General features: G+C 43.9%; 36 protein-coding genes, 5 non-coding genes and 1 pseudogene across 87 annotated transcripts; 27 read left to right on the top strand and 15 right to left on the bottom strand.

Moving 5' to 3' along the window:
- Positions 1 to 7,723: 7,723 nt before the first annotated feature.
- On the top strand, positions 7,724 to 13,161 carry LOC108026518 (endoplasmic reticulum metallopeptidase 1). Of its 2 annotated transcripts, none has more exons than XM_044092215.2 (11): positions 7,724 to 7,995; positions 9,966 to 10,624; positions 10,684 to 11,044; positions 11,106 to 11,489; positions 11,550 to 11,730; positions 11,793 to 12,121; positions 12,184 to 12,283; positions 12,339 to 12,441; positions 12,504 to 12,696; positions 12,754 to 12,846; positions 12,906 to 13,161. In XM_044092215.2, exons 1-11 carry the CDS (start codon positions 7,963 to 7,965, stop codon positions 13,071 to 13,073), a joined length of 2,604 nt encoding a protein of 867 aa, XP_043948150.1. In that variant the 5' UTR covers positions 7,724 to 7,962; the 3' UTR covers positions 13,074 to 13,161. The 2 variants fall into 2 exon arrangements, with proteins under 2 accessions (XP_043948150.1, XP_043948149.1); XM_044092214.2 differs by lacking the exon at positions 7,724 to 7,995 and adding an exon at positions 8,955 to 9,111.
- A 1,792-nt stretch (positions 13,162 to 14,953) lies between these two features.
- Positions 14,954 to 18,612, top strand: LOC108026519 (endoplasmic reticulum metallopeptidase 1). Its single transcript, XM_044092311.2, has 11 exons — positions 14,954 to 15,064; positions 15,497 to 16,155; positions 16,217 to 16,577; positions 16,639 to 17,022; positions 17,083 to 17,263; positions 17,326 to 17,654; positions 17,715 to 17,814; positions 17,892 to 17,985; positions 18,042 to 18,225; positions 18,283 to 18,372; positions 18,430 to 18,612. Exons 1-11 carry the CDS (start codon positions 14,969 to 14,971, stop codon positions 18,595 to 18,597), a joined length of 2,646 nt encoding a protein of 881 aa, XP_043948246.1. The 5' UTR covers positions 14,954 to 14,968; the 3' UTR covers positions 18,598 to 18,612.
- Positions 18,613 to 19,777: 1,165 nt separating this feature from the next.
- Positions 19,778 to 23,778, top strand: LOC108026824 (endoplasmic reticulum metallopeptidase 1). Its single transcript, XM_017097991.2, has 7 exons — positions 19,778 to 19,830; positions 20,666 to 21,351; positions 21,544 to 22,475; positions 22,537 to 22,721; positions 22,780 to 22,923; positions 22,986 to 23,188; positions 23,248 to 23,778. The coding sequence occupies exons 2-7, from the start codon at positions 20,666 to 20,668 to the stop codon at positions 23,696 to 23,698; spliced, it is 2,601 nt and encodes an 866-aa protein (XP_016953480.1). The 5' UTR covers positions 19,778 to 19,830; the 3' UTR covers positions 23,699 to 23,778.
- Positions 20,362 to 101,161, top strand: LOC108026730 (calpain-A). Its single transcript, XM_017097842.3, has 16 exons — positions 20,362 to 20,371; positions 95,859 to 95,876; positions 96,745 to 96,929; positions 97,324 to 97,500; positions 97,558 to 97,634; positions 97,689 to 97,813; positions 97,877 to 97,997; positions 98,052 to 98,292; positions 98,351 to 98,581; positions 98,641 to 99,033; positions 99,093 to 99,211; positions 99,930 to 99,972; positions 100,027 to 100,168; positions 100,221 to 100,448; positions 100,509 to 100,838; positions 100,896 to 101,161. The coding sequence occupies exons 3-16, from the start codon at positions 96,756 to 96,758 to the stop codon at positions 100,979 to 100,981; spliced, it is 2,487 nt and encodes an 828-aa protein (XP_016953331.1). The 5' UTR covers positions 20,362 to 20,371; positions 95,859 to 95,876; positions 96,745 to 96,755; the 3' UTR covers positions 100,982 to 101,161.
- LOC108026825 (endoplasmic reticulum metallopeptidase 1) lies at positions 23,731 to 30,097 on the bottom strand. Of its 3 annotated transcripts, none has more exons than XM_017097995.3 (11): positions 30,004 to 30,097; positions 26,436 to 27,112; positions 26,279 to 26,363; positions 26,093 to 26,213; positions 25,884 to 26,038; positions 25,438 to 25,821; positions 25,195 to 25,375; positions 24,809 to 25,134; positions 24,540 to 24,751; positions 24,197 to 24,479; positions 23,731 to 24,130 (listed from the first exon to the last, which is right to left on the bottom strand). In XM_017097995.3, exons 2-11 carry the CDS (start codon positions 27,104 to 27,106, stop codon positions 23,963 to 23,965), a joined length of 2,586 nt encoding a protein of 861 aa, XP_016953484.1. In that variant the 5' UTR covers positions 27,107 to 27,112; positions 30,004 to 30,097; the 3' UTR covers positions 23,731 to 23,962. The 3 variants fall into 3 exon arrangements, with proteins under 3 accessions (XP_016953484.1, XP_016953483.1, XP_016953482.1); XM_017097994.3 differs by lacking the exon at positions 30,004 to 30,097 and adding an exon at positions 29,368 to 29,697; XM_017097993.3 differs by lacking the exon at positions 30,004 to 30,097 and adding an exon at positions 29,467 to 29,697.
- LOC108026906 (endoplasmic reticulum metallopeptidase 1) lies at positions 31,814 to 38,066 on the top strand. Its single transcript, XM_017098115.3, has 9 exons — positions 31,814 to 32,459; positions 33,902 to 34,569; positions 35,494 to 35,851; positions 35,905 to 36,469; positions 36,524 to 36,708; positions 36,951 to 37,094; positions 37,159 to 37,258; positions 37,322 to 37,716; positions 37,783 to 38,066. The coding sequence occupies exons 1-9, from the start codon at positions 32,454 to 32,456 to the stop codon at positions 37,948 to 37,950; spliced, it is 2,589 nt and encodes an 862-aa protein (XP_016953604.1). The 5' UTR covers positions 31,814 to 32,453; the 3' UTR covers positions 37,951 to 38,066.
- On the top strand, positions 38,469 to 43,235 carry LOC108026941 (endoplasmic reticulum metallopeptidase 1). Of its 2 annotated transcripts, none has more exons than XM_017098154.3 (10): positions 38,469 to 38,518; positions 40,130 to 40,824; positions 40,883 to 40,967; positions 41,028 to 41,148; positions 41,208 to 41,362; positions 41,415 to 41,798; positions 41,855 to 42,150; positions 42,211 to 42,280; positions 42,337 to 42,969; positions 43,028 to 43,235. In XM_017098154.3, the coding sequence occupies exons 1-10, from the start codon at positions 38,474 to 38,476 to the stop codon at positions 43,187 to 43,189; spliced, it is 2,646 nt and encodes an 881-aa protein (XP_016953643.2). In that variant the 5' UTR covers positions 38,469 to 38,473; the 3' UTR covers positions 43,190 to 43,235. The 2 variants fall into 2 exon arrangements, with proteins under 2 accessions (XP_016953643.2, XP_016953644.1); XM_017098155.3 differs by lacking the exon at positions 38,469 to 38,518 and adding an exon at positions 40,013 to 40,069.
- LOC108026520 (endoplasmic reticulum metallopeptidase 1-like) lies at positions 44,759 to 46,864 on the top strand (annotated as a pseudogene).
- On the top strand, positions 47,378 to 50,921 carry LOC108026886 (endoplasmic reticulum metallopeptidase 1-like). Its single transcript, XM_017098088.3, is given in 11 exon segments — positions 47,378 to 47,616; positions 47,683 to 48,377; positions 48,439 to 48,523; positions 48,590 to 48,710; positions 48,768 to 48,922; positions 48,990 to 49,373; positions 49,435 to 49,730; positions 49,791 to 49,860; positions 49,919 to 50,065; positions 50,126 to 50,617; positions 50,681 to 50,921. Coding segments are annotated over 11 exon segments (2,628 nt in total). The 5' UTR covers positions 47,378 to 47,595; the 3' UTR covers positions 50,843 to 50,921.
- Positions 51,679 to 56,695, top strand: LOC108026521 (endoplasmic reticulum metallopeptidase 1-like). The gene is made up of 14 exons (XM_017097467.2): positions 51,679 to 51,699; positions 51,758 to 52,449; positions 52,516 to 52,600; positions 52,657 to 52,777; positions 52,841 to 52,995; positions 53,049 to 53,426; positions 53,487 to 53,782; positions 53,839 to 53,908; positions 53,972 to 54,118; positions 54,199 to 54,687; positions 54,748 to 54,864; positions 55,555 to 55,762; positions 55,854 to 56,090; positions 56,598 to 56,695. Exons 1-14 carry the CDS (start codon positions 51,679 to 51,681, stop codon positions 56,693 to 56,695), a joined length of 3,114 nt encoding a protein of 1,037 aa, XP_016952956.2.
- On the top strand, positions 57,374 to 59,252 carry LOC108026804 (cytochrome b5 reductase 4). Its single transcript, XM_017097969.3, has 2 exons — positions 57,374 to 58,753; positions 58,813 to 59,252. Exons 1-2 carry the CDS (start codon positions 57,429 to 57,431, stop codon positions 59,108 to 59,110), a joined length of 1,623 nt encoding a protein of 540 aa, XP_016953458.1. The 5' UTR covers positions 57,374 to 57,428; the 3' UTR covers positions 59,111 to 59,252.
- On the bottom strand, positions 59,174 to 63,497 carry LOC108026803 (succinate dehydrogenase [ubiquinone] flavoprotein subunit, mitochondrial). 5 transcript variants are annotated; one of them, XM_017097965.3, is made up of 5 exons: positions 63,360 to 63,497; positions 63,148 to 63,237; positions 60,116 to 61,713; positions 59,905 to 60,055; positions 59,174 to 59,844 (listed from the first exon to the last, which is right to left on the bottom strand). In XM_017097965.3, exons 2-5 carry the CDS (start codon positions 63,202 to 63,204, stop codon positions 59,665 to 59,667), a joined length of 1,986 nt encoding a protein of 661 aa, XP_016953454.1. In that variant the 5' UTR covers positions 63,205 to 63,237; positions 63,360 to 63,497; the 3' UTR covers positions 59,174 to 59,664. The 5 variants fall into 5 exon arrangements, with proteins under 5 accessions (XP_016953454.1, XP_016953457.1, XP_016953456.1 ...); XM_017097968.3 differs by having other exon boundaries at positions 63,148 to 63,234; positions 63,360 to 63,439; XM_017097967.3 differs by having other exon boundaries at positions 63,316 to 63,381.
- Positions 63,661 to 64,230, bottom strand: LOC108026575 (protein CTLA-2-beta). The gene is made up of 2 exons (XM_017097527.3): positions 64,069 to 64,230; positions 63,661 to 64,012 (listed from the first exon to the last, which is right to left on the bottom strand). Exons 1-2 carry the CDS (start codon positions 64,105 to 64,107, stop codon positions 63,815 to 63,817), a joined length of 237 nt encoding a protein of 78 aa, XP_016953016.1. The 5' UTR covers positions 64,108 to 64,230; the 3' UTR covers positions 63,661 to 63,814.
- LOC108026648 (protein hu-li tai shao) lies at positions 65,292 to 94,505 on the bottom strand. Of its 9 annotated transcripts, none has more exons than XM_050887731.1 (14): positions 93,601 to 93,696; positions 93,175 to 93,363; positions 87,899 to 87,947; positions 78,845 to 78,971; positions 78,279 to 78,762; positions 77,502 to 78,213; positions 77,315 to 77,438; positions 76,153 to 76,263; positions 75,794 to 76,088; positions 75,656 to 75,730; positions 75,524 to 75,595; positions 73,703 to 73,771; positions 66,481 to 66,548; positions 65,292 to 66,298 (listed from the first exon to the last, which is right to left on the bottom strand). In XM_050887731.1, the coding sequence occupies exons 4-14, from the start codon at positions 78,938 to 78,940 to the stop codon at positions 66,191 to 66,193; spliced, it is 2,214 nt and encodes a 737-aa protein (XP_050743688.1). In that variant the 5' UTR covers positions 78,941 to 78,971; positions 87,899 to 87,947; positions 93,175 to 93,363; positions 93,601 to 93,696; the 3' UTR covers positions 65,292 to 66,190. The 9 variants fall into 9 exon arrangements, 8 of the variants coding, with proteins under 8 accessions (XP_050743688.1, XP_050743687.1, XP_050743690.1 ...); XM_050887730.1 differs by having other exon boundaries at positions 65,292 to 66,305; positions 66,482 to 66,548; XM_050887733.1 differs by lacking the exon at positions 73,703 to 73,771.
- Trnas-cga (transfer RNA serine (anticodon CGA)) lies at positions 82,261 to 82,342 on the top strand. The gene has a single exon. It is a non-coding gene; the product is annotated as a tRNA-Ser (tRNA).
- On the top strand, positions 82,690 to 82,762 carry Trnav-aac (transfer RNA valine (anticodon AAC)). The gene has a single exon. It is a non-coding gene; the product is annotated as a tRNA-Val (tRNA).
- Positions 83,556 to 83,628, top strand: Trnav-aac (transfer RNA valine (anticodon AAC)). The gene has a single exon. It is a non-coding gene; the product is annotated as a tRNA-Val (tRNA).
- Positions 84,007 to 84,079, top strand: Trnav-aac (transfer RNA valine (anticodon AAC)). The gene has a single exon. It is a non-coding gene; the product is annotated as a tRNA-Val (tRNA).
- Positions 101,162 to 101,555: 394 nt separating the features above from the next.
- Positions 101,556 to 108,182, bottom strand: LOC108026732 (focal adhesion kinase 1). 3 transcript variants are annotated; one of them, XM_044091675.2, is made up of 18 exons: positions 108,139 to 108,182; positions 107,490 to 107,585; positions 106,998 to 107,425; positions 106,520 to 106,794; positions 106,351 to 106,460; positions 106,056 to 106,291; positions 105,493 to 105,988; positions 105,304 to 105,436; positions 105,104 to 105,236; positions 104,983 to 105,046; positions 104,830 to 104,910; positions 104,573 to 104,777; positions 104,379 to 104,518; positions 103,278 to 104,320; positions 102,994 to 103,083; positions 102,484 to 102,938; positions 102,316 to 102,426; positions 101,556 to 102,251 (listed from the first exon to the last, which is right to left on the bottom strand). In XM_044091675.2, the coding sequence occupies exons 2-18, from the start codon at positions 107,536 to 107,538 to the stop codon at positions 101,795 to 101,797; spliced, it is 4,506 nt and encodes a 1,501-aa protein (XP_043947610.1). In that variant the 5' UTR covers positions 107,539 to 107,585; positions 108,139 to 108,182; the 3' UTR covers positions 101,556 to 101,794. The 3 variants fall into 3 exon arrangements, with proteins under 3 accessions (XP_043947610.1, XP_043947611.1, XP_016953334.1); XM_044091676.2 differs by lacking the exon at positions 108,139 to 108,182 and adding an exon at positions 108,058 to 108,113; XM_017097845.3 differs by lacking the exon at positions 108,139 to 108,182 and having other exon boundaries at positions 104,181 to 104,320; positions 107,490 to 107,914.
- A 214-nt stretch (positions 108,183 to 108,396) lies between these two features.
- On the top strand, positions 108,397 to 112,830 carry LOC108026854 (transcription elongation factor SPT5). Its single transcript, XM_017098033.3, has 12 exons — positions 108,397 to 108,500; positions 108,881 to 109,268; positions 109,334 to 109,458; positions 109,518 to 109,655; positions 109,713 to 110,163; positions 110,225 to 110,295; positions 110,350 to 110,516; positions 110,578 to 110,750; positions 110,806 to 111,059; positions 111,120 to 111,315; positions 111,373 to 112,096; positions 112,155 to 112,830. Exons 2-12 carry the CDS (start codon positions 108,897 to 108,899, stop codon positions 112,721 to 112,723), a joined length of 3,240 nt encoding a protein of 1,079 aa, XP_016953522.1. The 5' UTR covers positions 108,397 to 108,500; positions 108,881 to 108,896; the 3' UTR covers positions 112,724 to 112,830.
- Positions 112,831 to 113,574: 744 nt separating this feature from the next.
- LOC108026532 (probable cytochrome P450 12c1, mitochondrial) lies at positions 113,575 to 115,851 on the top strand. Its single transcript, XM_017097480.3, has 2 exons — positions 113,575 to 114,025; positions 114,277 to 115,851. Exons 1-2 carry the CDS (start codon positions 113,601 to 113,603, stop codon positions 115,430 to 115,432), a joined length of 1,581 nt encoding a protein of 526 aa, XP_016952969.1. The 5' UTR covers positions 113,575 to 113,600; the 3' UTR covers positions 115,433 to 115,851.
- A 961-nt stretch (positions 115,852 to 116,812) lies between these two features.
- LOC108026922 (uncharacterized) lies at positions 116,813 to 118,604 on the top strand. The gene is made up of 3 exons (XM_017098133.3): positions 116,813 to 116,968; positions 117,110 to 117,217; positions 117,277 to 118,604. Exons 1-3 carry the CDS (start codon positions 116,902 to 116,904, stop codon positions 117,612 to 117,614), a joined length of 513 nt encoding a protein of 170 aa, XP_016953622.1. The 5' UTR covers positions 116,813 to 116,901; the 3' UTR covers positions 117,615 to 118,604.
- On the bottom strand, positions 117,686 to 120,060 carry LOC108026921 (solute carrier family 2, facilitated glucose transporter member 1). Its single transcript, XM_017098132.3, has 6 exons — positions 119,920 to 120,060; positions 119,753 to 119,863; positions 118,937 to 119,695; positions 118,662 to 118,874; positions 118,502 to 118,604; positions 117,686 to 118,435 (listed from the first exon to the last, which is right to left on the bottom strand). The coding sequence occupies exons 1-6, from the start codon at positions 120,004 to 120,006 to the stop codon at positions 118,155 to 118,157; spliced, it is 1,554 nt and encodes a 517-aa protein (XP_016953621.1). The 5' UTR covers positions 120,007 to 120,060; the 3' UTR covers positions 117,686 to 118,154.
- Positions 120,061 to 126,574: 6,514 nt separating this feature from the next.
- On the top strand, positions 126,575 to 127,686 carry LOC108026869 (60S ribosomal protein L11). The gene is made up of 4 exons (XM_017098054.3): positions 126,575 to 126,624; positions 126,778 to 126,900; positions 126,965 to 127,262; positions 127,479 to 127,686. The coding sequence occupies exons 1-4, from the start codon at positions 126,619 to 126,621 to the stop codon at positions 127,604 to 127,606; spliced, it is 555 nt and encodes a 184-aa protein (XP_016953543.1). The 5' UTR covers positions 126,575 to 126,618; the 3' UTR covers positions 127,607 to 127,686.
- A 154-nt stretch (positions 127,687 to 127,840) lies between these two features.
- On the top strand, positions 127,841 to 129,365 carry LOC108026868 (ADP-ribosylation factor-like protein 6). The gene is made up of 4 exons (XM_017098053.3): positions 127,841 to 128,718; positions 128,774 to 128,905; positions 128,957 to 129,085; positions 129,142 to 129,365. Exons 1-4 carry the CDS (start codon positions 128,541 to 128,543, stop codon positions 129,306 to 129,308), a joined length of 606 nt encoding a protein of 201 aa, XP_016953542.1. The 5' UTR covers positions 127,841 to 128,540; the 3' UTR covers positions 129,309 to 129,365.
- Positions 129,366 to 129,383: 18 nt separating this feature from the next.
- On the bottom strand, positions 129,384 to 130,991 carry LOC108026870 (elongin-C). Its single transcript, XM_017098057.3, has 3 exons — positions 130,870 to 130,991; positions 130,584 to 130,795; positions 129,384 to 129,669 (listed from the first exon to the last, which is right to left on the bottom strand). The coding sequence occupies exons 2-3, from the start codon at positions 130,793 to 130,795 to the stop codon at positions 129,528 to 129,530; spliced, it is 354 nt and encodes a 117-aa protein (XP_016953546.1). The 5' UTR covers positions 130,870 to 130,991; the 3' UTR covers positions 129,384 to 129,527.
- An 834-nt stretch (positions 130,992 to 131,825) lies between these two features.
- Positions 131,826 to 135,976, bottom strand: LOC108026696 (tubulin beta-1 chain). The gene is made up of 2 exons (XM_017097784.3): positions 135,805 to 135,976; positions 131,826 to 133,254 (listed from the first exon to the last, which is right to left on the bottom strand). Exons 1-2 carry the CDS (start codon positions 135,859 to 135,861, stop codon positions 131,968 to 131,970), a joined length of 1,344 nt encoding a protein of 447 aa, XP_016953273.1. The 5' UTR covers positions 135,862 to 135,976; the 3' UTR covers positions 131,826 to 131,967.
- A 602-nt stretch (positions 135,977 to 136,578) lies between these two features.
- Positions 136,579 to 139,749, top strand: LOC108026695 (uncharacterized). Its single transcript, XM_017097783.3, has 4 exons — positions 136,579 to 136,863; positions 136,920 to 137,288; positions 137,652 to 138,306; positions 138,367 to 139,749. The coding sequence occupies exons 1-4, from the start codon at positions 136,763 to 136,765 to the stop codon at positions 139,279 to 139,281; spliced, it is 2,040 nt and encodes a 679-aa protein (XP_016953272.1). The 5' UTR covers positions 136,579 to 136,762; the 3' UTR covers positions 139,282 to 139,749.
- A 1,226-nt stretch (positions 139,750 to 140,975) lies between these two features.
- On the top strand, positions 140,976 to 173,665 carry LOC108026619 (MAP/microtubule affinity-regulating kinase 3). Of its 27 annotated transcripts, none has more exons than XM_017097608.3 (17): positions 140,983 to 141,047; positions 156,277 to 157,828; positions 158,149 to 158,364; positions 158,424 to 158,644; positions 158,741 to 159,022; positions 159,083 to 159,276; positions 160,367 to 160,479; positions 160,549 to 160,732; positions 161,318 to 161,432; positions 161,491 to 161,618; positions 161,685 to 161,847; positions 162,361 to 162,474; positions 165,412 to 165,500; positions 166,670 to 166,793; positions 170,858 to 171,007; positions 171,073 to 171,191; positions 171,257 to 173,665. In XM_017097608.3, exons 2-17 carry the CDS (start codon positions 156,461 to 156,463, stop codon positions 171,313 to 171,315), a joined length of 3,639 nt encoding a protein of 1,212 aa, XP_016953097.1. In that variant the 5' UTR covers positions 140,983 to 141,047; positions 156,277 to 156,460; the 3' UTR covers positions 171,316 to 173,665. The 27 variants fall into 27 exon arrangements, 26 of the variants coding, with proteins under 26 accessions (XP_016953117.3, XP_016953120.3, XP_016953118.3 ...); XM_017097625.3 differs by lacking the exons at positions 140,983 to 141,047; positions 156,277 to 157,828 and adding exons at positions 148,415 to 148,567; positions 150,398 to 151,662; XM_050887898.1 differs by lacking the exons at positions 140,983 to 141,047; positions 156,277 to 157,828 and adding exons at positions 148,416 to 148,567; positions 150,383 to 151,662.
- LOC108026622 (meiotic recombination protein W68) lies at positions 143,080 to 144,644 on the top strand. The gene is made up of 2 exons (XM_017097634.3): positions 143,080 to 143,633; positions 143,696 to 144,644. Exons 1-2 carry the CDS (start codon positions 143,267 to 143,269, stop codon positions 144,322 to 144,324), a joined length of 996 nt encoding a protein of 331 aa, XP_016953123.1. The 5' UTR covers positions 143,080 to 143,266; the 3' UTR covers positions 144,325 to 144,644.
- On the bottom strand, positions 173,463 to 174,842 carry LOC108026623 (tubulin-folding cofactor B). Its single transcript, XM_017097635.3, has 4 exons — positions 174,610 to 174,842; positions 174,181 to 174,552; positions 174,001 to 174,122; positions 173,463 to 173,896 (listed from the first exon to the last, which is right to left on the bottom strand). The coding sequence occupies exons 1-4, from the start codon at positions 174,730 to 174,732 to the stop codon at positions 173,779 to 173,781; spliced, it is 735 nt and encodes a 244-aa protein (XP_016953124.1). The 5' UTR covers positions 174,733 to 174,842; the 3' UTR covers positions 173,463 to 173,778.
- Positions 174,843 to 176,075: 1,233 nt separating this feature from the next.
- On the bottom strand, positions 176,076 to 181,025 carry LOC108026966 (WD repeat-containing protein 19). 2 transcript variants are annotated; one of them, XM_017098181.3, is made up of 9 exons: positions 180,736 to 181,025; positions 179,958 to 180,683; positions 179,271 to 179,886; positions 178,626 to 179,202; positions 178,288 to 178,570; positions 178,053 to 178,233; positions 176,914 to 177,997; positions 176,488 to 176,857; positions 176,076 to 176,431 (listed from the first exon to the last, which is right to left on the bottom strand). In XM_017098181.3, exons 1-9 carry the CDS (start codon positions 180,936 to 180,938, stop codon positions 176,326 to 176,328), a joined length of 4,146 nt encoding a protein of 1,381 aa, XP_016953670.1. In that variant the 5' UTR covers positions 180,939 to 181,025; the 3' UTR covers positions 176,076 to 176,325. The 2 variants fall into 2 exon arrangements, with proteins under 2 accessions (XP_016953670.1, XP_016953671.1); XM_017098182.3 differs by having other exon boundaries at positions 179,271 to 179,883; positions 180,736 to 181,020.
- A 244-nt stretch (positions 181,026 to 181,269) lies between these two features.
- Positions 181,270 to 183,299, top strand: LOC108026792 (rab proteins geranylgeranyltransferase component A). The gene is made up of 3 exons (XM_017097953.2): positions 181,270 to 181,433; positions 181,501 to 182,586; positions 182,645 to 183,299. Exons 1-3 carry the CDS (start codon positions 181,385 to 181,387, stop codon positions 183,043 to 183,045), a joined length of 1,536 nt encoding a protein of 511 aa, XP_016953442.1. The 5' UTR covers positions 181,270 to 181,384; the 3' UTR covers positions 183,046 to 183,299.
- A 173-nt stretch (positions 183,300 to 183,472) lies between these two features.
- On the bottom strand, positions 183,473 to 186,059 carry LOC108026791 (serine/threonine-protein kinase hippo). The gene is made up of 2 exons (XM_017097952.3): positions 184,642 to 186,059; positions 183,473 to 184,583 (listed from the first exon to the last, which is right to left on the bottom strand). The coding sequence occupies exons 1-2, from the start codon at positions 185,900 to 185,902 to the stop codon at positions 183,871 to 183,873; spliced, it is 1,974 nt and encodes a 657-aa protein (XP_016953441.1). The 5' UTR covers positions 185,903 to 186,059; the 3' UTR covers positions 183,473 to 183,870.
- A 1,319-nt stretch (positions 186,060 to 187,378) lies between these two features.
- LOC108026948 (parkin coregulated gene protein homolog) lies at positions 187,379 to 190,339 on the top strand. Of its 2 annotated transcripts, none has more exons than XM_044092041.2 (5): positions 187,379 to 187,772; positions 187,842 to 188,020; positions 189,602 to 189,773; positions 189,871 to 190,020; positions 190,084 to 190,339. In XM_044092041.2, exons 1-5 carry the CDS (start codon positions 187,478 to 187,480, stop codon positions 190,242 to 190,244), a joined length of 957 nt encoding a protein of 318 aa, XP_043947976.1. In that variant the 5' UTR covers positions 187,379 to 187,477; the 3' UTR covers positions 190,245 to 190,339. The 2 variants fall into 2 exon arrangements, with proteins under 2 accessions (XP_043947976.1, XP_016953650.1); XM_017098161.3 differs by having other exon boundaries at positions 187,384 to 187,760.
- Positions 190,336 to 191,341, bottom strand: LOC108026949 (uncharacterized). The gene is made up of 3 exons (XM_017098162.3): positions 190,974 to 191,341; positions 190,764 to 190,907; positions 190,336 to 190,699 (listed from the first exon to the last, which is right to left on the bottom strand). Exons 1-3 carry the CDS (start codon positions 191,092 to 191,094, stop codon positions 190,584 to 190,586), a joined length of 381 nt encoding a protein of 126 aa, XP_016953651.1. The 5' UTR covers positions 191,095 to 191,341; the 3' UTR covers positions 190,336 to 190,583.
- A 1,807-nt stretch (positions 191,342 to 193,148) lies between these two features.
- Positions 193,149 to 194,402, top strand: LOC108026958 (thioredoxin-related transmembrane protein 2 homolog). The gene has a single exon (XM_017098173.3). It carries the CDS (start codon positions 193,290 to 193,292, stop codon positions 194,103 to 194,105), a length of 816 nt encoding a protein of 271 aa, XP_016953662.1. The 5' UTR covers positions 193,149 to 193,289; the 3' UTR covers positions 194,106 to 194,402.
- A 2,530-nt stretch (positions 194,403 to 196,932) lies between these two features.
- On the bottom strand, positions 196,933 to 197,004 carry Trnah-gug (transfer RNA histidin (anticodon GUG)). Its single transcript has one exon. It is a non-coding gene; the product is annotated as a tRNA-His (tRNA).
- Positions 197,005 to 198,633: 1,629 nt separating this feature from the next.
- On the top strand, positions 198,634 to 199,944 carry LOC108026603 (uncharacterized). The gene is given in 2 exon segments (XM_050887473.1): positions 198,634 to 199,341; positions 199,344 to 199,944. Coding segments are annotated over 2 exon segments (1,188 nt in total). The 5' UTR covers positions 198,634 to 198,639; the 3' UTR covers positions 199,830 to 199,944.
- Positions 199,945 to 200,500: 556 nt separating this feature from the next.
- LOC108026522 (uncharacterized) lies at positions 200,501 to 202,231 on the top strand. Its single transcript, XM_017097468.1, has one exon. The coding sequence runs from the start codon at positions 200,501 to 200,503 to the stop codon at positions 202,229 to 202,231; it is 1,731 nt and encodes a 576-aa protein (XP_016952957.1).
- Positions 202,232 to 203,533: 1,302 nt separating this feature from the next.
- Positions 203,534 to 205,410, bottom strand: LOC108026909 (UDP-glycosyltransferase UGT5). Its single transcript, XM_017098118.3, has 2 exons — positions 205,142 to 205,410; positions 203,534 to 204,965 (listed from the first exon to the last, which is right to left on the bottom strand). The coding sequence occupies exons 1-2, from the start codon at positions 205,386 to 205,388 to the stop codon at positions 203,659 to 203,661; spliced, it is 1,554 nt and encodes a 517-aa protein (XP_016953607.1). The 5' UTR covers positions 205,389 to 205,410; the 3' UTR covers positions 203,534 to 203,658.
- A 1,039-nt stretch (positions 205,411 to 206,449) lies between these two features.
- Positions 206,450 to 208,438, bottom strand: LOC108026523 (uncharacterized). Its single transcript, XM_017097469.3, has one exon. The coding sequence runs from the start codon at positions 208,381 to 208,383 to the stop codon at positions 206,470 to 206,472; it is 1,914 nt and encodes a 637-aa protein (XP_016952958.1). The 5' UTR covers positions 208,384 to 208,438; the 3' UTR covers positions 206,450 to 206,469.
- Between the last annotated feature and the right edge of the window lie 12,652 nt (positions 208,439 to 221,090).

Genomic DNA, 221,090 nt, shown 5'->3' with positions numbered 1-221,090 from the left:
TTTTTAGGAGCCATGTTTTGCCTTTTGAAGGACCCTCTAATTTGCACTGCCGAGGAGTCTTGCCTCCGGTTACTGTTCCAGGAGGTAACAAAAGCCCGCCGAGGCTTGTTGATGACGATGCGCCGGCGGTGGGAAAAGTGAAACATAATTTCCGACACACAATTAAAAGCCAGGTCCTCTGGGTCCCCGACCGTATTTCATATTCCGCCCACAGGCAGCGCCGCTTGAGTTTTGGCCCTGTTGCTGGCGTTGCCATTTTTGTTATGCATACGAGAAGCAAGAACCGAGACCCAAGGCTGCGAGGCTGAGGGTGGGCATGTGTCACCAAGAAAGTGAAAAACAGCTTTGGCGGGTCAACAGCAAGAGTTGAGGAGCAGCCAAAGCGAAGTTTGAATGCCCTTGGATTAGCCAGCCCCAGAAACCATACGACACGAGAGATTTTTGGCTTAAATTCAGGAGCTCTGTGGCGGTTGCATTGAATTCGGCAAGCAATAAACCCACTTAGAATTTCAGTTTTCTTTGCATTTTTCAAACTGCACCTCAGCATTTATGGCAAATGTGTTTCTGGGTTCACAACTCACTAACCCATGTGGTTTTCATACAATCGGGGGATTTCAGTTGGGAAACGAAGGCCCTGAATGGTAAATGAATTTCCTCTCGCTCGGGCACATATGAATATTGTCGATAGCCAAAAATACTTTCTCAGAAATTGGGAAATCTAATCAGCCAGTTTTAAATCAATGTGAAGAGTACTCAGTAGTTTAATCTTAGTTCTCAAAGCTATGAACAGAAATATATTCGATTTTAAAGATTTTATTTTCTTTGGGAGTGGAAAACAACAAGAGACTGGCATTTAAGAGACCAAATTAAACCCCAAAAGGCTGCTGCGTTAGTCATTCGAAACAAATGTAAATTTACCGAAATAATAAATGAAAATTGCGCACCGGGGGATTTGCGGTTCCTCCGAAGACATCAGTGAAGCCTTTAAGCCGTGCGCTTACTCCTGAGTCCTTGAACTACAATTTTGCCCCGCCACGCCCCTTGTCAGCCCCCTTTGTAAACAGGTGTATGGGTATGCAAATGTCCAAAGTCATTAAAATGTTGCTCCTGATAATAATGATTTATGGCGAGTGCGAAAGGAGAAGCATCAGCCGAGCAATGCCAATGACAGACTCGAGATTCAGGGCCCGAGCCTCGAGTCTCCAGGATGTGCAAGGAAATTCGGTGGAAGCCAAACGAGTGTTTTGGTCAACAAGAGGCCAATAAACACGGCCATAAAGCCCCCGCTATTCCGTTTGCCGGGGAAGGGGGTCCGGGCAACGAACACGGGAAACCATTGTAAACGAAATCATTTTCTGGGCTTTTTCTGTTTAAAAAAGACCCAACTTTTCTGCACTCTCATCGCTTTTGATTGTACGGGAATGTTGGGGAGTGTGTGCCGTGGGCTCGCCTCGAAAGCAATTTAGTCGCCAGTGGAGGCAGCAATTATTTTCTCATATTACGTATACGCAACGCGTGCCCAATGCGCTGTTAGCAGATTTATTCTTCCATTATAAGGCGAACAATTTTCCATTACGCTGCTGACTTTTCGTATTAAAAGTCGACGGACAAGGCGCAGAAGCCAAAGCTGACACAAATTGTTCCCCGCAGTATTTACATAATTTTTATCAAAAGCCGAGGAGAAAGATGTGGCATGAATTGACAACTGAATTCTCATTAAACGTCGAGGCAAATTAACTGTGCACCCGCTGCGGGCGATTGGACTCCCAAATGGTCAGCGCATAAATCTCCTGAAGGAGTGGGTTTATATAAATACAGAACAAATTTGCATTCTTATTGAGTCCCAGATTGTGGGGGGTGTCCAAGAGCTTTGGGAGTGCCACCTGCCACCCAGTGAAGTCATGCGTGTGTAAATACCCTCGTAATTGATTTCCTACGCTCATCACTCATACGCACTGTGGCCGCTGGCGACGCAGGCGGGTAAATCACCATAACAATAATTGTAATCATCACCAGCATAACAGTAATAATACTTCACAGATTTTTACCGCTCACCAGAATTGATTATTTCCTTTTGAATTTGATTGATGTGTGCCTCGTGCGCCGATGAAAATTATGCCAGTGGTGATACAACTAATTTACCATGCAGAGAAGTATATAACATCATAAATCTCATCCCAGGTGCTTGTGCAGGAAATAAATTAAAGAGCTCAGTGAAGAATAAAAGGATGCACACAGGAAAAAGGGATTAATCACAAATGCAACGTTTTGAAGCCAGTCAACTGCTCTAGTAAAATTCCACGAGCTGGTAAATCCTTAAATATTTGTTGTTACCATTTTCTGTAAATCCTAAAGGGCAGAGCTTATAATTTTTATAGGGGGTTTAAATGATTTTAGCGAATTTACCCAGAAATAGTGGGTGTGCTGCGGCTTTTTATCTAGTTTGAAATGCAGCTTTCATGTGGCTTGTGGGATCCGTAGTAGCTACTTAATTAACTAGATGTAGGCCAACTTTCGGCTGGCCTGATGGCGAAGTAACTTTATTTGCTCGACAAGAGGGTCGCCAGGCTCAAGGGATAACGACCAGGACACCGTTGACAAGTGTACACCCACCCCCAGCTCCGCCGACAAGTCAAAGTCCCACTCATTCAACATCAAAAACATTCGGGAAGGCGTGCCTTTGTTTGTGCGATTTCCAGTCGAATGATTAGGCCAACATATCAGCAGCAGATACAGCCAGCTCATCGCCAATGCCCACACACTCAAAGAGACAATCGATACGGGAATAAAAGTCGAACGGAATACGATTTCCCCTTCGAGGCTCTTCATTAAAGCGGCTCAATGCCTGCGAATAAGTTCTGGGGTGAATCGATCTGGAACCTTCTCATAAACTGCCACATTACTTCGTTTATCTGCGGAAAACAATATTCACGGGCTAAGCCGGAAAAGTAAACTGACCCGTTTGAATGAAGCTGTCCATCAGAGTGGTCGCCAAACATCATTACCCGCGCAATGAGTCTTCACATTCGCAGACCGAACTCAACCTTTTCGGCAGGCTCTCCACTCAATCTCCAAAAGGTAACCTGGGCAACAGATTCGATTATTCGGTGCACGGGAGTAGTGCTCGACCTCAACAATCCATCCAAACGGTGTCTCTTTGTGGACGCTTTCAGTGCCACTTAATGAGAATCCCCTTCATGGCCTGGCCGCTGCCACACTCAAGGGATACAAGGTAACGAGAAACAATGCTGAAGCTCAGGTCCAGATGAAAGATGCCGATTTAAACTGTTCTATAACAACATTTGTTGGTATTTATGAGACATTCTTAAGAACTCATTGCAATAAGGGGTAACTTTTCTTAAAAATGCTTTGCTATTCCATGGTCTTATTTTGTAAACTATTTACGTAAATGTTTCCAGAGCTGCATTTTTAAAATATAAGCTGTTTAACTGTCCATAAATGTGAAAGCAATAGGTTTAAAATCCTCGAAGGTGTCTAAAAGTATGCAGTGAATAAGTGATAATTTTACAGAATGAATTCATGGTTCATCTGAACACAAATTGCTTAAAATTCATTTAGGTGCTTAAAAGTGTGCCATGGAAAAATGGTAATTTAACAGAATGTAGCCGTTGTTCTAATTATTGTTGCATATGACCCCTATGTAAATGATTTCAAGAAGATAGTTTTGTTGTACCACCGATTTTTGCAAATGCAAGGGGAGATCCGTTTACTGCCATCCCAAGGAAACCCAATTGCTTTTGGAAGGGTCTCCTCCGTTGCACTGCGCTTTCGCTGGCCAAGTACAAAAGTCATTGGCCGGGTCGAAAGCTGCACTGCAACAGGAGCAGCATGAATAAGGCAATGTCTGCTGTGTCATCTGACGAGGATGGGGTGGCATCTTCCCCCGATTCGGAGCCATTTCCATTTGGCAGTGCCGCCGGCATTGTGCTCGTGCAGAGAACCACTTTCGACATTGAGTTATAAGTATTTGTGCTGGGTCGTTGGTGTAATCAAGCATGAAATAGTCCACGCCCTGTGGGATATATCTGCGGGGAAGTATGATTAGGTTATTGACTCGCCAAGTTGAAATATTTGCAAGGGCACTGCTCTGAAAAGCACTTAAGTTGGGGACTTAAAACCTGTCAGCAGGAGGAAAGGAAGCAGTCGTAAGCTTTCATCCAGGGATTACGCGGCATCTACGTAATTATATCAACGTAATTAATTAAACACTTGAAAGGTGCTGGCAAAATAAATACGGACGAATATCGAGCCTGCATTTACACCACCCCCAGCTGAAGTGCAGTGAAATCAGCTGAAAAGAATTGTTTTAGAAGAGGAAAAGTTGGCTTGGAACATGGCGCCTTCACTTTAAAGTGCGATTTATCTCCTCAGTTTGCAATCAGCAGTACTCCGCCTTAATTAGCGTTATTCAAACTGGATCCTGTATTTGCAGAAGAGGGGAGACCAGGTAAAATTGCAAATCCAAAACATCTGGCAACCAATTAGCCTAATCCAGTTAGCTTCTGGGCCAGAAATTTTGAAGCAATTACCGTGACAAGTGAACTGAAGCTACACACATGCCTATCCAGTCACAAGAACAACGTCCCTGGCTCGGCAACGAAAACAACAAGAAAAACTGATTGATGGCTGTCACCTGGCAGGGGAGGCGGAAAAGGGGGAGGCCCACACCGGGTCTGCGGTGCCTGCTCATAAATCACAAACGAATCAGCGAATGCTTCAAATGACTTCATTAAAAAGCGTAACACACGCGTCCTGGGAAATGGGGAAAGTAGGGCGATAGGGAACGTGCACGCAGAAAATGTTCTACGCACAGAAAAGTGTATGGGTTAAGTGTACTAATGCTAATCGTTACGAACTAAAAATAGGGGTTAACAACTATTTAACATTGTAATATTTATTTTATGTTTAGTTTGTATAGGAAGAGTAGAGTAAGTTGTGAGTATCGTTGTTATGAGAGTAATTCTTTCAGCTCATTTAACCATAATATATTTGTGCAATATCGAAACAAAACTAAAAAAAGTATTCAAATTTCAGTAAACATACTTAGTTTATATGGGTAATACCAAAAAGGGCTTATCTTTGAGCGAATGGTACACAAATTTCATATTTGGTACTGCAGGAAGAGCTTCCTTCACAATAGAGTACGATAATAATGAAATGGCGGAAGCGAATTAAGTAGAATAAAAGTGATATGTTTTTTCTGTGTAAGGATAGAAGCACCGTCAGCAGGCTCAGTCAAGTGTGTATGGGGATAAGGAGGGGGCAAAACGAGCTGAGTAAGGGCAAAATAAACCCACTCCATTATCCATTATCTACAGCTACGCAGCGGGCTCATCCCCTGGGCCTCCGCTTCGATTCGCTATTAGCAAGGTCTCGAGTTCTATGAAATCCGCTCCTTTGTCTCCCAAAAACGCCAGCAGATGGGAGACAGCAGAGACTTTCCCAAGACCTCACAGCCCCGAATCTATTCAAATTTCAGCTAAGCAGATCCTAATTGAAGCCAAAATGTTTGAGTAGTGTCCGAGCAATCGATGGAGGAGCAGGTGGGTGTCAGGGGGTAGAGGTTACGTTGAAACCCAAGGCAATCGCAACTGAAAACTCTAAGGTCGACAGGAATCCGGCAATTGTTAAAATACTTTTCCCTTTTCGCTTTGTTTTAAAAACCCTCCTTGAGCCAACTACTTAGAACTTTAACTGGAAAAGTTTCTGGTTTTTCCCAGTTTCTGTTTTGTTTTTCCTTCCTTGTTTTCCTTATTGTGCCCCCGTGTTCCACTTCCTTGCGTGGCTTTCTCTCGCCACATCCCGCCACTGATTTGCCGCTATTGTGTCATTGTCCAAAATTTTATTATGACCCACAAAAGTAAACGGAAAGCAGTAGGAAAAACTTGGCCAGTGGTGGGCGGACACTGTGGCACAAAGGAAATTTTGCGCAGCGGTCGGGAGTTTTAACGGCAGGCTAATGATAATCGGCCTGGTCAACGACCTGTAATCCCGCAAATTAGGGCTGCTTCTGTTCTAATGGCCCAATCCGATTTTAAGCATGGGTGGGGGCTCAATAAACGAAACTATCATGTGGAGCCAATTTAAAAGTTCCAAACTGACAGTTCGGTTTCGGTAAAGTTGGGCTTCCCAAACTTTTAATTGATTTGCCATAAATACGGCCAGCCGGGGCAGTTTTAGACAAAACATGGGAGCAGTAGCGCCCACCCCCGGTGAGTTTGCCCCACTTTATAGACATTTCAGAGCGTTTCCCTCAAATCGCACTGATTTGCATGCCGCGTTTCCTAATCCAATGCTTCTCTAGACAAGAGCCAAGCTGGGTATTTGAATACAAACGACACGCCTCCATTAGGTATGCAAACACTTCACGTGTTTTGGCCCCTTCCTGGCCTGGCCAACAGTGCCGCGGCTGTTACTCACAAATTCCGTATGTTCTGCAGCTGGCTCCGGCTCCGGTGTTTGGATACGACTTGCGATTTGCATGCGCTGGGGGTTTTATTAAAAATTATATAATTTTATTTTTAGCTAGGCGAACGGAAGCGGCCGAGAGACAGACGCACACACTCGCGCACACATAGACACGCGGCCCCTTTCTTCTTACTCCGAGCACATTTCGGTAGCGTTGGGGATCCTTTGAGTCCTACTTTCTTTTGCACTTTCTCCTGGGCAGCGAGCACGACCAAAAGCTTCGAGCGTTGAAACGCGACTGAGACTTGGCTGGCAGGAAACGCGGCTCCGCGGCGGAGAAAGTGGCCAAAGAGCGAGAGGAGAGAGACGACCCAAAATGAACGCGCAAAAAAGAGAGGCGCTGGGTGGGTGGTGGTGGGTGGGTGCCCCGAAGCACGAGGACGCGCGAATTTGTGTCGAAAAGGCGGGCGGAAGAAGCAGCAGCTGACACATATTTCGCTTTGTTTTGGTTGTGGCCCCAACCGGCAACGGCTCTCCCGCGCCTGCGCACGGCCCTAACCTCTCTCTCCCACACCCAGTTGGACTCAAACTAGGCGTAAATAGGGCCAGAACTCGTGGCCTAAACTCGTGGCTGGTCACTGTTTTCGTGGCTCTGGTTGTGGACCCGCCGTCTCTCTCTCGACTCTCCCTCGCTCACTCGCAGGCGTTCATTCTATCGATTATCCTTTGGCCCCACGTTCCGGTGAACGCTTTGTTTACGAATTTCAGTGCCACAAGGCATCAGTGGAGAAGTGAGTGCGTGTTGGTGAGTGAATGAATCCACGAGAGTAAACAGCTCTCTCTCACTCACTCCCAAGCTACACCCACCGTGGCCTTCTCCCTCTTCCATTTAAGTTGAATGACACTGCGCCTACGAACTCTCCGCCCCCGCCCCTCTCCCACGACGCCACCTTCCACGACCCACTATTGCATTTCTCTGTGTCCCCCAATTCCAAACGGGGTGCTTCATCTGTGTGTTTGTGAGCTACACGTCATCGTTTTGTAATGCACATGCAGGGCAGAAAGAGACAGCTGGAGAGCCCCGCTGGGCTCATAACTGTAAATGAGCAAAATTAACGGCTCTAGTATGCCCCGCTCCTTTGAACCGCTGTCCGACCACTTTGCTGGCCAGTGTAACGTAATTTTCCCGTTGCCGCCCGAAAGTATGCAATTACGGCAGAGATAACCCCGTTCCCGTGCGATAGTCGATCGGAACGATTGTCATTTCAATCGACCGCCGCTCACCAAATTCTATTGTTTGCACGCACTCACACATTTGCCTAAGTAAACATGGGCCGGCGAAAAGTGTAAATAAGGCAGCTAGCAATTGTCAACAAAGCGGTGACCATTCTAAATAATTCATTCGGTGCCGCAACGCTTTGTTCAGCGGGCGAGCGGTATTAAAGCGCGGCTTGGCGGACGTCGCTTCCACACTCAGCGGCTGGAATTCCCCCGGTAACAACAACACAGCGGAAAGAAGAGGAGCGCCTCGGAATGAGCAGCGAAGCGGAGGAGAAAAGAGCCAAGGTACGGATGCGGATTGCAGTGCGAAAATAGGGGGAAGCTCCTCTCGGATGCAAAGTGCACCTTGAGAAATAGGGTGTATCAGTATCAGTATTTTACGATTGTTTTTTAAGGGTGTACGTCTTTCTCGCCAAAATTGGCTCTTTGAGTATATGACCATAGTTCCATAAACACCGGACTCTAAAGGTCAATCTACTTATACAGACAACATTAGGTAAAAATAGATGTACGTTGTATAAATTGGATATTAGGTAATCATCTTGGATGATTGCTCTTGTGGAACAAATTAATTTTATTGTTCAAATTGATTACTTGGAGAAATGGCAGCCCCTACTTTGAGTCTTCATAGCTTAAACATTTTTCTGAATCAGAGGTATTTATTTGATAGTGGGAGATTTAATATGAAGATATAGATAGATAGATAGATAGATAGATAGACGAAAAATGTCTTGGCTTGATATTTGGCTGAGATCACCACATTTTAAAGACATGCCAATATATTGTTTAACAAGCATACTTTAAACGCTTGCGAGACATTGCTGACTTGGTTTTAATTAAAAAGGGTTCTACAGAAACTTTTGTAACCTGAACACATTTTTCCAGCTTCGTTAGGCGTTCCTTATTGAAAGCGCAGATAAAAGAAAAAGTGTTTGCTTTTATAATTCTGGAGCTCTAATTAATTGACATATCGAGTTGATATACTAATCAAGTTCAGAATTATGCTGGGTCCAAGCGGAAGTTATGCAGGCACCCCTCGCAGCTCACTGTTAATGAAACCTTCGTCCCCCTGGGTTCCCCTCCTGACCCTGTAGTTATAGTATTATACCAAAAGATAAGATACGTTATAGCGTAGGTGAGAGACTGGAAAAAACGTAGCCTCTCCGTAGAGAGGGAAGGCGAGACCGGCCGAATTTGAGGAGGTACTTTAGGATAACCAGTGCAATGGGGCGTTCAGTTGAGCGTTAGACGCCGTCGGGATCGGTTCTTCGGTAGATCTTGACCAAAACCGGGAGAATGAGCGGCAGCGAGAAGAGTGTGCGGCGACGCGTAATAACGCCGACCAGCGATCCTCCGAATACGGATCCATTGCTCCGACCTCGTGGCTCGCAACAGTATGAGGTAAGCACCCACTTCGGGTCCTTGATTAGATTGCTCTTCATTTGGGTGGGGCACGGGCTAATCTCCGGCGATCGAAGCAGCCGCAACATGAGCACTACCCATGGCTAAGTTCCGAAGGTATCGATTTTGGCGGCGTGAGTACAATACTTATCTGGGAAGCACTCGTTAATTAACGAACAGTGGATACTCTGAGATAGCAACGGCCATTCTGCCCTAGTTGCACCCCCGTTTATCTATCCGTGTGGGCTTAGTTTAGTGGAGCAGCCCCAACACAAGGAGCCCTACTATCCAAGTATAACCAATTCGATTTTCGGTGGCAACAGGTTCTGCGCCTTTGCCGACTGCCGGGTTGACCAGCGATAAGATAACTGTGATGGATTAAATCTAACATTCGACTTGATAGCTATAGTCGATTCCAATTTCGAAACTGACTCACTCATAGTTCCAGACGTTAATGTATCTAGTTATGGGTGCTGTCCATTTTATGTGAATGAAGTCGTTTCCGAAAGAGCCTATCACTTAGTCGTTAACGAATAAATGCAAAATTTCTATAGTACTAAGTTTGCGGAATTCCGAAAACACGATGAGTATAAAAAAACCACCAGTACTGAGAAGCATCGAGGCTGATTAGAAAGTTAGAGGTAAAGGAATTCGGAAATATTTGTAATATTTCTATTGTTTATGTCTTCCAGTTTCAAGTAATTAATTTGTCAAATTTACCTTGACACCTTTAAATTATGTTCCTTAAATCATGCCCATATATCATATCATGATGATATATAACCGGATATATATTTAAATTCATTCTGTAAAGGTATGTGTAATTAATTTATCTTTGAACCATCTTTTTTCAGGCCCAACCCAATGGCTGCGAACGAGCCTTTGTCCAGGGAAACAAGATCAAGTGGTTCTGGGCTCCAGCCTTCTTTGGATTCTGGCTGCTGCTCTACGTGGCCATCTCTATCCCCGCCTGCCACCGCCTGCCCCGCCCACTTACCATTCAGGATGAGGCCAAGTACCCTGACCAGTTCATCGCCGAGCGGGCGGAGAACAATCTCCGCGAGCTGGTGAGTCTGGGACCCCGAGTGGTGGGCAGCAGGCAGAACGAGATGGCTGCTCTGAAGATGCTGTCCCAAAAGATGCAGAAAATTCGCTCAGGCTCTGCCAACGATATCGAAGTGGATGTCCAGGTGGCCTCCGGGAGCTATGTGCATTGGTCGATGGTCAACATGTACCAAAGCATTCAGAACATTGTGGTTAAGATTAGTCCCAAGGGATCCAACAGCACCACATACCTTCTGGTAAACAGTCACTACGACTCGGTCCCGGCAGGACCAGGTGCTGGTGATGATGGTTCCATGGTGGCCACCATGATGGAGGTATTGCGAGTGCTGGCCAAGTCCGACAAGCCCCTGAAAAACCCTGTGGTATTCCTCTTCAACGGAGCCGAAGAAAATCCTCTGCAAGCTTCGCATGCTTTCATCACCCAGCACAAGTGGGCCAGGTTCTGCAAGTAGGTTATTGGAATCTTATTTGGCAAATTGGAATTATTCTATGTACTCTCATATAAAGAGCTCTTATCAACCTGGATTCCTGTGGAAACGGCGGTCGGGAGATCCTTTTCCAGTCGGGTCCCAATCATCCCTGGCTGATGAAGAACTACAGACGCGCCATCAAGCATCCGTATGCTTCTACCATGGGGGAGGAGCTGTTCCAGCACAACTTCATTCCCTCCGACACTGATTTCCGCATCTTCCGTGACCACGGATCCGTTCCCGGTTTGGATATGGCCTACACCTACAACGGATTTGTATACCATACACGGCACGACAAGGCAGAGATCTTTCCAAGGGGCAGTCTCCAGCACACTGGAGACAATCTGCTGGCCTTGGTCCGACAGATTGCCAACAGTCCGGAGATTGAGGACTCCTCGGTAAGGTTGCTAAAAAGCTTTACCAGGAATATATAACCCAATATTCTTATTATTATCTTAGAAATATGCCGAGGGACACACAATCTATTTTGATGTTATGGGCTGGTTCCTCGTTTTCTACACCGAAACCGAAGGCGTCATCTTGAACGTTATTGTGGCGTTGGCAGCCATCGGCATTTGTGGCTTCGCCTTTAAGCTGATGTCGGTTGGCTCGGGCATAAAGCTGGAGAAGATCCTCAAGCGGGTCTTGCACACCCTCCTGGTTCAGATCCTATCTGTTGTCGTGGGGGCAGTCCTGCCAATTCTTCTGGGTCTCTTCATGGACGCGGTGCATTTGCCGCTCTCGTGGTTCACGAACTCCTGGCTCATCTTGGGCCTGTACTTCACCACCTTCTTCTTTGGTTTGGCAATAGTGCCAGCTTTGTACTTCCACTGGACCAAGCATGTATGTATTTCAGTTCAGTTCAGTTTGTTAAGGGCTGTACTTAATCCCGGTTCTTCGCAGGATAAACTACCCATTGGACAGCGGATTCAGCTGTTGCTGCACTGCCACTGTGTGCTTCTGGCGGTCCTTACTCTGGTGTTTACCATCTGTGGAATTCGCTCTGTTTTTGTTCTGATGCTCAGCTGCTTGTTCTATACGATGGGTCTAATCATCAACATTGCCACAAAACTGCACAGCAAGGGTATGTTGTATTCGACTTTCCTAGGAAACATGATTTGTAACTAGCCTCTTAATTTCCAAAAGATGTGGCCTGGGTCATCCCGCACATTGTGTGCACTGTTCCGCCGTTCGTGTTCTTCGCATATTTCTCGCACGGATTCTTCACCACCTTTATTCCCATGTTCGGTCGATTTGGTGAGAACCTTAACCCGGATCTGGCGGTGGCCGTTTTCAGCGTTGCTGTTGGCTTCCTGTGCTGCGGCTTTATTATCCCGGTTCTGCAGCTCTTTAACAAGTCAAAGACTATTATTTGTGGCCTGATGGGCATCACTTTGCTGTGCTTCATTATTTCAATGACTCCAGTGGGATTCCCCTATCGTCCGGAAACCAACGTGCAGCGATTCGCAGTGCTGGTAAGGCTTCACACAGCTTCTTTTATGAGGAGTTCTTGTAAGAGGGTATTTTCCTTTATTAGCACACCAAACGTACCTTCCACGACGCCGAAAACCGTGTGCGCCGTCAGGAATCGGGTTACTTTATTATGCCTCAGGACAGACGCACCTACACAGTCAAAAGTAAGTTTCCTGAACTGTAATTTTCAGGATTATTAATGAATTTGCGGTCTTTCAGATGCGGTTATCAACATGACTCTTGCCCAACGGATCGGTTCCGATTGCGAGAAGGAAATAAATTGTGGACTACCCCTGTACAATCAGCGTTGGCACAAGACGAGGTATATACCTATACAAAATCTAAATCCTTTCCTGTTAAACATAAAAATTTCAACTCTTACAGAAAGAACAGCTTGTGGATACCCGCATCTGAGCCAGTCCTTGGAGAAGACCTGCCAACTGTGATTGTTCTATCCAAAAAGCAGCTGTCATCTACCAAAATTCGTTATGAAATGCAGCTAAGTGGACCCAATCACATGGCGCTTTTTATTCAGCCCTTGAATGGAGCAAAGGTGGCGGACTGGACCTTCCATAAAGTAAATAACTTTTTTATTTTCATAGAGACTTCAATGTTAATATTTGATTACCTACAGGCTCCTTTACGTCTCAACTTTGAGCCGCCATACTTCATCTACTTCTCCTGGGGCGTCAATGGAGATCCCCTTAAATTCTGGCTAGAGCTGGATGTAAGTTGTATCTAATTCCCAAAAATAATCGACTTAAAATCGTGTTATATCTCTACCAGAAACCCAGTGGAAATTGGAATTCAAGCACTCTTGAGCTGGGTCTCGGAGGCCATTGGACCCATCACAAGGACTTAATAACGCCGGACTTCAAAAAGTTCCTCGACAGTTTCCCCAATTACGTGGACGCCACCCCCTGGCCAGCTTCGTTTGAAAGTCGCATCTATTAGAGGGACTATCCAAACAAAACGATTTTTTGTACCTAAGTAAAATAAACGCTAACATTTTTAGAAATGTCGTGCGAACTTTGAAATATGATTGATTGGCTTCACCTATACCCATTTCCCCTTATTGGGCTATAAATTTATCAACAGCTCTTCACAAATAATCCCCAAGGTGTGTCGGTCAATATCAAAGTGCTTTGTGTTGGAATGTAAAATACAGAATTTTATTTAAAACGAGAAAGGAAGATAACTTCGGCATGCCGAAGTTTGTATACCCTTGCAGTTATAAGAAATAATCAACTTTAGTACTTTTTTTTTCATATTTTCCCCACTAATTTCCCGATTGTTCCTATGACAGCTATTTGATATAGTCGTCCGATTTTGATAAAATTTAATTCGAAATTCAGAACTAATTAAAAAATGTTATTTCTAAGCTTAGAAGGTTATATGTTAAAAAACACCGAAGATATAATTTTTTTTAAATTTTTTCCCCGATAGTTCCTATGACAGCTATAAGATATAGTTGTCCGATCCGGCTGGAATACTATCCGACTTATATACTACCTGCAAAAGAAAAAAGACTTTTGAAAAAGTTTCAGCCCGATAGCTTCAAAACTGAGAGACTAGTTTGCGTAGAAACGGACAGACAGACGGACATGGCTAGATCGACTCGTCTAGTGACGCTGATCTTTACTTTACTTTATGGGATCGGAAACGTTTCCTTCACTGCGTTGCAAACTTCTGACTGAAATTATTATATCCTCTGCAAGGGTATAAATATAGACATTTTTTACAAAAAAACAATTCCTATTCACTGCTAGTTTATGACTTTGTATGGATAAACAAACTTGCGCTGCGTGCCAAGCTCCTCTAGCTCTTATAATTTCCGAGATCTCAGCGGTTTACGGATGGACAGACGGACATGGCTAGATCGCCTCGCTAGTGATCCTGATTAAGAATATACATATATACCCTATGCCGTCGGAAAGGCTTCCTGTAACCTGTAACATTCTTTGCGACGAATCTGTATACCCTTTTACTCTACGAGTAACGGGTATAATGAGGACGCTAGGTTTCTAGTGTTATGGTCGTTTGGGGCGTAAGAGTGTGACTGACACACTGTTGAAAGAAACTTGCACAGCGCAAGACGCTTAAGAATCTACATGTTAAGTACCAACTTTTTACCTTTATGAGTTTTAGTTTGTAACAATTTGAAAGATTCCAAGACCCTAAAGTAGTTCAACGCTCAGGAAATGTTCTGAACTGCTAAATGTGGCAATTATTGTTCTTAAAGACCTTAAAAACGTGACTTTTTACAACAATGTGTTGTATGTCAAAGGTTGAGGAATCTCAAAGGATACACATTTTTAGAGGCAACCCGAAATCGTAAAAGCTGTTTTTGAGAAATAAAAAAAAAGTTCAATCGTTCAGAATTTTCAGAACCCTAATATAACGATTTGGGATAAACTTACTACCAAAATCAAATTTTCATTTTGACAAGTAACCTGAAATTTTGCTTGTGAATTACTTTTGAACGGATCATCCGATTTTAAAAAATGAGAGATCAACAACTAGGTTAATACACCTAGGTAATACACCGGGTATTTATCCCCACAGGCGTTTGGTGTAGCCATCGAAATTGTTCTTTAATAAGCTTTAAATAACTTAAGAATCGAAACAATTTTTATGATAATGGTGTTATATTTACTTGCAGTTCTGTGCGTTTTAGCGCCGGCGAGAGAATAAAAAGAGTGTAACCTCTCTATAGAGAGGGAATACGAGACCAGTACAAAGTGTTATGCTCTACAATGCAGTGGGACATTTAGTTGAGCGTAAGATGCCGTCGGGATCGGTTCTTTAAGAGATCTTGACAGAAAAACCAGGGAAGAAAATCGGGATAAATGATTGGAAGCGAGAAGGGTGTGAGGCGACGCGTTTTAACGCCGCCCAGAGATCCTCTGAATACGGATGCACTGCCAAAATTGCACCAGCATGGGGTAAGCCCTTACTTTAGTCGATTCAGATTTCAAAAGTGACTCATTTTCAGTGCCAAGCTAAATGTATGGGTCAAATCCATTTTATGTGAAGGAATCGTACAGAAAGTTGCCTATCATTTAGCTTTTTTGCTCAGTTTGCGGAATTCCGAAGGCACGATGAGTATTACAAAACAACCAATAGGAGTTGAAGAACTCAATTTTCGTATAAGTACGACAAGCTCTGACGTCAACAATAGATTAGAAAACAATGACTTTTAGAGTTACCCCTTATTTTGTAGTTATTTATATTTATCGAGTATACAAAGTTTTTAATGAATGTTTATATGAATAGTACGGCCCTTATGTTTTTGTTATTTAGTCAGGGCTTTAACAATTATCCCAAAGTTTTCCATAAATTTGTTAATTTTCTAATCGGTACCATCTATATTTTAGGACCATCCCAATGGTTGTGAGCGCACCTTTGTCCAGGGGAGCAAGATCAAGTCGTTGTGGGCTCCAGCCTTCCTTGGATTCTGGCTGCTGCTCTACGTGGCCATCTCTATCCCCGCCTGCCACCGCCTGCCCCGCCCACTTACCATTCAGGATGAGGCCAAGTACCCTGACCAGTTCATCGCCGAGCGGGCGGACAACAATCTCCGCGAGCTGGTGAGTCTGGGACCCCGAGTGGTGGGCAGTAGGCAGAACGAGATGGCTGCTCTGAAGATGCTGTCCCAAAAGATGCAGAAAATTCGCTCAGCCTCTGCCAACGATATCGAAGTGGATGTCCAGGTGGCCTCCGGGAGCTATGTGCATTGGTCGATGGTCAACATGTACCAAAGCATTCAGAACATTGTGGTTAAGATTAGTCCCAAGGGGTCCAACAGCACCACATACCTTCTGGTAAACAGTCACTACGACTCGGTCCCGGCAGGACCAGGTGCTGGTGATGATGGTTCCATGGTGGCCACCATGATGGAGGTATTGCGAGTGCTGGCAAAGTCCGACAAGCCCCTGAAAAACCCTGTGGCATTCCTCTTCAACGGAGCCGAGGAAGATGGCCTGCTTGGCTCTCATGCATTTATCACACAACACAAATGGGCAAAATACTGCAAGTAGGAGGATCTTTAAGGAGGATCCTTAAATTCATAATATAATTTTTGTCATTCTTCAAAGAGCTTTTATAAATCTGGATTCCTGTGGAAGCGGCGGTCGGGAGATCCTCTTCCAGTCGGGTCCCAATCATCCCTGGCTGATGAAGAACTACAGACGCGCCATCAAGCATCCGTATGCTTCTACCATGGGGGAGGAGCTGTTCCAGCACAACTTCATTCCCTCCGACACTGATTTCCGCATCTTCCGTGACCACGGATCCGTTCCCGGTTTGGATATGGCCTACACCTACAACGGATTTGTATACCATACACGGCACGACAAGGCAGAGATCTTTCCAAGGGGCAGTCTCCAGCACACTGGAGACAATCTGCTGGCCTTGGTCCGACAGATTGCCAACAGTCCGGAGATTGAGGACTCCTCGGTAAGGTTGCTAAAAAGCTTTACCAGGAATATATAACCCAATATTCTTATTATTATCTTAGAAATATGCCGAGGGACACACAATCTATTTTGATGTTATGGGCTGGTTCCTCGTTTTCTACACCGAAACCGAAGGCGTCATCTTGAACGTTATTGTGGCGTTGGCAGCCATCGGCATTTGTGGCTTCGCCTTTAAGCTGATGTCGGTTGGCTCGGGCATAAAGCTGGAGAAGATCCTCAAGCGGGTCTTGCACACCCTCCTGGTTCAGATCCTATCTGTTGTCGTGGGGGCAGTCCTGCCAATTCTTCTGGGTCTCTTCATGGACGCGGTGCATTTGCCGCTCTCGTGGTTCACGAACTCCTGGCTCATCTTGGGCCTGTACTTCACCACCTTCTTCTTTGGTTTGGCAATAGTGCCAGCTTTGTACTTCCACTGGACCAAGCATGTATGTATTTCAGTTCAGTTCAGTTTGTTAAGGGCTGTACTTAATCCCGGTTCTTCGCAGGATAAACTACCCATTGGACAGCGGATTCAGCTGTTGCTGCACTGCCACTGTGTGCTTCTGGCGGTCCTTACTCTGGTGTTTACCATCTGTGGAATTCGCTCTGTTTTTGTTCTGATGCTCAGCTGCTTGTTCTATACGATGGGTCTAATCATCAACATTGCCACAAAACTGCACAGCAAGGGTATGTTGTATTCGACTTTCCTAGGAAACATGATTTGTAACTAGCCTCTTAATTTCCAAAAGATGTGGCCTGGGTCATCCCGCACATTGTGTGCACTGTTCCGCCGTTCGTGTTCTTCGCATATTTCTCGCACGGATTCTTCACCACCTTTATTCCCATGTTCGGTCGATTTGGTGAGAACCTTAACCCGGATCTGGCGGTGGCTGTTTTCAGCGTTGCTGTTGGCTTCCTGTGCTGCGGCTTTATTATCCCGGTTCTGCAGCTCTTTAACAAGTCAAAGACTATTATTTGTGGCCTGATGGGCATCACTTTGCTGTGCTTCATTATTTCAATGACTCCAGTGGGATTCCCCTATCGTCCAGAAACCAACGTGCAGCGATTCGCAGTGCTGGTAAGGATTACAGCAGTTCTTTAAAAATCAGTATGGGTAAATCGGTGACTTTTTCTAAAGCACACCAAACGTACCTTCCATGACGCCGAAAACCGTGTGCGCCGTCAGGAATCTGTTTACCTTATTATGCCTCAGGATAGACGCGTCTACACAGTTGAAGGTAAGTTGTACCCTAACTCAGGTGAAAAGAGATTGGTGCATGGTGTTCGGAAATTATGCAAATTATGGATTTTACAGATGGGGTCATTAATATGACGACCGCCCAACTGGTCGGTGCTGATTGCAAACAGGAAATCAATTGCGGATTGCCCCTGCGTTGGCACAAAACAAGGTCAGAATCTACAACAGTAGTGAGCTCATACATTTAGACACTTACAAAAAGTACAGCTTGTGGATACCCGCTCCTGAACCAGTCCTTGGCAAAGATTTTCCCACTGTTACAGTACTATCCATGAAGCTGATGTCTTCCACCAAAATTCGTTATGAGATGCAGCTAAGTGGACCCAGTCACATGACGCTATTCATTCAGCCCTTGAACGGTGCAAAGCTGAAGGACTGGACCTTCCCTAAAGTAAATATCTAACTCATTTTTACGTAAACTCCAATGTTAATATATTAGTCATTACAGGCTCCTTTACGTTCCAACCCTAGGCCACCCTACCTCATTAACTTGTCCTGGGGCATCAAAGATTCCCTCGAATTCTGGCTAGAGCTGGAGGTAAGTTATGGCTTATTCCCATAAAGAATCGACTTAACGATGTTATATCTGCACCAGAAACCCAGTGAAAATTGGAATTCATCCACTGTTGAGCTGGGTCTCGGAGGCCATTGGACCCATCACAAGGACTTAATAACGCCGGACTTCAAAAAGTTCCTCGACAGTTTCCCCAGTTACGTGGATGCCACACCCTGCCCAGCTTCGTTTGAGACTCGCATATACTAGAGACTAGGACGATTACACATTAAGAACATACAACTGACACGAACATTTTCCAATCATTATCAATACAATTCCGAAAAATATTTAGCAAATTTCCATGACTTTTGATTGTTAAGGTGTAGTATCGTACAGCTTACATGTCGAATGTACTTATACATTGTATTGAAATGTAAAATATAGCAATTGACAATGCCAATCCTTGCACTAAAAAGAGTGTTCGTTCTTTCGGTGTCCGTAAACAAGATTACCCAAATTCGTTTTAACTGGAATTTTACGACTAAGTCGCTTTATAATCTTGTGTAGATTTTTAATTTATAGCACAGAGTTTAAACGGCTTGCGCCTACTGAAAAAATGTGGCGAAAACAACCGAAGTCCCCAGAGAGAAATTTAACAGTGTTCATTCACCAAAAGTGTGATGCAGACTGATTCGACGGTAGATTGTTAGATTAGGTTTTAATAATTAAATATGAGCGAATGCTTATCGGAGTGAATAGTCAACAAGTCGATGAAAATCTCTGAAGTGGATTCAAATTTAATAAACGTGGGAGCCAAGTTGCTTGGTTGTACACGGCTTCCGGTTGAGGCATATTGATAAATAGTATAAAATCTGGTTAAATTTTCAGTTTCACATAGCTTGGTTATCTCACCCAAAAATCTAATACACAGCGCGAATAAAAGCTGCTACAAAACATTGTGGGGTTTCGGGGTTTATCTGCACTCTTTTTAATTAGTGAATTTTAGATCAATACGCTTATTTTATAAATGTACACCCAATCTAGCCTTACGAATAAAAGAGTCAAAAGCCCTTATCTGACTTACACGTTTTGGATTTATGCGGACCGATAAGGTGGTAAAATTTCCCAAATTACCGCGATAAAGTTACCTTAATTATACCTTATTTAGATATTTTAGATTTTGGACCCCACCGAAAGATCTCCGCCGAACGTGCGACCTAATCGCGCTTGAAATTGCCCTATAAAAGGTTATAAAGAGAAACAGCTTCTGGTATCGCCTATCGCAGGATGTAATCATTTTATGCACCAGAATCGACGATTATAATCATAATATTTAATTTTTATCGCTGACATGGGGCGATAAGCGATCCACGGTGCCGAACTTGGCCCTACTTAATTCTTGGGAACCGGCTCGGAGCGTCTTAGTTGCCCAACGGCTGGGCTCTGGTGCGGTTGTATTTCTTCGTCTTTGATTCGGCCCGAGTCGCGTGCGATCTGAAGGTTAGTGCCGTACCATAATTCACCGGGTTCTGATTAGGATCTCAGAGTGTCCTCAGAGTGGCAGTGCCGCGATTGTTGTCCGTTCGCTTAAAATATAAGGCTGGCTGTCGGAAAAGTGAAGGCACGTCTGGCGATAAGCTCGCGTCTCGTTGGAGGAATTCAAATCAGGGGATCGTGCAAAGTGATATAACAAAAATACCCCTGTTTTCTTCGCTTTCTTCGAGTATCCATAGGCGATAAGGAACTTTATATCGGCCGTAAAACCAAGCTTTGTTATCGAATGCTGTTTTTAGACCAAGTCCTCGTTACCTTTGAAATTGTTAAGGCCATAAAGCTAAGTGCTTCTCCTTAGGGTGCTAATTGCTTTATCGCCTTTTTACTCTCTCCAACGAAGCTTCTTATCTTTATTTTATAAACTAAACTTCGGATCTCAGGTTTTTTATATAAATATATATAAATAAAATCGCAATTCCAATTTTGGTTTTACAATCAAGAAATGTGAAAATAAACCGTTAAAGAATTGTCATGCATCTTCCGATCTAAATTACGTGTATTACTTATATTCGCTCGAAAAACTACTTATCCAAAAACAGTTTCATTATATAAAAGACATTTATATAAAATTCCTGATCCTAGATTGCAAGTGTAAGTGGGTGTAATTCTGAATATCGTAAAACGTACGTATTCTTAAAAGAAGCCTAAAAGCATGCCACGTTTTTTCTCTGATGGTTATTGAAAAGCGCAAATTTGTGAAATTGCTTAAAAGAGTTTCATTCAGATACATGGACTTTCATAATACTTGACATCCTATAGCCAACCAAACCTTTTTTCGCAGATGTCCTTCTCAATCCTCGACATCACAGCCGAAAAGGATGGCGGCAAGTCCAGGGACAAAAAGTGGCCTTGGTTTGGAGCTCCCATTTACGCGGCTGCCGCCTTCGCTCTGTTCTACGCCGCTGTGCTGCCCAGTTTCCACAGCTATCCAACGATGCTGTACCAGAGCGAGGAGGCACTGCATCCGGACGAGTTCATCGGCGAGCGGGCGATGCGGCAGTTGGCCGAGTACTCGGCCATCGGCAACAAAATGAGCGGCTCCATCAACAACGAGGTTCACACGGTCAATTTCCTGCTGCGGGAGATCCAGAAGATCAAGGACGAGGCCCGCACAGATCTCTACGACATCGAGGTGGACACGCAGTACTCTTCTGGCGGCTTCCATCTGTGGGGCATGACCATTTCCTACACCAATCTCTCGAATGTGGTGGTCAAGATATCGCAGAAGAGTTCGAGCAACGAGAACTATTTGCTGGTGAACTCCCACTACGATTCGGAGGTCCAAACCCCAGCCGCTGGAGATGATGGCGTCATGGTGGTGGTTATGCTGGAAACCCTGCGCGTTATCTCGCTCTCCGAGAAACCTCTCATACACCCAGTAGTCTTCCTCTTCAACGGAGCCGAGGAGGCCTGCATGCTCGGCTCACATGGATTCATTACTCAGCACAAGTGGTCCAAGAACTGCAAGTAAGTGAAATATAAATAGTCAGGAGTTCAAACAAACAATGAGGGAAATCACATCTTACCAGAAATCTATTTATATATTAAATTTATTTTTATTCATATTAGTTTATGTTGGGGCACCATTGAAAATATTTTAAAGTGAAATTAACTCCAATTATTTATATTTCTCACCCATCTTCTCTTTGTGCAACCCAGAGCTTTGGTAAACCTGGACTCCACTGGCGCCGGAGGACGTGAGGTGCTCTTCCAGACGGGCCCGAACCACCCATGGCTGGCCAAATACTATCAGGCCAGTGTGCCCCACCCATACGCCCAGACCCTGGCCGAGGAGCTGTTCCAGCACAACTTCATTCCCTCTGACACCGACTTTCGCATTTTCCGTGACTACGGAGGAGTTCCCGGTCTGGACATGGCCAGTGTGATGAACGGATATGTCTACCACACCGAGTTCGACAACTTCCGAAACGTGGAACGCGGCACATACCAGTCGACCGGTGAGAACGTGCTGCCCCTGATCTGGGCTCTGGCCAATGCCCCCGAGTTGGACGACACCGCCGCCCATGAGAAGGGGCACACTGTGTACTACGACTTCTTGGGCTGGTTCATGATGACCTACACTGAAACCACGAGCATGGCCATTAACATCGTGGTCTCTGTGGCCGCCTTTGTTTGCATTGGCACCTCGGTGTACATCATGACATTGGACAATGGTGCAGATGCCCCAAAGGCGGTGTTTATGCGATTCGGCATCATCTTCCTCGTCCAAGCGGGAACGCTGTTCGTCGCCTGCGGTTTGACCCTGCTCGTGGCAGTGTTTATGCAGGGCGTGGGACTAGCCGAGTCCTGGTACTATGGCAAGTGGATGGCCTTCGGCCTGTACTTCTGCACCTTGTTCTTCGTCTTTGGCATGCTGCCTGCACTTTACATCGGCTTAACGAAGAGGAAAACCAACATGAAACTGGATCAGACCATCGCCTGCTTCATGCACGCCCAGTGCATCCTGCTGGCCCTGCTCTGCATCATCATGACCGGCATGGGTATACGCTCCAGCTACTTCCCCATGGTCGGCGTGTTCTTCTACGCCATTTCCGTCCTGCTGCAAATCGTCCTTAAGCTGACGCTAAAGAGTAGGTTTTTATATGAACTTTACTGGGCTTTTGGATCTCCAAAGACTTATCTTTACCGCAGAGAGCTACTTTGTTACGGTTCACCTCTTGTGCCAGGTCTTACCCTTCTTCTTCTACACCTACATCTGCTATACCACGCTCCTGACCTTTATTCCCATGGAGGGTCGCGATGGGCCCGAGAGCAGTCCCGATATAATGGTATCTGTGTTCATCATTGCAACCGCCATAAACTACGCCGGTTTTGTCGTAAGTTTACCCAAGAAACCCTTAGTGCATAGGTTAATCTGAGGATTTCCCCTTCTAGATTCCCATCATGCACAAGTTCCGCAAGCCCAAGACTATATTCTCTTCGTTTGGAGTGATGACAATCATATTCATCATCTTGGCTTGTACATCCGCCGGTTTTCCATTTGTGAAGGAAGTGGCTCCTCAGCGCTATTACGTGCTGGTAGGTCTACTGTTTGCAAATTTATTTGGATAGATTATACTTAAATTAATTTCCTTCTTTAGCACACTCAGCGAACCTTCCACAACTTGGATGGTAGCAACAAACAGGACTCTGGCTACTATATTCAGCCCGTGGATACGCGTCGCCATGAGCTCGATGACACCACCTTCCAGAACGCGGAACCAGATAGTTGGACAGCTGCCTCCTGTACAGCCGAGCCCTTCTGCGGTCTTCCTCTGTACAGTGGTCGCTGGATAGATTGGAAGTGAGTTGGGGATATTAAACCAAACTAACTAAGTAGTTAACCTTAATTTCTCATCACAGGGAATCCGCTCGTTGGATCTACAGCACACCGCCAGTTATCCCACTGAGCATAAATCTTACCCAGCTGTCAAAGCAGTCTCTGGGCAGCAACAAGGTGCGCTATGAGTACAATCTGAGGGCCAGTGATCGCGTCATGATGTACATAGATCCGCTCGAAAACGTCAAGGTCACCGACTGGTCCTTTGACCACACTCCGCTGGAGGAGAACCACATACCTCCCTATCTGATCTATGCCATATACTCCCAAACCGAGGACCCGCTCAACTTTTGGGTGGAACTCGAGCACGAGGAGAGCAACACGGAGGGACCCTACATGAAGCTGGTGGTTTCCGAGCACTTCCAATACCACCCGGAGCACTACACCGAGGACTACAAGCAGTTCCTCGCCACTTTCCCCGACTGGACCTACACCACCGACTGGTTCTCGGCCCTCGAGAGCTGGATCGTTTAGGCGGCGATGAGAATATAGACTCCAAGGTTGGCTTATCTTAATAAATAATTTATAGTATATTTTAATAAAATTACAAAGTAGTAACTACAGTGTGCTAATGGTAAATACAAGATAGGGTGTGCCACGGGCATCGACACTTTGTTCGTTGGATTGGGGTTACTGGTACACACAATAACTAATGAAGTAATACCAAGTTAAAAGTAGCTGAGGTGTCATGGCAAAATGGGGTTGAGTTGAGTTCGTAAAGGAACCTTGGGCCTATGCTTAGAGCTGCCAACTGTTGTAGGAGCCAAGCCAGGAGCTGACGTGCGCCCAAGGCGGAAACGTGGCCAGGAAGTCCCTGAAGTCTTGCGTTATGTACATGTCGTCGTGTATTCGGTGGCCCATTAGGGCTATCTTAAAAGTGCCCCCTGACCAGTTCGGATCATCGTGCTGTAAAAGAGTTAACATAACTCAACAATGACTTTGCTATTGTGTCATATCTCAATGAAGTTCTACCTCGAATTCCAGTGAAAACTGCAGCGGTTTGGGGTCCAATGCGTACGACCAGTACACATAGTAGGGAGGCGTTACATTTTTATCTATCGGCTCTCTGACGAACGACCAGTCCACTAGTTTGCTACCGTTTAGCGGTTGTATGAATATGCTTGTGTGACTTGGTCCAGAGATCTCAAGCTCGAACTTAATATTGGTTGCCGAACCACTAGTCTTATCCAAAATGGTCAGAGTGGGAATATATTCCTTATTGGGCTCGGGTCCAGGTACGAAGTAGCTGTTGTCACTGTCGAAAAATAAATCGTAAGTAATGGAAAGTTGATTGAAGAGCATAGGCCCCACTCACACTGCATTCAGCCAGCGAGAGCTGTAAATGGGAAAGCCGCACATAAGCTCCGAGTCACAGTCCACACGTTCCGCCTTCGTGAAGTTGGTGTTTCCAAAGAGGATATCATCCACGGTGTGGGGACGTCGGTCGACCGGAAGGACAAAGTATCCCGAGTCCGTGTGGTTCACCGAACTTGCAGCATCGGCGTTGTGGAAGGTCCGAGCTGTGTGCTGTAAGGAAAAATATTAATAAAGTTACGGGATTAAACCCTAAAACAAGGGACATACCACAGCGAAGAATCTTTGGGCGGCCGTCTTCTCGGCGTAGGGAAAGCCAATGGGTGTTGCGGCAAATATGATAAATAGTATCGTGCAGATGCCAAAAATGGAGATAATTGTCTTGGACTTGCGGAACAGACAGAACAAGGGCACCAGGAAGGGCGCAAATAGCAGGACCATCAGCGCCGTAAAGAAGCCCATCAGAATCTCCGGGTTGGTATTACATTCGCGTCCCTGCATGGGCACAAACACCACATAGAAGGCGTAGCAGCAGTACGTGTAGAACATGAAGGGCAGCACCTGGCAAATGCAGTGCGGTATGAGCCACAGGAAATCTAAAACACAATGAAAGTGCTAAAGTAGGGTAAAGAAGTATACCTTGTGGTTAAACTCACTTGTTTTATGGGCCTTGGTGACCAAGTTGATCAGCACGGAGAGAGTGTAGAAGCCAATGCACAGCATGATGATAAAGGCCGATCGAATACTGTAGCTCACCATTATGGCGGTGACAACGGTCAAGATCAGACAGTGCGAATGCATCAAGAGCTGGATGCCATAGCCCAAAGGCAAACCGTGCTGTAAGGAAAGTAATACTGAGTTTAAATAACAATTAAATAGGAATCATTATCCAAACAAACCTCCTTGGTGCGACTGAAGTAGATAGCCGGCACTATGCCCATGCCGAATATCATGGGGCAGAAGTACAGACCAAAGAGCATCCAGTTCTGCGAGAACCAGGACATGGGCAGATTCACTGCGTCCAAGAACAGGGCTATGGACATGACCAGGCCAATGCCCAGGGCAACGCCCGCCACCTGGAGAGAGGCCAGAATGCCGAACTTGGCCCAGATGCGTCGCCGGAACATGCCCGTACTACTGGACATGACCCAGATATAGCCCACGATGGTGATGCACACCAGCACACACACGGATATGTTGATGATGACACCAGTGCCCTCCGGGTAATAGACGAAGAACCAGCCCATCATGTCGAAGAATATCATATGGCCCTCGGCGTATTTCTATGGGGAGAGCAGGGCTCTTTAAAATGACCACATCTCCGAAAGTCTTTCCAATAACCTACCGATGGGTTCTCCAGCTCCTCAGCATTCGCCAGAGCCTTGACCAGAGCCAAAATATTTTCGCCAGTCAGTTGGTAAGTGCGTCGTGGGATGATATTGAACCGATCATATTTGGTATGGTACACATAGCCATTCAAAGTCTGCGCCATATCGAGCCCTGGCAGAACAGAAGCATTAGAGATTAGGCTTTTCGTACTTCACTTTATATTACCGGGTATATGGCCATAGTCGCGGAACACGCGATAATCGGTCTCCGAGGGAACGAAGCCGTTCTGGAACAATTCCTCCCCGATAGTGGAGGCAAATGGATGAACTATGTTCTTGCCGTAGTACTGAAAAGACATAAAGCGGATGAATAACGATCAACAAGGAGTAAACAAAGTAATGCGAGGTCTACCTTCATCAGCCAAGGATTATCGGGCCCGGATTGGAACAGGATTTCGCGTCCTCCGCTGCCAGCCGAGTCCAAGTTAATGACCGCTCTGGAAAATGGAAAGGTTTTAGTTTTGGTTTGTCACTTCTGGTCAAAGGAGCAGGGGAAACTCTCCACTCACTTCACGTTTTGGGCCCAAGGATGTTGGGTGATGAAGGCGTGGCTGCCCTGCAGGGGGTTCTCCTCGGCTCCGTTGAAGAGGAACACCACCGAGTAGGTAAGCGGCGTCTCGTACTGTGTGATCACCCGCAGCACTTCCAGCATGATGACACACATCATGCCGGCATCCCCGGCTCCCGAGCTGCCCGGCACGGAATCGAAGTGGCTGTTGATCAGAAGAGCAGCCTCGCTGGTGGCGTTCTTGGGCGATAGCTTGACCACCACATTCTGGATGCTCTGATAGACATTGACCATGGACCAGAGCAGGTAGTTTCCGGAGGCTACCTGGACGTCCCTCTCGATATCGTAGAGGTCCAGTTTCGCCCCGTCGATGATGTCGTTAATCTCGCTGAGCAGAAACTGCACGGCCACCTGTTCGTTGGCCGCACTGCCCACGACCTTGGGTCCGATCTTCGAGAGCCTCAAGAGGGTGTTCTCCGCCCGCTCCCCGATGAACTGGCCCGGCTGCTGGCGCTCGTCCTCGATGGTTTTCAGTGGCGGCATGCGGTGGAAACTGGGTATCACCACCAGGTAGAAAAGCAGGAACCAGCAGGACACAAAGAGGGGGGCCCAGTACCAGCCGATCTTGCTGCGGTTGTAGATGATCTTCATGTTCTCGTACTTTGATTTCATTGTGGCCTGGAAGGGATTACAAATGCTCTTTATTGGTCATGAAGCATGGGGGTATCAGCGCAAGTGTCAGTGTCATCGCACTACTAATTAAGTTCAATTGTCGAATTCCAAGGGTGACGCATTCCACTGATAAAGCTCTGTCGATATGTTTAAGTATAAATCGCGTCATCGCGGCTAATCGGTCCGCTTTCTCTGCCGATTTCGAAGGGGCAAGTTAATGCGGCCACTTGAGCGACGAGCATCGATTAAATAATTACTGGTGGTGATAACAGAGTGCGACCAACTTTGGGCTGTCACCGCAAACGCATTCCTCCCACTCCAGGCTTCATTGAAATCAATCAGGAAATATGTTGATAACTATGAGCACGAACCTCCAAACATGAATGGAGTTCTGCCCTGGCAAGTTGTCCTCACTATCGCCCCAAGCAGTGCTTATTCAAAGCATCTGCCAGAGATAATACTTATCGGGTCTAAGAAGTGTCAAGAGGGCAGGAAATGAATAGGCTACTAAAATCTGAAGTACCCACAATTTTGAAAAATACAAAAACACCAAGATGTGTTGCCATACGATTAGCTAGGAAAACATCTTCACTTTTTAGTCGAGCATTTTTTAGGGCCTCATACCATACACACTAAATTGCAGACCGGAAAGCATCTGCTGACCATTCGGCACAAAAACCGAAATGAAAAGTAAAAAGAAAATAAAATAATGCAGCTCTAAAAAATAAACAATGAGCCCCCATGTTCAAATTCGACATTTGGGGATCTAGCAAATTGAGCAAATATAACATCGGCATTCGGAGCAAATCAGCATTGAACGAGACACATTTTGTAATTTTCTGAGCGGTATTTCATTCTTATTTATAGCCAACTGGGCTATAATACATATATTATCGTTTAATGTTCACACATGTGATGCGGCTGAGTTTTGTGTGTGGGAAATATTTAATAACAAGTCTGTTTGTTTGCTTCTACCGCAGAAGAATACAATGCTGCTTTGTAGGATGAATCAAAAATGGTCTTTCCCCTATTTTCGGTTTTTATAAAGTCTTTCACATAGAATTTGATTTGTCCTTTTAAAAATATTGAGCACTTTCTTTATTTCGCTATGACTCAGATAATCTTGTTTAAAGAGTGATCTCAATATTAAGTAGCCCGTTAAACTGTTCAAACATTGCGTTTTTCGAGATGAATGGCCACTAAAATAAAAACTGACGGCAAGTGTGTCCTAAAAACGAATAGGAGCAGTGGGTGGGGTGGGCTGAAAAGCACTGGCTGCCGAGGCAATTAAGCGAAATGTTTTTATTCTCTGTTTTCCGCGACCGAATGCAAATACCATTTGGATTACAGTGCGACATCGACCCATTTTCCACTGACTTCTAGGTGACCCGCGCCGGCGGCAAGAGGCGGAGCGTGAAGGCAACTTCTCGGCGATTAAAAGTGAAGCGGGTAGAAGCAGATGGGATGTGCAAAAGTAAGCTCCCCAGGCGTTCCTTACTCCCCTGCCCCGCTTATCGATCGAACTAATCACTTTCCACAAAAACAAACAAACTGACGGAACGCCCTGTGCGGGAACCACGCCTACTTGATATCGAAAAAGAAAATATGGGGGAAATGAAAGAAGAAACTATTTAAAGTCAGTTTGAATGCGGGGAACTGGAGGAGTGGGAAAACCAAAACAAATCTCGTGCTTGCAGAGGCGTCGGCAATCAACTGTGACGACAATGGGAAGGAAAGCCGGCAAAAGCGACCAACAAATAAGAAGAAAGCCGCGGACTGTTAGATACCTTGGAATCAAAGAGATTGACGAGACCAACGGGGGAGAATCTTTACATAACCGTAGTTCCATCAACATTTAAATGGATTTTTAGCCTAGTGAAATGATGCAATCTTCATTATCTCAGTTTTTAATTAGTCCTTTTTAGGAAGCTTCAATTTGAACTATCTCCATCGCGATATAATGACAGTAAAGATATTTATTTTTCTTTTAAACATTGTGTTTTCTAAGGTCTGAACCACTCGTTCTTCCCGTCCTATATACTCCTCCTCAACCTCCCATCCATAGGTATAGGAACACCATCAGCTCGCGACAAGAACCGCATTTGTTTGGACCAAACCCAGGCGGACGCACTGGAAACAAGAAGTTGGGACAAAACAATCACCAGCACTGAAGCAGATACAGATACAAATGCAGATGCAGACGGCATTCAAACATAAACACACATAAAACGCGACACGCTGCAAGGGCTTGAGTCAATAACCTGCTGAAGAAAGGAAGTTGCGGCTGCACTTGCGGTTGTTTGTTGAAAGAAAGGCCCAGAAGAAGGCGCGAGAGAGAAGCCTGGCAACTGCTTCGTTACCTTCGGCCTGCAGGGGAGTTTTCCGTCCGCGGGAAGACGATCACTTGCACCGCGAACCGCCGGCACAATTAGTTGGCACTCGCGGGATTATTAGCACATATGACCGAAAATAAACTGACACCAGTGGTGGGCGAGGCGGCGCGAGTCCAAGTGGAAAGGCGGTCGCTTGGCTGCGGAGGATCAGCTGATTGGAGGCGGGCAGAAGAACTGTCCCCTTCGACGGTCGGCGGTCGTCTGCGGCTGCGGCTGCTGCGCTGCGCCGCTCGCTTGGCGACAGAGCTCTCTGGCCTCTCTTTCTCCGGCAGGAGATTGGGGTCACCACGCGGCAGAGAGAGCGCAGGCTGCGCCACTCTGCACTCTCCCCTCGACTGTCCCCCGTCCTCCTCGCTCGCCGTCGAACCCTCTCCCACTCACGTGTGTGGGCCCGAAGACAGGTCGAACAATCCCAATCTCCGCTAAAGAAACCGAAATCTCCCGTTATCCGTGGTCTCTTTCTCGAGCAGAAGATCAGGGTCACCAAGCGTCAGGCGAACTCACTCTCCGATTCTCCTTGGTAAGTGAAATGCAAATCCTCGGTGACGAAAGCGAAATCTCCTGGTACCCGTACTGCCGTAATGTAACCGCTTGCCGGACGGAGGCCAACTAAAACGCCGGACACTGCCACTGGCAGCTTTATACGATTCGCATTTATTTGCGGATTTCAGTGCTCACGGCTCGAGAGCCGGGGGCTTATCACAAGTATCGAGTTATCAGTGGCGGACACCTAAACACGTAATTTGACAGGTACAACTGCCCACTTGGGGGCAGGGCAGGGCGTGGCGGAGGACCATCGCCTGATGCCTCCGTGCTGGCATCGCGATTACATCCGTAATTGCCGGTAATCGAGATTAAGTGCAGGCGATTAGTGGGTATTACTAGCAGTTCGCCGAGATTGAATGGATTTCTTTGAACTCAATTTGAGTTGCGAAAAGTGACAGTGCTTGACAGATAAGGATTTGCCAGACTAACGACACTTGAGACGAATTCCCCCTTAGTCGACACAAAATTGGCAGCGTTGGTTTCCAAATTTGTTTATACTTACCCCGTGGATAGCACTCGCAGCTATGTAATCTAAGCAATTGGGAATTACACAAAAACAACAATGACGAATACGAAGAACTGGGAATTCGGATGACAAAATAATCTATAGTTCAGAACTCTTACTTAGGTTTTCAATACTTCCAGTTTGAAGGGCATTGGGCCTTGTTTTCTTAAAAACAATAACAAGCAAACTAAACTGTATTGCAATGTGCTCTATTAAAACAGTTACAGATGTATCTAAAAGATAAGTTCTGCCTATCCTTAAGAAGTAATGAGAACTTAGTTTTAAATCCATAAGGGTAAAAATATTAATGTTGGTATTTGTACTAATATTTATTTGTAAGAAACTCAAAACGTTCTTGTTCGTTTACATTTTTTATGGACACGATTTGTCGTATCGTAATCCGATCAAGTATGAATTACACCATCAAAGTAATAAAGGTTTTCTGTGTGATAAGGGGCATGACAACCACTGGAATTTGTCAGCTTTTTTGAACAATTTTTATGTCTGTTTCACTAGATTGGGTACTGACAAGTTAACAATTGCCCCATCATAAAAACTAGTAAACAATTATGATTAAGGTAATATGTGTGTTTTTTTTCTTGTTCACTTTTCTTAAATCTATACTGAAGGTTGTTTTGGGGAAACATATTTAGAAAGACTGATACTTTCACCCAACATACATGTGCTACCCATTATCAAAAACACTTAAAAAACCTTTTCAAAAAGCTAGCGAATCTTTGGTTAATTACAAGTTTCAAATAGTTGTTGAAGTGAAATTACAAAGTTTCTCCGAGGAATTTGTAGGCGTTCGGATACATCTGAAATTGCCAGATAGGTAGCCCTATGCTTCGTTCAGTCGAGCGGGAAAACGGTTGACATAATTTGATAGCCGCCCGCCAGTTTCCCAGCTATCGAATCTGCTCGGGCGGAACAACCTACAACGACAATTCAATAGACAGGTGAATCTGAAATACATGCAAAAGCAATTCAAATACGTAAACAATCTGTTAATCAAGCGAAATCAGCGGAACCCAAGCCCCCAGGAGGACCTGTGACGGCGAGACAGAGGGCAGGGCAGACAAAGGTGGAATGACACATAAACGAAAATGGAATGAAATCAGCGACAATCGTACAACTGCCGGGCCGAAATTAATTAGTAAACTCTGTAAAAAGGCGAAGCAAGTGGGGCTGAAACTCGGATTGGCATGGGGTCTCTGGGTAGCTGGGTGTACCCAGACTCTGGAGGCTAATGCCAGTCAGTCGGAGGTAACGCTAGCGAAGAGAAACATCTCGGGATTTTGGGATGCAGTTCGATACGATAACATTCCACTGGTCAAAACTTTATGGACATATCTAAAGCGACGACAGCCGAATATATGGTTCCAAGCTTCCAATTCGATAGTGCCGCCGAACCGTGTATCTTAAGAATTGCAAGCCATAACGAGGAAATTGTTCCTGTACACTTTACGATACAACTGGGCATTCTCTACGCCATAAAGATAAAACTCGGTTGGCAATTGCTAGTGCCCCCAGCGCATCGAGCGTGGAAACAAGAAATCTAATAAAATCCCCACCCATTTAAGCCGAAACTGTTATACTAGTGCTTGTTTATCGGGCAGCAGCTCTGATATCAGAGAGTCGCCGATACTGCCGATAATTTCCCCTCGTTGGCGAATTCCTCAGACCTTCAATGCCGCTGGGCTTCATATATCTTTAGGGGACCGCGGTGACTGGTGCCTCAATTGGAACTCGAAGGTTGAGGTCCCCGGTTGCGGGTCTATTTTAAGGATTCGAAACGCGGAGCGGTACGGCAGTGTTCTGAGAAGTCCTTAAAGTTGTTGGTCCTTCAAAGGATATATCAATAATAACCGGATACCAGTGCAAAACAGAAACACAATACATTATGACTGTACGTATACTAAGGGTCCTACGTGGTAAAAGAAAGAATAATGCTTACAAATTTTAAAAACTCAAAGTTGTGAAAACAGTGATCAAGAAATCGATACAAAGAAAATTATATCTCTTATTCTATGAATTGCGCACCCTTTATTAATATATTTCTTCTGTTGATAAAAAAAAATTATCAATAATAAGTGCAATCATATCGAAATATTTTCAGAATGTCTAGAAATGACATCTTAGATGTCAGGACACGAGTTGAATTCCTGGCCAATATACAATGTGTGGTCATGAAGAGTCAGCAAAAATTACATAGTTAAAAATAAGAAGTCATAATGATAAGAAAAACGATTAAAAGTTACACACTTCAAAGATGCCGCAATACATTTTAACAAAAATTGCGAATTTCTTAGCATGTCCGAGCGATAAACGGTGCTGTTTCTCGTTATTAAGGCGTTATCGGTTTATGACAGCAACTTCAGAGGCTTTATAGTCCTCGACAATCTCCCGCTGACCACACGCCCGTGAATCATGAAGTGAACACGCGACGAAAGCACGATTTCAATGTCGAGCATTGTTTACTCAGAAAATCAAGGAAAATAAGGAACTCCTATCGATTAAGACGGATTGCCAAGCAGTAAAAGTTTATGTTCCAGCTGATATCCTCAGGAATTCTCCCCGATGTCGGCAGCTAAAAGTGGCAGTAACGACACTTAACTCAGTTTGCAAAGACGTTTACGGATTGTTTCAGATCCGAAGTTTATTCCGCGGACGCGTTTGATAAAAGCTATTAGCCGGAAATTTTTGGGTTCGCTTAGACATGCAGCTGCCAGACCAAGATTAGATATTCTTTGCCCATGGAAATTTTAAAAATTGATGACAGGACCGAAATAAAGCGTTTAAAACGCGTGGACGACAAAAGGAGAATTTACAAAAGGCTAAGGCTTATACGGGTTTAATTTTTGTTTTAAAACTGTTCATTTGGTAGTTTTTCTGTGTTAGACGGATATCTATGGTCGACAGATATTTTAAACAGTGAGAATTCTTGTAAAATATTTTAAAAGAAATATTATTATTTTTAAAGACCTGCTTACATCACCATATCCTTCTGATTAGAGATGAACAGGCCTAATTCAAAGCTTACTTAGTAATGCTAATTTAAATATACATTTTTGAATCTTGGACTGAATATATCTTTTGTGATGTGTTATATATTCTTCTTAAATATATTACAAAGACCACGCGCATGAAGTACAAAATGTTTACATATAAGCTTTTTAGCCGTCTGTTAATGACATATGGGTACTTCAAACAAATTTAAGTGAACTTTGTACTAAAACCCTTCTAAGCAATAAAATAGTTTAGCTCAGACTAATATCTATAGAATTTTTTCCAATCTAGACTCACCATCTAAAATAAAAAGAACTCAAAATCTTATTTCACTTTAAACAGTTCAACTCTAAGTATCACATCGATGTGGACTTCGAGGTGCCCAAGAAGCTGCAATGGTACTACGCTCCCGCCTTCTTCGGCTTCTGGCTGGTGCTCTACCTCTCCCTGGTCAACACCCAGATGAACCACATGCCCCAGCCACTGACGCGCAGCGATGAGGCCAGTCACCCGCACTCCTTCATTGCCCAGCGGGCCGAGGACACCCTGATCGAGTTGACCCGCATCGGACCGCGGGTTGTGGGCAGCATGGCCAACGAGGAGACCGCCGTGGAGTTCCTGCGCGCCGAGGTGGCCAAGGTTGAGGCCGAGATGAGCGATAGCCTCGAGATCGAGGTGGATGTGCAGCAGGCCAGTGGGGCATATATGCACTGGGAGATGGTCAACATGTACCAGGGCATCCAGAACGTGGTGGTGAAGCTGTCGGAGAGGAACTCCACCAACGAGAACTACCTGCTGATCAACAGCCATTACGATTCGGTGCCCGGCAGTCCAGGAGCCGGCGACGATGGTTCCATGGTCGTGACCATGCTGGAGGTGATGCGGGTGATAGCCAAGTCTGGCGACCCACTGGCCCATCCCATCGTCTTCCTGTTCAACGGAGCCGAGGAGAATCCCCTGCAGGCGTCGCACGCCTTCATCACTCAACATAAGTGGGCAAAGAACTGCAAGTGAGTGTGATCGTTACTTCCTACGATTTTTAAATTTCCTAAATTTAGTAAGCTAGAGTCGGGAATTATTAACAATAACTTATGTAAAGGCGACAGATCCTATTGGATTTCCCACATATTTTCTTCCCAATTTCTCACCAAAGTTTCATAGCTGCTCTTAATAGATAATAAAAGTACTGTAGTAAAATTCTTTTTAAACAAGAAAGGAAGTTAACTTCGGCAAGCCGAAGTTTGTTTACCTTTGCAGTTATAAGAAATAATTAACTTTAGTAACACCATGCTACATTTTTAGGGATTGCTGCCGACTACAATGAAATAAAAAAAAATGATTTCATTCTTTTTTAAGACCATTTTTTTGACATCTGTATGTTAGAGACATTAAAAATAAAATTTTTTCAAAATTTTCGACTAATTTTCCGATTGTTCCTAAGACAGCTATATGATATAGTCGTGCGATTTTGATCAAATTTAATTCGAAATTCAAAACCAATCAAAAAATGTTATTTCCAAGCATAGGAGGTTATATGTTAAAAAACACCGAATATATATCTTTTTTTAAAATTTTTTTCCCGATAGTTCCTATGAGAGCTATAAGATATAGTTGTCCGATCCGGCTGGTTCCGACTTTTATACTACCTGCAATAGAAAAAAGACTTTTGGGAAAGTTTCAGCCCGATAGCTTTAAAACTGAGAGACTAATTTGCGTAGAAACGAACAGACAGACAGACTGACGGCCAGACGGACAGTCGGCCAGACGGACATGGCTAAATCGTCTAGTGACGCTGATCAAGAATATATACTTTATGGGGTCGGAAACGTCTCCTCCACTGCGTTGCAAACTTCTGACTGAAATCATTATACCCTCTGCAAGGGTATAATAAATATGTCATATAAGTCTACTATAACTGCATGACAACTCCACAGAGCTCTCATCAACTTGGATTCGGCTGGCAGTGGTGGCCGCGAGATCCTGTTCCAGTCCGGACCCAATCATCCGTGGCTGATGAACTACTACCGGAGTGTGCCGCACCCCTTTGCAAATACACTGGCCGAGGAGCTTTTCCAGGCCGGAGCTATTCCCTCAGACACCGATTTTCGCATCTTCCGTGATTTTGGAGGAGTTCCCGGTCTGGATATGGCCTATATCTTCAATGGCTACGTTTATCACACCAAGTACGACAGGATCAACGCATTTCCCCGGGCCTCTTTCCAGCACACTGGGGACAATGTTTTATCACTGGCACGATCCTTGGCCAATGCTCCGGAGTTGGATGACACAGCCGTAGGTTTGGGAGAATTAAGTTGTGGTGCAATCTTACTAATCCTTAATTTCAGGCCCATTCCGAGGGTCACAACATCTTCTACGACTTTCTTGGCTGGTTCATGATCTTCTACACGGAAACGACGAGCATCATTGTAAACGTGTTGATCACACTGCTCGCTCTTCTGGGAGTCGGTATATCCCTGTACTTCATGTCTGTGCGCTCGGGATGCAGTTGGAAGGGTGTCCTCCTCCGCTTTTCCGTCACCATTGGCATGCAGTTTGTCTCCCTATTTTTGGCCGTTGGTCTGGCACTTCTTGTGGCCGTTTTTATGGATGGTGTGAATCGTTCGATGTCGTGGTTCACCTCTCCTTGGACCATCTTTGGCCTATATCTGGCACCCATTATCTTCGGGCTGAGCATCCTGCCCGCTTTGTATCTGGAGAAAACGAAGAGGGACCCCTTGGGCCTGGGATTCCGCATCCAGTTGTTCATGCACTCGCACTGTGTTTGCCTGATTGTGATAATGCTCACCCTGACCGGTTTGAGCATACGATCGGCCTATCTGATAATGCTATGTGTGCTGTTCGACATCTTTGCGCTGATTGTGAACCTGGTGACAAAGTGGCACCGAAAGGGTAATTATATTACTTTTTACGACTCTGAGTACTTATTTAACTTTTCGCCTACAGCCTACTTGTTTGCCATCGCTGTCACCGTATGCCAGATACTTCCCTTCGTCTTCTTCACATATCTGTGCACCGTGGCTCTGGTGACCCTAATGCCGATGCAGGGGCGATCCGGGTCCTCATCGAATCCGGATATGGTTATAGCAGCTCTGGTCTGGCTATTTTCCCTCATGTTTGCCGGCTTTATTGTAAGTTAAGCTCGCAGGGGTCCCACAAAAGTAATTGGGGAACCTAAAAAATTCAAAAAGTTTAATTGTTGGCGTCTAAAAGTATATAGTGAGCTATGAACTTTAATGGCTTTATTCAGAAGAGCGTCTAATCTTTTTTCACTGCATACTTTTAGACACTCTACATTTGGTTATACCTTTTTCAAAATATTCATACGCCACAAATAATATGTGTTAAATATTTTGTTATTGCTTTTGGCCAGGCTCCACTTATCATGTTCTTCCGCAAGACGAGGACGATAGTCATGTGCTTCCTGGGAATTACCCTTCTGTTCATTGTTATTTCCGTCACAAGTGCCGCTTTTCCATACAAGGAAAAGACTTCGCCACAGCGCTACTCTTTGATTGTAAGAACAACTTTTTGTGGACTTTGATTATATTGTTTTCATTCATAAAATAAATCCATTGTAGCATGCCCACCGTCGCCTCCATAACGCCGATGGAAGTACTCGTATCGATGAGTCTGGCTTGTATATTTATCCACAGGACCGTCGATTGGATATTGCTCGAGGTAAGCAAGAAATTGCGGTTTACATTTAGATATTATGCCTAATAATTTTAACTGAATACGTAGATGAAATCGATGCCATTGGAGAAGTACAGAAAGTGAGCGACTTTTGCGATGAGGAAATGTTTTGTGGCATGCCGCTTTATAACCACCGATGGAACAAAGCCCGAGAGTATAGTCTCTGGATCGAAACGTCGGAATCGCCCGAGATACCTACCGAATATCCCATGTTGGTGCTACAAGACAGCACCGAACTGGAGAGTCCCACGCAGAGGAGGTTCAACTTCACCGTGGCAGGACCTTCCCACATGGGAATATTCATCAATGTGAAAAACGAGGCAAAGATACTGAACTGGTCCTTCAATGACACGCTCATACGAGAACAGGCAGAACCACCGTACATGGTGTACTTCTCCTACGGACTGGACGACAGTCCTCTAGAGTTCACCATCGATGTTGAGGTAAGCAAATACGTACTAAAGACCTGTAATTGTATGGTTAGTAGCATATCAATTTATTACTTGTAGAAGACGACCTCAACGTTTGACACGTCCACCCTTGAGATTGGCATCGGGGGTCACTGGGTGACTCAGGATATCACTGCTATCGAAAAGCTCAGCAGTTACATTAGTCGATTTCCGTCCTACGCCTACATTCAGGGCTGGGTTGGCACCTACGAGACCTGGTACTTCTAAGGCCGAGCCGCAAATGATATAGCTTCTGCTGTTCTAATTGTAGTGTTTAAGCGTTAACAATTAACTGTATAGAATCTGATACAAAATTACACATTACATTACTTTATTAAACTACATTACGAATGCTATAATTACGATCAAAAACCTTGGTTTTCTCTTCAATCAAGCTTTCCTCCAAACAAATATAAGAGCCAAAACATTCAATTTCTGTACTATACGTTTGCTTTGTAAACAAACATTGAAATATGCTAGCAAACAGGTGCGTAGGGCAATCATTTCCCTATTCAAGCAAATTCCTCGGGGACTATACATTAAGTGGATTGGATCCGGGCACGAAAAGCTAACTTGTAAACATTCTAAGACTAGACACCCGCTATAAGAGAACTCTAAAACGTATACATAACCGAGAGTGTTTGGTAAGGAACGTGAGCGTGAGAACCGAATTTGCATTGTAAAAATTCTGGCCAAGATGATGCGCCTAAGGCAAATAGCCTCTCAGATGAACTGTGTATCTTCGGAAAAGATGTGGCAAGTCTTACGTTCGCGCTTCGATTCCTGCCACAACAAGGTGATTATAGTGTTTTTTAGATAACTTTAAAGTCGGTTTGATTAATTAAGATATTTTACTAAAATATGTAATATGTATCCCAGAACTCCGGGAAACTTTTATCAATCTCTTCCTCCGCTGAAAATAATTTATTATAATTAGAATGAAATTCGCGCTTAGATACAGTCGTGTGCCTCCGTTGCCAAACAACAGTTATTGGGTTGTGGTGGGTCTAGTTATCAAGGCGCATGAAGTCCATAATCGTTTGCAATATAGATAAATTTGAACATATATTTAGTGCTTTTGCACGTTTGTCTTAAGGTTGTTACCAATTGTTGAAGTGTCATTTTAAGGACTTTGTACTGTCATAATTAACTTACAAGTTTAAGAGCACTTGGAAATCATAAGCTATCTGCTCATGCAATAAATGAATGGACTCTTTTTAAGTCTATAATTTTCTTAAATTAATTAATTTATTCCTTAATTTTCACTTTCCTCAAAAGGTCAACTTAGGTCAATGTTTCCACTGAATCACCAACTAATATACTGTATATCCAATATATAAAACTGTGGACGGCAGTCCACGTAGTGATGAAGCGCACCAGGAGGGAGTGCGAAGGCGACTACTATATAAGCACGAAGAAATTAAAATTTTGAACATTTTATCTGTTGGGGCCGGCACAGCTTTAATTGTACGATTTTAATAAAGCTTGCCGAACGTAAAAAAATAAGAAAATTTTATACATTTTCGACACAAAAGTGGATATCAGAACTTTTGTTTGCTGTAGGTCCATTCACCCTCTATATTTTTACCTCGTTAAGTGGTGCTTTTAACTGATACTGTAATATTTTTGGGATCAAGTTGCAACCTGTAGACGTGGTCAAGTCAATTATACCCCTCAAAGTGATACAATAGACTTCAGACTTTAATTATTCTACTTTTTCGCCTATAATAATAAGTGCAACCCTGACCGGCCGACAGCAATTGAATAAGTAAATTAGACTTTACTAAGCAATTAAGATAAGTGAACTTATAGCTGATAGATATTAGATGTGGGCGTAAAATCATAAAATGTGGTAATATTTGAGGAACGGTAAATTCGACTATTTAAACACCTTCATTGTTATCTTAAACAAATTAACACATAAATCTATACCTAATTATCGAGAGTGGTTTTAAGCTTTTCTCGGATAAAAAATTGATTTCGTATTCGACCAATTATATTTTATTTTGCTCCGAAAATTAAACATATAAAGTGAATGTGTTTAAATTGCTAAGAGTGTCTAAATATTACACTTTATTTTTTCTTTGTCGTTCATTACTTTCTGCCCTCGCTTGAAGAAATCTTTATCGACTTCAACGCTTATAATAAATCATAATTTGCTTAAACATCTACACTGCTGATATGTATAATAAATTCATTATAACTTTATGGCTTTTAACTGGTATCTTTGGATTTTTGGGGTATAAAAGAACTTGACTCTTGTTTGAGGAAATCAGTCTGATTTTTGGGAGAGCAGTGCGCAGAGCTGCTTAGAAAGATCGACAAAATGGGAGACAAAGACAAACTGGTAATCTAGGAACATTAGGACATGTTCCACTTCTTTCTGAAAAATATTTTCCACTCTCAGATTTCAGATGAGCCCATCGAAGGCAACGGCGGATCAGCATCCTCAAAAAATGTCAGAAGGCAGGAACTGAACTTCAGAGGACCCTGGTACCTAGCCAGCGGCTTTCTTCTGTTCTGGGCACTTTTGTTCTTTGCGGTTGTGATACCACTCTTTTACCACCTTCCCAAGGGCTTGACCTTAGAGGACGCGTCCAAAGGAGTCTTCATTGCCGAGCGTGCCCAAAACCACCTTTACGAATTTGACGAAATCGGAACCAAAGTCGTTGGTAGTGAAGGCAATGAAATCAAAACGGTTGATTACTTGATGAGCTTAGTGATTGAGATACAAGAGAGCTGTCTGGACGAGTACTTCGACGTGGAGGTCGACCTTCAGGAGGTCTCTGGGTCCTATATTCATTGGACCATGATCAATCAGTATCAGGGAGTGCAGAATATAGTCATAAAGCTGAGTCCCAAGAACTCCACGAGTGAAGCGTACCTCCTGGTCAACAGTCACTTTGATTCCAAGCCAACGAGTCGATCTGCCGGCGATGCTGGTCAAATGATAGTCTCTATTCTGGAAGTCTTCCGAGTTATGTGCACCACCGAGCAAACGATCCAGCATACCATAATCTTTTTGCTGAACGGAGCCGAAGAAAATCCCTTGCAGGCTTCGCATGGTTTCATCACCCAACACAAGTGGGCAAAGAACTGCAAGTAAGTAGAGACCCCCTTCCTAGAAATGCCTTGATCAACCGAATTATTTCATTTTCAGAGCTGTAGTCAATTTGGACTCTGCTGGCGGTGGCGGTTCCGATATTGTATTTCAAACTGGACCCAACAGCCCCTGGCTCGTAGAAGTACGTCTCACTCATAACTTACTTATTTTTCAGTTTCCAAACTTATCAAACTTTTTTCAGCACTATAAAAAAAGTGCTATTCATCCATTAGCTACCACCATGGCTGAGGAAATCTTCCAAACAGGTATCCTGCCGTCGGACACAGATTTCGGCATCTTTGTTAAGTATGGAAATCTTATCGGTAGGTGTAAAAATCGTGGCTGTATATAAGCATTTATTAAGTTACCAATAATCCATTAGGCCTGGATATTGCACAGTTCATCAACGGATTCACCTATCATACAAAATACGATCGATTCGCTAATATTCCCAGGGGTTCGATTCAGAGCACGGGAGAAAATTTGCTTAGTCTGGTGCGATCCCTATCTAATGCCACTGAGCTTGACAACACAGCGGTAAGAAACATAGTTCTCGAAAAGTCGTCGTATAAACACTAATATTTCTTAGGCTTACGCCACTGGACATGTCATATTCTTCGATTTCCTGGGACTGTACTTCATCAGCTATACGGAGAGCAGTGGCGTTATTCTAAATTATTCTGTGTCCGGAATAGCACTGATCCTGATATTCGTATCTATTTGGCGCACCGCAAGCATTTCTTGCATATCGCCTGGATACGTTCTTAGCTGGTTCATCCTCATCCTTGTACTCGAGATCATCGCGTTTGTGCTGGGCTTCGGTCTCCCGCTAGCAGTAGCCTATGTCTTTGACAAGTATGGACTCTCCCTCACCTACTTCAGCACTCCGGCCTTGTTAATCGGTCTGTACATTTGCCCCAGTCTGCTGGGGTTGAGCTTTCCCTCTTACATCTACCTTAAGTTGCAACGAAGCGTGAGTAGCAGAATTTAAAAATTCCACGAATAGGTAACAAATTCGTATCCCTATAGGCTAAGGTGGCACTTGCTCAGCAACTGCAGTTGGTCCTTCATGGCCACGCTGTAATACTGGCCCTTCTGGGTATTGGGTTGACTGTTTATGGTCTGCGAAGCACCTACGTGGTCACCTGGACTCTTATCTTCTACGAAACTCCTTTGGCCATTAATCTGCTGACCACCCTGCACGACCGTGGCTTTTCCTGGACTGGCGTGCTCAAGACTTTCCAAATCATTCCTTTCCTTTACAACAGCTATCTGATTTACACCTTCTTGGTGACCCTGATTCCCATGATGGGCCGTTTCGGCAGGTGAGATCGGAAAGTTTTGTTGCTTTACCAGGGATTACTTAACCATTAATACTTTTGTAGGGGCACCAATCCGGACTTGATTATCTCAGCCTTAAACGCTTTAGGAACCATTTTAGCCTTGGGTTTCCTGGTAAGTAGAAGGTTACCTCTAAACGATTTCCATATCTAAGACTCGTCTCTTTCTAGATTCCCCTAATTAACATGTTCCGACGACCCAGTCTGATCTTGTTTAGCCTTTTGGCCATAAGTGCTGTGACCATTTACACGGCTACGTCCACCCAAATTGGTTTTCCCTATCGACCAAGGACCAACGTTCAGCGACTACCTTACCTGCAAGTGCGGCGAACCTTCTACGAGTACGATGGCACTGTTGTCAAGGATGAGTCCGGCTATCTGTTCAACTTCCAGGATCGCCGGGGACCGGCTCCCTTGGAGAACTCGAAGGTAAATCTGACCGGCTTGGTTAGCATCGCGGCGGACTGTGACAAGGTCATGATGTGCGGCTATCCTCTTTACGACCACCGGTGGGTGAAGAATCGTGAGCAGATCATGTGGCTGCCACGGGAGGCAGAAATCGTTCCCCCATTTGTACCGGTTCTTGAGCTTGTGGCTAAGACGGACCTGGGAAACAATACAATGCGCTACGAATTCAACACAACTACTACGGATCACACCAGCGTTTTTATCCAGCCAGAGGAGGATGTGACCATAGTGAACTGGTCCCTACTCTTGGCTTACATTGGGCAGCAGACGACCTATCACCTTTACTACTCCAGTGGCAAGAACATTCTACCATTGACTTTCTATATTGATTTTTGGGTAAGTACCGGGTTAATTCACAGCGTATATGTACACAAAATTATTAACTTTTTTTCAGAAACTCGATGGAGATTTCAATGTACCCGTAACCCAGTTGGGAGTAGGTGCCCACTCCATTGGAAATGAAGGCGATGCGATCAGTCAAGAGTTTGCCAGTCAGCTTCCAACTTTTGCTGCACTAGTGGAATGGCCAGCCTCATATCAGCGGTTCATTTTCTAAGTTTTCATTGCTAATAAACATGTTAAAAAAGTTAATAAACTTTAAACAACGAGTTATATAATTTATTATTGGTGTTTGGAAAAAAAAACATTGACTAACAAACGCTCAAGAAATAACAGAATATTTTGTTGTTTAACCATACCAAAGAATTCAACGTATACATTTTTCTTTTAAATTACGAAAATAAATGTCAAATCAATTGAAGGAAAGCGGAAAAGTGAATTGTCAGTTAGGTTTAAATTAATTCAAAGTTTGGTACACTGGGCACCCGGTTGGCGCGCAGTGCTGTTAGGCGCGATAAGTTTGTTATCGATATACACTTAACAGTAATTTTTGTTTTGGACAGTTAATTTTAGTTAACGGAATGAACATTCAAATTAAGCTCATAATCATCTTAAGTAAATACAAATAAAACAAACTATATCAATATTAAAATATAAGGAAATCATTTAAAACAAAAGCCAGAAAGCTATAAAAATAAAAATGTGGGTAGTATATAGAAAGTTTATATATATAAAAAAAAAATGTTTTTCATTTGTTAAATGTGGGTAAATAAAAAATATATTTTACCATTAACACGAATCAAAAAATAGCCGAGATGGCAGCACCGATTTTGCATATTTGCATGCCAATCGATCAGAGATACAGGGAGAGCCACATGTGATCGTAAACCGCATAAATTCCGATGCATAAACAAAAACATCGAGTAATGTTCGTTAACAATACAAAATGTTTGTAAATATGTACACATTCGACAAAATAAAATATGAAAAGTAGCTGCTCAGTGCGAGATACAAACAAAAGTGATACAATATCACTCTTAACTGTTGACTGTTATATAAGCACAAACTCTCAACACCGAAAACAACGTCAAAAAAGGGGGTTTCCACAAAAGAATCTGCTGACTAGTTAATGACTGTACGAACGAGTAAGAGTCAGCACGCCAGGCAATAGAACAAGAAGACATAAATTTGTCAATATGGATTTCCTATCAGAGGTAGGTGTTATATATTTTACATTTCTAAGCTGGGTCTAAAACTAAAAAGCTTCTCCACCCAATCGAGGAAAAGTTTATTGTTTGATAACAGCATTAATGAAATTATGGTTATTATCTCATAAATCAGTTGCTTGAAAGTGAGGGTAGTTTTTGCACTTCAAAAGGTCAATTTAAAAAATGCATGTGTACATTTATCGGACAGCTTGAAGTGGGGAGATTACTTAAATGGTTTCTAGATAATGGAACCAGAACGGTTTGCACTTTTACACATCTCTTTAAGACCCTATAAAATCAAAACGCTTTAAGTATCTTAATATTTCTTGATATCCATACATAAACTAGCCATCACAATAACGGCCATCATATCTAGATATGAAATCAATTATGTGTGAGGTTTGAAGTTTATAAAAGCAGTTACCATTGGGAACTGATCACCAGTCGCATTTTAGAAGGAGATTCGTGCTAGTGATATCGAAGATCTACTAAAACTCTTTTAAAAGTTTAGCGCAACTGTTTTTCAAAATATTTTAATTTCAGGCGTTCAAGACATCCGGCAAAAAGCTGAGTAAACGATTGCGGAACCCCAGAGGGGCCTGTTTTTTTTGGCCAGTGGGTTTTTCCTGTTTCGGCTGCTTCTTTTTCTGTCAGTCGTAGTTCCATCGCGTTCCGGGTCCCAAAACCATTGAGGATGCCTCCAGGGGCGTTTTTATTGCCCAACGGGCCATGGATAACCTATATAATCTAGTCAAAATCGGACCCAAAGTAGTTGGCAGCGAAAATAACGAAGTTAAAACTGTCCAGTTCCTAATGAATGAACTGGCTTTGATCGAGCAGAAGGTCTTGGACGACTTGTTCGACATGGAAGTTGATCTTCAGGAGGTATCGGGATCGTACATTCACTGGACAATGGTGAACAAGTATCAGGGAGTGCAAAACATAGTTGTGAAGGTAAGTCCGAAGAACTGCACCTCCTGGTCAACAGTCACTTCGATTCCAAGCCAACAAGTCCTTCCGCCGGCGGCGCAGGTCAAATGGTGGCCATAATCTTGGAGGTGCTGCGAGTGATGTCCTACACCAGGAAAACGTGGAAACCTCATAGGTAGGCTTGAGTGAAAACTAAACATTTTTCCCTATAACGTTCTTTCTTAGGTTTGGACTTGGCTCAGAACATCAACGGCTATACCTACCACACCAAGTACGATACCTTTGACATTATCCCACCTGATTCTGTTCAGAGCATGGGTGAAAACGTTCTCAGTTTGGTGCGCGCCCTATCCAATGCCACGGAGCTACGAAACACCGCGGTATGTCCCCTTATCTTGGTCCTAACATGACTTATAACAATTCTACTCCCTTTATAGGACTACGAACAGGGACCATCGGTGTTTTTTGACGTCTTGGGACTGTTTTTCATAAACTACACTAACAAGACTGACATTATTCTAAACCTATCTGTGGCTATAGCGGCCGTACTGCTTATCTACTTATCCCTGGGTCGCATGGCAAACCAATCGGACGTGTCTACCAATTATTTTATGATGTTCTGGTTCGTTCTGATTTTAATCGTACAAATCCTGGCCGTTGCCCTGGGCTTAGGTCTGCCCATAGGGATTGCAAAATATTTCGATAGTAGGGGCTTGAGTCTTACTTACTTTAGCGCAAAGGAGTTGATGTTCGGATTGTATGTATGCCCATGTCTTTTCGGCTTGATTTTGCCGCCCTTCATTTTTCTGGGCGTTCCACGACACGTAAGTAAAGTACACTCATTAGTTTTCCAGAGACTTGTAGGTGAATATGTCCGTTCAGAGCAAAACTTATTTTCGCCAACGACTACACATGATTCTTCATGCTCACGCCCTTATACAGGCGGTTCCGGTAATCTGAACCTGGCTATCAATCTGGTTATGCTTCTGCACGACCAAGGAATTTCCTGGACAGGAGCAGTGGTTATCCTACAAATTTTTGGCTTTCTGTACAACAGCTTTCTGCTGTATACCCTAGTGCAGACGATGATTGCTACGATGGGGCGCCTTGGCAAGTGGGTTTCAACTAAAGATTTCCCAGTTTTTATACTTACTTTCCGGTTCAGTGTGCGGTTCAAGCTCACGATTAATACGACCGATCACACCAGTCTGTTTTTCCAACCATACGAGGACGTGAACATTACCAACTGGTCCTTCCCAATCAAGTACATTGGACAGCAAATTACCTGTTTATGTTTACTTCTCATACGGCAACAACAGATCGCCATTATCCTTTTTCACCGAACTCTCGGTTTTCCATTCTTGTAAATAACTTTCCCGCAATAATTATAATGATTTTCCCCTATAGAAATCTAATGGGGACTTTAAAGTGCCTCTTTTCCAGTTGGATGTGTGCGCCCACTTTATTGGCGACCAGGGTGATCAGCTGAGCCAGAAATTTGCCAAGTCTTTTCCCGACTACGCCGTGCAAGTAGAATGGTTTGATCTTGATTATACAGAAGTCCCCTAGCCTGTAAATGACCACCAAAACATATGTTAAAAAATAAAGTTACATTAGGGATGTCAAAAAAAGAAAATAAGAGTTAGAAAAAGTAAATTTATACCTAAAGAAAAGATACATTTAATAAAAACCACAAGTAAAGGATTTAGATATTTGTTGGATATGAATAAAATGGTAATTTTCAATTAAACAGATATGGTATCATCGACGATTATTAATTTCATTATCAAGCGCGTGTGCCGAGTTAAACAAGCCACTTTATGAACCAATAAATTATGTCGCGAAGATTGAATTTACCTACAATAAAGCACTTCGATGCCTTGGGTATAAGTAAGAAATAATTGTTTTCCCATGGCGCCCGTGTACTTGGTAACAACTTCAGTTTGGTCCCCAAATCATTTCTTATCTTCAAGAAAGAAAAAATCGAAATGGCTTGGGCTATCAGATTTCAGCTATCGGCTATATTCTCAAGCTTTACGGTTATAACCCACCATAAAATGCGTTGCCCTTTTAAGAGCAGTTCAAGCAATTACGAATATAGGTTAACAAAACCCACCAACTAAAATAATTAGTATTATTGAGGAGACAAAGAATAGCATATTTCTTTATGGGTTTATACAAATGCCTTACCTATTTTACATTGAAACTTATCCATTCATAACATAGTACGAACGATGCGATATTTCGAAAGCAAATCTAAACAGACCTTCAACGTGCTGGTTCTTTTGGAGCGACCCTCGCTGCTTTAAGTTGTTGAGTAGTATTTGAATAGGGCATATAAAAAAGGTTCATACTACAAACAATTAAAGATACGACTGATAAAATTGGTGACTACTTCTGGTATATAAAAGCTCTGAATAAGCGGGACAAGTCTGTCTAGTTTTGACTCCCATTTCGCAAGTGGGGCATAGACGGCAGTACAACGATGGGCGACAAGGACAAACTCGTAAGAACTGTCGTTAAAAGTACATGAGTAAATAAACTAAATATGTTCCTTGGTTCCGTTCTTCAGATTTTGGACGAACCCGTCGAGGACGGAATCAAATCGTTCTCCAGAAAGCATGGTAAAAACGCAAAAGAACCTCTTCAACTTCCCTGGTACTTTGCCGGCGGCATTGTCCTGTTCTGGGGACTGCTTTTCGTTGCGGTTGTGAAGCCCCTCTTCTACCGTCTGCCCGAACCTCTCACAGTAGAGGATGTCTCAAAAGGTGTCTTCATAGCCGAGCGTGCCCAGGCCAATCTCTATGATTTCGAAGCCATTGGCACCAAGGTGGTCGGCAGCGATGGAAACGAGCATAAGACTGTGCAGTTCCTGCTTAAAGAACTGAATCTGATCAAGGCGAACATTCAGGAGGACCTCTTCGACATGGAAATCGACTTGCAGCATGCCTACGGTGCGTATGTAAAGTGGAATCTGGTCAACATGTATCAGGGCATCCAGAACGTCGTGGTTAAGCTCACTCCCAAGGGCACCACCAGCGAAAACTACATCCTGGTCAACAGCCACTTTGACTCCCAGCCCACCAGTCCTTCAACCGGCGATGATGGGCACATGGTGGTCTCCATCCTAGAGGTGTTGCGAGTGATCTCGTCATCCAGGCAATCGTTCGAGCACCCCATTGTCTTCCTGATCAACGGGTCCGAGGAGAATTCGCTGCAGGCATCCCACGGATTCATTGCCTACCACAAGTGGGCAAAAAACTGCAAGTAGGTTCAAGAAGCTCGCGTAACCAAGGTCCACAAGGCTTATGACAGCTGTATCTTTCAGGGCTGTTATCAACCTGGATGCAGCTGGAAGTGGAGGCCGCGAACTCATGTTCCAGTCGGGTCCAAGCAACCCATGGCTGGTCAATGTAAGAATATTTGTATTTCCTTTAGGAAGTGTTTATAATCTTATTTTTCGACACCACATCACCCAGGTATACAAGCAGAGCGCCAAGCATTATTTTTCCACCACCATGGCTGAGGAAATCTTTCAAACTGGACTTGTGCCATCCTACACAGACTTTGATATTTTCGTTGAATACGGAAACCTTGTTGGTGAGCTAAGCTAACAATTGATTGTTTTTTATCAAATATGATCGTTTTCACTGGCAGGACTGGATATTGGGCAGTGCATCAATGGATTCGTGTACCACACTAAGTACGATCGCATTGATGTGATCCCCAGGGCGGCTCTTCAGAACACAGGAGACAATCTTCTCGGATTGGTTCGCACCCTTTCTAATGCCACTGAGTTGCTTTATCCCAGCGTAGGTTATTCTGTACTAGTGGTGCCGCTCTTTTAAGTGACTTTGAAAATCCTCTTGTCCTTATCAGGCCAACCCAAGTGGAAACACCATCTTCTTTGATGTCCTGGGGCTGTATTTTATTAGCTACTCGGCCGACACAGGTGTGAAGCTTAACTACGCCGTGGCTGCAGCCGCCATTATCCTGGTCTATGTATCCTTGCTGCGCATGGCGGATACGTCGAGTGTCAGCTCCGAACAGGTCCTGAGCTCCTTCGTCTTGGTTCTAGTCGTCCAGGTGATAGCCTTTGTTCTGGGTCTGGCCCTTCCTCTTTTGGTGGCCTATGGCCTAGACAAATACGGATACTCCCTCAGCTATTTCGCCACTCCATCGCTTTTGGTCGGCCTATACGTGTGCCCTAGTCTCCTGGGACTGGCACTGCCCAGTTTCATCTATCTGAAGCTGAAGAATTATGTGAGTTGATGGGATATACCAAGTCGTACCCCATAAAGCTAACCCGTTCACACCTGAACAGGAGAAGATTGCATTCGCCCAACAAGTTCAACTGGCACTTCATGGTCACGCTGCCGTCCTTTCGGTTCTCTGCATTGGCATCAATTACTATGGTCTGCGGACCACCTACGTTCTAACATAGACTCTCGTTTTCTACGTCCTGCCCTTGGCCTTCAATCTCCTTACCACCATGCACGACCGCGGGTTTGCCTGGACGGGCATCTTGAAGATGGTCCAGATGGCTCCGTTCCTGTATAACAGCTACCTCTTCTATACCTTCGTTGTGATACTCACGCCAATGATGGGTCGCTTTGGACTGTAAGTAGTCTAACTTGAATCTTAATCTGTGAATTTTGATGCAAATTCTTCAATTTTAAGGGGTACCAATCCAGACTTGATCATTGGAGCTTTGACTGCCCTGGGAACCATACTATCCATGGGTTTCCTGGTAAGCCATCATTGAACCGACTTTTTACCCAAGCTAAAATATTGCTCTTAACCCCCAGATTTTACTGATTAACATGTCCCGCCGATCAGGACTCGTTCTTCTCACCCTGTTTTCCGTGGCCGCAGCCGCTGTCACCATCGCCAGTTCCTCTGATATCGGATTCCCGTACCGCGCCAAGACCAACGTACAGCGAGTTCCCTACTTGGTGGGTTTAAAATCTAGTGACTAAAACCAAGTGTACCACTAATATCCTGATAATTTGCAGCAAGTGCGCCGTGTGTTCTACGAGTACGATGGAACCGTCAGCAAGGATGAGTCCGGATATCTGTTCAGTTTCCAGGATCGTCGCGGAGTTACCCCGTTGCAGGACTCCGATGTGGATCTCACCGGCCTGGTCAACATGACATCCGACTGCGCCAAGTACATGATGTGCGGAATGCCCCTATACGATCATCGGTGGGTGGAGGCCATGGACGATACCATGTGGCTTCCGCGAAAGAATCCGATTTGGACGCCAGCTGAGCCGATCCTGGAGCTGCGTAACAAGACCCTGCTGGCCGATGGCAAGACAATTCGGTTCCAGTTCAATCTGAACTGTACGGATCACACCAGCATTTTCATTCATCCCAACGAGGATGTAACCGTCAGCAGCTGGTCGTTCCTCGAGGAATACCTAGCCACCAACTCACCACCTTATCACATCTACTATTCCTTCGGAATCGACGATACACCACTCGATTTCTCCATCGATCTTACGGTATGCAATGCCTACATTAAAGTTCAAGTCTTTATATATCTTTATATCCCTTTGTTTCCTTAGAAATCCGACGCCGACTTCAACGTCCCTCTCTTCGAACTGGGAGTTTCAGCACACTACATGCACGTTGATGGCGACGCGGAAGCGGTCCAGTTCTCCAAAACTTTCCCAGATTATGCCGTTACCATTCAATGGCCAGCTATCTATAAGAAATACCAATTCTAAATTAATATTTAGTTATCCAATAAGTTTAATTGATAAACATAATTTTTAGCATTTTTTAAATATTTTGTTCTATTAGCAAAAGCAGACTAAAGGAATAAATAGAAACAAAATGAAACCAAACTTTATTTTGCGTTGGGAGGTCCTTACACGATAAGGAAATGCGATCCCTTATGCTCATTGAAAGGCACCTTCGTGCCTCATAAACGAGTTCGAGTGGCCCTTGGATTAAAACTGTATGTGTTCAAGTAGTTAGCAGTATCATTGGTTCCAATCATGATGTTGCGGTGGGTCTGAAACCATAAAGATCCGCTATCAACAAAAAAGGCGTGCGAAAATGCTTGAGACACAACGATTAGGTACTCGTTGGATTACTCTTCGATTCAAAAGAGGGGTGCTATATTAGTTTTGTTTCCTTTTTTTTCAATTAAATAAAACGAGACTATAATTACGAGTATAATTGGTATATGGTTATGGATTTGGGCTTAGATCGGAATAATGGCATACTGTACATATACTAAATGTTTTATAATCATTAAGATGGTCGATCAACGTTAATGAATATTTATATGTTGTACTAAAATGGTAAAATGTTTTTTTTGTACTGCAAAATATTTCGCTTTTCGTTATTTTATTTAATCCATCCCCGCTTTTATTACGTTTAATAGGTAATAATCCATAATCTTGCTCTTAATCTTAAACGAAACGTCTACGATAACTGAAATGCTAATTACTGTTAAAGGTTATTCCCACCGTTTTTGAATATAAGGGACTCCACTTTCCAATCAGTCTCATTCTGTTGAATACATCGCTCAGAACAGCAGCCAAAGACCGGCGGAATGGGCGACAAGGATCTTCTTGTAAGAAATGATTGTAACAATTAAAGAGTGATTGGTAAACTATTTAACCCCTTTCCAGTTGTCGGAATCAGTTGATTCAATTGAATCGGCCAAAGCAAACAAGAACGTGGGACGTAGGAGTCAGATCCCCAAGATTCCATGGTATATGGCTGGTGGGTTCGTCCTTTTCTGGGCCTCACTCTTCCTGTCCGTCGTAGTGCCGCTCTTCTACCGCCTTCCTGAGGTCAATACCCTCGAGGATGTGGGCAAGGGAGTCTTCATCGCCGACCGTGCCCAGGCAAATCTCTACGACTTTGCAAAGATCGGCACCAAGTTGGTCGGAAGCGATGGAAACGAGAACAAAACCGTCCAGTTTATTCTTAGGGAACTGGCCCTAATTAAGGCAAATGTTCTAGAAGACTATTTCGAAATGGAGATCGACCACCAACTTGCTTATGGTTCGTATGTGAGGGGTGGAGCGCAATACCAATACCAAGCTGTGCAAAACATAGTGGTTAAAATAACGCCCAAGGGCAGTACGAGCCAAAACTACCTGCTGGTGAACTCCCACTTTGACTCAAAGCCAACGAGTCCATCTGTCGGCGATGCGGGTCACATGATTGTGACCATGATGGAGGTGATCAGGATTATCACAACCTCGACGGAAAAGCTAAGCCACCCAATTATCTTTCTCTTCAACGGTTCCGAGGAGAACTCCCTGCAGGCATCTGACGGCTTCCTCAGTTCACACAAATGGGCACCGTACTGCAAGTAAGTCAAATATATCTTTGTCTGGTATATTTCACGAAGCTTGTCCTTTAATTTGTGCTTTTAAAGGGTCGTAATTAATTTGGATGCAGCTGGCAGTGGGTGTAAGGAGCTGTTATTCCAGACAGGACCAAACAACACATGGCTTGTCAAGGTATAGTCAAGGTATAGTCTTTTTAAATTAAAATCAAAATCAATCAATGTTTGCAGTACTACAAAGAGAACGCGAAACATCCATTTGCTACCACCATGGCTGAGGAAATATTCCAGACTGGTATTGTGCCCTCGGATACTGACTTTGATATATTCACCGAGTATGGTGACCTCGTTGGTAAGGAACTACACATAAAAATATTCAATCGACGTAACAAGATGAACCTATTTTACTTCGCAGGTTACGATATTGGTCTGGTTTGCAACGGTTTCGTCTATCACACAAAGTACGACCAATACGACATTATACCACGGGCTTCTATTCAAAACACTGGAGACAACCTCTTCGCCCTGGTTAAAGCTCTTGCCAATGCCCCGGAACTGGCTGACACCACTGTAATTTACAGACCAAATACTCCCAAATACCTTCTAATGTTTTTCCGCTTTAGGAGACCGGAAAGGCCGTGTTCTTCGATGTCCTAGGATTGTTCTTCGTTAGCTACTCGGCGGAGAGTGGAAAAACCCTCAACTATGCCGTGGCTGCTGCCGCCATTATCCTGGTTTACGTATCCCTTTTGCGCATAGCAGAGGTCTCCAATGTGACCTCCGCACAGGTCCAGAGTTGGTTCGTCCTCATCCTTGTCCTCCAAGTGATAGCCTTTGTGCTGGGACTAGCTCTTCCCATAGCGGTGGCGTATATGTTTGACAAGTACGGACTCTCGCTCACCTACTTCAGCACTCCGGCTCTTTCTCTGGGCTTGTATGTTTGCCCAAGTCTCGTGGGACTGGCTCTTCCCAGCTTCATTTACCTCAAGCTACAGAAGAATGTGAGCTTAAGATATTGAAACAACTAGTTAACCTGTGCAGTAACGAACCTTTATCCACAGGAAAAACTTAGCTACGCCCACCAACTGCAAATGGCTCTCCATGGACATGCTATTGTTCTTTCGATCCTTGGGATTGCCATCAACTATTACGGCCTGCGTAGTACCTACATCGTCACGTGGACTCTGGTCTTCTATGTCGTCCCCCTAGCTCTCAATTTGGTGACCACTCTCCAGGACCGCGGATACTCATGGACTGCGATCGTAAAACTGATCCAGGTTGCCCCCTTCCTTTACAATAGCTATCTGTTCTACACATTCATCGTAATTCTCACTCCCATGATGGGTCGTTTCGGACAGTAAATATGGCTGGGTTATTATGAGGATATGGTTTTCAAATTCGTTGTCATTTCAGGACCACTAATCCTGACTTGATCATTTCTGCCTTGGCCGCCTTGGGAACTATACTTTCAATGGGATTCTTGGTATGTTGGTTTACTGCTTATTATTGCAGATTTTTGTTTACTTTCTTACCTCTGAACCATTAGATTTTGCTTATAAATATCTCACGGCGATCGGGACTCATTCTGGTGGCTTTATTGGCCGTAAATGCGGCCACTATTTACATTGCCAGCTCCACGGAAATTGGTTTCCCATATCGTCCGAAGACTAATGTCGAACGGGTGTATTACTTGGTAAGTGAATTAAGAACATTGGAATCCTAAAATATAAGTTTTGCTCAAAACATTTTAACAACTTCCTCTTTCCCATGCAGCATGTGCGCCGGACATTTTACGAATACGATGGAACCATTAGCAAGGACGAGTCCGGATATCTGTTCAACTTCCAGGATCGTCGAGGTAGTGCTCCCCTGCTGGAAGCCAAAGTGGATCTGACTGGCATGGTGAGCATGGCATCCGACTGCGCCAAGTACATGATGTGCGGAGTGCCCTATCCCGATTCTCGCTATGTAAAGAGTCGTCTCAACGGAACTTGGTTGCCACGAGAAATACCCATAGAACCGGCGACCGAGGAACCATTGGTGCTCCTGAACAAAACTATTTTGGATGATGGCAAGACCGTTCGGTTCGTATTCGAGATACGGTTCACAGACCATTCGACGCTGTACATCCAGCCCTATGTGGATGCGACCATCACCAAGTGGTCTCTACTGGAAAGCTACTTGTCCAGTACACCTCCCTACTACATGTTCTTCACTTACGGCGTGGATGGTTCCCCTCTCATCGTAACCATTGAGATCCAGGTAGGACGTCGAAGCCCCTTGCTTCCTGAAATGAATACTTAATGGAATTCGCTTTTATAGAAATCCAACGGAGACTTCAACGTACCAGTCTGTGAAGTCGGAGTTGGCAGGCAGTTTATGCATACTTCTGGCGACCTTACTGCTCAGGAATTCGCCAAGACATTCCCCGACTCCGCGGTCCTGATTGAATGGCCAGCGGACTACCATCGATACATATTTTAGTTGATTAAGAGGTACGACTTTGAATTTCGTAAATAATAAATAATACAAAATTTCCAAGGAGCTATTTCTTGAATTTTATCAGTTTCAACGGGTACAAGTATTACTATTATATAGCAACAAGGTCTGAAACCATAAAAATTACTTATCAGAAGTGAAATCAAATAGCTGTATCAGTGGAAATTTAATTTAATAAGTCACTTGACTTTTGATTTTGAAGATTAATTGTTAAGCTACGTTAGTATAATCTTATTTCAATTAAATCAATAACACTATTAACTGCAATCTCTGCACGACTACCTCCACTTTTATTGCTTTAAAATGGTTATAAATAACCATAAACGGCCAATACGATAAGCAAACGTTTAGTTGATTTGCAGAAGGTTGTTATTATTATGATCCGTCGAAATTTTGGGTATAAAGGCCCAAGTAAGAGACTTAATTTCAGTCTACTTTTGGCGGAGGAATAGTCACAAAGCAAGAAAATGTTAGACAAGGACTTTCTTGTACGCATATTTTGGCAGTTCTTGACCTTTTAATAAATGTTCTTTGATTTACTTAAGTTAAATGACGAGAGACAGCCACATTAAAGAGCACTCTCGGAAAAAATATCAAAATCCCTAAAAGTTCTTTGTAGTTTACCGGTAGATCATTGTTGTTATACGATTTCCTTTTCCTCGGCGTCGCCCTCCTCGTGCCAATACCTTGGAAGATGTATCCAAGGGAGTTTTCATCGCCGAACGTGCCCAGTCCAATTTGTACGACTGCGATAAAATCGGCACAAAGCTCGTCGACAGCTATGCGAATGAGAACAACACCGTTCAGATTCTGCTGAGCGAGCTGGCACTGGGCAAACGTTCTGAGAAACTTTTTCGACATAGAGATTGACCGACAAATAGGTTCCGTTTCGTATGTCAAGGCTGTTGCGCTCTTCTAATATCAGGCAGTACAGAATATAGTGATCAAAGGTACGACCAAGAACAGCACAAGCGAGGATTACCTCCTGGTCAATACCCACCTTTATTCCAAGCCCGCGACTCCGTCTGCCGGTGATGCGGCTCACATGGTGGTCTCCGCCCTGAAGGTACTGCGAGTGTTAACCACCACCAGGGAAAAGTTTCAGCAGTTTCTTCTCAATGGAGCCAAGGAGAATTCTTCTTTTAATCTTCTGCTCTCTAACTTTGGTAGCCCCATTTCAGATTTTGCTTGTTAATAAGTCCCATCGATCCGGCTTTATTATTGTGTTCCTAATAGCCATGAGCGCAGCTACTATTTACATAGCCAGCTCAACTCAAATTGGTTTTCCTCATCGTCCTAAGACGAATGTCCAAAATCAACTTTTTGGACAAATAGCTTTAACTACGACTTCTATTAAATCGGCTTTTCTATTTCTTGCACGTGCGGCGAATTTTACGAATTCAGTGGAACGGTCAGTAAGGATGAGTCGGGGTACCTGTTTAATTTTCATGATCGGCGTGGTACTGCTCTCCTGGTGGAAGCCAGTGTAAATTTGACCGGCATGGTGGGCATGGAACGAGATTGTGCTAAGTACATGCTGTGCGGAATGGCAATCCCCGACCGCCGTTACATGAATAGTCGCCTAAACGGAATGAGGTTGCCTTGGAATACGCACGTGGAGACGGTTCCCCTGGACTGCCCCTGGAGCTCCTAAACAGAACAGTGATACATAGATGATGACAATATCCTGCTGATCGAGCTCAAGATCTTTTACACGGATCACTCCAGCTTGTTTATTCAGCCGGAAGAGGACGTAACCATCACCAAGTAGTCGTGAGAGGAAATCTACTTAGCCACCAGCCCACCTTATTATGTCTACTTCAGCTCCGGTGTGGATAGACTCACCTGTAATCCTAACTCTTGAACTTGAAGTACGCATTTGGTTTATTTTAATATCCTCATCACTGCTTAAAATAGTTATATTATTTTCCAAAAAACCGGTAGCGACTTCAATGAGTGCGTAGTCCAAGTAGGAGTCGCCAGGCAATTTATGAATTCGACAGGCGATTCAGTTGCCCAGGATTCCCCGACTTTGCGGTGCTGACTGAGTGGCCAGCTGATTACCACCGCTATAAGTTATAACTCACGTTTTTTAATCGATTTAACAATTAAATTTTAAATACAACAGAACTAAATACAAAGATAAATTAGTATCATTAAACAGATTGTTTCGAGAGTATCCTGTACGAAATAAAAAGTTAAATTCTTCCCCACGCCAGTTTTTTCGCTGCCTTCTCTTTATTGATTTATATTTCTAAAATTTACGAACTTTAACAATAAAATTGTAATATTAATTTACTGTAGCCATCCTCCCGTTGTATTAAGTTTGATTAGGTAAAAACCCTAAATACTCATGCATTAAATTTAAATCAACCGCCAAAATGCTGAAAACTAGTTCGTTTGGGCGAACTCACTGGTTCCTTAAACCATTTGCTTAAACAGCTGTTCGGTGTAACTATTGATAGCTTGTTGACTCCCGTGGTTAACGCTTCTTAGGACTGACAATGTCCGATCCGTCCCTCAAACCCCCCGCCAGCAAAGAACCGATGAAGCCACCGCAAGTGGTGGCCCTCGCTGGACCCGGCGGTGGCCTCCAGTTGCCGGTAACCGCGCCTCAGAAGCTGAACCCCAGCTCCAATGGACCCTCATCATCCTCCGCTTCTGGCTCGGCCACCGGTAATCCTCGCAACAAGTGCGCCCTGAAGCCGGGGTACTCTCTGATGAGCTGGATACGGCTGTGCAATTCTGGAGCGGATTTATCGGGAACCGGAGGACGTGTGGTGCCCGTCTCCCGGCTGGAATTGGCACGGCACAACAAGGTCGACGACGCCTGGATGGCGATTCGAGGTCGTGTGTTCAATGTTACCCGCTACATGGACTTCCATCCCGGCGGAGTGGACGAGCTCATGCGAGGAGTTGGTCGCGATGCAACCAAACTTTTCGACGAGGTACACGCCTGGGTGAACTATCCGCAGTTGCTGGGGAAATGCTATGTGGGACCGCTGAAGGATACGGATACAAAACCCCCGAAAGATAGCCCCACTATTACCAGTGCGCTTTTGAAGCCTCCAGAGATTGTGCCCCGTTTTGATTGGATCCAGCAGAGGGGCGAACTTACCCTAATTTTCTACACCCGCAGCTTGGCCAATCCGGGATTGCTAGTCCGACGAAAAGATTCCTTGCAGCTGACAGTGCGGGTCTTAGTCCAGCACAATTGGCACACCTTTGACTTTCAGCTAAGCAACACTGTGGTGTGGCCTCCAAAGGCAGCGAAGATCGGTCCAGAGACGGGAAAGATTGAGTTGGTCTTGGTCAAGGAGGAGGCGGAACCTTGGCCAACGTATGGCACACATGTAGCCAGCAAACTGGAGTCCACCAGCACACAAGAAGAAAGCTACGAGTATGAAGTAACAGAAAGCAAGGATTTCAATCACGATTCCTTTGACTTCATCTTGCAAAGCGTGCAGCGGGAGGTAATTATGCTTCTGCCAGTGGGTTATCATTTGGATATAGAAGCGACCCTGGAAGGTGGACCAGTACAGCGAAGCTACACACCTGTGGATCCGTCCTACCTACATTTAGATGAGAAATCCTCTTCTAGTTTAGGGTGTTTAAGTTTTCTGATCAAAAAATATCCCAATGGTCCCGTCTCCAGACACCTGCATCAACTCCAAGCAGGATCCCGCGTCCAATTGACCACGCCGCGTGGAACCTTCCAGCTCTCTGAAATCACAGCGCACAGAAACATTCTACTGCTGGCAGCAGGAAGCGGGTTAACGCCCATTTTAACTCTAATTCAACCAGTCCTGAAGAGGAACACAAATCGAATGTAAGTTAATAATGGAGCTCTGAAGCCGGACACTATTTACATACTCCTTAAATTCACAGTGAGAGCCTGCAGCTGATGTACTTCAACAAAACCCAAGAGGACATCTGGTTAAAAGAAAAACTGGAGGAAATACACTCCCGGGACGAGAGATTCAGCTGCACAAACTACCTTTCCCAATGCGAAAATAGTCCTCAAAGGATATCCCTGGAGCTTCTGACCCCAATGTTCCAGAAAAAGCAACCTGGACGATGTACTTATGTGGCCATATGTGGACCCAGTGGTTTCAATACCGCTGCCATAGATATTTTGAAGCAACTTGATGTTGAGCCTAACCAAATGCATGTGTTCCGCGGCTAAATGAAAAAGTTATTTCATTGCGCACTTAATCTTCATCACTTTTATTTACTGTATAGCAAACGGTTTCGACTTTTGTTGTTTTTTATTGTTCTTACATGTTTTCGTTTTAATAATTTAATAAGTTTAACAAATACTAGAAAATTGTAGTTGGATTTGTTTTTTCATTTGCTTGTGAACAGGCTGCATCGTCAAAATCGCCTCAAACTTACTCGTTGCCTACTCGTACACACTATTCGCTTATGAAGAATTGTAAATAACCGACAACCAAAAAGTAACCAAATGGAGGGCAGCGTACAAAGATAAATAGAAACAGAAAAGTTTGATATATAAAGAATATATAGGATGTACAGAAAAGCTGGTTTTACATTTCATCGCAAAACGCCAGGAACCGCTGCCCAGTTCCTAGTTACCAGATGGTAGCACTTTGCAGCACATTGGCGACTTGACAAATTGTTTTACTGGCGCCCCACAAAGACGTTTAAGTAGACATCCGTAAATGTGATTGTGTGATGGTATGGTGTGTATGCGGGTGTCCTGCAACTCCAAATCTAGACTTAATAGGAGCGGATTGCTGGCGGCACAGTGGAGACCTCGTTGTCCAGCGTGGAATCGATCACGTTTCTGTAGTCCAGCGTTATGTCTCCGTTGTCATTGCACACCCACGAGAGCGTGTGCTTGCGCCAGTGCTGATCCATGGGCTTCTTCTGCTGACCCTCAATGGGCTTGCTGAAATCCTGCAAGAAATAACTACCATTAGCACACAGTTTGGAAGATTGATTGTATCGGAAACTTACATATTCATCCTCGCGAACCTTAAAGTCCTCGCGGGCATGGGCACCGCGCGATTCCTTGCGCGCCTCAGCACTCACAATGGTCATCTGGGCATTGGCCAGCAAGTTCTGCAGCTCCAGCGTCTCCACCAGATCGGAGTTCCAGATAAGGGACCTTTAGAAGGAAGGAAATGTTAGGTAGAACTAAAAAAACTATATTATATTTATAGCACACCTATCGACAACCTTGACGTCCTTGAATTGCTTGTAGATCTCCTTCATCTTGTTCACGCCATCCTGAAGGATAGGTCCATCGCGGAACACAGCAGCATGGTGCTGCATGGTCCTCTGCATCTTCAGGCGCAGATCGGCGGTGGTGATCGAGCCGTTGGCGTGGCGCAACTTATCCAGATTAGCGACCGAAGCCTCGCCAGCGTTTTCCTTGAGGGTGGGAGCTGGGGCACCGGGCTTGTTGAACTCGGCGATGGTCTTCGCGCAGGCACGTCCAAAGACAACCAGATCCAGCAAGGAGTTGGCACCCAGACGGTTGGCACCGTGCACCGAGCTGGAAGCAGCCTCACCGGCGGCATAGAGTCCGGGCACAACCACGTCCTTGCCGTCCTTGTCGATGGTGATCACCTGGCCGCGATAGTTGGTGGGCACACCGCCCATGTTGTAGTGCACCGTGGGCAGCACGGGGATGGGCTCGCGGGTCACATCAACGCCGGCGAAGATCATGGCGGTCTCGGAGATACCGGGCAAGCGCTCAGCCAGCTGCTTGGGCGGCAGATGGTGCAGCTGCAGGTACACGTGATCCTTGTCGGGTCCGGCGCCACGGCCCTCCATGATCTCAATGGTCATTGACCGCGAGACGACGTCACGGGAGGCCAAATCCTTGGCCACCGGGGCATAACGCTCCATGAATCGCTCGCCATTGCCGTTGATCAGGTATCCACCCTCTCCGCGGCAGCCCTCTGTGATGAGGCATCCTGCGCCGTAGATTCCAGTTGGGTGAAACTGCACGAATTCCAGATCCTGGGAGGGCAGACCCTGGCGGGCAACCATGGCGGTACCGTCACCGGTGCACGTGTGCGCCGAGGTGCAGGAGAAGAAGGCGCGTCCGTAGCCGCCGGTGGCGATGACCGTGTTCTTGGCGCGGAAGCGGTGCAGCGTGCCATCCTCCAGGTTGAGGGCCAGCACGCCGCGGCACTCGCCCTCCTCGAAGATCAGATCCAGGGCGAAGTATTCCACGAAGTAGTTGCAGTCGTAGCTCAGGGATTGGCCGTAAAGTGTGTGCAGCAGCGAGTGACCAGTACGATCCGCCACAGCGCAGCAGCGATGAGCTTGTCCACCCTTGCCGAACTTCAGACTCTGTCCACCGAAGGCGCGCTGGTAGATCTTTCCGTCCTGGGTACGCGAGAACGGCATGCCGTAGTTCTCCAGCTCAATCACCGCCTTGGGCGCCTCGCGAGTCATGTAGTGGATGGCATCCTGGTCGCCCAGCCAATCGGAGCCTTTGACCGTGTCGTACATGTGCCACTTCCAGTCGTCCTCCTCCATGTTGCCGAGTGCCGCATTGATTCCGCCCTGGGCGGCGATCGTGTGTGAGCGGGTGGGGAACAACTTGGTGATCACCGCCGTGCGGAATCCCTCGGCCACCAGGCCGAAAGCCGCCCGCAAGCCGGCTCCTCCTGCTCCCACAACGATCGCATCGTAGGCGTGGTCCACCACCGGGTACTGCTTCGAAATCTTGTCCGGGTTTGCCGCCGAGGCCTGCTGGCGGCCGTGTGTGATGTGATAGCTGCGCTGCACTCCGATCGCGGTGGCACGTTGCTGCAGAGGATAAATAGGGATTAATCAGGGATCAGGGATATAGTTCATAACTTGTATTAAAGGGTAATTTAAAAATTATTATATAATTTAATAATTAATAAGAATGGCGGTCTTAATGACTTGTTCTTTAATATATCTTCCTGGAATGGAATGGAACATCGGTTATAAAGATACATATATATAGCTGCGCTGTAGGGTCATAAGGCAACATTTAATGACCCTTCGGTGCAGTTTGGCAGAAAAAAGAATTTACTGGCTTTGAAGCCCGGCTTGTCTATAAAGTCGTCAATCCATTGTTTGCGTTAGTCATTCAACCATAATTCACAATCGTTTGTGAAAAATTACGTAAACTTGAAAGATTACTGCTTTGCTGGTCTTTCCTCAACAGCATTAGGGAATTGCATTTGCATGAAACCATTATCAAAATATAAGTAAGTTGCATTATACATAGGTTTGTACGGATTTAATAGCATATCAGGCATAAGGTAAGTTCTAAAGGGGTCTTTTATAAAATAAAATAGACCGGTTTCATGACTACCCATAATAATTATGTATCCGCAATGGCTAAGGATTGTTATCTTATCAAGAGATTCCAAAAAGTAAAGGCTGGAAAGTGCAGAAAAAGTCTTGCAACGGACACTTCGACAATTAGTTCTAGCAAAATGAAAACAAGATTAACAGACTAAGATAGAGGGAGTCCCATAGCTCCTCTAGGGAGATGATCTGGTGCCGTAGCATTGGGGAGATAATAGTGGCAGAAAGAGAGACTTGCAGTGATAACTGCTTATGTAAGAGACAAATCAAGCAATTGTACTGCCCTTTTTCGCGGGGTGTATAATCTGCGGAGGGGGTCGGAGGGTGATCAGCTCAATTGTATAATCAGCTGTTAGATTCGTTGGCTGGCGACGTGCCTCCCTATCGCTCTGCCTCTCTTTATTGTCTAACTATATCATCCGCTCTTCTACGCCAATTCCCCGATTGAGCGGCACTTACAAAGCTTTTCGAGGCGTGTCGTGGATCCAAAACTAAATTTTTTCGAGTGCCTCCGTTGCACGCATATCGAAATGCACGATACCAGAGTTCGCATGCGAAGTGCTACAGGGGGCGGGGCGGCAGCAGACATAACCTCGCTGGTGCACACCTTACTTTTCGGTTTAAAGCCACGAAAACTGCCAAGCGCAATTAGTGGGATTAGTATCCGCCATATGGCCTGCGGTGCAGACCTGCAGAAGGGCCAGTGCTAGCACCTGGCCCACGAAAATTCACGAAATTACATAACACAACTACGGCGCGGCGCATTTTTGGCCAATTTCTCGGACCTTTTCTGTCACATCACGAGCCGTTGGGTTCTCTGCGGACCCGGTTGTATAACCACTGTTGCAGGGCATAACCCAGGAGGGGCCACCCACTTTTTCGACCCGGGGACGTACGTACCATGGATGCGACTGCATTTTTGGCCAAAATCAATGGCACACGCATGATTCCGGACATGGTTGGCTGGGCTGCGGGGTTCTGCTACTGCTGCTGCAAGAGATGGACCGGAGACTGGGTTACGCGCTTGTAAGAAAAGGTGTTCGGTGTTCTTAGAAAACAAATAACTACGTGTATTGATGTGTCTATGTGATCGAAAGGAAAAGTTTACAAACTTTCAAATGTTGTGTGTGAACTGCCGCTCGTCGGCACTGCCGTTCAGTTCACTGGGTCGCTCCAGGTCAAAAGAACCGGAACCAGATCACCCGCGTGCAAATGCAAAGTACGATAGATTCCAGGGTGCATTGACATGTCTTTATATGTGCCTACATATTTTTGGAACGGAATCCTACCACCCCAGTTATACGTACGTATTTGCATATTTAAATACGAAATAAACACCGGTTCATCGAACCACATATAATGAACTGTTTTTCCCCTGAAAAAAGGGACCAGAGCGCAAAAATACCAAAATCATTGAAATGTACAAAACAGCTGATTTATTGTTTATTTTGGGGGTTGGTGAACGAAAAACATTAAAAATACAAATGCGCATTCCTCGAAACACAGAGAGATTACTGTCGTTAAAAAATCACTGTTTTAAAATGAGCCATGGCTGAGATTCTGGTATTCAATTTGGCGGCTTTTTGCCACAGCGCTGGGCGAATTCTTCGGGGGTGAGGTCGGCCAAGTGGTTGATACCCATTTTCCAAGTCACCTCGCCCTTCTCGAATTTCCGATTGTGTTCATCAATCCGGGCCTTGGACTTTGCGTACAGCTCTCGACGCATCTGGTCCTCCTCAGCCTCGTAGCTCTTGTCGAATTTGGACTGAGGATTATACTTTAGGGATATGGCGCCGTAGGCACAGACACAGGGTTCCTCACCTTGTACTCCACCCACTCTTCATCCGTGACCAAAGACATCTTGACACTTGTGTTTTTTGTGGCAGACTAAATTTCGTTTCAATTTCGAGGTTTTATCACAGTTTCCGTGAGTCACAACATATAAACACAACAAAGAACCGATAATACAGCTGATCAGAGTTGCCACATCGCCGAAAAGCAGACGTAGATGACAGTAAGACTTCGCTTTAATGAAAATTATTCCACAAATAAACATTAGTTTTTTTTTTTGCATTTTCTCTTCGCTCCACTTTTTAGAAAGGGATGCAGATTTGTCGTTAATTTTTAACGATTTAATTAAAACATTTCAAACACAAAATTTGACTTCAAAATTTTTGATACACGAATATTATATATTTGGATATATTTGTTTAGGAAAAAAGAAAACCTTTCGATTTCAACTGAATTACCCTTCATTTGATATTAAAAAAACCCAATTAAAATAAGTATTTTTTGAAATGCTTTTGAATTTTGTACAATTTTTAAGTTTTATTTATTATGTGTTTGTTCCTTCGTGTGTGTCGTGTTATTTGTTTTTATATAATACGATTTTAAATATATATATTTGTATGCATTTCTTACACTAAACGATCTTTAAGAAAAAATTTTCCGGAATTTCGTTCGATTTCTTCAAAAGTTTTTTTATTTGCACAGAGTGAGAATGTTGACAAATTTCTAAGGTTAATCTAGGGACAAAATCATACAGACTTTTTTGCTTGATACCGCAAAAAAGTTGATAGAAATAAGCTTCTGTCGTTGCGCAAATAATCAGTTTAATTATACTTTATATAATTATCGTCAGTATTTATTTTGCTGTTTTTGTCTAAGGCTCAGCAATGCATGTGTTATGTTGTATATAGAGTGTTTTTGTGTGTGAATGGGTGGGCTTTGATGGGAAAAGCAGAAACATTCGATTTATCTGGCTTTAATCGGGGTTTACATTTTAATGCAGTTATTTTGAAATTTAAATGCGATTAAGTTGTGCCTTAAGGTTTTACATGCTATGGCAGTCGTATTTAGTTAGTTGCAGTGCTCATTATCGGTATTTTCGAATATAATTGGGAGAGTGATTTCAAATCAAACACATCTACTTACAAAAGAAATGCTGAAACTTGAATCTTGTAGGTATTTTACGGGAAATCCCTTTCTTCTGTGATTGTGTTTCTGCTTTCCTCAGAGAAATCGCATGATTTAATGCGGGTGTGTTTTTGGATTTTGGTTTCTTCATAATTTATTGGTTTTTATAAATATATATATGTATATGTATGTATAAACAGTTTTACGTACATAAAAATATATAATTATTTATATAAAAAACTAATACAATTGCTGCATGTATACAATTTATTCATTCGTTTGAGTGCAAAGTGTGGCTGCCCGGAATTTAAAACAAAACAAGAGAACACAAAACATAAAAAGCGATCTGACAAATCACACACTCATGCTAAGAATATCAAATTGTGGTTGTTGATATTGATTTTATTGCATTTATAAAAAATATTGCATTTAAGTATTATGAGTACATACGCATGTACCACGCTTGTATGTATCTAAAGACAAAAACTGTCTTTGTTTTAAACAAATCTTTGCTTATTCTAGAGCTGCCTGGGAATTTCGACCCCTATCTTCTGTTCATTTGTTTCACTATGTAATGTGTTTACGTAGTTTTGTTTAAAAGCTAATACATCTAGAAGATTTGTATGCAAGTTACTTGTATAGAACAAAGTGGCGTGTCGGATATTGCGTGTGAATCTGCGAATCTCCATTTCGTTATCATACAAATTGTGTGGATTGCGTTGCTGGTTTGGGTGCCATGGACATCGTATAAATTAAAAGTTACAATTATATTATATAATAGATATAAGCTGTGAATGCGAAGTGGGGGAGGGGCTGCCTTTGGGGTGTCCTCTTAGTTGCATCTGTATCGATTTTAGCTGCTCATTTGTTGCTTATTAGGCCTCTCTCTCTTGTATAATGCTTCTTTTGCTGATCTGGCTACAGTTTCCTTTTTTCGTGGTTTCATTGTCGTTAGTTTACTCGGTTCCCACGGATGGTGGGAGGGTGTCAAGATTGCTACTCCTACTGATCCCGCTCGCTCCTGAGCTTAGGCCTCGGCCTTCTTCTTCTCCTTCTTCTTTTTCAAAAACGACGGTGTGCGCAGGCCCTTCTTCTTCTTCTTGTCTTTCTTAGGTGACCCGTCCGTGGAGACGTCCTGGAACCGTAATAGAAAATTGCAGTGAGAATATCGGTTGGGCTTCGGTTAGTAATTCAAATGAGGTTAGCTAATGCATGATGCAGTGAAGCTGGTTGCAAACGATGGACCGTTTGCAGTCAGCCTACAACTTGTGGGTATGATAAGTGGTCGCTGATCCTGGATCTAATCAGACTAGTTACCTCTTTACTGCTCTGGGAGAAGGTGCTCAGGTGTGCCTCCGAATGATCGCCGTTTTGTACGTTTTCACCTGTTGTAAAGGGGCGAAAAGACTAGTTAATACGGAATACAGCAGCGAATATGGATTGGGTTTCCTACAAATGTACAAATGTAACTCAGTGGACGCACACATAATACCAAATATTAATTTTGCAGGAACTTTCACCTTTTGGACACGCACTAAACAGAGTCTAACTAAAACATCAATTGTATTAAATGTCTTTTTGGTTGAGGGTGTATTAGTACATAGATGGAGTTCGGGGTTGGGAAATCAAACACAAGGACATGCAGCAGTTTGGGCAATCAATATTAGTAAGCAAGCAGACATGCACTAATCGCAAACATAAATAAAAAATGAAGTATGTTACCTGGACATTGATTAAACTTATCTTAATTTATGAACAACGGGCATGAGCTCTTAACTTAAAGCTTCGAGTTTTATAATGAAAACGAGGTTTATTATATTTAAATTATAAAAATATAAAACAAAAATTAAGATTCGACAAAATTAAACTTAACAATTTCACAGAAGATTAATTGTACAATGGTTGGTTTAGATTCAGTTTTTAAACAGTTCGATTTGCTTTTCCATAGTGTCTTCGTACTTTCTAAACATTTTGAACAGGTAAAAATGCAAAAGTTACTTTTAGATTCACAAATTTCCTTACTAAACTAATTTAAGTGTGTTATACAATCTGTTTACTGTTGCCGGGTTCATAAACATTTAAACAAAAGTGAAGATGTACATTATTTCTCCAAGTAAATATACATCTAAGAGGTGGCCAATCCCTCGGCCAACTGCGAGATGCGAGCTCGGCACTCGTGAATGATGGCCCTGTTGTGCAACATGTGCGCTGCCACCACGCTGTTCAGCAAACGCTCCAGTTCTTTCTCCAGACTGCTGAGTAAGTCATTTAACGGTTCACCCTCCGCTGGCAATTGTGGCGAGGCTTGATCCTGCTTGGTCGACATATCCGCCATTCCAACGGCGACATAGCTATATGTGTGGCAGAGCTCCGGCGCCGAGTTGCTGCGCTGCACCAAGGACGATGAAGAAGGCGGTGGCGGCGGAGGCATTCTTGTGGCAGAGGGCGTAGCCAGAGGAGCCCTTCGTGTCGTCTGCTGCTGGAGTAACTCTGCTTGACGGTGCTTATAGGCAAGGTGCTGCGATATGTAATGAATCTCTTCGTCGATCACCCTCTCCAACTTTGAACGGAACTCCTGCTCGTGCGTCTGGACCGTTTCGACGCACTCGGCATTGCGCAGCGACACATTAATCAGGATCTCGATGGTAGCTGGCGATTGTGTAGGCGAGCTGCTCAGAGTCAGCTTGACGTGTTTGCCCTGGGAGTAGGCCTCGGCCTCCTGAGTGGACGAATCATTGCTGGTGGTGGCCAGTCGTGGACGACGGCCGGGCGCCGAATCGCCCAGGCCACTGTCTTCCGTGCAACGGAAACCTTCCTCCTGCTCGGCTTCGGGTCGCTCCCGATCAGTCTGCCCTCTGTGATTGGCATCCGTATCCTCCGGGAAAGCATGATTGTTGGGTAAGAAGGTGTAGCTGCGGTACAGAGCGCTGTCCTGCTCCCGCCTGCGTGGCGTACAGATGGCTAGGCCGCTCATCAAGGAGTCCAGCTCATCTAGACTGTCATCCAAGCCGCTGCTGGTTGTGCCGCTGTAGACCCTCTGCTTCCGCTTTGGAGGCGAAACCTCCAGCTGAATGTGCTTCTCAGAGACAAATGATTGGGATTGAAGTTGGGTGGGCTGTGTGGCTGTCACCACATTTAAGAGCTTGCGGTTATCCAGGCTCAAGGTCGTCAGGTCAATGAAGGACACCACCTTCTCGCGCTGCTCGGCCACTGTCTGCCAAATGGATCGGTGTTCCGGATGCAGCAGAATGGTTGGCGACGTAATCAGTGGACAATTGAAGCCAAAGTGGGAAATGGTGCGATAGGGATGGGTTGATGAAAGACCCGAACAGGACTGATTCCTCTCGTCCGGCAATGAAACTGTTCCCCTGGGTGTTCGAATGGGGGTGCTACTGACAATGCCCGTATCATTGCCTTTAAATACGGCAACACTCTCGTTATGTTGCATACTCGTATTGCCATCGTGGACTGGCGGATAGTTGTGTTTGCTGACTGCTCCGACCTTGTGTATGACATAAACCTTCTGCTCCACTGGACCCATTTTCATGCAGGCGTACATGTATTGGCTGGGCGAATACAGAAACGCATACTTTTGGGCCAAGTGTAATAGAAGTGCTAGAAACAAAAGTGCGGGGGTTGTGCGTAGTAAAACAAAAATGTTTAGCATGATTTTCAGACCTAACGAATCCAAGAACGCTCGCAACCGACGGGATGTACACACTTGACAGAGCACAACTAACACAAAAGAGGAGGAGATATGCTAACAATTATAACACTGGGAGGGGATCTTTACTGCTTACACTTAATCTTAAATGTTTAAATTGCTTACATTATAGAGACTACAAAACTTTTAGTTTCCTTTTATAAACAAATCAGTGTATATCTTAACAAATTCTTAATTATAATAGTGTTTACACAAGATTCAAATTATGTTTTCCTTTAAAACCACTTTTCCTTAACCGATAAAAATTAGTAATTAATTACAAACTACTTTTTAGTATATAAAATACTGTTATTATGTAAAAGATTACATATCCAATATTTTATTTTCCTTCAACCATATCACGTTATAAAACATAAACAGATAAATGATTAATAATAATGCTACTGAAAAAAGAAAATCACAAATCAAAGTTCATGACAAGCAGTCTTAAAATTAAAGGCAACGGTTTCAAATCTTCTGTTGCTCAGTATTACTAGATTTCTGGTTTGACTTCCTCTGGAACATGGGCCTCGCCATCTTGCTCTACCAACCCAAAGCTATCCTCAAACATTCCCCCAAAATCAATAACTTCCTCTGAATCTTCTTGCTTTATCGGCACCACCTCCTGCACACACAACTCCAGACCATGCACACTGCAAACTGTGTCCAGGGTGACCTCCTCAACCGCATCCTCATCCTTAGGTTTGCGTTTTTCTTCCAAACTCATATTCTTATCATTCGCCTTCACCACAATTTTCAGTTGCTTATCGCCTTCATCACTGTCAGCTATATCGTTTTCGTTTTCTATTATAAATATTTTGTTTTCTGCAAAAAGAAAATTTTCGGGTGTGCTGCTGCCTGGATTTTTCTGCATATTTTCCGGAAGGTATTCTCCTTCATCGATAAGGTCACTTCCATCATTACTTTTAGGAGTTTGATGGGCTTCAGAACCACCTGTTAGTCGGGCCGATTTCATCGAAGCTTCATCTTCGTCGTGCTGACTTGAGATTTCTGACGAGGGTGCAGACAACTTTTTATTTATCTCCAATCTTGTGGAATCTAAAGATTCCGAATCGGTTGTATCCTGGGTGTTGCCATTTGTTGCATCCATTTCGACTTTCCGTAACGACGAGCCTCTTTTATAATCGTTCGTTTTCTTTGGAATATCTAAAGCCGTACCGGATGAACTATCATAAGTAGATATTTTGGAGCTCTCTAGCAAGAAAGGCCTTTCAGAATAGTCCAGAATGTAGTTGGGTTTAAATTGCATATCCTGTGAAGATTCACCTTCCTCTTCCGTTTTGTCGTTTGCGCTGTAATACATGGAGCTGTTAGTTACATTCGCTTTATTTTGCGCTATCGGGGACTCCTCCTGACCCTCGTCATTATCCACCAGCAGATCCTCCTGACTTCCGTCCATCTGAAAAGTGCTGGTGGAAATATTATCCGAATTTCCATGCTCTTCGTCGGCCACAAAGAATGTGCTGCTGGAAAGAGTTCGATGCAGGGATAAATTAGACGTACTAATGTCGGGATTCTCGCCTCGATTGTGTCCAAGACGAGGGCGCCGCAGAGGTGGTAAGATGACAAGCGGCTTGCGACGTTTGGCAAACGGCGAGGAGAGGCTACCTCGCACGGTGTACAAAGTCCGAGCAGGACTGGTCGTATTGTCCCGCTTCTGAACTGATGCTCCCCGTGGAGGTGTTGGCAAGGAAACCCATAGACGAGCTCCACTATCCCGCTGGCCACACTGAAAGGCACACACAGAGGATGGACTCGATATGGGTCTGGGGGTGGTGACTTTGTTGCTTCTATGCTTCTTCACCGAACCGGCGGCACTTCGCGGTCTGCTGGCATTGCGAATGTTCTCCTGAATAAAGTTGCGCTTTCTGCGCGGACTGCTCTTGCACACAAATGTTGTGGAAGAGATAATTCGTTCCAGACGCGTCTCCTCGTCAGTCATGTTCTGTTCCTCCTGCTCGCTCATCTCTCGGTTCTCCTCCTCCCTTTGCTGATTCTCCGACCAGGATCGCGACATACGAGGTGTTGGTCGGGTGACAAGGTGAGTATGCGCCATCGAGCTGCTCGGAGCACTTATATTATGAGCAGACAGGGAAGTGCCACTTGGAGTCAAAGTAGTATTAACAGGTGGTGCAACTTTCGACAACGGTGTGGTTGGATTAGGATAAACATGCGTGAATGTGCGAAAGATCTCCTCGCTGACCAGGTCCCGCAGCTTCTTGGGTGTCATCTTGTTGCGAATACTGTGGTCAATCTTTCCGAATATGGGCTCACTTTCGTCAAGTCTCTCATCCTCGATGCGCTGGAGGATCTCGCGCTCTAACGGAGTAAAAAACGGATTGTCCATCTCCAAGGAAAGGACTTCCGTAGATTGGAGCACAGCCTCCACCTGAAGGTCATTTTCGTCTACGTCTTTCTCGTCGTCACGATCATTTTCTTTATCTGTGGGCCTCTCTGGCTCCGTAAGAATGGGAGTCACTGGCTTTTCGTCGTCACGCTTCTCCTCCTGTTCCAAATTGTTGGGTGCCCCACTAACATCTTCGCTGCAATTACTGTTATAGGAGTTGGTTGGCAAGGCGGAATCTGGTTCCTGTATGGACACAGTGTCATCTTCGGGTATATTCTCCAAACTAATCGAACGAAACAGAGGACTACTATTGGCAGATTCCTCTTCAACTGCGGAACTACTAGGTAAAACGACCGAAGTGTCGGGTTCCACTGCCTGTAGCTTCTTGGTGGTGGCTACTAGCTTTTCTAGGTTTTCGCCGGCTAGCGTAAGACTTTCCTCGAAGTTTTGCAGTATTTTTGGAAATTCATCGCTCGGCTCTGTCAGAGCCTCATCTTGGGTATGCTCATTATCAACCTCTCCTTGAGACTCGTTTTGTTCCATATGCTGATCCTGGCCTAACCAGCCATCTTCATCGAGGGGCCCTTGCTCCTGCTGGATCTGCTCCCTGGCTTCAAAGTATTCGACATGATCTTGCCATAGCTCCTGGAACTCAGACTTTCGACGCTGGCGCTCTTCACGGGACATTAACTGGCGATCGACATGATCAGATGTGTGTTCGCCACTCGGATTCTTCGTTATCTCCAAGGTGATCCGATGCTCGGTCAGTGGCTGTTGGGCAAACTCATTGGCATTACTCGATATCAACTTGCCCTGCGGTTCCAACCAGCGACCAAAGCTCCACACTTCGGTGATGTCGCCGTGTTCCGCATGGTAAATCCTTTGAGGAGCTGCACTTGTGGCACTCGCTCGAGCACTTGATGTTGCCTGGTCCACAACCAATCCGATGAGGCTAATATCGCTATTGACAGCACCCGGAGAATAGTTAACATTGGCCGATTCTTCCGAGAAGTTGAACCTTTCGATCTGACTGAGGAAATTTATGGTGGAAGAGGAGGCGGAACAGGCTTGCGTCTGTGTCTGTGCATTCCGTTGGCTCCTCGGATGTTCGGGCAGCGTCGCCACTCCCCCAAAATTGTCGTAAAATTCAGGAAGAGTTTTTAGTGGTCGGGCCTGAATGGGAGTGCTTACGGCACTCGTTAGCTCCTCGGCACAACTACTGGCAGCTGTGGCGCCTCCGATCTTCTGCAGCTCGGGCTTGAGGCGCAGAAGCTTGTCGAAGCACACCTGGCACAACTGCTCGTAGCGTGGTGTGGCGAAGATCTCCTCGTAGCTGATGCCTCGCTGCATGGGTCGGTATCCCATGACCTGTTGCTCACGCTCCCTGGGCACATGCTTGTGCTCGGTGCGTGGTTGCTGGCGTGGTGAGTTAAATCCAAAATGGGAACCAGTGCGGTACGGCATGGGATATATCACATTCGCCGGCTGCAATGCTCGGCGTGAGGTGGTGGACGAACCCGTGGCGCTAGTTATAGTGCATGTACTGGAGGTGGTGGCATTCGAGTGCCCAGCTCCACAACGATAAGAACTGGCCAGATAGCCCAGTTGCTCAGAGTGGAGAGCCCGAAGCAGAGCGGAGCACACCTGCGGTTGGACACACTGGCCCAAAGAGGCTGCCGTAGCGTAGACATACGAATATAGCTGCTCCGATGGGGGAACAGGATCATCGCACTTGGAAGGAAACAGGTCGCGTCGGCATTTGCTGTTAGCGGACAAGTTCCTGTCCCGCCCCTGATGCTGGTTCTCCTTGTCCTCCACTTCATCTATCTGAGAATCGTGATTGTTATTATTTCCTAGTCAACGCGAAGATATCGAGGTGAAGAAGATATAAGGTGAAAATGTCTGTTAGTATGTGTCACAATCTATAAGAAGTCCGGAGCCAGCATCTTGGGCAGTGCGGCACTCGAAATATATACATACATATGGACAATACGTACTGGATTACGTATCCATTGATCTGAAATGTAATATATCCTAGCATTCCAATATATATTGAAATGGATAATACTTTTTTAAATCTATTCTGTAAGGGAGAACGCCTTTAACTTCCAGTTGAAGTAATTTTTAAGTCTAGTTTTGCTGTAAAGTAAATATTAGCCAAATCTAACGATGTTAATGGATTTAATTGGCGGTTCGTAATAATGATTACCAGTAAGTGACTATTGTTTAGTTTGAGTGCAACAGAATTTGCCGTGGGCTTGTGGATTATATAGGGGTTATACATAAGTTTACACCATTAAAAACGATCAGCCAAGGGCCAGTGGATTATATGGGGAATTATATCATATATATGCACCGAATAACGAGTATACTATCAGCGGTTATATACAGTGGGCGTTTAGCCTGAGTACATTGAAGGGTGTATTTAAGATCTAAGGGGTGTCTTTCGATCGGGTCTTGTTCGTTACCTCGGCCAGTTGGCGGCTTGCGATTTGTGGCTGTGTGAGAGCGTTCGCCGTTTATAAAACTAAGAGTGGCTAAAATAGTATTGAGAAATGAAATTATAAAATCATATTCAGCGACAGATGTCAGCAAGTAAAACGCTAAACAAACAGACGTATTAGGTGACTTAAACTAGGAATACGTAGTGTGGCGAGTGTTACAGTTTAGTATCGATTAAGCATGCGTAGAAGGAATAGAAAGGGATTAGTCTTTGGCTAACGTAGCTGGCTAGGCAACTAAAGAAGCAATCAACAGAAAACAGCTGCAGTTTAAATTAAAAACGGAAAATGCAGTTAACACGAAGTAGTCCCAACGAAAATGAACAGCAAGTTGCAGTTTAAGTTCTTGGCTAACAGCGAATATGTGATTCAGCTAAGAGCATTCGGCAAAAGTTAACATGGCATGTTTGATGGGGTTTAGTGTGCACGTGGTTTATGTTATGTTTATGTTATGCTGAACATTTTTTCTATAAACTAGTTTCTTGATTTTTCGTTGTTTTGAAGTATTTTTTACTACACACTAAACCTTTGGGGCTGCACTCACCTCCAACTCAAAAGGGTTTGTTTTTTAAACTGCTTTTTAGTTATTTATTGATTTTTTTGTTATAGAGCGCAGCAGCCGCAGAAGTAGTAGTAGAAAAGGTAGTATGTAGTAGTAGTGGTAGTAGTAGAATTTTGTGTTCTGTTGAGAGCTTCGGTTGCTTCTTGATGTTGGTTGCTGGTCTTTTTTTTTTATTATACATTTTTTGTTTATTTTATTGTTAGCCTACACACACTTTACTTTAAGTCAATGCTAACTAATTTAATTTGGAATTTTTGCTCTTTAAGCTGCCAATTTATTTGGTTTTGGGCTTTCTTCCTATGTGGAACAATAGAAAGGTAAAATTTTGATTTACAATTGGCCAAATTCAGAAAATGAAGCAATAATTTTGTAAAACCAAGGAATAACTACAACTGCAGCTTTTCTACAATAATAAACGTTTTTGTTATATCAGTTGTGGTTGTTGTGCTGTCGTATTGTTGCTTGTTGAAATTAAAAATCATTTTATGCACGCCGTACAACAGTTGGTTCCTTGTAAGTATTGGATAAGGGTGAATTGTATTGCACAAAAGTCATAAACTAATGAAAATCCAAATAAAACTGTGGTGTCGTCGTAAAAGGGGAATGTTTAACAAAGGGAAGTTAAATGTTTTAAATTGAATGGTTGATCTCCACAATTTTGACTAGTTTTTACAAAAAAGAGGTCGTGACAGTGTCAATTGCTACAAGTAGTTTTTTGTTTACTAATAAATTGTTTAAAAAGTGTTGGTATCCATAAAATGTGTGTAGTTTTCGACGTACGTGTTTTTGGAAAATTTAGTATGCAAAAGTACAGCAAATAAAATAAACGAAAAGAAGGGAAATGGCATAAAAGAATGTTATTAAATGTTAGGAGTCCAATCAAATAAGTTTACCAAATAATCATCTAAATATGAAGGAATTCAACTAAAAATAAAGCTACTTAAAATACGTAATAAATATAGCAAATATTAAAGAAATAACACTAAATAATCAACAAAAACTAAGTAAAAACTAAAATAAAATGCATCAATAGGGATAACAATGAGGGATAACAGAATAACTTGACAAAAACAGAAAAAAAACTTTATAATTGTGGGCACTTGATGGCTGGGAAACGAAACAACGCTTGGACATGTGTACTTGAAATGCTTTAGATTGTGCTTGATTAAATTTAAATTGTAGAATAACAAAAACGTAGAGTAATTGCAGTACACAAATAAACTTACCATCGCTCAAAACGACTTCCGCCTGCCTTGGCACCGGCGCCTGTTGTGTCTGGATCTCAATGACCTGGTGCTCTGTAATAAGAATTACATATTAGTTGTCGGTAATAGAATAGTTTGAAATACTGAACATACCGGTCTCTGGTTCACTTTGAGGGTATTTCTTTGTCTGCAGGACTGCTTCTGATTCAGAGAAGTCTGTGTCGGTATCTTTGAAGAAGAAATGAATATATAAAATAATGGCAATCCAAATGTCATAAGCTGCCAACTTACATTCGCCATGCACCGATTTCTTTTTGCGCTCCACGGTGCGCTTGTATTCATTGAGTTCATCGTCCGTGACATTGTCGAATGGGTTTTTGGCATATGGAGCCTTGTAAACCGTGGCATTGTGTTGGAATCCACGCTGGATGATTCCCTTGGAAGCGGCACCCATCATGACGACATGGTCGCCGGCCTGCGAGACCGTTGCATCCTTGAGTCGGCTGGCCTCGTCCCATGTTACGCCCTCCAGAATATGCGACTGAGGTCCCGCGGAAATCTTATCGGCCCGGCGGTTGTCCTTAATCTGTTTTGATAAGCTCTCAGATTACGAAGAGATCTATTAAGGATTAAGCGTATCAAATACTAACTAGTTGCTGGACTCGCTTGAACTCTCTTGTATTTGTTCCCGCTGGCACAAACTGCAGTGGATCTTCTATCCTCACTGGCGTTGAGTGGGTGGGTGAACCCTCAGCCACCCACTATTTTTTTTTTTAACCGTAAATAAAGTTTTGTGTGGAGTTTGGATGGGGCAATGCAAATAGAAAAGAAAGAGAAAGAAATTTGTGTTTAAAATAGGTTGAATACTCAAGATTCTTATTAAAATGGGAAGATCTTAAACATTATAATTCCCATTCTAGACGATGTCCGTGATTTTGCTTAACATTTGGTCATTTTACTTGGTTACATATACTCCAATCTTAAAAATATTGTTAGTTTAAAGCATTCCATTTCAAGCTGTTTCTTCTATTTAATAATTTTCTCACATCAATAAGTGTGTCATAGTATTTGTTAATACTCTAAGATAGTTTATATATATTTTGTATTTGCAATGATTAAACAAACATAAGTCAACTGAAAAAACAAGCATAAATGATTTTGTGCCTTTAAAACAATGAAAACAATTACAGAAAGAATAAAAGAAAAATGCCATTAAACATGCAAAGAAAAATTTGATGAATGAAAAATAATACGGTTAAATATGAAATCAATGATATAGAGTGAAATATAAAAAGATGTTTTAACTGTTACTTAGTGATTAGTATTTATAGCAAATTTCTTTCTCTTTCTTTGCATTGTTTTAGTGTTTTCAACATGTTTTTGAGGCAGCAAAATCCTTAAAGGAGGCACAAAATCATCTATTCAAATTTTTTCGTTTATTTCATTTATTTGATTAATGCACAATACACAGTATTTGTTTGCTTGCTGGCAAAGCATGTAAAATAATTTTGGTTTAGCACGTGTTCAAATTCTATTTCCAAAGTATATAAATATATTGTAGATTTTGTATATAGATTACTTAGTTTTCTTAAACTCTAAGAAATTTTATGCGTGAATATAGTTGCAGCATATTTGCAGAATTGGAACTAAAACTGAGTGCTAACGAAATGGAAATCATATATGGAGTAGCAAGTGGAATGTCTGGAAAGAGTTGAGGGATGCGCTATCCAACAATTTCAACTATTTCCCCTCAATCTCCTTAAGGCTGGTGGTTTTGGTTTGCTTCATATCTTCAAAAGTAATGATTTCTACCTTTGTAATCTTCTTGGGGTCCGGAGTGCCGGTCTCCAAAACCTCGACCTTCTGGTAAACGTTGGGCGAGTTCAGCCACCGGCTGCGGTCGCCTCCCTTGCGCAGGTCTCCCTTCTTCCAGATCCTAGTTCGGAATAAATTATATTAGCAAAAGACTTAAAAAGGCAATAATAAGTATCTATCCTACCCCTGACGGAAGAGCTCCTCCTCCTCGAGAAGATAGCCAAGAGATGACACAGCTGGTGGTAATTCCACATCGTTCTTGGGCTTGGGAGGATCCGATTTGATCAGCGGATGTCGGTAGATGTAGCCAGTGCGATAGCCGGCATTATCTAACATACGCATCAAGGCCTCAAATTCGGCACCGCCAACACGCCACTTGGGCGGACTGCCCACCTTGGGCACGGCAGCTTCAGCTTCCTTCTCAGCAGCGCCAGCACCATCTTCGCCAGACGCGACGGCGGCAAACTTCTTCTCCAGATCCTCGGGTGGCCGGCGCGACTGCTCGTAGATGGCCTTGCGCGACTCCTCCGGAATCAGCACCAAGTTATCCAAACCAACAGGCAACAGCTTGAGTTGGGTCTCGCACGCCTGCACAATGTGGCAGGCTGCAAAGAAGGCTTCCTCGATCGTTTCGCCGCAGCACAAAGCACCGTGGTTGGCCAGCAGAATCACCTTGGAGTTGGGACCAAGGCTTCGCACCAAACGATTGCGCTCCTCTTCGTCGAACAAGCCGGTGTACGCGTGAGTGGTGATCTCGCCCAGCACACAGGCATCCTTGGTAAGCGGCAGCAGACCGGTTTTCAGCGAGGAAATGGCCACAACCGGACTGCAGCCGATGTAGATGGCGCATCGAATGTCTGGACGGGCAGCGTGTACCACAGAGTGGAGGATAAAGTCTGTAGAAAATTTAAAAAATTGTATTAACTTAACTTTTAACAACAAAATCGTTCATTTTACTTACGGCTCTTGTTGCCCCCAAAGTTGGTGGTGCCCTGCTCCACAATTTGGCCCTGCATGTCCACCTTGTTCAGCGCCGAGGCAGTGATCTCGTGGTAGAGCAGGCCGTAAGGATTAACCAGGAAGTACTCCTGGTCGACCTTTAGTCGGGCGGTGATCTGTGCCCCCAGACCCTGGGTCCAGCCGTACAGATCGAGCAGACGGAATGTGGCGGCCAGCTTGCACCGGAGTATCTTTTCGCCCTTGGCGTATCCCATGGACTCGACGCCGCGTATGTCATTGATGGGCACCATGCAGTTGCTGCTCTTAAAGACGCTGCCCACCCGCGACACCGGTACGCCCACAATGTCCGACAGCTGCTGCAGAATCCCACTGGCGCCAGCTCCTCCATCTCGGGCCGAATCGACGATACGCTCCAGCTCCTCGCGGAACAACTTCGAACCCATGATGGCCTCGACCCGCTTGCGACGTTCCATTTCGCGCATATCCTGGAGATGGGGAGGGTAAGGAAGAAAAAAAAAAGCGAGTGAGGGGTGGTTGTTCAATTAAGGCTTCAATGGATGCACTTACCTGTTCAATATCCGCGGGACGTGCTTTGCTGCTGTCATCATCTTCGCCGGCAGTGGGATCTATGCCATTCTGTGGCGGTTGCTCAACTTCAGTCATGATTTATTTCCTTTGTATTTTAGTTAAAATGCTGCAAATCAAAGAAAGGGAAGTTTTTCTTTATTTCTGCGAAGTACTTCTTCAACTTAACGCTCAGCTGGAAAATTTTCGACTGACCTTAAAAAGTGCAGGCCACTAGCACCAAAAAGGGGGTGGCAGACAAGAGAGGAAGAGAGTGAAAAGAGAGTGTAGCGCAACCACCCGAGTTCGAGACTCTCAGAGAGTGGAAAACTGAGGGATTTCCATGTGAGTGTCAAAAACGGTTTTTGGGGGAAAGCCGAGAAAGTGGAGGGGTGACAGAATAGACGGCCGCATATTTCCACTTTAGTTAATGTCTAATTTTGGCCAAAATAAATTCTCAGTTTTAGGGGGAAAACCCTGGGGAAAATGCATGTGTACATCCGTATTTTTCCCCATACCCACGTGCTGAAGCGACAGCATAAACGGAATCGGTGAAAACTATTTTAAGATCCATTTGGCTGTTTGGGAAACAAAAAATTGATGCCTCGAAAATCAAAACGAATAGAAGGAACTCGCTATGGCTACATCGATCCCAGAATGAGAGCGCAAGAAACCAAAATAAATAAACAAAAAATTTAGCCTGCTCTTTAATTCTTTAGGCGTGGTGCGTCAAATACCACGAAAATTAACCTTCAAGTTCTCGTAAACAATCAGCATGCGAATAAACAGCAAAGAAATTGTCATCAACGATTCGCAGGGCTGAGAAACAACAAATCGAAAAACAATTTCTTGGCTCAGCCAAAATTGCAACCCAAAACAGCTAAAAACGAACCGACTTTTGCTCGATTCCTACATGACACACTTGGAGCAACCGTAAACCATAATTAATGTGCATTACGCTGACCTGATTTCTTCCTACTACACCCACCAGCATTTCTTTAGTTCTTCCGCCAATTAAAAGCACAAATTTTCACAAAGTGTGCCAATTTAGAGAGGAAATTGCAATAAGCCAAGGAAGTTCACAGAGAGAATAAGATTGTTATCTTCTTTATAAATTGTAATAAAATGTTTTAACATTAATAATAAAGATTAAATTATAACAAATTAAGAAAGCCTTTTACTCTATGTAAGGTATAACCCCATTCGCGAGCGGTGCCTTTTGTAGTCGGCTTATGAGCTCAGGGAAAAACAAGATTACAAAAAGAGGCAGGCACAAGGTGGTTGAATTGTAAAAGTGCATTGCCACAGGCTATATCTACTTCTGCTTTTGCCATTTGCTAATTATGACGTATTGGCAACGCGTGCCGCATATTTTAGTTCGATCTTAACAACAATATCGTGATGCGGAGGTAATTGAACTTTGCTGCCAACGGCTACTCATCGCAGCGTGCGTGGGCGGTAGAAGTTTTCAGTTTTGGTTGAAATAAAACAGAATAATGCTGAATAAATGCTTTTCAAGTGACTCCAACAACAAAATGCAGACGAGCTAGGGAGTTGTGTGTGCGTGGGCGTTGAATAAACTTAACGAGCCAAAGAGTTTTCCTGCGTGGGCTGGTTCTGACTCCTCAAAATCGAGTTGGAAGTTGCGTTGGTGGCAAAAGGTTGATTGAAGTCAAGAAAAAGAAGATTTCTCACGCATTACAACCATACAAAATATCTTTATGCAGTTGAATATATTTTAAACGAAACGTAATGTATATGTACGTATGTTTAATACAAGTATACAACTTTTATTCCACCTGCTTTGTAACCAAATGTTTCAAAAGAATGCTGAAAATAGCCAAACTAAACTCGCACTGCCAACCAAATTTAGTCAAAAGTGTCAATAGACTAAAGCCAATTTTAAGTTCCATTTAAAAGCCTGCATAACACTTGGTTTATTGAACCTTGGCAATGCTAAACAATACCTCCATATCACTCTCTCTTGGATTTTCTCTGTGACCTTTTTGTACGGAAGACAATAATTAAATTTAGGAGCAGCCACCGCCACAGCGACGCCACCGCCGCGTCACCGCCGCGTTAGCGTCAGACAATTGTTGTTGACATTATGCAATTACATCACACTTGTTTGGCGCGGGACACACCCATGTCTTTCAATGGGTAAAATGTGCCGGCTCCAAAACCGGCAAACTGAGAATTTATGCCAGCATGTTATCTTTTTTATAGAATGTTGAAAATGTTATGAAGGTAAGGCCGATAAGAGAGACCTCACTGCAAGGGTACCCCAGCCTAAAAGCTTAGTAATGGCTAAACAAATTCTATATTTGAAATACCAAGCATTTTATGTTTAACAGCCAGAGATTCCTAACCACTATTTATTAAACAACTCTGATCTACACAGGAAATTCTTATAAAACTAAAACTCACTTAAAAAATATAACATCATATTAAACTAGCAAAATAAGTTAAATATTTTTTCATTACTTCCATTTTTACATTTTAACCAAAATATGAATTTCGTATTCCAATTAGTCAGCTCAAGCCAATTGACCCAGAGAACCAAACACCCTCTATATGGTTTTCACACATATGCTGCTGGCGTTAATTAAATTTCCCAAGTATTCAATTATCGCGCAACGGAAGAGATCTTACGTAATCTTCCACTCCATCGAGCACAGCCCAGACAGCTGTCCCATCGCCTCGAGTGCGAGATGTAAGAGAGGCGGGCAATAAGGACGCTCGCAAATGATTTCATTCAGTTTTAATAATGCAACAAGTCACTCACGCAGTCAGTGGGGTACATGATAACGATGAGATCAATGATCATGATGAATTTTTAAAGCCACAAAAAAAGAAATCCATCAATCCCGTATGGCGGCGACAACAATAAAAGTGAGAATAGTTACAAAAACGAGTGCAATAAACCAGCGACAAGTGTAAATAATGATTATTTGTACTTCCCGATGCAACTGAAAAATGGAATTCTGTGCATTCATTCATTCGAAAAAAATTGGTTCAGAGCTTGCTCGAGTTCTAAACCACTGGAGATTTCGCTATCCCTATTTCACATAAAAATGAAAAGGAAATAACTTATATTGATAAGCGCACAAAAGTTTAGGTAAGATTCCTTACTAAGGTGTTAAATAATTTTAAAAGAATATGAATCTCCTAATGGAATACTAGTGTTGTATAAAATTGACGTTGTGGATCACTGGGACGACGCGCACACCGTGAAAATATATACTTCTTAATCTGCGAAACGTGGTCAATGGGAACTGGCAATGTTTGCAAGTCCCGCAGTAGAACGTTTCGCACCGGACCATCCCCAGATTTCCCAGCCAACGCACCCAGAATGAGTAAGAGCAGCGCCGTTCCGAGCCAAGCCGGTATATTTCACTTTGGACGCGTTCGCCCCACAAGCAGTCGTGGCCGAGTGGTTAAGGCGTCTGACTCGAAATCAGATTCCCTCTGGGAGCGTAGGTTCGAATCCTACCGGCTGCGATACGAAAGTTTCTTTTCTTTTTTGACCCTTTTTGGAAAACATGCATTTGCTCTCGAATCTTTTAAACAATTTATAGTTTGAAATTTAAGAGGACAAGTTGTAAAACTATGGAACAATAAAAATTCATCCGTTCGAATTCGTTCCGCGAATTTTATTTAAAAACAAATCAGTAGTTAAATAAATATCTTTTAAAATGTATGTTTACACAAAACAAAATATTAATGATCCTAACCGTCATTTCTTGTGTATTCTAGGCCTTTGCCTTTTCAATGTTAGCTCGCTACTTTTCCTCCCCTGCGTTAGTCTAACCCTAACTGTTAGGTTTTTGGCTGCCAGGGATTCAGCTGTTTCCGTGGTGTAGCGGTTATCACATCTGCCTAACACGCAGAAGGCCCCCGGTTCGATCCCGGGCGGAAACAGGTTGTACTCTTTTTTACCTACAGAAACTTAACCATGAATACTTAATTGCTGAAGAAACCGCAAAAAAAAGGCTTTTCTAAAACACATTAAACAAAACAAAAAAAAAAAAAAACACTATAAAGAGCTACGAATCTCTCTTTCTAACCAAACAAACACATATTACAAATCGAACAACACACATTTAAACAATATATACAATATCCCGTCAAACCTTTACAAAAAAAAAAAATGTACGCCTTCGGTTGGGTCACACCAACTTGACCCACAGCCCCCTATTTATCCAACCTCCCTCCCCCTATGAAACAACGATACCATAAAACCCTGATAAATCCTAATAAATTGCTTTAATATAAAAAAATTATAACATTCCTTAACTCTAGTAATATAATTAAAGATAAACCTTTCGATAATTCGATGAAAATAAATTAATAATATAAATTACTATCTACTTTTTTAGCTTTAGGTTTAAGTACGCTTGTAAATTTTCATAAATTCGTAGCCGAACATTTTATAGTAATATTAATAATAGTAAAAGGAAAACAACATTAAATTTTTTGCATCCTATGAATCCTATCATACATAAGGCCTGAGCTAAATAAGCTTTTCTTTTGAATGAAATAATTGCATACATTTGCGCAGTTGGACAAGAATATTAAATCATTTGATAGAAAACATATTCACATGTGGTCTTTATAACCTTTGGAAAAATTAGAATGTATTATTTTAATTTTCCTCCCATATTTGTTTGTTCAAACCTAAACTGTTCGGTGTTTGGCTGCCGGGGCTTCAGCTGTTTCCGTGGTGTAGCGGTTATCACATCTGCCTAACACGCAGAAGGCCCCCGGTTCGATCCCGGGCGGAAACATGTGCTACTTTTTTTATTTTCTCACTTTTCACTAGTATTTTTACAGACCGACAACTTTAAGTGAATGATAGCAACTAATTCATTTTATATGCGCAATTGCATTTTCCTTATGCTCACATTACTCTACCTTCATAGAAATGAATTTGAGTTAAGATAGCTCAACCCTCACTACATCTAAATGCACAAATGAAAAGCCAAAAAGATCGATTCATGATACTTTAGGCTATCAAAACTCAAAACTGCATCATCTAACGCAGCGAACGATAGCAAAACCAGTGTCAAACAGCTTGTTTCATTTAGTTCCCATCCGTTCCGCATTGTACGGATACTGCCGAGCTGGAAAGTAGTAGTAGGCATTTGGCTTGAACGAATTCAACTGTTTCCGTGGTGTAGCGGTTATCACATCTGCCTAACACGCAGAAGGCCCCCGGTTCGATCCCGGGCGGAAACATGTTGGCCTTTTTTTTTTTCTTACCGAGAAAATTGTTCTTTTTTTTCTTACTCGCTTCTCCACTTCTAACTGAAATTATAACCGCTTTAAGGTAAATAGGCAAAGAGACGGCCTGTCTAGCGAGCGAAAGTACCGAAATGTCTTAAGCTCATCTCTGTTTCAGACATCGCCCCGTCCATGTGTGGAATATCTTAACAAGGTGGTAGCAGTTCTAGCCGTGGGTATTTTGTGGATGCCCGTCTGCTGCTAAGCGCTCTTCATCTTCCCTTGCTAATTTTGTTTGTTTTGCTAACAAGCTGCCAGTTTGTCTGGCTCGTACCCGTTCGTTCTTCTTTCTTCCCTCTTCCCTCTTCTCACTTTAATTTATTTCATTTTACTTCACTCTCTGGGTCCAGAGACCCACTACTATCCGCTACCGAAAGTCGCGTGTGAGTCGCGTGGCTTGAATTACAAAATCCGCACATAAATCTCGTCAAAGTTGGCGCCAACGCCCATTGTGTATGAGGCAAAAGACTTGAGAAAAGTGCATAACTACAACAATTGCTGCTTCTGGTGGAAGGAAAACAAAAGTTAAGTGACAACAACAAGTGGTCAAGTTGAACGAAAGGAAAATGATTTATTTGCTTTGCATTCGGCTTTCTGCCTTTTGTCCGTCTTTTCTGCCCTTGATATAAGCCAAAGCCTTTTTGAAGAGTCCAACAAAATGTATTTCTTTTGCTCTTTGGGTGTCTTTGACTCACTTGGCCAAAGGCCAGAAGAAAGAGGTTGCCCAAGATTTGTATTTTTGATTCACATAAATTTAGTTTGTAAAATTGCCAAATAAACTTGAAATCTGCACAGTTGTTGGGGTTGGGTGACGTCCACGGTTGAAATAATTAATAAATGCAGCTTAGTGAATGGTGAAACATGAATGAGAGAGCTCATGAATAAAATTAAATACATTAAACTTCTATGATTGACTACATTTGGGGTGTATTTATTTTTTATTTATCTTCTTATGTGTATCCTAAAATATATGTTTACTGGAAGGGAACCAAAGGATTTTTTCCTGTTAAAGGGCGCTACAATAAAAAAAAATTGGGAGGGTTGGGTCATTCAACATCGAGAACCGAAACAATTAAAATTTGTTGTGGTCCATAATATGGAATCCTAGCATCAAAAGCATCAATTCTAGTATCTAAACGTTTGGTAATCTTTCTTTGCTAACCTTAAGTTTGCTTTCATGGTATAATACTGGTAAGGTTTCTTGTTATGACTTTGTAACTATGACTTTGTTTACACAAGTCAAGTTCTGAACTGGAAGCTTAAGTAATCTTGTTTGTGGAGTATGACATCATCCAGGACAATGTCGCACCCAAAACCTTCCTTCCCTCCCTCACCCCACCCCACCACACCCGGCAACTCAAATAAAACTTCATCCCTCGGAATATGACGTCACTTCCTGTCATTAACTCAAAACGACACTCAAACATAAACAGCAAAGGCACAAGCACCACCACCCCAAACCACCCAGCCGAAGGACATTTTTACGAGTCGCGTGGAAACATTTCCCGGCCGGCGAACTGGATTGGTGGCGCCACCATTCTGGTATTCAGTCATTTGGTGGCGCCGCCGACTATCAAAATTGCATGGCAACACGACGGTAATGAAAATGCCGGCCACAAAAAGGAAAACGGCCCAAAAAAGAAATATCAACATTGTAAGCACAATAAGGGGAGACCAATAAAAACTTGGGCGTGTCGCAGGACAGGGACAGGTATTTCCATAAGGAATCGCGCCTCATTTCACTTGTCCTGGGGAATGGATTGAGGTGGATGGTTGGTGGTTGAACCCTGGTGACCCCCAGCACGCGACCGGCACCGTGTGGCGGTGAAAATATCAGAGCCTGCTGCGTGTTTATGGTTAGTTTGAGTTTCCCGGATAATCGATGGAAAGCCCAACAACACACACGCACACACATGTTCTTAGCGACAGTAACTTAATCTTGATACGAACACTTATTTGCAGCGTTTAATGGACTTTTAATTGCACTACCGGTACAGTCTGCATCCGGTTTTTGCTAACAATAATTATTGAAGGGTTGAAGACCGTCGACAGGGCAGCAATCAGTATAGTAAGGTTCTTAGGAGGCCCTGAACCCTTTGCTCATGTCACAAAATTTATAACTGTACGTAAATAAGAGTACGTTTTTAATTTACTATACCAATCATATACAAATTAGTTTATATAAAAGTATCTATTTCGGTATGGTTTGATTTACCACCATAACCTAATTTTTTTATGGGATTCCCATTTTAAGTTTTTGGCGCTAGAGCTCATTAAAATCAAGCGCACCGTATTTATACCCGCTACTCGTAGAGTAAAATGGTATACTAGATTCGTCGAAAAGTATGTGACAGGCAGAAGGAAGCGTTTCCGACCCTATAAAATATATATATTCTTGATCAGGATCACTAACCGATTCGATCTAGCTATGTACGTCTGTCCGTCCGTCTGTATGAACGCCCAGATCTCTTGACACGCCCACTCTAACGCCCACAAACGGTTAAAACGCCTAAATCTGTCTGCCACCCACATAACATATACTGAAATAGCGGGTAGGTGGCGCTTTACATATCGCTTTGCTGCTTATATATCTCCATTTTGCTGCCTTAAGCTGAGTAACGGGTACCTGATAGTCGAGGCACTAGTGTTCTTCCTTGTTTACAATACCTTTCATTCGTTTTTTGCTTATTGGCTTTGCCGAAAGCAGTAAGCGAACCTATTAGGAAACTTTTTACCCAATGAAAACCGACGCTGGGATCCCGGTCTGGTTCAATGACCTATTTATTAAAGTGCTAGATGAACGCAAAACAATCCAATCTTCTCTGCTGTCTCTCCGTTTATTGCTCCCTTTATTTGCTGAAAGCCAGTGTACCATGCCCAAAGGGTAAATCAAAATTTATATATATGTACTGTATACATTTCACATAGATATGGAGATATACCATTACGCATATACACAAATGGTCGTAAATGAAACAGATATAAAAAGCGCCAAGCAGACTCAACGCTTAAGTGGCTTTTAATTCAATTTCAAGCGAAGCAGAAAGAGAGCATAAAGAACGTATGATGTACGAAAAAGTCCAGTAAAACAAAGGTCATTCTTAATTGAATTAGAGGTGAAGTTATGCGTGGCATGTTAAGATATCCCAGAGATACGAGAGAGAAACATCAATTTGCATTTCAATTACATGACACCTACATTTGTATATCAGCGGAAAAACCAGAGATAACTTTCTCGTTCAGCTTATCGCACAAGGTACAAGAGACTCGCCCCATGACATCATCCTTAGTTGTTGATTATAAAATTATGAATACTCCGCATAGATTGCGGGATACGAGAGGCAAATGACAGAAATCTCCGCTTGAGTTGCGTAAATACAAATCATTTATTTCCCTTTGACGGTCACGGCCTCGATTAGTTCTCAATTAGTTTGGCAAACAATACAAAAAAAACTAACTAAAAGAAAAACCCGGAATATAATTATATATCGCTCAAGTATTTAGATGGCGTAAGCAAAAAGTTCAAAGTTGAGAGAGGTGTGGTTTCCTCTTCTCTCCACAACTTTTTTCAAACCTCTTCTCGGTAAACAAGAGTCAATAAACGCAAAAGAGAGACCCAATCACAATCATTGCGAAAACCCAGAGCAAACATACCGGCAGATATCATAAAAAATAAGTCAAGACAGGGGAGTCGAGTTTGTTTGCTGTTTTGTCATTGCTGGCTTGCTTTGCACTTGACTTATGGGCGTATATACGGTTAGATCCGAAACTCACCTTAAAATTGAATTTGTTGCGTGGTTATAATACTTTTGTATTGATGTGCCTGCAAAGAAATATTAAGAACATTTGGGAATTAGTAAACTAACTAAAGCAAATCACATTATTATAATGAAAACCATTTTACTAGGGTAAGCACTGAGAAAATATTTTTTAAGCTGACTAAAAAAAATGAAATAATCTTAAAAAATAATACCACTGCAATTTTGAATTCTAGTTTTAAATCGGTCTATTCAAGGTTTCTGTACCAACTAAGTTTTTCAAATTTCCAAATAATACCAATATAAAATTGCGTACAACATAACTTTTATTTAACTAATTTTTTACTTTTAATCTAGAAAAGTTAATGGTTTTTCTTTGACCGAGTCAATATTTTAGCAAGTTTCAGGGAGAGAATTTTCCCTTTTCTCGGTAAACAGATGCTCTCGTCTTCCAACGCAAACAGAGATATTTTATTGAGATAGATGCTGTGCCTGCCGCTCTGCGGTCAGCGCCTCAGTTCGATGATGTCATGGGAATATTTTTAGTTTGCGCACGTTAAAATATTTTCGTACTACTCGTTATTTTATATGCGCTTTGCCCAGACACACACACAACACTCTGTAAGTAAATACCACGATGCGAGACTCTCCCAGCAAACAAAATAAAATAATTGAACTATTGAGGGGAAGGCAGCAAGCCAACTGGAATTCTTCGGCAGCGGAAAATCACTTCATGGAAAGCCCAATCAATTTGCATACGAATTACCACCCCACAAGCTGAATAGCATGTAGTTTGGCCAAATACAAGTTTAATTTAATTAAACCTTTCTCCGATGCGCTCAGGTGATCATTTTGCACATTTCACTTGCCACGCACAATTGCTGTCTGAAATTGGCCAATAAATGCGATCTAAATGTTTCTGCGTGAAAGCCCAGACACGAAGCATTGCCAATGCAGTTGAGCTGCTTCTGGTGTTGATTTACAAACTCGGAGGATAAAAACGATTATGTAAGCCGCCTCTTTCGTGTGCTACACAATCGCTTTTTCAACCTCCCCCTTTTTCGTAATATCTTCTTTTTTGCATTATGAATTCATTTATGCAGCAACACGTTTGCGCTTATTGTTGCTCCAGCTCTATTGTTATACGACGATGATTGTGATGATGGTCTTTTTATAGAGCTTTATTGTTGCCCTCGTGTTTGGGCAATGATTCAATGCAGAAGTTGTTTGAAAGCCAGACTTTTTATTGACACTTGTGCCCGGTAAAGTGGGTTAGCGAGTCATTTAGAAGAGGAAAAAGCGCCAGACATAGAATATCCAACCAAAAGTCGGCGGAAGAGCAATTGCAGTGCCATTTATGGTATTATGGTCGGCCACTTGTCACGTTTGTAAGCCACAAAACCAAATTACATTTAATTCCACAGTATTTACATTAATTACAACAAATTGAGGCAATTTAAGATACGAGAAAAAAGAATACAACAAGAACGGGTTCCCATTTCCCACGCCCTCACAACGGGAGAGAACGAAATTAGCCTAAATTCCAATTTAAATTTAGTTCATTCGGATCAGACCGCCATAATAACAGGCTTTCAATCACTTTCGACCAACAGGGGGAACATTCGTTTGAACACATACTTATACACGAGGAAAGAGAGGAGAGTTGGAAGAAACCCAGCGAGAAGATACAATTCAATTGAAGTTCAAGCGCAGCTGAAGAAATGCCAGCAAGAAATGTTAAAGAAGGCCAGAAATGCAGACACACAGCTCCACCATCATCCTCAACGCCGCTGTCTTCCCATCTTTATAGACATTGTCTACATTTCTCTCTGCTCCGCTCCCCAACATTTTCGATATAATTATCCACATTGTTTTGTTTTCCTTCTGCGGGTACCGAGCTTTTAGAGCTGAAATAACAACAGAAGGCTGTGACAAACACAGAGACTGCACTTCAAAATAATACTCTAATAATACTGTTTTTTTATAATCGATCAGTTTACAATACCTCTCATTATTAGCTCTTTTCGATCACTATTTTTAAAAAAGTTTTGAGTTAAATAAAAAGAAAATTAACTCTACAAATCATATTTTAAGAGGATACAAATTATATTTTAATCCATGCTGTTTATTATTGTATGCCGGCGACCTTCATACAAATTATTATATTTAGAACCTTATAGATGTACAAAAAACATGTTTTTAAATATTTGTTTTCTGTAGCTATAAAAAAGAAATCCTATATTTATCTTTTAAAGAAGGAAAGCCTAAGAAACAATTATTATATTTAAACCCCCATAGATGTAAGCAAACACTAAGTTTCTAAATATTTTATTTTAGTAAAAAGAAACCACTTAAACATTAATTTCTGAAGGGTTCCAAAAAGAGCATCCCTATGAGGGTGTGAAAGCTTCGGTATGACTGCATACCTCTCTTCTTCTTCTATTTTCCCCCAAGATTTATGTTGTGCTGCGGCAGTTTGTTGTCGGCTGTTGCGGCTGTGCTGCTTCTGCAACTGTACATTTGTTATTGGCTGTCCCTGCACCCGTCTCTTTCTGCCTCTTCAGCTGGGTTCCAGTGCCTGGTTTATTGTTGTTCTTGCTGTTTTATTGATGAGCTGCAGTTGTTTAGCCAGCAGCAACATCTCTCTTCTTTAATCTCGCTTATGTGTCTCTGTTTTGAAGCTTGGCACGTACGCCTCTTTTATTTATTTCTCTCTCTTTTGCCGTCCCACTCTGTTGCATCTTCACGTCAATTTGCTTTGGGGCAGACACCGAGTACACCTTTTTTTCTGTGTTTGGTTTTCGGGGAGCCATAAATTTGAAGCCTTCGCTCTTGGACAAATTTGTTTTCGTCTTGGCCAGAGTTGCCAGACTCGGCGGAAAAGAAGGGGACACATCCAGCTCCATTAATCAAAATTATGCAGCTTAATCCCAACCATTTTCCAATCAATTAATCACCGGTGACGTGACGTCGGTGGGAATTTCGATAAGCACACGCTTGAGCAAACAATGTCCAGGGCCCAATCAAAAGTCATTAGGAGTTTTTGGGCCATTGAAATGCATTTGCATTGACGGACACGCCTCAGTAAAGGAGAAAGTTGGCATTTCGTCAGCTTGAAGTGCATTTCTTATCTTTTTGTTTTTGTTATTCTTTCGGGCGCTCACAATTTCCAGTTTCCGTCTCATTTCCATACAAACATTTTTTGTTGCTTGGTTTCCCCCAACAATTGTTTACGGTTTTAACTATGCACTTCCTCCCGTCAGAATGAGGCACACACAAAAAAAAAAGAACAGCTCTAAATGAAATCCGAACTGATAGAACATTTTATTAACATTTTGTACGTGCGCAACAAGTTAGTTTTAAGGTTTTTTTTTTAATTCGACTGATACTGTGGGTTTTCTTGATGTGTATATCCGCTGCTCGTTTGTAATTCATGGCGGAAGCAACTGTTTTTGTCCTGGTTTTTCTTGGTGTTTTTTCACTAACACGTAGTTCGGCCTTAAATCCCAATGGTATCAGCAATGTCTGATACCTTATATTTTCAACCATTTTCAGGAAGTTCTCGCAATGCAACTTGCGGTGTCTGAAAAATAAAAGGCCAGCCCCAATTGAAACCCTCGACCAACGAGTCATTCTAATTTGCGAATTGAAAACGGACAACAGCGCAAGAGGAACAAATGAAAACACGGGCACGAGTGGAAGTGATAAGGGGTGATAAAGGGGGAGGCAGCATAAGCAATGAATTATAAAGCCCCTGTCCAAGTGTGTGTGAATGAGTAAATTCGAATTAGCAACAAAAGCCAGCAAACAAAAAGAGCACATTTTCATTTTTTCTTCTTTTTTTGTGTGCAAAATGACGTCACGTAGCGCACAATAGGTAGCTCAAGTAGTGGAATGCTAGATTTCGATTTCGTACTACAGGAAATAATACAAACTGTAGAAATATAATTTATAATTTAGTTGGCAGTGCAATTACACTGCGGCAAAAAAACGTCAGAGCCAAGAATTTTGTATATTTTTGTAATGTACAGGTAGGTGTGTGTGCACTTGTATCGGAACAGCAATCTAACAAGAAAACGTAACAAGAGCGAAGGTTCCGATAAGATTGCCACAGAGCACAAATACATCCAACTTCTATGACTTCGCACCTCTAAAAATACTGTCGTCTTCAGTGCGTAACACGAGTTAGAAGTAGAGATAAAGAACTTAAGGTTCCCCTGGGATAGTACTCCAAATAAAAGTATTTTCAGATAGATATAATGTTTACAATTGCAAGATAAAATATTATACAAATAATTGCAAATTGACAAAAAAAGGTTTTTTTTTAATAAATAATCCTTTTTTTAAAACTTATTTTCTTTACATTTAATTTGTATGCAAATTACAGTATGATTAGTACGGCAAATCGAACCAACCAGCAAGAACTCACTTGGGCAACTATAAAGTCTCCTAGGCAGGCTTCGGGTTGCACCGACAAATGGCATAAACAAGTTTTCAATATTTACAAATCTGTTTATCACTTGTTGCTGCTTTTCGCTATTTACTTCGCTGAAAGACGAGAGACCAAGGAGGAAAAGTGGGTCACGAAACTTGCCAACAGATGCGCGCCAGCAGGCGATTTATTAGCGACAAGCCCAGCCAGCCAGCCAAGTGCATTAGACACACTCCCGAGATTTGCAAGTGGCAGCAAATGGCGAGGAAAAGATTTGATCAGATCTGCGGCGAAAATCGAAAAGCCAAATGACGTGCAACTGTATTTTATTTTTTATAATCTGACAAGCGCATAGAAAGTCGGAGGGAGAAAGAAGCATGAATCATAAGGAAAGGAAAAGCACACGCACACACAAGCTCACCCACCCAAAAACGAGAGAGAGAGAAGAAAAGTGGCTAGAACATTAAGTTCAAACAGGGGCGGAGTGGGGGGCCTAAATGGTCTTTGTGACCCCAAAATTAAAGCAAATAGGTAAATAAAATAAAAAATATAAAGGCATTTTCATAGTACAAGTTCCCTTCTCTTCACTTAAAAAATTGGACCCCCAAAAATGTACTTTGGATCCGCCACTGTGCCCAAAGCATAACAACAAAATAGACACACTCACACACACCGTGTTGCGTATGCTTGACCAAACCCAAAAAACAAAAACAACACTTATTAGAGAAGCACAAAAGATGGCGTCACCGGGCGAATTGCGGCTCATCGCTATAACGGTTAAAACTAATGCAGGGCACGCGGAGATATTTAAAGCTTGGCGGGGTTATTATACCTAATCCGTGGAACACGGAAAAACTTACCGGTATTTTTTGTAAAATCGTCGATCCTCCAGTGGCCACAAACACAGGCACAGGTCACAAATACGACTCACGGTAAGTTAGAGGAGGAACGCACGCGTTTTTATATGTACTCTCGCTCTCGCACCTAGGTTTTCGTTTTTCGGCTGCTATATCGTACAAACACACATACGCCACAGAGGGAGAGAGAGACTATCGGCAAAAGGGGATGGAGAGGGGAAGAGAATTTAATAGATTTAACTTTAAATGCCTTGAACAAAATTTGTTTAAAATAAATTATTTTTCGCTTTCGGGGCTTCTTGCACTACACCAAGTAACTGTTAATATTTTTCAAAGATGGCCGCTACTAACGGCACTTTGCACTGTTGATTCTTTCAAGAACTGCACCGCGCACTGCTGCAAATAAGTATTTTTTTATGTATTGCCTACGAGAATTTAATCCAAAATCGTACGGACACGTCCGACGAACAGCGCACGTTGACAAATGGACGAGGAATGAAGCCCAAAAGAGAACGGCACATAGCGGAAAAAAATTTTATGAGAGGCAGAGAGAGAGAGAGACAGGGAAAGAGAATAGAGCTGGAAGGCGGCGGGCAACTAGAGATGTTAAAAAACATTGAAACACGGCTTACTCTTGGACGAGCTGGCTTCTGAAACGGGGTTAACTAAATTTGGTAAACAACCGAAACGATTTAGGTTTAAAAATCGCTGACATTGCGCAAATATATTTAAAATACGAAAAGAGAGCGAGGGAGAACTTCATCCTGCAACGCCCAAATATGCGCGCTAGTGTGTGTGCGCGAGAGAGACAGAGAGAGTGTGTGTGTGGGGAGGAACAAATATTTGGAGCAAAGAGTGGGGAGAAAAAAGCGGCCCAAGTCCTTTCCGGCACCTTGACCACAAAAAACGACTATTTCGGCGCTCTCGCCGCACTTTTAGGTATTCTTCGCACAAAAACTATGTCAATTAAGCCGCACACGTCGATTATGTCATATTATTTATACAAATACACGTTCACACACAAGCGCCGCGCCATATACACACATACAAGTCTGTGTGTGTATCAGCGGCGTCCTCCCATCACCGGCAATGCCGTGAAAAAATCGATGGACACTCTGCGGCTTCGTTTTTGGGAATATTTTCTCATTTCCTTCATCATAAACTATCACTAATTTGAGTCACCCACTAATTGGTTAATGAATTTGACGAAAACCACTGCTTACAATTTGTAAATGCTGAATTTCACGAAATCTCGCCCGCGTGATGTGTTTCGTTTTCGATATTTTCTTCGATATTCGCTTCGAGTGTGACCGTGGCGCAAAGTGTAAAAAAACACCTACGCATCGATATTGTGGTCATTTCTTCGATGTTTAAGGTAATATCGATAGAATTTTTCAATCGATCGGAGGCAGCATTTGCTAACTTCAATGGGTGTCCTCGCTAGGTGTCGCGAAAACCGAGCTTACTTCAGAGGGAGAAAGCAAGAGGCCGTTGTTGTGTCGACGTCGCTGGCGGTTGCGTGATGATTTTGTGTCAGTGCTGAATTGTGGAACTGCCTTGCTTAAGCATTAATAAGGAACATAGAGGACAGAATAGGTGGAATAGATCTCAGTTCCAGTTCAGTGAAAAAGTATCCCAAACTACAATTACTCTGTCTTTCAGATCGTTTCGTGCCTGATGTGTTGGGGCTTCCTAATTACCAAGAGCAGCGTATTTTCTACCCAATACTGTTCCCGAATACTGCTATTCCTCCGCAACAAATCACATTCTACATTTTTCGAAGATCAACCTATTCCTCAATCAATGCCTGTTTAGTTATCCTTATCAAAATAAAAAATATTACAAAAATAAAGACAAATATCTTAAAAAAAGGTGGATCCTCGTGGGCACGAACTCACACCTTCCCGTCCGATGTGCAAGTGCATCGCAGGAGCAAACTAGAAACATCTAATCTAATCTATTTAAATAAAAACTTAAAAAAAACTTGTAAACTATCTAGGACTCCATAAATCTAAAAATAAAGTAATTACAAACAAAAACCTACCTCGTACCGTAATTGTTATATTCGATTTCATTTCGACTTATTTATTGCTTTCTTCTTGAAATTTACTAATTATCATTTGCCTATTCCATTCTATTTATTTTCGGCCCAAAACTGATGCCCCGACTTCTTTGAGCATTCACGCGGTATCGGAGCGAGACGCGCCGCGTCAGTGTGCGGGCTTTCATATAATTACATGCAAACTTCTCTACGCGCTAAAAACAGCGAGGAGCCGCGCCGCACCGCAACGCACCGCCCAGTGTGCGCAGACCTTTATAGAGGTGTGAGCGCACTAACAACAGTTTAGGGAATACCCTGACTATTTTTGGTTAGTGTGCAGCAACAGATATCGAATACTCCCTCCTAGTGATGATAACATTAGCAGAAACTCGAACCACGAATAATAACATTCTGCCAGTATTGTAATACTATTAGTCTGCATATTATTATTTTTTTTTATAATGGCATATTTTTAATTAGAAGTGGTTCACAAAGGTGTTAACATTTGATAAAAAAAAAAGGAAAAATACAAAATAACATAAAGCAGAAATTTTGGATTTTTCGATAAATAAGAAGTACGATTTCCGATAGTCAGTACCGGCAGTCAGGTGTTTAGATACAGATATAAATATTTGTAGTGAGTAAATATCTCTTAGGCTGGAAGGTACGCGGATACGTTGCTGCATTGTTGTGTTGTGATTTTGGGGAGTGAAAGTGCGTGATTCGACTCGGAAGTCGTTCTCTCGGGCAATCAAGGTCCCTTGGAAGTTGGGGAATATATATTTTGGTGGCTATTTTAAATGGCTATTGCTGTTGACGAATCTTCCTTGCCACTTTGCTGGTCACGGGAATGAGCCAGGCCTAAAGAATGCATTAATTACCAAACCTGTTTGGCTTTCGCAGTAGCCTTACCAATGCCCGCAAACACAATAACAGATCCCCAGCTAGCATATTCTGCCCCAATTAAAGGCCAATTTACGATTGCGCCAGAGATATACCCTATACACATGGTACATCTAGCAGTCCCTGGCTCAATGTCGATATCTCCGCTTTCTATGGATAAGTAATGGGCCCAGTCTCCCGAATGGCGCACACCCTTTGAGTCACTAGAGAATCTCATGCTTCCGAATGATGTCACACAACACAGAATATGTATATAGCTACATATACCGCGTTGTATATGTGGAAACGTTTGAATTATATTTGGGTGCGAACCGAGAATTTCTTGTCTCCGAAGTATAATTTTTGTTTGATTAAACCCAAAGCTCGTTGCGTGAATTAAAGTAATTACATTTAAGTCGGGACCGCCTCACGTTGGGAATATTAACGCTTCTGTAATACTCGTTAAACCATATTTATGTCCCTGGGTGTGCTTTTAATTCCAGCGCGAGGCAAATAAGTAAATATGGGCGCTACAAATATGGACTTTGCTAGCTAGATATGAGATATTTGGACACCAAATATATATGAATGGGTTTTTAATCTTCGGCGGCACCTTGCTTTCTCTTTGATAAATAAACCAATAATTTCAGATATCTGAACGATGGATGACTTGAGGGGATTCTTGAGGCAAGCGGGACAGGAGTTCCTCAATGCCGCCGGAGACGCGGCGATGGGAGCGGCCAAGGAGGTGGTTGGGTCGGTGATCAACGAGATCTTTATCAAGAAGGAGGCCGACACCAAGAGGGTTTTGCCCAGCATCAAGAACATGAGAGTTGTAAGTTGACCCACGAGGCTACTATCAGCTATTTACAGGTCTATACTATACGAACAAATCAACCCATTGAAATCCATATGCATGTTAACAACTACATTCCACCCAATCATTAGCAACCATTGCAATCTCAAAGTAGTAGTACGTTGTACTACGGGAACGTAAGTACCTAATCCAGTCATCTAAATGGCATTGACATGATTCCCCGAAGGGGAATGCGCTGCCAAAGTGTCGTACTGTGTTGTCCTCGTGTTGTTTTTCTTTCGCATGTAAAGTGTACAGAGCATCCTCCTCGTTTCCGAAACTCCATTTCACAAATACACTCTGTACATACAGAATACTCTTTTGTAAATGCATGCAGTGCTTGGCTCATATCATTAACGTATAGTACTTTTAGCTGGGAGAGAAGAGCTCGAACCTGGGACCGTACTCGGAGGTGCAGGACTATGAGACCATATTGAACAGTTGCCTGGCCAGCGGATCCCTCTTCGAGGACCCCCTGTTTCCGGCTTCGAACGAGTCCCTTCAGTTTTCTCGACGCCCAGACCGTCACATCGAATGGCTGAGACCCCATGTGAGTTTTGTATAAGGTATACATTTCTGATGATTTATAATGGCCCTTGTTTCAAAGGAAATTGCCGAGAATCCCCAGTTTTTTGTGGAGGGCTACTCGCGTTTCGACGTCCAGCAAGGAGAACTTGGTGATTGGTAAGAAAACCTCATACTTAAAAGTATAAAACGACTCAAAAACAATCCTTTTAGCTGGCTTTTGGCTGCGACTGCAAATTTGACCCAGGAGTCCAATCTTTTCTTCCGCGTGATACCAGCGGAACAGAGTTTCGAGGAGAATTACGCTGGCATCTTTCATTTCCGCTTCTGGCAGTACGGTAATTCAACTTAAAACTCCCTTTACGCATTTGCCAGTTAAACCTTTCCTTAAATTTAAAAAGGTAAATGGGTGGATGTGATTATTGATGACCGTTTGCCCACCTATAATGGAGAGCTTATGTACATGCACTCCACGGAGAAGAATGAGTTCTGGAGCGCACTGCTGGAGAAGGCCTATGCCAAGTAGGATCATAGCATCTCCTATTTACTAGCCTGCTAATATTGTATATTTCCCAGACTTCACGGATCCTACGAGGCCCTTAAGGGAGGCAGCACTTGTGAAGCCATGGAGGACTTTACGGGTGGCGTTAGTGAGTGGTACGACCTTAAAGAGGCGCCCGGCAACCTCTTCACTATTCTGCAAAAGGCGGCCGAACGCAATTCCATGATGGGTTGCTCCATTGAGCCTGACCCCAACGTCACAGAGGCGGAAACACCCCAGGGCCTGATTCGAGGTCACGCTTACTCTATTACCAAGGTTCGTACTGATACTATTCACGATGCGAACCATTTAATAAGCAGAGTGGTCCCTACAGGTCTGCCTTATTGACATCGTAACGCCAAACCGCCAGGGAAAGATCCCCATGATCAGAATGCGCAATCCCTGGGGCAATGAAGCCGAGTGGAATGGACCCTGGAGCGATAGCTCCCCGGAGTGGCGGTACATACCCGAGGAACAGAAGGCGGAGATAGGACTCACGTTCGACAGGGATGGAGAGTTCTGGATGTCCTTCCAGGATTTCCTCAACCACTTTGATCGCGTAGAGGTAGGAAGTTGGAAATTACTTTTACAAGAAGCGTGATCCTAAGAGCAATGATCTTTCAGATTTGCAACTTGTCCCCGGACTCGCTGACCGAGGACCAACAGCAGAGTGGCAAGCGAAAGTGGGAGATGTCCATGTATGAGGGAGAATGGACACCCGGTGTTACAGCCGGTGGCTGCCGCAACTTCCTGGACACCTTCTGGCACAACCCCCAGTACATTATCTCGCTGGTGGATCCCGACGAGGAGGACGAAGAGGGGCAGTGCACAGTCATTGTGGCCCTGATGCAGAAGAATCGCAGATCCAAGCGTAACATGGGAATGGAGTGCCTGACCATTGGTTTCGCCATCTACAGCCTGAATGACCGCGAACTTGAAAACAGGCCCCAGGGCCTGAACTTCTTCAGGTACAAGTCATCTGTGGGCAGATCGCCTCACTTCATCAACACCCGCGAAGTATGTATTGGGATGTCCCTAAAATGGATTTCAATCTCCTAATATTTGGATTTCCTCAGGTATGCGCTCGCTTCAAGTTGCCCCCTGGCCACTACCTGATTGTGCCTTCAACTTTCGACCCGAACGAGGAGGGAGAGTTCATCATTCGAGTCTTCTCAGAAACCCAAAATAACATGGAGTGCGTACATGTAGAAAATGATAATGAGTTTGTATACTAGAAATAATGCGGGGTTTCAATATCTTAAAGCTTCTAAAGTGCAATATGTGGTATGTGACTACAGCATCTCTATATTTTTAGTGCTAGTAAATGTTAACTAGATTTGTTTCCTTGTCTCTTACCCTTCACACATTCCCGACAGTTGAATTACAGATATGCATGAAGGTTTTTATTTTTATTCTACTCTTTCGGAAATATAGTTGAGATTAACGCGTTCAGTATTCTTGAAACTCTCGAAATACTTATCCTAGGTATAGTTTAACAATCTCTGTCTGTCTGATTAGTTACTAATAGCTCAACTTGCAATGGAAAGTATTAAAACTATTTTGTCTGCTCAGTATGAAAGGATTTTACCTTTATTTTGTTTAACCTCAGCGGGCGGTTAAAACTCGATAGGATCTTTAAAACGGGTAATTTTACCAATTTATTTTTAACCCTTGCTTAAATTGTACTGTTGTCATGTAACAATATACTTATTAAAGTAAAAATAAAGGAAACTCCCACAACAACGTATTATACTATTTCAAAATGAACCCACAAAGTCTGCTTTGAATACTCATTAGGCCATTTCAAATCCCTAAGCTTGATCATAGTTTTGTACAAAGACATTTGTATTCTGTAACCTGTTTAATTTTCATTCATTTCAATATCAATCATTTGGCTTTTCACTCCCAATTAGAGAGAATGATGATCATGTGGGTTATGGCAACAAGGGCGATACGGTAAGTAATTCATCTTGCAAGGGATCGCTTAACTAGGAACTTCGCTCTTTAAAGATAACTCCCGGGTTCCCAACACCCAAGCCACTGGATCCTCAGAAGGAGAGCTTGCGGCGCTTGTTTGACAGCATTGCCGGCAAGGACATGGAGGTTGATTGGATGGAGTTGAAACGCATTTTGGATCATTCGATGAGAGACGGTAGTTGAACTTAAGACCTGTAGATGCTCATTTTCAAGAACTTATTTTTTAGATTTACCCAAGCCTGTTGTCTTCAACCGCTTCTCCAATAACATGGCCTTTGAGACCCAGGCGGCAGGTCCAGGTGATGATGGAGCCGGCGCCTGCGGGCTTTTGTCCCTGATTTGCGGACCGTTTTTGAAGGGAACGCCTTTTGAGGAGCAGTTGGGAATGAGTGATCAGTCGAATAAGAGGCTAATAGGGGATGATCCCTCCAACGGTGGTCCAGTAACAGCAAATGGTGAGATACAAAACAGAACGAAACTATAGAAAAACATTAAATGGCAAAATATCTCTTTAGCAATTGTGGACGAGACCCACGGCTTTTCCAAGGATGTCTGCCGCTCCATGGTTGCCATGTTGGATGCCGATAAGTCCGGCAAGTTGGGATTCGAAGAGTTCGAAACCCTGCTCTCGGAAATCGCCAAGTGGAAGGCTATCTTCAAGGTTTACGATGTTGAAAACACCGGCAGAGTGTCTGGTTTCCAGCTCCGGGAGGCTCTTAACTCAGCAGGCTACCATCTTAACAATCGTGTTCTCAATGCTTTGGGCCATCGATACGGCTCGCGAGATGGCAAGATAGCCTTTGATGACTTCATCATGTGCGCAGTTAAAATCAAGACATATATTGGTAATTAAAATTCAATTTCAAATGTGATTTAAATTTTAATTATAATCGTTTCTGCAGACATATTCAAGGAGCGGGACACCGAGAAGAACGAAACCGCCACTTTCACATTGGAGGAATGGATCGAGCGAACAATATATTCTTAAAAATGATTTTATTTTAAGTTAGCAAATGTCCTCAAACAAATATTTACTTGAAATCTCCCAATGGTAATCTCCAATATTTTTCTCTATATAAAGTACAAACAAACTATACTCCCGAATAGTTTTCACCCAGTTATATGATCGTGTTTTGTAATTGTGTGTCGATAAATGCTGTTAACCGAATTCATTGACTTGTTATTTATTTAATTAGGAAACAAAAAAGTTTATAGCATTTGCATTTAAAATATAACTTGAGCGAATGTTAACTTATTAAAGAATTCCACATCCGATATTTGGCTGGGACTCTTCACTTAAGAATTGAAAACTAGTTTGGGATAAGTGGGTTTAACCAATAACAAGCATGAAAAGACGACTTTTGTTTAGTAATTCGTTTTATTTTTGTGATTGAACCTTGCACCAAAATAATTTGCTTTGAGTAAAGCCTATTATGGTAAACTATAAATCACAATATATATGTCTTAAAACACACCCAAAATTATTATGAAATTAATTTGTAGCTGTATTAGATGGGATATATTATCTATAAATATTATTACTAGCCATCTTCTTTCCAAAACGTGTCTTTGTTTCTTAAATTATTTGACTAAATGACGATGTGAGAATGCGGCCGGCCGAGTTGGAGTCTCGTCAAACTTTAGTGAGTAAGTATGTTCAAAGCTATGTATATTCCCTACGTAGATAATCGAGTTCTCCGCTGAATAGTTCGGTCGATATACATATTTTGATATTATATATATTTAAGTATGTACAGTAGTTAGTCATAAAGTTAATATCTATGCATCTTCGCTTTCTGAATTACGCGTGACCGTGCAGAGCGGACGTATTACAGTACATGTGTTCACCCGGGCTGCCCAGGGCCTCCTCAACAATTCGCAGAGGTTCGTTCGTAGACCTGGAGGTGTCCAAGCCAATGCTCATCCCTCTCTGCAGGCTGCCTCCACCGCCTATCTCCATGCTCGGGGTTGGATTCTGCAATTGCAACTGCGAGCTAAAGTTATGATGCAAATCATTGTCGTATATCCCTGTGCTTTGAAGCAGGTCTCCAGAAGTACTCGTCTTAATATAGCCACCCAGGTCATTAATGGGCTCTGCGACAATGAGGCCCGATGTGGACTCAATGCTTGAGGAACAGCTGGGTTCTTTTGCGGCTGGTGGCGGGAATAGGTGGTGATAGCGTTGCCGAATGGAGTCCACGACATCAAACAGGTTTTTGGCGTCCATCGCCAGTACATGGGCAGCCGACAGCATACTCCTTTGATCCGAATCAGAATTAGTTCTCTGGAGTATTGGTTTTGCTAACAGTTATTAGCACTTACCTGCGATATTCGCAGTCCAGAGTTGTGTCGCTATACTGCTGGGCCAATCGCATGGCTGATACCAGTTCATGCATGTCTTTGGAAAGTACTTGATGTGCCATTTGAACTTCCCTAAAATGTAGATAGCTAAATCAATAAATCCTTCTTCTTAAAAGCGAGCACACTTACTTAAGGGCCTGTGCTGGGAAAAGCACGGATATTTTGTCAACCGACGTGAGCAGGTTTCTTAACTTGACGCCCACGTTCTTAACCAGTTCCAAATAGCCTTCGGTATTCGCTTTCTCCACACCTTGTGACAGCACCATTATTGATTTGACCACCAGTGTGGTGGCGCAATATACTTCATCATCCGCACGATTTATAGGTCGACTTGTGACTGCACTGCCAAAGTTTCTGGTATTTGGAGCCACCTGCTCCTCGCCAGATGTCAGCCCAGACAAGTGATCCGCGGATGAGTGGTTTGATTTCTGCGAAACGAGATTTGCGTTCGGTGTCATGGGTCGGGAGCTGGAGTTCGAGCAGTCTGGCAAACTAGAAGGACCGCCTGACATGAAGTCAAGCCTAAACATTTGTGCCTGGTGATCATTAAGCGATCCTTGAGGTATGGAGCAGGATCTTTGCCGCTGAAAAATAGTTGGTTAAAAATTTTCTTTTTGCTTTCAATTTAATGTTACCAACCAGCAATTCTTCTTGAATCAGCCATTCGCTATCGCTGTTGCTATCCTTTTGCTGTTGTCGTAGTTTTTCTCCCAGAACATTGTGCATGCCCTGAAAATTAATAAACTATTAGTTTCACTTCAGAAAAAACTGAATTTAGTTAAACTAAAACCTTAACAAATCAAAAGCTTACTTCAACAGTCTATTAACTAATCAAAAAATCCAAAACAGGGGAAATAAACGAGGGAAAATAAAAATGAAACGCAAACGCTTGGCTGCCAACGTGTCCAAGATTAGGGCCAAACCTGATTTCCCATAGCTTCGGCTTGCAAGGTGGCCATGCAAGCAGCTCCTTCGGAAACGTGAGTTCCGACTGCCATACTCTGTGGCCCCGAAACCATCCACTTTCGCTCTAATTCCCGCTGGTTTCTAGAGCTTTCGTCAAAGTTTTGTGGAGAAATAACTCCACAGGAATCAACTGGTATATTTGGCTGTGCTTGCATGCCCATGCAATTTGTGGATTGTGGTTTGCCAATTTCCACTGGGCCCATATTAAGCATGGGACTAAATTTCGGCTGCTGCTTGGCGGACACACAAGTCTTGAGTCCGGCACCTCCGAAATCGTAGATTTCCTCGGGTAGAGCTTCGCATTCAATGGAGGTTTTCATCTGCTGGCGATAGGCATGGAAGTAAGTGTTTCGCTCCATGCTCCTCGAACGCTCCGCCGTGTTGGTGCAGTGTGGCGGCTTTGTGTTGTAGAAAACCAGATTTTGAGCTGACATCAGTGATTGGTGGCGTTCCAAGCTGCCACCCTTTGAGTGCATGGTCTTTGCCGGTGCTGGTTGGTGTCTCTCCAGGCTGCCATACAGACTATAGCCGGCAACCTTCGACACAATCGGGTTAGAAATGTTTTCGCCCTGCATGTGATCCTCCGTTTGGGGTGGACATACAACGAAGCTACTCTTTGACGGCAAGCTACCAGTAAACATTCCTGCGTGGTGGGGATTTTGGGACTCTAGGGGTGTAGCTAAAGCGGTTAAGGGGTTAGCCATTTGACCGGCTCTATTGTTAGCGGAAACATGTGATTTTAGCCTATCAGAATCTGCGATCGGGTCAAGTTTTAACAAATCTGCTGCCGGTAGCTTAGTAGTCTTAAGTGAAACGTCCGATTTGCTGTCATCTAATCCTACAGCTAAAGTGTTAAATACCGAAGCTGGTGTGGTGTACGCAGCTGGATTGATGCCTCGTTTTTGGTTCTCCATCATCAACTTGGCCAGCACCGCGGGATTTTGTGCAATGATATAAGTCTGAGGTAGCGCCGTTGTTTCAGGCACTAAGCCAGTTAGGTCTAAAAGAAATCACAGCATTAGGGATTTTGAAAAAGGGAGCTAAGTGCCATTTCGTACCAGGATCGTGCATCGTCCTTGAAGGTTTCGATGGCGGAATGTCAATGTCGTCGCTGCCCACCCATGACATGGATGCCACTTTTCGTTGCTCCCGCTTTAGGGTCTCCGATGAATTTATGCTGTCTTCAATAAGAATTTCACTGTGAAGTATACAATATTAATTTGGCATTCATTGGTGCTAGGTGTTTACTTACTGCAGCGTTTCCTTGATCCGCTTGAAGTTGGGTCTTTTAAGTGGTTCATAGGCCCAGCACTGAGACATTAGAGAATAAAGTCTGGGCGGGCAATTGGGAGGTAACGGCAGGCGCTCCCCGTTTTCCAGCTTTAGGATTACATCGCTGTTCTTTACGCCTTGGAACGGCTTTACGCCAAGCATAAGTATTTCCCAAATACAGACACCTTATAAAGTATATGATTAGCACAGAAATGGAAAATTATGTCATTTATTTACCAAACATCCACACATCACTGGCTGTGGTAAATCTTCGGAAGTTGATAGACTCGGGCGACATCCATTTAATGGGGAGGGCAACTAAATCAATCAATTCAATTGATATCAATTTTTTCTATAAGACCAAGAAAGTAAATATAAAGTATATCTTACCTGTGGGGGTTGAGTGATAATAGGATTGATCGGAAACCCAGCGGGATAGACCAAAATCAGCCAGCTGCAAATTAAGAGACAACTTAACACATCATTAACATAAAAAAATGTAAAAAGTTACCTTAACACATGTTGGGGAGCTGACGAGTACGTTACGTGCAGCTATATCTCGGTGTACAAACTTTTTTGATTCCAAATAACTTAGAGCAGTCGATAACTGGTAGCAATACTTCAGTAGGGTACCATGGCTCAACCTTAAGAGAAAGACGAAGATAAATTAAAGTAATAAAAACCCAAGAACCAATTTTGCTTCAGTATCACCTGTCGCTGTTTGTCTTTAAATAGGCCCTCAGTTCACCAAGTTTAGCCAATTCCATTACTATCCAAATGGGCATTACGCTGCAAATGCCAATCAAGCGAATAATGTGGGGATGATCGAACTTCTGCATTATATCTGAAAACACCAATAGATTGTAAGAAATGAATAAAAACAACAAATTTAGGACTTACAAGCTTCGGCAAGAAAGTTTTCGGTTTTTTCAGGATCGTCATTTGCTTTACATGTCTTTATCGCCACTTGAATGACATCTGGTCTTGCATCAGCGTTTCTTTGGTCACTATTGCTATCTTTGCCATTTCCCATGGCGTTCTTTCCCTTGGTCAGTTTCGGGAGAGTATATGTGCCCACATAAACATCCCCAAACTGACCGACACCAATCTTAGCACTCGGGGTAATATGGGCTCTGTCCAGCTCATAATTCCGAACGGTTGGCGTAGAGTAATCGCCTTCGCCCTCCAACAAACCAATCTCCGCGTAGTCATCTGTCAGCATCGGCTTTCCCTGGCTCGAAGTCGATTTATTGGACCCTAGCGTGGCATCATTGGGCAATGCTTTAGCGCTGTCATCGCTCAATGCTGCCGTCTCTCGCTGCCAAATCGTGAACTCTAGGTCTTTGGATAACAGCCTGCAGTAACCGTCAATGAGGTCGGCAATGCTCTCAGCAGTCTAAAAGTATACAAGAATAAATAGCATTACAAAAACTAATTGAGGCAATCCGCAGTGGCAAACTCACATTAATACCATTGCATGTAATAACCAAATCTTCCACGTTATTGGACGCTGATATTTTTATCTGCGTCTTAATCTTCTGGCAATTGCAGTTAAAGTTTTGTAGCTCCGATTCTGTGGTACTTTCGCTAGACTTGGACAGCTTTTCCTTTGGCAAAGTGCAGGTTTTAATTGAAACGACATCTTTAAACTGAGCTACGTTCGTCAAGCTGGCTTGAGGGTGAGTCTGGTAGGAGATTCCTGGAAAAGATAATTCTTACAGGGTAAAATAATATTTTGCATACCACTCAAATAATTACCAATGTGGGGCCCGACGTGTAGTATTCCAGAAATGTTCCATGCCGAGCTCAAGGTTACCGCGAACTGCTCAAAGTTTGTTAAATAAATATTTTTCAAAAGATCGAAGAACCTGTAACAAGAAACGCGACATTAGCTGCACACCTGACTTCAGGCTTTAAAAGTGCTTACCGCGTCAAATACTCAATGTCGTTGTAATTGTACACCTTTTTGTAACCGACTTGGATCAATTTCTTAAGATTCTTTGGCTTTGATGTGACTATCACAGATTGGGGAAGAAAACTTTTAAATCCAATTTCCTTTTCGATGAAGTCAATGTGCTGCTTCTTGTCCGGGGCCTTCACGGTTATGTTCTTGAAATAGTGTCGAATGCCCAGACAGCACAGCTGCACCGCCACTTCAGTGTCGATGGATGTGACATTGGCTTGGATAAAGTCTTCCTTCACCTGGAAATGGTAAGAAACGAGTAACAGCATTTAATCAAGACCATTTTAGCGCAGTACCCACAGTAGAAACCAGTAGAAAGCAGTTACATATAACCATACTTTTAAAGAATAAAAAAAGGTGGTATAAGTGGTGAGATCTCCAATATGAGACTTGCTGCGTTTCGATCGCACGGAAGTCATACCCATAAACTTAAGCAATTTACCTGATTAAAGTAGTAGAAGCATGTGGCCCTGTCTTCGTCGAAGAGCTCCTGAATAGTGTTCGGCACGTAGCGCACCCTGAGCTCCACTCGCCACACTCTGTTGTCGGTGATCCTGCGGCCCTGCTCCAGTAGACCCTCGTTCAACTCGGCCTGGTTGTTGGGGCAGTCGACGTTCGAGCAGCCTGGCGTCAAGATGTGCGTGAGGACCTTCTGCATCGAGGTGCTCCTGGCCAGCCAGATCACCTCCTTGGTGATCATGTTCAGCATGCGGCAGGCATATCGCTGGATGCTCGGCGTCCGTCCATCCGTGCCCAGATCTTCGACAGTTCGCCGGATCACATGGAAAACGGTCTCCTTGACGTTGAACCGAACAGCCTTGAAGCTCTTGTTCGGCATATGCACGTGGATGAGGTACTCCTCGGGGAATACTAAGGATAGAAGTGTCATTTCATCAGTTACACGAAACAATCGGAGGGGACACTGGAAACTCACACTCATTTTTAGTGGGCGGCGGTTGACTGCTGGCTCCCGCGGTGTTCATGGTCCACAGTTACCGCACAGTGGGCGATTCCGGATAAACGCTTCAACCTGAGACACCAGAAACATATGTTACGGATATCGATTGCATGACACAATAGCTAGCTAGCTGGCCGGCCCACCAAGTCCTTCCGGCCAATCTTCACAGGTGGAAGAGCGAAGAGACTTTCCCACCACCCTCTTGTTTTTTCTGTACGAATTTCGGTGCTGCGGAACCACACCTTACTGCCCTGAGCAGCACACACTCTCGCTCCCACTCTCTTCGGACGCCAAAGTTACGGGCCGTCGATCGGCGAGCCACATATATGACCGAATTCTTTAATCTGGTCGGGAAAGCGAGATATTCGTTATTGCCAAACTCTCGGTTTATGGAAATACGGTATGTGGTAGCACGCACACACATGCACCCCCCATATATGCATCTGTTTATACATACAGTCTGCGCCAGATGTGAGGGGTTGGTGGGTTACTAAATGAATAACTGGCAAAACCCTGCGATGCGTGCACTTCAGCCTCGCATTGCCGATTCAAGCTGGGGATTTGCGGTTGCCCACTGGGCTTAATCAGCCAGAAATGGTTATTTTTAAAAATATGATTTGATTACTTATTTCTCCGTGGTAGCCAGTGTGACCGAATCCTCGAGCTGATAATATCCGAGCCTGGGTTGTTCCCAATTTAGGGAAACCACTGCATCTGGCCACATCAGCTGCCTAAGATTTAGAAGGTTTGCACAATTTGTTAAATAATATATGTATGGGCCTCCTTAATTTATTGCTAAAATAATATATTTAGAAATATCTTCACTTTGGGGGCTTTGAAAACCGTTGGTGCCCGGGAACCAGTTCCCCATTCTATCGAAAACCTATCGATAACCTCATTGTTACAGGTCTACCACCACTGGCGTGGTAAAGTAGAATTTTCCTTCCAATTTTCCTGAAAAATATATAATTAAACGAAAAGAAGACGGTACGTATTCATTTTGTTACACCCTCGTAGCCAGAATTCAATGACAACGCCCCAACTCCAGTTCTAAATAGAGAGCTGAGCTTTGTAAACAACTTGGTACTGCTTGGTTGCATTCGCACACGTTTACAGATTTCGTAGTTTGAGATATAGAAGGTGCTTGGAGCATCCGCTCATATTGCAAAATCAATATACTTACACTACTTATAAAAAAGAAGTGTTTGCAACTCAACAAAGTTCTTATGTTCACATTACAAAGCAGCATGTGTGATGCTAGCACTGGAAGCTACACAGTACACTGGTCCCATATGTGTGCAATCGCCTTCCTCCAAAGCAGTCTTGTCTTGGTGTTTTCATAGCCCATTCTATTCTTACTTTTGCAGATCTACTTAGACCAAAATGTCGGACTCGGAAGTCAGTAATATGTCGGACAGCGGCTCCGAAGATGGATCTATTTCCAACAAGTCGCAGCGCAGCGCCAGATCCAAGTCGAGGTCGCGATCCAGGTCCGGTTCGAGGGGATCTCGTTCCGTTTCCAGGTCCAGATCTCGCTCCCAGTCGGGACATTCGAGATCCGGCTCTGAGTCTCCACAAAGACGGGATAATCGCGCCAAGAGCGATGAGTCCGGCGAGGAGGAGGAGGAGCCTCCAGGCGAGGATATTGATTCCGAGGAGTACGACGAGGAGGAGAACGACGATCACCCAAGGAAGAAGAAGAAGAAGGAGCGCTTCGGTGGCTTCATCATTGACGAAGCCGAAGTAGACGATGAGGTAGGCCTTCGTAAAGCTAATAATTCATTTCCTTGCTTTTAAACCTATAATCTCTTCAATTAAAGGTCGATGAAGATGACGAGTGGGAGGAGGGTGCCAATGAGATTGGCATTGTCGGCAACGAGATTGATGAGCTGGGACCCACGGCCAGGGACATCGAAATTCGACGACGAGGCACAAACCTCTGGGAGTAAGCGAATGGAAATATCAAATATCAGCTCCAAGTCTTACCTATTTATTTTAATTTAGCACCCAAAAGGAGGACGAGATCGAAGAGTACCTCCGAAAAAAATACGCTGACGAGTCCATAGCAAAGCGTCACTTTGGAGATGGTGGTGAAGAGATGTCAGACGAGATTACCCAGCAAACCTTGTTGCCAGGCATTAAGTGAGTTTTTCTCTAACTCTATTCTACGAGCAACCATTTAATATCACGTATTCGCAGGGATCCCAATCTGTGGATGGTGAAATGTCGCATAGGAGAGGAGAAGGCCACCGCTCTTCTCTTGATGAGAAAGTTCTTAACCTACCTAAACACAGATGATCCTCTGCAAATCAAATCGATTATTGCACCAGAGGGCGTCAAGGGATACATTTATCTGGAAGCCTACAAGCAGACCCATGTCAAAACCTGTATTGACAACGTGGGTAATCTTCGGATGGGCAAATGGAAGCAAGAAATGGTGCCCATCAAGGAGATGACGGATGTGCTGAAGGTGGTCAAGGAACAGGTTGGCCTTAAGGTCAAGCAATGGGTTCGCCTTAAGCGCGGTCTCTACAAGGATGACATTGCTCAGGTGGACTATGTCGATTTAGCTCAGAACCAAGTGCATCTGAAGTTGCTTCCACGTATAGACTATACACGGATGCGTGGAGCTTTAAGGACTACAGCAACGGTAAGCCGAAACGCTATTATTAAAATAGAATAATAAAAGTTAAATGTTTAAAATCTTCTAGGAGAGTGACGATAGCAAGCGCAAGAAGAAACGTCGCCCGGCAGCTAAACCCTTCGATCCTGAGGCAGTGAGGTACACATATTTCACACATTACATTTGAAACACCAGTTAACCGAGTTTCTTTAGGGCAATTGGAGGCGAAGTCCACTCGGATGGTGACTTTCTACTGTTCGAGGGAAACCGGTACTCGCGAAAGGGATTCCTGTATAAGAACTTTACGATGTCGGCCATTCTTTCAGACGGAGTTAAGCCCACGCTTGCCGAGCTAGAACGCTTTGAAGAATCTCCCGAGGGTGAGTTAAGGGCGGTATTTCCTCTCTGCAACAGTATTAACTTGTGTATTTCCATAATTAGAGGTCAACTTGGAAATTATGGGCACCGTCAAGGACGATCCCACCTCGGCTCACTCATTCTCAATGGGCGACAATGTTGAGGTGTGCGTGGGAGATTTGGAGAACTTACAAGCCAAGATTGTAGCTATCGACGGCACTATGATTACTGTCATGCCCAAACATCAAGATCTTAAGGTATGTTTTGCTAAATACGAAACCGAGCAAGGAAACTAATAAATAATTTTTGCAGGATCCATTGATTTTCAAAGCCAGTGAGTTGCGCAAGTACTTCAAGACAGGAGATCATGCCAGGGTGTTGGCCGGTCGCTATGAAGGCGAAACTGGTCTCATCATTCGCGTAGAGCCTTCCAGAGTAGTGCTCGTCTCTGATCTGACCAATCACGAGTTGGAGGTGCTGCCAAGGGACTTGCAACTGTGCTCAGATGTGGCCACAGGTGTCGACTGTCTCGGACAGTTCCAATGGGGAGATTTGGTGCAACTCGAGTAAGTTCATTCATTTGCTTTCGTGAGAATAATACCTTAATTGGATTGGTACATTTACAGTTCCCAGAATGTTGGAGTCATCGTACGACTGGAGCGGGAAAACTTCCATGTTTTGGGCATGAATGGCAAATGTATCGAGTGCAAGCCAACCGCTTTGCATAAGCGTAGGGAGAACCGCAATACGGTGGCCCTGGATGCGGATCAGAATCAGATTCGCCGACGTGATATTGTGAAGGTGATGGAAGGACCCCATGCTGTAAGTTTTTCGAATATCCACCGATTTGTGGCATTTCTTTAACTGACTCCTTTTCAGGGACGTTCCGGCGAGATAAAGCACTTGTACCGCAGTCTGGCCTTTCTCCATTGCCGCATGTACACCGAGAACGGTGGAATATTTGTGTGCAAGACACGTCACTTGCAGTTGGCTGGAGGCAGCAAGACCAACGTTAATAATGCTGGCACACTGGGTGGCTTGGGATTTATGTCGCCGCGCATTCAGTCGCCCATGCATCCATCCGGTGGTCGTGGAGCTCGAGGTGGAGCGCGTGGTGGACGAGGCGGCTTCCGAGTGACCCGTGACCGTGAAATTTTGGGGAAAACCATCAAAATTAGTGGCGGACCTTACAAGGGAGCAGTGGGTATTGTCAAGGACGCAACTGAGAGCACGGCTCGCGTGGAGTTGCATACCTCGTGTCAGACTATTTCGGTGGACCGAAATCATATTGCCATTGTGGGAGTTACCGGAAAGGAGGGCAGTGTTTCCACATACGGACGCACTCCAGCTCGTACTCCCGGTTACGGAGCGCAGACGCCGAGCTATACCGCTGCCGGATCGAAAACGCCGCTGGTGGGAAGCCAAACGCCCAACTGGGATACGGACACTCGTACTCCTTATGGCACAATGACACCATCGCACGATGGCAGCATGACGCCTCGACATGGAGCTTGGGATCCCACAGCGAACACAACACCGGCGAGGAACAACGATTTCGATTATTCCCTTGAGGAACCCAGTCCAAGCCCTGGTTACAATCCAAGTAAATACCTTTCTTTTACCTTATTTTGTACATCCTTTAATCTGTTTCCATCTTCTAGGTACTCCTGGCTACCAGATGACTTCCCAGTTTGCCCCTCAAACGCCTGGCACTCTGTACGGATCGGACAGGAGCTACAGCCCCTTCAATCCGAGTCCCAGCCCTGCTCCGTCGCCCTATCCCGTTGGCTACATGAACACCCCTTCCCCATCGACCTATTCGCCGAATACTCCGGGTGGCATACCACAGTCACCGTATAATCCCCAGACACCTGGAGCAAGTTTGGACTCATCGATGGGCGACTGGTGTACTACGGACATTGAGGTTCGGATTCATACACACGAAGACACCGATCTCGTGGGGCAAACGGGCATCATTCGCACCGTTTCCAACGGTGTGTGCTCTGTATTCTTGCGACAAGAGGACCGCAGTGTGTCCATCGTCAGCGAGCACTTGGCACCAGTGCCACCCAACAGTGGTGATGAATTCAAGGTCATCTACGGCGAGGAGCGCGAGTCCGTGGGCGTAGTGCTGTCCAAGCAAGAGGGAGACGTGCTCGTCTGCAAAATAAATGACGAGGTTAAGATGATACCCGTAAACCACCTCTGCAAGATGAAGTCCATTGACTAAGCTCCGAAAGAACTTGCAGGTACCCACTTCAAAATTGAGAAATGCTTCAATGAAATTTACATTATTACTAAAATTAAAAATTTCAAATAAAATATTATGGACGTATATTCAGGGTTTGGTATCTTTAAAATTGGCATATCTATAGAATTTTCAGAATATAAAGTAGTTTCGATTAAGTTAGGCTCTGATATCGACTTCCGTTGCTGTGTTTTTTCGATTGTTAAATAAAACTTACTAGTAATACCCGACGTGGTATTTAAAAAATAAAATACCCATGTTACTTTTTATATAATGACACCCATAATGACTGCAAATAAGATAGGTTTTGAAAGATGTTTTAAAAAAAGCAGCTTCGCAAATCATTCTGGTTTTTCTGAACGGAAAACAAAATGCGTATATAAGATGGTCCAGCTGATCCCGTGAACTTGACGCTGCCGATCGCTGCTATACCACAGAAATCGCGCAGCGCTGAAAAGGCAGCGTTTCTAAGTGGATGCAACCTCAAATTATATGGGTACTTTACGACTTTTTAAGATTTCAATCCCAATCCCACAAGTTATAGTTTTAAGATTACAAACTTCTACGGAAAGACAAAAATACATGAGTACACTCTTTGGGAGGAGAATGACTTCCTGTTACATACTTTCCAACGAATTTGGTATACCCTTTCAGTACACGAGTAGCGGGTATAAAAATTGTTTATAAGCAAAAAGCCGCCAGGCACGGTCTCAAGAACAAAGCTTTCCAGAAAGCACACAGATAACGCCATTCGGCTCTCATTTGTTGCCAAACCTTGTGTAATTACTCAAAAGCTATCTGACCAAGTTTCACTGATCTTTGCTTACCTAAGGAATCATTATACTGAGCGATCTTGGCGATGTTGCGTCTCACAGCTAAGCAGGCCATGAGAGCCAGCTCCCAGCTGGCAGCCACCAGAAACCCGGAGTCATCCTCGTACGTGCAGCAGATCGAGGCGGAATGGGAAACCGCAAAGCCCTTCAGGGAAATTCCGGGACCGACACGGTGGCAATTATTTCGCGGCTTCCAGAAGGGCGGGCAGTACCATCAACTGGAACTGAATGAAGTGATGCGCCTGCATAAGCAACAGTTTGGGGACATATGCTTGATTCCGGGACTTTTTGGTATGCCGTCTACCGTGGTGTTGTTCAATGCGGAAAACTTCGAGAGGGTTTATCGCACCGAAGGTCAGTGGCCCATCAGGTGCGGCTCCGAACCCGTCCTCCATTATCGTGATAACAGAAAGGATGAGTTCTTCAAGGACTGCGTCGGATTATTCAGCAAGTGAGTACAAAAATATGAGGTTAACCCACTCCGAAATCGTTTATATCAGACTTACTTACATAAAAAGTCCACTTTGCGAAATAAAATCGGCAAGTGCGGCACGAAGGCCACCTTATCTCTTAAAGCACTTCAAATTTTGTGTATTGTAAACATTGTTTTTCAGTAAAGTTACTAACAAATTAATTATTGAAATTAAATAAATATTAAAGCCTTTAAAATAATGTTAAAAATATTTTTTTTTCATATTTTAGTGGTGCCGATTGGGGAAAACAGAGAAGCGCAGTCAATCCCGTTCTCATGCAGCATCGCAACGTGGCTGTCTACCTGAAACCGATGCAGCGGGTCAACCGTCAGTTTGTCGATCACATCCGGAAAATTCGCAATCCGGAAAGCAAGGAAATGCCCGGCGACTTTTTGAACAGCGTGAAACAGCTGACCTTCGAATCGGTGGCGACGGTGGCCCTTAACAAGGAATTGGGACTCCTCCGCGGAACCAATCAGCCTCCCGAGGCAGGGAAACTGTTCAAGAATATAGAAATCCTTATGGATTCGTTCTTTGTGCTGGGCATGAGACCCTCGGTTTACAAGTATATTTCCACGCCCACTTATAAGAAGTTCAGTCAGGCCATGGATGAACTATTCGACACCTGTTCGATGTACGTGAATGAAGCCATAGAAAGGATTGAGAAGGAAGCGGACCGAGACAACTCTAAGGATTATAAAAGTGTTTTGGAACAGTTGTTGCAAGTCGATAAGAAATTCGCCACTGTTATGGCCATGGACTTGCTGATAGGAGGAGTGGATACAACCAGTACGGCCGTAGTCGGACTATTGCTAAACCTGGCCAAGGATCCGGAGAAGCAGCAGAAGCTCAGGGAGGAGGTCTTAAGCAAATTACCTTCCCCGGATAGAGATTTCACTTTGGAGGACATGAAATCTCTCCCTTACCTAAGGGCGTTCATCAAGGAATCGATGCGTGTGTACCCAGTCACCTTCGCCAATGCCCGATCTGCTGGAGCAGATGTAGTACTTAATGGTTACCGAATCCCAAAGGGAACACATCTAATGATGACCAACAGCTTGCTACTGGACGATGAGCGCATATATCCCCGGGCCAAACAATTTATTCCGGAACGCTGGTTACGCCGGAATGACGTGGAACAGGGCAGTTCGGGTGTCCTGATGCACAAGAACACTAGTTCCTTCATATACATACCCTTTGGTTTTGGACCCCGCTTGTGTGTGGGCAAGAGGATCGTGGATCTCGAACTCGAACTAACGTTGTCCAACTTGGTGCGAAATTTCCGGATAGAATTTAAGCAGCCCAACGAAAACCCGTTTAGATGCACATTTAACTTTGTGCCTAATATTCCCCTTAACTTTAAGTTCACTGACTTAAAATATTAACATTTATAGATATGACACCTTTGGTTATTTCTTTAAAAGTTCTCAACATAAAGCATATGAAACAGTTTTGCCGAATTTAAATGTTGGACGAAGCCTAATTCTTTAAAGTTATAAAAATTTACAGAATCGCAATTTACTATCTCATGATTCATATACTTGGTCCCAAGGTGCCAAGCACACTCCAAATAAGAACTTCCATGTTTTATTTTTCCATGCAAGTCTGTCATTGCTATCAGCTTTATCTGAAATATATTCGTATTTCTTTTGTCTTACTATAAACAATTTGTGATTTTAACTTTAAATTTAAGTATTTAAATAAAAGATGTATTGATTGTTATTAAAAATTTAGTTTAAGAAAAAAAAAAATTCTCAAATGAAAATAACAAGCTCTCCGAGCGCCTGAACTCAGGACATTCAAATGATTGTTCAAAATCTGCTTATTTCTGTTTTTTTACTTTATAAAAAAGGGACAAACCCATCACCTCTTCGGCGCATTTTTAGAACTAAATGAGCTTAAGCACTTTTTATCAGCAAACACGGCGCCCTCTCAGCACTATTTTATTATAGCGGCTCTGCTGGCGTCGCAGTAGACTGCGTGATGATTTTGTGCTAGTGATTGTGGAACTACAGCTGGGTTACAGAGTTGTTCACAAAGAATACGTATTTTTGGTGGCTGTGCAGTAGACTCCTTCATGAATACGTTCATAATGCCTTTTGAGTCAGTCACTATAAACACTTTCTGTACAGCTATGTGCCTATTTTGTACTGTGGTTTTATCTTTTTTTGAGAATTATATTACCCCTTTATTTGACTATATGTAGCTTTTTTGGCGTAAGATTTCAAACAAGTGAGAACGACTATCAGATATCTGTTACTCAACTAGAGGCAGTGCAAGGGAGATGCAGATATGCATACAGAAAATAGGATGATTGCGAGATTGCCCATTTGCTATGCGATTTGAACAATTTTTGGCATGAAGCTAAGTATTGACAATCAGAACAAAGCCGCCTTTACACTTTTAGAAAGTATTGTGCGCTAGTCAGGGCCTTTGGGGGGTTAGAGTGGGTGTGGCTCTCTACCTATTCTTTTCAACGAACCTAGGTACAACCTTTTATTTAAAGAGTAACTCGTAGCTAGAAATGTACAATTTTCTTCACTTCCGGATCTGATCAAAACTAGTTTTTGTATATTCGGGTTATCAGCAAAATTTACGTTTTTTATTGATACGAATCGGCGTGGTTTGCTGGTCAGAGCGAAACACCTGTTTTCTTTTTTAACACCTGCGTAGCGGCTCCGTATCAATGGTCTGATAAACTGCTCTTTTGAATCGGTGGTCATCGCTCGGACACCGGCTATATAAGGTCCTCGGTTCCTCATCGATTTCATTCACAGTTATCATCCGGTGGCGCTTATACACATTAGCACATTTTCTATTCAACCGATCGATCAAAGAAGCTGCTCCGAAAAAAATGATGAAGATCGTTATAACTTTAGCTTTAGTTCTAGCCACAGTCAATTGTACCAAAGTTCAACAGTGTAAGTAGCTTAATTTTCTCTTATTCGGTCTCTTGGATACCTTAATGTTTGAACTTGGTCTTTCGAATAAAGTGTTTTTACACGACAGAAAGATACTGAATTTGTGCTAAGAATCTATTGTTATTTGTGATTTTCTATCAGGCAAAGGCCTGCCGGTTCCACTGGATGTGAGGATTAAGGATTGCGATGAACCGCCTTGTGTTGTGTATAGAGGGTCCATTGCTGTGATGGAGGTGCACTTTCTGGGCAGTAAGTTGAGCAGTCTGTCTCCATTTATGTCTACGCATACTTACCTCGATCCCCCACAGATAATAATAATATCAACAGCATCACGGCCACGACGACGGCTAAAGTGCTGGGCATGAATCAGCCGTATGATCTGCCCGACGAGGTTTCAGATGTGTGTCGCAACCTTATGTACGGCGCCATCTGTCCCATCGATAAGGATGAGGATGTCACCTACCAGTTCAACTTCTACGTGGAGACTTGGTTCCCGGAAATCACAGCGGATGTCACTGTCAAACTTAACGATGCCCAGAACGAACCGATCACTTGCTTTGTCGTGAGCTGCAAGATCCGGAAGGGAGCAACTGCATCGCAACGGGACGAGTACCTATTGGACTGGACGAACCCTGGGGCCATTTAATCCGGCGATGTACGCCACTCCACCGATGTGGTCCGACTGATTGTTCCCACTTATCAATAAACTCAAAACGATTACAAAGATAACCGACTTTATTTACATTGACGACGTCACGGATGCCACTTCTAGGCGCCCTACAAACATTAGTTTTGGATTTTTCCCTCTGACGCCTGCGTAATATAAGAGTCAGAGGAGCTATCTCTTGATAAGGTCACATATGAAAAGTCCAGACAGCTTACTAACTTACTCAAAGCCGTCAATAAAATCGACTGACTTGGAATAGACAACTCAGTAACTAATATCTTTCTTTGTTATAATAATATGAATACATATATAAGTACTCATGTGCATAGGTATTTGGTATTCTTAGATGATTGAATTTGGAATTGACAAGTTTTAATGACAGAACAAATATCTTATTATGACTATTTGTTTTAAAATCCAAAACTGTTGACCCTCGTGCTTCAAGGAAGCCCTAGGCCTTTTGACCAATATAAACAGTTTTATTAAACGGCCATGGCCTTGGTGGATAGTACTTTTGCTCTATAGTTGGCTCACCGCCTGATGGGAGAGGAAAACTTTTGAGTTAAAGCCTGAGGCGACAAGTGGCGCCACTTCGGAGGGCTCGCGTCCACGGGTCTCCGGCAAGTAGCGCTTCGTAAGGCCGAAGAGCAGCAAGCAGGTTACTGAGAATGGCAGGAAGACCAAGGCTCCGAAGGCGTTCTGCAACGTGGGAAAGGCCATGCCAATGATAAAGTTGCAGATCCAGTACACTACGCTGCCCAGCGACATGGCAGCTGGGCGGGGGGCAAGTTCGAACAGTTCTGACGAGGGTCAAAAAACAAACGACGTCGGTTAGCGATCGATTTCAAGAAAGTGAGGCAACGCACCTGCTCCGATAAAGAAGGGCATGGGGCCCAGTCCGAACTGAAAGAAGAATATGTACAGGAAAATGCAGCCAATGCAGCCCATGGCAAACCAGCTGAAGCTCTCCTGAAAGATTGAGGAACACTGTAAAACTCTGTCCTGAAGAATAGTATTATTACTTACAATAAAGTAGAGCATCATGGCGAACAAGAATAGAAAGACTGTGCAGAAAAATGTGGAGAAAAGCATCAGGGGTCGTCGGTTCACCCGTTCCAGCAGAATGGGGCCCAGCATGGAGGTGGCCAAATTGAGGGAGCCTGCCCCCAGGTTGGCCCACTGCGACGCCTGGATGGACAGACCCGCCTTGCGGAAGATCGAGACGGAGTAGTAGAAGATCTGCAGAGACAAGCGGGATCAAGCGGCGGTAGGCTATGAACTGTGGCACTCTCAATACGTACTGCATTGATGCCCGACAACTGTTGGCCACCAAGGAAGGCGCAGACGATGATCAGTGGCAGACGGTACTGAGGATCGCGCAGCACTTGCACCAGTCCAAGGGCTTCGACCTTTGAGGCGGCCTCCAGCTCCATTTCGTCGATCTCCGCCTGCAGGGCGGCACTATCAGCTGGGTAGCCCCTCAGCTGCTGCAGCTGGCGACGTGCCTCATCCTTGCGCCCCCCGACGACGTACATCCACTTGGGGCTCTCGGGATACCACCTGAAGGGGGCGTAGCACGCCGCCACGAGAACGCCGTAAAAGGACAGGCCTATGTGCCAGTTGTCGGGACCTCCAAACACGGAGCGCAGGCTGCAGACCTGGGACACCACTACACCCAGGGTCAAGCCCATGGGGCAGAGGGGTGACAGGGTACTGCGCTGGGACAGAGACGAAATCTCGCTGTGCCACATGGGCATGAAGGCAGTTATGAGACCGCCGGCCAGTCCAGCCAGCAGCCGTCCCAGCAGCAGAAGCTCCACGGAGTTCAGGGGTCGAGACGCGTAGAAGAATACGGCTGCCGTGGCCAGGAGAATTCCACAGATGTTGAAGCAACCGCGTCGACCGAACCTGTTGGCCATAGTGGCGCCCACCACCGATCCGATGGCGCCTCCCACGAGGAATATCGACACAAGGGCTGACCACAGGAGCTCTAGCCCCGAATCGCCCAAACTGAGATTGTATCGGGCAATCAGCGTCTCATTGCACCAGGAGCGCATAATCTGGGGGAATCAGATGGGATTCTAGAGATCCGCCAGTGCGGAGTCGAAGATATTCACCTCAGCGGGGCTGTTCATGACACCCGTGCAGTATCCCACTGGAACCGCCGCTCCCAGCGATGATCCGACAGCCGCCCACTTGAGGGACCAGGTCCACTGGGGCACCTCACTCTGGAAACGGTCACTGATGGGACTTTTCCCAGGATGTTAGATATCCTTAGCCTTACCTGCTTCGTGTTGCGTGCCATTAGTGGTGCCTCCGAGAAATTCAATGACCGTTCCTGAAGCAAATCCGCGGCTTTTGGATTCTCCATCGCTCGTCTCGTGGGTAAAACGTTCTTATGGGGCTGCTTTTGTGGCTGGAGTGGTGCTTACACAGTAGGTTATTGCAGACTGTATATCATTCACATCAACGACAGAACTTTTTCCACTGAGATTAAGGAACGCGTTTATCAAACGCAGAGTAGCAGATACCACAGTCAACCTCCCAGATCTTTAGAGGTGCTGCGCGGGCCTTATCTTAATCTTGAGTCGTTAAGGCAGGCATCCACTGTCGATTTAAAGAGCTCATTCGAAAGGAAACCATTTTGAAATGTATGTCAAAAAGGGCGAAATAAACTAGAGGCGTTGGAAGCGAATTCTCTCTGTGTACCACAGAAGCCGTAATACATCTGTTTACTTTTCATTTCCGCAAGCTAGATAAGTTGAAGACGCGCTACACGTGCAATACACGCAGCTCAGATAGCCGTGACTGTGACTATGAAGACTGGCAAGGTCGCCGCAGCTTCGCCTGTCCAGATCAAGATTGAAATTTTCGAATAGAAAATTGGCCTTATCTGCGATTCTTAAACTTAACCTGAGTCATTCCACATTACATTCTTCCAAGAACCTCTTCGATTACCCCTCAAATTCCCCCTAAAAATCAGACAAATTTTAACTAATCCTTTTTTGAAAAAAATCATAAAAAGAATTGAACAAGTTTCTGCTGCGGTAAAACCAAAATTGGTCATTACTTATATGTAAATTGCTCAGGTGAAAAAATCAGGCAGGTGAAAAAAAAAATAATACAATATTTGGAAAGCTTCATTCAAAGCATTTTAAGCCTAGTTTATCGAATGCATGGGACATGGCGTTGTTCTTCATTCTCGATTCTTTCTGTTTCGGTTTCTTTTTCAGGTTCTCGTTCTGTCGTTCTGCGCAGTTCTTCTAGAATTGGCTCTTTTCTCTTGTTTCGCCTTTCTATCTGTTCTTTTCTCTTCAATAGTTTTCTTTGCTGATCTTCTTTCGGTAGAATTCTTCATCTTTTTCCCCAATTCTTCGCTCTTCTGCTTCTTCTTCCCCTTGCTTTTGAAATATGTCAGCGATCCCCCTGAGCTTATAGTACGTGGGGTGGGGCCACTTGCCTTCAGATCCTCTCGGAAGATTAAAACTAAGAAGTTGTACCAGACGGCAATATTAAACCATTCGAACTGTATATAGAGCCACAAGTATAGGCCAACTGGAAAGTGTTTTGATGAGTGGTACAGAACTGGAGGAACACTTGTGGGTCGCAGGGTTCACCCACTGCGTAGTTAATGGCTGGTCCCTCGCAGGATAGGTTCTTGGCGATTAATGTTTGATCTGCAGCCGAATGGTTCGTTATTATAAATTCTTCTATATTATAATTCATTATAAATTATTCTCCAATATAGATATAGGCCCATGGCGACTATAAACAATACGGCGACAATTAAGAGCACAGGGGTACAGATGGAAACTGAGGAAGTGCCGAGTCACAACACCGAACGACACCTACCAAAGTATGCATGGGAGACATGACATGCGCATGAGAACGATATAGATCCCCGATACTAACAGGACATCTACGCAAACGAGCAGTACGATAGGAATGGAGTGTTTAAGATCCCGGAAAACAAGAAATCGAAATCGATCAAACCCTTGGTCCGGAAAGTCTGCCTCATTGGGAGACACTTCGTCTTGGAGTTCTCCGGAGTTCTTGAAGCCTCTTTACTTGTAGTGGACACGTGCCTTGCCAATTCCTCTGCATAGTTTTCTTGAGGTCGGATCGAAGAGTAGTGGCGTTTTTGGGCAGCAATTAAACTTCCGTGCCTTTCAACTTTTCCAACAGAGTTTGGTTACTACATTAACTCTCCAAAAAACGGACAAAGCATCGATTTAAAAATTAATCGCTTTTGCCGTATGCTTTCTCTATGTCCGATTTCTTTAGAATTTGCGCCTCCTCCGTAGTGTAGATAAGCCGACTGTGCAGATCCTCGAAGCTTAGTTTGTCCTTCAATTTGCCCCAGTCGAACGCCTTGTTGGGGCAGCACATCAAACACACCTGTTGAAATAGTGCGATTAATATTATAATAATAACTTTTGTAGGTTTTGTCCTTTCAATACAACATAAAAGGAAGCTGGCTGTGGCAAGTCGACGTTGAAATTAAAGAAACCGAGCACACACTGCTATGACAATTATGAGATATAGTCGTCTAATAATGAAAGAATTTAATTTGAAATTCCAAAATAGTAGAAATAAAGTGAACCAGAGTAGGAGAGGACATTGCTATCCGATCAGGCTACATCCGACCTTATACTGCCTACAATAGACATAAGTCTTTTGGTAACGTTTCAATTCAATAGCTATAAAACGGAAAGACGGACATGGAAGATAGTCTGCTGAGGCCGATCTTGAATTTGCGCTTACATATGTATGTACTTCATAGGGTCGGTAGCGACTCCTTTAGCGCGTAGTAAAAATCTAAGTGAAATCTTAATCTACCAAAAAACTAAATTTAAACAAGGGAGAACGCTATAGTCAAGTGCCCCGATTATGAGATATCCGTAAGGGGGGAAAAGGAAATGGAGATACATAAGCAGCAATGCCATATTGTAAAGCGCCACCTACCGGCTATTTCGGCATAAGTTAAGTGGCCGGCAGACAGATTGTGCTTAAACCGTTTTTGGGCCTTAGAGTGCGCGTGGCAAAATTTAGGACAATCGATAGCTATGGATGATACAAATACATTTCAGTTAAAATTTTTTCTTTAACTTAAAAACTGTGACGCATAGTTTTCGAGATCTCAGCGTTCATACGACAGACGGACAATAATGGAAACTAAGACGTGTAATGAGCAATCAGGGGAACATATTGTGTTAAGAAAAGACCGTGACTTTTTATCCCGTCTTCGTATTCTTTAATACATAGTTTCAAGCAGAGAAATCAGATTTCCAAGAAATTTAATATTTCATTCAAACATTTGCTTTATAGTTCTTATTATTATTATATTTTTACTGAATTAAACTTGTAAAATCAGTACGAATTCTGATATGCTGTACTCTCTTTCGATAATAAATGGTTAAGAAGCATAAAACAACCTGAAATTCGTATTTTTTAGTTCAACAATGCTGATAAAAGGGTTTGCCAAAACAATTAAATGACAATGAGAAGAATCGACTGATTTAGGAATAATTTTAGAGTATAAAGGCTTGATTTATTTGTATTTATACCCTATACTTGTACAGTAAAAGGGTTACTAGTTTCGTCGGAAAGTATGTACAAGCAGAAGGAAGCGTTTTCGACCCCATAAAGTTCATGTATTCTTGATCAGGATCACTAGCCAATTCCGTCCGTATTGAAGCTGAGATCTCGGAAACTATATGAGATAGACTATTCAGCCTTGGCATGCAGATTCCTGGGCTTTCTGCGCAGTGCGTTTTAGCGGGGTACAAAAAAATGTTAACTAAAATGTAATTTTTCCAATACCTACAGATTGACCTAAAAAATGTGCCTCGCCCTCTCTAACGCCCATAAGCCGATCAAGACTGTGGAGGCCAAATTTTCATGATAGAAAAATAGTTTTTCCTAAATGTTTTCGACTCTTTAATACCTATCGATTGAATTAAAAAGATTTTGGCCACGCCCACATTAAAAACGCTTATGTCTGTTTGTCATAATATATACATATGCTGAAATAGTGGGTAGATGGCGCTTTACAATATAGTTTTGTTGCTTATATATCTCCATTTCTCTTTTGTTTTTTTGTTTAAGCTGAGTAACAGGTATCTGATAGTCGGTTTGTTTTTACTAAGGTCGAGCAAAGCTTCAAAATAGTTAAAGAACGATAACAAATGTATGCTTTGGCTTGAGATTTCCGAGAAACTAAACATTTTATGAAATTGAGCGCACTATACTTTTAAGATAAAGTAGAACGAACGGGAGTAATGTAATTTTCTTTAAGAAAATGTTTTTTAAATGGCCAAAGATTAGAAAATGAATATTAAAAAATATATATCAAGATTTAAAGAGATACATTTTTATTACATTTTACCCGGTAAACACGTGCACATTAATTTATCTTATAACTAATATATTTCTTTACCCATGGGTAAACCTGCACACACACACCTGCAGGTTTCATCCTCTTTTGCGACGATTTATTTAACATATTGTAATAATTTTAATTTAAACGGTGCACTGCAGTACTACACTTTTGTCACAAGACGCGAGTTTTATGACTTCCTCGAGCATTAGGATCGCCAGGCTGCCGAAGCTTCAGTCTTTTTCTGGTAGTTAGATTAGCCAAGGATGCTGTTAGTTGGTTGGTGAGGGCTAGTAGACGGCGGTCGCGCCGTTTCTGTGACATAAATATATTTTTTACAAGTAGTAAAAATAGCAAAATGTTCATGTTATCGAATTAAAAACAGATTCAATTGTTATGTTACATAACGGAAATGAATACCTAACAGGACAAGTTAAAATAACAGCTGTTAAACTCGGGAGTTGCAAGTCAATTTTTCTGTGATAACTTAAATTAATATCTCTTGAAGAACAAGACGTGAATCCATCATAATTGAAACGGATTTTCATTCTGCCGGTGTGTACTATGTATTTTAACTAATGTATTCCTTATTTTCTCTGTATTTTTCAAACAATTTATAAAATTAGGTATTTGTCAAACTTTTTAAAAGGATAAAGTTTTCAAAAAATTTTCAAATTTGTTGCTAGAGCCTTATATTATATTGTAGAGTGATTTATTCCCAATTTAAGTAATCCAGACTCAATCTGCGGCTTTGTCTTATTTATAAAATTTAAGTCAACATTTTTTTAGCGTTTGGTAACACGCTCACTTTTCCAAATTTATTCTTCCAAAAACAAATTATAAAAATTGTTAATTTACAAAAAAAAAAAAAAACGGGTGAAAGTCCCCATAGTGCTTTGCCTCGGCCAGAATGCATATTGATCTACTCACAGTAGGGATGCGTAGCTGGAACCTCGCCTCTTACTTACCACGACGCACTTTTTGGACTATCATGACATTTAAGTTTGCAGCGGTTCCGCTGTAAAGCAACATCATGTTGCTGAGGCTGAGTCAAGGTCTTTTAAGCATCCAATTTAGCCTCCAAAATTAACACATCTACCATAAAATCTAACTAAAAAATATCATTTCAGGCGAAGATTTTGTGCAGTTGGTAGAAGAATTTTTATCTTAAACAGCGATCCATCGTGAAATACTTCTTTGACATCAAAGAAGACTGCTGAACTGTTTTTATTTTAAATGCTCCAAATATGTGCTGGGTCTCGTTTTGGGATAAAGTGACTTCTAAAGCCACACTGGTGGTCTGGAATGACATCCTGTACACTTCTTACTGCCATCATTCTACTAAGAAAAATGCTTTCAAACAATTATGAGAAGTTGGGTTTTCCGGTTTACCCGGCTTGGGTATCAGTGGTGGGTAGGGCAGGCCGAAGTTTGTAAGCCCTTGCATTCATATCATATAATCAATGTTAGTAACATCTGTACACCGGTTCTGTGTTATTCGTGTCCACGTACCACCGCATCCAAAAAATAATATAGTCGTCAGATTTTTGTAAAGAATTAAATTCCTATTTCTGAAAAGATAAAATATTTATATCCCAGAGTAAAAGAAAATACGATCGAAATCATAATTCAAATATTTGTTTCATTACTTCTCTGACCATTTCTTTGACAGCTATATGTTAAAGTTGACCGATTTTTATAAAAATCGATTTCGGAATTCTTAAAAAGACGAAAATGATTTTTCCATTAGTATAAGATATGCGGAAGCTATAATTCGCTTCAAATTATTTTTCCACCAATTTCCGATCGTTTCAATGGCAGTTATATAATTATTAAAAAACACCATATATCATATCATTTTTTCCGATTATTCCTAGCTAACAGCTATAAGATATAGTTCTCCGATCCGGCTGATTCCGACATATAAATATACTACTTGTAAAAGAAAGAATCTTGGGAAAGTTTAGCTTTAAAACTGAGAGACTAGTTTGCGTAGGAACAGTAGGACAGACGGACCGGGCTAGATCGACATGATGCTGATCAAGAATATATATACTTTTTGGGTTCGGAAACGTCTTTTATGACTAATAACTTTAAATAATATCTGTTCTATGTATTACCGATTCTGTTTTACGAGTCCTAGCAGCTTCTTCAGAGATTTTAATCAAAACTAATTAGATGCTATGCTCTTAAGCAAAGAAAATATCTTAAAGATAATCTTAAAGCATCTATGTAAACAGGGATGTCGGCGACTTTAAACCTATGTTTTTGTATCTGTGTATCGAGCATTGGAATGCAACTATTAGGCTTTAAACAATGAACGGATACCCCAACTATTTAAGGTTTTCCGTGTTTACAGTAGTGATGGAACATGGTGCGCACAACAGCACGATGGCTCGATAACAGCACGACAACAGCACGTGTCGGGCGTTTTTCAGGCCCTTCTTTGCGCCTGGCCGCGGCCACACTAACCTTTCCTTCTTTTCTTACAAGTTTCCGGTGAGTGCTCCGCGTTTTTTTGGTGATATTTTAATTTAACAACTTTTAAACCGTTTTCTAGTAGCGAGGAATTCCTGTGAGCAGCTTTCTTCCCTACATACCATAATGGCGGTAGGTTGACGAACGAATTGCGGCCGCATCGACATATTTTCGACCGTATTTTTGGGACGCAAAAGTGCGACGTGCGACGATGTGATGCCCTGAAGTTTGCGGTGTGTTAACAGTGGAACCCAAAAAGTGACGAATGCTCCTTGATTTTTTCAGGCTGTTACGAAGAAGATTAAGCGCGATCCCGCGAAGAACCCGATGCGGGACCTGCACATCCGCAAGCTCTGCCTGAACATCTGCGTGGGCGAGTCTGGTGACAGGCTGACCCGTGCCGCCAAGGTGAGATATAGTGGCCTTGACCATGATGACGGCTAACTGGAACACTTTGCATCCTCACAACCAGGTGCTGGAGCAGCTGACTGGCCAGCAGCCAGTGTTCTCCAAGGCGCGCTACACCGTGCGTTCGTTCGGTATCCGTCGTAACGAGAAGATCGCTGTCCACTGCACGGTGCGCGGCGCCAAGGCCGAGGAAATCCTGGAGCGTGGCCTGAAGGTGCGCGAGTACGAGCTGCGTCGCGAGAACTTCTCCTCCACCGGCAACTTCGGCTTCGGCATCCAGGAACACATCGATCTGGGCATCAAGTACGATCCCTCCATCGGTATCTACGGTCTGGACTTCTACGTCGTCCTGGGCCGCCCTGGTAAGCATGCTCCGCCACCCCGCCCCAATCGTGCACTTAATTAGGTATCTCTGCCAATCGAGGCTCTGATGCTCAGTGAATGTGCGCATAGCAAAGAAGATGTGCTTAGTTGGACCTGCTACGCACCATGCAAGTCCACACGGTACAATTTCTACAGTTCCTTACCGGAGCTCCCCTTGGCACACTACTCATTCTCGCGCTTCTCTGGCATTTCAGGCTACAACGTGAACCACAGGAAGCGCAAGTCCGGCACTGTGGGCTTCCAGCACCGCCTCACCAAGGAGGATGCCATGAAGTGGTTCCAGCAGAAGTACGATGGTATCATCTTGAACACCAAGAAGTAGAGGAGCTCTACCCGTAACCATGTTTTTTAAGAAGAATTCTAAAATAAACCTTGGCTTGTGTCAACACGTAAAACTCGTAATACCGCTCAACATTATTTATCGCATAAAGTTACAACTGGCTGGAGTGATACACCTGATTAAACTATCATAAGTACGTGAAACGCATCTGCAAGATTGATTTAGGGGTTTTCCGTTTATTCGCTTATTCGGATTGCAGTCGTTGAGTTCCCCTTTTAGCCACTGTAAATTTGCAATTAAGGAGGTATTTATAAAGCTACAAGTATCCGCAATGATCCCCTTACAAAAATGCCAATTAAAGTAAAAGTCTGATAAATTAAAAATAATTAATTTCTGCACCAGAAACTGGTTTTTGATAATTTTTGAATATTAGCATAATCCTCGGTTATGCCATAACCCAAAGTTAAGAACATTTTTAAATATGTTGTCTTAAAAAAATAACGATTCGGTTTTGTGATCTTTGCTGTTAAATCCTAGGAAATACAAATTCGAAAATAAAGTGGCAACTGCATCCTGCGGTCAATGCGAAGCCCTTACATTTTTTAATCGACTGGATAATTAGAACGTTTAGAACTAATTTTGATTAAATCATAGGCTAAAAGCTTTAGTTATATTTTTTAATTTAAATTGAGTACTTCTAGACCGAGCAAGATAAAATTCTACGAAACGAAGAACAGAAAATGATAAATCTTCAACATTATTAAGGCAAAATTCAATGTCACGCCGCAGGTGAACTTGAAAATTCGCGTGGGCGAGCGAATCGGAAGCGGCAGGCAAAGTTGAAGGTGGCCAAAAGTTTCAATAAATCGATGGCAGCGTTAAACGTTGCCATGGCAACTAAAAGTCCTTTGCAGGGCCAAACATGTCAGAAATATCGCCGTAAACAAAATAAAGCTGATGCCATTTGAGTAGTAAAATGGGAATGTTGCACAATTTGGCCGACTTCATAAAGATTAAGAAGGACAAAATGACGATTCTGGTGCTGGGACTGAACAACAGCGGAAAGTCCTCGATAATCAATCACTTCAAAAAATCCAGCGAACAGACTTCCATCGTGGTGCCCACAGTTGGCTTTATGGTGGAGCAGTTCTACAGTAAGTGGTGGTGGAATATGCGAAGCACCCATGTACATGTATCCCCTCGAAGCAGGCATGTCTGGTGTTTCCATAAAGGCGATTGACATGTCCGGAGCCACTCGATACAGGAACCTCTGGGAGCACCAGTTTAAGAACTGTCATGGAATAATATACGTCATCGATTCCAGCGATCGCATGAGATTCGGTATACGAAACGGAAACCAACAACTCCCATGGCTAATATTGTCCATTTCAGTGGTGGTCAAGGATGAGCTGGACCTTGTGCTTCAGCATCCCGACTTGAGCAACCGTATTGTGCCAATTCTGTTCTACGGAAATAAGATGGACATGGAGGACTCCCTGTCCAGTGTTAAAATTGCAGCAGGTACACAAGGTCTTAACTTCAGAGTGCATTGTTTTTACAAATAAGTGCCTTTTCAGCACTCAGGTTGGAAAACATCAAGGAGAAGCCCTGGCACATTTGCTCCAGCAGTGCCGTTTCCGGCGAAGGGCTTGGCGAGGGTGTCCAGTGGCTCATCCAGCAAATGCGATTCGCCATGTTAAACAACAAAAACGCCGCCAAAGCCAGGTCCAAGCACTCCAAGTAGTTTTAGGTATCGCCCACTTTTCTTGATGTTCAATAAAAGGCAATGTTTTTTGAAAAAGAGTATACAAATCCGATCTTTTAGGAAATCAACAGAAATTTATTTTTCGCAGGGACAATCTTCTCGTTCATTACAAATCAACATGGGCAAATTAGGCTTTACGCGTTTTAGCCTTCCTCCGTTTACTTGTAAATAATGTAAATTCAAATTAAACAATATAATTTAGCAGTCTAGGAAATTAGCCGCCATCAAAAGTTCTAAGGCGATCTCGGGAGCGATCGGGAATTCGGGTATTTCGGTAGAACTGTTGGTGTAACGCACTTTATAGGTGAAGTACATGCAGACCTTTTGTAGGACGTGGGATCTGAAAAGAAAGGAACACTCAATTAGTTGAAAATTCCACATCAATCGAGCGTAAGTCAGGGAGTGTAGGTGTAATAGCTTTTAAATGTGTATTAGTGACAGGTTCAGTAACTGATTTATCTGCATTTTCTCTTGACTTCAATCTTCAAGTTAATAGATCGGAAATGACTGTTTAGTTTTCACTTTGTAAAAACATAAAGCATAAAATATCTATCTAATAATAACAAACTTGAAACAGAAAACGCTCAAGATTTCAGAAATTCCTTTTTTTTACATTTTAGATTATAAAATGTCTAACTAGAATTGAATTGGCTAGTGGAAAACAATTTAAAACAATATTTCAAAGAAGAGCTATTCAATAAGTTTTAGTTAGATGTAATCAAACAACCAAAAGTAACTTCTTCGACCTGTTTGTGCGTAACTGATTTCAGATGAAATAGTTCATACTTGCTGCTAGTCTCTTGACCGTAGTTATAATCAATATTTAAAGCTGTGTTTTGCCTAATGTAAATGCAGTTTTCGATAAGTAGGTCTTTTATTTGGGCTTAGCCATAACCCACACAAATCAGTTAACCAATTTCGATTTGGAAACTGGGGCCTGGTCGTGTGCTACTGATTGTGATGAAATTGCTACCGCGCTGTGCTAATCTCTTGACCTGGGCTGTGCCCAAGATTACGTTAGTACTCGGGAGATGTGAATCGCACTGAACTAACTGTAATCCGTGCGCTTAGGTTGGGTGTGCACGGCGCCACACACGTACGTACGTGAGTACATAAGGGGGATGCATGCGCGTATGTATGTACGCCTGTAGCCGTGCAAATTGTCGCCGGTCAATAGGTCACAGCGGCGATGACTTGGCGCTCCCGGGTGCGAGTCGCAGCCGGCAGAGGCGGCGGACCGGAGTCCCTACTTACGGAATCTCCCGGAAATGCACCTCGTTAGCCTCGTTCTCGGCGAACTGTCCGGGGCCGGACAACATGGCCCGGATTGTGCCGGAGGTGAGAGCGTGCTCGCGCTTTACGACGAATTCGTGGCCGTCCGAGGAAATCAGCTTCACGTACATTGCGTCCGGACCCTCGCATCCGCCGTAGATCTTGTCGCCGCGCTGCTCGTCCATTGCTATCATCTTGGGGCGGCAAGTGGGTGGGGGAGTTCGGTTAGATCTCGAAAAACGCTCTATTATTTATATTTTATTCTTACTTGTCAAATATCAGTCAGTGACACTCACACACGGCCACACGAGTCACACACACACGCAATCAATACACACTTTGCACACTGTTTTTCGTAGCCCTGGCCACCCACTGTTGCAAGCCGATAAGTTATCGATTTCAAATATTTAATAAATATTTTATTTTTTAATGCAATTAAGTTTCACAGCGATTGATATGGAATTAAGCCAGCAGGGTGTCTTATTAAAATAAATTATACCCATTTAGTTAGTTAGGAGCCTAAGGAAATTACTAATTTGTGTTTTAATATTCTGAGCTCTATTTACATATTTAAAACAAATCTATTGATTTATCAACATGTCTACTCAGTTTCATAATACAGAAACTCTACACGAACTGCCTAATGACTTAATTTGACCAGCTAATTAATTTATTGTCAAAAAAGTGAATTAAGGTTATGAATTTATGACTCACTATGACACATCATGAAGTTTTCTATAAAAACAACAGACTTGTACAACACCTACATAAAATAATGAGTGGGAAACCACAGTCCACGATACAGAAATTATATTAGTTACTTGTATTGCCTACAAGGCCAGCGAGACCAGAGGCCACAACAATATCATTGTACATTACGTAGGCCCACTTCCTACGTTGAATTGATCATATCATGTCCTCTTCAAGGGCAAATCGCACTATTTGAGCGAATGTTGAGGTAGGCACGGAAAAATCTGCCAATAAATAAAAAATCTAAAAATAAGCCAATGTTGTGAATGAAATTATCAATCACAAAACATACCCACACAGCAGGTTGAAAGTCGTTCTTTTCAGCTGTCCACACAAAAAACCATAAATCACAAAACTAACCAAATAATCTCTTCATTCCATTCGAAAAGTCAAACTAATTATGTGCCTGAACAAATCCAAAACTAACATACGATTTCTTTTCTTCCCTAATAACCCATTAAAAAGCATTAACGATTAGACTTGTGAACAAAATGGGATCCGACTTTATTGATTACGTTGTTAGGAGAACAAATCTATTACAAACGAATTAATTTGTTCTCGTTTCATTTTTTTCGCAAAACATTGATCGAGAATTCGATTGGCTTTCGATTCGAATTTAGTTCTCGTCGACCTCAGCCTCCTGCTCCTCCTCGAACTCGGCGTCCTCGTCGGCGGTGGCCTCCTGGTACTGCTGGTACTCGGACACCAGATCGTTCATGTTGCTCTCGGCCTCGGTGAACTCCATCTCGTCCATGCCCTCGCCGGTGTACCAATGCAAGAAAGCCTTGCGCCTGAACATAGCGGTGAACTGCTCGGAGATGCGCTTGAACAGCTCCTGGATGGCGGTGGAGTTGCCGATGAAGGTGGCGGACATCTTGAGGCCACGGGGCGGGATGTCGCACACGGCGGTCTTCACGTTGTTGGGGATCCATTCGACGAAGTACGAGCTGTTCTTGTTCTGGATGTTCAGCATCTGCTCGTCGACCTCCTTCATGGACATGCGTCCACGGAAGATGGCGGCGACGGTAAGGTAGCGTCCATGGCGAGGGTCGCAGGCGGCCATCATGTTCTTGGCATCGAACATCTGCTGGGTCAGCTCGGGCACGGTGAGGGCGCGGTACTGCTGGGAGCCTCGGGAGGTCAGGGGAGCGAAGCCGGGCATGAAGAAGTGGAGACGGGGGAAGGGCACCATGTTAACGGCCAGCTTGCGGAGATCAGCGTTCAGTTGGCCGGGGAAACGCAGGCAGGTGGTCACGCCGGACATGGTCAGGGAGACAAGATGGTTCAGGTCACCGTATGTGGGTGTCGTCAGCTTGAGGGTACGGAAGCAGATGTCGTAGAGAGCCTCGTTGTCGATGCAGTAGGTCTCGTCCGTGTTCTCCACCAGCTGGTGCACCGACAGCGTAGCGTTGTAGGGCTCCACAACGGTGTCCGACACCTTGGGCGACGGCACCACCGAGTATGTGTTCATGATCCTGTCGGGATACTCCTCGCGGATCTTGGAAATCAGCAGGGTTCCCATACCGGAGCCAGTGCCGCCGCCAAGGGAGTGTGTGAGTTGGAAGCCTTGCAGGCAGTCGCAGGATTCGGCCTCCTTGCGGACCACGTCGAGCACTGAGTCCACCAGCTCAGCGCCCTCTGTGTAGTGACCCTTGGCCCAGTTGTTGCCGGCTCCCGACTGGCCGAACACAAAGTTGTCGGGCCTGAAGATCTGGCCGAAGGGTCCCGACCGCACGGAGTCCATGGTGCCGGGCTCCAGATCGACGAGGACGGCGCGGGGCACGTACTTGCCACCGGAGGCCTCGTTGTAGTACACATTGATGCGCTCCAGCTGCAGGTCGCTGTCACCGTGGTAGGCGCCGGTGGCATCGATGCCGTGCTCATCGGAGATGATCTCCCAGAACTGCAAGTAGAAAGGTGAAATTGGGAATGGGGATTAGAGACTGGGTTTGCCGAAGTTGTAGGAAAATTCTTGTGTAAGTGAGTCAGCAGAAAAATCGATCCACAGGGGTGGTTTCTTCCTAGCTCTATCTTAAGAAACGATGAGTCACCGGAAAATCAATAGTCGTAAAATTTCTCTAAGCCCAGTTATTTACAAGGAAAGTCTATGGAAAGAAACCTTTCTTTAGGATTAAGAGAAAAAATATTTGAGGATGTTAAGGGAAAAGAACGAGCAGTTTTAGTGTTTTCCTATGGGATTTTCGCAAATCTTTGCTACCCAAAGAATCAAATTAAAATTAAATTGTAAAAGCAGTTTGCTTAACATTCCCTTTTCTTGTTTGGTGAAAGTTGCAGCTTGTAGTAATTTCTAAGTATACAAAGAGGGGAAAGTTCTGGAAAAACTAAAAGAAGATTGCTTTATAATTATAGCTTCGCCCTAAACAAGACACCTACTCGAACCCAGAGTTTGCAGGGTAGTTGGAAAAGTCTATATATAACTCTTTATTGATTGGAATGAATGGGCACAGGCCTCAATTGAGTACATACATATGTCTGGGCTCGGCTATATGCTCAGCACCTATATGTGCGCCATCATAAACTCTGTGTATGGGCCGAGCTCCGATTAACATAACTTATTCGCTGCCATTTTTGGTGCGCTTCCACCACCACCAACGATAACGTCATCTGGCGTGGGTTTTCGTTTCGGATCTCGAGGCGCAGCTGTCACTGGGTTCCGCCGACCGATCTCTCTTGAATCTTCGGGCGTGGGCTGAGCCGAGCTGAGCTGAGGTGTATGACTACTATCCGCCCGTCTGTCGGTGTGTCTGCTGTCTGCCCCCACGCAATGCCGGCGACCCCAGAGCCGGGCTCCGGCTACACCACCCCAAAGCCCCCGCTTCCGATGGCTTACATCACCGGTGTTCGGGTCTCGACCCACTCTCTGCCAGGAGGAGGGGAGCCGGAGGTGGAGGCACTGCTTGGAGAGAGGCGTTGGCGTGGCCGCCGCCTGAGAGGTTAAAACTGCAGCTCAGAGCTCTAACTACCGACCATCTGGCGCATAAATCGTCTGTTTTCAGGGCATTACGTCACCTCGAGAGCTAAAAAAGTTTCTGCGGTTGTCGTTGTTTACGTCGCGTAAACAAATAAAAACAATTTAGTGAACCAAGTCTGTCATTGGTCCGCGGTACCTTTGGGGTACATGGGGTACGGAGGAAGTGCGTGCTCGACACTCGTTAAGGCGAAACGGCACCGGATTACCATTCCTACAGAAATGCCCCTTTTAAGCCGGCTGGCAGAAAGAGCCGAACTTGGGCACAACAATTGTTATGTTGCAGCTGCTCGGGTTTGAGGCGTTGCCGAGGGTTGTTTTGCGGCCCGTTCGCAGGATGTGGCTCGGCTATTGATTTTTCGGGCAAGGACTGGAAGATTCGTCATCGCCCTCTCCTCCTCCCCTCGCTGTCCCGTTGCCCACACGCATGTGCAGCACCGCCCATCTCCTCGCGAATCCGCGCGTGTGTGGGGGTGCGAGAGAACATGGGATAGAGACAAACAGATGGCGAATTCCTCTGTATAAGGTCATCCCAACTGCAGATTCCGGGTCCTAAAATAAAGTTGCACTTCTGGCCCCGAAGAGGGCCGAATTTCGCCCGTACTTGGTAAGCATGAGCAGAAAATAGAAAATGTTTTCATTCCAGATAAGATAGCCGGGGTCGCGAGACCCGAGGAGTTGCGGAGAGTGTGGAGTGCAGGGAATCGATAGAACGGCTATGCAGCCTACATGCAGACCTATATGTACCGCCTGTGTGTCGGACCAACTCTTATACACTGCGAACCGGTCACCGCGACCGGTTCGGCCATTTTAGGTTAAAATGACGTCATGTTTTCTCCGTAGAAGACGCATAGCGGCAAAAACCGGCCGACGCTCACACACACAGCGCGGAGCGGCTCGTGAGAATGCATGAATGTGAGCGTGCAGAAGACCTTTCGTGTTTGGACGAAAGAAAAGTACCCTTCACCATCTGGGCAGTGAAGTGGCTTTCACAAGCGGTGGAAAACCGTGGAAGGCTTTCGCCCAGGGGAAAATGACTCATGCATGCAACACGCACACACGGCCACAGCGGCGGAGTACGAGACTGCAGACACACCCAACTATAATTGGCCATATGCGCGAGTCAATGGCCCTAAATCGCCGTTTTTGCCACAGTTCTGGGCGTGACGGGCTTTCGTTCTAAATTTTAGACCCCAAACGCCCGAGGGAAACCGCAAATGGCAGCATCTTTTCGAAATCGGACGGATGTACATTATGTACAAACACAGATGCCGGGACCCGACACACACACACTGCCGCACATACACTCTGGGCATACATGGGTGCAGCTGTGTGCGTGTGAAAATGCCGGCCTCAATACAGATTTTTGCCACATGGACAGCGAAGTCGTGCAAAAATGACGCCATTTTAGCAACTGTACTCCCGAACGGAAAATGTGCATAGAAAATCGATGGGAAAACTCACCTTGGCGCCGATTTGGTTGCCGCACTGACCAGCTTGGATGTGAACGATTTCCCTCATTTTGTATTTGTTTTAGGTTTTTGAACTTTTAACTTAAAATTATCTTTCGCTTATAGCAGTCGAACACAACACAAACTGTCCGCTTCACACACTTGGAAAAATTAGTGCGGCTGCTGTGGAGAGCGCGGGCTTATATAGCGGAAGAGCGCGCTAGAGGTGGGAGGACGGCAGTGTGACCGAGCGCGGGCCGAACGGTCACGCTGAAAAGTCAGGGCGGTGCCTCGGCTGCCCGGAGGGTGTCCCCGCTAGGCATAAGGGTGCCTCCGCTGGCTGGCTCTGTTAAGGCTTAACAGAGGGTTGATGCCACTGAAAACGCCCACCGGACACCTTAGGAAATGGTAAAAAAAAAGGAATATTGGGAAAATACTTTTTAATCTTTGTATATATTTTTTTATCTTTTCTTTGAAAAATATGAGACAAGTCTCACTTACTTCCCTTGTCATTATGGTATAAAAAATAATTACAGTTATAAAATGTTGTTCTGTGAAAATGATATATAGTTTTTAATACATTTAGGATACATTCCTTGCAGATATTTAATGACTTAAAAAAATGAGAGGAGGTACTTTTATATGGACGTTTTATATGTCTATTATTAACAGATAAACGTTTAATTAAATATATATTTGCAACATATATGTAAGCAGAACCACCCTAAGTTTTCCGCACAGTTCGCTCACGGAAAAAGGTGAGGATGACGCCCATCTTGAAAGACTATCGCGTACCGCGGCCATCCCTAGGTCTGCGATACTATTTGTGGTTATTTTATGCGCGCGCTAATGCATGCCGGCGTTGGGCCAAAAAGTTTGAAGGTTGCCAGCAAGGGAACCACTCAACCAGCGGCAAGGGAACCACTCCGACTTCGTAGATAAGCGCTCCAAAGGCCAAGAAAGAAGCGAACATGATAAGCCTAATAGTGCCACTGGCAGCGACGGCCATACCCATTTGCGCCATTCTCTTTGTGACCGGCACGTTTCTGTTCAAGGGATTCCTCAGTATTCGGTGAGTGGAATAGCCCCATCCGGCAAACGCATATAACCAGCCCTGACCGTCTGCAGTTCCCGCTACGACGCCCGCGTGAATTGCTGGTTCTGCAATGGCAACGCCCGGGTGCCCTACGCGGATCGCAACAGTTGGACCTGCCCGAAGTGCGAGCAGTACAATGGGTTCACCAAGGACGGGGACTACAACCGGGACATGACCTCGCAGCGGGACTGCAGCGTCGGCTCCCAGAAGAACAGCTCCCACGGCAGCTCGAGCATCTGCGCGAACTCCTATTACCAGGAGCTCCTGGCTTCGAATCCTCCAGAGCCGAAGAATGGCCTGTGCGACCAGTGCAATGAGGCCCAGCGCCTGAAGGTCGAGAAGCTGTCGCAGTTCGAGCCCAAGAACGAGTCGCGGTTCGACCAGGAACTTAAGGTTTACCGGTGAGGAAAGAAAAGTATCCCTAAAATAGACTTGATACATAGTATAGTATGGTAAAAATAGTATGGTGCGTTCTTATATCATTCATTGTGCCCTATGACGGCTGAAGACTTGTTTGTCGTCGAATTCTGATAAGCTGCCATACACTTCATTATGTCTGAAGCAAAATGAGGAAACTATGTTTAGAAGCCCGGATTGTACATATTAAAACAGGTTTTTCAGGTTACTTTCAAGCAATTTTAATATAATTAAAGTTTCACTATCCCTAAAATCAAAGATAACACAATTTATGTATATTATAGTTTACGTATACCACTAATAAGCAACTGACATTCTCAAAGTAATGGTTCCGTATTTTCCCCTAGAGATCAATTGGAGAAGCAGTTCCGCCTGTGCAGCAGCTGCGAACGGCACGTGAACAAAGTCCTGCACGAGAAGAAGAAAATGGTGTTGAGCTCCAAGTTCCTGAACTACATCATCAAGGGGGCATCGCTACTAAAGCAGCCGCACTTCAATCGCTTGGCCAGTGCCCAAAAGCAGTACAAGCTGCAGCGATACCGCGCTCTAATGACCATCCTGACCGTGGTCAACATTCTTTGCCTGCTCTGCCGCCTGCCGCATGCCACAGCCGATCAGTTTACGACATTTCTCGGAAAATTCGTTGGATTAGCCCTGTTCTATGCCTACTCCCATGTGCTGGCCTTAATTCGCGTACTGACCTCCAGCGCGGGCATATTCCTGGAACAGCAAGAAACAACAGCTAAACTATTGCTGTACTGTCGTACTTTTGGCAAACTACTGCTGTATTCCGTGGGCTTAAGCCATCAGCAAGTGCAGCAGGCCACCTTTGCGTCCTGCTTTATTGGGGTCTACCCATATGCCATGTTGGTCCTGAGTTTCCTGCACAAGATCAACGACGGGCTGAAGTTTACGCGATTTACCATTGCTCTACTGCTGTGGAGTGCGTATGCCACAGGAACCGAACTGCTGGCTCCTCATATAGATGGAATCTCTTTTATAGTATGTACATACACATACTTTATTTTTATAACTGATTGTAACAATTTGCAACTTTTTCAGCTACTGGGCAGTGTTTTCACCCTGGTTTTGTTGATCACCAACCAATCCAATCTGCTCAGTCAGACGAGTCAGGACGAGTCCGCCTGCGAGAGTTTCCATCGCCTCTGTGCGGACGAATGTGACGAGGAAACGCTGAGCATGCTTAGCCAGCAGTTAAGCGGGTGCAGCAATACCAGCAATGGGAATCTTTCCCTTCCCTCCGCCTCCGTTTGCCACTCTCCCGCTCCCACAATCTCGCAGCGAACAATTCAGCCGCCCGCTTCTCTGTTGTCTCTGGATTCGTTGCACCTGTCGAAGCAGCGGATGGAACAGCAGGCCTGGGCCTCGAACTATGGAGGAGCGTCCACAGTGGTTTCCCCGCAGGCCCAACATCCGATGATGTTCCAACAGAAACCGATGAGGCCAATGGAGTCGCAATGGTATCGTCCTGGATACGGTAACATGGCCCAAAGCCAGGTTTTTAACAGATCCTCGCACAATCTGTTGATGCCATCGCGATTACCTGCCTTGAGCAGGAATGTTGGCGGCGCTGATGTAGGCGCCTGGGTGGCGGCCAATCAAAGTATGAACCAGGATCTTAGCACTGCCAGTCTTATGAGACATTACGAGGACAAACAGCAGCAACTCTCGCGCACTTCGTCCCAATCTTCCGGATTCGAGTCGCAGCACCGGCCAGAAACGCAATGGGGAACAGCTCCTCCGACCATAAGGGATTACGGCTGGTCCGATAACCGGGGAAGTCAACGTAACCTGGCTGCTTTCCCGCCCCTAGCATCGCCCACGCCCACATTGGCGCCCAGTGAATTTCAGTGCGCGAGAACTACAGTGCCGCAGCAACAACCGACCATTCAGCCTGGTGATTTACTTAGAAAATGGATCGAGGCTAGTTCCAAAGCCACACAGCCAATCCACTGAAATGTGATAAAAATACATAAATGTCTAGGAAATCAGAGGCGAATTACAAGATCTACTGAGATCACAAAGACCATAGTGATTCTTAAGATAGCGAAACAAATCACAGCCAGCTAGGAAATATTACAAATTTGACTTAACTTAATTATCCTCTAACTTATTGCTTTTGACTATCAGTTTTTAAGTTTTCTATTTTACCAGGAGTTCATCCTTTCTTTACATGCTAATTATACAAATCAGTTTCGTGGTACCAACCTAGGGACCCCTGATAAAAGGTGGAAAAAGGGGGCTAGAACTACAGTAAAAACTTTAGTTATGTATTTAATTGAGAATTATCTTAAACAGTCTGTTTTTATCGTTAACTGAACTCAGCAGGAGATTCTCCTAAAACTTTGTGACTAACATAATTTAGGTAAATTGTTTATATAGAAATGGATATTTTTTGAAATAAAAGTGGAACAAAACATTAAAGCCTATATATTATTTTATATAGTTGATAACATAAACTACTCAAGAGGACAACACTGCCTATATATACCCTTGCAGAGGGTATAACGATTTCCGTCCCCATAAAGTGCATATTCTTGATCAGCATCACTAGAGGAGTCGATCTAGCCATGTACGCAAACTAGTATCTCAGTTTTAAAGCTAAAAAAAGGTATATCTTTGGTGGTTTTTAATAAATAACCACCTACGCTTGGAAATAATATTTTTTAATTAGTTCTGAATTTCGAATTAAATTTTATCAAAATCGGACTACTAGAAATGATCGAAAATTTGGTGGGAAAATAATATGAAACAATTTATGGCGTGGGTGTTTTTTGACATATTATCTTATAATATTGGGATCGTAACTTTTTATATTCTTAAGAATTTTGAAATGAAATTAATAAAAATCTGCGACTCTAACATACAGCTGTCAAGGAAACGGTTAGAGAAATAATAGAAAAATTTTATTTTTTTAATATCCTTAAAAATGTAACATGGTGTTACTAACGTAACATTTCCTGTAACTGCAAGCGTATAAATTTGTTTAAAATTTGAATTGGTTTTAAACTAAGCACCATTTTCTGCAAACGAGAGACAGAATATATTTATAACTTTGTATTTTCCAATCATAAAAAAATTGAGAATAAGAATGAGCTCGGATTTTTTTTTTTGGCTTGAATGTTTTAAAAAATCTAAATATCCGTACTTTGAGGAAAAAAGAAATCAGAATTATTAATTTTAAGTGAGTTTTATTTATAGAACCTATATTAATTACTGTCCCTGGTTCTAAATAGACATTCCAGTATTTCTTTTTGTGATATTTTTGTTTTGACTGTTGTCCTATTTTATTCCTTTGTTTTCCATTTTAACCTAAAGGTTAAATTATTATTTTCAAACGAGTTATAATTTTCTTTGCGTCGAAACAATGTTGCCAGATTGTTGGTGCGGCATTTTTATTATGCTATTCATGCCCAGTGGCTTTGCAATTCATTAAAGTAACATCTTATAAAATATATTTATGAAAAGATCGTAAAAGAATATTTCAGATCACATTAAATTTTACCCCTTTACCCACTGAAAAAAGTTTCCAATTGAGTGTAGTTGATAAGCGGTAGTTTTGGTATTTTCCCTCCACGTACTTGTATATTTAGTACCTTTTGACTCCCGCCGGCTGGCAACACTGCACAATATGGCTGCCGTACCGTAATGTGAATTTTTTTGGGAGACCGAGACGTACATACTTTTGTTGCTGCCAAAGTGGATGTGGACGGAGGAAAATAGTAACATTTAACTGCGTTGCGTGAGCGGGACGATCGTCGTGTCCCAGTTGCGGCCACCGCCAGCGGCTCAGTCGGCTGATAACAATTAGAATCGCCGTATCAATATCAAGTTACCCATAACCCATCGCGGATACACATTAGTTGGCGAAGGGCAGAGCAGCGCAGAGCTATAGCGAATATTTCCATTTGTTGCCAACAAGACTGACGTTGTTGTTATTGTGGTTTTTCAGTGAGGGGGAAGGCGAGAGAGGGGGTGACCAATTGCGTTCGTAATCTTGGTGAAAAATCGGTGACCGTACTTTTTCGTCGGAAAAAGCATCGCGATAAGAAATATAAGAAAGAAAAGAAAAATCTGATTGAAAACCAAAGAGCTGCTGTGTGCGAGCGAGCGAGTGAGAGCGAGTGAGAAAGCTATGTATTGCATTTGCATTTCGTTGTGTGTGTCGTCGTTTTCGTCGTCGTTCGGTAAAAGTCGGTAAAAAGCAAAGCCTTTCCAACTAAACCACTTTCGGGAAATCGGCATCTCGGCACCTCGGCAGCGGCATCGGACAAGGAACTGGAACTGGAAACTGGGAAGAGTCGGGAAATTAAATAATAATATGCGTTACATCGATGGCAACAGCAGTGACCAGCAGCAGCTAGCGATTGCTCTCTGAACGAGAGCGAACAGCTTTTCGGCCACAGCTTTTCCTCACACGCCTCTTCGGGCCGATCGGAAATTGTGTTTGATTGGATTGGATTGGGTTGGTAAGTACAAGAAGTGGCAGCACCATAACCAGCAAATCAATACTTTGAGGGGCTGCCATTCTGTTTCGTTCGTTCCGTTCGTTAGTTTTCCTAGCCCATTCGCTGGCGCTCTCTCCTCCTGCCTCTGTCTCTCCGGCTCTCTCCCGAGAGAGCGCCGCCCCGCGCCTGCCGCCCGCCCCCACACACCAGATAAACGGTGTGTGTGCGTGCTTTGTAACAACGAGTACACTTTTCTGCACATACGAAAAAAACAGAAAAAAAGAAAGACCGAATAAAGAAATTCACATAAAATTATGGCACTCTCCGTCTTCCTCGCGCTCTCTTTTTTGTTATAACACCAGTGTGTGCGTTTTAGTTTTTAAAAAACAGTTGTTTTCACCGCAAGGGAATTTTCTTTTGGTACGCTTTATGGTGTATTTTTAGCCAGCAAGCTCCTTTCGGAAATTATTTATAACCCCCCTCGAAACGTTTCCACGCAACGATTTACGCGATAAACTTTTACAAAAGTAGCCATGCTAAGTGCGAGCCCACTGGTTCCGTCTGTAAGTCCACGAATTGCTTACGTATTTATGAAATATTGCTGTGCGTATGTCGGTGGGCGTGTGTTCGGCCCACAGTTCCATCCATTTTCCTGGGGCTTCCGCTTGCGACAAAGGAATACAAAACGAAGCAGGGGGCGTGGCACTCTCTGCAACTTATCTAGAGCAGTGCAGGGTTTTCACTCCAGAGGTCCTTTGGATCGTGAAAAACCCCGAACTCATTGGAATTGCCATTAGTGTTTAGGTAATTTATTTCACTCAGGCCTGAAAGTTTGTAGTGCCAAAAGATGTTGGAAACTAGGGTACATGAAGTTAGGAAAACACAAGTGCGCTTTATCCATAAGATGGCAAAGCTTTATTGCCCTTATTAACATAAAACTTGTTAAGATTCCGCCATTAGCATTTACATCATAAATTGGCATTGCCAATTAACTTCGTTTACAGTGGCAATATGTAAAAAACAAATTATAACATTAAGTATCATTAGAAACTGCGAAATTAAGAAACTGATAACAATTATTTTAACAATTGATCAATATAGTGCGCATTTAATAACCCCCTGTAAAAATAATTTACTTTAATTTCCTATCTTAATTATTTTTACTGTGAGGCACTCAAACAAAAGCATTTGATCAAACCAAAAAACCATTTGATCAAACCAACTTGAACTAAAATTTAAAATTATTAATACAAAATTAAAATAATCTGACATCTTAAAAATTCCTAATTATTTACTTTTAAGTTTAGAGTATTAGTCTAAACTTAAAAAACTTTTGAAATAAAAATTGTATAATCATTATTCTAACAACTTCCTAACCATTGTACTTAATTCATTTAGCTTTCATTTTTAGTTTTTTAGACTGTAACGAACCCAAGAAGCACTTTAGGTTAACCATAACAATAAGTACCTAATATAAGTAATTGGCTTGAACCATGGGTGGATTGGTGGAGAATCTTGAAAGGATTACCCTCGAGCTTGTGGCGAGCTTGGTCCACGGCAATGCCACCTTGATGGTACCAAGAAACTCATCCTCGAACAGGATCACGGAGCATCGACGAGTCAGCTACAATAACCAAAGAAGCCGTCATAGTTTCTGCCTGCTGACCTACATGCTTTCCCGGGTTCACCGCTTGCAAGTGCGCGGCGGAAGCTTCACTGTGCGTGGACTTTACTACAGCGATCCGCAGCTGATCCGCTCGCAGTCCAGGATTGCCGAGGCCAGGCTGGATGTCTGTCGTATGCTGAACACATCCCCCTTGTCATTGGGAGTACTGGCCGCCTCGAAGGGCCTCATGGCAGGTGAGTCCGCCTGGAATCCCTGACCAAAGGCTGCCTCCTGATTCACTGATAAACTCTTGCAGGCGATATACGGCTGCTGATGACCAACGGTGATATTCTGGACAGCAGCTCATATGGTGGCGCCTTGACGTTGCCCACGGATCCCGAGAAGATAGAACGTATCGAAACGGAGGCGGATTTCGTGCTGATCGTTGAAAAGGAGTCGGTGTTCGAGGGTCTTTTGTCCAAAAATGTATTTTGCACGATGGGACAGCGCTTTATCCTGATAACCGGCAAAGGGTACCCGGATTGCTGCACCAGGAGGATTGTCCATCGACTCCGCGAGGAGAACCAACTGGCGGCCTACATTCTCGTGGACGCCGATCCCTTTGGCATCGAGATAATGCTCGTCTATCGCCACGGCTCGCAGGCGATGAGTTTTTCCAGCCAAGGACTTACCACACCTTCGCTGCGTTGGATTGGACTACACCCCTCGGAGATTCCCGCCCTCGGCACTGGTGCGGTTGCCCTGGTTGCCGGCGACAACAAGAAAATCAATGACCTCCTCGCCCGCAGCGACTTGGAGCCGGGAGTGCGACAGGAACTGCGCATGCTGCAGGACGTTCAGCTAAAGGCCGAAATCGAGAGTGTCATCGACTTCCTGACCGACGACTATATACCGAACAAAATCAATCGGAATTTGTTTTTGTAGAGGTCGCTGGTAAACCCCATGGACCTAGCGATAAATGAATACGTTCGCTGTTAAGTTTAAATTATACTATGCGTATAGTACTATGATAAGACTTTAGAATATGTTAATGTACGGAAGAGTAAATGACTTAGTCCCTCTAATCGGTTTTCCAATATTTGAGTTGATAAAAATATACCACTGCTTACGCAAAGCAACTAAATAATTCATCGAGGCTAATTCAACCTTCCATTGTTGATGTGCAGACAATGTTGTTATGTAGTCCACATTATTCGTAATTAATGCGATAAAAATGTTATTATTGAAAAAATGTATTAAAATAAGTGAGATAACCTTACGTGTACATTACATATTTTTTAAGTGCCAAAGCCACAATATTTGTCCAATTAATATTTTTTAATCTTTGTGTGTTGAACTGATTAAGTAATTTCCAAATCACTGTCATTTAAAAAAATGAAAAATCTGGATAATTCGCGGATAATAGCAGTTTTTACACTGGAACGTCTGAGTAATCAGCGTCTAGTGGTTCGTTTTGAGTGGACAACTTGATTTTGTGCATAGCTCTGAGCAGACAAAGCTAGAAGAATCGAGCAGACAAAGGAGATTATTTATTGTGCTTTTAAAAGTATTATGGCTCGAGGTCGGTAATCGGAGTGGGCAATTGACTGCGTTTTTGATAATGCCAAGGGAATGACCAGCCATTTAATGAGTGCGAAAGATGCAAGAGGCCCGCTTTGTTCACCTCCTTACTAATGACACTTATATTTTTATTGCAGATGTGACCGAGCACCCCGCATGATAGAAACCCACTGGGCATTTGACTAATTTTAAGCACCGAAACCCGAAAGACTCGCCGGATAATACTCGAATCTCACGTGCAGAATCTCTTAGAACCCCATTGGACTGTTTAAAATATGTCGACAGCAATGCGAACCACACTGCAGTCAGTTCCTGAAGCCCTGCCAGCGGAGAGCGTGTCCAATGGCACCGCATCCAATGTTGCAGCGCCGGCGGCGCCAGTGTCGAGCGCCACAAGTGCGGCGCCTCCACTGGCCGCCGTCTCTAGCACAACCGCCACCTACGCCACCAACTCGATCAGCACATCCTCGCATTCGGTCAAGGATCAGCAGCAGCAGCAGCAGCAGCAGCAGCATGATTCGGCCAATGCCAACATTGTGTCACTGCCACCAACGACAACGCCAGTCGCCAACACCACAATGATGCCCATTGTAACGTCCTCGAACTCGGCCACCAGCAATAGCACCACGGCCACGCCCACGCCCACCTCAGGGGCGGCAGCGACAGGTGGAGTGGGAGCAGGCTCAGTGACCCCGGCCCCCGTGTCAGCGTCATCGGCCAACACCAATCACTCGCACCAGCACAGCCACCAGCACCACCATCATGTGGCCAACAACATGGCCACCGACGGTGGTGCCCGCTTGTCCAGCAACAATTCGGCGGCGGTGGCGGGCTCCGCGATCAACCACCACCATCACCACGCCCCCGGCAGCGGTGTTGCGCCCACCGTCAACAAGAACGTGCTCAGCACCCACTCGGCTCATCCCTCCGCGATCAAGCAACGAACCTCGTCCGCCAAGGTGAGTCCTTTCCTGGGTTTCTTAAGTCTCTGTACCTGTAGTCACCCGTCCCAACGCCCCCGAGTCCGTCTCTTTTTTGGGGAGCCTCTGTCATCAGTCATGTTCGGTTGTCATCTCCTAATTGCTCTTACCATGCGTTCTGTTCTCTTGGATCGGGTCATTACTTTCTGTATTGTCCACTGATATGGTTTCAAAGGGGGAACCCTGTGAAAGGTGAACACAAAGTACCAGAGAGCTTTTTAATTTTCAAGCCACTCCTAGCTTACCATGGATGTGATATATATTTGATAATGAAATTAATGGTAAATTAAAAAAATTAAAAACAATTTTTTTTATACAATTTAATATTTATCAATATAATTCAGTTTTACGGGGGTATCACAGCAATCTCTTCCAACCAAAATTTGCCCTGAAAAGCAAATCTTGGTGTCACAAAAACTAGTTTAAAAGTAAATAGACGATTTAGGATTTTAAAAATGATTCTAAATACAAACTAAACTTACTACAAAACTCTATTGATGGCTTTCCAAACCAACCGTCCCCCAATACTCGTCTGTTTCTGTGTGCCCAATGATAACGTTTGAAGACTAAAGTTTATTACACATACGCCGTGTTGTCTTTAAAGTTTTTTTTTACCTCATAATGATTTCAAGCTAAATATTTAATTCTAAAATATAAAGCAGGGCTCCTCCCCTTGTGTCCCATGTGCTGTATCAAAGATGTTTAAGTGTATTGTAAGGTGGGGGAGAACTATCACATTAGCTCTAATGTGTTTACATTTTTTTCGTCCAATTGATAAGGTGATAATATTATAATATTATATTATTAATAACACTTATTGTGTCTCCTAAAAATTATCGAAGAATTGTTTCCACAAATATCTCAACGTCATTGTAAACTCAGTTTCTATGAATGTTCCATCGCTTTTGTAATGTTTAAGCCTTTATTACACAACGCTTGGTCAGTAGACATTTAAAATAGGAAATAGGTCGGTAATTCTTACCTGCTGCCTCGTTTACTGTTTGACCCAAAACTGTGGGTAGTGTAACACCGATTTACGATATCTTCCCGTATGCTAATGGAAAGCAAAAAGGCTTGTCTACTTGCTAATTGGTAGCAACAACAGCTCGAATTATCTACAAATTTAGTGGACTTTGCTACATTCGAAAGACGCGGAGGCTGAGTCAACAGAGCTGAGTACGTCCATTCAGAAGTGCAATTATAGTATTTTAAACCATTCTCGATAATCACATCACGTCAGTCGCGCTCTCTCCCTCCAGTTCTCAGCCTTTGTTTGTTGTCTAAGCCAAATCCGTGGGATCCGCAGTTCTCTGCGCACAATCATGCAACTGTTTTGGTTTGAAATATTCTCTGTCAGTTTGTGTGCTTCCACCCGACGTACACTTGAATAGTTGGCGTGGTGTAGGTAAATGAGTTTAACTAGTTGTCTTCGTGGACGTTAGGTGTGGAATCGTGAGCGACTAACTTATGGAGATCTTAACTTTGAGTATTTTCGTTGGCCTAGGGACTATTTCGTAAGGGGGGAATTCCTTGACAGTTATTTGGAGATCTGTAAGTGCTTGTGTCTCAGTTTTAAATGGGTTTCAAAAAGTGTTCCTTATTATTGTAATACTGAATAGTTTTTCTTAAAGCGGAGTCGTGAGTGACTATCCAGTAAAGGTCTCAATTATACCTATTTCGTGTTGTCAGAGGAAATTCTTTGAAATTGCTTAAAGATTTATAAGTGTTAGTGTTCTGCAGAGGTACTAACCTGTCTTATTTCTGTAAAGAGCAGTACCATTATGGTATTTGCCTAAGGGGTTCTTCCTACTTTATGATATCTTAAACTATCTTCGAAGACAAATACCAGATGACCGCTTTTTGTATTTCCTTGAAGACCTATTTTAAAGAGCAGCTTTCTAAATATTTTAGGTTCTTGAGATGTGTTGTTATTTTTTGAGAAAGTCTTCAAAGCTCTCTCTCTTTTTGGATTATCCATTGGGGGTATTTCGAGTTATGCTGAGTCTGAGTTTCGTGGTATTGTTTTGTGGGCCTCAAGCTCGGCTCGCAGACAGGTTCCCAGCTATCGGAGATCCCTTTGCCAAAGCTCTTCCGAGTTCTCTCCGCCGCTCTGTGGAGTTTCTCAATGTTTGGCGAGAAACTCGTGTTGCTTCCACCAGTTCCAGTTTCGAGCCAGTGAGCTTGTGAGTTGGCTCGGCTGGCTATGAATCACCTGCAGCTACCTGCGAGTGCATGCGATATTTATAGGGTGTGTCGTCGCGTCTTGGAGTGGCTCACTAGCACTACAGCAACTACAGCAACAATAGCAACAAGCACAACAACCACAGCGACCTTCCCAGACGCAGAACTTTGGCGAAAATGCCAAGCTCGCTCGCCAGAGACCACCACAGCCACATCCACAGCCAGAATTACATTCCACAGCCACAATGGCAGCCAGCATACGGCGGTGGTCGAAAGCTTGTTTTAGTATTAAGTTCCACTTCACTCGTGTGGTCACCGTCGTCGCGCTGTTTTCTGTTGTCATTATCCGTCGCTCTCCGCCGATATCATCGCGCCATAGTGGCCCCGCTGCACAGCTATATAGCTATAGAGCCGTATCGTTATCGCCCGCGATGAGTTGACTCCGGGTATTGTTTTTGTATCTTTCAATTTTTAATTCGCCTTCGCCATTGTGACCAGTTATTATCGCACAAGCACAGGGCGTTACGTCAAAACAATGCAAAAGCGAAAATCGCGAAGAGATTGCGAAAAATAAGAGCGCTAGAGCGCAGTTTATAGTTGTAATCCCAGTCCAAATCCGAGTCTCGGGCGTTACAACATCCGCGATAAAGAACGTCACTGGCTAATCTGATCAGCAGCGCGAGCTTAGAATGAATCAAGGGCATGAGTACGCAGCTTAAAATAAGCCAAATTGACGTAGGAAAAGTCACAGTCGCAGTCACAGTTCCACTCGCAGGCCCTCTCTAAGTAGCTGGGTACACAGGCACGTGTGTTTGTAAATAAATTCGGTTAAATAGTGTTTAATTTGCGAATCTCCAGCCACTGTGCCTGTGTGTGTTGCAGTTCCAGTGAAAAGTGTATCCAGCTTTGAGCCAACCAAACCACTTCATCTCGCAGATACATTGAGAAATGAGCCAATTGCGGGTGATAAGTTAATTTAATTATAAAGTACGAGTATGACAAGAAATCAAAAAGAAAGGAGGAGAAAGAGGAGAAACGAAAAACAGTAGTGTAGTGCAGGCGAAGAGAACGAAAGCGGAATGAAAAGGAAAAATGAACGAATTCCTACTCAAACACACGCGCAAAAGCAACAGACTCCTGTGCTGGTGTGCGTGTAAGTAACGCTTAAACGAGGCAACTAGCAGAAGAACAGCAACAGCAGCAGAGCGCGAGGGAGAGGGAGAGGGCGAGGGAGAGGGGGATACGTAGAAGGAGAGGGAATCAGAGAAATAGCAATAACAATCCGTGGGGCTTCATCGCTGTCTCTTTAACGCGCTTGTTGTTGCTGGTCATCTACTATCTGTGTTTCTGCGTATCTGTATCGGGCGTGCCAAGGCTTGCGATCCACAATCCGCACACAGGCACACCCACACAGAGACCCAACCGCAAACCCAGCTGAAGCGAGTGTGGAACTTATCGCGAGTGTCTTGTGCCCACAAAAGCAGACAAACACACACACACACACACACACACACACAGTGGAGAGATGTGTAAAGTGCGATAACTGATAAGAGACAAGTGTTTTTATCTACAACCACCCACCACCCTCTATTTTACCGCACCTGCCCCCCCCCCCCCCCCCCCCCACACGCTTGTCAAGCAACAAGTTTACAAATATCCCAGAGCCACAGGCACTGGAAAGAAAGCAGAGATAACCTATTATGCACACAGATAATTATGATCACCTTAATCCCAACTTGTAAGTACTAAAATGTGCTAGGAGCCAAATTAGCCAAAAGGAAAGCCCATCGTAAAAATGAGATAACGACAGCAAGTCTGGAGCGCTTCGTAATTAGTAAAGATTTGGCGAATTTTAAGTGAGGAAAACATCTAAAAACTGTGATTATAAGTCGAAATATCAGACTGAATTATTGGCAAAGAGGTGTGAAAAGCTATATTTCAAAATTAAAGTTTAAATAAAACGAGTATTTTTTTCGTGTTCTGGGGTTTTTAGATGACTAACCGAAATACAATTAGCTCTGTGAATCATCTACCAAAATATTTGTGCTCTGTAAGAATGCGGCTGCGACTGTGATTGCTAGTGACTTAGCCAGTGACTTGGGCTGCGACTGCTTCTCCAATGTTCCCTGATTGTGCTGAGCTCTAATAGAACTAAACAAGACGGACTTTTTCGAAATAAAAGCGACAAAGCTGCGCCCGAATTGTGATTGTGCCACCCACGCAAAGCGAACCACATTTATTTATACTTTTGCTCAAACAAGTACGCGTGCATCCAGGGCTCTCAATGTTTACACACGAAAATCGCTGTGATAACTGCCAACGCGAAGAACGAGGGAATATGTGTCACTGCTTCGTTGCAATTGGGCCAATAGACCGTGTACCGTGAACAGCGAGCCGCGTCGCGAACGAGAGGAAACCACCGAAATCCAACCATCCAACCGAACAACCACCCCACCACCACAAAAACCACCAAGTAACCACCATGGGCCAGACCTCGAGTCACCGGCAAATGCACCACAGCAGCAGCAACAACAACAACAAGGAGGAGCCACAAACGGCGCCGCAATTCGGCAATCGTCGGACCTCTACCCGCAAGTCGACTTCGTCTTCGAAGCACTACCCCACATTGGTGCAGCCATTGCGCAAGGATGAGCTCTCCCTCTTGCGCGACTCCCTGCTCCGCAACGGCAGCATTATGCGCAAGGCGCCCGAGCGTCGTCCGGTGACGATCAGTGAGCTGAAGCCCGCTAATCCCGGCCCGGGGACATCGGGCAGTGTGCTGCCCATCACACTGGAGGATGCAGCGGGTGGCAGCAGCAGCAGCACCACCCAGCTGATGACCTTTCAACTCCCCGTGGACCGCAGTGCCAAGACTGACGACCTGGCCGCCGAGTCCTCGGCATCCACCGCTGCTGTGGCGGCGCCCAAGGAGGCACGGAACGAGTTCTACATCGTGGGCGATGGCTATCATCGCACGGACCACTGCTACTACCGCAGTCCAAACGGCGACTTCCACAAGCTGCCCTCCGACTCCTTTCACAAGATGTCCGAGGGCTGCTTTGTGCGGATGACCGACGGGGTCTTTCGTCGCCTGGAGGTGCCCACCAAGGCGCAAATCTCGCGGAGATCCAGCAAGGCGGAGGAGATAGGCGACGCCACCAATGGCATGGGAAACGGCAGTTCGGCCACCAACGTGAAGAGCCAGCTGATGAGGTTTCTCAAGCGCTCGAAGAGCCACACGCCCGCCACGATTGCCAAGTTGCAGCGGGAGAAGGAGGAGGCCCGGGCGGACCGGAAGCAGCGGCTCTCGAATGCCATGCGCCAGAAGAACCTGGCGGCCACGAACGCGGCTGCAGCAGCCTGTGCCTCCGGTGCTGGTGGAGGAGCGGTCGGAGCTGGTGGCACCATCAGTAGCCGGAACAACAAGATCGTGGTGACGATGATCGAGAACGGCGGTCTGCCCATTGTGGCCACCAGCAAGGCGGAAAGGCCCAAGGCCAGGGAATCAACGTCATCCAGTGACAAGGCTCGCACCTCGAGGGTATGTAGCTAGGGTTATGATGGGTACTCTTGGGGTGTTGTAACTGTACAACGATGTGGTGTAATGAGAGTGAGGGATGCGATCTAAAATAGAACCATCTTGATGCTTAGGCAGTGTCTATTGATTTCGAGAGAGAGCTGAGGAAAAACCACTTGACCTTGCTGGTTGTTGGCCGCCCAAAACTCTGGCTATGTCAGTTGTGATTTAGACCCTCTTGAGAGCCATAAAGCTTCTCGTCGGTCCCCCACATTCACCCAGTCATCATCTTTGAACATTGCACTTTGTCGTGTTGCCATCGCTCGTTTCTACCATTTTACTCATTCAATCTAATCGTAATCGCTGTTTCGTGGTTGTCCATATCTGTCACGGTTTTGGTTTTGGGTCCCACAATGCCTACTACTTCTATTATTTTGATTACGGATTTTGTTTTTTTCAGATTTTTGTTACCCCACACACTGATTTGCGCTAATCCATGTGGAACTAATATATATTCACTCTGTTTACACACACATTAATCGGTTAAGGGATTAGGTTCAAGTTGCTGATTCCCGGATTCATGGTTATAAAAGCGGTTGCATTGTGGGGGGACAAGTTCATAATAGTTGACCTTATTACACTGTCCTGCTGTCAGCGCACATGCGACACTGGAAAACTATCTCTAATGCTTAGCTTGGTCTGCAAAGGCTTGAGTGAAATCTCGTTGTCTCGCTTTAATGTAGATTAAGCTGCAGGTTATTCAATTAGCTTGATTAATACGGACACTTCATTTGCCTGGCTTGTAGGTACCTTGCCGCAGTTAATTGAACCTATCCCGTCTTGCTGGGAATTAACGGAGTGATCCAATATTCCATGTGAGACAGTTTTCTGTTGTCTAACAGCGTCGCAGTAGTTCCTTTGTTTGCTAGATTATTTATTTGCCCGCATAGTATTACTGCCTAAGGCCTTTGGGTCCTGTTGCATCACACTAGTGATGTACGTGCGAATTCCATTACACCGGATAAAAAGTGGATCAAATTGAGTGTTGCACTCGTGTGTTTACAACTCGTTGTAAGTAGAGATAAGCGGCAACTTATCAGACTGATATCCGAAAGATCGTTGTGCCACAGACTAGGGACCAAACGGGGAACTCATTTTTGAAACCGAAATCTATATTGACTTAACGATAAGTTGATGTGACGATTGATCAGGGAAGATGAGCTTATACTAACGACCTTAGTAGCAAGCTAGGTTCTTATACTAAAAGCTTGCTTTCTACACATAAACAGGTGATAACTGAAATCAGTTTTCTCATATTACGTACTATAACGGGTAGAGACGCCTTGCCTAACCTTTTTTAAAGCTTATATGTGGATATTACTGTATAACATAAAGAAGATGCTTAGAAAAACAGGAAAAATGGCGTGTCTTTTAAAATGTTTTGATATTTATTTTATTAATTAATGTCTTCAATTGCCTAGCACCTTACTTAAAACATTCTTTGGCTTCGATATCCTACTGATCGTTATGAAGCAACTTCATTAGAACTTCATTAAAGGCATCCGTGTAACGCTTATATCCGAAAACTATCGATTTTGAAACATAAGTGAACGTGTATGATCGATATACTAAGTGTAGTGTGTCTCAGTGAAGGGAAGACGTGCTTGGATCATTATGAAGGGAATTATTACTAAAAACACACTTTCTACTCCTATTTCAGAATGTTTTGTGGAACACATCGAATTCCTAAGTCTGAGTGCAGTCTCTAAATAATATTTGAGTATTCTGGATGTTTTTATACCCTTGCAGAGGGTGATTTCAGTCAGAAGTTTGCAACGCAGCGTCACTAAACGACGTCTGTCCGTCCGCTGGTCTGTCCGTTTCTACGCAAACTAGTCTCTCAGTTTTGAAGCTATCGGGCTAAAACCTTCCCAAGTCTTCTTTCTATTGCAGGTAGTATATAAGTCGGAACCAGCCGGATCGGACAACTATATCTTATAGCTCCTGTTTTTTTTAACATATAAGCTTCTAAGCTTGAAAATACCATTTTCTAATTAGTTTTGAATTTTGAATTCAATTTTATCAAAATCGGACGACTATATCATATAGCTGCCATAGTAACAATCGAAAAATTAGTGGTAAAATAATATGAAAAAATATATTTTCGGTGTTTTTAACATATAACCTTCTAAGCTTGGAAATAACATTTCTTAATTAGTTCTGCATTTTGAATTAAATTTTATCAAAATCAAAACACTATATCATATAGCTGTCATAGAAACAATCGTGAAAATAATACTAAAAAATTATTTACTAAAGTTGATTATTTCTTATAACTGCAAGGGTATACAAACTTCGGCTTGCCGAAGTTAACCTCCTTTCTTGTTTTATAATTAATTTGGCTTTTATTGCCTATCACTATACGTGGTGCAATCCGTGTCATTGATATCAGTCTGATCTTTATGGAGTAAAGGGAAATTGGATAACTTCATTAGAGACACCATTTGGAAGTTTATAACATGAAACTTTAGATTGAGATAGATACGTAAATGCGTTAGATCGATATACTATATATGCTCCTTTTTCTTTAATTTGAAATCGAACTGATTTTGTATTGTAAATTCTTGAGTCTGATAGAAAAGTGCAGTGGCTGACCGATGTGTGAGTGTCTGGGAGCAAGTTCTTTAACAATTTCTTTGTGACAAAGCTTTGATTAACTAGCACCGTGCATTCTTTGGCTTCGATATCCAACAGATCGTTATGGGGTAAAGTAGTGAACTTGGAGAACTCCATTTATAAGCGGAAACCCTTGGTGCGATAGATAAGTGAAGGTGTCTGCTCGATATACTGTGTGAGGTGTGAATCAGGGAAGAAGCGCTTTGCGTAACTCGGGGGAACTTGTATATTATATTGCGCACATGCGCAAAACGCTAGTCTCCGGCTGCAAGCACGGCTAACAGTTTCTTTCCCAGCGTTACGCTCAGGTGATATCAGTGGAACCAGCACACACACACTCGCTCACCTTTCGAGCTCCAAACGGGGCTTCTCTGGGTGGGAGAACAAGTACACAGATACCCCCCTATAGTGGTGGTGGTGGGGCTCCATCAGTGGAGAGAGCTGCCCACTGATCGCGCGAGTGTTTGTGCTGTGTGTTGGTGTATTAAGGCCGATGTCGCTGCCGCAGCCGACGTCGCTGCCGGGCCGATTCCGTGCTTTGGAATACTCCGCGCTCTCGCTCTCCGGCACTCCAGTTCCAGTTGCTGAGTGGCCAAGTGGCTCTTTGGCTGCTGAGCTCTGTTGCGGTTTCTGTTGCTTCGGCTGTGTTTTCGGTGTCTTCTGCGTTTTCGGTGCTGCCCCGTAGTTGTAGTAGTCAATCGGCGGCGTTTACGTCAGAGTTACACAGCAACAAAAGCTATCACTTAGTGCTGGTACACCCCAAACCCCCACGTAAAAAACGAGTGCGAAAAATTGCGAAAGCCGCGTGCCCCTTCGATAAGATAAGCGTTCGCGGCTAAAGAACTCCTCCGGCCGACGGAACGAACCTTTAATAATCGGGATTTGCGAGAAATGTGATTTTTTTATGGCCGCAGTGAAAAAAAATTAGAAAATACCCACACACTCTTGAACACCCGAAGTATATAGCCTAACTGTGTTTTTGTTCAGCAGTGAAAAAGTCGGCTCAATTGTCTAAAAGTAGTTCATTTGCCTCGGTGTATTGGTGCGCGCGCGTTTGCCTGTGTGCGGGTGTGTGTGTGTGCATTGGAGCTTTTCGCTTTGCTCAGTGAACCAGCGAGGAAAAAAGAAATAAAACCAGCCACAGCCAACTAACGACTCGTACGGCGGAATTGTTCAGATACTTGTAGATCTCCGCATCGTAACTATTTAGACAGTAATTAAAAGCAACAAAGGAAAATAGCGAAGAGGCAAATGAATCATAAAACTGAAATGGGAGCGTGGGAGGGGGGGAGGTGGGGCGGTGGCGAGTTGAGGGCAGGAAAAGCGTGACACACACACGGGAGAGGGAGAGCATCTCAGCTGAGCTTGTGCAACAGCAGTGGACGTAGAAGAGAGCCAGAGGCAGAGAGAAACAAACACAAACGCACAGGAGCTCACCTCCACCACAGGTGTGTAGGTGCCAGCTCGCTCTCTCCCTCTCTCGCGCGCACTCTCTTTTGCTGGCTAGGTTAGGTGTATGTGTTTAGGTATACTGCCCTCCCTCTCGCTCCCGCGCCCTCCCGAGTGTTTATTTCAGTGTCACCGGGGAGACAGATTAGCTCTTGTCCGCCTGTTGTCGTAAATATCACGAACACACTCTCCCAGTCCGCCCATATGTACACACGTCCGTATATACACGCATATAAATGGAAGTTGCTGCCTGCTGCTCGCTGTGTGTTTAATTCATTTTCGAGGTTTTAATGCGCAACAACTGCGACTTGTTGTGTGTTGGATAGGCGACAAAATGAAAAAACACAAAAACAAACAAAAGCAGCGTTGAGAATTTAGAAAGCCCAATGTAAACACGCACACTCGCACACTGCAGTTCGCTCTGTGTATGTGAGCTGCATTGTGCTTCCGATTTTGTGTGGCAAAGCGAAATCTCGAGCTCAATCTCAATAATGTTTCCCCCAAAACCCACAGTGTAAGAACAATAAACACGCCAAGCGCCAGTTTTTGAAAAAAGCAAGAAAAAAAAGAAAAAGTTGCGATCTCTCCGAGCAACAAGTACCAGTGCACCAATACAGTCGACGGTTGTGCCACGACAAAAAAGAAAGAAAAGAGGAAAACCCAGAGAAACCGAAACCAAAGGCAAAGCGGAGGAGCAATGGAGGCCACCACTACCACGACACCTGACTTGAACCGCGGCGATGCCACCAGGAAGAGTGTGCGCTTGTACGCTGCCCGCAAGGGGGCGGCACCTGCTCCGCCCAAGCTCAGCGTGGCGCCCTCTGGCCAGAGCCAGAGCCAGAGCTCCAGCAGCAGCAACAACAACAGCAACCAGAGCAGTGACAACTTACCGGAAACGGAAGTGCAGCCTACAGAACCACATCTTGCCAGCAAGGATCTCGAAGGAGGCGCCGAAGACGACAGCATTGTGGAGCTGCGACGACGCGATGCCCAGGCCACTCCCTTGCCCAGGATAGCGGTGTCCGCCCTGCCCACCCTACAGCCACATCCAAAGCCCGCGGAACGCCAGAAGCCCCTGCCACGCAACCTCTTGTCCACCGAAGACGACGCCGGCGTGTCCTTTGCCCTCGGCTCCATCGAGAAGCACATCCACAACGTGGAGGAGAGCTTTAAGCAGCAGCAGAACCAGCAGCAGCAATCCCAATCCTCGATGGACGTCATGAAACTGGAGATCAAGCGCAAGCAGAGCAAGCGATACGGTGAAACGGAGAACCTACTGCGGCCGGGCATCAGTGACATGTCCTCGGAGAACGACTTCCAGTACTTGGGCGGCAGGCGGGCCGGCGAACTGGATGCCAGCAATGAGCTGATGCTGTCGGAATTCCAGCGCGGTAGTGATGGTCGTAACTCGATCGGAGCCTATTCCAAGAACTCGGCAGCAGCCTCGAACGGCTCGAATGCTGTCAAAGCTAAATTGGCACGTACTGCCTCGGATACGAAGAACAACGACACGGTGCTGGCCATGCGGGCCACCTTCAAGCAGAAACAGCCGTTGCAGGACGAGAAGCAGCCGGCGGTTTGGCGGCCAGCCGGCACAGCCCCCACTCCGGCGGCCAGAAGCTCCTCCTCCACCTCCTCGAACTCAGCTTCGGCCAGTCGTGGCGGCAGCAGCAGCAGTGTGGTGGACGGAGTGGCTCCATCCAAGCTAACGGCCACCACCATCTCGGCCTCCAAGCGGCGTGAGGAGAACTTGCGACAATTTGAGGCTCTATTGGCCCAGAAGTCGTCGCATCGTCATGCCAACTCCTCGGGAGCTTCTGGAGCCTCGGGAGCGGCAAGCCATGCCGCCAGTTCGAAGAGGCGTTCGGAGCGGCCCATTGTGGCGCCCATTCCGCCGTTCAATTCCGCAAGAGCCAGCATTGATCCAAGGTCCACCGCGGCTCATGGACCGGGCACTGGCTCAGGAGCAGGGTCAGTTCTTCCGCCTGTGGGTCATCATCGCACAAGCCACGTACCCAGTGTGGTGGCGAACCGCAGCAATGTGTACAGCAACAATGCTGCACAGGTAAACCTTAACCAAGCAGGGATATAAAAGCTGGGATATACCCATTTTATAATCTCAACTCTTGATATCACCATCATCATACGGCTCAGATTTGTATAACAATATTATTTATCAAGCCCTTTTTAAAACATTGTCTATATTTGTTAAGCTAGTTACACATCAAATCAACCTTAGCTCTTGAGGAATATAATAATCAGGTTACTAGTTCTTTGCTATGGAAACCTCTTGGGGAAAACAATATCTTTGACCTTATAATGCCACCCCTGATATACACTACCCAAAAAGAAGCTCTACTTATCCCTTCACGCCTTACTTTACAGGGTTCGCCCAACATGCAGATGCGGAGTAGTGCTCCCATGCGATGGCGCGCCACGGAGGAGCACATTGGCAAATACAAACTCATAAAGACGATCGGCAAGGGCAACTTCGCCAAGGTGAAACTGGCGAAACACCTGCCCACTGGCAAGGAGGTGGCCATCAAGATAATTGACAAGACCCAACTCAATCCTGGGTCACTGCAGAAACTCTTCAGAGAGGTTTGTCTTCAGCATGGCGATGAAACCTTGATGTAGGTACTAATCCAATCGCCCCACAGGTTAGGATAATGAAGATGCTGGATCACCCAAACATAGTTAAATTGTTCCAAGTTATCGAAACGGAGAAGACGCTCTATTTGATCATGGAGTACGCGTCCGGGGGCGAGGTGTTTGACTACCTCGTTCTGCACGGACGCATGAAGGAGAAGGAGGCGCGTGTCAAGTTTCGACAGATCGTCTCAGCCGTGCAATACTGTCATCAAAAGAGAATAATACACAGGTGAGGCGTGCTAATTGAGTTCGGATGATTTATTTAAACAAGCCGAATGGCCACTGATTTATTTCACACTGAATAATTTTTACTTTGCATTGACAGGGACTTAAAAGCTGAAAACCTTTTGCTGGACAGCGAACTGAACATCAAAATCGCTGACTTTGGCTTTTCGAACGAGTTCACGCCCGGCTCCAAGCTGGACACGTTCTGCGGCAGTCCGCCGTACGCGGCTCCGGAATTGTTCCAGGGCAAGAAGTACGATGGACCCGAGGTCGATGTGTGGTCGCTGGGCGTCATCCTGTATACGTTAGTGAGCGGTTCCCTGCCCTTCGACGGCTCCACCTTGAGAGAGTTGCGCGAACGCGTGCTCAGAGGCAAATATAGGTAAGATCTCTAAGATGTAAATCTGTAGTGTAAAGACCTAACACAGTCCTTCCTCCACAGAATTCCCTTCTATATGTCGACTGACTGCGAAAACTTGCTCCGCAAATTCTTAGTACTGAATCCCGCAAAGCGTGCTAGTCTTGAAACAATCATGGGCGACAAGTGGATGAACATGGGGTTTGAGGAGGACGAGCTCAAGCCCTACATTGAGCCCAAGGCCGACTTAGCCGATCCCAAGCGGATAGGTAAGACGGGTACTGTATACGAAATTCATTACTAATATTATTAACGAATTGTGTGTGGACTGGAGTTTTGCCTGCCAATTGCTTCATTTGTTGTAATGCTCTGTTACCGAAACTTTCTTTTTGTATTTGCAACCTAATATTACTAATGTCGTTTTGTAAACTCTTTGGTTATCAACTTGATGTTTTGATTTCGTAGTTGAATGTTGCTTACAAGGACTGCCTTGCTGTGTTATTCCTCTTGATTGTATACTTTGAATTCATATGCCTCCGTGGCGTTTCGTTTGTAAATTCTCACATAGCTGCGGGGTCACAAACCGGTGTCAAGAATTCGCTCTCGATTCGGCGTAGTGCGTACAACTTGATGTTGATGGTGAACTTTCTGATCGACGAGCGGAGGGGTCCACCCAAAAATGTATGCAATCTGTGTAGTGGAACGTAAACGCTCGACGCCCAGAGATCCGCATTAACCCCCAACTCTCTGTTCTCTTCTCACTTTCTCACTTTCTGTCCGCAAAAATCCCACAATCAAACAGACCGTCAAGGAAGAGACTACTTCAGATATCAAGCCGGCTCAAGAGAACGGATAACCCCAAAACCTCTAAAGTCTTGAACAGCCAGCCAAGGAAAAATCGAATTTTGTTTTTATTGCTATCTGTTATCTTTTGTTGGTTTGTGATTACTTGTTGACAGCACACAAATTTAGCAATAAATGGGGTTCTCTGAGAATTCAATTTAAGTCGACGTTTTCCATTAGGCACACAGCCAAGATTGCATCCGGTTTGGGTCCTGTGACGGCGATGATTTTTGTGTTAATTTCATTTTGCTAGCTGCATGGTTTAAAAACCCTATATACCTAGTTTTGTACCCAATGTTCCCGTGGCCAGTTGTGCAGTTCAGGGCCAGAGAACACACAATTCCGGCTACTCCAAATTGAAGCATATATCAGTTCGAGTATCGGCGACCTCCTAGCCAAGCATATAATGAAACTGTAATGAATTTGCATGCGCTATCTGAACGTTTTAAATATTGTCCTTTGAATGTCCATGAACACAATCCACTTAAACCAAACTGTTTGTCATTTCCGCATCGCGATGCTCAGAAGCCCTAGTCGCGATGGGCTACAATCGGTCGGAGATCGAGGCTTCGCTCTCCCAGGTGCGCTACGATGATGTTTTCGCCACGTATTTGCTGCTGGGACGCAAGAGCACAGACGTAAGTTGATTCACCGGGTTGGCTGGGCCGGGCACAAGTATTAAACTGAGTCTTTTCACCCACTCGCAGCCGGAAAGTGACGGATCGCGATCGGGCTCCTCGCTCTCACTGCGCAACATCTCGGGCAACGATGCGGGCGCCAACGCCGGCAGCGCGGGTGTGCAGAGTCCCACGCACAGAGGCGTCCACAGGAGCATATCGGCGTCCAGCACGAAGCCGAGTCGTCGAGCCTCGTCCGGTGCGGAAACTTTGCGTAAGTCCCGCTTTGGGGCTACGGTTTACCTATGATTTAATGGCGGTGAAAGCTTTCTTTGGCGAACATTCTGGATTTTTAGAACTAACTCTTCCTGAAAATTACTAACACGACTTGTATGCCAAACCATTAGAAATGCTGATATGTTTGAAATTATAAGATTACTGATTGCCAAATATTGGATATCAAGTAAACCTAAACTTAACATGCAATTAAAGCAACAATAGAATTGTCCGTCCTCAGAACTTAGAGAACCCAACTGTCTTGTTACCCTAACTTTTCTTAAAAATTACTAATACGACTTGTATGCCAGTTTATCAGTAAAGTTGATGCATAAAATATAAATAGAAATAAGTTACTTATATAAATTTTTCCGAGTATTAGCAATCAATGAAAGTAACTTAAATGGCGTTTCGTCTGTAAAGTATTATAAGTGACCAATCATAGCAGAATAAAATTGTCCGTTAAATGGTTGTTTTAGGGAAATCCTGAATTGTTTCCGCTCAAGATAGTTATATCTAATGCCATTTTTATGTCAATATCAAAGTGAACCCATTTTAACTAATAAAATATATATACTTACAGGTGTTGGACCGACTAACGCGGCAGCAACAGTGGCGGCGGCCGCGGGAGCCGTTGGCGCGGTAAATCCAAGCAATAACTACAATGCTGCAGGATCAGCGGCGGATCGAGCTTCAGTGTAAGTAGATTACCCACGAGTGTGATTTACATTTAAAGCTAATAATTGTCCCCGTTAGTGGCAGCAACTTCAAGCGTCAGAATACGATCGACTCTGCTACAATCAAGGAGAATACAGCGCGACTGGCCGCCCAGAATCAGAGACCCGCTTCGGCCACCCAAAAGATGCTCACCACGGCAGACACCAGTAAGGACTTACCAGACGTTTTGATGCAGCGGTGCCCTAACATGAATACCTTTACTGAATCTGCAGCACTGAACAGTCCCGCCAAGCCGCGAACGGCAACGAAGTACGACCCGACGAACGGCAACCGCACGGTCAGCGGCACCAGTGGCATCATTCCACGCCGCTCCACCACGCTGTACGAGAAGACTTCGTCGACGGAGAAAACCAATGTTATTCCCGCAGAGACAAAGTACGTGAGAGTTGAGCTAGTTCTGTTAGCGGCGTACCACGATAGTTATAGTTTGGATCTAAACTGCTGTTCGAGATACCCCCGGTTATTGTTTGCATCACAATCCCCGTTTGGCAGGCTTATTTAGTTGTTCAGTCAGCCGGTAGATGTGGAGTCTGCCACTATTATGTATTATTTGTCTTTGGTTCGCACGCAAAACGATCTGTTCGAGTCGGACCCGATCGCATCCGGAGGTTAGAGAGCATTTAGTCTATGCAGCAGCTTACACTCCCATCTATACTGAATGTAGAGGAGATCGTTTATAGATTCCACGTGAATACGAACGACATTTAATTGTATATAGTCACGCACAGTTCAGTTGTCTTTAGTTGCCGTGCCGTTAGCACATTCAAAAATTACTTACTTTTTATTTTCACTTTGAAATGCAAAACGAAAAACCCTAGCAAACAAAACAAAGTCATATTTACGATTCTACCACTTTTCGGCCTAAACCTAAAACATGCACATTACCAGCAGCGGATCGGCAGCTCCCGCTGGAAAAGGTCATACCAAGAGCGCGTCTGTCTCTAGCCCTCGACCTTCTGCAGACGGATGCGTCTCGGTCTCAAACGACCCGCTCGGAACGAGGTATACACTTGAGTAATTTACCCAAAACGCAGCAACCAAACAAACCAAATTCTGTTAGTTTGATTAACGGATTGTTTTAAATTCAACTCTTCGGTTTCTTCTTTATTATTTCGAATTGGCTGGCATTTTATTTGTTTGGGAGAGTTATGGTGCATTTCGACAATCATTTCACTGAATCATATTCATGAATCATCGACTCGGTATCAGTCACAATGAACTCTGTGGACCCGCCGCCGAAAACCTACAACTGACACATACTATTGGTGTTTTAGAAAACATAAATTGGATAAGAAAAAAGAAAACTAAATTCCCATTGTATTCTAATAAAGTATTTATAGCTAGGTATATACAAAATTAGAGACTAGCTGTTATAGATAATCCCTCAATCAGGAGCCCTATTATAAAATGTATTTAGTTATTTAAGGATATAAGAGGGGGTCTTATCTCTAGAGGTACTCGTGCTGTGCGTGATACTTAAAAACTTGACTCTCAGAAGACATATTTGATGTCTGTAGACAATCCTTTGAAGATTAGGCTACAGTTATTTAGTTAATCCTAAGTTCTACCCTGGATGGATGAAATTTAATCGGTAGCCTAGAGATATAACATTTTTATGATCTCTGTAATTATAAGAATTAGGTGTTTTGTTTGATTTGTTTACTGTTCACTCTCTATTAGTTAATAGTGTTGGCCTCTCCTAGTTTTGTTCTATTCGTTTTGTATTTATCTATTTACCCAATGTAATCTTAACGAGCTAACCAATTTGATCAATTGAATAATGTAAATTTCTTATCTTTTCATGTTTTTTACAATCTTGAACATTGTCTGTTTACAAACCAATTGTCTAATTTTGATAACTACTACACTACCACCATATGTACATCCATTCCTTGTGGCGTTCTAAATCCGCAACTACAAATAACACCACCACCACCTACGAATCTGAATCTGAATCTGCAACAACCTCCTTCGTCCTTCTATCAACGATCGCCCAATTAATGTACTACTCTACTATTACTACCTTTTCGATCGTGCTCGCAATGCAAATTGAAAACCCGACCAAAACCAACAATAATGCGACAATTCAACCATTATTGCTAATCGAATCGACCACCAAACCAATCCGATTTGAAAATGAATGTGCAATATGAATGTGGTTTGCAATGAATTCAATTTGGATTCGAACCGACCAATCGAACAAATTTGGTGAGTGAAAATGCAATCTTACGTTAAGATATATACTTTGCCTCATTCAACCAAGGGTCGTGGGCGTGTCAAGCAGGCAATAATTGCTTCACGGCAATTGTTGTTAGCGTAAATAAAGCTTTTAAAATAGTTTCATCGCCTTGATGTACTGCTCGTTTGTATTGTTCACTCTTTTGGTAATAAGTAACGTAAGCGAACACGACCCTTTCCATATACAGATATATTGCTTAAGTATGTACAACTAGCGTACGGTTTGGTTTTATTTTTCTGATTTTGTTGGTCTACTTTTGTGATTCATTTAATCGAAATTCAATTGGCGGCGGTGCCAGTACTTATTATTGCTCGAGTTGTGCCCAGCATTGTGAAATCAAGTACCGGGCTTACACCCTAATAAAGTGAATAGTTTTTTATTTCGTATTCGCATTGGGAAAGTCCAACAGTCGCGCGAATTTTAGCGATCGAAGCCCAATATTCTTGAATAAGAACTCATTATTATGTTTGTTTCCTCATGCATGTCTGTCTCTGTCAGTAATCTCTATTGACTACTTCCATCGCCAGTATAATTGAATTTTTTCCTCTATTGTGTGTTTTCGTTTAATGTTAATGTTACTGCCTACCAATATCCCAAAATCAGTTTGATATAGTTTGTTATTGTGCTGCTGTTGTAACTTTTGTACCTGAACATACTTACTATATGCTCTCCAACGTACGACATCCATGTCTCTAACCGTTTAATTACTAAATGCGTATTTCCTGCAACAATAACGCCTTTTCTTCTCTACGATTATCGCCTATCGTAATAGGACGTAATGCCGTAGACTTATAAATACGATCCATTTGAAAATGTGCCCCTCCGGAGTAAATGAACTCTTAGAAACGGATTTACGATGGCTGGTCGAACGCATGTCCCACCGATAACGCTTTCATGTAGTTTGGCGGATCCAACCTTCTTGTTTGCCGAGCTTCCAATATACTCTACATTTCATATGTTCATGTCCATAAATGCAACGAAACAGTTGAAGTTTGTCGTAGCCGATTTTATTTATAAGAAACGTATTTTTAAGTGCTTGTCTTCTTAAAAAAATTTACATGATCTATTTTTATTTTTTCTTTTCATTTTGTTTATGTCTGCGACGTGATCGATAAAACAATAAACAAACCATAACCCTTGGTTAACGTCATCAATTTGTCACATCAATCAAACGAACTGCTTGATTCGCGCTGCTCTGACCATCTACACCTGCCTGCCGCCATCCTACATAAACCCCCAACAAAAACCAACCCGACCGATCTTGAAAACGATTACGAAACTCGAAACACGCGATATCCGAAATCACCAATTGGCCAATGACGCTTTGAACCTCTGAAACGAATGGATCCTATTCGGTTTGTTTCGACCCGATGATGATGACCCTACGCCCATTACTCACTCCATTCACCGAACACTATCTCACACACCCGAAACGATCATAACATGTGACGAACGCCCGAACTGTTCTGAACAAACCAAACGATTACACATTGCCAAAACCAAAACAATAAAATATCTAATGGAAAAACAAACCAAATACAAAACCAAACCACAATCTTATACTGATAAAACCATATTCGTTTCCCGAAATGCGATTCATTGGATTTGAATGTACCTCCGACGAACTGATTCGAAACCGATTCGATTTGATTTCCATTCATACCTATGCGTGTATATGTATCGTACTTGTACATATATAGTCTGTTCGATCGACTTAGAATGGCATCGGCTGTTAAATCAAGCAGACACTTTCCAAGGAATGTTCCATCACGTTCAACCTTTCACTCTGGTGAGTTTTCTGTTCACTTATTTTTATTAGTTTTAATGATAATAATTTAATTTTATCCACACCTCCTTCTGCTAAACCCCAACCCCAATTAAAATAAGCCAAAACTAGGCTAAACTCATTCGTAGATGTAACGCGTGTTCGAGAGCTGTTTACTTGTATTATTTTCGAAACCGAAACTGTTCTCATGCCGCATCCGATAGAGCAACCCAGTTGACTCCCGCACTGCACCTCTTCCATACATTTGCATACCAATCGCGCCTCTCCTACTGTTTTTACTGGTCAAGCGACTAGTTACTATGTAATCAACTCGACCCATCCATTTGCTGAGTGTTCTTTAAGTTTTCTACATCGCATCGCTTATGATTTCCGCGATCTAATACTGCACCCTGCACGTTTGTCTAAGTGGATTCGTATTACTAGTATCCTTGCCCCTTTGCATCGAGTCAATCCCAGTTGCCAATCCCACCCACCTGTAAATATCTGTGTGTGTTTGGAAATACGGATGGAAAACTATTCATAGCGACCCAAATTACTCGACGGAAGTAAACTGACATTTGTCTGACTACACTCAGCCATCGCGATTGTACTAAAATAAACTGCAAAGTTTGTGCCCATCGGACAAAGTGCAATGTGATTACGGTTGGCGTTATCGATAGGATCTCGTATAATCTCAAGACTTTAAAGAATTTACTTGTTATTTAAACACTTGAAATATGGTTATCTTATGGAATTAATAAGGCACAGGTAACTTTAAAAGTAAATTAAAATTGTAACAAAGCCCTTCTAAATATATTTTTCCACTATCAGTATATAATGATGAAGAATCGCTTGTTTTACATTATTAAAGTCAAATGTAAGCGTAATATATATACCCTCCCCGTAGTTACGTTAACTTTACTAAAGGTATCTGTACATTTTCCCCATTGTGTCAAAAAGTTATCCATTTATCTAAAACCTAGCAAGTAGCGGCTATAATTTAGTTAGTATTTTTCACGTTGCACTTTGAGCCCAGCATTGGAGCCGTATGTACGTACTCCGAAGTATTTTAGATTGTGTGTACCCTAGAATTACGAGAAGGAGGACCCAGTTAGTTTTAGATTGTTTTGTGTACACACCACCGAGAGTTCGTGAACGACTCCATTCTAACTCGAATCGATTGCCCTCCCTAGGTCAAACCAGAGCACGGAACAACACGGCGCTGGAATACTCGGGCACCAGCGGTGCCTCCGGCGACTCCTCCCATCCGGGTCGCATGAGCTTCTTCTCCAAACTCTCCTCGCGTTTTAGCAAACGGTAAGTGCCTCCCATATCCGATATCACAAAGTGCCAAATTCATTTCTTCAGTTAATGGAATATTACAAGAAAAGCAAATGCAAACTGCAATTCGATACATTAATCTTTCGTTTGTTATTCTTTTTCTTTCATCATTTGGTAATACCTAATTTGTTTTAATTTAATTATAGTTTGTTTTGATTTTTCTCGTTTATCATTTTGTGTTTCATATTTTTGTTTCATTTGTTGCATATCTGTCGCACATATGCACACCAAGTGTGTATGCTCATGTTTATGTTTTGTACCGAGTCCAGGGACTCCGTTCAAAGTCACTGAAACCAGCCCAGAGTTATCGCTACCAAACGCATTGCAAAGCCATGCCCATCAATGCACACAACTATAAAGTCTCGTTTAAAATACCCGTTGGATATGCAGAATTTTTAAAATTAAAATCTTTGAGTAGACTCCAGAAAATACTTTTGAGCTTAGTTTCGAGGAAGGACAGGCGTAAAGCATTCGGAAATCATGATACAGACACCCGAACAGAAGCTAGGGAAGCGGTTTTAAAAATCGGCCAAAGTGTAGATTTCGTAGGCCTTCTTACAGTCAAATATATTCCTAATTAAAAATTAACAAACAATGCACTTGAGGTTTTAATTTTGTGTTCAAAGTCGCACTCAGCTGGTTCTGTTGTGTGCGATTTTGTGTTGTTTAAAACTGTCAGTATCTCGGTATTCGTGCAATACACGTTTCCTTGGCCAATCACCCGCTCACCAGTACCACGTTTGTTTAAGTAACCAAACTGCACTCCGTTAAAAACTAATAACTCAAACGGTAGAGAGAAAGAGGGACATTTTTGGCCCATATACGAAGGCAGCAACCCCAAAAGCTCCCATATTAACCGACATAACTGCTATGCAGCTGCGCAAGTTTTTCGACCGTTTAGGATAATCTTTAACTAATAACCCAATTTAGACAAGTAAATCAGATATTAAAAAGACAACCAGCACTGGCATCGTTTGCATGATGGATCATAAGTGTAATGGGCGCACTTTTACTACTGTTTACCTTTTCTTTTAATGCAAACAAGCAATGAAATGGTTGAATATCTTCCACTAACGATATGCACATGTTTTGTATATGGAATTTCTTTTCTGTTTTTCTGTTTTTGTTTCTTTTCCATTTTTTGAACCGAACGACTTTCAGAAGGAAAGTATGTACGCTCCATGTATATACCACGAACACCCAACACACACACATAACGAACACCCAGGACTTTTGCCTAAGAACGAACTCGACCCGGCATGTGCACCTCATCGGTCCGCTGCACCCACTGTACCCCTAGTTTCGCTCGTTCCGTTGGGTTCGGTGGGTCGGTGGACCGGCGAGGATGCGAGGCACGCGGGTGCCTGTGCCGGGTCGGTCCGCTAGTTAGACGCTCGCAATGCATTGCTGAAACATTTGTATTCCTACCCATATTTAGTTAGCATACATACTACGTACCATACTACTTACATATGTACATAATATATTCTGAATGTGGCTCAGCCCTAGAAACTGTGAGTGACTGCCTGCTCGGTCGGGTTTACCATAACTGTTAAAGTGTCAGTGTCGTCAATGTCTCGAGTTATCATGCCTGACTGTCGATCGATCAGTTGCAATAAACGAAACTATACGGAACTCTAACCACCACATCGATCGCAGAACTCGAATTCAAAATCCGCCTCTGATTCAGGTGCAAGCAAATACAAAACTATACATACAAGCATATGGGACAACGTGCGAAGTACATGCTATAAGGAACTGAATCCATAATCTGATTATCTGATTATCTGGTTACTGATTACCCGACTACCTGATTGGCCGGCACGCAAGGGCCAACGTCTGTCGCTTCCTCTCTACGCTCTCGAATCTCCGTCACACCTTTAGTTTGTTCTTTCCCGATTGATTTCTTTCAAAGCATATTTAAATATTACGTAGTTTTTCTAATCCTGTATATCCACGTTTGCTTTGTACAACTGTGTACTTCCATTATATCACCTCACGCTAGGAAGGCTCTTTTGTTATTGTCTATTTCTTTCATTTATTAAATACATGATCAGTTGATTACAATGTTGCTCTTTGACAAAAAGAAAAAGAGATACCTGTCAGTTGAAGATCAATTGCGTTTACTTTTCTTTTTCTATGAAGAAACATGAAAAATGAAACAACTACCATTATTCCGTTTACTCCTATCTGTCTTCTTTGGTTTCATTTCTGGTATTTGTTTTACCCATTATTAATATTTTTTCCAGCCGTGAATAATTTGTTTAAAATTTTTTCTTTAATTTTAGGCCAAACCAGTAATTAACAAAACAAGCATTAACTACTTCTTGTTAATAGTTCTAAAACTGAAACTGAAACAAACGATTCCCCTAGAGTAAACGCGCGTGACGGAGAGGTTCAGATATGAACAGACAGACACAGATATGGTCGAATCCAATCGGATCGCTCGGATCGGATCGCATCGGCTAGGGTACGACCCTGTTCCCGTTCCCGTTGCCGTTGCCGATCCTAAAGCGATATCGGTATCGCTTCCGTATCGATTTCAATCCGACTCCGGTTTCGATTCGAACCCCTTCAAATGAACACCGACAACGTTGAGTTCCGTTGCGTTGATTGAAATTTCACAAATACGCCTATGTTTTATTACAATTATTAACTAATTATACATATAAATTTATATAAATTAAAGATACATATACATATATATTTAAAAGTAAAGCAACCACAAACGAAATAACGAAACCCTTTGTTTTCATTGTTTGTAAAACGATGCGAGGAGCGACCAGCGAAAGGCAATAAAGATATCTAACAAGTTATACAAAGCGAAGCGAAACCGAAACAAACAAAAATCAAATGAGAAACGCAAGTTACGATTAATGCAATATCAGAGAGAATCCTGACTACAATTGCTGTCACTGTCACGATTATGGATTACATTAACTGCTAATACTACACCTACGAGTACTACCTAAACTACATATATATTTATGTTAAATGCGTATCGCAATTATAGTTAATAAAGCATAAAGTATCACTGAGGAGGTGACCGTGAGAAAAATCCGCAAAGTAAATTAATTTAAGCCTACTCAACCGAACCGATCTGAACCGACTAGGGTGGTGTTTTCGCCTACTGCATTGTCCTATAATGACCACAATTGCAATTTGTGTATCGATGATCTTGATTAATTAGCGATCTTTGTATTTAAATGTATGTGTATGTATGTATGGATCTGTATTTGTATTCCGACTTGAGCTTGAAATAAATTGTATCCGTGGATCATACAATCAGATATCAACCAACCAACCAAACAGCCAGCCAGCCAACTAACGATCTTGCAATTCATAATCACCCAGAGCCAGATGTGCAGCGTACCTAGTGTTAAGCATACCACGTAGTCACTAAAACAGAGCGATACATAAAATTATACTTAAATTCAAGGAATAACAATGTATTACCACTAGTGCATGTGACCATTTTATTTGTACAGATGATTATCTATAGATCGTGTTATCGTCGGGCGCCTTCAGTGGCTCGATCAGTAGTTATCTATACATATTAAGTTTCAAAGAAATAACGCATAATTAAAACAATTGATAATTTAATAAACCCATAATAAATGATGTGAAACATTTGTGAGCAAAGAATATCCCCACATGCATTTCTATTTTATTTCATTATCCATTAACACTTGCATTTGCTGGCCCTGCGCCCTAAGAGTGGTTAAATCCGCTGGGAGTTTAGTTATGTCTATTCTGAATATTAATAGATCTGGGAGTTAACCTTAAACGATAACTGGTTCACTGACAAGCCTTGAATGAGACCTTAAAAAGTAAAAAATATAAATTTATAAATTATATTAACCTTGATTTAATTTTAAAAAGCTTGCAGCTTGTGTAGTTGTTCAAAAAACTAATTTCAAAATTCATAAAACGAAAGAACCCAACTTTACAATTCCAAGTGAAAGAGTGAATAACGTGCAAATGTTACGGCTGAGGGCCGAGAAACTGTCGAAATTATAAATTGGTTATGTATCTTTCAGTCCAACGACCACAGATGAGGCGGCGAAGCCAAGGGTCTTACGATTCACCTGGTCCATGAAGACCACATCGCCACTTATGCCCGATCAGATAATGCAGAAGATCAGGGAAGTGCTCGACCAGAACAACTGCGACTACGAGCAGCGCGAGCGGTGAGTAATAAAGGCAAGTTTTGAGATGTAAGGTTGCTTAATGATGTATCTTTTATCAAAACAAGATTCGTCCTTTGGTGCGTGCATGGAGACCCAAATACCGACTCCCTGGTGCAGTGGGAAATTGAGGTGTGCAAGCTGCCACGCCTGTCCCTAAATGGAGTGCGCTTCAAGCGAATTTCTGGTATGCCTTCGATGGGTTTTAAAGTAATGGTTCAGTAATATAAAATAAAATTGTTTGCTCTGCAGGCACCAGCATTGGCTTCAAGAACATTGCGTCTCGCATTGCTTTTGACCTCCGGCTGTGACTTAACCAAACGAACAACGAGGGGTATGCGGCCGCCGCCGCCTTGCGGCCCACTGATCCATCCGACACCATATCCACCGCCAACTGTCGGAGGGCAAGCAACGACAGCACCTCCCGGCTGTCGGAGCTATCGCTGCTATGTCGCTCACTCACCAGCCAGCAGGGCTCCCAGCGACGCAAGAAGAGCCGGCTGTCGACTGGCGGCAGCGAGGATCAGAAGAAATCCAACTCGTTGCTATCGGCGTTCCAAATGTACTCGCCCTTCAGTTCCAAGGAGAACTTGCAGTCCAGTGAGGAGGTGGAGGATCTGCAGGTGATCGACACACAACCAGGACATTCTGTTGATGTACCCCTCTTCGCCGACTTCAGCCCAATTAATCCAATTATGGAGGAGGATGGTGAGGGCGTTGAGGGCAAAACCAGTGAAGCCAAGGGCCCCGGCGATGCCAGTGGTCAAAAGGGCAAGGGCGAAGGCGGCGGCGGCGGCGGTGGTGGAGGCAATCGATTGAAGAGAAACATCAAGCACACCGGGAGCCTGATTGTGCGCAAATTGACTGCCGGCAGGCACAGTGATGCCGACAAAAAGGGTGCGACTGGAAAGAAGGAAAAGGAGAAGGAGCAGCCGGAGGCGGCGGCCACGGATAAGGAGAAACCAAGCAGCAAGCCGGAGGGCAAAGTAGCCATGCTACGCACCACAACCCTCTAATGCAATGGAACATGGACGTAGCATGGGTATACGATTAGTTGTGGGGCAGTTTGTATCTATTGAATGAACGATTATGAAGGCAATGCGGCGAACCCCTGCTGGAATCTCAAGAAAATATTAATGTTAGCATCTCTCCGTAGATCGAACGTAATGAATATATATACCTACACATTACAATCAAGCAGACAAACTCCTCTATCTATCCACACTGACATGCATTAGCACCCGCATAAATACGCACATATTTACATACGTTAATTAATAGGAACCTAGTTAATGGGCCAGCAATATTGGTCATCGAGCCTCACGCAAGATGAAACACACGTGAATACAGGGGTACCAGAAACACCACTCAATAAAATAATAACAATAAATATTAACAAGAAACCAATCACCGCTCTATAAACTGCATTTATGTGTCGATATCCAGTGAACAATTTTTGCTTGGCAAACAAACGATCAAAGAACACAAATTAATAGGTATCCGACTCGGGTTGTTTCTTTTTTAAAGCAAGTTTTCGAGAATACCGGGCGTGTCAGCTTATAACGCTAGTGTCAAGGTGTGATTTTTTTCGTAAAATACAATGGTATCGCAAGTCCGATAGTCGAAGCCCTAATTCTACTATTTATAATAAAACGTGCCCAACCCCGACCCCAATACCATTTATTGTAATTATTAGACCCGTGCTCGAATATATAGTTGGTACTTATACCTGACATTTTGTTTATTTCCTTCAACCTAAGCAGTTCATAGAACACACAGACAAGAAATGAATGTATAAACTATTAAGGCTACAAATTTACTAACACCACCATTCTGGAACATGCAACACTTAGATGCAATGATGGCCAATTGTTACCTAGTTTCCGCTAAGTTCACTTACCCCGAGGAAAAGACGAGCCAGTGGCTTTAGCGCCATTCTACACGCTATTGTTGAATGTTTCTGAAGCAGACCGTAGTGTGTTACGAAAGAGAAAGTAAATGGGATGTGAAGGAGGAGCGATCTCAAGTGAGATGTAGAAAAAAGACGACCATCTAAGTTGTGGAGGCTCAAAAACAGTCTATATATACCAAACATATACATAGTTGCACATCAAGTTGTCTTCATCATGATTGTAACGCATTTCTGTAACTCTTAACTTTCGAGAGAAGCATGCATCGTTTTATATATTTGTTGTTAGATGACAGCTAATTGAAACTTATTAATAAACACTAGGACTAGGCGAGAACGCGCATAAACACACATAAGTATATAATACATGCATAAATATATACAGCAAGCAGCTTATTACATATTCGCCGAAAGATATCCATAGTAGACAGCTGGACTCCCTTTCCGAAAAGAGACATATATCTACAGCCCTTCTATGTTTTTGTAGTCGGCAATCTGCGGTCAGTAATATACATTCACGCACCCAGATCCACTTGCACAATTCGCTAGTTGTCTACTTATTTCTGGTATTTATTTCGGTTTACAAACGGTTGAGTTAATGTAAAACAAAGCGAAATGATTGAGAACACCATTAAATCAGAATTACGATAAAGCCGATTATAGAATTTACGAATAATCATGTTGTAAGAATATCTGATATACATACATACATAGATGTTTTAATTAATAAATACAAAATGGCATAACTATAATTAGTGTCGTGGTTTCCTGCGTACAAATAATTTAAGTGGTTTGTAAGTCTTCTGGTTAAAGTGGCATGTGCGATGCGAGATGAAGCGAACTGTGCGTGGGCCTGCCAATATTCTCAGAGTTCGTCATCTATGTTGAAGTCTTCTGGTGGGAAATCGCCAACCGTGACGGATAATGGTGACACAAAGCCGCCGTAATTGGGAGCACAGCTAAAGTAGGCCTTGCCGCCGAAACTGGAATGGGAAAGTAGAGAGGCTCGGTTAAGGAAAAGGGGGATTTTCGATCAAAACTAAGCTCGAAACTAAGAAGTTCATGCACCGAACTGTGTAAAGTGTACCTTCCATTGTTTTTGCCCAGGGGTTCATCGTATTCAACGCCAATGAAATGACCAGTTTTTCCTTCCAACGGACCATTATACCTAATCGTTCCCCTTCTGGTTGGATTACCGGGCACCGTCACCTGTAGATAAACAGCTAGATGAGTAAACTCCTCCGGACCCACTCAGTAAGTAGTTCACCTCGCATCTGCCACCCAGAACACAGAGCTCCGCCCTCTTCTGAACCTCCTCTGCCTGGAGACGCCTCTTCTCCTCCGCCTGCTGCATCTCCTCCTCGTTGTACTTCCCCATGCGGTTCTGCTTCAGGTAATGGCGAACGGAATCGGTTCTCTGGTCGTACTGGTCCATGGACAGTTCGAACTTCTCGACGGGAGCACTGTCGAACGAGAAGGTGGCGAAGCTATCGATCACATGCAGGCGGAGCCCATCACAGTTGGCATAGAAACCCAGCTGGGCGTCGTTGTTGTCCAGCGTGGCCAAGCAGGTGTCTCCCTTGAAGACCTGCACCTTCATGGTGCCCGCACACCCGCCCGTCAGGATCTCCAGCTTGCTCTATACAGGAATATGTTAATATTATCACTTGGTATATTTATCCATTTAAAGACTCACCTTGAGCTGAGCAACTGTTAGATCCTTCGCGAACTTCACCTCAAAGGCCACTGCATCGTTGTGCGAATTGGACACATTTGCCTTGATGAAATCCGATTTGCCCGATTCAATTATTTGCGACATATTGTGACGCTCGATAAATATTGATATGGAGAGAATAAATTGTGAAGTTGTCCAGAAAAACCGTATGTTAGGCGGCTATATTGATTGAAAGGTGACTAACAAAAGCCGTGTAGGCAGTAATCAAAAAAAGCACTAAAGCGTTTCATGGAGCTTAGGGAAAAATACTAAAAAAATACCACGTATTGCCGTTCCGGTTCGACTAGTTTTAAAAAGTCAACAAGAAAAGAAGTTAACTTCGGCAAGCCGAAGTTTGTATACCCTTGCAGTTATAAGAAATAATCAACTTTAGTAACACCATGCCAAATTTTTAAGGATTGTTGCTGACTTCAGTGAAATAAAAAAAATGATTTCATTCCTTTTTAAGACCATTTTTTGACATCTGTATGTTGGAGTGGTCGGACTTTTATTAAATTGAATTCGAAATTCTTAAAAATATAAGAAATTATATTCCCTATACTATAGATAAAATGTCAAAAAGCCCCAAAGCTATAATGTATAATCATATTATTTTCCCACCAATTTTCCGAACGTTCCTATGACAGCTATATGATAAAGTCCTCCGATTTTTATAAAATTTAATTCGAAATTTAGAACTAACTAAAAAATGTTATTTCCAAGCTTAGAAGGCTATATGTTAAAAAACACCAAAGATACAATTTTTCAAAATGTTCGACTAATTTTACGATTGTTGACAGCTATATTAAAAATTTAAATTACCAATTAAAAATGCTATTTCCAAGCTTAGAAGGTTATATGTTTAAAAACACCGAAGATATATATTTTTTTTAATTTTTTCCCCAATAGTTCCTATAGGAGCTATAAGATATAGTTGTCCAATCCGGCTGGTTCCGACTTATATACTACATGCAATAGGAAGATGACTTTTATAAAGTTTCAGCCCGATAGCTTTAAAACTGAGAGACTAGTTTGCGTAGAAGCGGACGGACAGACAGACGGACATGGCTAGATCGACTCGTCTAGTGACGCTGATCCAGAATATATGTACGTTATGGGGTCGGAAACGTCTCCTTCACTGCGTTTCAAACTTCTTACTGAAATCATTTTACCCTCTGCAAGGTTATAAAAGGGGGAAAAGTTAATACGAAGCGATCTCCCCGACTTTCCTCTTTATGTCGATGACTACACATTAACTATGGTTTTACTGGTTCTCAGGAGCTGGGAGAGAAAATTGTTTCGCTTTTGAGTTTTCCGAAAGTAAACAGAGGAAAACGAAATATTAAGAGCTAATATTTAAGGTAGGATCAGATAATATTTAAATTTAAACAATATATATCACCAATGGCGACTGTAATGGTGGAAAATGAATGTTAATAAACAAATAATTTCTATTTCTTCTTCAGCAACTAATATTTCGTTCTAGCTTTCGAAAATTGTTATTACCTTTTCTGAAATTATAGTGATCACTTGTATTGTAATTACATTCCCGAACCCTTTAAGAAAAATAAAGAAAATGCATAGCTTTGGTGATTTATAAAGTGTATTTCGTGCTTTGCAACTTATATGTATATATTTTTGGTGTTGTGTTGTTATGTGCAGTCTATTCGTTTTCTTCAGTTCTTTAAGGTTTTGAACTTAAGAAGCTGCCAGAATGTAGGGACGAATGTCCTCGACATCCAGGAGCTGTTCCGGGGCCACGTTTTCGCCACACATGGGGCACTCTCCATTTTCCGACAGAATACTGGAAGTAGGCAGTCATTAGTACTGTAAGAGTGACAATGTTAATCAGGAACTCACTTCTCCATCTCAGCGCGGAAGCAAAGAAAATCGCATTGGGGACACGAGGTCATGAGCTGCTTGATGATGTGCTGACCAGTGGCGATGCAAATGGGCAGGGTGGTCTTGCAGCTGTAGCAGGTCACCTCCATGTTGGCCAGGTTCGAGTCGCAGATGGGACACTCCATGGTTTCGTCGTCGATCTCATCCCGCAACTGCTTGATACCCTTGGGAGCCTTGCGCACGATCGATTCGATCTTCTTAGCATATCGGGGGTCTAGTTGGTTCCGGTAATCCGGACGCATCAGGGTGGATGCGTAGGTAAACGCCGACTTCTTGAGACCAGCTCGATGGCACTCGATGACCGTGGAGGTCAGAATAGGAATGATATCTGAAAAATGGCCAAACATCAGACACCAATCAAAAATGATAGGCCTAGACTCTTACGCTCCGGAAACTGGGAAATGCAGGCGGCCACTTGGACCAGAAGTTTGGCGGCTAGCAAATGATTGCCCAGCTTTACGTGAATCCTGACCAAGGTGTAGCGATGAAGTAAGATGAACTGGTGTCTCATCTCAGCCGTAACTGAAAGATTATTCCGGCGAAGCTCCTGGTACATGGAGTAGAGCAGATCTCTGGCCGACTTGTAATTCCCAGCAATCTGTTCCTGGTTGGCGATAATCACCGCCGTCTTGGCCGCATCCTTGTAGTGCTTCCTTGCCATGTACAAACGGAATAGATACCGTGGATCCTTCGGTACTCCATCCACTTCGCCCAGGAGGAACTCGATCAGCTGGGAGGCCAGCTGCTCGTTGTTCGAGGTGGCCACGCAGTCAATGGCCAGCGACAGAGAGACCTGCTCCTCGTTGTTAAAGGCCGAGGCTTTGAGCAGAAACCTCAGCGACTTGGTAAACTCCCTGGCCAGAAAGTAGTACTTGCCCGCGAGAAGGGTGTACTTTTCACCCTCAAAGTAATGGGCCAGGGCCAGATAATCCGAGGATTTGGCGTTCTCATACCGCTCTAGGAGCTCTCCGTGACGCCGTAACTTGTTGTGACGTTGGGCGAGGGCGAAGGCCTCCTCCACACAGCCGCAGATGACCAGGAACTGGAGTGCCTGCTCCACGTCGCCGATCTTCTGGTAAAACTTGGCCAGCAGCTTGGCCGAGTCCATGGAACGTGACTCCAGAACGATTTCGGAGGCTGCATGGGGATCGCACAGGTGGTCAAGATAGATCCTAACACAGGCATCCAAGTCCCCGGCAATGCGGTAGCTCCTTATTGCCTCCTCGAAGTGGCCATCGTTCTCCTTAGCCTTCGCATAAGCTGAATGAAGTTTGGTGCTCTTCACCTTGGGCAGGACATTATTGGCCTTGTTCCACATCTTCAAGGCAATGTAGTGGCCACAGGCCTCGTCATAGAAGCCCCCTCGTTCGTACAATCCTGCTGCCTCGGTGAGGTGTCCCACGGTGGCCAGCAGTTCCGCGCAGTCGAACAAAAGCTGCTGGTCCTCCAGCTCCACGGCATATTGAATCTGTTATGAGAAACAAAATCAATTTTCTAGTTATGTTAAAAAGTATGTGGTTTACCCCACGCCTGAAGTCTCCTGCTCGGATAGAGGTCCTAGCAATGCCCATTTTGCAGAGACGCACATGCTCCTCGAATTCGGGTGAACTCTCCATTAACGCAGCTGTTTCAGCATCTTTACTATTGATCAGATCCTCCTTGTAGCCCTTCTCGTAGTGATAAAGCGCATCTGCATAGTTTCCACTGTAAGGAACGTCATTTAAGTCTGAGGTCAGGATAGGAAAGCGGATGACTTACGTGAACTCCAACTGCTGTGCGTACTCTCTAGCTATGTAGGGCACCTCCTGGGGGTCGTTTTTGTGGGCCAGGAGCAGCGCCTGGTCCCATTGCAGTAGGTCCCGACAGAGTTCAAGAGCTGCCCTGGTGTAAACTCCCCTTAACATGTGCTCCTTCGCCTGATCGTACTGCGCCAAGAGCATGCAACAGCAGCCAATAAGCATGTCCAAATCCTCGACGTAGCGCAGTTCCTCCAAAGCATTCACCAGGGCAGCGTCACCCAGCTGGCGATAGGCTCGAATGGCTGTTGATATATGGAAATGTATGGATACTGTGGAAAAGAAAGGAGAATTTATTACCTATGTCCGGTTCCAGATCGGCAATGGCCTGCTCCCCAAACTCCCGCCAGGCGCTGCTCTGGTTCATCTGCTTGCACACCTTGTAGGCCTCGTCGTAGTTCCTCAGCCGCAAAAGCACCTGAAGATTCGCCGTCTGACTGTTGCTGGGATTCACGACGTGTGTACTGAGGGACTGGGTGGCGTACTGACCACCATCCACGTGCAGCGCCATTTCCCCGCCACAGAGCAACAGGGGAAGCTGACCCGGATTCAGCTTGGACTCACCCACCTTCAAGGTGTGGGTGCCCTGCACAGAGTGGCGCACAAAGGCGTGGGTGTTCACCATCCTCGTATCGTAGCTGATGAAGATGTTCGGTTGCGTGAGATCCCAGAGACAGCCGAGGCACTGCTTGGGGATGTCCGGGATGAGCAAAGCCTCCTCCACGACGGGCAGAAACAGGTAACCCTGAGAGTGATCGTCTATAAATATTACCTTGGTGCCTTCGATGTCCATGAAGAGCTGCCGGATGCCCATACTGTGCCTGTAGATGGTGCAACTGTCCCACTTTTCCAACGAGTAGAACACCAGGTGGCCTATCTGGGATTCGAAAGGGAAGTCAAGATCACTGATTATTGTACAAACAAGATCGAAGGTCAAATACTTACATCAGTAGCGAAAATCAGCAGCTCCTGGCTAAGGGCAAAGCAAGTGATCACCGCATCACTGGGCATGTTGGGCAACGCGGTGGGGAAAACAGACTGCAACTTATCCTTGCAGTTGGGATTGTCGGTGGCGATGGCCTGGAGGATCAGCTGGGGTGGACAGAGGGCCGCACAGTAGTCCGCATTCAGCTTCATACTCTCCACGCTTCGCGGGAAGTCGCGTTCGCTTAGAGGTCGGGGCTCCTCGCCCAGACTCTTTCCGAGATCATAGAACCATACGTGCTTTTCGATTCCTGCAGCAAAGTTATACGGACCCACGGCCATGAAGGTGGGCTCTCCCTCCAGGGGCAGCCGGAAGGGCAGCATCTTGGTCTTGTCCGGAGCATACACATAGATAGACACCTCGGCCAGGCTGCTCAGCAGCACGATGCGGGGAGCAGAGACGGCGAACAGGTTGGGCAGCTTGGTCACGTAGATGTAGACAGTGCCATTGTTGGTGGTCACCGCCAGCAGTTGGCCATCGGGCGACCAGTCGATCATCTGGACGCCGGCATGGTCAGGCACGGTAATGATGCGCTCCGTCTCCTGGAGATTCGTAATTGAGTGAATCTTGATGCTACTTAAGGATTCAAGAAAATCATTATCATCACTCCACCCTTAGTCTCGTGAATCTAAACATTTACTATTTACCTGTCGTCCCCGCAGGAGGCCACTATGTCCAGTGTGGGGCAATAGGCCAGTCCGGTCAATGTGTCCTTGTGGTTCTTCACCTGCCACAGCTCCTGACCCACGTCCTTGGGGTGCGTGGAGATGGCCACCACATGGCCGTTGGAGAAGCCCAGTAGTATGTATCCATCGCCGAACCACTTGTGCTGCATCAGCGACCCGTAACGACTCTGGAAGCCCAGCTCCGTGGGATTCTCCGGCTCGGGCAGATAGTAGAGGAACAGGGTGCGCTTGCCGATGATCATGCTGATGGCATTGTCGCCGGCAATGCGCTCGTCGTTGGCCATTTCAGCGAAGTACATATCGGTGGGAGCGTCCCGCAGCTGGACGACGCGCACCGTGTCCCCATCCTCGTTGCTGAGCGAGAAGCTCTTGTCCTCTGAACCGAGGGCCAGCAGATTCTGGGCGGACCAGGCGCCGCAGGTGATGCGCTTGCTGTGCTTGCCCAGCACCGGGGTGGGTCGCTTGCCACTGCGGTGGTTGTAAATAGCCAGGTTTCCGCGTCCGGTGCCCACGGCCAGGAGTTGCTGCTGCTTGGACCAGAGGATGCAGGTCAACGGATCCCGCAGGCCCGTCTCCACGCTGATCTTCTCCTGGCTGTTGTAGTCCCACAGCGTTATGTTCGGGGAACCACTGGTGATGATGCCCAGTAAGTCGCCCTCTTGGTCCCAGGCGAATCCCGAACAGAGTCTGGGAAGAACACTATGAAGTGAATACTACTTTGGGAACTGGACTGGCTCACCCTGAGAGAATGATGCGCTGCACCAGCTGGCCCTGGCGGTTGTACAGAGCCACGGAGCCATCGGTTCCAGTTGTGGCCAGCAGAGCCTTCTGCCAAATGAAGTACACATCTCCGATCCCGTGCGGCTCCTCGTACTTGTAGAGTATCTTCTCAAAGGACATGATTGGCTCGGTTTCTATTTTGCGGCAGCGAGCATTCTGCATTTACAATTTTCCGGCTTTTGTTTATGACTTTTCCGTTTCCATGGCAGCGGCGACTACAACTACCAGAGCAGTTTCACCTGTGTAGGTGCATTCCTATTACACCTGTTGATTTTCGCACTGGCTTTTGAAAAATTACACCTGCATGGTGGAGCATTAAGTTGACTTCAATTGGTTTTAAAACTTATTATATACATGGTTTTAAGCTTTAGAATCTAAAGCAATACATGATTGATTTCTTAGTGCTAATTTTGATACATTTTTAAATTTCAAATAGATGTAGTAACGGCTTTCGGTGCTGACCAACACTGTTCGCAGCTGTTCATTGGTGACGTCATCTCTAGTTTCTCATCTCTAATCAGCTGTTTGTCTAAATTCGCAGTAAATTCACAAAGTTATTATTTATCCCCAAAAATTGTTTCACTAGTAGTAAAAATAAGTCTGAAACCATGTCGGATGACCTGCCGGAGCAGTTTGACCTGGTGGTCATAGGCACAGGTAAGGAGCCGGCCATGCATTTCACATTTTGGCTAGCGTATGAGTCATGGTGGGACGCCCTTTTCAGGCTTCACCGAATCCTGCATCGCCGCTGCGGCCAGCAGAGTGGGCAAATCGGTTCTCCACCTGGACAGCAACGAGTACTACGGGGATGTTTGGAGCTCCTTTAGCATGGACGCTCTGTGTGCCCGTTTGGAACAGCAACCCGAGCCCCATTCCACATTGCGAAATGCCAGCTACACCTGGCACACCACGGAAACAGAGCTGGGAACAGGGGAAGCCACTTGGACCAAAGACTCGGTGCTGGCCAAGTCCCGTCGCTTTAGCCTGGATCTCTGCCCACGCATCCTTTACGCCGCCGGGGAGCTGGTGCAGCTCCTCATCAAGTCGAACATATGCCGCTATGCGGAGTTCCGGGCTGTGGACCATGTCTGCATGCGCCACAACGGGGAGATTGTGTCCGTGCCCTGCTCCCGCAGTGACGTCTTTAACACGAAGACACTGACCATCGTGGAGAAGCGGCTGCTGATGAAGTTCCTCACAGCCTGCAACGACTACGGCGAGGACAAGTGCAACGAAGATTCCCTGGAGTTTCGGGGGCGCACCTTCCAAGAGTACCTACAGGCGCAGCGGGTGACCGAAAAGATAGCGTCGTGCGTGATGCAAGCCATTGCCATGTGTGGCCCCGCCACCATCTTCGAGGAGGGTATGCAGCGCACGCAGCGGTTTCTGGGCAGTCTCGGCCGCTATGGCAACACACCCTTCCTGTTTCCCATGTACGGCTGCGGGGAATTGCCGCAGTGCTTCTGCCGCTTGTGCGCTGTATATGGGGGCATTTACTGCCTGAAGCGAGTTGTCGACGACATTGCCTTGGACTCAAATTCGAATGAGTTCTTGCTAAGCAGCGCTGGAAAGACTTTGCGGGCGAAGCACGTGGTGTCCGCCCCTGGCTATCCACCAGTGTCCAAGGGAATTGAATTAAAGCCCCATATCTCTCGGGGCTTGTTCATATCGTCCAGCCCCTTGGGCAACGAGGAACTGAACAAGGGAGGCGGAGGCGTGAATCTCCTCCGACTACTCGATGCCGATGGGACACGCGAAGCCTTCTTAATTCAACTTTCGCACTACACTGGAGCCTGCCCCGAGGGTCTATGTAAGTGACGCTTGGAGCTACGTGGTAAACATATATTTCATGTAATTCTTTCTTACAGATATCTTTCACCTGACCACGTCGGCCTTGAGTGAGGATCCTGCGTCCGATCTTGCTTTATTTACTAGCCAACTATTCGATCACTTAAATGCACAGATCATATTTAGCTCATATTTCACAATCGCTGCGCAGTCCGATACAAGTGCAGCTGCGGAGCACATTTACTACACAGATCCTCCGACTTACGAGCTGGATTACGACGCGGCCATTGCCAATGCTCGCCACATATTTGGCAAACTCTTCGCAGATGCTGACTTTTTGCCACGGGCCCCAGATCCAGAGGAGATTGTCGTGGATGGTGAAGACCCCAGTGCCTTGAACGAACACAGTTTGCCCGAGGATTTGCGGGCACAGCTGCACGATATGCAGCAGACGACTCAGAAAATGGATATACAAAACTAGATGAAACGGATAATTATATCAAACAAGGGACTTTCTCAGTGTCCGAATATCTTATGAGGGGAGCAGACCTTTTTCTAAATAGTATGTTAAATTGTGAAAATTAATTGATCAATTTTGCTTCATATATTCCTATATATTTATTATGTAAATTATTTATAATTGCTAAAAGTACTAGGTTTATATAAATGTTTATATGTGAGTGCTTCTGTGCATTTCGCTTTGAGAAATATACTTTCGAAAAATATGCATTCCAATGCGTATAAAAATGTTTCTTCTTTATAATTATTGCTTGACGGGTTGCTGTTTTTTGCACGAAGACAAAAATAAGGGTTATATCGAGATTAAGGTTAATAGTTAACAAGGAAGAACGAATAATAGTAGTCTTATAAATTAGGATAAGGCTTGGGCAGTTCATAATGCGGGCAGCTACAATAAACGCAATACAAATTTTATTCGAACGTATCAATATTAGAAGACAGATCAAAGAAAGCTAAAATATACGAAACCAAACAAAAATGTGATGAAAACAAAAATGGAACAAACGGAACACATGTATTCGTGCTGGAAGATTCTGCCGACGACTCCTTTGACCACATATCTTTCCTCTTTTCACTGCATTTTACAATAAAGCTTTTGTGTTTTCATTTCTTGTGATTGGTAGTTGGCTTTTGCACCGGGTTGAATTTGCTCAGAATATTACCCACAGGATACAGCTGGTGAGTCTGTAATTTTCGGCATTTATCTGCAAATTCAGCCCAATGCAGAAGCCTTGAGTGATTTGAAATTCCATTTTCAGTTGTCATGCGAAATTGTGAGTTGCTATACCTATATCTTAATCAGATTATTATTGATATTCTGCTGGCGCTTGCGCTTCGCATTCATGGCGTCAACAATTGGCTGCCGCTTGGCATTGTATTTCTTGTTCAGTTGCTCGATCTCCAGCTCCATCTCGTGATCGATGTTGCACAGCCGCTGGTTCAGATCGTCGAAGGTAAGAAACTTGAGGAACTCAAACTCTCCCTCCACGTAAGCGTGCGATTGGGTATGCATATGCTGGTTCTGATACGCAGGCGGCGGTTGAGCTGGAGCCGCAGCCGCGGCCGGTATACCCTGCTGCCCCATTGGCGCAGCATTGCTGAGCAGCAGATTCTGCTGATTGTTGAGCGCAATGAGTTGTTCGTTCATCAGGGGATAGGCCATGAGAACTTGCTGCTGCTGCTGATGTTGCTGCAGCCCATACTGATTGATGGCGGAGATCTGCTGGAACTGCATTTCCATGTTGTGCTCCCAGTTGTTCAAATCGTTGGCCCCGCTGGCCAGGTGCTGTTCGTCCTGGTGCTGCTGCTGCTGTTGCTGCTGCTCGGCTGCCGCGGGAGAATACTCGGTGGCCGTGGACTTCTCATCGCCACGAGCATCTCCCGTGTTCTTGCGATCGAAGTGCTCCAGGAACTGCGGTCGATAGCGATTGCGTGGCTTTTGATCATCGTTTTGCTTGGCTGTTGTGGAGTCATCGGAGTCCGAGTTAATGACCATTGTGCCTGAATAAAAGAAAACATTAAAACTGTAACTCTCACCCTTCCAATATAAAAACCTTACCCAAATTAGACTCCAATTCCACCATTGTGCCGCTGTCCACTGCCGGCACATCCAGAGGGGATGCCCCTGACGAGGCCGCTGCTCCTGTCGCCGTTGGACCTGCGGCCTTGGCCAGGTTCCTCAGGCCTCCCGGCCCCAAAGTGCCGTCATCCACGCCCTGCTCTGCATGCGCTATCATGGTGGCATCTGAAGCCGAGCTCTGTTGGTACTCGCCGAACTTCTCCGGTACCAGAGTACCTGGATCCTCCATGAAGGCGTTGTCCATTATGTTTTGTAGCATTCCGTTTTCCTGGGTGGCCAAACTCTTGGCCTGGCTGCTTGCAAACAGTCCGCCAGCGCTTCGGTTGGCCCGTTGCTGCTCGCGAATGGCACAGGTCTCCTCCAGCATCCTCTTTAGGATCGATCGGTGCTTGGCGTTGCGTATGAACTCATGCTCCAGCAGCTCGGTGGCCGTGGCCCGGTCGTCCGGCTCCTTCACCAGGCATTTGCTCACAAAGTCGATGAACTCGGTGCTCCAGCGATCGGGCTCGCGGAACGAGGGTGGTGGCTTCTGGGGGATCATGAAGATGGCTCGCATGGGATGGATGTCGCCATAGGGCGGCTTTCCTTCGGCCATTTCCAGGGCGGTGATGCCCAGTGACCATATGTCGGCCACACAATCATAGCCAATCTCCTCGATCACCTCGGGTGCCATCCAGAAGGGTGTCCCAATGACTGTGTTCCTCTTGGCCATTGTGTCCGTGAGCTGACCGGCGACCCCAAAATCGGCCAGCTTGGCATAGCCCTCGGTGTTGAGCAGGATGTTAGCCGCCTTGATGTCGCGGTGGATCTTGCGACGCAGGTGCAGATAGACCAGTCCCTTCAGCGTGTCCGACAGAATGGTGGCGATCTCGTCCTCTGTGAGTGTCTTTTTGCGGAGCCGCATGATGTCCGAGACGCTGCCAGCGCCGCAGTACTCCATGCAGATCCACAGGTCATACTGCTTGAAGTAGGAGCCGTAGTAGCGCACCACATAGGGAGAGTCGCACTGTTGCATAATGGATATCTCCTTGATGATCTCGTGCAGGTCGGACTCCACGGGCACCAGCTTGATGGCCACGATGGAGCTGCTTTCCTTGTGCAGCGCCTTGTACACCGATCCGTAGCTGCCCTCGCCCAGCTTGTACATGATGTCAAAGACCTTTTCCGGCGGCTGCGCCAGCGACTCCTCCGACAGCTTCTTCAGCTCGCCGTTCGAGCTGGAGGACATGTTGCCCGCCATCGATCAGTTTCCCCCGGTTCCCGCTGGCCTTGACTTTGCGCGAAATTGTTAGAACTAGCACGAAACACACAGATAATTGTCTATTCACAGCGACATATCACACTTTTGTTCTTTATTCGCTCCCGGCCGCTAACCAACACTGATAGTTCTGCTCAGGCCCTTTACAACACGCCACCCGCACGGACAGGTGTGGAGTTGCCAGAAGAGTGCGGCGCACTGCGGAATGTAAACAAAGCACCAGTGCTGGAAAGCAGGGCCAGCCATTTATCGATTAGTCACATGGCGCGCAAATTAAATTTAAATAATTGAAGAAAGGACTCCCTCGGGCCAAAAATATCAGTGTTACGCGGTCCTGACCTGACATACCTTCGTTAAAGCCTCTTTTCCCCAATTGGGTTTGGAGTACTAAACCTAAATCTTTTTTGTAATTTAAAATTCAACGTTTTAAACTACATTAAGGCAAGTGATAAGGTATGACCTTTTGTTTATTGCCTATAACCTAAACCTTGCTTGGGATGATAGAATATGGCCTCATATACGTTGATTTATTTTAATAAAACACGTTTTTATTTAATAACCAAATGTTTGTGGATTACTAAAACAGTAATAACAAATTCGTAAGCTACCCATTTGTAAGGGTTGAGCAGTAGACACCTTAATCAAAATTTGAAAGTGATTTCAAAATCCCTGTGATTTGTGTTGCACCCGAATAGTGACGTTTTTATTAAAACCAGGTTTTGCAAGAAAGCATATCATCTCAAGCTTTGAACAATCATTCGATTATAAAGTTTATTAGCGTACTTTGAAATATAAATACCCTTCTAGTAAGAAAACTACGAGTACATTTTTTGTGGCTTCATAGCCCATAAAACTTACAGATGTTTAGGTCTGTTATTTTAAAATACTATTAATAAATGACATGTTTTATTGACCAGTAAACTTTTGTTATGCTGCCAGGGTAGAGATTAATTTAAACTTACATTTACTTTGTTTCGCTGGCATGTGTAGCAAACATATATATACTAAGAACATCAAACAAAAATCAAACATATACATTCTAAGAACATTATAATAAAATCATTTGGGGATCAGCGATAAGACAGGCAGAGTGATTGAGAGCTGCCAAATCAATTTGTCTTTATTAACCTGCGGACTTTTTTAAGCCCTGAGGGGTTCGCTGACCTGCAGCGCTTCATAAAAATTCCTTGGAAATCGACGAGACCCGCAGATTATGAATTTTTGCACAAGCCAGACAAATGATAATACAAGCAATGAGAGCAACATAACTGGCGCCTCAGAGGCTAACCGGCTTAGCGTTATAGCAAATGCGACTGGAAGAGAGCACCCAAACCTAGGCCGAGACTGAAACCGAGTAAGCGGCATTAGCTGAAGCCGTAGCTGTGGCTGTTGGCTTATCGGTCACTAAGCCGCCCTAGCAACGTGCTCCATAGAAACGCCACGACACGACACCCACCAACAGCAACGCCAACACCACCGGAGGGCCAGGCTAGAAAATTCCTTCGCTCGGCAGTTCGCTGTTTACACTACGTGGCTGCACATCGTCGTCCTCCCAAAATGGCCATGGCCCAAACGGCACGCACCGCCACGGGAAGGCGTCCGACGCACGACTACCACACTCCGGCCATCTCGCTGAGGCAGGCCCGCTCCAAGTCCGCCAATCCGGCCCAACTGCGTCCGCTCAGCGGCATCCACGGAGCGGCCGTCTCCTCCCGCCCACGCTATGTGCCGCCCTTCTCCATTCAGTCGCAGCAGAAGAACACCGTTGTCATCGACGGACCCATTCACGAGTCAGCCCCCAAGACAGCCAGTGCCAGGGCGCGGGTCCCCAACCCAAAAAGTGCGTTTGTTTGTTGGTGTCTCAGTTCGCTATTTGTTTCCCTAATGATTTCCTTTCCCATTTGCATGCACTGATTTGCAGTTCTGAGGCGGCAGCAAAAGTCCATGTCCACCTTCAACTTGGGCATGGGACTCAATGGGACCACCGCGGGAGGGGCTAATGATCCGGGGCGAGGAACCCTCTTCCGCATGTACTTCGACCGTGGCGACCTGCCCATCAAGATGGAGTACCTCTGCGGGGGCGACAAAATTGGCTGGACGGTGAGTAGGGGCAAGGTCCGGGTGGGTGCACAAACAGAGTTCCATTAGGGTATAGCTTATCTCTAATTTATTAAATAGGGCCCACATTGCCTGGCCTTGTTTTTTTTATTCTTTAACAATAATTATGACGCCTCTTTTGCTTTCATCATTCTTAGCATTTAGAGAAAAATCTTTAAATATTTCTGAAATCTACCAGTATCTACCAATTTTACATGGTTACAAGACAGTATTAAAAAGGTATTTTTGTAGTACAATTTTATTTACAGTTAATTTGTATCAATAATTTAAAACTTAAGGAAGATTTTAAGTCCTTAGCTGCTGTATGTACAAATTTTTCTACAGCATATTCAAATTGAGTTATTTAAGGCAGAAGCCGGTAATATCTTTTTGGGTCTTAAATTTACAACTATTAAAGTCAGCTTATTGTGTACCTATTACGGTAAGAAAAAAAATGTGAACTAGAATTTTCCATGTGCCGGTTGCTATATCCAGACAGCGAACTTACACTCCATCTATGCCAATGTGAACCAATGTAAATCGAAACAAATTGCAGAACTGTCACTTAAAGGGGTAACCTTACTGCTCAGTGACCTATAGGCGGTCCCATATTTGAGTTTCGCTCGAATTTCGTACACCTGCGTGTCCAATTATTTCAAGTGTTGCAGCTAAAAGCAAAAACGAGTAAATAATATGCCATTGTCTATTTCCGGAGTTAGTAGAGCACCGGTGACGGGCAAGCATTTTGGGCGGAATGCGACTGCTGACATTCAAAACGCCGCACCGTCCAACTGTCAGTCAGTTTTAGAACCCCACTGCAATCTAAAAACAGTAGTATCCACCCACCTATATGTGTGACCCTTCTAGCTAGTTCAATGTCACAGACCTTGGGTGGGCTTTTTTCTTTTCAAGGAGCCCACATGTGCGGCGAATGTCTTTTAAGCGGTGCGTTTGTTTATCTAGGTCGAAATGCCGTCGTGACAGCTCGTGTGCATTCGAGTAATATGTGAGTGACACTACTTTATTTGCGTCACTGGGTCGAAGGTCGAAGTCGGGGAACCCCACATGTGAGGTTCACGCAGCTGCGATGCCAGCGATGTCGCCACGGACTTTAACTTAAATTCTTTTTAAGGAAATAGTGCATATTAGGAAAGCAGAGAACACAATACGTCTTCTTATCCCCCTTGATAATGATTAATGGTCCTACGACCCGCACTTGTATACTACCGACCAGATATACTTAAAGCTTTCCTGATAATCGGCTGAAATCACCTCAGCTGTAAGTCTGTGATGACTGGACTTTAGACGACGACCTTTTTAACAAAAATGATCAGTCTAGACCAATATTATAAGGACTGTAGGCAGGTACAGGTACATATTCAAATTATTCGCTGTGTTCTAAAAATTTTCCATTGACAACGTAAACAAACAAAGAGCATCTTAATGGAAATCAGCTAGGGCCTAACCGGCATGGCGTGCAAATGTACACTTGCAAAACTTGCGCCACTGCCAATACACGAAGCCAATTCCAAGTCGGAGCGCTCTATTCACCTTTGACCCCACACCCGATTTCCCCTTGAACAGGTGGACATCGAAAAACTGGACTACAGCCTCTATTTGCCGCTTTTCTTCGACGGACTGGCGGAGACCAAGCACCCATATAAGACGTATGCCCGCCAGGGGGTCACGGACTTACTGCTGGCCGGGGGCGAGAAGATACACCCGGTGATACCGCAATTAATATTGCCACTGAAGAGTGAGTACCAGGGTTTCGGCTGGCACGCAAATGCCTCGAACTTTTTGGGTCTAATTTGCACCTTGCGAATTTGAATCCGAATCCGCCCCCATTTCAGACGCATTGAGCACACGAAACCTGGAGGTAATGTGCACGACATTGAAGATAATCCAACAGCTGGTCATGTCCTCGGATTTGGTGGGACCCGCCCTTGTGCCCTTCTACAGACAGTTGCTGCCCATGTTTAATGCCTTTAAGGTGAAAAACTGTAGGTAGTATTCATAACTTTTCTTTCCCATTCCTTAGGGCATGTTCTTTTCCAATTCCAAAGTAAACTGTGGCGATGAGATCGACTATGCCCAGAAGAACAATCTAAATCTGGGGGACCTCATCGATGAGACCTTGCAAGTGCTGGAACTGCATGGCGGAGAGGATGCCTTCATCAATATCAAGTACATGGTCCCGACCTACGAGTCCTGCTATTTAAATTAATTACGCTTTATGGTTTTGTCCCTTTACATACAATATCATAAGTATTTATTGAATTTTACAAACATTGCAGCATTAAATAGATATTTGTTACTGAAGTTTTAAGGTGTTTTAATGGATTACTTAAAGGTTTTTGGTATACTATTGCAGTATCCATTTAAATATAATATCATAGGTAGGTATATAGAATAAATTGATTACTTGAGATTATAGGTACATAGTGGGAGATTACAGTTTTGGGAGTATATATATAAGTTGGGCCATCATCCTGGTAGGGATGGTGGCAGAGTGGGGGCACGACGGCTGGACCTTGAGGAAGCCACTGTGCCCACCTTTTGGTCTTCACTTGGTGGGGGCGTACTCATTCTTCTTCACATTGTGGGGGGAATAGCGATTGTACAATCCCCAGATGGAGTTCATTAACTTGTCGTTGTACTTGTTTGGGGAATATTCGCGCTCTGAAAGCAAGGAGGCAATGAGTACACGATCCATTGACCCAGTGAGTGGAGATCAAGAACTTACGGGTTGAAGCGTTGCCGTTGTCAACGGAACCCTTATCGGAAGCAGCGGACCTCAGACGGGCGACAATCAGCTCCCGCTCGTTGAATTGCTCTCGGATCTTGCAGGCGGCGAATGCACCTTGGGGAATGGCGGCCATCTTAGCTACTGCACGAGTTCAGAATGTCCAAGAGTTAGTCATCAAAAGCCAAATCAACAGGCATCATTACTTACCACTCAGGGAAACAACGCTCAAAAAGGAAATAAATTCAAAGTTCTTTGGAGAGCTTCGGTTCCAGCACTCTGCGAAATGCTGATTGTGGTTGATGATTTTCTCGCGCTGCTCCAAAAGCATTCAAAGGCCAAAGTCAAAGTCTGCCACAAATGGGTGTATTGGGAATATTTCACAAGTTCGAAATATGTCCCAGAGTGTTTTTGTTTAATTAATTTCAGATAGGTTGAGCCAATTGAAAAGGGTTTTTTTTGTTTCACTTTAGACCGTGGGGCATTTCATGCCAGTCGTTTTTTGCTCGGATTTGCTCGATAATCTTCGAAAGATTTCTCTGGTACTCAGCACAAGGGTTCGGAACTGAACTGAAGCTCCCGCCTAGGAGCGATTGCAATTTATAGACCGCGGGCTCGGATCGGGGCTTCGGGGAGATAAGCGGTGGACAGGAGATCAGGCTGCCTTGATAGCACGATTATGGAGCCGGCAATTGATCGCCATTTTGTTCTACTTATCAGCTGCATTTGTCGTTGTTTTGGTTTGGGTTTTATAAATTGTACAGAGACCTATTAGATTCCAAGCTCTACGGGAAGCTTCGATGGGCTGGGAAGTAGATGTAAGCTCTTGATAAGGAGCCAGCTGCCTAACGACATCTCTGAGAATCAGAGCCCTGAATCTTTAGACTATTTAGCTGGGTCTTGTTTGTTTAAGGGATCCCGTCCCCAACTCGGTTGTCCCTGTACTCAAATAGACATTAATCTTTCGAGGCTGTATCACAAACCTGATCAATCCGGCTCCTAACACACTTCAGCATACAGTCAGTGGTTTTTGTGATTAAAATATTATTAAAAACTGACCTAAGTGCAGTTTGTTTATAGAAATTGTCAATTAATTTTTGTTTATAATGTTTTGGTGTATAAAGTTTTGGTGGTTTTGCACCTTGCATTAAAGTGTTTTGTCGTGGTTGTAGAATTTCTATGCTTACGGTTGAATGAAAAATTGTTCTCATTATTCTTAATTTATATCATCATATATATTCTAATTTATTTGGTTACTATTATTAAAAATTTAGTTAAATAAAAATTAGCGCTTCAATACACTTATTTAAAAATACTACTTTGCTAAAAAAGTTGTATTTTAGGGTAAGTCTTGTACATTCAATACGTTTGATTAGGATAAAGGTAAAGAAATAATACGTTCCCATAATGGAAAACGTATTTTCTAAATATGTTCCTACATTTAGAATACATTTCAACTGTATGTTTTTGCCAGTGCACTGACCACAATATATGCATGCATTAATCAATAATCGCTATAAAACAAAGAAAGGCCCACTAGTGAAACCAGTAAATAGGCGGGGGATCGATCCGATGGGGATCATGGGGATGACCCTCGTAAAACGGTCTCAATAATACGATTAAAAATAAATCGTTTGTTCCAGTGACGCGCAAAGTGTTTACTACAAAAAAATTAATCTTCTCACAATGCCGAGATCCAGTCACGGTGGCGATAATGCTGGCAGTGCTCTGTGAAGTAGGTACAAAATTCTCACAGTTTGCACACAGTTTCAAACACATTTAATTTCAGAACTACAAAAAATGACCAAAAAATTGGCGTGAAATAAGTTGCATGATAAGGCAAGTGATCGCAGCCACGAGCGACTGAGATCACGTAGAGCCAGGTTTTTTCGAAGATTATATTTAAGCGAGTATGGCGATAAGGAAGATCCTCGTTGACTTTTACCTTTTTTTGCGCAGTTCAACAGTCCGTCAATGACTCTTGGAATATGCTGATGTAATAATATCAGTTAATGAAACGATCGATCCCTTTATCTTTTTGTGGCTCTTTTTTTGGCAAAAAATTGGGCCTGTTCTGGATTTCTTTTTTTAAATCTTGTACTCCAAAAAAATTCGGTCAAAATAAATCATTAAGTGCTGTAACTAAACTAACTTACTTAACCGAAAAAACAAAAACACTCCCTGTAGAAGAGAGACTCTTGTAGCTCTTTTATATTTTCTTCAATGATGTTTTAGGCAAAAATGTTCATAAGAGAAATTTCTCGAAGCAGAAAAAACCCCTGATGGATTTATATTTTGAATTTCGAATGGCGCCAAATAGCTATGCACATTTTGCCACACTGGTGATGGCAGCACTATTCCCCCATCAGGTGGCAACGCTCTCGCCACACATCGATGCTGCGCATTTCTAGTCAACGGCGAGGCTAAAATTAACAATTGGCTGTCAAAAGCAAGAAAAGAAAAACTCGGGAAATTGTTAATTAAAGTCGTGACCCACATCAGCCCACTCAGCCCCCAGACTCAGCGATGACGTGGAAGAAGCAGCTGGCGGTGCTGGCCAAGCCGTACTACTGGGTAAACATCTTGCTGGGCCTCTCGTACCTGCTGGCCAAGAAGACGCAGTTCATCTGCATTCGGCTCTTCAATCTCGCCGGAGAGGATGAGGCGTGCGATTTGGACAGTCGCGAGGTGGAGATCCTCTTCTTTCTGCTCATCGTGGTGATGATACGGTCGCGCAAAACTGGCAGCGTCACAATGATCAACTACTTGGCCTCGTCCTTCCTCTACACGAAGGTGGCCAATGCCATTTTGTGGGCCTACGCGGATTTCCGCTACGGCCTGGGATTTCTGCTGCTCTGCGTCCTGGTGGGCATGGTGCTGCCCGAGCCCTCGTACCGCGGACCCGAGCACATCACCTACTTCCGCAACGCACAGGTCTTCGAGGAGGAGTTGGCCCGGGACAAGCGAACCAGCTGGCTGATCTGTTTCTACACGGTGTGGAATCCCAGCTGCGTGAACTTTGCTCCGGTCTTTGCCGAGCTCTCCGCAGAGTACAACACGGACCACCTGAAGTTCGGCAAGATCGACATTGGACGCATCCCGGACGTGGCCCAGAAGTACCGCATTTCGGACAACAGCTACTCCAAACAGTTGCCCACGGTGATCTTGTTCCAGCAGGGCAAGGAGACGGACCGCAGGCCGTGCGTCGACTCCAAGAACAAGGTGCAGAAGTTCTTCTTCTCCAGCGACAATGTGCGAGCCACCTTCGGCCTCAACCAGCTCTACAAGGAGGCCGTGGAACGACTGCCCGCTGCGCCCAAGGAGACCAAGAAGGTCCAGTAGGCTTCGGCTGCCCCGCCTCCCACCCATGCCATCTCATTTCTGCGCGCACGTGCTGATATCTGTTATTCGTTTAGTTCTTAGTTTATTTTAACTTATTGAGGCGCGGCTGTGACCTCAACTGCCACCGCCGGAGACACGTACAATTGCACTAATAATTGCATTCAATTCTAAACTCAGACGTGCATTTGTCGCGCTGCCTTTGTATAAATTATTTGTGTGGTCTTGCATTTGCTTATCTAATTTGTAGCTAATCATCATGTACCAAATATATTTAAAAGTGTGAAATGAGTCAACGAAGTTACAGCTTGTTGTTATTCCCCTGATTAGGTTGCTGTTTCATTCAATTAACAGCGCTCAAACGACCATTTCCTGTGCTGGTTTAAGAACAAGTAGATTTTGAGATGGACCCAAGGGGCGATAAATGGATGAGTCTGTAAAACTGCGAACTCTCAAGAGGTTCTGATTGAATAAATCAAAGCACAAGGGTAATTACCTCAAGTAAAACATTTGCTTTTCACGATGAAAGGCAGGCTAAGCAGCATCGATTTAAGTATTTTTAAGAAATTCCCAAGTCAACCATGGCCAACATTTTTATGGCCTTTTATTTTACTTGCCTTTTAAAACAGGAACCTTCGTGGCAAGGCAATTGTTTGGGACAACACGACGTGAAAGCCCATCCTCGCCGGTTTATAAAATATAAACGGAATGGGCCTGTGCCCGTTGTTATTGCGAATGTGTTAAGCAATATTGTATAACAATGGAAATGGCACAACAAAAATGTTTCCGGCGTGTTGCGTTTGGAAATGGGCGGCAGACATCGCCATATAGACAGGCCATATAAACGTATACCCACGTATGGGGACTGGTGAGCACCAGGCCAGACGCACAGCGAAATAAACGCAAATCCCTTTTATCCATTCAATATGCATACACACTCGCAGCGAAACGGACGAATATAAATGCATAAATACAGGCGACTGCACAGCGCCACCCACCACCCACCACCACCCATCCACCCACAACCCCCGCAGATGGGAGCAAGGCTTTTGTGGTTAATATTTGTGTTTTTACTTTATTTTCAATGAAACGGCATGGAAATGGCCATTGCATTGTACGTGTATTGTATTGCGTATGGTAAATAGTACGATTGTCTCACATGGCCGTTTTATTTGCGGAAAATTTAAATTCCCATTGGATGTGGGACAAGATTCTCACCGAACCAATTACGGGTATGTCTGTTCCGGCGTTTGATCAAGGCATCGCCGCTTCAGCTGTCGGCTCCCTGGGATCCCCCACCACCCCACTAGTAATGGCTTCCAAGCGCTGTCACCCGCATCTCACGGCAAAATCCAATAAGCACTTGCCCCGCACCGACAACAAAGCTCATTGTCGTCGCTATTTTCACGTTGATTTCGCTCATTGCTGTTGCCAAACCAGTGCTGGCCACAATTGATTTTGAGTGATTTTTTGGCCGATACCCTGTGGATGAAGTGGAACGAGGGGCTTGTTTACTCGTAAAAGTGGTTAAAATATCTGAATTTGCTTCCAAATAATATCAAATTGGTTTAATGGTTATATGCAAAGTCTGTTTTCTTATATCTTGGTATGACAATTAAATGATGCCCCCATTTAGTATCTATCATAATCCAATCTTTGTTAGAGATCTCTGACTCTAATTTTCTTAAAGTGATCTAAATATGTAGGAAAGTAAACTTTAAATATAACTATTTTTGTAATAGTTGGTTACAAATGTAACTAGGATTTTTCCAAAACTTTTCATATCAAGGAATACTTCATTTCTGTGTTAAAATCAAATACTGTCAAAAGGGCATCCGGAGTCCTCTTTTACATGGATGTGTATCGTTAGGTCTGCTCGCTTCGTACTTTTTATTGCATTTTTATGTCAACACCAGCTGCCAGCGTCTTAATATCGCTCAGTCGAGGTGCTGGATTGGGTTTTTGTATATTTCTGTCAATTGCTCACAATTAAATTAAAATTCAAGTCAAAGCCAGCCGCTGTTGAAGTCGCAACCACAGCCGCAAGGCAGGACAATTGGAACCAAGCTCAGGTGCTCCCCTTCGTACTAAACTTTTGGTTTCTTACAAAGAGATTAAATAAATCAATTCCGTTTGAGATATCCTTGAAGGATATATTGCCAAGCAGGCAAATTCGGTTTTTTCTTAATCACAGGAAGTATTTGTTAAATTTATAGCTTTTGTCCTTTTTTGAGTGGTAGATACTAGATATGAAATAAACAGAAAACAAATGAAATGAAAATAGCCGTAACCTGAATGGATTTCAATAAATAAACAATAGGTGATTTTGAAAGAAAGAAAGGGGGAAGAGCGTTGTATTTGAAGTTTGATATCAACATTTTCAGTAGGCCATTTAAAATTAGAAGCGCAAATATTCTTATTTATTTATAGAAAATTTGTGGAAAAAAGGAGACTTTTCTGTAGAGACAATACAAGACGACATAAAGCTATCGTCCTTTGGGTAAATGGTCTATCTATTCCATTCCCATCGGCTCCAAAACATTTATACCTAGAGAAAGCATTTTTCCAGAGGTTTCGCCCAAAAATATAAGACAACTTCAAAAGCATTATATGCCAAAACCGTAGAAAAACATTGAAGTATATAATATCAGGATCTGATGGAAAACATTCTTTAAAAATTTCACAAAAGACTCGTCGCGTAAAACCTAATAAAAAGGTAAATAAAAGATATATAGACCAGATTTTATGGTCTTTGCCAAAAGGGTTTATTGTTCTGTAGACATTTTTTTTTTAAAAAAGATCCTTCCCGTGACAATGCATATTGCAGCATTGCCGTGACCAGGATTCGAACCTGGGTTACCACGGCCACAACGTGGGGTCCTAACCACTAGACGATCACGGCTACGAAGGCACTTGAATCAGCGCCCGCCAAGCGCGCTCATGAGCAGCGCATATATGTATCTCCGTAGCCAAGGCAATTTGCCTGCACTTCTTTGCTCCAAAACAACTCGTTTGTGGAGCAATGGAGCAACTACCGCCTCTAATCGCAGCAGTGCCAGCAACAACAGCAGCCAGTGAAAGTCCAGAGCACTCGGGCGAGGCAGGCCAGCCCACAAAACCGACAAACCGTCAGCCGATAAGCAAGATTTTGGCTCATAAATTAGTTTCAATTTGCCAAGCCAGCAGGAGAGGGGGCGGAAGTGGGCGTGGTGGTGGGCTTAGCGCTTCGATTCGGTTCGGATTGCTATCAGCATCGGTTGCCGTTCTCAGGGTCGGAATACGGGTGGCCGGTGGTTGCGAAAGTAAAAAGTTCCAAAAATAAACCACATATGAATAAATTTGGACGCCTGCGACCCTGAAGGAATAGATTTATTTCAATTTACTTATGCATATATCTTAAGGGGAGCTAAAAGATTTTATAAATATATATCCATCTACTTATTTATTTATACATTGCCTCCAAACAAGGTTCTATAAAGGTATTTCCCTAGAGCTGAGTTTGTAAACTCCAAATTTGAATACATCGAAATGTAAATATGTAATGTAAATATATAATAAAATGTTATAAGTTATGGAACATGTTTTTGTAATTTTGTTTATATCAAGCAATTTCAATTTGTTCTCATCTATCACTATATGATGCACTCACACTTTTTGAGATAAAATAATTTATAAAGTGCATTTTTGAAAAAATGTTTTCACCCCAGCAGATTAATACGTTTTTGATCCCCTGCGCTTCACTTAGTAAATATAACAAGCCGCCTTTTGGTTGGCTAGATATGTAATATATCCTCGGCATTCGCTGAACTCTTGCCTTCACGACCCCGCGAACAGGTTTCGATTGCCAGCAACCAAAACTCGCCAATGCGAACTTGTACAATCCAGTTTCATTTTATTCAGCATTTAACGATTTTGTAATTACCCTTAAGTGCAATATTATTTCAATGGCAGTTTCGTTTTTATTCTGGCCCACTTGCAAACACACGTGGCCGTGGGCTGCGGATGTGTGAGGGAAAATCGTCGTAGTTTTCCGCAGGCGAAGCCCTAAAAAATTGAAAAGTATTTACATGAATGCTGCCAATTCAAATACTCGTCCCACACACCCGTGAAGTCCTCACACAATTTTTTGTGAATTCTTCTGGCCTGCTTTTCAGAACCCGGCAAAAACTGGACTCTTTTTGTGCACTGTGGAAGTACTTGCGCTCCAATAACTACACAAAGGTTGGGATGCATGGGCTGGTGGGTCCTGGCCGCATTCACAAAAATATTTTTGATAAGTGGCTTTAACAGTGTCCTTCCCATCGACGTGTTGGTCATATGGCTTTGCAATCTACACGATAATCGGCAGGACACAAAAACGTGCCATTAAACGTCGGATCTTTGAACTTTGCAGTGACACAAACCGGATTCGCTATACTATACTGACACGTGGGTGCCAGCCAGTCTGCCGGTGTAGGTTTTTGCGTGTGCCATCGTTAAAGGTGTCCGCTATATAAACGTGGCCAGGAGCACGCCAGTCCGAACAGTCGGCCCAAAAATGCTGGTCGACACGGACTTGGCGAGTGGTGTGATCCGCTCGCCGTACAGCTTTGACATCCCCCACGCGTTCATTTTCAACGAGTCCGAGTTTGTGGAGCCCGTCTACTGCGGACCCTACATGGAGATAGTGAAGCACTTCGCCGAGACGTACCACTACCGGCTGCTCCTGGATCCCGTCGAGAGCCTGCCCAAAAAGTCGGTGGTGGAGGAGGACATCGGCAGCGGTGTGTACAACATCTCGCTGCACGGCGTTACGATTCGTCCGGACAAGATCGGGAACTTATCGGAGGTCACGCGGCACAGCTATCCGCTGGAGATGATGACGCACTGCGTGATGGTGCCCCTCGCCCCCGAGCTGCCCAAATGGATGTACATGGTGTGGCCGCTGGGCAGATACATTTGGACCTGCGTCTTCCTCGGCACCTTCTACGTGGCCCTCCTGCTGAGGTACGTGCACTGGCGGGAGCCCGGGAACGCCACCCACTCCTACTCCCGGAACGTGCTCCAGGCCATGGCCCTGCTGATGTTCAGCCCCAACATGAACATGACCGTGAAGCTGAAGCACGCCTCGCTGCGCGTAATCGTCTTCTACACGCTCCTCTTCGTCCTGGGCTTCATCCTGACTAACTACCATCTCAGCCACATGACGGCCTTCGACATGAAGCCGGTGTTCCTGCGGCCCATCGACACCTGGTCGGACCTGATCCACTCAAAGCTGCGCATCGTCATCCACGACTCGCTGCTGGAGGAGCTGCGCTGGCTGCCGGTGGTGAACACCACCTCGCTGGATCCCCAGTTCGACGCGCGCAGCTGACAGGACTACCAGGCCCTGCTGGCCAGTCCCTCGCGGTCCTACGCCTATGTGGTGACCCAGGACGCCTGGGTCTTCTTCAACCGGCAACAGCGCGTGCTCATCCAGCCGTACTTCCACCTGTCCAAGGTGTGTTTCGGCGGCCTGTTCAACGCCCTGCCTATGGGCACAGATGCCAGCTTCGCGGAATCTCTGGACCACTTCATCCTGAACGTCTGGCAGGCGGGACTGTGGAACTACTGGGAGGAGATCGCCTTTCGATACGCCAAGCAGGCTGGCTATGCGAGAGTATTCCTGGACACATACCCAGTGGAGTCCCTGAACCTTCAGTTCTTCAACACGGCCTGGATTGTATTGGGCGTGGGAATACCCATTAGCTCGCTGGTCTACTGCTTGGAGCTCTATGTACACCGTCGGAGAGAGAGACGACCGCAGTACGACCGATTTGAGTGCTATGACTAGTTTTTGGTCAACTACCTAGTTTGTGGGAATGTTTTAATGCTAAGGCAATCATCACTTGCAAGAATAAATTAAATTTATTTAAAGTTAGATTGCACATGTCTTAGCTGTAGATCAAACTATGTAATTATTTCGAAGAAAAAGATTAATAGGCAATACCAAAATTAACCGATTCAATTAATACAGTTCAGTTCCCTCTTACAGGAGAACCTAACTATGCTTTGTGAAGCATATTGACGATTTTATTGTGTAAGCTGGTGTAATTATCATATTCACGCAAAAAACTGTCAAGGGATTAATTAGTAAAAGCTCAATTACGATATTAATACCTTTGAAAAGGTTTCGGAAAGACGAGAAGGACAGCACTACCTTTATTCAATATATAATGTTTAAATAGGAGCTGAGGGAGGCAGTGTTTAAGCTATCCCCCGGGAACAATTAAATCGAACTAAAAGTGCGCCGTGCAATCGAGGCAAACGATTTGACCTGTTCAATTAACTCGAGGAGCTTCTTCAGGGAAGTCATGCGGCGAGCGGTTTTGGTTTGTGCTCTACTGTCGCTCTCATGTCATCCGAACTACGGATGGAACATGCCATACTTGCTCCACCTGCTGGGGCCGTTTGCTGGAATGAACGTTTTCCAGGAGATCGTGTGGTTCGTTAGTCCCCATCAGAGGTTGGAGCACCTGGACGAGTTCATAATGCGCACAGGCGAGGCCTTTGGGGCGACCGCCACTCAGACGGTGGTGAGCAACAACACGAAAATGCGAATGATTCACTCGTCGGCCCGGAGGAACCACATGAGCTTTGTGTTCACCACCGGAGCAGATGATCCGATTATGAAGGTGTTCACCAAGGTGCTGCTCGGGAGGCACTTCTACTTCTCGATGATAATGTACGTGGCCAAGGTGGGTGGCATGCAGCCTATTAATGAGCTGCTGCTCTTCGCCTACAATCAGCAGTTCATTAACTCCATGATTTACTTTGAGTCGGAGGAGGGAGTGAACCAGCTCTTCGGGGTCTCCAAGTTCCCCACCATGACATTCGAGAACCGCACTGACTTCCTGAGGTACATGAGAAGCGTTTGGAAGAAGGTCTTGAATGCCCGCTCGGATGTGGGTGGCTTTGGATTCACCACGCCCCTGCGCCAGGACCTTCCACACCTCTTCAAGTCGCAAGGACGCTACGATGGGAGCACCTACCGGATCATCGATACCTTTGTGCAGTTCATCAACGGCAGTTTTAGGGAGCTCGTAATGCCACGAGATGCTCTCGGGGGCCAGGTGATCAACATGAAGGAGGCCCTGCAGCTAGTCCGCGATCGCAAGATGGAGTTCTGCGCCCATGCCTACGCCCTGTTCATGCCAGACGAGGAGCTGGAGAAGACGTACCCCCTGCTGGTGGTGCAGTGGTGCCTGATGGTTCCGCTCTACAACAGCGTGTCCACCTACTTTTATCCCCTGCAGCCCTTCGCCTGGAACGTGTGGTTCTTTGCACTGGGAGCTCTAGTGGGACTGGCTCTTCTGGAGCTGATGTGGCTCAGGATGTTTGGAGGGTGGTCACACAGCCAGGGCGCCCTGTTGGACTCTTTTTGCTATATCATCAATGTGCCCACAGAGGGCCAGCTGCAACAGCCCTGCCTGCTTCGCGTCCTCCTCCTGGCCACTGTATTTTTCCATGGGTTCTTCCTTTCCGCCTACTACACCTCCAATTTGGGCAGCATTCTGACCGTGAACCTCTTCCACGCCCAGATCAACACGATGGATGACATAGTGAGTGCCCAGTTGCCCGTCATGATAATTGACTACGAGATGGAATTTCTGCTAAATCTAAATATGGAGCTGCCCGAAGAGTTCCTCAAACTTCTACGTCCCGTGGATTCGGCCATTTTCTCAGAGCACCAGACGAGATTGAATAGCTCCTTTGCCTACTTCGTTACCGAGGATCACTGGCAGTTTCTGGACGAACAGCAGAAGCATCTGAAGCAGCGCCACTTCAAGCTGAGTGGCATCTGTTTTGGTTCCTACCACCTGGCCTTCCCCCTCCAGATGGACTCTTCCTTGTGGCGCGACATCGAGTACTTCACCTTCCGCATCCACTCCTCGGGTCTGCTCAACTTCTATACGCGCAGTAGCTTTGGGTCTGCCCTCCACGCCGGCTTGGTGGAGCGCTTGCCGGAGAACCGGGAGTACACCTCCGCCGGACTGCAGCACCTGGCCATTGCCTTTATATTGCTGCTGGTCATGAGCTTCTTGGCCGGGATTGTTTTTTTCCTGGAAAGGGTTTTCAGGGGCAGTGCCACTTTGCTAATCGACAATTAAAAAAAGGGCAAAAATATAAATTTTTTGTTCAAAAAAGTAAATACCATAATTAATTATAATATAATAAATAATATTTGGTTTTTCAAAAGAGTGCATAAAAAGTTTATATTTTATAGTACATATTAGTGAGCTAACTTTGACAGGGAGTTTGACAGGGAGATCCCTGTTAAATCTTTTTCGACTCGATAAAGTGGCAGCTTATTAAATAATTAGGCTTATAAGATAACATTTTCTAATATTATCTATTCTAAAGCCTAAACAATCAACGCAAGCCATGTATTGGCACTTACAACTACATTTTGCACTCTGTCATATGTAGTTTCTCTTTCAGGAAAATTAAAGGAGTCGAGAAAACCAATTCGTTTTTTACGAAGAATTTATCTGGTTTTAAAATTTTTCTGGCGGATAGGTATCAGGGACTTTATCAGGAACTCGAGAAAGTGGCCTAAAACGCTTAAGAATGTTTTGCAGAATAATTAAGTACTACTAGATATGTGTAGCGGCTCGCGCTTCCAGTGGTTCATGAGGCCCGCCTGCTGGGCGATGGTGGGAGTCCCGGTGCATGGGAAAGACGTGGTAGGACCCTTCGAAGACGTTGAAGTATCGATTGTAATGGAACATTAATTTGAGATGACTAATCCTATAGCTATAAGTATCAATCTAGGTAGCCAATGCATGAACCCAGTTAAACATAAAAACATAAGTCCCTAAGTTTGCCGATCGAGGTTAGATAAACATCTTTTCTGACAAACATCTCAAGCCGGCCAGGCGTATGGTGCCTCCCCATACAGACAGGTAACGTAACCACAAGTCGACCCATAAGCCTCGTGACTTTCAAAACCAGCCAGCGACACTTTTCTATTCTAAAAACGAAGCTGCAACTGCAGATCAATGAATGGCGGACGGCCAAAAAGAAGGCAGCAAGTGCAGCCCAAAAAGAAGAAAAATCATCAGGTGCGCCCCACACAAGGGGCAAATATTTCATTATTTTATTTGCCACCAGGCCTCGCTGATTCCCTGTGTTTTTACAGAGGGTTCTGCTAACTTATAAAACCTTATTTCACCGTACTTTACTCGCATTTACCCGAACAAAATTTCACAAAAAAGTAGTTTATTCGATTAGAGCGAGCGAGAATCGTATCACATTGATTAGACAATTGGACTGTAGAATATTTTCCATTCTCATTGTGTAAATTAAAGCGGAAACACTCACACAGCTGATGATAACAAGTGCCCCACAGAGAGTGGTGTTCCCCAGCTCTTCGTTCAAAAAACGTCACACCCTTGAAGGGACAAACAACATTTGAGCAATACAATTTATATAATTAGATTAACAATCGCATCAACGATAAGGCTGATAAAACAACTTAGTCTACCAACAACAACTTAACCTAGGACTGTAAACGACAAACGTATGGACAGTGGCTCTAATGTTTCTTGAGCTTATCAGCATGCGGGCACTTTTGCTTCTTGCCCCTCAGTAATTTGCAAGATAGCTTCAGGAGAACCAAGATGACTATTATGGGTAGGCCCAAGAGCACAGCGAATGTGTCCAGGCTGTGGAGTTGGATTAAGTTGAGATCTCGGGCAGTTGATCGCAGGTGGGGAGCACCCTTATGCCTGATAATGTACTCCGTCCACCAGACAGCTCGATCGAGAGCCGATTGCGGCTGATCGCGATACCGCTCCGAAATGGCACTCGATGCCTCGGCGTATCTTGGATCGTTGAGCAGCGTTTGGATGGCCTTTTCCAGTTCCTCCTGCTTCAGGTTATTAAGATCCAAGCCCAAACCGAAGCCCATTCGCTGGGCACGCTTAACATTTACGTGCTGATCATAGAAGCACGGCAACCCCAGCACGGGCTTGCCATAGTAAACGCTCTCCGTGGTGCTCAGCAGGCCGCCATGGGTGATAAACAACTTGACATTCGGATGGGCAAGAATGTCCGCCTGGGGATACCACTTCCTGATCAGCACATTCGCTGGCTTTCCAGGGATCTCATCGTCCTCGAATTTCCACAGCACTCGCTGCTTCAGTTTGGCAAAAGTTTTCAGCAGCGTGTCCCTGGTTTCCTGGGGCAGGTCCTTGCTCTTCACATTGGAACCCATGGAGAAGTAGATTACACCGTCCGGCGCGCCCTCAATGAACTGCTTTATGTCCTCGGGTAGGGGTTTAGGATTGTGGGAGATTTGCATTCCACCGACCTCGATCATATTGGGCTGATAGGGTCGCGGGTAGCTCAGAGAAAAGTGCTGACCGAGCAGGAACAACGAAAAACTGTCCATGACCTCCTCCATGGATTTCCTGGCATTCGGGAAGTACTTCTTGAACACCTTCTGCATGTTTGGCAGGTGCACCAGATGCCGGTGAATATCCTCCACAAGGATTTCATAGTGATTCTCCAAGCGTTCCACGAAGGTCATTTTGTCAGTGCGTGAAGAGGTCGTTAATGGGTTATACGAAATTGGTGATATGTTGCCAGCAGCCTCATCAATTCTTCTGTCTGTTCCGAAGCTCGAGAAACCAATCAGGGTGGCATTGAAGTGCTGGGCAAAGGCATACAGCGGCTCCATTTGGATCATCTCGGCTAGGACCAGATCGAAGGTTTCCCCTGAGTTCAGGAGCTTCTGGACACCCTCATCTTCTACCGTGATTTCGATGAATTTTGCTAAAATGTAGTCTATCGCGTTAAGTTGCTGCCACAATAACGGAACATTCAGAAGATTCATCATTTCTGTAAGTTAAAATTTTATAGATTAAATTCGTTGTGATTAATTAAAACAGTACATATATATTTATTTTTAAGAGGGAATCAAAACATACGATCTGCTCAAAACATCATCAGTAGTATTAATACAAACACGTTTGTTTGTTTTTAATATATCAGCAACAAATCAAATAAATACACACCATCTGAGAACTCGTGCACTTTGGGTATCTCGATGAAACGCATGTTTGGCGTGGCCTTGTTCTTGAAGGCGTTGATTACGGTCACCTGGTGACCCTTTGCGGCCAGGGCCATCAGGTAGTTCTCCATAAATATGTACTGGGAGCGACCCGGAAACGGCAGGGTGGCCAATATCTTGGCCCCTTCTGTTTCGAGCGGTTTGGCGCTCAAAGCGCAGAGCACGAACGCGATGGTAGCCAATAATCTCATGTTGATTGAACGAGTCTCCAGCAACGACTAGTTGCGAAGATCGGTCAAGATTCCCTATATATATGCTGAGCTTTTGCTGATAGCTGACCAGCGAGCGAGCTTTTCGAGCAGCAAATAGCGTCCAATCACGCTGATGAGGGGCTATGACTTTTACATTTCTACCGTTTCTCCCGTTGGGGAGGAGAGATTAGAATTACGTTGGCGACTTCTAGGTTAGGGTAGTCTCGGCAGATTTTCATTCCTCCGGCGCTGTCCCCTCGCCCGAATTATCTTTTATGTTTCTTGCGTTTGCTGATGAATTAGCAAATTCTGCCAGGGCCAGCAAACTATTTCACATTTTGCTTAAGTATTGCCAAATGTGTTTGTGGCTAGATTTCAATCGTACTCTCCTGTGTCGTGTTGGTAAAAGTTGTCGGTTGGGTCTCTTCAATTCCGGTACTTACCGATACGATTATCAGGTCGTGTGTTGTATAGAGTTTGATAAACAAAGATATTTCAAAGATGAGAACATTTTAATATTTGAAATGTGATACTGGTGATAGTAGTAGTAGTATAGTATATAGTTCAAATTTATGGTGGGCCAAAATAAGGTGACCCAAGAGGGCATAAAATCAAACCAAAATGTCATTGCTAGGAATATGGATATATTTAGGGTCACACTGGTCAGCCAAAAACGTAACCCAGTTCCTTTTCATCAAAGTGATCTATATGCATCACCCTCCTTCTTACAGAAATTAGGCCCATAAATAAGCAACACAGTCGGAATTAAGTATTGGTCAGAGGAAGTCCATAGAGTGCCCAAGTCGTGGAGTTTAAACAAAAAACTTTGTTTCTTTCGTTTACTTTACTATACCCAAATTAACAACGCTTTAATTTGTAATACCCTACAATTGTTAGGGAGTACACTTATAAGAAATGCTGCAAAATCGGGAGTACACCTCCGCCGGACTAAAAAATATCGAAATATATTATTAGATATAAGTAACCGAATTATAAGTACGCACTCCAAACATTGTTTATAAATAGTTTATTGAGAGTACAGGGTTTTTGGTGTATAATTCCTATTTAACTTGTTTTAGGTTCATATGCTCTCTCCGCCCCACAGCTTCATGAATCGCCGGAGGAACGACCTAGGCTTCCGGGAAAGTGCGATGACAGGGCGGCGTTTGAGGGTCACGTGCTCGTGCCACTTCATCTCGGCCGCAAAAGCCAGTCCGGACAGGATCAGTCCGAAGGTCCAGGTGCGCAGAACGCTGGCGAAGAAGCTGAGGGTCAGGGCCACAGGCTCCTCGTCGAAAAGGTGCACCTGGATGCGGTGGAGATGCAGTGCCTCCCAGAACGCCTCGCGCTTCCAGTGGTTCATGAGGCCCGCCTGCTGGGCGATCATGATGTACTCGGTCATGGGGGAGCGCAGGTGGGAGTCCCGGTGCATGGGAAAGACGTGGTAGAAGGGGCCCTCGCAGATGTCGGTTAGTCGGAAGATTGGCTTCCGCAGATGGAGTTGCTGCATGTCCAGGAAGCGCCAGCGGTCGCTGCTCACCGTGTAGCCAAAGGAGGTGTTGAATGGGTCGCGGTGCAGGTCCAGCATGTGCTTGTCCACCAAGTCCACCTGGCGCATATAGCTCTCGGGATATTGCGCCGGTGATTTGGCCATCCTTTCATGCTCGACGGCCAGCATCTTGATCCTGAGGTTCGCCTCCACCACGTCCTGCACCGTGTTCACCTGTCGCTGCGGTGGGGCAGTGGTGAAGTAGCTGGTCATCCGGGAAATGTACAGGTTCGACGTGACGATGCCCCAGATGGCCAGCACAATGTAGAGATAGCGCATACGCAGCGTGGGCGTCCGGATGATGAAGGTGGGCGCACTGTAGGTCAGGGTGCAGATGGACTGTAGGAATGCGGCGCTGAGGTCCCGAGGTCTCAGGGGGGAACACAACCAAATGGCCAAGGCAATGTACAGTGTGAATAGGGTGATCAGTATCCAAACATTATTCTGGAGAGCCTCCTGCATGAACTGATCCGCGGGAGACTGGTTCCGATAGGGCACCATGATGCAACAGTCGTTGATGCCAATGGGATAGCTGTAGCTGACCACATATTTGGACGTTATTTCGGTGAAGGAGTGGATCAGGGTCTCGTACACTCCCTGGGCCACCAGGTCCAGCAGGTCTGTGATGTTCAAATAGCCCACTGTCATATTGACACTGGTGTCCAAGAGGGTGGCGTTGACGAACTCAAGGAATCCCAGGAATAAGTTCCCACTGGTGCCGTGAACGTAGTTCTTCTCGTACCTGTTGGTGGGCCGATCCGATTTAAAGACCCGCGGCAGATCGTACAAGATGGGGGTCTTCACCACATAGCCCTTCATGTTCTTGGCGTACTTCTGGAAGAAGTCCTCAGCCCTCCATTCGCCCGTCTTGTTGACCACCGAGGGTGTGGGATAGGGATCCAGCTCGAAGACACTGTCCTTGATGGTGACCAGCAAGGTGTTGATGAACTGCTGTCTCCACACCCAATCGTAGATGCTCTTGATTCCATCCGAGAATTTTAAGAAGGCCTCCGGATTCGAGTCGATCTCCCGACTTTCAAGACTGGGGAAGAGAATGAATATCGTCTTGAGCCAGCGAATCCCTCGCAGACTCTGCGCAGCTACCTCCATAATGGGATCCTCCTTGCCCGTAGTGAAGACCATCACCAGGGAGGGGGTGCTGATGAACTGCATCATCGGTGTGGCCACGTGGTGCTCCCGCGTGATTATCAGGTTGGGTGCCAAGGGAAAGTAGGTCCAGAAGTCGTGAAAGAACTCCTGCGAATTCTTGTTCGTGAGGTCTAGCCTCTCGGATATGTAGAAGATGAAGTTCTTGAAGTGGTAAAGCTGCGTTATCCTGGAGAACATTTCCAGGATGAACGAGTTGTTCAGCAGCAGGATGTTCTCGGAGACATTTGGGAAAATGTCCCGTTCGAGGAGAATAAGCTCCACAGCTTGATTGTCCATATTTGTTCGGCGACTGCCAGTGGGTTACTGTCAAGTTGAAGGACGCTGCGCCCTTTGCATGTGCACCCAGTAAGCTGTGGCTCATGCCTAGCATTTAGCACCATTCTTACTGTAGCCACATTCTGCCCAGGACGGCCCAGGAGCGGCTCTGGGTTAATAAATTGTAAGCCTAAAAGACCTTAACTTTCTCAAAAATATTTAACGGAAGCGAAATTAAATGTGTATTAATCTATAGTTATATCTTGGCTTCGTTGTTTACTTCAACAATCCTTAGCGCTCTAATTGTGGGAGAAGAGATCTTAACTTGTATAAAATTTTTTTTTTTTTTTATGACCATTTCAGAATTAAAATGTTTAAACTGTTCCGGAAATAGTTATATTAGGGATACATTGTTTTCACTTCGTCGACCCTTGGCGACCCTGTACTTAATCAGCTCAGCACACGTTTATTAGCTCATAAGGCCCTACTGCAATTTTATCTTAAGTGCGAATCGGACATATTTAACATTTCGCGGTTTATGCGACAAGGGCCATATAATTGGACAAATAGTTCCTGGTCATGCGATGGCCCATCGCTTCGAATTCAGCCAAATGCATGTCCTCTCGAGCCAAATTAAGACCGACAGGGCCGCAAATGGGTCAGTTTAAGCCCTAATTGCATCTATGAATTTTAAATACCTCTGCTGGGCGTCAACAATTTTATGCCACGTTAAATGCACTCACAGAAATCAAAATTGAAAGTTGAAGGCACGCATTGATTGTTGCGCCTCCACAATGGGTTCTGAATAAATTCATTGACGTGAAAAACGTGAGCTGCTGAATTATAAGTCGGTATTAAACGTTAGCCAAAGGCCCTTTCGCTTGACTAGCTGTGAAACGACACGGCTCTAGCCATTAAAATGTAATTTCTGCAAAACTCCATAATTGACGCAAATGCCACGAGCGCGGTGGCAGCCACGGAGGCTTATCATGCCGGGTCTTGGCCTACTGGCGCTCTGGCATTTTGACGCTATGGCACTCTGGCATTCGGGCCACATTGCTGCCTGGTAATGCAATTAGCCACGCATTCCACACACAGTCGCTCCGGAGCACAGGAGCACAAAGGCACAAAGCCATCGCCAGTGTTTGCGGCTTAAAACATTTATGATCGATGCAGCCGTAGGTTTTCCTCTTAGCCGCCTCTAATGTCCTATTGACAGCACGGCTTGTGTTGTCTTGTTTGCGCGGTGATTTGTCAAAAGCATTGTAATTTAACGCTTTCGTAACTTGTGTTCAAGTCTTGTGACGTTCCTCGAGGACCCACAGATACTCAGGGCGTGGGAAAACCACCAGTTGTCCGATACCTGGAGCTATTCTTCCCTCGCGAGTGCTCGGTGGATCACCAAACCGGGCACGAAGCCCGCCCTTTTTACTGTTTTTATTTTCCCCCAAGTTTATGTTGCCGCCGAAAGCGTTAAAATACATTAAGCCACATTGTGGGCCTGTACAATGGGCAGTACATTTTCCTGTATCGTCTCGGATTTTTATATGATAAATGATGAATAGATATTGGCTGATTTAATTTATCTTTTTAAGTTAAGCCCTTGGAGCACTTGCTTGCTTTTTGACAAAATGACTGGATTAAAAGTAAAGGAGCATGACAAGCTAAAGATGAAAAGGCCTATATGGTCTAATGGAAGTATCAATATTTTACTCATGTTTAAAAATTCAATTAAATAAAAAATAAAAAAAATAAAAAACTCAATTGTAAATGGTGCTTCAAAGAACTCATGTAATATATAGATAATAGTTCCAAACAAAAATTGATATGTACACTAATAGATTTTATAATTCAACATAAGAAAAGTTTCATAAATGAGTTAGCAAAATGGCCATAACTAAATCCGCTTTAGAAACAGCATTTACGAGATGGCCAACCAACTCGCCACAATCAAATAATAATTTAAAAATTGGCATTATTTTTTATTTTAAAGCTAAAGCCTTTTTGACCCTTGCGTAATTTTTGACAAGCCTAATACATTAATTTAATTAATGAAATATTGCTCAACAGCTTAAATTGAATGTTTATATCCTTATAAAAATTTACAACGACTTTTTAAAATAAATCTTTAGCGATAGTATCATAAAGATTTAAGCAATGAAATATTTTAACGAAATATTAAGTTTAATAAAATCGATAAAAACCTGCATATATTTCAACTGCGACATATAGATTTCAAATGAATAAACCAAAACTAGAAAACAGTTGAGTTAGCAAAATAGTCATAACTTAACACAATTTAGAAACAGCATTTACGAAGTGGCCCACCCACCCGACACAATCTGGTATTAAGTTATAAATTTGCCATTCTGCGGAGCCCCGTGGCCCCTGTCTCGTTTTTGTTTGCCGGAATATCTCATTTCAGCTTTTCCAGTTACACTTTATTTTTCAAACAGTGGGCACAAGTGTTGTATGCTGTGTGGTTGGGCTTGCAGTGGGTGTGGCCGAGGGGCGGCGGGAGCGAAAGTGGGCACGGGGACGTGTTTTTGCCATTTCTAAGCGGAAGCGAAATGTGCGAGAGTAGTTGAAAGCCCTCGAGTTGTTTCGTTGCCGTTGCTCATGTCAAGTGCCAGCTGCTGCCTTGCCCCCAACTCCACCTTCGACCTCCCACCTCCCACCCACCGCCCTCCGCACCGACAGCTGGGCTGCACTTTCGACATTTAGCGCCGCCCCCACGGTTGGTTACCTCCCGAGAGTCCCTCCCCGGCCAGGAGCCACCTGGAAACCCGCCCGAGAGCCCGGCCAGCAGGTGCATTTGACTGGCACCACAGCATGTGTACCACGTTGGCGCCAGCTACCAACTGTTAAGCGAAATTACCGCAATCTCCGCACGTCGAACACTTTTTAATGCTGAAAAATGTATTTTCTAATTTTCTCTCCCTGCCATGTTGTCCGTGTTTTCCTCCGCTCGCTGGCTCTGTCGGTCGGTTGGTCAAGTTTATTTGGCTTTGTCAGTTTTTCGGGAAAGGCAAGAGCAGCAGGTGCAAGGAATGAGCCTGCAAACTGAGACTGGCCAGCCAATGTTAATGAAAAGTAATTATTTTTGTGCCAAAACTTTAAGCAGCTTCCTCGAGAGGAGCGGACATTGTTGGGCAATTTCAGGCGCTGGTGTCGTTGGCGCCTTAAAATTGGATCCTTGGCGAAATTTTAATATTACTTGCGGAAGTTGACGCAAGCTAAAGGCTTCAGCTTGGGCTATCTGGGTTGGAAAGGCAAAGATGATTTGCAGACATTGTTAAAGTTCGTGAGCCAAGGTCTAATGCTGGATAAAGGGGCTGCCTTGAATGAAACAATTTTGGCACAGATAAATACCATTTCATAATTGGTACTTCAATGTTAAATGGACTTTTATGTTTATATGGCAAAGGAACTTTATTTTTCCCTCTAATTATGTAACGAGCTTAAATGGGAACCTAACAACAACACTTTTTAAAGTGAAATTTCCTTATTATTGTTATTTCTATGTGCCCCATTTTAAACAGTCCTTGCTTTCCACTCCCTTTTGTGTTTTAATTAAGACGGAACAGGTCTGTTAACCAAATTAAACGTTAAAACGCTTAAGTATTGCAACGCTCCGACGAAGTTTACCCACTTAGCCCACTACTCGGCATTTTGGCAGCTGCCAGAGATTTCCCACTATCTGTATAATTTAGCCATTTTATGCAGGGGCGGGAGAGCAGAAAAAATAAAAAAGTAGAGGGGATCGCGAAAAACAAGGAAAAATTCACTTTGTTTGCATGCCTTTTTCCTTCGCCTTGGCCTCCTGCCTCATTATCTCGCAGTTGGTCGAGAATCGCTTGCCAAATGAGTGAACTTCCTGGCTGCTCCGCGCATTCAAGTGCAACTTTCGGTGCGCAGTAATAATGATTGCAATTGAACTAATGAAGACATTTGCCTCCGCAGCCCCCGCCAACAACATCCCGCCAGGTCAATTAGAAGTTGCTCTGCAGTCGGAATGGCCATCACCTTCATATTGACCACGAAACGGGCCACCGCGCGCAATCTGCGCCATGTTAAGTGCCAGCGTTTGACAGAGAACAATATTAATTGTCTGCTTTTTATTAAGCTCGGTTAGCTGCTGTCCCCCACATGACAGTTCAGGGGGTAAAACATCTGAAAACAAAGGTAGCAACACAATCAGACAAGATGTGAATTGCACGGGCAATGGTGTTTGTGCATGAATATCACATACAAAGTTTTAAAGAGCTACGAGCTGAATGCCAATTGGCGTATGTGTATCTGCATATATGAATCTGAACGCTATACGTTTTATTTAAAAATAAATAATTAACATATCTTCATTTCTTTATTTTATAGTTACAATATGTCTAATGTTAATATGGGAAAGTAAATATTAACACCTTTCTCTTGAGAGGATCTTGAGGATTATTATCCTCAGAGACTGATAAAGGTGTTAAATTTGATTTCCAAATAATATGTAGGTTTGTTTTGTTGGCTCTGAACACTTGTTAAGCTTCGAGCTTTATTGTTCTGTTGCCCCAGATACAAGATATCCATAGGACCAATAGACGATTTTGACTTACGTAATTTATGCTTTAGAGCTCTATGAAATTTCAATTGTGCTTTCCCGCTGTTGAGTTGGGGAAAATAATATTAGTGGCGGGTTTCGTGTGCTCCCCTCGTGGGAACGAGTCTCCGTGCACTCGCAAACCGCTGCCATAACAGCGCAGTTAAAAATGGGAATTGAAACCAAAGCGACCGCCCGCAAACCGGGGATGTCACCGGCACCAGCCACATCGCATCTGCGGATCCCCGTAACCATTTCGGATAGGAGAACAAAAGTTTTACCGCACTGGCACTGGCGGATTTTGAACTCCAGATAATCCGATAGGGAGCTCCTTCTGGGGCAGCAGTCAGCAGGAGACCCTCGCGAAGCAAACTAATTGGGAGGGCCAGAATAAAAAATGCTTGTTTTAATTTAATATTTTATTTTTATTTATCTTTGTCGCGTTTGAATTGGTTTTCGGTTGCTGTTACAATATTTGTCTGCATAGATTTTCATAATATTTCGTTCTCTGTTAGTTATTGTTGTCTGGGGTACCGGCAGTACCTTGTTCGTATTCTGTGAATCCCCAAATTGGCATGTATGCGTTCGGAGTTACATTTAGAAATTTGTTTAAACGCCCCTGGGGGCTCGGGTCTGCGTCACTTGCGTTTCTCTCTTAAAGTTCTCTTTGGTTTTCGGATGGGGTCTTTATTATGATGCTTAGTTTACTAAAAGATAAATAAAGTCTCTCTTTTAAGCGAATGTTGTATAACTAAATAATTTCTTTACAATTAAAATCATGCGCCAACAGTTCAAAAATGAGTTAGCCTTTGAGTATTCGGTTACCATAACTTTCTCGTATTATCCGTTAAGCATTTTATGTTAATTACAATCTTTAGCTAATTTGACACATAAAGCGGAAAACTTAACAACATTTTGTTGGTTGAATTGCCTTTTATTGTGTTAGGTTGCAATGATCTCAATAGACACTTACCACTAGGCATAATATTTATTTTTAATTTATTTAATTTTTAACATTACTCCCTCCTTACTGCTTCTGTTATCCTGTTGCAATTCTGTTACGTTGCTGTTAGTTACGTTACTGTTACTGTTACGTTAATGTTACCATTTAAATTTTGCTACTAATAAAATATACTATATGCTGTTTACACCCTAGTCGTAAGTACGATTCTGATGAGCCACAGAGATAGATATCGCCCAATGCTCCCTTTAAAATACCCTCGGATAGCTAGGATCTGCCTTCGTTCTGGTTTCTGGTTTAGTTTAAGTTGTTTTTAACATGGTGGTAATCTGCAGTCAGCGTTTAGAAGAGCTTCTCTTATAGTGATGGCATCGTTGGTGAGACACACGAAATACGATGTGCGTCTGCTTGGAAAGGGACTTGTATAGATTGGTAGGCGCCTTTGGCAAGAGCAGCTGGTGGGTAGTTTTGGTAAATCAAAGTGGTGCCGGCAGGAATGAGTCCAAAAGCTTGCTAGGGAGAATCAAATCTGGGGAAAACGATTGTGCTAGGACCCGCGAAGGGTGGGTCTGCAACGGCTGCTATTAATTTCTTTTCGTTTTTGGCTTTATACTCGACCAGGTTGCACCACAATTTACAATTCGCCTACTATTTATTAATTGTTGCACTTGTCATCGTTAGCTATGCATTCTTTGGTTTACGTAGTACGTAGTAACTCGCACTTAACGCACGTAACGCACGTAGTAGCAACATCGAAAAAGTTGTCCAAAAGGAGTAGCGTATCGGTATTATGTTGTATATATCTACACGTATGTATATGTATATAGTTCAATAGTTATTCATGCACTGGTACTGGTATATAAGTATGTATAATATCTGTGTATATGCCGTATATAACTATCTTGAATAATACATTCATATATGCATTGTATACCCTATCGTAGACTCGATTCGTAATAAGTTACATACAGTTACGTTACAGTTACATACACATAGTTGGTTTCGGTTGTCGTAATTATGTATAGTTGTCGCTAGGTATGTATATGTACTATGTATAGACACAATTTGTTCACAATTCTCTCTAAGTTTATTTAGAAATAGAGGCGGTGGCTTTACTTGGACTCCATTTATACATTTAGTCAGTGAAACGAATCGGAACTGAAGAGCTCAATTAAAATGCAGAAACAGCAAGATAGAGTAAGGCTCTGGCGGCTTGAGTCGAGTCAGATGGTTGACAGCGACAGCCCTTATAAGTATGCTACGCTAGAACACAGAACACTAGATTGCCTAAACGTACCTCACAGTACTCTACGCACTTTGCGAGCGCTAAGAACCAAAACCATCAACAGAAGCCGTGGAACTCAACGCAGTACAATTACATTTCATTTCGTTTCTTTTAATTTAACTTGCTTGTTTTGTTTTTCTGTTTACTCTGGTAGTATAGCAAAATCACATTTGAATCTCTTTTGTTTTGTGAGGAAAAATCTAAATCACGCTTTTCAAATTGCTTCGTTCAACTTTTATACACTGCTGCGCTTTGTTCGCGTAATCGAGTTCAGATATGTGTGTGTATGCCGAGTGTTCCTTTGTATCTGGTGGATTACAGGGGCCATCAGCCCTTTAAAGTGCGTTTATTACATATGTATTATGTATAGTATGTTCTCGAGTGCCCGCACAATTGGCTGATACGTTCCACAAACGACCGAATCGATGCAAATAATTGGCTTTGGCGGGCTAAAGTAACTCGAATTATGCCTTATCCTAGCTTAGACGTTAATAATACGTTTAATACGGAGCAGTTAAACCTAGTTGCCATGTATGATACACAACTACAGTTAAGTTTTACTTTGAAATTGACATTAGGATCATTCTTCTTGGCTCGCACTGCTAGATGCTTTTGGCCGTACCTCGACTCGCTTAATTAAATTAGAGTTCTACACTGAATTGTAAATAATAGTTCTGTGGTGCAGTTACGTCTACATGTAATTCTATCTATATTAAGTATAAGCAGCTATAGCTCTGCAGTAGTTATTGTGCACATTTCTAAATAATTGAAAGACAATTGACTCTAAGCTTAATTGTTTCCAGCTTCCAAACTGTGTGTTCCCAATCACTGAATTGGTGTTATTCATTGTTATTGTTAACGTTTATGTATGTGTTTTACTTTAAATTTTGTTAGCTGCATTAGTGTATTAAGCTTACGTCTAAAATTCCTTACTTAGTACACTTATGAAAATAGAGAATAAAAGACTGATAAATCACTTTGCGAAGCAAATTGAGCAACTTATTGAGAACGATAACCGACATCAGTGTCTTTACTCCATTTCCATTTGACTTATGGACCCATTTTTTCATTTTATGAGTATCCTATAAATACGTGAATATTTTGTGTGTTACATTTTCTTTACAATTCGTGTGCACTGGCCGCTATTCCCTTACTGCAACGCATTTATAAAAATACAAAACAAACTATACAAAGCGAGCGAATCTTGTGCATATGTACACATTCTATGTGGTAAATGCATGCGCTTTTACTTTAGTTTTACAAACGAGTTTTAACAGTTTTCATTTACAATTTTAGTATTTACAAAGTGGCTTTTTATTAGTATCTCTCTTTTCCTCGCAAGAACATATATCAAGGCTGTATGTTAAATCTGGAGTTGTGTTAGGTGGTTGCAAAACTAAGTACAAACCAAAGGTAATTAATAGCGAAACTATAAGGAAATTATAGTATAGCAACAAAAGTTTGGTCCCTTTACTTTTTCTTTCAAAACACAAGACTTACTTTCCTTAAGCAATCAATTTGTGGAAAGTAACTTTGAATGCCTTAAGATGTTTTGGTAAATAAGCTCATCGGATTTTAGCCTAAAAAATGTGGCTTTAAATGAAACGATGTGGGGTGGCTGCAGATGCCATTTGGAAAACGGTGGAAACTCGAGTACAAACAGCAGGCCACAAACAAATTGATTCAACTCAGCTTCGCCAGCACGCCAACTTTTGACGCAATTCCAAGAGCAATTTATTTGTTTTAACTATTTTATTTGGGTTGGTAGACAAACAATTTTGCGTTTGTCACGGCTGCTGAGTTCCAGCCACGGCCATCAATCAATGGCCGCAGCACAGCGGACATGCGACATGCAATTTAACGCCAACTGCAGGGCGGCAAAAAAGCAGAAAAATGACTGAAATAATATTAATCCCGGCAGACAAATAGAGAAACAGCTGCACTTGTACTTGGTCCATTGTGTTGTGGTCTCGGCTGAAAGGGAATAAATAGAGCATAGATAAATACACGCTTCTGCTATTAAGAGGCTGGAAAAGGACACAAGTCGAACCGAGTCCACATCGTTAGCCTGGGCCAAAGCCAAGCCAAAGGCATCGGAATCGGCCAGAAAAAGGCAATGCATTTTAAATGGAATATTTGTGTAGGTCGCTCGGTTGGCCTGGCTATCTGCCGGCTTTCTTACCCGGCTGGGAATGAAATAATAGACAAAGGATTAGGGGGTCCAATGGAGAATCCGCTGCTTTACATAAAGTTCGGCTTAAGTAAATAATTTATTGGGCCACAGACACAGGGACACAGACAAAGACGAGGCTAGGCATTCAGTTAGTAGATTGAAGGGGTCGAATCGGTCCAGTCGTCCAGCAAAGCCATGGAATGCTACTCGTATGTGGTGCCCAAGTCGTTTGATAAATGATTCTCCTGCCCCTGATTGACCCTTTCCAGCTATTAGCCAAAAGCGTTATTCTGCTGGCAGGGGGTCGGCTTCTAAAAGTTCGCCCCTAGATTAGGCAGGTCGGAAGACGGGGCATCCGGCGGTCAGTCCTTTTAATTAAACATTGTTAAATGCAATTTCACAAGGCTGCTCAAGCGGAAAACGATTGGAAAGCCGCCCTCTGGCCTCAAGTTAACCAGTTTTCAAAGTAAAGACAAGCTCAGCCCGTAAAAATCCCAAGAGCGCCAGAAACTGTTCGGAAAATTGTCCAAAGTAAATACTCTAAAATTAATCTGACTAATAAGTTCAATTATTGGGCGAAAAATTTTAAAACAAATATACTGCAAATTAAGTATCTCATAGATACTGTTTACACTGTTCAGCCATCAATGTTATTTTGTTTATGCATCGAATTAATTTATTATCCGCTTTAATTTCCGTTGTGGGCTGAAGTTAATTAGGTTATTTCAAGGATTATTCTATTTTACAGCCCAATGGATGATAATTGTTTTTGCGTGATTTTTATTTCAATTTTAATCTGATCTGCCCACAAAAAGACATACTGAGGAATGTGAATTAGTGTGTGTTTAAGAGATTTAAATTTAGTTTTAAAGCAAAGAAGAAACAGAAAAATAGGAACTTTTTGAACAGATTTTAAAATAATAAAAAGTTTTACATCATAATAAAAAGCTTTCTAACCTTGCCTTTTTGATGTGTGATCTTAAGTGTTTTCAACTACTTAGTTAGGCACTAAGATTACTTACCACATGCAGAAAGCAACTGAAAAGTGGCTAACTAAGTGTGTGTTTGGCAAAACTATTTTGGGCAACGAAATTAATTTAAATGGAAGTTCTTAAAATGCTTCGCGGTTCAATGTCGATTCTTATTGTTATTGTTGTAGCTGTTGTTGTTGTTCTTGTTGTACTTGTAATGGAGGTGGCTGTTATTTTGTAGTTGTTTGTTCTTGTTGATTGGATTGGTTTTTTGGTGGTTTTAGTTGGTTTGTTGGTTTTTTATTGGGCTTGGTGACTGAGGTGCTTGTTGTTGTAGTTTCCACTAACTGTACTAGCTGTACTTGTTGTAATGTTGTTGTAGCTAACTGCAAATATGACAAAAGTATAGGTGAGTAAGGTGAGTTGAAATCGATACAGAGAGAGAAAAGGGGATTTTCGGGTCAGTCTTGGATGAATTAAAATTAGATTCACTTGTGACAACTACTGATCCTTGCACTCCCCTTGTTTTCTCTCTGTGTAGAAGTTGTACTACTGCGGGACTATTTGTTCTTAAATAAAACAAAGTTTTCATTCGAGTTTCTTTTGTGTATAAGTTTAAGTTTTTCATTTATTTGTTTTTCGTTCGTTTCTTGGGTTTCTGGTTTAAGATCAAAGAATTGTATTTATGTACTGTTTGTTTTTGTCGTGGTTTGTTGAAGTGGCTGTTAATGTTTGAAAATTTTTTGGTTTTCGTTATTTTCCGCTGTGTTTGCTTGTCGCAACGCTTGGCTTAAAAATAAATAAGTTTCAATGATGGTTTACAATTTTCGTTTGCTCTTAGGTTTTCTTTGCATTTGCACTACAGCGATTTCATAATTTGCTTATTCTCGGTTTTCTGATGCTAACAACATTTAATAAATAGTAGTTTTGAATAGTTTCTAATAATTTGTTCATTGTGTCCATTACTTATGTGTGTGAGTTGGTTTGACTGTTTTTTGTTTTTTGTTTTTTGGTTTTCCTGTTATCGCAAATTTGCTGTGCAGTACATGATATTTTTATTTGGTTGTTTGCGGTTTGTTAATGCGTTTGCCTCGCCTGATAAGATTGATGTGTGTATGTATATATAGATATAGTCGTATATATGTATATATATGTATGTATGACTGGTTATGGCTGATTATGTCTGTGTGCCTGTGTGTAAATGCGACGCAGAATTGTTCAAAAATTAATCGTACATAGTCAAAAATCGGTTATCAAAAGGACTTTGCTGTGATTATGTTGCATTCCATAGGCTAGTACATATGTAAGTATTATGTATGCGCTTATGTACGAGTGTTAATGTATGTTATAAGTGTACTTAGTATATAATTATGTAATGTGTGTTTTTTGTCTATTCCTGTCATTGTGTGTGTATGCAAGAGTAGTGTGTTTCGCGTCCACATTACTAGCTTTCTACACCTATTAGCATATTACACGAACGGCTAACGACTCTTCAACTAAACACTTAGAAAGTTCGATTTAAATTTGTCTCTACTCCGTATGCGGATTCGATTTCCTTACTCTCCTGCTGCCTGTCAGCCCCACAAAAGTATGCTACACTCTGCAGCGCGTGTGGCCGCATCTACAGTCGCGTCCCAGGTAAAACAAATATAAGACCCGCTGCACGAACGCAATTAAACTCGAAGTTCGAGGCGGAAACGGCGAAATTGGCTTGTCCTTGCGTTAAATATATAATTTAGTTAATGAGATTGTATTTATTCGGTGGATTAGTTTAACAAGTGTATGTGTGTGGTGTCAAATTCAGAACCCATTTCCGCCACACAGCAAACCCTAAATTAAAGTATGAACTAACTAAACTAAACTAAACCGATCAACGAAAATTCAACTAAATTGCATATTAACATAGCTATTATTATTAGATGAGGGCGTGGGTGTGTGGTGGGAGTGTGTATGTTAACCGAACACAAGTCAAATTATATTGCACAACTGCCCTGCGGTTTGGCTCTAAGTGAGTGTGTGTGCGTTTCCGGTAGTGTCCTTACTGTCTTTGTGTGTCTGATGGCTTACAACCGGCGAGCTACGGCTGTGCACATATTGAGTCGTCATGGCCGCCACGTCGGAGTGCTGATAACCTGCAGGTCCTGCGGAGTATGCACTGGGATGCATATCCTGCAGCGGGCATGCCTTATCCGAACTGAGCACCAGCACACATACACCAACTAATTGCAGCCCGAAAGTATGCAATTGTGCCGGGCAGGCCAGCCGCTCGCAGATGGGAGCTTAAATTGCTAATAAATTACGGAGGTCCCAGCCGGGCGGTAAAGCTCCTTCGGGACCAGGTTCTTGAGCGGACCTGCGGGTGGGTTGTATGCATGGGTTCACTCATGCTGCTTGTCGGGGAACTAAACAATGTCTGCTAAATACCAGGCCTAATTCACTAGTACTCGTCGTTCGTGGGGAGAAATGACTTCTAATCGAATTTCGTTTCTTGCAGTTTCGTTTACGTTGCGTTGTGGCCTACTTTTTGCTTCTTTTTACATACTTGCACACTAGGATTTTAGGGTATGTGTGTGTGTTTATAAGGAATCGTCAATATATATTTATATACGTTTCTAATACATAATAGACATCTATTGGAAATTCAAACGTGCTAGCATTTGCTTATGTTAAAATTATTCATATTATTTGATTTGTATTAGATTTTTTTCAAAATTATCACCAGTAATTACGCGTACGACTACACTATGCAG

The sequence above is a fragment of the Drosophila biarmipes genome, chromosome 2R, assembly GCF_025231255.1.
Source record: "Drosophila biarmipes strain raj3 chromosome 2R, RU_DBia_V1.1, whole genome shotgun sequence".
Lineage (NCBI taxonomy): Eukaryota > Metazoa > Arthropoda > Insecta > Diptera > Drosophilidae > Drosophila > Drosophila biarmipes.
The sequence above is the reverse complement of the archived record's forward strand: the minus strand, read 5'-3'. Positions and strand labels throughout refer to the sequence as shown.

What these genes read in the sequence shown, in the direction of transcription:
- LOC108026518 (XM_044092214.2), top strand. Translation starts at nt 9,007, where the DNA reads ATGAGCGGCAGCGAGAAGAGTGTGCGGCGACGCGTAATAACGCCGACC. An exon ending in CACAAAACTGCACAGCAAGG is followed by an intron (nt 11,731 to 11,792) that starts GTATGTTGTATT and finishes AATTTCCAAAAG; the next exon opens with ATGTGGCCTGGGTCATCCCG. An exon ending in CAGCGTTGGCACAAGACGAG is followed by an intron (nt 12,442 to 12,503) that starts GTATATACCTAT and finishes CAACTCTTACAG; the next exon opens with AAAGAACAGCTTGTGGATAC.
- LOC108026519 (XM_044092311.2), top strand. Translation starts at nt 14,969, where the DNA reads ATGATTGGAAGCGAGAAGGGTGTGAGGCGACGCGTTTTAACGCCGCCC. An exon ending in CAAAATTGCACCAGCATGGG is followed by an intron (nt 15,065 to 15,496) that starts GTAAGCCCTTAC and finishes TCTATATTTTAG; the next exon opens with GACCATCCCAATGGTTGTGA. An exon ending in CACAAAACTGCACAGCAAGG is followed by an intron (nt 17,264 to 17,325) that starts GTATGTTGTATT and finishes AATTTCCAAAAG; the next exon opens with ATGTGGCCTGGGTCATCCCG.
- LOC108026824 (XM_017097991.2), top strand. Translation starts at nt 20,666, where the DNA reads ATGTCCTTCTCAATCCTCGACATCACAGCCGAAAAGGATGGCGGCAAG. An exon ending in CCTTAAGCTGACGCTAAAGA is followed by an intron (nt 22,476 to 22,536) that starts GTAGGTTTTTAT and finishes TCTTTACCGCAG; the next exon opens with AGAGCTACTTTGTTACGGTT. An exon ending in CTCAGCGCTATTACGTGCTG is followed by an intron (nt 22,924 to 22,985) that starts GTAGGTCTACTG and finishes TTCCTTCTTTAG; the next exon opens with CACACTCAGCGAACCTTCCA.
- LOC108026825 (XM_017097995.3), bottom strand. Translation starts at nt 27,106, where the DNA reads ATGAAATCAAAGTACGAGAACATGAAGATCATCTACAACCGCAGCAAG. An exon ending in CACCAAGGCCCATAAAACAA is followed by an intron (nt 25,135 to 25,194) that starts GTGAGTTTAACC and finishes ATTGTGTTTTAG; the next exon opens with ATTTCCTGTGGCTCATACCG. An exon ending in TCTCGCTGGCTGAATGCAGT is followed by an intron (nt 24,480 to 24,539) that starts GTGAGTGGGGCC and finishes ATTTTTCGACAG; the next exon opens with TGACAACAGCTACTTCGTAC.
- LOC108026906 (XM_017098115.3), top strand. An exon ending in GACAAAGTGGCACCGAAAGG is followed by an intron (nt 36,470 to 36,523) that starts GTAATTATATTA and finishes TTTCGCCTACAG; the next exon opens with CCTACTTGTTTGCCATCGCT. An exon ending in TCATGTTTGCCGGCTTTATT is followed by an intron (nt 36,709 to 36,950) that starts GTAAGTTAAGCT and finishes GCTTTTGGCCAG; the next exon opens with GCTCCACTTATCATGTTCTT.
- LOC108026941 (XM_017098154.3), top strand. Translation starts at nt 38,474, where the DNA reads ATGTGGCAAGTCTTACGTTCGCGCTTCGATTCCTGCCACAACAAG. An exon ending in ACAGCCCCTGGCTCGTAGAA is followed by an intron (nt 40,968 to 41,027) that starts GTACGTCTCACT and finishes AACTTTTTTCAG; the next exon opens with CACTATAAAAAAAGTGCTAT. An exon ending in CTTTCTATATTGATTTTTGG is followed by an intron (nt 42,970 to 43,027) that starts GTAAGTACCGGG and finishes ACTTTTTTTCAG; the next exon opens with AAACTCGATGGAGATTTCAA.
- LOC108026521 (XM_017097467.2), top strand. Translation starts at nt 51,679, where the DNA reads ATGGGCGACAAGGATCTTCTT. An exon ending in TGGGCGACAAGGATCTTCTT is followed by an intron (nt 51,700 to 51,757) that starts GTAAGAAATGAT and finishes ACCCCTTTCCAG; the next exon opens with TTGTCGGAATCAGTTGATTC. An exon ending in TCGAACGGGTGTATTACTTG is followed by an intron (nt 54,119 to 54,198) that starts GTAAGTGAATTA and finishes TTTCCCATGCAG; the next exon opens with CATGTGCGCCGGACATTTTA.
- LOC108026804 (XM_017097969.3), top strand. Translation starts at nt 57,429, where the DNA reads ATGTCCGATCCGTCCCTCAAACCCCCCGCCAGCAAAGAACCGATGAAG. An exon ending in AAGAGGAACACAAATCGAAT is followed by an intron (nt 58,754 to 58,812) that starts GTAAGTTAATAA and finishes TTAAATTCACAG; the next exon opens with TGAGAGCCTGCAGCTGATGT.
- LOC108026803 (XM_017097965.3), bottom strand. Translation starts at nt 63,204, where the DNA reads ATGTCCGGAATCATGCGTGTGCCATTGATTTTGGCCAAAAATGCAGTC. An exon ending in AAAATGCAGTCGCATCCATG is followed by an intron (nt 61,714 to 63,147) that starts GTACGTACGTCC and finishes TATCCTCTGCAG; the next exon opens with CAACGTGCCACCGCGATCGG. An exon ending in AGGTTCGCGAGGATGAATAT is followed by an intron (nt 59,845 to 59,904) that starts GTAAGTTTCCGA and finishes TATTTCTTGCAG; the next exon opens with GATTTCAGCAAGCCCATTGA.
- LOC108026575 (XM_017097527.3), bottom strand. Translation starts at nt 64,107, where the DNA reads ATGTCTTTGGTCACGGATGAAGAGTGGGTGGAGTACAAG. An exon ending in AAGAGTGGGTGGAGTACAAG is followed by an intron (nt 64,013 to 64,068) that starts GTGAGGAACCCT and finishes TATAATCCTCAG; the next exon opens with TCCAAATTCGACAAGAGCTA.
- LOC108026648 (XM_017097678.3), bottom strand. Translation starts at nt 78,940, where the DNA reads ATGACTGAAGTTGAGCAACCGCCACAGAATGGCATAGATCCCACTGCC. An exon ending in CTTTGGGGGCAACAAGAGCC is followed by an intron (nt 78,214 to 78,278) that starts GTAAGTAAAATG and finishes AATTTTCTACAG; the next exon opens with ACTTTATCCTCCACTCTGTG. An exon ending in GAGGAGCTCTTCCGTCAGGG is followed by an intron (nt 77,439 to 77,501) that starts GTAGGATAGATA and finishes ATTCCGAACTAG; the next exon opens with GATCTGGAAGAAGGGAGACC.
- LOC108026730 (XM_017097842.3), top strand. Translation starts at nt 96,756, where the DNA reads ATGGATGACTTGAGGGGATTCTTGAGGCAAGCGGGACAGGAGTTCCTC. An exon ending in CTGGAGAAGGCCTATGCCAA is followed by an intron (nt 97,998 to 98,051) that starts GTAGGATCATAG and finishes TATATTTCCCAG; the next exon opens with ACTTCACGGATCCTACGAGG. An exon ending in ATGGCAACAAGGGCGATACG is followed by an intron (nt 99,973 to 100,026) that starts GTAAGTAATTCA and finishes CGCTCTTTAAAG; the next exon opens with ATAACTCCCGGGTTCCCAAC.
- LOC108026732 (XM_044091675.2), bottom strand. Translation starts at nt 107,538, where the DNA reads ATGAACACCGCGGGAGCCAGCAGTCAACCGCCGCCCACTAAAAATGAG. An exon ending in TGATTCAAGAAGAATTGCTG is followed by an intron (nt 102,939 to 102,993) that starts GTTGGTAACATT and finishes ACTATTTTTCAG; the next exon opens with CGGCAAAGATCCTGCTCCAT. An exon ending in CTGGACTGCGAATATCGCAG is followed by an intron (nt 102,252 to 102,315) that starts GTAAGTGCTAAT and finishes TTCGGATCAAAG; the next exon opens with GAGTATGCTGTCGGCTGCCC.
- LOC108026854 (XM_017098033.3), top strand. Translation starts at nt 108,897, where the DNA reads ATGTCGGACTCGGAAGTCAGTAATATGTCGGACAGCGGCTCCGAAGAT. An exon ending in AAGCCGAAGTAGACGATGAG is followed by an intron (nt 109,269 to 109,333) that starts GTAGGCCTTCGT and finishes CTTCAATTAAAG; the next exon opens with GTCGATGAAGATGACGAGTG. An exon ending in AAGCCCTGGTTACAATCCAA is followed by an intron (nt 112,097 to 112,154) that starts GTAAATACCTTT and finishes TCCATCTTCTAG; the next exon opens with GTACTCCTGGCTACCAGATG.
- LOC108026532 (XM_017097480.3), top strand. Translation starts at nt 113,601, where the DNA reads ATGTTGCGTCTCACAGCTAAGCAGGCCATGAGAGCCAGCTCCCAGCTG. An exon ending in TGCGTCGGATTATTCAGCAA is followed by an intron (nt 114,026 to 114,276) that starts GTGAGTACAAAA and finishes TTCATATTTTAG; the next exon opens with TGGTGCCGATTGGGGAAAAC.
- LOC108026922 (XM_017098133.3), top strand. Translation starts at nt 116,902, where the DNA reads ATGATGAAGATCGTTATAACTTTAGCTTTAGTTCTAGCCACAGTCAAT. An exon ending in TTGTACCAAAGTTCAACAGT is followed by an intron (nt 116,969 to 117,109) that starts GTAAGTAGCTTA and finishes ATTTTCTATCAG; the next exon opens with GCAAAGGCCTGCCGGTTCCA. An exon ending in GGAGGTGCACTTTCTGGGCA is followed by an intron (nt 117,218 to 117,276) that starts GTAAGTTGAGCA and finishes GATCCCCCACAG; the next exon opens with ATAATAATAATATCAACAGC.
- LOC108026921 (XM_017098132.3), bottom strand. Translation starts at nt 120,006, where the DNA reads ATGGAGAATCCAAAAGCCGCGGATTTGCTTCAGGAACGGTCATTGAAT. An exon ending in CCATGATGCTCTACTTTATT is followed by an intron (nt 118,605 to 118,661) that starts GTAAGTAATAAT and finishes TCAATCTTTCAG; the next exon opens with GAGAGCTTCAGCTGGTTTGC. An exon ending in GCCCTTCTTTATCGGAGCAG is followed by an intron (nt 118,436 to 118,501) that starts GTGCGTTGCCTC and finishes GACCCTCGTCAG; the next exon opens with AACTGTTCGAACTTGCCCCC.
- LOC108026869 (XM_017098054.3), top strand. An exon ending in GGCTGACCCGTGCCGCCAAG is followed by an intron (nt 126,901 to 126,964) that starts GTGAGATATAGT and finishes CCTCACAACCAG; the next exon opens with GTGCTGGAGCAGCTGACTGG. An exon ending in CGTCGTCCTGGGCCGCCCTG is followed by an intron (nt 127,263 to 127,478) that starts GTAAGCATGCTC and finishes CTGGCATTTCAG; the next exon opens with GCTACAACGTGAACCACAGG.
- LOC108026868 (XM_017098053.3), top strand. Translation starts at nt 128,541, where the DNA reads ATGGGAATGTTGCACAATTTGGCCGACTTCATAAAGATTAAGAAGGAC. An exon ending in TATGGTGGAGCAGTTCTACA is followed by an intron (nt 128,719 to 128,773) that starts GTAAGTGGTGGT and finishes CCCTCGAAGCAG; the next exon opens with GCATGTCTGGTGTTTCCATA. An exon ending in CAGCGATCGCATGAGATTCG is followed by an intron (nt 128,906 to 128,956) that starts GTATACGAAACG and finishes TGTCCATTTCAG; the next exon opens with TGGTGGTCAAGGATGAGCTG.
- LOC108026870 (XM_017098057.3), bottom strand. Translation starts at nt 130,795, where the DNA reads ATGATAGCAATGGACGAGCAGCGCGGCGACAAGATCTACGGCGGATGC. An exon ending in GTGCATTTCCGGGAGATTCC is followed by an intron (nt 129,670 to 130,583) that starts GTAAGTAGGGAC and finishes CTTTCTTTTCAG; the next exon opens with ATCCCACGTCCTACAAAAGG.
- LOC108026696 (XM_017097784.3), bottom strand. Translation starts at nt 135,861, where the DNA reads ATGAGGGAAATCGTTCACATCCAAGCTGGTCAGTGCGGCAACCAAATC. An exon ending in GCAACCAAATCGGCGCCAAG is followed by an intron (nt 133,255 to 135,804) that starts GTGAGTTTTCCC and finishes TTCTACTTGCAG; the next exon opens with TTCTGGGAGATCATCTCCGA.
- LOC108026695 (XM_017097783.3), top strand. Translation starts at nt 136,763, where the DNA reads ATGATAAGCCTAATAGTGCCACTGGCAGCGACGGCCATACCCATTTGC. An exon ending in CAGGAACTTAAGGTTTACCG is followed by an intron (nt 137,289 to 137,651) that starts GTGAGGAAAGAA and finishes ATTTTCCCCTAG; the next exon opens with AGATCAATTGGAGAAGCAGT. An exon ending in TAGATGGAATCTCTTTTATA is followed by an intron (nt 138,307 to 138,366) that starts GTATGTACATAC and finishes CAACTTTTTCAG; the next exon opens with CTACTGGGCAGTGTTTTCAC.
- LOC108026622 (XM_017097634.3), top strand. Translation starts at nt 143,267, where the DNA reads ATGGGTGGATTGGTGGAGAATCTTGAAAGGATTACCCTCGAGCTTGTG. An exon ending in CTCGAAGGGCCTCATGGCAG is followed by an intron (nt 143,634 to 143,695) that starts GTGAGTCCGCCT and finishes AAACTCTTGCAG; the next exon opens with GCGATATACGGCTGCTGATG.
- LOC108026619 (XM_017097608.3), top strand. Translation starts at nt 156,461, where the DNA reads ATGGAGGCCACCACTACCACGACACCTGACTTGAACCGCGGCGATGCC. An exon ending in ACAGCAACAATGCTGCACAG is followed by an intron (nt 157,829 to 158,148) that starts GTAAACCTTAAC and finishes CTTACTTTACAG; the next exon opens with GGTTCGCCCAACATGCAGAT. An exon ending in GTCCGGTGCGGAAACTTTGC is followed by an intron (nt 160,733 to 161,317) that starts GTAAGTCCCGCT and finishes ATATACTTACAG; the next exon opens with GTGTTGGACCGACTAACGCG.
- LOC108026623 (XM_017097635.3), bottom strand. Translation starts at nt 174,732, where the DNA reads ATGTCGCAAATAATTGAATCGGGCAAATCGGATTTCATCAAGGCAAAT. An exon ending in TTCTGGGTGGCAGATGCGAG is followed by an intron (nt 174,123 to 174,180) that starts GTGAACTACTTA and finishes GTTTATCTACAG; the next exon opens with GTGACGGTGCCCGGTAATCC. An exon ending in CTGGGCAAAAACAATGGAAG is followed by an intron (nt 173,897 to 174,000) that starts GTACACTTTACA and finishes TTCCCATTCCAG; the next exon opens with TTTCGGCGGCAAGGCCTACT.
- LOC108026966 (XM_017098181.3), bottom strand. Translation starts at nt 180,938, where the DNA reads ATGCAGAATGCTCGCTGCCGCAAAATAGAAACCGAGCCAATCATGTCC. An exon ending in CAGCGCATCATTCTCTCAGG is followed by an intron (nt 180,684 to 180,735) that starts GTGAGCCAGTCC and finishes TGTTCTTCCCAG; the next exon opens with ACTCTGTTCGGGATTCGCCT. An exon ending in CGATCTGGAACCGGACATAG is followed by an intron (nt 178,571 to 178,625) that starts GTAATAAATTCT and finishes ATATATCAACAG; the next exon opens with CCATTCGAGCCTATCGCCAG.
- LOC108026792 (XM_017097953.2), top strand. Translation starts at nt 181,385, where the DNA reads ATGTCGGATGACCTGCCGGAGCAGTTTGACCTGGTGGTCATAGGCACA. An exon ending in CCTGGTGGTCATAGGCACAG is followed by an intron (nt 181,434 to 181,500) that starts GTAAGGAGCCGG and finishes CGCCCTTTTCAG; the next exon opens with GCTTCACCGAATCCTGCATC. An exon ending in AGCCTGCCCCGAGGGTCTAT is followed by an intron (nt 182,587 to 182,644) that starts GTAAGTGACGCT and finishes TCTTTCTTACAG; the next exon opens with ATATCTTTCACCTGACCACG.
- LOC108026791 (XM_017097952.3), bottom strand. Translation starts at nt 185,902, where the DNA reads ATGGCGGGCAACATGTCCTCCAGCTCGAACGGCGAGCTGAAGAAGCTG. An exon ending in GGAATTGGAGTCTAATTTGG is followed by an intron (nt 184,584 to 184,641) that starts GTAAGGTTTTTA and finishes TCTTTTATTCAG; the next exon opens with GCACAATGGTCATTAACTCG.
- LOC108026948 (XM_044092041.2), top strand. Translation starts at nt 187,478, where the DNA reads ATGGCCATGGCCCAAACGGCACGCACCGCCACGGGAAGGCGTCCGACG. An exon ending in GCGACAAAATTGGCTGGACG is followed by an intron (nt 188,021 to 189,601) that starts GTGAGTAGGGGC and finishes CCCCTTGAACAG; the next exon opens with GTGGACATCGAAAAACTGGA. An exon ending in ATTAATATTGCCACTGAAGA is followed by an intron (nt 189,774 to 189,870) that starts GTGAGTACCAGG and finishes CCCCCATTTCAG; the next exon opens with ACGCATTGAGCACACGAAAC.
- LOC108026949 (XM_017098162.3), bottom strand. Translation starts at nt 191,094, where the DNA reads ATGCTTTTGGAGCAGCGCGAGAAAATCATCAACCACAATCAGCATTTC. An exon ending in GAGCGTTGTTTCCCTGAGTG is followed by an intron (nt 190,908 to 190,973) that starts GTAAGTAATGAT and finishes GAACTCGTGCAG; the next exon opens with TAGCTAAGATGGCCGCCATT. An exon ending in CAACGGCAACGCTTCAACCC is followed by an intron (nt 190,700 to 190,763) that starts GTAAGTTCTTGA and finishes CCTTGCTTTCAG; the next exon opens with AGCGCGAATATTCCCCAAAC.
- LOC108026958 (XM_017098173.3), top strand. Translation starts at nt 193,290, where the DNA reads ATGACGTGGAAGAAGCAGCTGGCGGTGCTGGCCAAGCCGTACTACTGG.
- LOC108026522 (XM_017097468.1), top strand. Translation starts at nt 200,501, where the DNA reads ATGCCATACTTGCTCCACCTGCTGGGGCCGTTTGCTGGAATGAACGTT.
- LOC108026909 (XM_017098118.3), bottom strand. Translation starts at nt 205,388, where the DNA reads ATGAGATTATTGGCTACCATCGCGTTCGTGCTCTGCGCTTTGAGCGCC. An exon ending in AGTGCACGAGTTCTCAGATG is followed by an intron (nt 204,966 to 205,141) that starts GTGTGTATTTAT and finishes TTTAACTTACAG; the next exon opens with AAATGATGAATCTTCTGAAT.
- LOC108026523 (XM_017097469.3), bottom strand. Translation starts at nt 208,383, where the DNA reads ATGGACAATCAAGCTGTGGAGCTTATTCTCCTCGAACGGGACATTTTC.